Here is a 222,030-nt window from a genome sequence, read left to right as displayed (position 1 = left end):
CTTAACACTATCCTTTCTGTCAAGGAATGTGTATAAATATCAGGATTTCCAGCCTTATTTCTAGAAACAGATTCAGGCTCTCTCTGCAAGGCTGCATCCCAGATCTGCTGTGGTCCCGGAGGCTATCCGGTCATGAAGATCATCTACGTTGTGTTTGTTGTTTTTCTAATGGCCCTGATGGCCACCCCAGGTAAGGTGACAATGAGTATAAATGAATAAACCATAGAGGAATAAAGGCAAAAAAAAAAAAAAAGACTTTTCCAGGAAAGCAGGTGTGGGTAGGGATATTCTGTAGAGTTTTTCTTGACCAGGGTCCATTCCTAAATACCAATTTGGAGGTGGATGTTTATGGAAATTGTTTTCTGTGTGGAGGTGGAGTTTCTGTTCCAAGAGAACCATGATGAGGCAACAAATGCAAACTTAACCCTCTTTCTTTCTTTTCTACAGGAAAAAGCCAGTCAAAAAAGTGCTGTGGTAGGTGTTGTTCCAGGATGTGCACTAAAAGAGAGAAGGAGGAGCATACTGAAGACTGTAGGAGCTCATATTGCTGCCTGACGCACAGGAAAAAGAAGTAGAGCAGAGACTTTTGGTGATGGGACAAAGAGGGAAACGGTGATGTTTGCAGTAATTCTTTCATTTCATGGAAATGAAGATTGGTCCTCTCATTAAAAAGACCAGCTCTTACTCTGAAGCGTGTTGTGTTGTTCTCTGTCTTCCAAAAACTCGTGTGCAGGGCATAAGGATAGATTGGGTAAGTCCTATCAGATAAATCTATGTTTGTAAGTGGAGATATGGTCAAACACAGGAACTGCATTTTCCCATATCAGCCCCATCACAACAGCAGTCATACTTGAATTCTTTAGCAGTCTGTTCATGTGAGGTTGTGCTGAAAGCTCTGGTCTCCATGCTTGTAGGTGGCCCATAAGCCATCTTTGGCTTGTAGGACCAAAGACTCCTACATAAGTTTTCATCACCCCTTCTTCTGGCCTAGACAATCTGAACCAACAGCTGAGACACAATCCTATGAAGGTGACAGTTTCTGTTCCCAAAGGCCTTTCCAATTTCTTTAGAAAATGTCTTCAATATGTAAGAAAGCTTATGGGCTTCTGAGATTTTGTAGCTCCAACTCTCACACCTTTGCATGGCCAAAACATTGGAACCAACTCTGCAAAGGATCTGTATCCCATGATGCTTCCTCCCGTTCTTCCCCCACTGTTTGTCCATAGAGATAACAAGAATCTTATGAAGGTTATTAACTATTGAACAAACTGCTGTTCCAGTACAGCAGCAAATTCCTTTTAAAGCCTTTGTTTTGGACTGCAGTAGAGCCTTGATCCTGTAGCCTCTGTACAGGTGAGCAAAGCTCTCACTCATTAAATGGCACAAGAACAGGACTGGAATGAGGGTATGGAATAGCCACGACCACACTGTGAAATGCCCTGTGCTGTGCTGGGGAAGTGAGCAAGAGAAGAGAGAGACAATCTGCCACATCTCAGATAGCAGACTGAACCCAGTCGGGGATGGGGCAGTGTGAAAATGGTGCTTCCCCTTCTGTATCTACACTCTGCCACCTCAATTAAGTGTTGTCCCTGAATGGACTTCACTTTCTCTCATCAGCAGTCTTGTGTCATTAGCCCCTGCGTTCTCCAGATTAGGGTGTCCCTCTTTGTATGAAGGAGTAAACAGCTCATGGCATTCCTGCTGAATCAAAAGGAAACTCTTCCCAAGAAGACAGTGTGGGGAACTTTCTTGCCAGCTGCTCATCTTTGGCCAAGGCAGTAACAATTCTAGCATATCATTGTTTCTTTCTTGCCTTCATTTCTTCATTGTCTGCATTCCTGTGGCAGTGGTGATCACTTTTAGGCAGGGAGGAACATCTCTCAGGATGCTGGGACTGGGAATCAAGCCTGCTGCATGCACCCAGCTTGCTGGTGCTTGCTTCCAGCATGCCAAAATGTACAGCAGACAATGATAATTCCATATTTTAGCAACCATGGAGACATCCTGGTCAACAAAACCTATTGCAGATCTAACTTGGATGCAGGTGTTAGTAATTCTCTTCCTCCTTGTCTGAGATGCATGAAGTCAGAAATACCCAAAGATGCTTACAAAGGTAATTTCCAAGCAATTTTCAGCTTGGCCAGTGTTGGTGCAAAGCATCCCAGCAGCCTTCATCACGTCCTGACCACCAGCAGGCCATGTGTGAGGCCAACCACAGCCAGTGCTTGCTCCTCAGGCTTTCATGTTGATCACTGCTGCAGCTATAGCATCTATTGTCGTGGGACAACTTAGGAACAGTCTCTTGCAAGAAGTTATTTGGTTCAGGTTGGATATTAGGAAAAACTTCTTGTCTGAAAGCACTGACACAGGCTGCTCAGGGAGGTGGTGGACTCACTGTCCCTGGAGGTGTTCAAAAACCATGGGGATGTGGCACTGAGGGACGTGGTCAGCGGGCAGTATGGGTGGTAGGTGGATGGTTGGACTTGATGATTTCAGAGATCCTTTCCAACCCTAACTATTCTATGATTTGGGATGTAGAATAGGAAAGGGGTCACAGCAGCTGAGGTCCAGAGTCATGATTTGACTGGTGATTTTTCATAGGCTGGGAATGGCCAGGTAGAGCCAGTGGGCTCTACTAAGGGGCAGAATTCAGCCTGGAAGAAATGTCCACGGCGTGTCCAAAACTGTGGGACCAGAGCCAGAAATAGGCTGCGTGCCTTGTTTCTCTAAGACAGGTAAACTCACAGAAATGGAGTTGGGGAAATTCTGTTGAAGATTTTGTATTTATTTTCTATTTGAGTCATTCGGTAGATTTCCACAGGCTGCAAATGTTATCTTCATCATCAGAGGGTGGTGGGCATGGCTCAGGGCTCCCAGGGCTCCCAGGGCTGCCAGAACTCAGGGAGCATTGGGATGCACTGCTCTGAGCCTTAGGGTTTGGGTGGTGCTGTGTGGGGACAGGGGTTGTCTCCATGAATCCATGTGGGTCCCTTCCAACTCTGGATATCCTATGATTCTATGAAATGTTGCAACAGCAACCCTAGATGCTGGGTCTGCAAGCTCAAAGGAACTTGGATCACACACAACCAGGAGCAAACCCAAGCTCCTCTCCCAGGAGGAGGCAGGAGTGATAACTCCTCACAAGCAGATTCCGACCCTAGCAAAACACCAAGAGCAGGGCCAGAGATGTAGATTTAACAGCTCTCTGCAGCTTTTGGGCTCTGTGTCCCATGGGCTGGGCCAGTTGCAGTGTCAGAGTCAAGGTAGGACACGTACCTGAAGCTCGGAGTCCAGCCAGCTGGCGAGAGGAAGATTTGGGGAAGGCTGCCATCTTTTGGATGACTGCAAAATAACGGAGCCTGCTCAGGAAATGCTGCTCGCGATCCCGAGTTGATGCTCTGGCCTTCTTTTTGGAGGTGCTCATGTGGGTGACTGAAGATGTTCCTGCTCTTCTCTTGCCTCCCGCAGACTGATCCAGAGCTTTATTTTAGGGCAAATAGGATATGAGCCGAAAAAGATATGGGGCTCCCTATCCTTGCAGCTAAGTGGTCTCACTGCCTCCCTTTACTCTTCCGCCAAAATCTTCCAGGAAGCTGCAATTGCTGCACAGTCTCTCAGCCTCTGGTATGGAAGCTGTGACACCAGTCACCTTGGTTCTACAGTCCTCTGATAAGTTGCCCTCTGGGTCCTTTCCATCACTCTCTCTCATCAAAAAGCCTTACAAAGTCCCAGCTGCTCCACGGCCTTAAATGCGTCAGAGCACCTGCCCTCCTGGTGGCCCACTTTCCTGCAGATTAAACATTTGTCTAATGGCCATAAGCCGCTTAAATATGTCTTGGGCAAAGCCCCTTTATGAACTCTCCCAGAACAAATGGATCCCTGCTGGGACCACTGCTGTGCCCCCATGCTGATATGTTTCTTAGGGATTGTGTCATGTTTTCTCTCCCTTTTGTGCATCCACTCTGTTTATCTCCTTTCCATGGGCAGGAAGGAGGGAAGGATTTGCCACATCATAGACAAGGGAGATGGCCTGCAAGGTGTCATGCCCAGGTGGCCAGACATCCCTTTCCCATCTTTCCCTGTCTCTTCTGTATATCATATCATAGAATCATAGAATGGCTGGGTTGGAAGGGACATCAAGGATCATCAAGCTCCAATTCTCCCACCACATGCAGAGCCACCAACCTCCACATTTAATACCAGCCCAGGCTGCCCAGGGTCCATCCAACCTGGCCTTGAACACCTCCAGGGATGGACGGGGCATCCACAGCCTCTGGGCAGCTGTTCCAGCACCTCACCACTCTCATAGGAAAGAACTTCCCCTGACATACAACCTAAATATTTTTCCTTCAACATAAAACCATTTCCCCTTGTCCTGCTGTTATCTATCGTTTCAAAGAGTTGAAGAGTATATCTCAATGTAAGCATCTTTTTCTGATCACACATTGCCTTCATCTAGTAAACTAACACCCAAATGTTTTGCCCTGTCAATGCACGAGTGTACTTCATTTTTTTTTTTTTTTTTGCTTAGCTTCTTGGCCAAAGAAATATCTGACAAATCACACAACAGATCTGTCAAATATCCATTGCTTCCAAGATTTTACGCTTCCACAGGTTTGGCAGCTCTACATCTCCATTGCTTGACCTCTCCTGCCATCTCAGACCAAGCCAAGATCTTCAGCCCAGCCCCTCAACAGCATCAAATGCAAATAAAGTGAGAGTGCCCCCAACCCAAATCCTTACAGCAGTTAGTTTGGCAGAATCAAGCTGACAGATGCTGGAATGTCTGGCCAAGCCAGTAAGTGTTGGGATTTTTTACTAAGGGAACTCGTCAGCTTGATGACTTTAACCTGTTTCCCAAATATTGCCCCCATTTGCATGACATAGACCACTCCCCCTCTTGTGCATCCCTGGTTTTTTATCTACAGTGAAGCCAAATACTGTCTCTAAGATCTGAACAATGATACATCTCACCATGCTCTGACTATCCAGCAAATTAGTAATGGAAAATATCCCATAGAGAACCGAGAGCACTGAAAACAAAGCAAGGAATTCCATTAACAATCCATGCCCTAAAATCAAGGGGATTCATGCAGGGCTTATGCTATTAGTGCAGAACAATGGGACGTGCACATCATGTGATGCTAAGCTATGGCTCCTAAGCCGTGGCTCCTTGAGGATTAGAGAAGGAGAGTGTGTGCTGGGGGGGAAGGGGTTGGAAGGGAGGAACAGGGAATAGCTTAGGATTGTTGGGTTTTAGAGTATCACGGGGGCTGGTGGCTGTGATCCCCTTTGGGAGGGCAACGCCTGGTAGGAAGGAAGCAACCACGAGTGGCACAGGAAGGTGAAAGTGAGGTTTATGGCAAGGCGATGCTATTGGCAGGAAATGTATTCTGCTTTTCAGCTAGGATGTGAGGCTCCCCCCACTTCTGCAGGGAGCTCCAAATAGTAGCGGTGGGGCTCAGCCCCTCAGCTTCCATCACTCATCACACTGCAAGGCAAGAGCAGATAAGCCTGGAGGACAAAGCACAGTCGCATAAGGAAGAGGTTAAGAAGGCAAGGATGGCCAGCAAATACAGGAGGGATGCAGTGGAAGGGATTCCAGGGGCCATCACTTGGCAGGAGATAGGGAAACAAGAGTAAGGGAAAGGCAGGAGGCAATAGCATTGGGTGGTGAAATGCAGAGAATAAGGAGAGAGAGATAGAATATTAATACAAGCTAAGCTGGATCTGGAACTTAAGACTTAGACCTGACGTGGGAAATAAGAACAAGGCAGAAGAGAGCAAGGGAAATATAACTCTTTACTAATAGATGCATTGGAGATGAAAAATGAGGCCAAAGACCAGAAAAGGGGAGGTCTGGGTAACCAAGGATATGTGATGGCTTCACAAACGTCTTAGGACTTTGCACAGGGAAGGTTCATGTAGATGCTTGAGATGGACAAAAATGGGAGGAGGGATGAGCATGACTTGGACCAGCTGCCATTGGGTTCACACGTCCTGCTTGGAGGGGGCTTTCAGGCCTCCTGACCATATATTGGAGACGGATCTCCTTTTGGAGGGCTACATCCAGCCTGGTAAAAAGAAAGTAAACCCAAAAAACATGGCCATGCTGCTAACCTTGAGACCATTCGGAACGTGTTTCTGGCCACACGCACGCTTTTAAACTCTCAGTCTTCAAAACAGGATGGTCCTTGCAGATGCTCTATGGGGAATGGTTCCTCATTTATGGTAGCTTCTCAGCTTCCCAGAATGGTCTGGGTCACTGCTTTCTGGCCGTGGCTGATACTGGCTTTTTAGCACTGTGAATGACTGTCTGTGTCCAGAACTGTTTAATTTCTAGATATTGATGGCGTCTCGAGGGAATTTAGCTTCAAGTACAGTCAAGCAGAACAGTGGCTATGAAGCGTTATGACCAGGACAGGAGGTCCTGAAGGGCCAAATATATGGTCAGAAGGACCATATAGCAAAGGCTTGTTTTGTCCATGTCAGCTCGTAAAACATGAGGTAAAACTGTAACTCCAGCAAAGAAAAGAAACCTCCTTCCTGCTGTAGAAGTGAAAAATCTGCAATGGAGTAATTACTCCAGCCCTGACTAACCAGTCAGAAAGCATCAGGCATTTCTGAGCAGCACTGAGTGAGGGGCTGATGGAGATGGCTGGCATTTCATTCCGGCTTCCCTTCACTTGAGCAATACACTCTTGAGGCTCTTGCTTTACTCACTTTTACGGCTCCTTGCACTCGAGGCCGCTGCAGCATGGGTGTGAAGAGAAGCTAAATGTTTTTCTTTGTGAGACACTGCGCTTATAACCAACATTTTTAACTTCTCCCCGAATAGTGGTTCCTCCTGTTGCTTCTGCTACTTTCACTGTGAAATGAAATCGCTGAGCAAATGATGCCCTGAATCACTGAATTTCTTCTCGTCCATACATTTTCCTTGAAAGTTTAGCTGGGTGCACTTCTCATCTTCCATATTCAGGGTCTCAGGTGTTGTTGGCTCTTGAGAAGAACTTCCTTCTTGTATACGAATAATAGTTGTGCTCTTCTCCCAGACGTACCTGAGATCTTCATCCAGCATATATTGAGTATATCATAGAGGACATCCACCTCCAATCCAGGGCACTGGAAAAGCCTGAAGAACAGCACAAATACATGTTTAATGAAGACAGAAGTAGATTTTGAGGACTTAATAATGGTAGTGAGGCACTGAGAGAGGTGTTGGTGCCCCATCCCTGCAGACAGCCAAGGTCAGCTGGATGGGCTCTGAGACTGATGGAGCTGTGGGTGTCCCTGTTCAGTGCAGGGAGTGGGACAGATGGCCTTGAAGGGTCTCTTACAACTCAAATGATTCTATGATTCTACTTACTAATGGAAAAATAAATAATAATTCACTTCTAGCATGCTTTGTGCAGTGTAAGCCCTGAGTACCACTTGGGAATCGGTGAAGGCAAAGTTCAGCAGAGGAATAGGAAATTAGCAGTTCCACCATTGTCTATGGACAATTTATGGACCTCACTGCCAAAAAGGTTACTGAGTCACCTGGGTAATTGCATGACCATGAACATTTGTAGCTCTGCACGGGAAGATCTTGTAATAAAGGTAATCAAATCTCATGCTTCAGAGCATAAGTGGATCTTCTGCAGCAGCTAGGAAAGAGGTTTTCCACCCATGCACCCAGAACTGAGCCATTAGCTTGGAGTGCTGTGGAGGTAACCTCTGAAGCCTCAGGTTTTGGCCATCGCTGGAGGCAGGAAGCAGGATTTGATGAGCCAGTGATCTAACTGGCTGTGGCAATTCCTGTGCAAGACCTGGGGAGATCACGGAAAGTGAAGTGTGCGATTAATGTGCTACAGTGAGCCGTTTTGCTGCCACATTTGGAGATAACACGCAGTTCAGGAGATAGCCTGAACATCAAACGGTAGTCTGAAACATCAAGAAAGGACCAGAGGGCACATATGCAATGGAGTCTGAAATATCCTTGGAGACTGCAGGTGGCACTTGGCCCAGTTCAAGAATGAGGACGGTGGTTGGATGAGCTCCTCAGTGAAAAGCTATATCACTGAAACTCCCTCCTAGGACAAGCCATTGGGATTCACGTGAATGAAAAACCAGAGAAGAAACACAACACCGTGGTGGGAATCATGCTGGGAGTCAGAAACTGGGGAGCCAAAAAGTGTATTTCTGGAGCTCGCTCTTGTAGCTTTGAAGACCTATCGTAATGAAAATTCTCTAACATTTCCACTGTATGTGAGGGAAAAGGAAAATAAAGTGATACAGCAATAGGAAATCTTTGGCATCTCAGTGTCAACAAGGCACTACAGAGCTGGGAAGTTTGGAGATAAGAAGACGGCATAGACAAGGAGCATCTCAGAGAAAACGACATTATCCAGCCATGTGAAGGTCATCCAGAGAAAAACACCCACTGTGTCAGGTTCAGAGGATGCTCAATTAGTGCTCTTCAAACCTAAAAGTCAGAGATTGCAGGATCAAAGCTCAGTATCAGGAGGCTGCTAAGCCTATAACTCCTGTGGGTCAGGAGACATTGGAGCAGAAATGGATGTTTCCCAGCAAGCCGACAGCTGTGAAATATTCTATTGAAAACCACCGCCAGGAAACTACTCCCATCTGGTACACAGTAATTTTGCACAGTGGCGAAGGTTTTCACACATAGCACTAACGAGTGATTTTGGAAGGCAAATAGCTGAAAGAGCAGTTGCACCTGAAAAAGGAGGTGTCACCAATGGTCATGGTTGCAGCTCCCTGACGTAGCGGGGTCAACAGGATCCAGGCATGGGATTCCCACTGGGGGAAGACTGCCAGACTGTTACACTGCCTTCACACTGCTGAGTGCTCTTGGATTCGCATTTTGCCAAGCACTGGGTTAACGTATACATGGCTGTAGAGAAAATGAGCTTTGAGCCTGCAGTGCTGGCAGGCAGCTTTGATATTCACCAATGTTTTGTGCTCCTAGGGCCCATACAGCCTATTCAGCCCAACAACCTACCCTTGGTGCTAGTTTATTTGCTGCCATATCAAAGCCCCCCTGAAAGAAAAAGGGATGGGTCCTGGAAAATGATTGGGAAACCACAGATTATTCGATAATGACTTCTGAATGGTGAGTATCAAAGTGAACTTGATAAAGGAAGCTTTAGACAGATCCATCTCGTTCCAGTGAGAGGGAAGGGAAGATCTTGAGAACATGAAGTCTCAAGATCTTGCACTCTTCTCTGGGCAGCCTGATCTGGTGATTCAGTGGCTGGCAACTGTGCCCACATCATGGGGTTGGAACTGGATGACCTCTGAGGTCCCTTCCAACCCAAGCCATTCCATGATTCTACGATTCGAGAGGTTGGTCCACAGCAGACACCAGGAATGAGCTGGGTAGGGGAGCATGGGAACTCCATTTCCCAGTGTTGATGCCCCACGGGGAGTGTGTGACAGTTTTCACACTCAGCTCCTGAGATCCAAGCTCTAGTTCACATGTTTTGAGTGGAAAAACCAGAGGCAATGCAGCCCCTATTCCCCCATTAATACAAATCCAGAGGATGGAAGCCCAGAGGCCAACGCACAGCCTGAAGGAATGAACAACAGGGATGGACTGTGGGCATCCTGGGATGGAATGCACTGAAATCTCTCCTGAAGTGTTACTCACATTCCCCAAGAGAAACACGGGGCAATGGATGGAGTCTGCTGGTGTGTGGAAGTCCCAGGTGTGCCATGACACCACCACGGTTCCCAAACAGCAAGATTTTGCTTTCCCACAGCCCAGCTGCCATTTTGCACCAAGACCTCCTGGCGGCCATGAGATGCAGCACAGGAGCTTGCTCATACGAGTGGAATCGGTGGCTTCTCCTCGGAATATTAATTAATGAGTAGCTAGCACAAGAGGCACACTGATCTTTCCAGTACCTTGCAAAGCAGTGGGGGGTGGTTACTTGAAAGCATGCTGCCATTCATCACGAAGGAAGCACTTACTCTAACAGAGCTTTCTTGTTGGGATATTCTGACCCTTCTCAAGCAGCACAACTCTTACTGTTTGGATCTATGATTTAAGTCTCTCTTTATATCTAAGAGGAATAGGAATTCTTGCTTCTCTTTAAGGGAAATACCCAAGGGGCTGAGAAGTGTCTAGGCTAGGCTGCGCTGGACAATAAAGAACTTTTTGGGTCAAGATGGGTCTCACTCAACAGGCCCTGTTTGACTGTCCATTCCTGGATGGTTATGCCATTGGATTTATTGCAAGCACAGTGATCTGTAAGATTCAGATCAAGAGTTATTGTTTGCTGCTGTTTCAGCTTCTTTCTTTTTTTTTTTTTTTCTTTTTTTCTATTCTGCCCTAAAAATGCCAGAGCTTGTTATCCTCTCGGAGATTCAACCTGAGCATTTGTGCTGCAGAATCCCCCGTGCCCCTTTCTATCAGCCTAGCAAGCAGATAACTGAGTTCCTCACTCTTCTCTTTGATGGGTCCTTTCTCTCTTCCTGCTTTGCTTGACATCCTCAGCTTTCCTTCTGTATTGCTCTGAGCAGAGCAGGAGGCTGGTTTTCCCAAGGGAATGAAGCAAGAAGCACTTCATGGGACTCACTTACATTGTCCAAAGACCAAGCACAACCTTTGTGGCTCTCACACTCAGGCAATCCAAGAAACAAGACCCAAAGTGTCACCCAACCAAAGCATTCAGTGATGCTGGGGGCCAGCTCTACCTCTGAGCATGGCTTTGCTAGTCTGCATTCTTCTTGCCTAGCTTCAGCAATAGAGTAAACTTCTTGTGCATTGCTCTGCACTCACCACAGTCAGCAGAAAGAGGACAGACACCTCTAGAGCCAGTTTTTCTCCTCACAAGGTGTATGACTACACCTGGGAGAAGAACTGCTTTCTAGATGTGCTGGCATCCCCTGCAAGTCCTATGGAATGATTCAGAAGGACCAGCTTAAGTGCATCATCTAGCTTTCAGATAGCTAAAACAAGGTGAAGCAGAATCCCATGCCCAGCTTAGTATTTAGGAACTAAGTGGGAAGAACGAATGATACAAGAGCCTTTATGCTTTTCCCATTGCTTTATTAAGGAATCTTCACGCTTATTTATTTCTTCCTTCCAGTCTCTTTAAATGCCACTGAAGCTGCTGTCATTGTAAATCAGAGTCATCAGAACTGCCTTTCAAAACAGAACTTCTAACTAAGAAGAAAAGATGTCAACGTGAAGCAAACACCAGTGGACTGTATATTGCAGAGACGTGGGGTCTGCTCCAACCTCATCTCACAGCAAGTCAAAGTGAAGAACTTGCAGCATGCATCCTACTGGGATAATTCCACGCTGAGAGCAGGTGGACTTGTTTAAACCAAGAATTCACATAATATTTTCTCATATGATACTTATCCCTGCTAATTTCCCACTTTCTGGCCTTGTTCAAGCCAGTCAATTCCTTGAATCTGTTGCCCTTTGCTTGTAATAAGCTCTTCTTGCCAGATCTCATTCTGAAAGAGCTGGTGAAATTGGTTTCTACTCACCCTTCTCAGGTCCTCTAGGATTTTGCAGTCTGTGCTGCACTGCTGGTTTTCTGTGTCCTTATCTTCTCTCTCACTCCCAGTGACTCCTTCATCCCTTGGCCAATTTCTGCTTGACCTAGATGTCCTATTAATGTCTTCTCCCAGTAAAGGCTGCAGATGAGAGGCAATCTGAAGGGTCCCTGCTGGTTGCTCTGTGTGGCCACTACACAATACGGCCAATTCTACGTATGAGCTTGTCTGCTGCATTGCCCCTCTGCCATGCTGCTCTTTTACTACTAAGGCAGTGTTTTCCAATGGAGGGGTGATCACAGTAAAAAGAATTTGCCATGTACGAGTCATTGGTTACATGCTCTTAAATTAAAAAAAAAAAAAAAAAAAAAAATCCACACCAGAATGTAATAATACATAATAATATAAAATTACCTAATTCCTTCTTAAAATGATTTAAAAAAAAAAAAAAAAAAAAAAACATACAACATCACATATATGCATACATACATCCTCAGAGGGCTTTACAGTCACTAATGGGTGCTCGTATCACAAACAGCCTGTGAGATAAGTTTGTTGGCCCTTGGTAGGAATCTCCAGGCTTGGTCTTTTCTGTTTCATTATGAAATCGGAGTAAGCTTAGTTTCTTTCCCAAGATCAAGAGAAGATGCTTCTCTCACGGGTACAAAACAAAGTCCTGCTTATTTCCTGCCACAGGATCTCACTCACCTGTGGTACTTCAGGAACAGGTCTATAAACAGAGCAACTAACTCTGCTTGGCAAGGGTAAATTCCCTCCATCAGTGCATTACTGCTGGGTGAGGGTGGGCTGCCAAATCCACTGACGTGACATAAGATTTAGGAATGGTTTGGGAGCGTAATAAATGAATCCCCCCTTGAGTCGACTGTACGTTCCTTGGATCTCTCAAGCAATCAAAATAAACCCGGGGATTACTTGAGACAAATGTCTGTCTGCACAACAAATCACCACAGATTGCTCATGACAGCCAAATGAGACGTCCTTTCAGAGCATCACCCAGCGACTCACACGGCTCTGGACCACAAGATAAAGCTGGAGTTGGGAAAGCTAAAAATCACACCAACTATTTGGGGTCTTGTTTCATAGAGTGAGGACAAACGGCTTCACACGTGCATGGCAATGCCTGTCCTTATGGGGCAGCTTGGCCAAACATTTGCTACAAGGCATTAGAGCTTTTCCATTGCCTTTAACATTTCAGGTTACTAAGGGATTATATCTATAGGCTGGGGTAATCCCTGAATATTTAGAAAATACATGCACGACTCTCCAAACATCAGACATCTGCCCCATGGTGCTGCACATCTGCCATTCCCATGGATTTTTGAACAATTTCCTTTAATGAGCAGGTTTATTTTGATGGAAATCTACAAATGAGAAAAGCTCCCGTTGCCTCCGTGGTTGTGTCGAGTCTGCAGTTTTACAGCTCAACATTTGTATAAAAGACAAAATATGCAGTCAGTCTCTTTGGACATCACAAAAACACGCATAAATGCACAAAGATAAATAGGTCCAACACACGCATGCAGACACACAGACACGCTGAACTCTACTTTGCTAAAAATCTGGCTCTGAAACAAATATATACTTTTTAAATTAGCATTTTTTAAAGACACTAACTGCATTTTGAGTGCAAGGAACATATTATTTTGTAGGCGTTTTCAGCAGCACAATACCAACCCCCGTTTTTAACTATTGACTAATTACCAGTAGATCTTAATTACATGGTGTGTGGAGGCACTAATAAGTTTACGAATCTGCCAACAACACTAAACACATATGTCTTTTCAAGCATTAGCCTCCCTCTCCTTTTTAAAATCCTTTCTCTTTTCCTCCCTTCAATTTGGCAGCAGAAGATACTGGGAAAGACTGTAATTGCAGCTGATTAGAAAGCGAGCATCTGAACATCCTCGCTTAGAGAAGAACGGCTCAAACCACGAGGGGAACAGAAAGAAGTGAATGGAGGAGAAGTCAGAAGGGTGAGAAAGGTCATCTTTAAGGTGGTTTGTTCTCGCTTTCCATGCAAGGTCCATGCAGGTGTGGGCATGCTTTACTCGTGCTTATCCTCCTAGCAAGTTGCAATGGGTCTGGAAACCAGTAGGAATGGGAAAAGTGCAGAAGAAGGTGCTAGTTCTGTCCCTGTTGATAACTGGACCACAAAACAGCTCTTCTGCACACCCAACAGTACCAGGACCTTCCTCTGGCCTCATTGGCTTTTATGAACCTGTCCACAAAATCAGATACTCTGCAGTCTGAAAACACTCCTGTAAAAAATCAGGTTGGATATCAGGAAACATTTCTCCCCAGAAAGAGTGGTGATGCAGTGGCACAGCTGCCCAGGGAGGTGGTGGGGTCACCGTCCCTGGAGGTGTTCAGATGTGGAACTGAGGGATGTGGGCAGTGGGCATGGTGGGGTGGGCTGGGGTTGGGCTGGGGGATCGCAGAGGTCTTTTCCAACCTGAGTGGTTCTCTAATGCAGATTCTGATCAAGTTTGCAAAAACACTCAACTCTCCACAGAAGTTTTCACTGCAGCTGGACTCTCACACCTCCCCAAATACCTTTCAGATCTGGGTCCCACAAAAGTGCCCACTCATACAGACACTTGTAAAAGCCTAGAGGGGCTGAGAAAAACTGTGAGCCAGACTATGAAAGAAATGTTCATTTAATAACTGGAGCTACATACCTTACGATAAACCTACTAACCTCACAGTGTTTTGTCATGCAGAGTTCCGAGTTCTTTACAAACTTCATGACCACACCATCACATATGAACCTCCGCTGACGCATCCTGCTCTCTGACACGAGCTCTTTTGCTACCCCAGGTAAGGCTGCAGAGTCTTGTACTGGTGTTAAGAGTTCAGGAGCGTATAAATAGGAGGGGGAATGGCTGTTTACAAGGGTGGATAGTGAGAGGACAAGGGGGAATGGTTTTAAACTGAGACAGGGGAGGTTTAGGTTGGATATTAGCAGGAAGTTTTTCCCCCAGAGGGTGGTGAGGCACTGGAACAGGTTGCCCAAGGAGGCTGTGGATGCCCCATCCCTGCAGGCATTCCAGGCCAGGCTGGACGTGGCTCTGGGCAGCCTGGTCTGCTGGTTGGTGACCTGCACACAGCAGGGGGTTGGAACTGGATGAGCACTGTGGGCCTTTTCAACCTAGGCCACTCTACGTTCTGCATAAAGACCCCATGCACTTGCACATGGTCCTTCCATTCCAAACCATGAAGTTGATCACTGAACACCATGTTAATTATTTAATAAGAACAGAAATTAATCTTCCATTTACAAATGCAAGTGGCACAAAATAATGAAGAATGTACAGATTCTTGAGAAAAACAGTGGTGACAATTTCAGACTGGGCTTATACCACTGAAGTATTTTCCATGGAATGGCTAGCTAAACTTGAATGTTACGACTACACAAATGAGAGCAGGTGTTCCCTTCCCATATCCGTACCTCTAAATGCAGAAGGGCATTTCCATCTGGGATGATTCAATGTTTATTTTCACATGGCGAAGGAGAGGAGATTATTGTCATTTGCATTGATGAAGGAGGTAGTTGTCACCTTCCCATTTTTCCTTATCGAATCTTTGTTAGCAAATAACATGTCTTGAGTAAAATGAGAGTAGGGGATAATTTATATGGTGCCACACTTAGCCTCGGCAATGAAATTACAAAAGTGAATCAACATGAAAGCTGAATAATTTTTTTCTCAGCAATTTAGATAATTATGGACAAGGCAAGCATTAGTTTTGCTGTAGAAAACAGAACAAGTTACTCCAGTATCTTAGGGCAAAACTTCAGTTCCTTAATTAACAGATTCGGAAATATTGTTTCTGCTGGCAGATGGAAGAAATGATAGGAGCATTTGCCAAAGTTAGAGACGTTGGTGACGTGCCCATGTTAGAAAGCACAGTGTGTGCCTGAACCGAGACTTCAGAATAGCACTACTTAATTTTTAGACACTGTGTGGAAGAGCCACATGATCATTTTTGTTATGGAAGTGAGACCTTAAGCATCCATTTCAAACTTGGGCATCTGTCCCCTGAGATATTAAATCACCTGCACGTAGTCAAATTAATTTAAAGCACTAAAATCATAGAAAGGGAAATGGTGATGCCATCTTGTTACTTCTGCTGCTGTTGAGAAGAAGCTGATCCTACCCGTCCCTAGAACCAGTATAAGTAATAGGAAATGCGCACTGGAGGCCTAACCCTGCTCCTAATGGCAAAATACTCTGGTGCAATCTCCCAGTGTCTAATGCTATTTAAGGTGCCCAAAGGTGGCTTGGACATGTTGATCCAACTGACAGGTATGATACTGGAGGTAAAAAAGATCGAAGCCCATTTGGAGCATCAGCTGGAGGCCTGGTGAGATATCCTAGGGCCTCACAAATGGCACTGGCTGTCTACACGTGGTCAACTGCCCAGAGCCAGCAGTAAGCTCCTTCTTGACTATGGAACTCAGATATGTAATAACTCACCCATGGACATGTACAATTAGATGTCTTGGTTTAGAGCTAAATCCACTGACACAGAACACGAGCTCTACCAGATGGAGGCATTTTGTTCAGGACCGAAGCGGTAGAAATGGTGGTTGCAGTGGAGCCGAGGGTTTACTGAGCACAAAAGGGCATGTAATTGAGATATCATGCCATACCATGAGGTTCATCATGAAAGACAAGGGCTGCAAAGATACAACCAACCTTAACTGCCACGACATCTCATAAGATCAGTGGGAAATCAGTGGGGAAGATGATTTCTCAGCAGTGCCTTGTCTGAAAGAAGGACTGAGAAGCCCACACCACCGAGGAGCAATGAGTGGGCTGATATTTCAGGAAAAAGGAGATGGGAGACTGAAGTTACCAGAGCTGTTATAGCCAGCAACCATTTTCTTATTTTCCAAAGGAAACCCAGGCAGGTTGGAATGAATGCAATATTCTGTCTATATTTGGCTTGATAGAAGAGGTCATGAATTGAATTAAGCAATCTGTAGTGGCAAGCATTAATTATAGAAAATACATTACCCTGTTACATGCATGGGTTTGGATGAGGCTACAGAGCTTTCATGTATTATAACACCAGTGTGTTTACGTGGAAAGGGATTTGTGTCATGAGGAGTATACTTCACCTTAGTTAAGGTGTGAATTCCAGCTCCACTTGCTCTCATGACCAAAGGCGATGCATTGGCTTTCCCAGTAACCTAGAAGAACAAAAATCTACCTGCCACGTGCGATTCCTGTGGGCAGAGTGACCAATCTTCCCATGTGCTCAGTTCAGAAGGGGAAGAACTGCTTGATAACTTCTCTTTTCACTGAGCTTCGAATAGCAGCGTGGCATGCTGACAACAGCCAGCTACTGTATGAGATACATCCCTGCTCTTCATAGCCAATTAAATCACTGGGGTCCCATGGGGGGAAGTAGGAAATGCTGTGTAGTTGCTTTTCCTAAATCTCAGCTTGGAAGAGCACCAAGTAAGTCCATCAGACTGGAAGTCTTAGCTGTTAATGCTCTTCTGAGGGAAGAAACACACTTCCCTGCATCACTCATCACCTCTTCTGCCTGATGAAGTCAGGTTGCTCCTTCCTGCCGAGTAGCCAGTACCTCTAAGAGCACAGCTGAGGGATTAGCCTTTGCTTGGTTTAACAAGACTATGGAAAGAAAAGGCAGGCAGGTCAGAAAGCTTCTTGCAGTCACCTTCTTCTGCACAGACCAGTCCCCAGGAGGCCCTACGATCACACATCCGATGTCACCGGGTTAGCTGATTGCATCTAAAAGGTGTCCCAGTAAAGGCACTTTTCTGAAAGCAGAGAGACAGGTTCCTTTTGATGCACTGTAATAAATGAACACAGTCGCAGCTCTCAGGAGATTAAAGGAAGCCTGAGAAGAGCTGAATAAACCATGTCACCGCAGGTAAGATCTAGATAATGGGAGCTGTGAAGTTTTCTAACTTTCCCAGGACCATACCAATTATTAAATTTGTCAGGAGGTGTAAAGAGGTTTAAATAAAATATTACTGTCCAATAGAAGAAAACATGGGATTCCTGTAATTATTTAGTAGAGAAATATTATCTGTCTTTTATCATGCAGCAGCTGAGAACCTGAACACATTTTAGGGACATAATTCGAACTTCACAACCTCTCTAGGGTATAGCAGTGTATTTAGGGTATAGCATTCCATCTTGACAAAAACACAGCCATAAAGAGGGCTCCATTTTTAAGGAACAACCTCTTGCTTAAGTTGCTGTTCCTCTGTGATAGCCTCCATCCTGCTAAAATCTCTGCTCATGAAACCAGGGATATTTACTTTGCAGAAGGACCCACCCCTGGCTGGACCACTGGAGCACGAACATATTCTTCCAGGAAGGGGTAAAACATTGTGCCAGAAGAGGTTCAGGTTGGATATTAGGAACAATTTCTTCTCCTAAAGAGTGGTGATGCAGTGACACAGCTGTCCAGAGATGATGGTCCCTGGAGATGTTCAATCTGGAGATGTGGCACTGAGGGATGTGGTCAGTGGGCACGGTGGGGGTGGGCTGGGGTTGGACTGGAAGATCTCAGAGGTCTTTTCCAACATTAATGACTGTATGATTGCATGATTCAAAACTACTCTTTTGCATATGGAATTATAGAAGTCAAGCACTCGGTCTAGCTGTGAGGACACACCACATTTGGGTGATCATTAACACATCATTATAGATAGCCACTAATAACACTTGATTGGATTGGATCAGTTGATTGGATTTTTTAACTGAAAGCTCTAAACCTAAGCCCCCAAATAAAACCAAAGTGTTGGAACCCAGAAACTTCACCAAATAGGCAGTTCTTTGGATAACTGTGAGCTAGCTTTTTAATATATAACATTTGGCAACTTCCACACCTTTCCTAGAGAAGCTAATATCACAAAGTGCTGCTACAGGGAGACACCAGTTAAAACAGCACTGTGTTAATCCTCCCCCAGCATATACATGAAGCATTCATTGAGTCTAACAGAAAGTACAGGCAGAAGGATTGACCCAGGTGCGTCCTCTTGTCAGGCTCACACATTAGCTATCAAGTTTATCAACACACCCAACTTTCAGTACTGCAGAGACCTTAGCATCGTGACAAAAGAAGCCAGAGTCTTCTTTGTCTCATGCATGAATAACAAAGCCACCTGCTATATTCTAACAGTGGATGCTTTATTGTTAGTGATGATGCATGAGGCAGAAATAATGCAGTTTGATTTTTAGAGACAATACCAAGTTGAGCTTGCAAGGCTGTCAGTTAGCCCACTCTCGTTTGAGTTGGGAACTGAGCAAACAACTTGGAAGTAATTGATGGAAACTAATGACACAATAAAATGTCATTTTTCTGACCTACTTTGCTTAAAGTAAATCCCTGTTAATTGTGATTACCTGGGCTGGTAGCAGAGTACTACACATCTACCAGATACCCAGTTGGATCCCCCAGTTATTTAAATGAGGTAGTTCCAGATTTACACAACTCTGATTCTGGCTTACATACCTCTCTATATATAGTGTTTGTTCCCCTGATCTGAATAAATGCCTGGAAGATGGAAGACCACACAACTCAATTAGTGTATTGATTGAGACAAAAAAAGCCTTTAACCAACCAACAAGAGAAGGGCACCATTCCACGCCGTGCTTTACTGGGCACTGCCGGAGCACCAGACGTGCCTCTTCTTCCTGGTGGCTCACTGCTGCTTCTGAAAAGCAGAATTCAACATGAAATGCAAGGATTAGACAGATCAGCTTTGACTGCTGCAAGAGAAAACTCCTTGCTAAACATGTTTTATAAATACTTGCAGATCTAAGGGCCATCCAGAGTTTACTCAGACCTCTGGACACAAGCGCCTCCAGCGTGATGGGGGTCACCGCTTAGTTGGTCCCTTCCAACTGAAATGATTCTGTCATTCTTTGGCTCTCTGTAAGGGCCAGTGCTATAATCACACAGGGCTGCAGCCTGATGGAAGGGGCAGAGCACCCTCTCCGTATCCTTGGCTGAAGCTGTGATCCAGCAGTAGCTGCGAGTACCGGGGACAGGAGGGGGCTTGGGGTGCTCTGAGCACAGCCGTGCTTCTGCTGTGGGATAAGTGGGTGAGCTGGAGCTGGAGAACATCATGGGATGATCAGGAATTAAGATGTAAGCGGTGGAGATATCACTTCTGGCCACCCACAGAGTCATGTAGCCATGACTCATCGCCTGATGCAGGAAGGAGCGCAGCGTACCACGCATCAGAATGGACAAGATCTTTCCAAGGACAGATGATCCGGGCAGGAAAACCTTTCAAGGTCTCTCATCCCAACTGTTTATTTTCTCACACTGGTATGTCATTTCCTCTGTAAAATTGCAAAGCAATGTGTTAATGTCAACTACTTATTTTTTTCTCTCTGACTGGAAGGATCTTATGGTTTCTAGACCAGATATACTCACGACCGGTTCCTACTCCTTTGCTCTTCTACTGCTGCCCCTCAGTGTCACACCCTTCCCATCTGCTTTCCGGAATGTACTTACATACAGAAAACACACTCCCCCTCCATTCTCACTTTTGCTGAAGGGAGTAAGTCAAATTCTTTCAGCCTGCAGGAGAAGGAAAGCACAGATCTCTGATCAGCACCTGGCTCCTCCCTACATGTATCCAGCCTGACTTCACCCTTCTTGGACACAGCTGGCCACAAATGCACCGAGAAATGCAGAGGCAGTCTCAACAGAATATTATCTCATGTCACATATCACCCAAGCAATTGCTTTTCTCATTTAGCGTGCCAATGCTATAATCCCCAACTGCTGCCTTCTCCCACCCGTATGTCTCATCGCACAATTTTGGGCTGTTTTTGTATCAAAACAGATGAGTCTTCTGTCACCTTATTGGTTCACAAAGTGCAACGTGCACCTACACTTCTACTTAAATAAGGCTAAATAGTTTAATTACTTTTGTGCTGTCTTTGTTTTGTTTTGAAATCGTATGTAGCAAATTTGCTGGGTGGAAAAGTTTGCAGAGATGAGGAATGCTCCCATTTATATCTCACTGCACTGCAAACCAAAAGTTTAAGCAAAACACATGAGTTCATCGCTCAGGAACACAGGGCAGAGAGTCCTTATTTCTCAGTGCAGCTTCAAAGAGAAGAGTGATTTTAGGTAGTATATACTTACCATCCCCTCGAAAATCACTTGGAAAGGCCAAATACACCCTTTTCACACAGCTTATTTAGTATATGCAAACACTCTTCCCCCAATTACTACTTTTTTCATTGCTGGAAAAAGTATTTTTATCCACACTAGTGCACCTTTCCACCTTCTCACTGTTTTATTTCGCCAGTTCTCGAGCCCTGAATCCATCTGCCCTGATATTTTGCCACAATAATAAAAAAGAAATCAAACACAGAGAGGCGGAAGCGAGAGTCCACAGGAGAGCAGCAGGGCTGGAGCAGGAGAATGCTTACTGAATAGGAAAAATAAAACAGAAGAGATGATAACCTACAGAGGACAGCACAAGACAGCAAAGAACGTGGATGAGATCAGTGAGCAAATGTAAATGGGTAGAAAGGAAACCAAGGGAGGAAGGACAGGGAGTTGGCCTCCCCAGCAGGTCCCTGTCCAAAGCTTGGGCCTGGGGAGCAGCTCAGGTCCAGACAAACACCAAATCATTTGTGGGGCCACCAAGAAGATCTGGCCAGTCTGCCTGGCTCTCTAAGAACGGGGTGAGCTAGCTTAGTGTCCCCAAAGAGGGAGCTAGCAAATGGGGGGAAGGAAGATGGAAGGGCCCGTGTGTTTATGAGGAGAGGCTGATGTGGAGAAGGACTCGGGGGTCTTGGTGGACAAGAAATTGGACAGCATCCTAGGCTGCATCACCAGAGGGGTGGCAGAGGGGCACTCTGCTCTGCCCTCCTGAGGCCCCATCTGCAGTACTGTGTGCAGGCCTGGAGCTGCAGTACAGGAGGGATGCGGGACTGTTGGAGCAGAGCTGATGAGGGCCACAAGGATGCTCAGAGGATGAAGAAAGGCTGAGGGAGCCGAGCTCCGGGGAGACCTGACTGCAGCTTCCAGTATTTGAAGGGAGCTTATGAACTGGAGGGGATTTTTGCACAGACCGGTGACAGGAGAAGGAAGAATGACTTTAAACTAAAAGAGAGGAGATCTAGGTTAGATGTTAGGATGAAAATCTGTACCCAGAGGGTGGTGAGGCCCTGGCACTGCTGCCCAGAGCTGTGGGTGCCCCATCCCTGGATGTGCCCAAGGCCATGGATGGGCATTGAGCAACCCGAGCTGGCAGAGGCATCCAGCCCACGGCAGGGGTCGGGGCTGGATGGGCTTTAAAGTCCGTTCCGACCCAACCACTCTGTGACAGTGCACCGGGAGGTCCGGGCGAACACTGGGGCCGGGCGAGCTCAGCCCGAGGAAAGGATAGTCGAACCCGGCGCAGGGCCCAGCCGCAGGCCCCACAGCGTTCCCCCCTCCGCCGCCCGCCGGCCCGGCCCGGCCCAGCGCTGCCCCGCTCGGTCGCTAGGCGGCCCGGCCCGCGCTGCGCGGCCTGGGAAGCGCCGCCCCCGGAAGCGGCGGGCGGGCGGCGGGCGGGCAGGCAGCAGGCGGGCGGGCGGCGGGTGGGGGGACGCCGGGAGCGGGGACGGGGGGGGCAGAGCGAGCGAGCGCGCCCGGCGAAGGGGCCGGAGACGCGGCGGCGGCGGCAAGATGGCGGCCAAGTCGGATGGCGGCGGCGGCGGCGTGGGCTTCGCCCAGCTGCACAACCTGGACGAGGCGGCGGCGGCGGCGGCGGGCGTCTGCGGCGGCGTCGGGGCAGCGGCGGCGGAGGGCGCGGAGGAGCCGGGCGGCAGCAGCTCCTTGCACATCTGCCACTGCTGCAACACGTCGTCGTGCTACTGGGGCTGCCGGAGCGCCTGCCTGCGGAACCTCTTCGGGCGGGCGGCCGCCGCCGCCGCCGCCGAGCCGCTGGCCCCGCGCCCCGCCGACGAGGGAGCGCCGCAGGCGCCGGAGGTCGGAGGGGCGGGCGAGCGGCCGTGGCTGGACTGCCTGTGGATCGTGCTGGCGTTGCTGGTGCTGCTGGGGGACGTGGGCACGGACCTGTGGCTGGCGCTGCACCACTACGGGCGGCGGGACTACGTCTGGTGCGGCCTGACGCTGGCCTTCGTGCTGCTGCCCTCGGTGCTGGTGCAGATCCTCAGCTTCCGCTGGTTCGTGCAGGACTACACGGGCGGAGGGCTGGGCGCCGTGCAGGGCCTCAGCAGCCGCGGGCCGCCCATGATGGGGGCCGCCGGGCGCCGGGGGGGACCCGGCGGGGTAGGAGGAGCCGCCGGCACCGCCACCCCCGGGGCGCAGCGCCTCTGCAGGATCTCCGTCTGGGTCTGGCAGTCCGTCATCCACCTGCTGCAGATGGGACAGGTGTGGAGGTAAGGGCGGGGGTCCGGGGTGCGGTGGGAACGGGGGATCGCTGTCGCCTCGTGGCCCGGCGTGGAGGAACGGGGCTCGGTGTTCAGCGAGGACGTGAGCTGACGGGTTCGCTGTCGGCTCGTGGGCCGGAGCGGACGCGGGTCGGTGTGTCTTTGCTGGAAGTCGCTGCCGCCTCGCGGTGCGGTGGGGACTACTGGGGCAGTGCCTGGTGACGGAGTTGGGGTCACCACCACCTCGTGGTCCGAGGTGTGGGGTTCAGCATCGCCTTACGTCCAATGGGGATGTGGGGTAGTGAGTTGACTGCCTCCTCGTGGACCCGCATGGACGTGGGGGAGCGAGGTTTGGTGTCACCTCGTGTCCAGAGGAATAATGAGTTTACTCCAGCATGAACGTTGGTCACTGTCACTTTGTCGAGGTGGAATAATGAGGATCGCTGTCACCTCGTGGTCCAGCTTGGAAGTGGGTTGCTGTCCCTTGGCTGGAATGAGGGTCGCTGCCTGCACGTTGCCCATGGTGGAGGTGGGTCCTCTCAGCATGGGGATGACCGCTGTCCATTGACTGTAATAGGGTGCGTGAAGGTTGCTGTCACCTCGTGGTTTGAGGTGGGTTGAGGTGGGGCTGAAGGGGTTGCTGTCTCCTGGTGGTCCAAGGTGGATGTGGTCACTGTCACCTCATGGTCTGAGGTTGACGTGGGTCATTGTCATCTCATGGTCTGAGGTGGAAGTGGTCAGTGCACCCCATGTAAAAAAGAGGGGAGATTTGGGGTTCGTTCCCCTTAGCTTGAAGAGAGCCTCAGAGGGAGGAGAAATGCCCCTAGATGATCTGTGAGGCTGAAGTGAGGGAAATGGGGTCACTGCCACCTTTTGGCCCGTGGGCACACAGGTTGGTGGAGGTGAGTCAGTGCTCCCCAAGCTGGAGGAGATGTGGGGGCCCTCCTTGTGCTGCCCAAAGGAAGAGAAATTCCCACAAAAAATGCCCATGTGGCTGAGGTGGGGGACTGAAGTATGCTGTCCATTCATTGTCTGAGTCATTCCCCCCCTCATATAGAAGCAGGAGAGATTTGGGGTCATCCCTACTAGGCCGAGGAGAGGTTCCTCCAGGTAAGTGTGTGGGACTGAGGAGGCCATGGGGGTCACTGTCACCTCCTGGTCCTCACTGGGCAGGGCCAGCACTCTCCCCACATAAAAGCAGGGGGAGATGAGGAGCCCACAGTACTGAGGGGAGAGAAATTTCCCCTAAAGTCAGTGTGTGGGGCTACGGGGAGGGAAGATGTGGAGGGGCTGCTGTCACCTTACGGTGCCTGGGGGGACGTGGCTTTGTGCTCCCCACAAGCACATGGAAGGGGTGCCTCAGGGATGGGATATTGCTGCCCCACAGGGTTGGGGCAGGACCAGGGCGTGGATTTGGGGCTGCTCATCTCTGCAGGTGCTCTGAGAGGTGATGCTAACCACCCTTCAGAGGTGACAGTGTGGACGTAGGCCCAGGGCTGGGGGTGACCCCCGTGCCAGCATCACTGCAGAACGAGGCCCTGCAGCCATGGGGAAGGCTGGCCCCAAGAGCTGGGGAGTAGCAAGGAAGCAGCCCCATGGAAAGAGGGAGCTGTTCCAGAGAGGCAGGGGGCAGATGGGGGGCAGGCCTCTGGCTGTGGGGTGTGCTGTTTCCAAAGGGATTGGCGTCAACCTGCTGTAGATGAGGGAGGGAGAGAGGGTTGCATCTGTCCCCTGTGGTGGTGGGGAAGGAAGCAGTGGGGAAACGGGGATGGATTTTGGGTTGTCAGTGTGAGACTGAAGGTCAGAGTCGGAGACTGATGCCCTGGAGCAGCTCTTGAGGACAGGCCCTGGAGTGATCAGGGGATGGGGCCGGAGAATGTTCCCGGGATCAATGGGAATAAAAGAGTGAGCGAGGAGCTGTCATCCCCCAAAAGAGATGGAAGAGAGAGGCAGGGAGGGATTCTCTGGGATGAAAGCCTGTAAGATACAAACGCTTCCAGAGAGACAGCATTTTTACAGAAAGAGGTGTTGTAAGGACAACTGTAAAGACCTGGCGTGGCCCTGCGTCCTCTAAGATCACTCTGGAGGGGATATGGGTTAATAAGATGGAAGGAGAAGGTGGTATGGATGATGGAGGCTGGAGTGAAGGCTCTGAGTGCTGGCATTGGGTCCTGCATGCACCCCCCCCCCCCGCAACCCCCCTGGATACATATGGGGAGAGGGTCTCGATGGGTCTGGTTGGGCTTGAACGCTCTTAAAATTATTGATAGGCAGAAGGTGCTGGATTTTTGAAGGAGGGGAAAACGGCACTAAATGGTGAAGCTGGGAGGGTGCACATCCCTGCATCGGCATTTCCAATGTGAATCCATGGGGCCAAAATAACCTGATGGATGGATGGATGGTAGGAATTATTCACTGGGATATGGATGAGAAGAAAAGAAGAAGGTGATGATTGATGAGGAAGTCATCATTATTATTTTTTTAATTTTTGATATTTTTTTTTTTTTGGCCATCTGGATAGCAGAAGGGGTTAACCCTGCTGCCTAATGAAATCGGTGGAGAAGTGGCTGGAGTTAAGATGGAGACAGCGTGCGGGAGCCTGGGGGAGGGCTGCGTGGGTGGAGGCAGGGGAGGGCCTTGACACCTCTTCTGAGGACACCGCTCTTAAGATAAAATGAATATACACATCAAAGATTTTGTATTATTTCTTATTTCTTTCCGAGGGGGTGGAGGGGCGGGGAGCTGCGTGGGAAGGTTGCGTGAAATGTATACCTGGGAAAGGAGCCCATGGCACCGCGCAGTGCAACAGCACGTACATATATTTCCTCTGCACCTTCAATGTCATTTGTGTGATGTTCTGAGCACGCTGGTGCTCAGCTCCTGTTGGGGGTGGATTTTGTTTCCTTATGGCCGAGATGTGGACCTGGGGATGCTGAAGGGGTGGGCGTGCTGTGATGCCTACGAGGGAAATAAATTGGGATGCGACCCCTTCTCTGCTTTTCCTAATGCTGATCCCATCAGCAAAAGCGTTTCTTGATGCAGATGCTTCTCTTGCAAGTTGGGTTTCTCCTCTCTCAGAGCCAGGAGAAATAAATGGCTATTAGCGTGGTGCAAGCCTGCATGGGCACAGACAGCCCCGGCACGCTCCGGTGAGCAGCGGGGAGGGGGATGCTGGAGCCTTGCGGAGGTGATGCCTGTGGAGGGTGATGTGTGTGGAGGGGTGATTTATTTTATCACGTGAAGAACTGAGGCTCAAGTAACCCAGAATTTCCCCCCGCTTTGTTACTGCAGAGAAAAAAATCTTGGCTTGTGAGACAGTGCAGTGCTGGGGCTGCTGAGAGGGACTGGGAAGGAGCTCTGCAGCCCAAATGGCATTAGGCGCAATGAGCGAGCGTGCTCTCCTGTTGATCACCCATCTCACCAGCACGCGCCTCCTGCTTTGTAGGGCACACCGACGGCGTAAAGCTGCCTCCCAGTATCTGACCAGAGCAAGAATAACTTCGTGCTGTCTGTAGGCTAGCCTCCACCAAGGCATCTTTTTCCATTCCCACTATAGCGATTGCAAACGCCGTTAAAATTAATCTTGAATGCGGTGATGGGACTAATAGTGGAAAGCGCTGTTTTAGCAGTGTTTGCCTGCAGCTAAATCGCTCCGTGCTGGTAAGAAGTTGATACGTGGGGACGGAGGAGGAAGACCTAGAACAATGTAAGTTCAGTGCATAATGCATCCAGCCTGGTTTCCTGCATGATAATGGATATGCGCTGCGACTGCATGGAGCGTAATCAGGGCTGTACGTTATGGAGAGGCTGTCGTAGCTGTTGCTCAGCAGCTGGAAGCGAAATCGCAGAGAACAGAGGGGGCAGGTTGGAGTTGTACAGCAATCCTGTTCCTGAATTGCCGAGGGCTTGCTTCTTGGTAGACATTAGGTAATCTGGGTTTTACTTGCGGGGATAACACGGTTCCTGCAGGGACTTTTCCTGGATGTTGGAAACGCTCACCAGTGAGATGGATAAATCACATTCTTATGGCAGGGACTCAAACGTACGTCAGGCTCCTTTTTTAGCAAGGTTGTTCTTCAGTCTTTCGTGGTGGTGGATGTGCAGTTAATTGTGTCTGTGTAATTAGGAAGGGTGGGGGCTTTGTCTTCTATTCGTGTCCTGGTTCCCCCATTACAAGTGTGAGAGGTAACCAGGGGGCTACTGAGGGGGATTGAGTGATGTTTGGAGTTTGTTGCATTTGTCTTTTGCTCAGCTGAGAACTTGGGGCTGTATTCATACTGACTTCCTATGCTGACTGCTGGAAAGAAAGTACATGGTGAAAGTGTACATGCAGACATATTTGTATGGAGATTTTGAATGGGTGCTTGAAGCGCTGTGATCTTAAATTACATTCCCACCAATAAAGCTTGGGTACTGGGGGTTTTACCTTCATACATCTGCAATTTCAGCCTTTCATCTCAATCCCTTAGACTATCTCAAAGACTAGAACAGTTCAGCAGACTGCTACAGAAGTGGAAGATGCCAGCTGGGCACACAACACTGGCTCTTGTACTCCTGCCCTGTGAGCTGCAGAAGGGAGGCTTCTTGAGGAGCAGCAGTGCAGTGCTGTGGTTTTGCTGGAAATAGGCTGAAGGTTGGTGAGTCCTTTCAGCTTGCCAAGGCTCTTGCTTTCACTGAAACCATTCATCTCTGTAAGTTCAGGAAAAATAATTTTGACTTGGAGTTTTCGTGTCTTGAGTAGTTGTAGAAGGTGTATTCGTGATGACTGGGAGTGTAACTTCTGCATCTGTTGTACTTTTCCATACCCTCTGTAATAAATGGGTCAGTGGGTCATGGTTGCTGTCCTGGAGTACGAGGTTTAAAGTCTGACCTTTTGCAGTGCAGGGTGCTATTAAAGAAAACATTATTGAATTCCATTGGATTGTCAGAATGCGGAGTTGGAGCTAAGATGAACACTGATCAGCTGCAAATCTCACTGTCTGGTGACTGTCAGTAATGATAAGATGCGTGACTTCAGTGCAATATATTTGGGGTTTGTTTTTAAAATTGATTGGAGTACATATTTAGAAGAGAAACATTTTGCTAAGAAGAAGAAAAAAAACCCACGCTGTATTTTGACATTAAAACACCATGTGTGTGCGTGTTGAAGGGAAAGATTCCTAAAGTTTCGGCACAGACCTGACATCTTGTTTATTAGTGGAAAGACCAAATCTATGAGTTGTTCATCACTTGGCGTGCCCGGAGGTGGAAGGATGAATCAATGGGTTTAAAAGGAATATGTGATATTTAATGACTATGCGATGAGTAGGTTTTGGCTTTATTAAAATACTTTGCTCTGGGGTGAACTGTGAGTTGGATATAAGCTACTTTAGGTAGTTTGGAAATGCAGGCAGCTAAGATATCTAAAGATGTCTGCCCAAGTCTCTTGAAGTGGGAGACATCGCCTTATCAGATGAGCGGTGAAGTAGCTGCTGTCCAAACAGCATCTCCTTGTCTTGGTTTGGGATGTTTAATTCCATAGAGCCTTTCTGTAAATTTACTGTCTGCCCTGGCACACTCAAATGTTTTTTTCAGCTTTTTCTGGTTAGCTTGTCTGGCAGCTTAGTTTTTCCCTTTAGCCAAGTTTTAACAGCTTGCCTTTATAGTGTGGAGTTTTGTCAGCTTTTGACAAGTTGGCAGAGGGAAGACGTTCTGGAACAGATGATAAATGTGTTCTACAGAACCAGTCTGGGGTATAACTTTTTTTCCCCAGTGAAGTGGTTCTCCCTTCCAAAACCTTTACTTGTTCTGTCCCCGCTTCTAAGAGTTTTCTACAGGATCTCCATAAATGCTGGCTGTGGAGGTCCAGTTTTTTAGAACGTGCCAAAGATACTGAAATCTGAAGTACAGGGCAGGTAAGTTGTGGGAGTGGGTAATAACCATCATCATCACTAAGAAGAGGCTTTCTCACTTGAGTGGGGTCTCCATTGGTTGCGGGGTGTTGGCAGGGCTCCATGTCTTGGTGAGTGCTACCCACTAGAGGGGGTCAAACCACAGATGTTGAAGCAGGTCTGCTTCCCAGCCCTGGGAGGGCAGATTCCTCGAGGCCTCCCCTATGGGGGAAGATGTGTTTCCATGACCTGCTGTGAGTGTGATTTGGGGCAGTGGATGTGCAAGGCTGGAAGGAGAAAGCTCCCTGTTGGGCATAGGGATGCTGCTGAGGAAGAGCCAAGGGGAAACAAGGTGCTCTGCAGATAAGGAGGTCGTGCAGTGATGAGCACTTGGCACTTCTCTGCGGGGTTATATGGGGACACAGAGATGTTTTAGTGCCCTACCATTCCTCCTACCAGAACCAGCATAACGTTTCATAGAGTCATGGAATGGCTTGGGTTGGAAGGCACCTCAAAGAACATCAAGTTCCAATCCCCTGCCGTGGGTAGGACTGCCAACCACTAAAAGAGGCACCAGATGAGGCTGCCTACAGCCCCCTCCAACCTGGCCTTGAGTACCTCCAGCAATGAGACAGCACCTCCAGGAATGGGGCCTCTCTGGCTTTCAGGGTGAGGATACCAGCATTAGGTGTTTTGGAGAGATCATCTTCAGGAGTCTGAAAACAGTCCAGGAAGACAGTAGTAGGAGGTGGGTGACAGCCTGGTTTCCCAGAGTCTTGGACCAGGGTGTCCCTTCTCCACTTTCTCAGGCTTTGTGCTGAGCTCTAGGGCTGAGAGTGCCATTTTTTTCCTGGTGCCCTCTGGTTTTATTTCTAACACCAATGGCAATCTGAAAACACTCTTCCTGATGGAGTGGAAGCACAGTGCAAAGAGATAGAAGAAAGCCAGCTTGCCCTTTTTTTGGTATGTTAAAATGATAAGCTCTGTATTTTCTACCCTTCTAGAGACTTCCATTTTGCTTTTAGCTGAATTGAGCTGGTTTTATTCCTTGCAGTGGTTCTCCTCTCAGTACAAATGTAGGTTATTCAGGGAGCATTTCCTTTAATGAAAAGGATGTAGGAAGAACTGATGGTGATAAAGCATCTCTGTGGAGGAGAGCTGTTTCACTGCCTTGAGACTGCAAGGAAAAGAAATTGGATGGCAAATGTATAATTTTCCATGGGGAACGAAGGTGAGCCTGTGGAGAAGGCTCCACAGAACTTTTCCATTTTGCTTTATTTCCCTTGAATTCTGACTTGATTTTTAGCACCTCACTGTCTTGAAAACCAGTGGTAGTGTAAGGCCGTGCCCTCGCACCTGAAAGCTTTTATACAGAGGGAACTATGAATCAGAGTTATGCTTTCTTACAGCCAGAGGTGAAATTAAATTGTAATTGAACACGTAAGGAAAAGATGTGACAAATGCTGTAATTTCATTGACGCACCTCTTTCTGATATACTGGGATTCACAGCGCTCTGCTCTAGGGCACAGAGATGCTTTTCCAAGGCAGATCCCAAGGAAATGGGGAAGGGCTTTCTTGGGGAGGGGGATCTTCAGAAGATTGTTGAGGAGTCTCAGGAATTGCTCTCTGTCTGCCCTTGAGTAGGTTTAGCCCATGTGCTGAGTACTCTGTTTGAAGTCTGCGTTTCCTGGGCTGGCTGAGCTGTGTCTCTGCTTTCCTTATCTTGGTGTAAGTGGCCGTGTAATTCCTTGAAGCCTCCTAGAAGCCTCAGCTGAACGGGCAGCCCCACTGCAGCAAAATCAAATCTTGCCCAAGAGGAAAAACAAGGAAGAAACAATCTTAAATCTGTCCCCAAAAGCATCCTGGGATCTGGAGAGCGTGCTTCTCCTCACATCTCCTTCCTTCTAAATCAGCGAGGGCTCAGGTTTGCCTATGAAATATTCACAATGTGTCCTTATGTGACTTCAGTGGCACGGAAGGTCTCTTGCAGAATTGGCACTGCATCCAGAACTGTATTGAAGCCCAGCACCTTTGTCACCAGGACCTCTCTTCCTCTGCAGAGTAAAGGAGTGCTGGATTTTCCTGTCTTCATTGAGTCAAGACATGGACGTTTCTCTCCTCGCAGCTGGAAGGGCTGGAGGTGAACTGTTGAGCTCTATCTGTGAGCCCCGAGTCTGTGAAATGCACTTGTTGTTTGGGGAGCCTCAGGGAGGAGTGTGATGGAAAACTGGAAGTGACCCCTTAGATTTGGGGATGGAGGAAGGTTTTGGGTTTGTGTTTCTGTCCTGAACTTTGGTCTTTTGACTGCATCCCTTACAAGGTCACCTAAAGCAGGGGGTGAGGGGTATCCGGGTGAGTTTGCGCCAAACTCCAGTGTCTGGGAAAATGGCCATTCCCACAGTTTCTATTGCAAAAGAAGAGAGGTTTCGTAGAATCGTTTGAGTTGGACCCTGACCTTTAAAGATCCCTTCCAACTCAGTGGTTTAACCCTTTGTACGTGGTTCCTTCAGCTGAACAAGGAGACCTTTGCCATAGAAACGCACTGCCGGATGTACCTAACACAGAAAGCAGCAGTGCAGCACAGGGAGTGGTTTTGAGTATGGGATTGGAATTCATCCCAGTTATGTCTAAGCGAAGGAAAAAAGAGCAACGGAGGCCGATGTTGTTGAAGTGAAAATTGTAAAGAGTGGTATAAGCAGAAGGCATTTAAATAATGTAAACAGTCTGGCATAGAAGGAAGGATGGGAGGCATTCCAGAAACAAAGGGAAAATAGTTTTTAAAACATGCCTAAAAATACACCAACTCTCGAATTCCAGAGATAATCTCAATTAGTGCTTCTTCAGTATGTCTTTACAACGGAATTGGAGGAGTTCACAAAAGATAATAGAGGCTATGTGATACGAAGAAGTGATATTAATTTGTTTAATTAAAGGGATGAAGGGCTCCTGAAAATAGGATTCACTTATCTTCTGTCATAGGGAGGACCAGGGTTGTATTCAGCAAACTGCAGTGTGCAGCATCATAGAACAAAATGGTACAGTCTTACATTACAAGGGGAATGGTTTGAAACTGAGACAGGAGGTTTAAGTTGGGTATTAGGAGGAAGTTTTTCCCCCAGAGGGTGGTGAGGCACTGGAACAGGTTGCCCAAGGAGGCTGTGGATGCCCCATCCCTGCAGGCATTCAAGGCCAGGCTGGATGTGGCTCTGGGCAGCCTGGGCTGCTGGTTGGTGACCTGCACACAGCAGGGGGTTGGAACTGGATGAGCGCTGTGGTCCTTTTCAACCCAGGCCATTCTGTGATTCTATGATTTCTATTGGGATTGCATTTGGTGTTTGGGCAGCAGCAACAGCTGGACACTTTCTACTGCTAAAAATACCAATTCCAGATGCCAGGGATTTCAAGTACACTTTTAACTATGCATCTTTATGGATGTGTGTGTTTGTGTTCTTGATGCTCTTCCTTTGGCTGCATGTGTCAGGGATTATGTCTGGCCTCAGCTCTGCTTATCCATCCCTCAGTGTGGTGGGGAAGCATTTATTCCTTGCCGTATTTTGAGGGGTGTTGGGGAAGACAGTAGGGACGAGGAGGGAGAGGAGACCCTCATGCCCATCTAAATTAAATTAGCCCCCTGGATGTATATTAAAATGTTAAGTAGCACTAAGCTCTGTATCCCAGCTCAGCAATATTTCAAGGCACTTTATTGCATTAATGGAGTGATAAAATAGAACCTGCAATTACAGTAATTTTTTCTAATTGAATATTTTGCTTTATTCTTTCCCTTTCAAAGCATGACTGTAAGTACTAGCCTTCAGGAAGCTTTGGCAATATTTATACCTTCCCTTTCTGGTGAGGGGTGTAAATACACCTCTTGGGCCTCCCATTTCTGTCCCTCATGGCTAGAGAGCTGAATGCCTTAGAGAGAGGTGGGCTGAAGACATCAACCTTGTACCATCTTGCTGTTACTTCTAGGAAGCGCTGGTTTGCTGGTTGGTGGAGAGAGCAGTGTGATGTTATGGCTTACATGCTTTCAATCACTGTCCTGGACTCGAGGTGAGTTTGCTCAGGTATCTTTTTGATTCATTTATTGTCTGCGCAGGGCTTGCACCCAACAGCTGCTGCCAGTCTTTGGGAGGATGAGAACATTGATTTCTGCCACTGAAGATGAGTTTGGGGAGGAGGAGGAGGAAAAGCACTTTCTGGATGTTGCTTGAGCATCGCTCCGGGGAGGTGAGGTGGGGTAGGAATTTGGAGCATGTTGCTGACCGTGCTCGTTGAGCACCCAGGTTGAAAGCTGTTGTGATGGCAATTGAAGTTAAAAGCTTCTATTAGGTCTTCCCCTAAAATCCCTTTGAGGCTGGTGTGGCAGGGGTGGGGAAAATAGAAACAGGGAATTTAAACTCGGTTATTGCTGATGAAACAATTGGGTGTCACTTCTGTTTTCAAAGTGGGTTTTCAACATCAGCTTTTCAAACCTAAGTTCCTACCTCCAGCTCATACCTCAAGCAGGCAGAAAAATTCAGCTAAATTAACATAATAATTACATTGTGTGTTCTCAGTGCTGAATCTCTGGTTTAAAGAGAGATGTACTGATACTCCCTCCGTACGTATGCCCAGGATGGGATGCTATCAGTTTTATGCCTTTGCAATAGCTGTCTTCTCATCTAAAGGGGATTTTTTGATCCAATAAACTGCTTATCTCGTGTAGTTGTCCTTTCATCTAGCGTGGGTGGTGTGTGATGGCTGATGGAAAGCGTGGTGTTGTGCTTCGTTTATGAATATTAATTGGGAGTGGAAGCAATTTGGAACAGCGTGCATCGCCAAGTCTTGAAGCGCTGACTGTAGAAATGCCTCTGTTCCTCCCTTGTGGCCATGAGCCCTCTTTTGGGGAAGATACAAGCTGCTCTGGGGTGTGAGGTCACCACGTATAGTGTGTCACACTGATGTGTTGTCTCAGCTTTTGAGCGTGAGACTGCTTTAGTGCTGGTTTCCCACTGCTTGTTAGGGTTGGGCTGGGGAGAAGATGGGTTCATTGAGGTGCAGTAGGGAATGTGGTGCATACCAGTACAGGCATTGGAGCAGGAGCTGGAGGTTGAGGCTGAGCACTGGCGTGTGCCTGTCTCAAAAGTTGGCATGGTAAGCTTTCACACTCTTCTTTAGTGAAAGATGTATCAAATGCTGAGGAGTTGAGCTAGGTGATTTTGCCCCATCCCTGGAGGCATTCAAGGCCAGGCTGGATGTGGCTCTGGGCAGCCTGGTCTGCTGATTGGCAACCCTACAAGTAGCAGGGAGGTTGAAACTGGATGATCTTTGTGGTCCTTTACAACCCAAGCCGTTCTATGATTCTGTGATGACTTCAAGGGTTTCTTCCAACTGCAGCGATTCTGTAATTCATATGATTCTGTGAGTTTTGGGGATGAGGGCTGCTCTGACAGCTGAGCCCTCCAAACAGCATAGTGCCGGTGTCCTGTACCTGCCAGATGTCCAGGAGAGCCAGAAATCCATGCTTACGGGGTCATTTACCTTCACCCAGACATGGCTGAACCTCATTTGTGAACCAGCGTGCTCTTTGCTTTTCGGTTGTGTGCTTTAGAACTGGAATAATAAAACATCAAAGCAAACTATACTGTTGTGGGTACAGAAAAAAATTAGGAGGCTCAGTAGGACTTTGGGAAGTAATAAATTTGTTCTATATTTAATCTGGTATTTATCATGGTGTCAGTATGAGACCACTTCATTTTACTACTTCAACTGCATCTAAGAATAATAGAATGCTTGAAATATTGAGAAAGTGGCTAATACCTGGTGGTAGCTGATAGGATCCAGCTTTAATGGTTATTGATTGGTTTCTACAGGCTCCCGCTAACATCACACCTTAGATGCTGCATGGTGGGAGTTAAACATTTATCTGTTATTTAGGATTAAAAGTAATTGTAGATACTCAACTTAATCATCTTTTGGTAGCTGAATACAGTCAGGACTTCAGATGTTATTTGCAGTTTTGCAGAAGTTATGGACAAGCTATTGGAGTTTTATGGTGTAAAACCTTGGAGTCCATGAATTCAAGTGTCCTGGAGAGTTCCCTCAGCTGCTGTGAAATCAGTGTGACTTCTCAGGTTGGGATGCAAGCACCGGGAATCTTCTCTGCTGTCAGCACAAATGAAGCCTATCACTCAGGTTTTGCTGCTCAGCCCTTTCTGCTGATGCCCCATATCCCAGAACGGGCAGGAGAGCCCACAGAGGTGTTCAGGAGAGCCGAGGCTCACGTTAAGCATTGCTTTTAATACTGAGAGACCATGCCTGGGTAACCCAGTGTGTACCTGGATAATACCTCAATCGGTACACTTCTAAACATCACCTAAATTGTTGCTTTATTACTGCTTATGCAAGGAGTGTGTTTTTGTTTTACCACTCAGAAATTTAATAATTCCATTTACAAAAGCAGGTTTTGTGGCATGGCTTGTTGCACAACTGGAGCTTCGTTATAAGCTCTCATTATTTTTCCTCATTGTGATCAAGCTCTGCCTGCAACGAGCCACTGAATTTACTGTTTAAACATGCAGATCTCCTGTAATTCCCTACTGCTCCTCTCACTGGGAACTTGAAAATCACCGAGTTTTTTTTAGCAGTAATGGCAAATTATTTCTGACCCTTCTGTTTCTCTTGTTGGCGTTGTGTGCTCGGAGAGAAAAGCCCTGCTAGAACTGCTAGGAACCATGTAACCAGAGCACAGGGAGCTTGAATCCAGGGTGTAAGTTTGATTTCTGATGCTTTGCTGAGTTGTCTGCCTGCAGCTGGATTATTTCCCCTGTTCTTACAGGGGATTAGAGGATTTGTAAACCGGCGCTCCTAACACAGGTACCTAAAAAGCTGGGAAGGTCGCATCTCTCTGTGAAAGGATTGCTCCTAAGGTGCTGAAGGTAAGGAATGTGCTAAGGTGGATCTGAAGGAGCTGCTGTGTTTGGTTTCTGAAGCTTTTCTACTTGTCAAGGCACTGTGTTTTGGGGAAAAAGGAAGGGGTGCTTTACACAGACACTGAGGGATATGGGTTAGTGGGCTGGCAGTTGGACTAGGTGATCTTAGTGGTCTCTTTCAGCCTTAATGATTCTCTGAAATATGGGGAAATCAGACTTCAGTTTTGTAGGGGAGCTGCTAGATTGTTTTGCCGAGGAATTGCTGGATAGCAGTGTTCCAATTGGAGGTGCCATGTTCCACACCAGAGTCTGGGTCTATTTGGAAGGCAATACATGTCTCCTCAAGCAGCTGGACTGTAACCAGGGGCAGTGCTTCTGATTGGAATCTGGTGCTCGACTCTTGGGTTCTGCCTTAAATTTACTGCTCAGAGGAACCAGAGCTCTTTACTTGAATACGTGCTGGTCTTTAGTAAAGAATTTAGATGTATGTGTTCAGGTTAGACATTTTCTGTTTACGAGGGTGGATAGTGATAGGACAAGGTGGAATGGTTTAAACCGAGACAGGGAAGTTTAGGTGAGATATGAGGAGGAAGTTTTTCAGCCAGAGGGTGGTGAGGCAGTGGAACAGGTTGCCCAAGGAGGTTGTGGATGCCCCATCCCTGCAGGCATTCAAGGCCAGGCTGGATGTGGCTCTGGGCAGCCTGGGCTGCTGGTTGGTGACCCTGCACATAGCAGGGGGTTGGAACTGGATGAGCATTGTGGGCTTTTGCAACCCAGGCCATTTGATTTTGCCTAGCATTGACCATTACAGTCAGCTAAAAGATTTGTGCTTTGGTAACACTTTCAGTGGGTATAGTATTAAATGGTTATACAAATTAACTGAAGGCTACTGTGTATCCTACATCCTCAGTGAAAACATCTGTGAGTCACTCAAAACTGAAGTCTACATTCTAGGGAGCAACTTCAGCAAGAAATGGTGGATCTTTACCAATGAGGTTTATACAGCAGCCACCTTTAAAGAATTTTTTTCTTCCAGTCCCTTTAAAGAAGCAAAATTTCAATAGTGTACTTAATGTGTGAACTCTACCTGCAGGCCTGTCTTGGTCTGCCATATCTGTTACGAGCTCCAGTATCAGCAATGCCCTCACTTGGGCTTCTTCTGTTTTCTGCTCTTTCCCTATTTTCCCTCTTTGGAAGCAGATTCAGGTTTGACCGTGAAGCCCTCCAGGGTCGGGGCATCCACAGCCTCTCTGGACGGCCTGTTCCAGCACTTCACCACTCTCATAGTAAAGAACTTAATAGCACCTGCTGTAGCTCCATCCAACCTTTGAAGTTTCAAATTTTTGGTGCTCGGGTACTTTCCCTTGTAGCCTTCCTACCCTGACTTTTCCACTCCAGATAGTTTCGAGGGTGGCTTGGGTATCCGGCAGGCAGCCTCCTGCTTGGGGCCTTTAACGTTAACTCCAAACTGAGGGCGTGCAATTAGAAATATTTGAGTTGAAATGGACCCTTCAAGGCCATCTGTCCCACAGCCTGCACTGAACAGGGACACCCACAGCTCCATCAGTGCTCAGAGCCCATCCAGCCTGACCTTGGCTGTCTGCAGGGATGGGGCACCACTGCCTCTCCATGCAACCTGTGTCACTGCCTCACCATCCTTACTGTAAGGGTGATTCTACAGCTGCTAGATTTTGAAAAATAAAAGAGCTGGAGAAGCCAGCTGGGTGATTTAAAGAAAGGCATTTGCTGCAAGAAAGGTTGCTTGGGGTCGTTTTCCTTCCAATGGTGAAGAAATAACTGAGAACAGAGCAACAGAAGAAAAGATTCATAGTAGAAATACAACTTAAAAGCCTGACAAATTAAGACTGATTTTACTGGAAACACTGTTACACGGTATATTAGGCCTCAAGGAAGTGCCTTTTAGGAGCTGGGAATGACCACGAGAATTTGCCATCCCAATCATAAAATTTCCTCATGCGTCCTTTGCTCAAGGATTTTAAAGATAATGCAGAAATTACTTTATTTGCCTGTTAAAAGATATATATTACTTTTCCTAATCATATGAGTGGAATTAGACATCTCTGCTCTAAATTAGGCTGCTTACCCAGCTCTGTAGAGTAACTTATTTTCCTTGGTACGCAGTTTACCACCCAGCAGCCACGTGGAGCACATTAAATGAGATCCATCCCAAACCTCTGCATTCAGTCAGTAATATCAGCTTGTGCCAGTTTATGATCTCATGCTTTTGTTCCCACAGGAGTTCTGTTATCTGGTAAGATTGCATTGCTTTGGGTCAGACCAGCAGGTTGCCGCAATGGAGCCATTTGCTGACGGAGACTTCCTGACTTGGAGTGAGGTTTTCTTGCCCCACGATGACTTTGATGGGGGCTGTTCCTGGGGTGTCCTGCATCTGTTCAGTCTGCTTTTGTGAATTGGAGAAATAATTCTGTGTCCTGAATGGGTCAGAGCTGTGTGTGACAGGCATAACTAGCTATTGTGCGGAGCTGCCTCTGATCTATAGTGAGTGCCCGAGTTAAAGGCAGAACAGCAAAGAAGCATCAACGTCTGGTGCTTTTAGTGGAGTTCTCATTTGAGCGTAAAATACCTTTTTAATTTTCTTCAACCCTACTGGTTGTTGCAAACAGTTCACAGTGCTTGAAAGAACCTTGCTGGGAGCATAGAAAGGGTAACCACAGCTTTTGTGGTTTCCACTACTTGTAGGGAGCATATAAGCAGGAAGGGGAACAGCTTGAGGGTGGATAGTGATAGGACAAGGGGGATGGTTTTAAACTGAGACAGGAGAGGTTTAGGTTGGATATTAGGAGGAAGTTTTTCCCCCAGAGGGTGGTGAGGCACTGGAACAGGTTGCCCAAGGAGGTTGTGGATGCCCCATCCCTGCAGGCATCCAAGGCCAGGCTGGATGTGGCTCTGGGCAGCCTGGGCTGCTGGTTGGTGACCTGCACGTAGCAGGGGGTTGGAACTGGATGAGCACTGTGCTCCTTTTCAACCCAGGCCATTCTGTGATTCTGTCATTTGTGTCTTAAGAGTTATCAGCACCCTACACCTCTTCATTCAGTGTCTGATTGTACAGGAGCACAGGGTGCCTAGGAAAATGCATTGCATTGGGGCACACACGTAGGGTTTTCCACCAGAATATCAGCTGTCCTCTGGCATTTCTGGCTTACAAAGCTCCTAGGCTGGAGGTGCAATTCACTGAACAGCCCATGATCACAGAATCATAAAATGGCCTGGGTTGAAAAGGACCTCAGTGGTGAATGCTTCAGTCCTCTGAGGGTTTTCAGAGTTTGGCAAAAGTTTCTTCAGCACTGTTTAGGAAATTTTGCTTCACTTGGAGATTTTGGTAAGGGACATTCCTACATAATGGCATCATTTCTATGGGCTTGAAACTTTTTCTGCAGAAACTGAGAATGGGGTAACTATAGATACCTATGCAAGAAACGCTGTTTCCCAGACTAATTGTGGAGACTTCTAATTTTCAGTGGAGCAAGATACTGAATATTACAAGCTCAGTTTTGCAGCTTCTCTGCAGTGAGACATGGAGGATCAAGTTCCATCTTGACAGCAACTCCAGTAAATCAACAGAATAATATCAGCTGAGAATTTGATGTGCACTGAAAGGACTTGCAGACTCTTGCAGGACTTGGAAGCCTGCAGCACCCGTCAGGACCAGGTACCATTTCCCACCTGGGACACCTATGGTGATGAAAGGGATCTGGGGTGGTTTGATGCACACATTTATTGGCATAAAAGGAATATTTTCAGCTGCAGAGGCATTCTCAGCCAAGTTATTAAGCTGTTTCTCTAGCTTTTCTGCTTTTCTTTTTTTTTTTTTTTTTTTTTTTTGTTTTCACAGTATTTGCCATGGAGTCTAGTGAGAATTGGGTCCCCACTGGTTTTGCTGCAGCAGGTTGTGATCCTGGCTGCAAGAGGTACAGCTTAATTTGAAGAAAAATTCAGGAAGAGGGCAAGCAGTGAGAGGGTAGTGTGGGTGTTGCAAGAAGATAGATGTTGGCTATAGACATTCTGGGAGCCTACCAAGTCATGTAACAGCTAATCTTGGAGGTGATAGCAGTGTTAAGAAGAAAAGCACATTTCTGGTTTCAGCTTCTGGATGGTGTGGTTTGGCTCGTGCCTTGGAGCTGTTGGTGCAGGTTGGGGCCAGACGAAGCTGAAGGGTTTGTGAATGAATTGAGGAATAGCATTGCTTCAGCCAGTGACAGAATCAAATCCTGTGCAGGGTTCTGAATTCGTGAGAGCAGCAACCAAAGGGAAAAAGCAGTTGAACTGAACTTCTGGTGAGCTTTCCGTGAGCCTGCATTGCAGAAAGGAAAGCTCCACGTAGCACCATCCTGTTCATACTCTGCAGGTAGCATTGCTTTCCTTTAGCAATGCTATTTTATCTCTGAACAGGGACTGATCCGTAGGCCTTTTTGCTGAGATTTACACAGTATGTAAACTTCTGATGTCTCTTCTTGTGTTCCCCCTTCTAGTTTTTTTTTTTTGTTGTTGTTTTTTTTTTTTTGCATTATATTTTACATGTCTAAGCGTCTTTCTCCAGCACTTGCTGTACTATTGCTGCTTTGGATACACAGTGAGCATAACCTTCCAGCTTTGAGGAGCACGTCTGGCCCCAGTACCCAGCACATTGCTGCTAATTCAGCTCTGGCTGAGCACTGAGCAGGATTTAAGCCCACGGAGGCTCTGTATCCCCAACGGGGCTGCAGGCCACAGACCTCGTGTTCTCCGGGATATGAGCAGAGTGTAGTATTGATTATAATTGTTACTGTAGTTATTTATTACATTCATTAGCAGGGATGAGATGAGAGACCATCTTAATGTATTAAGTTGTCCCAGAGACACCTAGATAGTAAATAATAAATAAACAATTGAAGATCGAGTAGGGCTGGTAGAAAGCTTGACAGTCAGTGTAAAAATCACGCAGACAGCCTTTTTAAATTAATAATGTGCACATTCAGTGTGATTATTACTTTCGGTAGCTGGTAATACTGTTATAAGGGTCCAAAATGGCTGGAGATGTATGTGAATTAGTCAGAGGATGGAGCACCACTCCTACAAAGAAAGGTGGAGGGAGCTGGGCTTTTCTCCTTGAGGAGGGGGCTCTGGAGAGACCTCACTGTGTCCTTCCAGTAGTTAAAGGAGTCTTATAAAGAGGAAAGAGTCTGACTTTCTATGTGGGCAGACAGTGATAGGACAAGGGGGAACTAAAAGTGGAGAGATTTAGGTTAGGTGTGAGGAAGAAATTTTTTACTCAGAGGGCAGTGATGCCCTCGGAATGAACAGACTTGGAGCAAATGCTTCTGTAAGTCCTGCTCCCCAGGGCAGATAAACCCAACCTGCTCCCAGGCAGTGCTGGAGGGAATGGTACAAGGCAGCACCAGCATTGTTTGGTGTGAAAGGTTCAGTCACTGCCAGGGAACACAACTTGCAGTGACTGCTCGGGTTCAATTGCTTTTTGGGGTGGAGGTGCTGTGGCTGCTACTTCTTGGCCTCTCTGCAAGAAGAAAGAAGGGAGCTTATAAGCAGGAGGAGGACTGACAATTTACACTCCTATGACTCTTAGTAATAGGAGAAGGGGGAATGGCTTTAAACTAAAAGAGGAGAGATTTAGGTTAGATGTTAGGAAGAAATTCTTTACCCAGAGGGCAGTGATGCCCTGGCACTGCTGCCCAGAGCTGTGGGTGCCCCATCCCTGGAGGTGCCCAAGGCCATGGGTGGGCACTGGGCAGCCTGAGCTGGGGGCACCCAGCCCATAGCAGGGGGTGGGAATGGATGGGCTTTAAGGTCCCTTCCAACCCAACCTTTCTGTGATTCTATGATTTTATGATTGAGCTGAGCAAGGTATGTGTTGAGATTATCTTCTCTGTCCACAGTCCCATGACTGTGGATGGAAATCTCCTCAGGATTTCACCCAGAGATAAAGATGCTATTTTGCTGTGAACATGAACTTTGAACAAAATAAATCTACAGTTGAAATGATTAATGTCTCTGGAGTGGTCTTCTGTTGGAAACAGAAGAAGACATACAAACCAGAACAGGTTTTATGCTGGGTATTTCCTTTAGCTTCTTATTTAATTTCCTTCTGGTTTGCTACCAAATAAACCGTTTGTTATTGCAAGAGATGAATGACTGTGAACAGTCACAAGACTGCTTCCTTTTCTGGGTTTTCTGGCTCTCATGGGCATTTACCAAACCTTAAGCTATCATAGAACCCTGAGGTTGGAAAGGACCACTAAGATCATCCAAGTTCAACCCCAGCCTGCCCCCACCATGCCCACTGGCTGTGTCCTTCAGTACAACATCTAGCGTTTCCTTGAAAACCTCTGTAAGTGGAGGTATATGAAACGAGACCCAGCCCAAGGCCCAGTGCTGTAGTTGTGGTGCCCTATTTCACAGTAAAGTCTTACCATTTGGCCAACATAACCTCAGGAGAAGCTGAGCAACAGAACAGGCTGCCTGGAGAGGCTGTGGATGCCCTGTCGATCCCTGGAGGTGTTCAAGGCCAGGTTGGATGGGGCCCTGGACAGCCTGGGCTGGTATTAAATGTGGAGGTTGGTGGCCCTGCCTGCAGCAGGGAGGTTGGAGCTTCATGATCCTTGAGGTCCCTTCCAACCCAACCATTCTATGAATATCTCATTCTGTGACTAGCTGGCAGCAGCTGAACTGAAATCCTGAAAAAGTGACCAAACTCCATAGTGTTCATGCTTTACCTTAAGCAGCCATGACTTTTAAATGAAGCCATTCAACTCTGTTGGCGGTGGAAACCTGTGGAGATGTATTTAGAGCAATAAGCCACATAGTTATACTTATGTTTTTGTTTTAAATCTTGTTTGTGTAAGGCTGTTAATTTACACAGGGCTTTACAAACACAGATAAGACTTGCTTTCTCTCTCCAGGGAACTCATTCTTAGGGGCTCAGGCTTTCCAAATGAGTGCTTTGTCCAGGTGTTAGGGCATCCCCTACATCCTTGTGTACCTGTGCTCTGCATCTGTGGGTGGTGCTTGCATCAGAGCCTGTTCTGCGAATCATAGAATCATAGAGTGGCCTGGGTTGAAAAGGACCCCAATGCTCATCCAGTTCCAACCCCCTGCTATGTGCAGGGTCACCAACCAGCAGCCCAGGCTGCCCAGAGCCACATCCAGCCTGGCCTTGAATGTCTGCAGGGATGGGGCATCCACAACCTCCTTGGGCAACCTGTTCCAGTGCCTCACCATCCTCTGGGTGAAAAACTTCTTCCTGCACTTGGATGCTGACTGCAGTTTTGGAGTTGTGAGCACTGTACCCAGGAGGTGAGCTGTCAACTGGTGCCATGTGATTGTAAGAGCAAAGTCTTACCTGTGTATAATGCAAAGTATGTAATACTGCCTTGTTGCAAATCCTAGTTAGGACATTGTATATCTAATAACAGCCGTGCTTTGTGTTTCTTGTGGTTGTCGGTCTGATCTGCCCCTCTGCTACTTCAGAAGGATCCTCGTAAATTAAAGGCCTGGAGAGCACAAGTCACATCTCCTGCTTATTCTTGTAGGTTTCCCTCTTACTTTTGGCCATGATATGAGAACTTCAGCTGGGCTGAGAAGCCCAAGTGCTTCCTCCAGGAGCCTGTTACGTCCTCTTGGTGCCAAATGGGTCAACTCCCAACGTGGTGTGGCAAACAGTGGAGCTGGAAGGAGAAGGAATAAATCAGGGACCATGTGAGGGTTATGGGGAGATGATCGTTTACCAGCATTCATGCACAAAAAGCGGCGTCTAGACATTCAAACACTGCTAATAGCCTTTGATTAACCATTTTTGTTTTGTTCTTGCTCAGTGTGTTAATCACTGTGATTAAAATGCTTAGCCACCATGGAGATTGACGTTTTATAAATTAGTAAGTAAGCAAATCCAAACAGATGGGGCAGGGAAAATTGGTGTCTCTGGCAGGGCCAGCCTTAGTCAAGGCAGGGCCAAGGAAGATTTAGGGGAGACCCTAAATAATCTAAGGAAATTTGGCGTCCTGTGTGCCTGTCAACCTTCGCCACCTTCTTGTTCATAAACCTCACTTCCAGCCTTTGTCCTCTGCCTGCGGAGCCTGTTCCTGTTCTCACCCCATCACTGGGTCCCAGGGTGAGCTGGGTCACCAGGATGCTGCAGCCAGGCCTGGGAGCTGCTCTTTGCTTTGCAGGAGATGCGGTGTTAACATGACAGCATCTCTGTGCTGCAGGGGCCCTGGGGTACTGCAGAACCTGGGGAAGAAGGACTGATCTGATTCTGAACTAGACCTCTGCTAGCTGGTTAATTGTTTTCCTTTTCATAGCATTAGCAAAGGAGTATCACAGATGCTCAGCCCCTCCTCTCCCAAATGTGTGTGGATACCTTCCTTCTTTGGGAGGACAGCCTGAATTTATGCTGTCAAGCTTAGGGCTATGTCCTCATCTAATGTCTTTCTTCAAGGAAGAAGGAGAGCTGGAAAGGATAGGAGAGACACCTCACCATACTTGAAAGATCTGGAGTTTTGATAGGTGTCAAGAAGCATCAAAATCAACACCAGTGCTTTCTCTATGGCTGGCTGAGACAAAGATAGAATTACCTAAAGCAGGGAGGGGCTGTGGAGGTCACAATGAGCCTCATTAGCAGCCCTTCATCTTCTTCCTTTTGCTTAATCTGGTTTGCTCTGGAGCTCATTGTCTGGGAGAGCTGAAAAAATGGAGTAGTTTTGTTGACAACAATTTTTTGCCTGTTATGTGCTAGGATCTGTAGCTAGGATTTCCAATTTCTTTTCTAAACAAAAGACTTCCTAAACCTTTCAGGATTGCTCTCCTGGGATGACTGCATTCACAGAAATGGAAGCACTTTTTTTCTGCTGGTGTCCTTCTCTTCAAAGATAGCTGAAACGGACTTGGTCCTGTTCTTGCTGGTGCTGGTGATCCTGAGCATGTCAGGGCTGAATGGACCCAGAACACAGCTGCTATTCCTTTTCCACTTGCTCCAGCCCAGCCCTTATCCTTTGTATAAGGATATACAAATATCCTTTGTATATTGTGTGAAAAGCTGGAAGTTTTGCAGTACCTCACTTGAATCAGACTGACTTCAGTCTGTAGTGGTACTGGATCACTGCAGTGTTCCTCTGTGTTCCTTTTTAGGTTGATTTTTTTGTTTTTCCTTTTTCTATACCAGAGGGATTTTTATGGACAGTGCAGCAGCATGGCTGATGACGGCAGGTTTTGGGACATGAGAGGGATGAATCATAGAATCACAGATTCCATTTGAGTTAGAAGGGACCCTTCAAGGCCACCTGTCCCACTGCCTGCACTGAGCAGGGACACCCACAGCTCCATCAGTGCTAAGAGCCCATCCAGCCTGACCTTGGCTGTCTGCAGGGATGGGGCACCCACCACTCTGTGCAACCTGTGCCAGTGCTTCACTTGCCCTTACTGAGAGAATAACTTCTTCCTTACACCCAGGCTGGCTCATAAACCTGCTGATGAACCCCTTGTCCGGTCACCTAAAGAATCTGTCCCCTTCTTTCTTCCAACCCCCTCTTTATGTAGGCTGTTGTCATGTCTCCCTGGAGCCTTCTCTTCTCCCAGCTGAGGTTAGCTGTGTGGTTGGGGGAGAAGCTCACAAATGGGATTTGAGAGGAACTGGTGCTCCTCAGACCCTTGAGTTGAAATCCGTGCTCATTTGGAGCCTCTGGGTGGGGAATTTGGGAAGAGAATTTGGAGGGGTTGGGTGCGAAGTCACTGGAAGCCACCTCTGTTGGTCCACGCTTGGGTTTGGTTCAAGGTTCCCTCCTCCCATTTAAGTGCTGCATGCAGTGTGTGGGTTGGTGGAAGTGCGGTGCAGGGCTGCCGATGGATGCCGGCACCCAGCAGCCAGCAGCAGTGACTGCAAAGCCTCATCATGGGCAGCGGCGAGGGCTGAGCAGGTTTTCAGGCAGAAATCACATGCTCGATGAACTCGGAGGGTACGTTCCTGGCTCCTGGTACTTGTCTCTGACCCTAGGCAATACTCCAGCTCATTTAAAAGTCACTCCTTTGCTTGTTGTTTTTTTTTTTTTTTTCCTTTCTCCATCCGCGTGCTGTAGTGTTTTCCCTCCTGTCCTTATATGAACCATCCATCTTTTTCTTCATCTTTCTGATTCCTTTCTTAGCTTGACTAATCACAGCAATTTTCAAGCCCCAAGCTTGTGTCTCCTTTCTTAGGCTGGTCCTCCTTCCCTGCTTTCATCTCTTGTTTTTTTCGAGGGGGACGTACCTACATGCAGGCATGCATAAATAGAGCTAAAAAAAACCAGAATGCTTCTTTTCAACCTGAAATATATATCTGGAGACCTACGACCCAGTACTTTTATACCTTTCCAGGGTAGGTTTGTTCAGTGCTCTTCTAAGGCCATTGAGGCACTGAGTATGTAACTGAGTGTGTTAAGCTGCGCAGTGACCACAATTCCAAGTGCATTGCAAATATTTTATTTGCAGCGTGTTAAGGTTTTCAGAAACTGCTGTATTGTTATTGCCAGGAAAATGCTGACATATATTTTATGTAACACATCAGATGTGATACAGACTCACTTTGCAGAACTGAGTAGCATTGCTACGGCCAATTGTTCGACACAGCATTTTGCTACGTTTTCTGACATGCTTAATAAAGATATTCTCATGATTCTAGATTCAGCCTGAATGCCATTAACTGCTGGCTTTCTGAGAAAGCAGGAACGCAGCTCGTAATGCCAGACTCTGCAGGTTTTGTTCAGCAGCCATTAGATATGACTTCAGAGCTTCTAAGTGCTGAAAATAATCAGCACCTGCGCCGGCTGGCGTAACCTGGGCTGCTGCTTTCTGTCCATCGGTGTTCTGCAAATTGACTTCGCCCGTCAATTAGGGTAAGGCAGAGCTTTGGGGCATTTTGTCGGGGAGGGAGCTGGAGACAGTTGAATATTCTGGCACAGAGGAGACCTGGCAGAGAATATAAGGAGAGCGTCTGCTGTCAGCTTTTGTTAGGGTCCCTGTGATATCCATGTGTTGCCTTGGCAGAGTCCTGAGTCCACAAACTTCTCTATCTTGCAGCCAGAATATGAAATTGTTCTCTCAGTAGAATGGGAGCCGGCACAACGTGTCTCGTTGGAATTGGTTGAGCTTGGAATCAACATTTTTTCACTTACAGTCTTTTGGAGAGGATATGTGGGGCAGGAGGAAAGCAGAAAAGCTGCAGTGGTGTTGTATCTGGTCTTGGAGGTGGTTTAGATATGCCAGCAGAGAACACCCTGCTTGTTGTATGCTGGTGGATGGTGTCGATTGACTTAGGCTTATATGGGAAGTCTTTGCCCGTGCCATATGAACTTTGCATGTTTCCCCTTGGAGCAAGAATCAGACTGATGGCACATCCCTTCCCAAGCAAGGTTTCTCTGCTCCTTGGGCACAGCTGAGTTTCTCCAGATTTTGCATTTTGTGCTTAGTAGGAGGTGTCTTCTTTGACCACATGACCTTTTAAGAAAGGTAGCATGCAGGAGAAAGTTTGTGGCCAGGAGGGGTGAGATCTTTTGTGCTGCATTCTCAGATCCTAAGGATAGCCAATTTGGTGCCAAAACTGGAGCTGGGAGCTAGTGAGAGTTGATGGGAACTCAGTACCCTCGTCCAGGTGATCAGTAAAGATACTGAACAGGATAAGTCCCCATACCAACCCCTGGGGAACACCACTCGGACCGGCTGCCAGCTGGATGTGACTCCATTCACCATCGCTCTCTGGGCCTGGCCCTCCAGCTACTTCTTTATCCAGTGAAGAGTGTAGCTGTCCAAGCCACGGGCTGCAGCTTCTGCAGGAAAATACTGTGGGAGAGAGTATCAAAGGCTTTGCTAATCTGGGTGGATCACATCAGCAACCTTTCCCTCATCCACCCGGCTGGTCACTTTGGAATTTGACTAATTTCAACCAAATTTTTCAGTGTACATTTTGAAGATGTCCAGTTTTGTCAGAGTCCTCCAAAGCAGAGGAGAAAAAGAACCTGTTACAGTCCCCATGGGGAAAAGCTGCCATGTGTTGTGCCAAGGGGTCCATGAGTGAGTCCTGCAGGAGCTTCATCACTTCCTTTGCCCATAGACCCGTTCGTCTAAGAGAAACATTCCTCTTCCACGAGTATGTATTTGGCAGGAGTGATGCTGTCACTCGAGGTTGGGATTCTGGTTGTCCTCCTGATGCCATTCCCAGCTCAGCCATACAGCACCCAAGGCCTTGCAGAGCAAGGTGTGCGACACATCCAGATGTGCTTTGTAGATAGATGCAGGCTCTGTTTGTTGGCCTGGTTACTGAGATTTTCTTCGATTGTGTTGGTTTAACTCAGTGGGAGGTTATTTGAAAAGGAAATGAAAGGCTCAGCGAACGCTGAAGAGGTGTTAAGAGGAAATACCAGATGTGTAAGTTTTAGGGTTTTTTGGTTTCTAATTCTTTTACTGTCTCTTCAGTCAGTCTGGTTTTGAGCAGGGTAGGTGTAAACTTGTAAGCACGAGTGAGTGCAAGGATGCCTTTAGGAGCAGAAGACTTCTTGCTCAAGTGAAGGACTATTACTGTGCAGAGAGGATCTGGCAGACAACAGAGCTGAGGATTTGCTCTGGGCATGTACAAAAGTGTGTGTTTTGGTCTCTGGCAGAGAATGATAAGGCCCCTGCAGCCCCCCACCACCTCAGCCTTGGCACCTAAACCCCTCACAGGATGAGAAAGCACAGTGTCATCTTTTAGAAACTCTTTTTACAACTTTCATTCCATTTCTCTTCTTAATCACTGGGAATTCTGAACAATTTTGAATTCATTTTCCTGTAAAAAGGAGCATTTAAATGGAAAAATTGATTATATGAGCGGATGAGTCTAAGTACTACAGAAAAAGAGGGCAAGATTGGCTGCCCTAAAATCAAAACTTTCCTAACCATTACAAGTGATCATGTCAATTATTTCAGAGGTCCTGGTAGCAGTAAGGTAATGAGAGGGAGATTTGATTGCTGAAGCAAATGTAATTTACACAGCATTAAGATCTGACCAAAACTGTGTTCTGAGGCAGTGAATTGCATTCTTATTAGACGACTGTGGTTTTTCCAGTTTTGCTATAGACGCACAGACTTATTGCTATTCAGGCCAACTAGTCAGGAGTACAATAATATCCCACCTACTGCTCTCTGATAAGTAATTTCCATCCAACTTACAACAAAATGTCTGCCTCCAAAACATGTAATAATGACGGCCCTAGAGTTTCGTGTACTTGAAGTTGATGTACTGGAAATGGGGTAAGCCTGGAGATCTCCACTTTGCTTTGCAATGCTTGAAAACTCAGGCTGCCCTCAAGAAGGAACCATGTCCAAGTAGTGTCTATCTGGACTGAACTTTAGGGTAGGAGGAGATTCTTCTTTTTGGTTAGAAGGTTTTGTATACTTTATCAGTCGCTTTCCAAAACCAATCTCTTCTTAATTGGTGTATTTGTCTTACCCAACACTTTATGTCTGTCTTCTGTCTAAACAAGTTGGTTTGATGCTCTTAAGCCTAGCATTGCTTTGCATCCCACACACTAACCAGCATGTTATTCTCCACTTCCTGAGCATTCGTTCCCTGTTTAGCATTTCTGCCTGGGAAGGTGTGAAGTTGTCCAGCTGGTATAATAGCCCAAGTATAATGTGACATCAAATGATTTATAGAAAGGAAGATAAAATCTCATTTAATGAAAATAAATCTTGTGAAACAGTGCCTAACCTTTAAAGTGAACACGAGTGCTTCTGGAGAGGTGTATTCTGTAAAATTACTGTTAGGGTAAGTCTCTCTCTTGGCTCCAGGGCATTAAAACTCAGCCTGTGATCTTGATAGCATCTAAGAGCTGACCTGGTGGGTCAAGAGCTGGCACATCATTTGAAGCCCACAGTGTGTGCAGTGTCTGCACTGTGCTGGGTTTAATACAGCGTGCCAAGGACTGAACCGGTGTGCTTGGATGGAGCCTGAGGGTTGGTATCAACCCTGTGTTCAGGGGCAGTCCTCAAAGCGATGACATATGATGTATGAACCAAGGAAAACAGCTAGACCCCTCTTCAGCTCTTTCCCTGCTGTTAATGTTGCAGACGGTCTCCAGAACAATTCTGGCAGAGCAAGGTTTGGCACCAGTGCAGCATCACCTGGTGGCACCCTTCGTCAATTAAAAGTTGGCATGACCCAAGGTTCATAACTGAGGACGTACTGCAGGCGATGGGGCTGTGGTACAGCACTGCTGCTTTGTCAGCAGCAGCACGTGCAGGTGATGTTCAGCCACAGAAGGTTTTCCATGGCACAACAGGGAGAAACTGCAAAGCCTTGCATTGTTTGTGAAAGGTTATTGTTGCTCTATATTATTAAGCAATTTTAATGAATTTTTTACGTGACCTGATGGGGTTAAAGTAGGTTAAAAAGCTTTGTGCTTTGCTTTTGGTAGGAGAGCCAGTCAATAACAAATTCCTCAAGCTCCTCTTCCAGGCAGAAGGCGGTTTCAAGGGATTATTGGCAGAGAAGAGGGGATAATGTGGGCATTCCCATGTCCTGAAGAATTGTGGTCCATCATGAAAGGAAGGCATCACCCAAGGGTGGCACTGGTCTGGTTTGCTTGAATTTGAACAAATTGCATGCTGTGAATGTACTGTGGCTCTTGCTAGGCTATGATGCAAGATCCAAATTATTGTTAGGATTGGAAACGTTCGACATGCAGAGAGCTCGCCAAGAAGAAACGCAGGCTCTCTCAACTGTATTTTTCCTTCTTTAGTTCTTTTAAAACCTTGAATGTGAATATTGATGGTTTATGACCTAAGTCTTCCCACATTGCTTCGTCTTCCATCTCATTTAGATGAGGGCATGGTGAGGGTGTCAATAACAGGAGGAGGTCATAAGCCAAAGCATTGAGTGCCGTGGTTTGTTTGGAATGGGACCAGGGAATACTGTTGCAGGAATATAAATGAGTAGTTTTGTGAAGAAAAGATGCAGATAGTAGAGCTTTTTGGTTTCATCATAGCACATTTGAGTTCCCAGCTCAACCCAATTCAGATGTTGGTTGTCTGCTTTCTACTTGTACACTTGGGGTCAACAAGATGGGATTCAGAGGTGCATTTCTCCCCAAGACAGAAACCAGAACAAAGCAGTTCTATGCTAGGGAGAATCAGAATGTGCTCATTGAAAGCTGCATTTAATGTGTGTAAAACACCAGGGATCACAAAAATGTTGTAACTACAGGTTATAGTCTTTTAATACAGTTAATGCACTTTCAAACTGCTGAAACAGTGAAAGAAACATTTGTAGGTTTGTAAGAAATCTGTCACGCTTCTAAAGTTTATAGCTGTGGGTGGGAGAAAAAGTGCCATCTTATCTCCAGGAACTAAAATATCCTGATTGTATCACATAGAATCAACTTCCAGAATTCATTCCTGCATGGAGATACTCAGTCAAATAATATTGCCATGTTGTGAAGAACTTTGAAGCTTTGTGACCACTGGCATTTATGTCAAGCCAGGGTTATTTACAAGCTGCTGTGAAGGGAGTTAACTAATCACTGGCAGCTCCAGGCAGTTTTTCATCTCCTGGGGAACTATCAGGTTGGATTTTAGAGGAAAAAAAAATATTCTCAGGAAAAGTGGTGATGCAGTGGCACAGCTGCCCAGGAAGGTGGTGGGATCATCATCCCTGGAGGGGTTTCATAAACGTGGTGATGTGGCACTGAGGGACATGGGCATGGGCATGGTGGGATGGGCTGGGGTTGGGCATCTTAGAGGTCTTTTCTAACCTTAATGATTCTTTGATTAGACTTTGAGATTTGAGTGGGATCAAATATGTTTTTCTTAGGAGGCATCGTGTTATGAGCTCTGTTTGAGGTTCTTGGTGCCTTCACTATGCAGAAAAGCAGCACGCAGGAGGCAGAAGCAGAGTCTGGCTTCAAGGATGGAGGTTGGGAATATCATCCAGGCATAGAGTGATGGTGGTAAGAAAGTCAAAACTCATGTCAAGTTGATACTTGTAAGGGGATGTTTAGAGGCAGCACGATGAGATGCTTTAGCAATGTGGCTTCTTGCTGGATGGGACAGGTGAGTTGGTTTAAGGACAGAAGACCCAGATAAAGCTGAAATCCTCAGTGCCTTCTTTGCTTTGGTCTTCAGTGAGGTTTCTGAGGCCTCTGCAATTAGCAAAGGGGCTCGGGATGTAGAGAAACAGCAACAGAATAAGAGTAGAGTCAGGTATTACTTGACAGTCCCTAAAATGTGCTCCGTCTGTGGGTGCTGAAAGCAAGGCCACTCTATTAGTTCTGAAAAATCATGGGGATCAGGGGAAGTCCTCAGTGATGAATTAAAGGCAAATATCTCACCCATCTTCCTCAAAGGTCACAAGGATGATGCAAAGAGCTACAGGCTGGTCAGCCCCACTTCGATCCCTGGGGGAATCGTGGAGTGAATCCTCTTGGAACACATCTGTGGGCACTTGCAGGAAAAGGAGGTGCTGGGGAACATTCAGCATGGATTTATCAGGGCTAAATCATGCCTGGACAACCTGCTTGCTTTCTGAGTTAAAAAGATCAGATTTGTGGGCGAGGGAAGAGCAATGAGTGCCATTGATCTCAAAGTCAGCTTTCAACACTGATGCCCAGAATATCCCCGTTTCCAAGCTGGGATGTTAGTGGACAAGTAAACGGGTAAAAACTTGATTGTGTGATCTGGCACCACGAGGTCTGTGCCTGAGGACCTGTCCTGCCAACATCTCTGCCAACCCAATAGAAAATGCTCATCATGGTTGGAGATGATATGGGTTTTGTACCTAGGAGGGCAGGGTTGTTGCTGAGAGCATCCTAGACAGGCTGGAGGAGTTGGCAAGGGAAATGCAAACTTGGATCTATATATCTTCTTTAAGATCCTGAGTGCCTTGGTAGAAAATGGGTAGGAAGCCTGTAGCAGTCTGTATCATGTTGTCACGAGTGGTGTGTGTGTGGATTTCAAAGCCGTGCTAAGAAGACAACAAAGCACTTCCAGAATTATCTGCAAGCTTTTTCACTGTGGAGTCAAACCCGTGAACAAGAAACATGTGTTCCTCCTGAGCATAGCTGGCTCTGTTGGCAAAACTGTTAGAAAACATTGAGAAGTGGGCTGAACTTCCCAGGTTTTACATTTGTGGGAGAGACAGTCAAGGTTTTTCCCCCACCAGCAGCAGATTGCATTGAATCCCAATGAGGTGACTGCCATCTGCTTCCACGTGGGCTTTGGAAGCATGGGCCAGCCCTCCGTGGCACGGATAAGGAGAGCGATGGAGAGTGTTTTGGGGTCTGTGCTGACGGGATTTGGGGTTCATGTGTTGTTGTCTTACTCTGAGTCAGAGCAGAAATGAATTAGGCTTTGGCTGATTGCTGAGTGCCACCCGCTTTGCGTACCGCAGTGTGATTTCAAAGATGAGCTTCCAAATTCTTCCTCTACCAAAATATTTTGACATCTCTCCCCTCCCCAATCCAATTCGATAATGTAATTCTGGAACATGTTTTTTGACATTTTTCTGTTCTGTCTCTATAACACGTTCAGCTGATGTATTCTAATCTTAGCGATGAACTGGAATCCCTTAAAATTTTTGGAGGAAGAGCAGAAAAAGGCTTTCCAGCCCGTGGGACTGAGTTATAAAGCAGTGCTGAGTATCGTTTCTGGAGTAGAGATAGGATGTCCTGACCCAGACAGAAGGGAGACGTCCTGGAGTTAATAAATCACAGGGTGACGTGAACATGCTGTGCTGCTGTCAGGTTTGAGCTGCACAGAAGCAGAGGAACAATATGCCAGAAATCCAGCGGTGTGACCTGTGATGGATAAAGGGGTGCTGGGAAGGAACGGGGCTCCTGGTGCTGTTAGAGCCCTGCTTATTTCTCTTGACTTGGCTGATTGAGCTGATTTCGCACAGACAGGCCGAGGGGAGGTTTTTGTATCAGTGAAGGTGCAGTCACAGTGGAAGGAGGTTTTGGCTGCTTCATTTGTTGGGCATTTCCATGCCTCGTGTTTTCACTCGGCACTGCAATCCCCGTGTGCTGTTCAGGGAGAGATGAGCAATCCCACCTCACACGGAAAGCAGTGTTTGCACAGAGCACCAGACAACAAAACAGCTTTCCTTGGTGTTTCCTTTAGTTCTTAACTTGAATTCCAATGACTTAATTCCAATGACTTGGATCGTCATTCCCATTACAGCTCATTTGTACTGCTGTTAGAGGAGGTGTGGGTGTAGTTTATGCTCGCATATACACTTCCAGAGTGGCTTAAAGTGGTAAATGAGAATCAGACCCTCCATTTCCTCACAGTTGCCTTTTGTTCTAATGAAGGATGCGCAGCTGGATGCAGTAGCCTCTAACCAAGCCCTGGAGCATCCCTTCGTTACACTCATTCACTGTAGTGCCTGGGAGACCTGTTGCAAGTGACTGAACAGAGGATGAGAAAAGCAAGGCTCATTACCATCTCTGAGCCGCTTTGTTCTTTACTTTGATAATTATAGTTTAGATGTTAATTATGTATGCTGTTTTGCTATGCGTTGTCAGCCTGGCTTTGTGTGTAGTTATCAGTGGGACCTCGTGGGCAGAGGAGGGGTTCCTGCCCCAACCAGAGCTCTCATTGGGAGCATGGCAACTGAGCTCTTGGATGCTGTTGCGACCTTTCAGCACAGACCTTTGCTGACGAGTGAGGAGGCATCACCGCTTGTAATCTGCAAAAGCAAAAGAGTGGCAATTAGGGAAGAGCAGCTTCGTAGCGCCGACTCCTGTAATCGGTTAAGGGAAGATGGATTTGGAGCGAGGTGTTGATGAAGAACATTTTGTTTTCGCCACTTTCCTGAAAAGCTCTTTTTAATAAATTGTTCGTCTTCGGAGGCCTGTAAGAAACACCACAGATTGTCTTTTATCAGCCTGTAATGTGCTTCCATCGCTGCGGAGAAGTATGTGATAGTGATACCGAGTTGGTCCCTAGAGAACAGTGCAGAGACATCGCTAACAGCTCCAGAGCTACGGCTGCACCGGCTGCGTGCAAATGGAGCTGACGTCTCCTTGTTCCTACCGACACCTCTCTGGCCTTAGCACCAAAGTGCTGCTGCTCGTGTCTTGCACACGGAATTACTTTTCTGTGATGATACGAGTGATTCTGCTCAGTAATTTGAGCAGTCTAAATCTACCCTCTTCCAGTTTAAAGCCATTTCTCCTCATTCTTTATCTACGTGTCCTTATAAGAAGTCCCTCCCTAGCTTTTCTGTAGGCCGCTTTCAGGTCCCTGGGAGGCTGCTGTAAGGTCACCCCAGAGCCTTCTCTTCTCTAGACTGAAGATCCCCAGCTCTCTCATCCTGTTCCCGTAGCAGAGGTGCTTCAGCCCTCTGATCATCTTTGTAACCTTCCTCTGGGCCTGCTCCAACAGCTCCATGCCCTTCTTGTGTTGTGGGCTCCACAACTGGATGCAGTACTCCAGGAGGGGTCTCACAGAGCAGAGTAGAGGGGCAGAATCACCTTCCTCGACCTGCTGGTCACACTTCTTATGATGCAACCCAGGATGTGGTTGGCCTTGTAGGCTGCAGTGCACGTTGCCGGCTCATGTTGAGTCTTTCATAAGCCAGCACCCCCAAATCCTTCTCCTTAGGGATGCTCTCAAGCCATTCTCCACCCAGCCTGTATCTGTGCTTGGGATTGCCCCAGCTTGGCTTCAGGACCTTGCTCTTGGCCTTGGTGACCTTCACGAGGTTGGCAGGGATGGCACGTGGACGTCAGCACAAGAAGGATGTAGAGCAGTTGGAGTGGGTTTAGAGGAGGGCCACGAGGATGGTCAGAGGGCTGGAGCACTTCTGTCACAAAGAAAAGTTGAGGCAGTTGGGCTTGTTTAGCTTGGAGAAGATGGAGCTCTGGGGAAACCTGAGAGTGACCCTCTGGTTCTTGAAAGAAGTGGTAAGCAAGAGGAAGGGGACTTTTCACATGGTCTGATAGTGATAGGATGAGGGGCAATGGCTTTAAACTAAAAGAGGGAGATTTAGTTTAGAAGTTAGGAGGAAATCCTGAACTCAGAAGGCAGTGAGTCCCTGGCATTGCTGCCCTGAGAGGTTGTGGGTGCCCCATCCCTGGAAGTGCCCAAGGTGAGGCTGAGCTGCTGGGGTCTCCCAGCCCATGACAGGCTGCCCAGAGAGGCTGTGGATGCCCCATCCACCCTGGAGATATTCAAGGCCAGGTTGGATCGGGCCCTGGGCAGCTGGGCTGGTATTAAATGTGGAGGTTGGTGGCCCTGCCTGTGGTGGGGGATTGGAGACCTGTGATCCTTGAGGTCCCTTCCAAACCAGGCCGTTCTGTGATTCTGTGAGCTTTAAGGTCCCTTTCAACTCAGCCATTTTATGATTACTCTGCATTTATCAAGAGTCAGAATCTTGGTAGCACTGAGATAATAAAGGTGGAATCCTATATGACTGCTTTGCAAACTATTTTGCTGAAAGCAGCATCAAGAAGTTACCAGGTGCTGAAATGCTTTGACCCTGTCCGATTTCTAAAACAGGTTTCTCGGCTTTGTTAGGAATTTGGGTTTTTGAACTCTTGACTCTTTACTTGTCAAATGCTGCACAGCATGCACCAGTGCTTAAGAAAAAGGAACAGACAATGATTTCTTGGTTTAATCTTCCATTAAAAAAGAAAAAAAAAATCTAACAGCAGAGTTAAATGGTTCGTCTGAGCCTGGCTGGGGAGAGTGGTTTATCAGATTATAAATGCGCTTTCATTACCTGGAGGTATATAATATGTTGGTCTATGAAATATACACTTGGGCAATGAGAAAGTGAAGGTCATGCAAATATGGCTGGCTCCCTGCCAGGGAACGTACTGAGATTTAAACAAATCCTTGATGCATGCGTGGACAGCACGTGCACAGAACTCTCCCTGCTTCAGAGCTGAACGAAGGCAATGCGTCCTTTTGCAGACCCGTTGCGCTGTTGGCAGCTCCGCGTTGCTACCTCGCATTGCTCCAGCTGTCTTCAAAGGCTGCATCCAGATCCCTGACACCTGCGGGTGTGCAGGTGAGGGTCTGTAGGGTTTCTCCTTGGGCAGGGCTGAGCTGTGAGCACAGATTGGTGTTCTGGGGCTCTCCCATGACATGCTAGTGCTCAGGTTTACCAACATACGCCTGTATTTATTTTTCCTTTGGTTTCTCCGGTTAAGCGAAGCTGAACAGTAGTTTGCCTCCCAGGCATGTTGGTTCCCCTTCTCCTTCCAGCCTACTACTTAACAGGCTTTAAAAACTGCTGACAGTTGTTTTAAGGGCTGATTTTCGGGTCGGGCCTTTTGTAACTCTGCAGCGGGAAGAAGATATTGTTAGAAACCAAAGAAACGGAAGGTTTGCTGTTGCTCCAGGCAGGAGAAGAGGGTGCTTCACTGCAAGAGAATAATACTTCTGCTTGCAAAGTGCCTCTCCCTCCCCTACTGCCGAAGCACTCAGAGCTCCCAGCCTGGATGTGAGTGAGACAGAGCGGTTTGAGACATGGGCTGGGGTCCAGAAAGCAGAGATCCTGGGGGAGAACACAGTTGGCAGAGCTTTTGGGAGGGACTTGGGAAGATTAATTGAATCCTAGATGAGAGCATTCCCATGTGCAATGTGCTGCAGCAGTGGTGTTTTTCCCTTGTTGCTCAATCTAGGTGTTAAACAGTCTCCTAATTTAGCACCTAAGAAGGAATGCATTCCAAGTCGGTGAAGTGTATGGTGATGCTTATGGTCAGTAGGTCCCCCCTGTTTGCATGAACAGGGGAGCACAGTTAAATGCTCAAAGCTGCTCCAAGCAGTGTGCAAAATTATTTTTCCATTGCAATTAATTTGCCAGCAGCAATTAATGGTGTGCAGGTGTGGAAAAAGAGTACAAGTGCCTTTGCCTTGTGGTCTCAGCTCTGTCCCTGTGAGGTCATCTCAGGCAAAAGCAGCCTAGGGATGGAGCCCCACTACAGGAACAACTTTTGAGAAGAGAACTCCTTTTTAGAATCATAAAATCATTAAGATTGTAAGAGACCTCTGAGATCATCCAGTCCGGCAGTCAGCCCATCACCACCGTGCCCACTAATCCATTGTAGCAGCGTCTCTTAACTTATCATAGAATGATAGAATCCTAGAATGGTCTGGGTTGAAAAGGACCACAATGATCATCTAGTTTCAACCCCCTGCTATGTGCAGGGTCACCAATCAGCAGACCAGGCTGCCCAGAGCCACATCCAGCCTGGCCTTGAATGCCTCCACAACCTCCTTGGGCAAAACTTCATCCCATTCAACACTGAATATTCCAAGATTGTGGACCATTTCCATACCTTAGCATCACAATGCAAGCACCGATTTTCTTGTATTTTCCTCTGCAACTGAAGAGTCAAGATGTGCTGTGAGTGTATTTAACATACATTGAATTATAGAAGAGATATTTGGCATTTTTCCTGAAGGATCCTACAATGTTTTACCAACTCTTTCATGTATCACAACTCAAAAGTAGCCAGTTTTGCTTCATGCTGAGTTTTAATTCAAGATGGAGGGAGAATATCCTGCCCAGGGAGATCAGGCAAGCCTGTCTGTACCTCCAAATCAGTTGCATCGCACTGGCCTTAGATCAGGGTATTTTCTGCCACCCTGAACAGAGAACTGCCTGTAGATGCGTCATCAAGGAGTGTTTTGAGCTGTTGCTGTTGCAGCCTCCTGCAGAAAAGAGTGGGTGCTCTTTTATATAGAATCACAGAATCATTACAGTTGGAAAAGACCCCAAGCTTAATCCCAGCCCACCCCCACCATGCCCACTGCCCATGTCCCTCATTGCCACATCCCCACGGTTCTGAACACTTCCAGAGATGATGACCCCACCACCTCCCTCAGCAGCTATGCCACTGCTTCACCGCTCCCTGAAAAGAAATTGTGCCTAATATCCAACCATGTCGTGTTCTTTGCAGGAGGACGAATGGTAGCAGAGTGTTTTGTTGCATAAATCCAGGAGTTAGCTCTAGCTTCACCCAACCCCCCTCTATTCCCAACCCTGCAGAAGGAGATGTCTGGCCTTACACTGGTGGCAGAGGATGGTTTGTTGGGTCTGTGGTCCAGCCGTGTCAGCAGGCTTCACCAGAGCAAGACCAGGTCTGCCTCATTTTGAACCACCTGTACCACGAATCTGCATCTTCTCTTTCTCCTGAAATGAAAAACCCTCCAAATATTCAGGGTGAAAATTGATAAAATATTCATCTATTCTTAGGCTCATTAAGGCAGTGTAATTGGATGTAGGCGCTTCCTTCACTCTAACAGCGCTGTCTCGCTCCTGAGCCAAGATTCATTTCCACAGGCAAGAGCTTGTTCCTCGCGGATAATGGATGTGTGAGGAGTCCCTGCAGCTCACCTCTCCTGGAAAGCAGCAAACTATCGCAGCACCACTCTGCTCCAACTCTTTGCAGGGCTGGCTTTGCACGCTGATGCTAATTGAGGCCATTATCAGCCTCTTGCACATCTTCTGCTTCCCAAAGCGGTGTTCTGTGATTTCTGGTTCTAGCAGAGCTGCAGCTATCCATGTGAAGAACCTTGCTTCCCATTCTCTTTTCTTTAGGATGTGTTCCTGAGTTTTTCCTTCCTTTTGTAATTGAAACTGCTTTGAATCCCTTAGGCTGGGAATCTCTCTGGGTGCTATTCAAAAGCACGGTGAGAAAGTTTTTGTCCTAAAGAGACCAAATGTGTAATTCTGTGCTCAGTTGAGGGCCTTCAGATGCAAAAGCTGCTTATAGTATCATATTTGGGGAACAGCTGTTTACAAGGGTTGATAGTGATAGGGGGAATGGTTTTAAACTGAGACAGGGGAGGTTTAGGTTGAATATTAGCAGGAAGTTTTTCACCCAGAGGGTGGTGAGGCAGTGGAACAGGTTGTCCAAGGAGGTTGTGGATGCCCCATCCCTGCAGGCATTCAAGGCCAGGCTGGATGTGGCTCTGGGCAGCCTGGTCTGCTGGTTGGTGACCTGCACATAGCAGGGGGCTGGAACTGGGTGAGCATTGTGGTCCTTTTCAACCCAGGCATTCTATGATTCTATGGTATGATTAGATGTTATGTGGCATGCATCTGAGGCTGGGAAGGGCAAGACTGAGGTGAGCTGGAAAAGCTGCCGTTGGGGGGTGGTGGTGACAGTGTGAGAATGCCTGCAGTGCATTGGTTGTGTGCACCCAGCAAACAAAAAGCTTGCAAATAAGCTTATCATCCCACCAGGGACTCCTGGAAATTGTTACCATCAGTTCCTCTTATTTGTTTGGTGACAGGATGAGCTCCTGACTGTGATTAAATGTGGGCCTTGAAGATTATCTGTACAGAGAGGCAAAAGGGAGAAGTTTCTGTTACCCCAGTATAATAGAATGGTTTGAGTTGTTAGGGACCTTTAAAGGCCATCTGTCCCACTCCCTGCACTGAGCAGGGACACCCACAGCTCCATCAGTGCTCAGAGCCCATCCAGCCTGACCTTGGCTGTCTGCAGGGATGGGGCACCACCGCCTCTCTGTCAACCTGCGCCAGTCCCTCACCACTCTTATTGTAAAAAAAACCTCTTCCAATGTAAATCTGCTGTTTTTGTTTGAAACCATTTCCCCTTGTTCTGTCACAACAGACCCTGCTAAAGAGTCTGTCCCTTTTTTACAGCCCCACTTCGTTTTTGGGAGAGCTATGCTCAGTCCTTTCATCCACCAGCTTGTATTGATGGGGGGCTGCCACGACCCAGGGTTTGAGCTGCCCCTTGAGTTTACAATACCAGTTTTCCTGCAATGTTCATGGTGTACGAAGGTGTCAGGCACAAAGGATCTGGAGGACAACACCAGCACTATTGCCTTACAGAGCTAGGAAGTAGCTCACTAATATTCAGCATGTGCATCATTTCACGTATTTCGCAGGCTGCTGTGTTTAGAGAAAGCTGTCACTGAGCTATTCCACTTTTATTCACAGCTCCCAAGCGTTGTAAACATTGTCACTCCAAAATGCAGTGTTATTTGAAAGGTTTCTTGTAAAGTCATCACATGGGAGCTGATAAATTTGGGTTCATCCCATCTGGGCTTGTGTTAGACATGCATGCAGCAGGCTGGATCTTGATGGGTTGGTGCTGATTGATTACAGAAATAGTGCTTAAATGTCACTGACCTTAGACATGGTGACTTTCAGGAGTTTGGTGTTCCTGGCCCTTGCTGAAGTTTCTAGTTGGATGCATTCAAGTTACCAACTCATTTAAAGCACTGAATAACTTCATAATTTCCTGTTGAGGATGAGCGGGTGAAAAGGAGCAGCAGTGAAATGCTGAAAATAATTGGAAGTCCACTGGTTAAAGCTTATTTTTTTGAAAAGCTATGTTGAGGTTAGCAAGTGCTTCATTAAAGCGTATTTACTGTATAATCTCTGGAGATGAGTGTAAGAGAGCCTTTGAAGGAATTAGTGAAATTCAGCTGAGGCCGCTTCATGTTCAGGAAATCAGAGCTGCTGAAGGACCCAATGCTACCTGAACTTGTAGGGCCATTTCAGCAGTGTCTTCCCTAAAACTGCTTTGCCACCTGGTCTGCGTCTTCACTTGGCAAAGTTCTCATGACGTTTGCCTTGGCTTCTGTAAGGGGAGAGTTAATCATTATCACATGTGTCCACAACACCGTGCTGCAGGAGAAGGGTGGATGTTAGGAAACATTTCTTCTCATAAAGAGCAGTGATGCAGTGGCACAGCTGCCCAGGGAGGTGGTGGGGTCACTGTCCCTGGAGGTGTTCCAGAACTGTGGGGATGTGGCACTGAGGGATGTGAGCATTTGGCATGGTGGGGTGGCTGGAGTTAGACTGGGTGATCTTGGAGGTCTTTTTCAACCCGAGTGATTCTACGATGGGACTTCATAGAATCATTGTAGAATCACAGAATGGCTTGGGTTGGAAGGGACCTCAAGGATCATGAAGCTCCAACACCCCTGCCACATGCAGGGCTTCCAACCTCCCCATTTAATACTAGACCAGGCTACCCAGGGACCCATGCAATCTGGCCTTGAACACCTCCAGGGATTTCAGCTCCGTGTAGCCCGGTGTGCACTCATCAAAACCACCACTGGCGTCTCAGTCTTGAGCAGGCCAACAAGAAGCAGCTCAGGCACACACTGAAAGGTTTTGCTGTTCTCTGCAGAGCAAGGGACAGGAGTTCTGCTGTCTCAAGTGAAAGACAGAGAGCTTCTTTCAAGGAAAGATACCAACCGGAACGCAGGAGGAAATGTTAGATGCTTAAAGGACGCCGTCTCGGCTGTCGTGGCAGTTGTCTGCACACAGTGCCAACACTCCTCGTTTTTTTGAAGGAAAAATCCATATGTCACAGTCTGGTGTGAACAAATGTGGTGTCTGGGCCGGATGGATGAAGTTAGATGGGCACTGATGAGTTTGCTTACGATAAGCATCCAATTTGACATGGGAGATGAGAGGAGATGAAGGAAACCCACCTGTGAAGCAGCTGATTATTGGCCAGGGTCACACAGAAATGCTGGGTTGCATGGCTCACTGTGTGCTGGTGCCCTGAAGGGCTGTGTCCCAGCAGGGCATTGCTTTGTCTGTCTGTCCAGCAAAGCCTTCCTTTAGGAAAGGCTTTTGTGGTTGGATGTTCAGCTGGCAGCAGAGACAGCTTAAGGCTGTGCTCTGTTAGGTGATGTGGATTGGGATCTGGGTATTCATGCCCACCCTTTCTCATTCCTCAGCCTCTGGATCAACAATTGGATCTAGCTGTAGGCATCCCTGATCATTACTGGAGAGTTCAACTAGATGACCTTTGAAGGTCCCTTCCAACTCACAGTTCTGTGATTCTTAGGATGCCAGTACACTTACTGCCGTAGAATGCTGAGTGCAGCTTTAACTTAGAGAAAAAGAGAATCCATCCTGATCCTGTTCAGCGTGGATCTATACACTGGGATGGATCATCTCCAGATGCAAGCGTGGTGGTGATATTGCTGCAGACAGGTAGGAAGGATTTAACTTTGTTTTTCTTTGAAGCTGTACAAATGATGCTGCCAGTGGAGCTCCAAAAGGGTCAATGCAGTGAGGGATGCCCAGAGCAGGCGGTCCTGCAGGCTGGAGCTGTCAGACATCCCCATCACTGGCTTTAGAGCAACTTGTGCAGCCCTGCTGCTTTTTATTTTCTTCCCGTAAGAACAAAGCCATCTCCACACAAAAGTGGTGTGAGCATTGGCTCATTAACGTTTACCTTTGTTTTAATTTCTAAGACCGTTAGTGCTGCTAAGTGCTAATAGAAAGCTTCAGGAAGCAGTAGGTAACCCAGCTCATGCACTGAGTCACAAGGAAAATGAGAAATGAGAGATGTCAGCAGGATTTGAGCAGCTTTTAGCCTTGGTTCAGCAACCAGCGATATCCAAAATTGTGTTGTTCCTTTCAGGTTACTTTTATGTATCCAAAAAACCAGGCCTAAGGGATGGACTGGATTTAGAAGATCCAGCTGGTAGGGGGTTGCACCAGCTTGACCTCCCTTCCCACCTCAGCCCTTCTGTTGTCCTGTGAAGGTGCTGGGACATTGGAGTCCTTTCCATCCCATACCTTGGTTTAAAAGTCTAACTACCAGCTCATCCTGCTGCTGAATCACTGTAACACTAGCAATAGCATCAAACAGCTAATTTTATGCTTTGTAAATTTAATCAAGACTTTCAGAGGCCTCTCCCTTGACCTCACGAGTTTAGGGGATGTTATGCAGATGAATCACTTTGCCCATTTTCTCTGACATACTTTGTTTCTTACCCAGATTTATCAGCAATCTTTTCCAGACTTCCATTAAAAGCGGCAGTGCTCGGGCTTGTGATATTCTGGTTAAGTCCAGCTGCATTAGCATCTTATCTGATTGCTCATGCGACGGTTTGTGTTACCCAGTAGAAAGCAGGAGCATGTAACCTCCCTCCACTCACAACATGAGAAGAAAGCGGAGTATGGATTGTGCTTAAAATCTCACTTTTGAAGTAGCAATCTGCGTTGAAGGAATCGCTCTGTTACAGGTCCCCAAGGCACACTCTAAGCAAGTTTGCTGATGATACGAAGTTGGGAGGATTGGCTGACACGCCTGAAGGCTGTGCTGCCATTCAGCGAGACCTGGACAGGCTGGAGAGCTGGGCAGGAAGAAACCGGATGAGGTTCAACAAAAGCAAGCGTAGGGTCTCACACCTAGGGAGGAATAATTGCATGCACCAATACAGGCTGGGGGATGAGCTGCTGGAGAGGAGCTCTGCAGAGAGGGACCTGGGCGTCCTGGTGGACGACAGGTTGGCCATGAGCCAGCAGTGTGCCCTCGTGGCCAAAAAGGCCAATGGCATTCTGGGGTGCATTAAGAAGAGCGTGTCCAGCAGGTCGAGGGAGGTGATCCTCCCCCTCTACTCTGCCCTGGTTGGCCTCATCTGGAGTACTGTGTCCAGTTCTGGGCTCCCCAGTACAAAAAAGACAGGGATCTCTTGGAAAGAGTCCAGCGGAGGGCCACAAAGATGGTGAAGGGCCTGGAGCATCTCCCCTATGAAGAAAGGCTGAGTGAACTGGGTCTGTTCAGCCTTGAGAAAAGACAACTGAGAGGGGACCTGATCCAGGTCTATAAATATCTGAGGTGTGGCGGCCATAGTGGTGAGGCCAGTCTCTTTTCAGTGGTACGTGGAGACAGGATGAGGGGAAACGGACATCAGCTGCAGCATAGGAAGTTTCACACGAATGTGCGTAAGAACTTCTTCACGGTGAGGTGACGGAGCACTGGAACAGGCTGCCCAGGGGGGTTGTGGAGTCTCCTTCTCTGGAGATATTCAAGTCTCGCCTGGACGCCTACCTGTGCGACCTGGTGTAGGGAACCTGCTTTGGCAGGGGGTTGGTCTCCATGATCTCTAGAGGTCCCTTCCAACCCCTACACTTCTGTGATTCTGCGATTCTAAGCTTGTAATGGAGGCACTGGACATAAATAAACGCTTCAAGCAACTTATCTGGAAGTCTGAGCCTTCACCTTTCTCCCTTCATTCTCCACTCCTCCCACCTGCCCGGCACTGTAATGATCTGAAGTGTTTGTATGGATTTCCACGTGGCTGCCCTGGATATCTTTTCAGCCAACTTCCCTCTGGACCATCTACAAACATTAAAAGATGTTTGAAATTACTCAACCTCAACTGTGCTTGAAATTGAGCCATATTCTGTTGTGTCAACAGGGTGTTTCAAGTGGTGATTGTAAAGGCCGGAATAAGGATTTCCAGCTTGGTGCTGCCCACAAAGCTGCTCTATTAAGTGATGTTCCCCAGCCTGGTAGCTTATTTGTCCATCATCATTCCTCTCTTTTATTTGGGTGCTGTGGGACTTGCTGCAAGACCTGCTGCTTCTTTTCATCTGCCTACTTAGCTGTAATTTAGGGAAGAACAAAGGGCTTCATGGCTTATCAGAAATCTGTGGGTCGCTTCCTTTGAAGGGTGTCGTGATGCCCTCGTTGGCAGTGCTGTGTTTTCTCAGGCTGCTTCAGATGCAACTGATTGTTTTTGGTCTCCAACTGAAGCTCCTACCACTTCTTCACCACTGGGCCACCCATAACGCACCAGGAAGAGGAATGGTGAGGTGTAGCATGGCTAATTTCTATCTCAGGAGATGTCTTTCCTGAGTGATTTTGCTAACCTGTAGGCTACTAGCTGTTTGGGTTAGGAGGACAGTCAGCACTTCACTTTTTATTTTGGAAATGCTGTATCTCAATGGCTGCAATACAGTCATGGTGTCTCTCCTTGCTGTAGGAGAAGAAGGAATTCCTGAGCCACGTGGATATTTTGTAGTAAATATGTGGGAGCAGGACATTGTCCTTTGGTGAATAAAAGTAACCCTTAAGTGGGAACTAACTTCTTTGTTTAGTTCAGTGTATTTTGCATTCGGTGAGTGGAGAGCTCTTCTGATGCTGGATCGGATGTTGAAATCTCATCTCTGCAGGTCCCACCTCACAGCAGAAACAGCTCAATTTGAGGTCAAAAGGAGCAAAATATGTGAAGAGGCAGCAATTTCCCAGTGAAGTCATACAGTATGTTGTTTTGGGAAGGGAGACATTGGCAAGGGCCTGCTTTGTTGTCTTCCAGCTGACATGTCTCACAGGCCATGCTGTGAGTGCCAGGCCTAACGAAGCCTGGTGTCCCAGGGGCTGCTGTCTTATGGCTGGCTGCTCTGACCCCCAGGAGGGTACTGCAGGCTGGTGCAAGGCTTTTCTGTCATTTACAGGGTTTTCTTCTGTGCAGGTTCTTTGATGACTGAAAAGGGATAGGTTCATGCTGTGGTTTCCCTGAGGATGTGAGCAAAGCAGGGCTCACAACCTTCTTTGGCATTAGAATCATAGAATGATAGAATCATAGAATGGCATGGGTTGAAAAGGGCCACAATGATCATCTACTTTCAACCCCCCTGCTATGTGCAGGTCGCCAAGCACCAGACTAGGCTGCCCAGAGCCACATCCAGCCTGGCCTTGAATGCCTCCAAGGATGGGGCATCCACAACCTCCTTGGGCAACCTGTTCCAGTGCGTCACCAGTTATCTCTTGTGTGCTCAAACAGGTTTTGTGTGGGAACTTAGGGTCTCTTTTCTCTTGGTATCTTTATAAAACCTCTAAAACATAACTTGTCTTTAAGATTACGGTATGGTTTCTGGAAGGTCCTGTGTGGAGCATGATGAACCTTATGGGTCCTTTCCAAATTGGGATATCCTTCGTAGGGACATACATACAATATGGTCAGATAAGCAACCTAAAAGTTTAAAACTACATGTGTTACGACCTAAGCTGACACACACTGGCTTGTTCTTTTACTGAACAGCTGCTCCAAGCAAAACTGTGCCAAATGGAGTTATTAGGGGAAAAAGGATAGCTGATGTAATGCCATTAAAACTAGAGCTTCGATTTTGGGTTGAACTTAATGTGAATAGATATTCAATGAGATTGATTCATGGATAAATTACAAATGGCTGTATAGATAAATATACATGTAAATGATTTTTTCAAAAAGGAATACCACATCACAAGCCTTTGAAGTCAGGTTGGAGAGTTGGTTGGAGAGCAGAGGGGTGAGACACCCTGATGGTTGACACTTGTCCTAAAGGTTTGTTGGGAAGGGGAAGACAAACTAGAAATCAGGGTGGATACATGTAGGTGTGAGAAGCTTGAGTAAAATGGATGTCAGAGCAGGAATGAAAAAATGGTTTTCAGATGGGAATTGTAGAATCACAGAATGGTTGGGTTGGAAGAGAACTTAAAACCCACCAAGTTCCAACCCCTGCTGTGGGCTGGGTCACCCCCACCAGCTCAGGCTGCCCAGTGCTTATCCATGGCCTTGGGCACCTTCAGGGATGGGACACCCACAGCTCTGGGCAGCAGTGCCAGGGCCTCATTGCCCTCTGAGTAAAGAATTTCTTCCTGACACCTAACCTAAATCTCTCCTGTTTTAGTTTAAAGCCATTCCTCCTTCTCCTTTTGCTATCAGACTGTGTAAGAAGTTGGTCTCCGTCCTGCTTATGAGCTCCCTTTCATGTGGGAAAGGATGCTACAGTCAGGGTGGTGTTGCTTTGCAAGTTGCAAGAGATGCAGAAATCTGAAATGTCTGTGTTCCTATAACGTGTTTGAGGATAAAAGAACTAGGGAGGAGAGCACCATTCGAGGCCATTGTAATAGCTGATGTCACCTGCTCGTGAGCATGAGCCTGTTCTCCTGGGGGAGCTGCTGCCTGTTGCAGGGGTGCTGATGTCGGAAGCCTGAGTGCAACTGTTTGCAGTGCTCACTGAAGGACGGCAAAGTTTGCTTTTCCAATCCTTGCAGAGATTTTGAAGAAACTTCCAAAATCAAGTTCGAGAAGTAGGAGTTGTAGAAAAGCAAGTCTCAGTCCGAAGGTGGGTTGAGCATTTGGCATCCTCTCTTAGGCACCCTGAGAGTTGTGCTCCACATTTACACCCTGCAGGGCTGTGTGCATTCAACAGTCATGCACGTTTTTAAGCTGCCTTTGATGTGATCACCATTTCTTAAAAGCATGATGCGAGGAGCTTGGGGATACCTTTCATGATGTGAGAGTGTCGTTTTGGGCAGGTGGAAGTGGATGGGTACGGGCACTCGTAACCTCGTGGCTTCAGAAGAGCATTGAAAACCCAGCAGCTGAGCTGCTGTGTTCATTCTTTCAGCCTTTGGAAAGTGGCAGTCATCTGAAGGATTCATTAAGACGGGGACTCATTTGCATATTATTAGCATTATTACATGGAAATAAAAGTGCTGCTGGTTCTTCCCTCCCTCCATGTATCTCTCATCACCCGCCTTTATAACAGCTCTGAATCCTATTTGTCGTGTGACAAACTGGGCTGATAAATCTCGTTACTCACTTGAATGGCTGGGAGACTCATCGCCCATTACTGAATTTGGTGAATTATGTAAGAAAAACATAATTAAAATTAAACCCGGAGCCTCGCATGGAACCTTATGAAATTCCCTTCGTGATGCATTACAGAAAAATGTATATGGATATTAAAATTTAAGCCTAATTATTTGGGTTTATTTTTAATCAATATTTAATATGCCACCTATAAGTTCCTGTGTACCCACAGCAAAACAAGCAGTGAGGCTTTGTAAGAGAGCATGGTAAGCGTGTGTGTGTGTCGAGTGTTTGCTTTCATAGAATCATAGAATGGCCTGGGTTGAAAAGGACCTCAAAGATCACCTAGTTTCAACCCCCTACCATAGGCAGGGTTACAAAACCCTACACCAAGGTCACCAATCACTACGCCAGCTTCTTACTTCAGTGTTTCATTATAGAAAGGAAAACTGCCCTGAGCACGAGGTGATAAAAGTTTCCCCAGCTGCAGGAAGGAGCCTGTTTTCCCCAAGTCTTCTTCCCCCACCTGATCACCTTTGGATGTTGTGGTTTATTGGAGGGGTATTGAATTTGTGGGAAGTAGCTCAGTCTAATGGATTGGTTGTTCACTCACCAAGTTGTCATGAAAGTCATGGTGAAAATCTTTCCCATCACGTATTTCTGCACTCCCGATTCTTATTTAAAGACAGCTGTCCAAACTGCTGTCTATCTTATGGAGGTGTGTACTTGAAATATGCTAAAAAGTTGTTTTCTATGCGCTAAAATTAGCTTTAGAGGCATTTCCAAATGCCCTGGAAAGAAATGAAATGTTTTTAAGGCATGCAGTCAGCAAACCCCCACTTAATTTTGAAAGGTTCGTCTCTCTTAAGTACAAAACTGAATAGAAGAGATTTTATTCCCCTAAATCCCTGATTCTGGAGAAAGCAGCTTGAGATCTCAGTAAGAGAATTAACACACGGGTTAAATTTACAATAAGAAGCGGTACTTGGAAAATGCCTATTCAGATGCTGTTAAGGAAATAATAGGATTAGTTCTTGTCGTGTCAGTGTGGATTCCTCAAACTGCAGGCTTCGTGCTGACATGCATACGTTCTGTGTTGCTGGCCTGGGTGTGAAATTGAGGACAATGAAAACAAAGATGACTTTTCTTGGAGGCAATTCGTTTGAATGTTTAAGCCCGTAGTTCTGCACACACATGCGGCAGGTAATTCAGTATGACAAATAAGCCACTAATAATTCCCCCAATGCTGTTGTTTGCCACTGAGATGATCTTAATTGCAGCCGTGTAACTGGTAAAATGCCTTTGTCCCAAATCATGAGTGTGCCATGTCAAACCTGTTCTCCATTCCCATCCTAAGCAGATTTCCAATCATTGCTGTCATCGATTAGAAGCGTAATAGACATTTTTACCCATTGTTTTTGTTGTTTCTTTTCGATGACCCATTTATCATTCAACTCTTTGAAAGGGTAAATAATAGCAGTACAAGGGGAAAGGCTTTAAGTTGAAGGAGGGAAGATTTAGGTTGGATGTCAGGGGGAAGTTCTTTAAAGAGAGTGTGGTGAGGTGCTGGAACAGCTGCCCAGAGAGGCTGTGGATGCCCCGTCCATCCCTGGAGGTGTTCAAGGCCAGGTTGGATGGGGCTCTGGGCAGCCTGGGCTGGTATGAAATGTGGAGGTTGGTGGCCCTGCGTGTGGCAGGAAGGTTGGAGTTTCATGATCCTTGATGTCCCTTCCAACCCAACCATTCTGTGATTCTGTGATTATCCCTCTGTATTTATTATAATGTACATATATCACATCCGTTCTTTAAAATACAGCATCTTCGTTTATTTCACAGTTCTCATAAATCCAGAATGGTGAAACAAAGCATTATCTTCCATTCCTCATTGCCATTTCATAACCATCCGTGTGTATCTTTGTTTTTAGCTTAAGCAGCAGTAAGGCTGAGTTGGGCTTTATTTGACATCAGCTGATTTCATCACAGAACGTGCTGTAGATCATCGCCCTGAAAGACTTCAACAAAATGGTAATGAGAAAAAGAAAGGCTTCTGCTGTGCTGCTGCTCTTTTGTTTCTTTGCCTTCAGACACCACTCCTGCTTCTTGACAGATCTCCTCTTTCCTTCTCTGTTGCCTTTAATTTGCTGTATTCCAAACGTGGGGTATCCAGGAATTCCCCCAGAAGAAAAAGTCTGGTTTGAGTTGGAGCGAAACCCAGCGCTCCTCCCAGAAGTAACTCAGGTTTTAAAAAAGATCCTGTACAAGGAATTAACTTCCATGAGCTGCACTGAATGCATATGAAGACATGCATGTGAGGATTGTATTGGCCTTGTCCATGTGTGTCAGATTCTGGTAGCAGGTGTTCTCATTCTTGCCCTTCCTCTTGCATGAAATGCCTTGCTCTGCTCTCCGTAGCTCTTCCTTCCAGTCTCACTAATGGCAGTCGCCCTCTTCTAACAAAAAGTGCTTACCCATATAATGAGAATATGTATCTTTAAATGTGTCCATTTAAATTAATAATTAACAGAGCAGATGCCTATGGCATGCATCCGCTTATATCTAACCATCTAGCCTCTGTGTACAAGTTTTTGTTCCTTTTGTCCAACAGGATGTTTGTAGATGAATGGGTAAGAGTTAATTTACACTTGAAAGTAGACAGTTTCTTCTGGATACTTCTCCTTTTAGTGGTTAGCAATAGCATTTTACCTGCACAGCTAACAGTGCATTTAAACTGTGGAAGGATATCTCATCCCAAGAGGCAGATACCCCATATAGCCATACGTATCCATAGATAGATATTATAGAATCATAGAATCACAGAATGGCCTGGGTTGAAAAGGCCCACAGTGCTCATCCAGTTCCAACCCCCTGCTATGTGCAGGTCACCAACCAGCAGCCCAGGCTGCCCAGAGCCACATCCAGCCTGGCCTCGAATGCCTGCAGGGATGGGGCATCCACAACCTCCTTGGGCAACCTGTTCCACTGCCTCACCACCCTCTGGGTGAAAAACTTCCTCCTAATACCCAACCTAAACCTCCCCTGTCTCAGTTTAAAACCATTTCCCTTTGATACATGCCTTGTATCTTGGGATTCTGCTCATGTTGGGTGTGTATACCCAAGGTGCCACTAAGCAAACCTCACGGGCAGCTTGTTTCGACACAAACTCATCTCTTCTTGGTCCTGTTCCATTCAAAAATAGTGCATCTACACATGAATCCAAACCTTTAGCAACCACTGTTAGGATGCTGAGAATTCCCCTCGTTTCACTTCATCAAGAAATAAATATTCCTACTGTTCTGCTGAACTTTTCCCTCTTAACAGATGGGAACATGGGAGTACACCCAGTGGGGAAAATTCCTGTTGTAGGTTTGAAATGTTATTTTAATTTTTATTTCACTGTGTAAGATTGAATCTTTTGATGGTGGATTAGTTAATGCTTGATGATTATTATTTATTTTTTCCTTTCTTTCTTTTGTTTTTTAGGTCTGAAAGGTTTTTATGGGTTGTGAGATGTTCCAGTGCTTGGATCAATGCTTTTTCTTTCCTGTCGGGAAGGAGCGTGTTGGGTTTTTTTGTTTCTTTGCTTGTGTTATGTCAATTTAATTGTAAGCCAACGTGGCAGCCCCAGGGGAAGTGGACTTATATACACAAACAGGTACAACTCTGCGTGTGCACGGAGCAAATGGAACCATCCCAGGGCAGAGGAGGTCCCCAAGGAGCTGCCAAGCTGTTCAGCCATCACTGATATCAGAACGGTGATACCCACGTGGTCCAAATGCCTCTTCTTTCTGCACAGGCAGAAAAAGGAATGCAGGAGATAGGCTTCATGTGCAGAGCTGCGTCAGCTTAAGCTCACACTAGCATGAGGCTTAGCAAGGTTTGTGCTCTGGTGTGAGTGAAACAGAGGGAAATCTGTCTCCTGTTATCAGAGGGCAGCCTGAGCTGGGGAAGGTCAGCCAGCCCACAGCAGGGGTTGGGACCGGATGATCTTTGAGATCCCTTCCAACCCAAACCGTTCTGTTATTGGATGGTTTTAAATTATACATGTGCACTTCATGTCTGTATAAAACCATCCTGGGACTTGTGGATTGAGATGTGATGTGATTTGGATGATGACATCCTGACAGTGACCAAGTGGGCGTACCTGCATCATGATGTTTTTGCTTTGACCTGCTGTCTCCAGCCACAGATTGCTGTCATAAAGGCCCATTAAAAATCACTTTGCTCTCTGGGATGCTTAACTTGCTGTGTTTTCAGTTAGCCATGCTGAACCTTGAAAAAGAGAGCATTTTAGCTTCCAGCAGGATACCTGGAGTTCAGAAATCTCCGCAAAAGATTAAGCAAGTTAGAGAGAGAAATTAGCCCTGATCCCTTTCTGCCAGCATAGGATTATCCTGCAGCACACCGGTTTTGAAGTTTATGTCTAATCCAGTTTTACACGTCCCAGGGGACTGTGCTCCTTATGGCTTCTGCAGAGCAGTTGTGTGGTGGAGCCTCTGCTATAGAGGTACTTACTTGGTGCCGAGATTCAATTTGCATTCCCATTACTGCATCCCATTTCATCCTGTGCCATATACTTAATGTCTCTGCTTTGTAGGGTATGGCTTTTGAAGACATATGGATCGTTATTGTGCTTGTGCTGCTTTATATGCTTACTGCACACATAGCTGGGCTATCTGAACCCCATTCTTACACATACCTTGTGCTTAGGGCTGTTGAACATATTTGTGTATGAAAGGGCTCGTGGCAGTCAGTGTGGATCGTAGTGCATCCGACACAAGTGGTGTGAAACAAGGTGAGACGAGCCAAGTGTGCTGCAGTATTGCTAGTCAAGGCAAAAAGGAGCAAATGCTGCTGCTTTCCAGCATGATGCAAGGCTTAAATGGTCAGTTTGGGAGTTTTTCATGCAGTGTGGTGTGAGTTTGTAAAACCATTATTGTTCTTTTCTAATAAATGTGTATTTCCAGGCTGAAAAACAACTTGTCTGTGATCTTTGAAGTGCCTTTCTGCAAGCACTGTTCCTTGCACACACGGGGCAGTAGCAGAGCATTGGAGCACGTGGTCTATCTCAAGTACGCAGGGAATGCATTTAAAAGAAGACAGCATATTTTACTTGACTGGCCAAAGCTTGTTTAGAGCCATGCTACATTAGCACCCAGCTCCATCCCAGGCACATTTCAGAAGCTACTTCTAAGACTGGAAAGTGTTGGGTAAGTCAGGAATGCAAACCTAGCATCCCAAAGTGCATTTTATAGATTGAAAGTTTAAATTCCAAGTTTCTGCAAGTATCCATAGTGCAGTGGTAAGCTGGAGAGATCCCAGAATTGGACCTGATCCTGCACTGTGCCTTCAGTCTCAATTCACACCCTGCAGTATTATTTCATTCTTCTCAATGCAGATGGCAATGAAAGATAAAAACCAAACAAACAGCAGCATTTCTAGAAGGAATAGAGAGCAAGCAGAAGATGGTAAAAGGTGAACACAGTGGCTAATCATAATACTGTGCATGGAGATGGCTTTTTTCATATCACAGTAAATTATGTGTGCACTTGAAAACTATGTGCAATCTGAGCAATTTTTAGCAGTGTTAAGGATGTACTGCTGCAGCCTGGGCAGCAGAGGATATTTCTGCTTTTCCAGCAGAGCTGCTTGGGCAGCCCATGCTCCTGCCATTTTCTTCACGGGCAGTAGTTGTGGGGAAGAACCCAAATCCACAGTGATGGCATTTTATGAGCCATCCTCTCCCAGAGTTGCTCCTTGCAGAGGGGAGGTTCAGGCTGGACATGAAGTAATATTTATTTGGTGAAAGAGCAGTGATGCAGTGGCACAGCTTCCCAGGGAGGTGATGGGGTCACCTGGAGGTGTTCCAGAACCGTGGGGATGTGGCACTGAGGGATGTGGGCAGTGGGCACGGTGGGGTGGTTGGGGTTGGACTGGGTGATCTTAGAGTCTTTTCTGACCTGAATGATTCTTCGGTTCTGTTCTAAATTCTGTTAATCATGAGAACGACTTTCTTAGGATTCTATGATTTGCATCACCCATACAAAAGAAGTGGGGTTGGAAGTCCCCTCTTCCATCCTCATGCAGCTCTCCCCATACCGCCCCATGGCTCCTGCCACCATGGGGACACATTCTAGAAAACAAGCTAAGATGTTCTCAAGGAAATCAGTGCTGAGAAGTTGCAGGGCTGTCAGAGTGATTTCTCTCTTCTCCCTTGGAAATGAGGTTTCTGGAGGACAGTGGCAGATGCTGTTTAGCAGGATGCTGTGAGCACACCCCGGTAATGGCTGGGCTATTTGTGTTACTTTATTCCTCCTGACTCGAGGCCTAGGATTAATCCATAAGATGCTGAACATCCAGGCTGGATGTGGCTCTGGGCAGCCTGGTCTGGTGCTTGGCGACCCTGCACATAGCAGGGGCTTGAAACTGGATGATCATTGTGGCCCTTTTCAACCCATGCCATTCTATGATTCTATGATTCCATGAACATGCTTGATTTTTTTTCCTTATTTTCTATGACAGAGTCTCTCATCGTATGCAGAGCAGGGTGCTTTTACCAGCACTTCCTGTGAGGCAGTTTAACTATTAGTCCTCTTAAGTTGAGGAGCTGTAGCAAAGGTTGATTGATCCTGTGCCAAGGATGTGAGGTCTTGTTCAACCTAAACTGTGTATGATTGTGTGATGTCAGAAGCACTGGGCAGCACAGGCTGCCCAGATGGGCAGTGGTGCCCCATCCCTGCAGACAACCAAGGCCAGGCTGGATGGGCTCTGAGCACTGATGGAGCTGTGGGTGTCCCTGTTCAGTGCGGGGAGTGGGACAGATGGCCTTGAAGGGTCCCTAACAACTCAAACCATTCTATGATGAGAGAATAAATGCTGCTCATTGCACAAGAGTAGGCATGGTGAAGGGCTGGGTGCTGGTTCTGAGCTGCTGGTGGAACGTCAGCTCAGAGCATCGTCATCCTCACGGCTAATCTCTCTCTGGGTACTCTCTTCTCTCTGAAATTATTGATTTGCAGCATGCCCAAACCAAATTTAAGCATGGAGCCACATAGATCTGAATTTAGCTGTGCTGGCTGGTTTCCCTAGGAGGAGGGATCAAGGGGATGAATTTGATTGCCTCAGAAAATTAGTGTTGATTTCAGTGAAGAATATTTTATTACAGTGTTTGCATTGGCATTCCCTTCATAGGATAATGGCTAAGAGTTTCCAGTGTTTCCTGTGCTTGTGTGTATTTAATGATTTAATCTATTCCTTCTGAATGCTGGTTTGGAAAAAAAAAAAAACAAAACAATGAACAAGGCTGGCTGCCTACTATTAATATCCCTCCATAAAATAAAATCGCTAATCCCAAAGGTGGAGTTGCAAATGAAAAGGAAAAAAACAACAAACAGTCTTGGAAAGTATTAAAACTAAATTACAGGCTCTAAAATAGACACCATCCATGTTGTTTTCTTCAGCTATGGAAGCCAGAGAGGCTGCAGTGCTTTGGAAAGTTGGGATGCTGTTATCTCCATGAGTTTGGAAACTTGGGATTACTCTCACACATTGGAAGTTGAATTAGAGTCATAGAATCATAGAATGGTTTGGGTTGAAAAGGAGCACAATAATCATCCAGTTCCAACCCCCTGCTATGTGCAGGGTCACAACCAGCAGACCAGGCTGCTCAGAGCCACATCCAGCCTGGCCTTGAATGCCTCCAGGGATGTTTTAACCTGCTTGTGTTTATGGCTTGGAGACTGAAGGTTTCCCTCTTCTCCCTCCTCCAGCATCACTTCAGGGCTGAGACAGAACACGGGAAGTTTTGTAGCAGCAGGAAATATCTTCGGATGGCTCCGACGGGTGAGACTTAATGAAAAAGGTTGCGTGGTGCTGAGGGTGGCTCATAAATCAGCACTGTACCTGTTAAACCAGGCTGCCTTGGCTGGCACCGGGGGAGCAAGTGCAATCACATCATGGTGTTCCAGGCATGCAAGTATGGCCAATTAATACAGTAACGATATGCTGGAGCGAACATGACCGAGGTTGGGCTTTGTGGGGATCAGGGAGTGCATCCAGGTCTGCTTGCAGAGCTTCTGGTCAAGGATGTGTCTCCTGCTGATGTCTAATGGGACAGGACTGGGAAGAGAAATAGAGCGGTCGGAGCGAGGGGGCTAAGCATCACTTAAAGGTTCTTGTGTGTTCTGTGTCAGGCCCAACCCATGATTTACGATGTTGCTAAGCCAGCAGGGAATCCTATCTGTGCTTTCCAGCTTTGTTTCCAGACTGCAGAGGCTTTGTTCTTCCTTCTGAGCATCTCCCCTCCAGGAGAAGCAGGGTGGTTGAGGAGCACACGTGGGGGAATCCAGATGGCAGATTGCTGTCGTAGAAGGGCTCTTTCATGGCATTATATTTACCAAAGCTGCTTGGAGGAGGTTATTTAAACAGCAGAGGTTTGAACCATGCTCTTGTCATAATTTTTCTCCATCTGCAACTGAAATACCGGCCTCTTCTGCGGTATTTAGAGAATCTGCTATTCTCTGCCCTGAACTGAATGGCTCTCAGGCTTAGCTGCATGCTTTTAAGGTGCAGTTGTTCACAATCTCCAGTGTCATTTCGGGCTGCCTAGCCTGATTTCTCCAGCAGTCTATACTGTGGGCACTATTAGAGAAACACTGCTTTTATAGCAGCTCACGTGGGTTTTGGGATTCACTCTGTGTGAGATGGGGAAACTAAGAGCAGGACAGGGATGCTGAGATTGTAGTGCTGAGGTTGAGGTTACTCCCCCATTGGTTCTGCTGTAAGACATTTATTTTCCTTACATTCTCTTGAACTGGGCTGAAGGAGAATGAAAATCCAAACTGCAATAAAGCAGTACCTTCCATTACTGACCAAACACTCCTGCGGTGCTGTCTTCATCTGACCAAGCTCAAGAGGTGATGGTCACTGCACAGCTGCCTTAGTGCACTTATCAGGATGGTGTGCAGGTCCCTGCTACTGGATCTGTGCCTGTCCCTGTTGCTGGCTGTGACAGATCAGGATGAGCCCACGATCCCAGTCCTCTTGGGTTAACCAAGGTAACCTGAGGGTTTGTGTGTTGTGGGACCTGGAGGCAGATCCTGTGGGCTTGAACACTGCTGGCAGCTGGGGCAGAGTGTGGATGCTTTTGGGATGCATTGCAAAATGGTTTTCTGGAGGTGAATTTTCCCTTGTTTCCACCCTAGAGTGGCAGTGATGGGCTGCTTTCCCCAACATCCTCTGCATACATCAGCCCTGCCAGCAAAAGCAGTTTGAAAACACCTTCACATTGGACTAAAGAGATTCTTTGTATGAATAAGCACTTGAGTTAACAGCACCAAGAGCTCGAGGTAAGTTTACAGCACAAACTTACACTTCAGAAGGATGGTGGTGTGCCTTTCGCAGCCAGACGAGTCTACTCCTGCCCAATCCTTAGTGGTGTGGAGCAATTGCTTTCCAGAGACAAGTAGGTTTCGTGGCTGGAAGAGCAAGGAAGCATTATGGTTATTCTGTGAACCTCTTTCAAAGTGAGTTTTGAATCCTTTTGATGTGTGAGCAGTCCCACCGTGTGATACCATGGCCACAAAAATATGCGTTTTCTTTTTAAGAGGAAAAACTCAAACCTGGGGAGAAATTCCCAGGAGGGAAGTTTAACAGCTTCAAAGTGTTTCTGCAGCACTTTTTCTTGGTGTGTGGGCAGGAAGATTTCTTTCCCCTCAAAAACAAGCAAGCTCTTCTCTGTAGAGTCCCTCTGGGCTTCAAGATAGACTTCAGACCTGGGGAACCTTCCCACCTGGGGTGTCTTCAGAACTGAGATGCCTCCAGAGCTGGGGTGTCTTTGGATGGTGCTGTGAAGTCAGCAACGCTGTGACCCTGTTTGACAGAGAAGTATCTACTTGCTTCATATTGCTTCCTTAGTTGTGGTAGTGGCTGGGGTCTTGGTGTTCAGGGATCCCAAACGTGCCACGTTCATAGTGTTGGCTATGCCCAAGAGCCACAAAGGGTGTATAGCAGTTTGGGAGCTACTTGGCCTCCCTATAAGCATGCCTTACTCGGGGAAGCTCAGATTCCTTCATTGAATTGGTTTACGTTAAGTCCTGGCGATCTCCAGCTGAATTTACAAGACTGTACCCCTATAAGAGCTTGCAGTGGAATTGGAGGGATGGGCAGATGAGGTGACTTCAGACTTCAGCAGCCTGGTGCATCTTAGCTGAGAGATTTTCATCAGCATTGCCCAAGAAAACACACGCTCCATACTGTGTTTTCATTCCCACCTTTTCTGAGCCCATTTGCTTTGGTTGCACGAAGAACAGCTCCGCTCAATTGTTTGTTCCCATTTTCTTCTTCGGTCAAAATGTCAGTTTTCATCAAGAAAACACCATCACCAGCACCTTTGTGAGCAGGGCATCATATGTGCCGTGCCACAATCCCAAGTGAGGTGCTCCAGTGTCAGAGGGTGGGCAGGTGGATGGATCAACTGGGGAAACCTGCATAGAATCATAGAATGGGTTGAAAAGGCCCACAGTGCTCATCCAGTTCCAACCCCCTGCTATGTGCAGGGTCGCCAACCAGCAGACCAGGCTGCCCAGAGCCACATCCAGCCTGGCCTTGAATGCCTGCAGGGATGGGGCATCCACAGCCTCCTTGGGCAACCAAATATGTTCCAGATGTAAATATAAATATAAATATAAATATAAATACCACATTGTAGTTTGGACAGAGGGGGCTGTGAGTGAATTTAGGGGTCAAATAAAGATAGAAGGGGGATTGAAGATCTCCTCCAGCCAGGCTGGGGCTATGTTCCTTTACACCAACACCTACACCTAGGATTCTGCTGTAGGGAAGGGAGTCCCTGCCTGCATTCAGGTGTCTCTATCAGCCTGCAGATGGGACTCAGAGGTGGGCATCTGGGATTAGATGAGCATCAGCCCCTTCCTGGGCATTACATCCACTTGCAGTGGGGAAACCTTGTACACAAAGCATCTCCCATATAGAATTTAAACAGCTCCTCTGTCTTTTCCTTTGGGGCAGTGAGCAGAGAGGATGAATTTGATGTGGGTGTTTGTGCTGTGAGGTGGTGCTCGGTGCCCAGCACCTCACATCCCCTCTCTTGCAATGATTTCACACTCGAAGCAGCTCTGACCAGAAGGGATTTCACCCATTTCTCTCCTTTCTTGAGGCAAAACCCCCATAAAACAGGTGATTTGGCAGCTGTTCCCACTGCCAAAGCATCCGGCACGCTCTTTCATGGGATTTGGTACAAAATAAAGGTTGCCCCATAAGAACTACACAACATTTATCCATCCATGGAACAGACTCACAGCAATGGTGGGATGGGAAGCAAGCAATCCCTGAGTGGGAGTTTGTTTTTCTACCAATTCTGCGTTCAGAAAGCACTGTGAGCACATAGAAGGCTGAGTGACAGCACGGCCTCCGCTTTCATTCTGCACCAGGAATTGTTTCCACTAAAAATGGGCTGGTTTGCATCTTTTTAAATGTTTGGTTTTTTGTTTTTTTTTTTTTAATATTAATTCTCTCTTTAACAGTGTTATGAAGCCTGGGTATGTTGTGTGATTATTGACATCTGCGTGCACAAAGCCAGGCCAGGCACTGTGCTTTCCTATGCTGCATTTTGGATAAATACTGGAGCCTGAGATCTAACTGGAGTTGGCCTCAGTGATCCTTACAGGTCCCTTCCAACTTGAGATATTCTGTGATTTTAAGTTGTTCTGCCCAGTGAATTGCTGTGGTTTTGGGGGTCTGTTGCTGTAGATATTTGTGCTGTGGCACAGCGTGGTGGACTGGATTAATAAGTCCCATTTCCAGTTTGTAGATGCAGGGTCACATAAAATGGGATGTCATATGCTTCCCAAGTGGCTTCATCCCCCTTCAGTGCTGCCTCTTTCTGGCCTGGTTTGGGGCAGGTGTCCACAGACCTTTTCAGTGCTGGAAGTGTTCGTGTCTGGCTAGATGCATCCTACTTAAGAACAGGAAAAGCAATGACAAGCCTTCCTTATGGGACACATAGTGGTGTAAAGCTTTATTTACCTCATGAGCTTCTTGGTGAGGCTGGCTGGTTCCACCGTCTCCTAGAAGAAGGTCCTCTTGGAAGACATGGGAGCACACTGCTGTGATGTGGGCACCTGAGCATGAATGTGACCATTTGGGCAGCCAGCTGTCTTCAAACGTGGATTCTTGAATAGCTTTGAGGACCTAAGCTGAAATTCATATCAATTGGGTGATGGATAAAGCATAGAGAGCACCTTATACAATGTGTTTCAGCTGTTGGCCTGTACACAGATGGTATCCCCAACATCAGCAGAGCTACCTCCATGTATCTTTCCCTACCCCTACTCATTGAAGTCTTTTGTTTCCATATTACATATTCCATTCTTGCTCAGTGCTCATTGCGTTGGTCTTAGACCTTCATCCTCACTTAAAATAAACCACTTCCCATTGTAGGACGCATTATCCTTTTCTTTGATATTGTGTTGTGAATAGATGCACTCTGGAGCTTGTACTCCTCCTCACTGTTACTTCCTTGTGTTCTCACAGGTATTTGTGAAAACCTCCCATTTGCTGATCCTGACTGTGTTTTGGGCCTCTCGTTCCCTGCAGCCATTCTCCACTTCCATTCACAGAGGCTGTGTAGTCACCAAGCATAGGACAGAGATTGGGCAACAGCTTCACAGAACCGTAGAATCACAGAATGTCTTGGGTTGGAAAGGACCTCAAAGATCATCTAATTCCAGCCCCCTGCTGTGGGCTGGGTGCCCCCCACCAGATCAGGCTGCCTTGGGCCCATCTATGGCCTTGAATACCTCCAGGGATGGGGCACCCACAGCTTCTCTGGAAGTTTCCTTGCAGCCCAAGAGAACTTGTAATCCTGCAATACTTAAAAACCTGCAATCTTGCATTCCATCAAGTGCAGTCTTGGAAGGTGATGCCTCTGCTGTACACGTGTTTATCAGAGGGAGGGCAGCTTTCAGAGAGCTGCTCAGCCCATCCAACCGCCATCCCTCCTTCACGTTTGTCTCAAACTGCAAATGGCAATGTCCCCAGGCTCCAATGGCCTGTGGTTGTCCCCTGACCTACACGGCATTTGAAAGTAGATTTCCAAAAGCTCTTGAAGTGCTAATTTTGTTCAGGCTGCTGCGTTTCTTTGGTGAGCCTTCACATCACACAGGCTTGGGAAACAAAGCAAGGACAGCCAGGTGGTGGAGTGGCTCAAAAGCCTCTTTTGTTTGTTTCTTTTGCCCTTGGAAGGAGAGGTGAAGGCATGAGAAAGCTCCTTGTGGCATTGGCACATGAATTTAGGAAATTAATTGCATAACATTCCCAAATCCCACCTCTTGTATCACTGTATCCTAGCAAGGACCTGCCATTAAGGGTTCCAGAGCATCATTCAGAAGTTTTCTAGCTGTCATGGTGTTTTCTGTTGGTGTACCACAGGAGACTGTTCAAGAAACATTTATATGTTGTACATGGTTTAATGGGAAATGTTGGTGACAGGTGGATGGTTGGACTGGATGATCTCAGAGGTCTTTTCCAACCTTGGGGATTCTGTTCTATGGTTCTACGTGCTGCCCAGCAGAGGATGAATTGCAGTGACTTGAAAAATAAGGAGATTGACACTAGAAGTTTTAGGGCAAATCCTGAGGACAGGTCATTGAGGAGGGGATTAGCTCATTAGCTTAACCAGAGAGAAAATTCTAATAAGACGTTGCGTTTTGTGGCTGCTGATAGCAATGGGGATGCAGCCACAAGTGAAGGAATGCATCACACATTTTAAACCCTAGAAGAGTGTTGGCGATGAGGATAATAATGGCACAAGCAGAACGAAATGCAAGGAGGTACTGTGAGGCAAGTGAACTCCCACGGATAGCAGAGAGGAAGGAAAGAAAAAGAAGAGGGTGGAGGGGGAGAAAAGGCAGTCGGATTGGAGCAGAACTGAATCCTGGAAATGCTCCAGGCCTTGGAAATCAGTAGGCTTCTGGTTCTGGATGGAACCCTGATGCAGCTTAACAAAGGCTGGAATACAAAGATATGTTAATACCTTTTCTTTGGGAGTTGTTTGCCTCTGTTGTGGGCTAGGGGGCTTTACCCACAAGCTTAAAAATAGGGATAATTGGTGTAATCCCAAAGCAAGGGAGCCTGCACAGGTGATAAACCTGTCTTGTCAAGCCATGTTGCTCATGGGGTGACACACAGAGAGGGTATTTTTCGAATGCTGACCCCCCTAATCATCATGCATGACGAAATAACAGAGGGTGATGTGAGCAAGGACTGGAGGGGACAGGTCAGAAACTTGTTGCCTTTCATGAGAGGCACTCTGGGGAAGTCCTGTTGGTTCTAGGAAGCACTCTGAGGGTCAGCAACTGTATAGACACAGTTCACAAAGGAAGGAGGTCAGCTTTCTGCCTAACATATGGCATCTTAAGCTCTCTGCTGATGCCTTCTCACTATATATGCAGGCAATGCAGTCCCCTGTGTGGGATCTGGAATTCCCTCTTTGTTTTACAGAGGAAGGCAGCACAGTCTCTGCAGAAAGGTGTACAACTCAGAGGTGCTCCTCCACCCTGGTCTGAAGGAGGACATCAGTAGCATCCTGGCAGCACAGTGGGCTGCTAAAAGCTACTGGGACAGCCCCAAATCCTGTGTTTGAGCTTTTCACCGTGATGGCAAGAATAGTTTTTCTCTTCGTAAATGTCAGTGGGATGAGAAAGGGGAGCAAGGGCTTTGTGATATAGAAACAGGTGCCTGCAAAGAGCCTTCATCAAGGAAGAGGAGTGCTGCAGGGTCCTGCTGCTCAGCAGAGCCTGGCTTCCACCGACGTCTTTGGATACCATCCAGGATGTGTTGGAATCCATTGCAGATCCAGCAGACAGTATATTATCTTCTTACTGGCTACATCTATTCTAGCACTGTTATCCTTGGCACAGCACAGTGTTTCATACAGGACATGGACCCACAGCCTAATGTGCATGTACCCACTCTATTGTGGATGCCAAGGTAGTTGAGTTGCACAGAGATGCATCAGAGGCTGTAGCAAGGTCTTTGCCTGTAGTTTGCTCCTGGTGCTGCAAGCATTTTTACTCATGGACAACAGGAAGAGTCAAAAAGTAGAAAAACAAAATACATGCAGAGAAGAATCCAGACTGGGAGAGGCAGGACTGGCGATGGCTGCCTAATTCATCATGTGTCCATGTCCTGGCAGGGGCAGTCATAGTTTGGGAACGTGAAAATGGGCAGCGACTTGGTCTGTGCCCAGATTATCCTATAGAAGTTCAGCACTGGCCATGACCAGCCATCAGACAGGAGATTTTAAGGCTCTTCTGGGCTGACTCCTCATGCGTAGCATAACTGAGTCTTCATTAGGTCTGGGAGATGCTGCTGAAAAATTAATACTGCACTTACAGGTTTTAGTTAAGGAATCTGCTGTGGGCAGTGACTGAACGTCCCTGCTGACAGGGCCTGAAAACCTGGAGAGCTAAGTGTTGGTTGCTGTTTATTCCTCTTTATTTAGCATCTATATTTAATGCTTCGTCTCCTTCAATGGCTTTGCAAATATGAATGAATTAATTGCAAAGTTACTGCAGTGCATGGAACGAGTAGAGCCCTGCTGATAAGTCAAGGTGGGATGTTCGTGTCTCTGTTGTGAAGTCTATCCCAGTGTTCGTGTTTGCTTTCTTCCTTCAAGCCTGATTACTGCTTTCAGGTGCACTTCGCTGTTGGGGGAAACCCAGGATTCAGCAAAACTCTGTTGTGAAGCATTTTTCTTAGAGAGGAAAAGCAGAACCTCTGTGCTCTAGAAAGTGGAGTTACGCTGATGCATGAAATTTCCTGATTTAAAATGAGTTAACTTGTCCTTTTTTCTTTCTCTTTTTTGAAGAGTGATCAGACAGCATTAAGAATATACCTGACTGGGAATGTATCTCTAATTAATTGCATTGCAGCAAATGAGACCATTCCAAAAAATCCTCCGTGCACATTTTCAAGTGGTAACCTGTTTGACAGTGCATTGCAGTGAGCTAGCTAATTTCACTCTGTTGGAAGTGACTTCTTCCATAGCATTGGTTAATGAATTAGGAGTTGCGGATCATTCAGTTATCACAGTTGCTATGAGGTGTGTTTCTCTTTTGCAGCCATGTCTTGCTAGAAGGCAGAAGCATAGGGTGTGAGGTGCTGGAAAGATTGGTGATGCCCTGGCACAGCTGCCCAGAGCTGTGGGTGCCCCATCCCTGGAGTTGCCCAAGGCCATGGATGGGCTCTGGACATCCTGAGCAGGTGGGGGCACCCAACCCACAGCAGGGTTTGGGACTGGATGGGCCTTAAGGTCCCATTCTGTGATTGATTCTGTGATTGATTCTATGAGACCCAGTCTTCCGAGTGTCTTCCTCTATTGGGAAACTAGTTCTTGCCTGCCATACCCATCTAAAGTCTTCCTGTAATATTGGTGGGATCGTGGTGAAGCAAGGAATGAATGGATGGGATAATTATTTTGCTTCCATTGGGTTAGGCTGAACTTATGGCTAGGAGCATTCTTCCATCAGACAAGAAATAATGGGAGCTGTGCTCCCTTTTATTGCCATAGTGGGCTTCGATTTGCAACCTGTTTCTGCACTGGTCACCAGAGGATAATCTTGTGAGTTAGCCCTGAAAACAAATAGAGATAACCAGGCCATATCTCTTTTGCCTCTCTGAATGGACATTTCTTGCTTTCCCTAGTGACTTTGGTGGGGAACCTTACAGAATCTCCTCACGGACTCCTTGAGATGTAGGGCTGAGCTCTTCCTAGCTTTGCCCAGAGCTCTTCCTAGCTTCATATCTCCATATGTTGTCCATACTCACTCGAGGATGGGTTGAAGATGGCAATGTATAAATCAGCATTGACAGTGTCACCTTCAATATTACTTAATTGCAGGAAGAGTTTCAAAGTCCTCAGTCTCCCCTTGTACTTTCTTTCGCTCTTTTAGTATTGCACTCAGTGATCCTATTAAGTCCCTTCCATCTCAGGATATTCTGTAATTCTATGATTCTGTGATGTAGTTTCTCTGCTGCCTTAAAATCTTATGTAACAGCAGGAGTAGGAGGGAGATGCATAGTAGAAGAAATGAGCCAAAACAATCAAGAGTAGTCCTAATGAGAGGAGAAAAAAAGATGACCTAAATCCCAGTAACTGTTAAGGGTGAGGATTAAGTGTTTGGGAAGGGATATCTGCTCCTGGTTGGATGTATTTTGCCAAGGTGGGGAAGCATTTCTCCATGTGGACTATTGGTTATCTCTTATCTCCCATGGTTTTGCTTTTGCCTAGCTGAAAGACTCTACCAGTTTCCCCTGCAAGCATTTCACACTCGACATACTCACTTTCCCTGATGTTTCTGCAGAGCCATAGGTTCAATATACCACTGCTCCTACTCATTCATGAAGCTGCTTATGCATCCAAATGCCTTCCACAAAGATGTAGGTAGGCATGTCTACATCTGCCGCTTTGCCAAGAGAGGAGCCACCAGGCTGCCTAACCTGGGTGTGCTGTTCATGCCCCACATCCCAGCTGTGACCTCTGAGCCAAGCAGAGACAAATCTCTGCACCCATTCTTCCTCCTGCTTCATCTTGGAATCAATCATAGAACCATTACGGTTAGAAAGGCCATTAAGATCATTTAGACCAACCACCTTCTTACCCTTTCATCCTGGCAGCAGGAATTCCTCTCCAGCTCTGCCCATTTTGCTGTGCAGGGACCACAGCCCTTTGCTGAGTGTTTCCTGCACCGAGCCCTGCGATACTCCTTTCCTGATCCCTGCTATTCCCCTCCAAGATGCCATTAGCCTCCAGGAGGAGATCATAGCATCGTAGACTCATAGAATGGCCCGGCTTGAAAAGGACCACAACGATCATCTAGTTTCAACCCCCTACTATGTGCAGGGTCGCCAACCAGCAGCCCAGGCTGCCCAGCAGAGATGCCGAAGCCTTCACAGCCTCCTGGGAGCACTGTGGCATTGGGTCCATCCCCAGCACTGAGATGCATTGACACGGCCTCACAGAGTCCTGAGAGATGCTGTGCTGGAGGGGAGCGTGGCCGGCACGCATCAGCTGTTCCGCAGCCGTGCTTGATCCGGCATCAGGCTGGGCTAATCCCCTGTGCCTTTAAACGTGATGCACATCAAAGCCAAACAGCGTGGAGGAATTCCCCCTTCCCTCTCCCTCCTCCCCGCCCTCCCTTTCTCCTTTTTCATTTAAAATTTTAGGAACTGGAGAGTGGATTGCAGCTGACACAGATTTGTAGTCGTCTCCATGGTGACAAAGCCGGGCTCCTTGTATGTGGAGCGTGTTCATTGTTAAGTTTCTAATTTCAGCGAGGTCGCTGGATGGCTTTTCTCCTTTTTTTTTTTTCCTGCAGCTCCAAGATACCCAGGAGAGCCATGAGTGCCGCGGGTGCCCCTGCCTCCCCCTGCCTCCCCCTGCCTCGCCAGCCACGCTCCCTCACTGCTTCCCTGCTATCCTCAGAGCAAATGCACTGGGAACTGACCTCCAGTTTTTGCAGCCTCGCTGCTTTTCCCCATCTGCCCGTTCTGCTCAGTATTCGGCTCACGTCCTCTCAGCAATTCCCACCACTCCCTGCATCTCCTCGGTGCTTCCTGAAGTCTCCTGTCCGCTCCCTGCTGCCTCTCGCTGCTGCCAGTGAGATGCTGTGCAAAGGTGCAACAGGCTCTGCTGGCTGCTCACACCATAAAGACCCCCCCCTATACAACCGGCCTGGCAAATTCTGGCCAAGGGATGCAGCACAACATACATCATGCATTGGGCAGAAGTGAGGTGCACTCTGGTTTCGTGGGCTTTGTAGCAGCACTGGTGTTTCACAAGTTTTTGACCATTCAGTTTGACCTTCCTTGCTCATCTTGAGTGAACAACAGCCTGCATGCAGACCTCTAAAAAGCTTTGTTTTAAATTAGGGTGGAGTTGGATGTTCCTGAATTACCCCCTCAAGTCGTACTTTGAAGGGTGGCAGGGAGAGAGATGCTTTCTCTTCTGCTGTTGTGGGACTGCAGGAGTTGGATTCGGTGACTCTTAGAGGCTCCTTCCAGCTCATAGAATCAAAGAATCACAAGGTTGGAAAGGACCAACACGATCATGTAGTCCAACCAACCTCCTATCACCATTACTACCCACTGAGCTACTAAACCATGTCTTGTAGCTCAAGGTAGTCTATAATTTTATGATTCTATGAAATGCTGCATCTCCAAGGGTAATTAAAAGCAGGCAGGATGGTTGTGCAAGGCTTTGCTGGATGTGTGGAGGCATCCTGCTACAGTTTCTCTGTGCCGTGTACTGGGAATGCTCACTGCCTGGGAATTATCAGTGGGAGTTTCAAACAAAACCATGCCACAAACTTCAGTAACTCCTGGTGATGTGGATCATAGGTTTCCCAAAAGTGAAGCTTGTACCTTGGCTCATGTTTAGTTTGCAGTAGGGGTGTTATGTGGTCAAGAGGAACTTGGGATAGATGGTGGCTGGGTGGCATGTTGGCATGCTGGCCATGATTTGCCCAGTGTGTCCCTGCTGCATCTATCCTAGGATCACAGAATCATAGGATCGTAGAATCATAGAATCACGGAATCATAGAATCATAGAATCATAGAATCATAGGATCATAGAATCGTAGAATCACAGAGTCATAGGATCATAGGATCATAGAATCATAGGATCATAGAATCATAGAATCACAGAATCATAGAATCATAGAATGGCTTGGGTTGAAAGGGACCAGTAAGATCACCTAGTTCCAATGCCCTGCCACAAACAGGGTTGCCAACCATTAGACCGGGTTTCCCAGAGCCCCATCTAGCCTGGCCTTGGACACCTCTAGGTCATTTGTGATCAGGGAGTAGATGTGTCAACCTGTGCTCTTTAGTGGCTCAAGTCAGGGTGTTCTTGTAGCATTGATTTGAGGCATCCTGTTGTAGCTCCAGAAAAAGCCTCAAAAACAGACTGGTCAGTTGGTATGGAAGAGGTGATGAGCCTTCCTCTGAACATTGCCTTCTTCAACACTTGATATTTCCTCCTTCTTCATAGCAAAACAAAAACTCTTGTTTGACCCATGGGAGAACAAGTCTGCTACAGCCTGCAAAGCAGATTGTTCCAAAGGGGCACCATCTCATCTCTTGTTGCCTTTTATTCCCAGCATAAGACCCTTCCATTGAGTAGTTGGTGGGTTTGACTTCATCCTTGTTTCATGAGTGCTTTGCTACGCATCTGTTTGAGTACCTTAAAAGAATGAAGAGTAGTGGCCAATATCACTCTCCTTTAAGCCCACAAAACCAAACATGGGATGCTTTTGCAACAACAGCCAGAATGTTGGTGTCCTTTCTAGGGTTGCCACATGGCAAATGGGAAGATGAGATGGTACATTTGAACTGCTGTGCTGTGTGCTGCCTTTAAATGCCCTGCATCATCTGGTCACTTAGTAGCCTGGCTGAAAACCCCATGGGTGTGCTAATTGAATCAAACCCCTCCATAGAAAGCATTGGACTGTTAAGGTCAAGTGCAATGAAACACGCAGCCATAATTGAGGTATTCGTTCATTCATGTGCATGCTGGAAGAAAGGCTTGTCTGATTGATGTACCTACTGATGCGCTGCTTGAGGAAGGATTTGCCTGACATTTCAGACCCAACTGAGTTGGTTGGGAAGGTCTTCATGCTTCCCATGCACAAAAATGAGATTGTATTTCTGCCTCATTCCCTCTCCTCTCGTTGAGAGGTATCTTATTCCTGCTATTGGTTGTTCTTGAGAACCAAATGTGAGCTTTCTCTCACTACGTGACATTAAGGCACAAGGCAGTCCCACCTCCAGCAGCACCCCACTTCAGTTCCTTACTTTAGCACTGTGGGAAGGGATGGGTTTTGAGTTGGGCAGGCTGCACTGGTCCTCTCTGATTCACCCAAGATAGCAATTTATCCATCTCTTTTCAGGACGTGGCCATTTTCCTGTGATTCTTGGATTTTTGATGGACGGAGAGCAGTTCCTTGGGTTTTTCTTAGTGGACAGAAAGGAACAGTTGACTACAAGAGAGATTAAATCTATGTTGGGGAAGGGAGCAAGAAGGCCCCATGCCATTCTTGGAATTTTATAGGAGGTGGATTAACCTGTGCAGGAACAGTTATGTATTCTAGCATATTGTGGTTCTTTGAGTGTTTCTCAGCTGCGTGTTGGGAAAGGAAGAGACACTCAGAAGTGCAGAAAACCTAGCAAGGTGGAAAGGGCTCCTTCTGCTCCTGAAGATTGAGGAGGGTTTGCTCAACCACTGCAAGAAAAACCAGAACTCAGCGGGAACTTGGCCACCGAATCCTGCCTAAGGCATGAGTGGGGTCATCACCTCTGCCAGCAAACATCTGCGAGGGGAGGCAGTAAAACTACGGCAGTGATCAGCCATCCAACACCACTCATTGGCCACGTGATTCCCTGCCATCTCCTTGCTCCTTCATGGTGCCATGCTGGTGAGGAGAAGTGCCAGGCTGGGGTCCTTCTGGGGTGGGCTGCAATGTGCATTCAAGCTCGGTCAGCATGCAGGATTGAGAGGTGGTTATGGGGGATGGGTTTGGATCATGTCAGAGAACTCAGAAGGCTTGAGGTGAGATCCTTCCCTACTCACAGGACTCAGATGTGAAGCCATCTGAGTGGTGAGAGGCTGTTTTACATCTGTTATTGTTTTGTTTTTGTTTTTGTTTTTGCAGTGCAGCTGGAACTGAGATTGGCTAAAAGCTGGCTTTCCACCAGCAGAAAGCCAGAGATCTTGTCCGCTTGCTGCCAGAGTTTGTCCTTTTCCCACTACTCATAGGTTACAAAAAGGTCATATTGTAAGGACAAATCCAGTCTCCAGTCTTAGAGGAGTACTGTTATTACTCTGAAGTGAAAACAATAAAATCAAATAATGCCAGGCTTTGCAGTAGTCCCTTCTGCACAGAGAGCTCTGTAGGCTTTGCTCCCTCCTTAGGAATGAAATTGCAGTCTAGGGGTTAGCTCTTCTGCCTCAGTCATTTTTCAGAGTTGATTTTGGCTCTGCTGTGGAATATCTGCTCACATTTTTTTGTTTGCTTGCTGACATTTTAATGAAAATATTTTATTTCATGCCTATAGTACTTACAAAAATAATTGGGAGGGAAGGTAAGGGGATAGCTTTTCATCAAATGTCTCATTTTCCTAAAGATCCTTGCTTTGAAAATATATATATTTTTCTGAGAAATTTCTTGATCTTGAGATGCTAAGAGTGAACACAACTGCTTCATCAGGAGGAGAATGGAGAGAAGTGGAAACATAGAGGCTTTGCCCCCCAAAACAAAGAGCTCCAGCTCTACTCTGTGTGCTCTGTGGAAGCACCTACACGTTCCCCCTCCCAGGAGACCTCCTGAAGCCAGACACTGCCCACAGAGCCTGCTGATGCTCGTTGGCATTCTCTTGCATGTGCTGGCACTGCCACCATGACGTGCTGCAAAATGCACTCGTCTTACAAGCTGGAAAGGATGTGCTGGCTTATAGAGGGGGATCCAAGCACAAAGGTTTGATCTGTCACACGTTCAGATGGACAAAGTGATTTCTGTTAGCCCTGCAAGCAGAATATGGGTTTGGAGCACCAGTAAGGTGGCTGGGGTCTCTCCCTTTTATTGGGCACTGTAAGGAGACGTGGGTGTGGGTGAGCTCTCCTTGCTGAGATCCTACACTGCACAGACACCAACCTGCCATGGCTGAAACCACACTGGCGCAGCTACCGCCTCCAAGCAGCTGAGAGGGGAGGGACTAATTAACCTGCCTTATTAGCAGCACGCTAATAAATCTGCTAGCATCCCCAAAGGTTTGCAGAATTAATCACACTTGGAGTGACAATGACCAAAGAGTAAACAAAAGGAAAGAGCTGTCCCACACATCATCTTGATGTTCCCCTTCACATGGAGTGGTGTTACAGTAGTCCCAAATACCTTTATCCTGGTATTGAAGGTGCTGCCCGTCCTTACAAGGCAGTTGCTGCTCTGAAGGAGTACTGCAGCCCAACAGGGGAATCATTTTGCATCTTTTCTGGCTTATTGCTTGCAAGAAGAACATGGGAACAGCCTCAAACTGTGGGGTTTGGCAGAACAAAGCTTGTGTGGGGTCGGTGCGTGAAGGTGGAGATAGGCTGTCCTGAGATGTTCTGCTCTCAGCATGTGCACCTGGTCTGCATTGAGAGAGGTCCAGCACTTGATTTGGCTATGCCTGCATGCACTGGAGATTTTCAGCACTGCTACTCATAATTAAGCTAATGCAATGCTGCAGTGGTACTATTGCAATACGTGTGTTCCCAGCTCTGTTAAGCATCCTTTGAAACCACAGCCAGCGAGGCGCTGGTGCTGGTGGCTGCAATTTGATTTGGGAGGAGGATGCTGTGTGAGGAAATCCAACCCTTTCCAACCTGAGGATCAGATCAAACGCTCTGCTTTCCACTCTGCTAAATGCACTAAGTGCTAATTTTGTATTATTTTTTTTTTCCTCTGCTCCGTGCACTTAAAATAGTTTGCCTCCTCTGGCTATCCTTGGGAACTCTTCAAGGAGGTTAAAAATACAAACGTGAAAGCTGTAATAATAAATGTCCCCTCAGGATTGATTCGAAGCCTTTCAGATGTGTTGCAGAGCCAAGGCAGAAGACCACAGAACTAAAGCCGTAGCGTGCACACGGCTAAAGCTCTCATTGCAGAACCAGAGGATGTGAATAACGAGTTGCGTGATGAAGCGTGCCGAATAATGCTTTATTTCCTAGGAGCTGTTCTGCTTCTGGCCTTGTGCGTGCCTGCACACATGTGTGTGCAGTTTTTCAGAGGAGGGGAGGGCAGCGAGCTCTAGGCAGGTAACATTGGCCCAGGGCAATGGGCACTAACTCTGTTCCAGTCACACCCTGGGGGTTGGCAAGAGCCATGGTGCTCGTGCACAGCACAAACCCAAACCCGGTGGCTGAGAGCCCTATGTCTGTGTCTTCTCACTAACAAACCAAACAGGGCAGGAGCACGATGCTCCATCCTGGCCCACGATCACCCACACCACACCTCTGTACCATCACCACGGCCCAACGCATGGTTTTGGCCCAGGCCAACTCTATTTCTCCCAGACGATACTTGGGCATGCTTCAGGGTTTAGCGTGGATGCCTTCCAGTGGGCACAGAGCCAGCCTGTTTGGGAGTATGGGCAAGGTTTGCCATATGGATGTGAGCTGTGCTATGCTGCTTGCCCTCAGAGAACTGGCTGTGACCCATTTGATTTCCCAGCATGGATGTGGGCTGTGTGTCCTGCAGGTGCTGCATTTGTGCATTGCCTCATCAGGCTGCTCTTCGCCACGTTTCCAACCTTGCCTTGAAAGTTTCCAGGGATGGGGCATCCACAACCTCCTTGGGCAACCTGTTCCAGTGCCTCACCACCCTCTGGGTGAAAAACTTCCTCCTAATATCCAACCTAAACCTTCCCTATCTCAATGTAAAACCATTCCCCCAATATTCAGCATTGTGATTGCTGCATGACTTCAGAGTCAGAGTGGGAATTCCACATTCCCACCAAGGTGACACCTTGTGTGTTGCAGACCCCACAGCTCCTAAATGACCCTATCTTCCAGCCTTTCCAGCTTTATTTGTCAACCAAAATTACTCATTTAAGTGGGGGACTGTTCCCCAGTGCTGGTCACAAGGAACCTTTCTAAACGTGCTCGGTGTTCATCTGCATTAGGTGGATGAACAGCCCTGCTGAATTAATAAAGAGCAGAGCTTTGCAGCTCCAAGTGGCATTGATGCTAATGCAAAATGGCATAAAGTGGAGTGGGAAGAGAGCACCGTCTTTGCAGAGAAGCTTCACCTGGTGGGAGCAGAGGCAGGAACTGACCTTGAAGAAAACTCAGCTCAAATATGTGTATCTGTGAGCAACTCCAAATGACTGCACTGGTGTTTGGCATCAGTGTTGGCAGTGCATTCAGTTTGGGCACTTTGATGGAGTGGAAGATGCTGCCGCTTCTACAAGCCTTCAGTCCCATTAGCATCAGCCTCATGGACCTCTTGCCCACCCCACCATGGGCAGCTCCATGTGCCAGATTACGGGGATAACTGATGCAGGGAAATTTTCTTCTTCTGTCCACTCATAGAAGGAGTACTGCCTATTCACTTTCTTCCCATCAGTCCTAAACTGCTCCTAGCCAGACACTCATTGCTCGAAGCTGTGTTTGATTTAACCAGAGGCAAGTTACCACTGTACTCATCAGTCAGTGCTTGACACCATCAAGGCCTGAGAGATAAAGGAGCGAATTAAAAGGGAAGGGAGTAAAAGAGAGAGAAGAAGAGGAAAAAAAAAAGTCCTATCCCCTAAGATCTGATTTCATGTTTTCATCTTTGCAGTGAGCATCAGCAGCTGATCGGCAGCGTCTGCTCTTTTCACTCCCTTTTAAAGGCCCATTCACTGATAGCTGACACCAAAAACATCTACTGTTCCTGGAGCATTACCCTGTGTCAGATGCGTTTCCAACACAGCAAACACATGGCTTCTTGCTTCATGAGGCGGTTGCTGGAGACCTAACTTTGATTGCTGATGGGCACAATCTGAGACATGGCTTTGCCAGAGGTGCACGGCCCCTTCTTTTCAAAGCAGAGCAGCCTCAGCTGTGTGTGCAAACCGTGGCTTCCCCAGATGCAGCTACATCCTCCTGCACCTGTTTGCCATGTGGTGATGCAGATGGAAGTAAGGATCAGTCTTTAAAAGTCTGTTGGCACCATTAGGCATTTATGAGTGATGACCTGACTGTTTAGGGGTCATGGTGCTTCATTATCCCTGCTGTGATCAAAAACACCTCTGGAAGGTAGTTGGGGACTTTCTGTTTAATGTTTTAATATAAAAATGGATATGAGATTCCAAGCAACGCCATCTGACATTCAGGCTCCTCTGGTCCTTCCACTGAGGGCTGCATTTGGCTCTGCTGCACCTTGGGGGCCCTGAAGCAAAACATGAATTATGGAATCATAGAATGGTTTGATTGGGAATGGACCCTTCAAGGCCATCTGTCCCACTCCCTGCACTGAACAGGGACATCCACAGCTCCATCAGTGCTCACAGCACTGTGCTCACAGTTATACAGTGTTATACAGCACCGTCAGATCTTCTCTAGGTGTATAAGCAGAGGAGAACAGGACCTGATTTGTTGGGCTCCTTACGCTGAGCATTCTCGGGCTCTGGGCTTCAGAAGTCTTTCTTGCACTCGCTTGGAATTCAATCAAGGCTGCCAGGCTGATAGCATCAAGCATCAGACCGTATCTTGTGGCAGCAATCACAAAACGTCACGAAGGTATTAATTTAATAATAGTTCATATGAGTTGTTTGGGTTTCTGTCTCCAAGATAAAACACTTGGACGATACAGATCCCGCTCCTGAGGGATTCTGAGTTCTCAGAGTTGTAAAGCAGTATGTAAGCAAGCAAGAACTTTGTATTTATAAAGAAATAATACAATCTCGTGACCCAACCACAAGCTGTCTCTGTGACAGCAGAGCATTCCTACATGTGGTCTTTGGTGGAGCTGGAGCTGAGTGTTTATTCATCGTTATTCCTCCAGCCATAGCAGCTGGCTCCGGGCTGGGCACTCTTGGCAGCTCCTCGTGGCCACTGCTTTTTCTATCCCAGTATCTCCTTGTTAGAACAGCATTTGGGTTTATTCCTCCTACCACGCCTTGCACAAAGAGCCAGCCCGCTACCTAATAAACTCAGCGTGCTGGCTGCCAATCCTCTGATACTTCAGAAGCAAGCGCCTCTGTTTCTACTAACACAGGCAACTTGATTTGTAAACAGACACTTAAGTGGGTGTTTTTAGCGGTATAGCAGATGGTCAATACATCTGCCTTGTCTCCCTCCTCTGCATTCACTCCCCTCCTCTACAATTACAGTTTCTTACCGTTTTTCTCCGTAACGTGCATTTGTTTAGGGAAAAAAAAAGAAAAAAGAAAAAAAAGAAAAAAGAAGAAAAAAAAGCAAAGCATTACAAGAGAGGGGAAAATTGCTCAGTGAATTTCAAGAGAAAAAAAATTGGATGGCAACCTCAAGCGTTACCTTAAAAGCACCGTGAGAGCAACCCACACATCCTCGCTTCTTTGCTTGACTTTCCCCGCTTGAGTAAGCTCTGGATCTCAATGGGACTGCTTGTGTGGGTAGAGCACAACACGGGGACCGGCGCTTCTCACGCACAGCAGTTCGTGACTAATGCTACAATACGCGTCACAGAATCACAGAATCACAGAATTGTAGGGGTTGGAAGGGACCTCTAGAGATCATCGAGACCAACCCCCCTGCCAAAGCAGGTTCCCTACACCAGGTCGCACAGGTAGGCGTCCAGGCGAGACTTGAATATCTCCAGAGAAGGAGACTCCACAACCTCCCTGGGCAGCCTGTTCCAGTGCTCCGTCACCCTCACCGTGAAGAAGTTCTTACGCACATTCGTGCGAAACTTCCTATGCTGCAGCTTATGTCCGTTTCCCCTCGTCCTGTCTCCACGTACCACTGAAAAGAGACTGGCCTCACCACTATGGCCGCCACACCTCAGATATTTATAAACCTGGATCAGGTCCCCTCTCAGTCTTCTTTTCTCAAGGCTAAACAGACCCAGTTTACTTAGCCTTTCTTCATAGGGGAGATGCTCCAGGCCCTTCACCATCTTTGTGGCCCTCCGCTGGACTCTTTCCAAGAGATCCCTGTCTTTTTTGTACTGGGGAGCCCAGAACTGGACACAGTACTCCAGATGAGGCCTTACCAGGGCAGAGTAGAGGGGGAGGATCGAAAAGCATTCATTTTCCTCTCTGCTTGATGTCGTTAGTCACCGGTATTTAGGCAGGTGCTTCCCTGATTTTTGCATCCAGGCGTGGAAATAACGTGAGGGAATGATGTAGATCACCCTCCAAGGGGTTGGTCCAGTGGAACTGGGCTTTCTGTGGGTGTTTCTCTCTTGCTGTTGTCTGTCTGTCTTGTGCTAGAAGGCAGAAGGTGACCAAAATGGAGCTATTGTTTTAGGGCTGTCTGGAACAGGATGCCCAGGGAAGTGATGGAGTCACTGTCCCTGGTGGTGTCCAAAAAAACGTGTCGATGTGGTGCTGAGGGATGTGGTTTAGTTGGCAGTATTGGCTGTACATGGGTGTTTGGTCTAGGTGATCTTAGAGGTCTTTTCCAACCTTGGTGATTCTATGATTCTGTGGCTGCCAGGGGGGTAAGAAGAGCACGGGTCACATGCTGATATCTACATATCCCATAACACAGAGATCCAAGGCTGATCGTGGTGAGGTGTTTGAGCCCCTGAACACAGCACGTAGCTCCTGTCCATCACTCGACCTTGTTTCACCATCACAATTTTTGGGAGTGAGCGTAGGACACAGCTTTGTTGATTCACGTGAGGTGTGATACCATCGGTGCCAAGTGTTCTACGTCCAGGAATCGGTGTAAAATCTGGAGATATGAAGGATAATTGCAGCATTAATTGTGGTTCCTTTTACATGCCATGTAACTCTTGTTTGCTAGCCAAAGCCTTGTTGCGTAGGGGTGGCCGTGGCTCATGCTGCCTGCCCGTGCCTCTGGCCTCCATCCACGGCTATCAGAGGGCCCTGTGCAATAGCCAGAGCCTGTGCTTCTGTTCCCTGGCCCTGAGCCCAGCCGATTTCCCTCCCCGGCCCTCCTTTCCATGAATGAAGTGAAGGGATTTGGCTGTGTGCCCGAACCCTCTGGGCTTTTATCAATGGGATCAACAGTTTTTCAGCGCCTTGTTGATGAGTCATAGTGAGATCCCGTTGCTGTTTGTTAATACCTCGTGGTGCAGGTCAGCCCACCTGGCTGTGATTTCCCTGGCATGGAAGGGCTTTGGGTTTGCATGGAGCCCCCATGCGCACCCAGTTTGGACGTATACATGTGTGTGCACACAGCCTTACAGCCCCTTGCACTCAGACATGCAAACAGACTGTTCACACTTGAGCACAACCACCAACCTGGCCATGTGTGTGCTCACACCATTGCATGAGCACACCATGCACACCATTGCAAAAAAAAGCTTGCATGTACCCAGACATGTAGCCATGCACACTAAGATACGTGCATGCACACACTTGCATGCTCAAGCTTACCACGAGCACAAGCATGTAAGCACACGCACCAGCACAGGTGCGTGCTTGAACACGCCTGGATAAGGTGATACCCTGTGTGTCACCTCTTCCCAAAGGGAGCCATGCAGGACTTCGGTCTCTTTTTGAAGGAGATGGTCCAAAAAGTAGATGTGCACAATGCTGAAGCCTTTGTTGGCTTTTCCATGTTGTTCTTGGGGTCACAAGCACAGCAAAGCAGGACAAGGTCACCACTGCTGGAGATGAGAGCCAGGTAGAGTCCCTGCCACTCATGCTGGTGTGGTCAACCAGCCCCTAGATTTTGGAATTCAGTGGCTTCCCCTGTGTCTTTGCCAGTCTCAGGCCCTTCGGGATGTATTTCAGCTCCTCAGAAACAAAATAAAACCAAATAGGGAAAAAATAAGCATCCATTTTTTTAATTATTCCCCTTTAGGTGTCAGAGCCTCGAGGAAAACTTTCAAGTCAAATATTCTCACCTTGGAGACATTTAAATGCCTGATTTTGTGTGAGAGGTGCAAAAATCTGTTTCCAGAGGTTTCATGTTTGATTTTGTGCAGTGTCTTTCAGCAGAGTGACTGTCACAGATTTACTTTGCTTCTCTAAGGAAACCAGACCTACGTGGCAGTACAGGGGGGCTGTCGGTGGCAAAGGACTCATCCTAACTTTTGATACTAATTTGGCAGAGGATAAAAACAAGATTCACATGTCCAGGCCCTTGGATAGAGAGGAGGGAGCAGTTAGTGTCCTCACTGAAGGAAATGCTCAGGAGAGCATGGAATCATAGAATGGTTTGAGTTGTTGGGGACCCTTCAAGGCCATCTGTCCCACTCCCTGCACTGAGCAGGGACACCCACAGCTCCATCAGTGCTCAGAGCCCATCCAGCCTGACCTTGGCTGTCTGCAGGGATGGGGCACCACCTCATCTCTGTGCAACCTGTGCTGAACTCAGCATCATCTTCAGTGCATCCCAGCTCTCGCTCTCTCCTCCCTCCCCTGAGTGCAGTGGGATCACTTGATCTTCCCACAGCCCTTTCTGCCATCATACGAGACCAACCCCACCCCTTCCCACTCCTGCTCTCCCCTGGTGACTACTTAGACCCATTAAGTTTTTAATCTGTCTCGTGTTTACAATTTCCATTTACTGTTGCTCCACTCTTCCTTCTTCTGTTTGAGACACGCTGCCCGCATCGCCGGTGATTCAGGCCTGCGGCAGGAAGGCGTGGGGTCCCACTGGAATTGGAGGTTGTTGGCTCCTGGTTGGTTTTTTATTGTGTGTGTGCGTGTGCGTGTGTTTTTTTCCTCAAAAGATGTCCCAAAAGGTTCATCACAGTCAGGGCCACATCTGTTACCTTTGGGGCTGGCGCAGTGTCATGTCATGCAGCTGCAATGGTCTGATGGATGATGTGTGAAGGCTCTCCTGGGAGGGTACTGTAATCATTCCCCTGGCAGCTTCCTCTGCCTTTATGCCCACAGCAGAAGCTTGGTTCAAGTTTCCAAGAGCAGCACCTTCAAGCCGCAATCACCTACAAACCCCTCTGCTGGGAGATCTCCATGCCAGGTATGCAGAGGGCTTGGGAAGATCCAGCATCTCATGTCCCAGTGGCAGTGGGCATCTGCACCCTCCTTAGAGGCTGAAGTACCCACTCCAGCAGGTGCCATCCCTGCCCTTGTCCCTGCTTCATTCCCTGGTGCACACACAGCTTTCCTGTCTCCTCCCTCCCTCCTCCACATCCCATCTTTCAGACATCTTTCTCTCTTAACAACTCCTGGTCCTGTCCAGGCATTTACCCAGCAGAAATACGACTTTTAATTACTGTTTTTTATGACTTCCTTTTCATAATTGCGCTGAGGGCTCTCTGCTCTTCTGCTTTCATCTGCATCCTGAGAAATCACTTTCTCAGGCATTGTGTACTGAATGGGAAAGGGAAAAAGGGCTTTCAAAATGCAGAGATGGGCTCGTTGGCAGCAAATAAAGGTGGCACCTGCTTCAGCATTAGAACAACCAGTGCCCCTTCCCTGTTGCTGCTGTCTCTCAGCCATCAAGGTGATCACATCCACTCTGCTTCTTGGCAGCACTCTCCAGCTTATCCTATTGCCTGAGCTGGGCTTGGGTTTGCTCACCCACCTTGCTCTGCCATCCCAGCGACTCCACAACCGACCCCCAAACTTCTTTAACAAGAAACCAGCAAACTTTTTTTCCGTGTGATCCACTGGACAAGGTCAAGCTGGCTTTATAGTTTAATTCCCTTCTTTTTCCCCCAGCTTCCTCAAAGCACAGCAGACGGATGGTCAAAGTCCTGCAGAGTCGTGGCCACTCCCCACCTCACTGCCTTTGCTTGGAGGTTTCCGAGGGACCCACCACCTCTGTATACAGCAAAGCACTGATTGAATTAAAAGCTCAGCATGGCAGCATTAAGATTTTAGCCCAGCAACCCCTCTCTCCACCCCATTACAGCTTAGTGTCCCCGTTAATATCTTCTATTAGGTGGCATCTATCAGGATGCTGGGATTGTTTGCTGTCTGCCATCCAGCAAGCAGGATCTGCAAATCACATAACTGGAAAGCCTTTGTACATTGCAGATGTTTATTTCTTGCTATGACGGCCATGCAGCAGTATGTTCAGGGTGGGCAGGAGAGTCTGGGGTCAGACATGCCACATATGCATGTTCAACATTTAAACCTTGGTCCTCTGCCTGCACGGATGCTGTAGGTGTTCAACCTACAGGCGATTGGGTTCTGTAGAGCTGAGGAGCAGATGCTCCTTACCAGGGAAGTTTGAGACTGATGGGGACTGTGATCTTCCATGCTGCCTGAGAGCTGGTGAAGGCAGGAGCTTGAAGAGCATTCAAAAGTCTCCTGATGAGCATCTCTTTCTGGTCCTGGGCTGCCAGGAGGATCGTGCTGGGATTGTGAGAAATGACCAAGTCTTGTCTGAGTGAGTAGAAAGGAGGATGCACAGCAGGAAGGAAGCATTACAGGATCCTGGTGAGAACTCACAAGCAATTCCTGGACTTTATAAATCTGGTACCGGTGCAGTGATGAAGTGGGAGCAGGGCTGTCTGAGAAGGGCAGGGTGTGAAACAGCCAAGAGGAGGGAGCATTTGGGCTGGAGCACTATGGCCTCATCCAGGTAGAGAAGAGAGGGCTTTGCAGAACAACCCCTCTAAAAGCCACAAGATCCTCCCCTCTGTCCCTGCCCTGCCCTGGGCATCCCACAAAAGGACCCAGAATCCAGCATTGCCTTCACCAAGCCAGGAAAACAATCTGCAAGACATCTCCTGGGCTGGATTTCCCTACAGTGCCGATATGGGGCAGGGAGGTGATGGTGGAGAGGTGTCATGAAGCAGAAGGTTCCTCAGCACAACCAGCTGCAGTCCAGAGAGGCTCCTTCTTGCAGCAGAGCCCCTTAGCCATTAGATTTCTTTTAAACTAAAGCAGCGTGTAATATATAATAGATAATAGTTATTCCTGGTGCACTCCTTGTAATGAAATTTTAATGCCAGGAACAGCTCTGTGTGTGTGTGTGTGTGTGTGTACATAACATATAGCTCTATCTTCATGCTGTTAAGTACAAGTGCTCAGTGTTGAATTGTAGAGTCATAGAATGGCCTGGGTTGAAAAGGACCACAGTGCTCAACCAGTTCCAACCCCCTGCTATGTGCAGGTCACCAACCAGCAGACCAGGCTGCCCAGAGCCACATCCAGCCTGGCCTTGAATGCCTGCAGGGATGGGGCATCCACAGCCTCCTTGGGCAACCTGTTCCAGTGCCTCACCACCCTCTGAGTGTTCTGGGGACCTGATGAATCCGAGCTTTTTGCCCAACACCAATGAGGTCGACCCTGTATTTTCAAGTGTCTGTGTTCCCACTGAGGCCAAGGCTCTGGATCTTGAAGAAGACACTGCTTCTCACTCTCGATAAGAGGTGATTTCACATAACACAGCAGATCTGCCCACACCAATCCCTTCCTGCACACCATGGGGCTTTGGCTGCCCATAAGAGCATCTCCATCACCTGAGGGCACACAGCAGGCACCAGTGGGCTCTGGGCTCCCACCAAGCTCCTCTTATTGAGTTGAGCTGAGTGGACCCCTGCAGTTGCAAACAGCCTGCCGTTCTCCTGACACTGAGAAAGCAGTCTTGCAAACAAATTCCAACAGTGACAGTGAGATGCCTTTTTTTTGTTGCTATTTTTTCCTTCTGTGCTTTTTCTTCTTTTGTCTTTTCCTTGAATGTTGGCGTTCTCCAAGGAACACAAAACACTTGATCTCGTGGCAATAATAAGCTGCAGGGGGGCTAATTAACTTCCTCTCCAGTGGTCTAGGGTTCACACTGAGCTATGTTTTCCCCTCCATTGATCTATTTTCATGGGCTAGGGCAGGCAGCAGTATATGTAAATCCCATGTTACTGGCTTCCAACCCTGATCCCTCACTAGAAACCAGAGGGCTTTTCCCTCCAGATTGGGTTTTCCTAGAGTAATGGGAGTGAGATGTGAGTCCTCTTACCTCTCTCTTACCCACATCCTCATGCTGATTACAGTTCTCACTTCCCTTCCAGCATGTTCTGCTCTTATCTCTTTCCCATTCCTGTGTGTGCTATAGCTGAATGCAGAGTTGTCGTAGAGATTTTGGGCTGAGCAAAGCAACCACAACCTGGTTTCCCTGACTGGCTGCGATGCTTTTTTCAGCAGGTGCAAGTTTTCACTGAGCCTTGGTGAGGGCTGGCCACCCACTGGGACTTGCTGATGTCTTCAGCAATAGCGAGACCACGGGACATTCCTTTCCTGAGGAGGGGTCACTTTTGCACCTGCACTAACCCATATCCTTACTGCTATTTTTTCCAATCATCTGGTCATTTTCTAGGCATAGCTCTTTGCTGTCACCCCTAGCAGTGTCCATAGGGATGTCTTCATATCCTTAATTAAAATTAGCAATGACAGCAGCCACGAGATGGGCTCAGGTTTGCCCTGAATCACTGAATCACAGAATGGCCTGGGTTGGAAGGGACCTCAAGGATCATGAAGCTCCAACCCCCTGCCACAGGCAGGGCCACCAACCTCCACATTTCAGAGCAGCCCAGGCTGCTCAGGGCCCCATCCAACCTGGCCTTGAACACCTCCAGGGATGGACGGGGCATCCACAGCCTCTCTGGGCAGCTGTTCCAGCACCTCACCACTCCCATAGTAAAGAACTTCCCCCTGACATCCAACCTAAATCTTCCCTCCCTCGACTTCAAACCATTTCCCCTTGTCCTGCAGTTATCTACCCTTGTGAAGAGTTGATTCCCCTCCTGTCTGTAGGCTCCCTTTAGGTACTGAAAGGCTGCAATGAGGTCACCTCACAGCCTTCTTTTCTCCATGCTGAACAAACCCTGAGCTCCCTCAGCCTGTCTTCGTAGTGGAGGTGCTCCAGCCCTCTGATCATCTTTGTGGCTCTCCTCTGGGCCATCTCCAACAGTTCTCAAGGCCCTGGCCTTACTGCGGCTGTGTGACTGAATGATGTGATCTGTAGATGAAACAGAAATTCAGGATTGAACCCTCTCTACGCTTGCATTTGCAGTGCCTTCTCTAGTGCCATTTCAGACCTGGCCAAACCAGGGTTACCCAAACCATCTCTAGCACAGTTCTGGTGTTGGTATGGGCTGGGGACCATCCCCAGGTGAGATGGGGATGGCTTAGGTGGCTTAGGATGAGAGAGACTGATAATCCTTCTAGTATTAAATGTGGAGGTTGATGGCCCTGCACGTGGCAAGGGGGTTGGAGGTTCATGATCCTTGAGGTCCCTTCCAACCCTGGCCATTCTGTGATTCTGTGATTCTGTGACTGATGGCGTGGACGTGGCTCCTCTTGGAGACCAGGTTCCATTGTGGGTTTATTCCTTGGCAGAGGTGTATCCTCAGCACAAAGCTCTGCTGGGATTTGTTGCTTTGCCATTCCTCCAACCCAGCTGCTCTCAGCATCACCTCTAGTAGCTTTTCCCAGCAGTCGGATCAAAGGGGTGATCCCCAACCAGCAGGGCTCTGGCTGGCGGCCCCACAGAACCCCACGCAGGATGGATGAGCCACATAGGCTGTCCCTTGCACCGAGTGAATGCAGTATCATAGAGAGACTGATGCGAGCCGGCCGTCGTCACGGAAACGAGGGATTTGGTGCGGAGGCGGAGGATTCGGGGAGGCAGGGAGGCTGAGGGGCTCTCCGTCATCCCTCAATGCAGAACTCCCCCGAGGTGGAGGCATCTCACTGCTGCTTTGCATGCTGCAGCTCAGCAGCTCACTGGCTTGGCTCCTCCCGACCGGCAGGGCTGAAGTTGATGGATCTGTCTGCACTGCTCCCTCTCCAAGTCAACCCGTTCCTCCCCGTAGCACTGAAGAGAAAAAGAGAAAGAAGGAAGAAAATGAGCAGGCTCATGATGAGGATCCAGAGGTGTGTGGAGAAATAACACTGAGTGCTGTTGTCCCCATGGTTCCTGCATTGCAGCCATATAGACGAGGTGTGCGATGCTGGGAATGGTGCGGTGGGATCCAGTGAGAGCGTTTGTAGCCCCTGCTGCACCCTCACACCTCCCAGTTTCCTCCACCATTGTCTCCAATATCTTGATAAAACATTAAAATCATAGCATCGTAGAATCACAGAATGGCCTGGGTTGCAAAGGACCCCAATGCTCATCCAGTCCCAACCCCCTGCTATGTGCAGGGTCACCAACCAGCAGCCCAGGCTGCCCAGAGCCACATCCAGCCTGGCCTTGAATGCCTCCAGGGATGGGGCATCCACAGCCTCCTTGGGCAACCTGTTCCAGTGCTTCACCAAAATGTTGGATACAGATCTATTGCTTTTAGCTACGCGCCCATGAGTAAAACTTGAATAAAGCACCTTTCTTAACCCATTGGTATGGCCTGGTGTATCTCAATACTATATGCTCAAAAATTGAGGATTGTTTTACATTTCCAGTGTTAAGTGGCCCCATCCATCTTGTGTTTTGTCCCTGGCCCACACTAATGTCTGCTCCTTCCTAAGGGACCATGCTGATGACTGAAGCTTGTCCCCAGGTTTCCCCACTCACCGTGCACAGGTGAGCATTGCAGAGTGGCAGTGGTGCGTGCAAATTGCTTTCCTGTCTTCTGAAGGTGCTTGGTTGTCTTCACCAGGCTAGATCTAGCATTAAGCAAACCCTGAAGCATGTAGAAGAGTCCCAGCGCCAGCTCTCCTGATAGGACAAGGAGGGATGGTCTTAAACTGAGATGGGAGGTTTAGGTTAAATATTAGAAGGAAGTTTTTCACCCAGAGGGTGGTGAGGCACTGGACCAGGTTGCCCAAGGAGGCTGTGGATGCCCCATCCCTGCAGGCATTCAAGGCCAGGCTGGATGTGGCTCTGGGCAGCCTGGGCTGCTGGTTGGTGACCTGCACATAGCAGGGGGTTGGAACTGGATGAGCACTGTGGTCCTTTTCAATCCAAGCCATTCTGTGGTTCTATGATTCTATGATCATGCATTTGTCTGATTGGACAGTAAATGGTTAACTTTTTTGGTGCCTTCAACATTGCAATGAGCATCCCAACTGAATGGTTTCCCCTGTGAATGCCACATTGCTAAAAGGGACGTGTTGGTGGCCAGAATGGAGCTGAGTGGGACTTGCATGTGTCCCCAGCCTGCAGGAGATGTTTGCAGAGGGACGTTTGTTGCTCCACAAAGATCAGCACAACAGGTTTGCCTGTGGGCTCAGCATGAAATTTCAGCCAACTTTAAGGGTGAATCCCCATCTGCTTGGGATGAATATTTCACCAGCAGCAGTGGTAATGGCGAGCCGTGATTTATCTTGATAAATATCAGATAGTAGCCTGAGCCCAGAGCTGCCTCTGTAGTGGGAGGAAGCGCTTCTGGAAGGTGATGGACTTCACCCAGTGCTGCAAATCGCTCTCCAAATATGCTTCCTATACCTATGGCAAAAACAGAGTTGGTTTGGCCTCTTTAGCTTGGTTTACAGCCCTGCATGATCCCAGGTATGGCTGAAGCCGTAAGTGAGAGGTGAGGAAGAGGAGTGGGATGACCACCAAAGCTCTGCAGTGCGTCCGTGGCTGGAAATGCATCTCTGCTGGGATTCCCAATCACTCTCTAAATGCAGTGGAAATCACAGTCATATCTCTTCGCTTCCAGTTCTTAATCCTGCGTCGAACCTGATGGCAGTGATGGATATTAGGACTGATTGGACATGGCTTATTATTATTATTACTGTTATTATTATTTTGCTGGCTGCAGGGTGTAGAGCTGCCTCCTGCAGCACTCTGCCTCTTCTCTGCTGCTCGAGTGACTCCTAGGGATCTGCTCCAGTTTAGTCCTGGGGACCTGGAATGACTCTGTAGCACGATCTGATTTTGCCTGTTAGAAGGCTTGGGGTCGTTCTGCCTTGCTTTTTTTTCCCCCCCTCCCCTTTTTTAGAGGGGAAAAAACCCTAAGAATTTCCAGGTCGGGGAGTGTTTATGAGTATTTATTTTTTTTCCATTAGGGCTTCTGAATGCTGATTGATGAGTGAGGACGTGGCCAGGACAGTTTGACAGGAGATGGGTGATGAGAGGTCAGGATATAGCCTGATAGGGGCAGAGAAGCATGAGAAGAGCCCCTGCTTGAGCTGAGTGTATCAATAAATATGTAGCTATCCTGGGGTTTGGCCAAGGGAGGGTTAAACCCTGCCTGTATTCGTGCCATTCTGTCTCTTTTTTGTGGGATTCTCCATTTGCAGAGGGTTTCTTTCAGCAGGAAGAAGTATTGGAGCAAACTTGTGGCTCTGCTCTGCCTCAGCTGCTGGGGCAATTGGGGAAACTGAGGTGAAGAGGGAGGCACATCTCAGCTCAGGGTTTCTGTGTCAGTTTGATGGAAAAATAGGGTTCAAACTCAAGCGTTCAGATGACCAAAATTGCCTGACTGGCTCAGGTTTATGGCAATGACTGACAGTTGGGTATTGCTACAGCACACAGCCCCTGGAAGGTTTCCTTCCAGAGCATCACTGGAAGTTAATTTGTGCCCAGGAGGGTCCCAGTGTGCTATCAGGGCAGCATGTAGCACTGGTGTGTGTGCCTGTTCTTGTTTAACATCCAGATCCTTTTGTGCTCCCTATGAACATCTTTTTCACAATTGGGCTTTTCATCTCTTAGGCTCCTGGAAAAAAAAAAAAAAAAAGAAACACAACAACAACAGCCCACAACAAAAAGCATATTTAGGAAACAAATAAAATACCAAAGCTCCAGACCACTTGCTTGCACTGAGCAGAAGGAAGCACTGTGCCTCGGGGCTTTGGGGACTCGGGCTTTTGAAGGTGAGGTTTGCAGGGAAATCCTTGCAGCACGAAACGCAGCTCCTGGCTGACGATCCACGGATGAGCAAGAAGAGATTGAAGCAGGGCTCTGGTGGGGTTTGGGCTGAATGCACTGAGCGAGGGGGGTCCTGGTGCTTGTGGGAAGGGTGAAGGTGCAGTGGAGTTGTGGGGCACGGGGTGCAAACAGCAGGTGGTACTGGGATGTGCTGCGGGTGCAGGCATAGCTTATGCAGAGCATCCTGGCATCTCCCTGATTCCGGCTGGTCCCATCCCTTGGGGCTGCCACGGAGATGAGCATCTTATGCCTGCAAGCACAAAACAGGGTCCCGAAATGACCCCGTAGCCGCAGGACCGGTGCCGTTATCCACAGCCGTGATGCGATGCAGGAGGGGATGCGGGGAGGAGGGAGGCTGGGAACTGCTTACGTGGGAGGCATTTTGTCCAGCAGCAGTGAGAATGCAGATGAAAGGAGCAGAAGAGCCCTTAATGCTGGTGCAGCATCAACGCCTTTATCCCATGCGCCCATCGTGCCTGCAGCCGATCCCAACCCGGGGCTCAGTCCCATGTCCCCATCCCCACGTTGGTGCCATCCCTTCTCACTCCCCCCATCCCCAGGCAGCCCCCCAACCCTGGCAAGGCCGGATTTAAGATGGATGGATCGGTGAGAAGCCCTGGGTGTGACTGGAATAGAAAACGCGGTGGCTTCGTGCTGCCTCGAGGGCAGGGATCCAGAAAATAGCATTGCTGGGGAGATGATTGCTTTACTATTGGAGCTTGTCCTTAAAATAGCGAGCCGCCTGCTGGCTGCCCCTCCTTTCCTTTCGTCTCTGTGCAGTCCTGGGGATGGCGGTGATATTCCTGGGGTCCCCCCTTGATTTATCTCATATTTATTCCCTTATTATGTCTCGTGCTTTGTCAAGATGTCCTTGAAGGCCTCCTGCTCAGATCTTAGCTCACGCAGAGGGCAGAGCTCGGCTCTGACAATCAGAAGGGGAAGGGTGAGGAGGAGCCGGTGCTGCTTTTTGTTTTTTGTTCTCCATGCAACAGGCAGCCAGGAGGGAAAAAAAAGGAAAAAGAAAAAAAAAAAAGAAAAAAAAAAAACAAAAAACGCCAAAACCAGCACAGGGAGCAATGCAGTGCAATCACCAATCCCTCAGAGCCAAGGCTTTCGGGACAAGCACAGCCTCATGCCATCCCCTCCCCTGGACGCATTCACATCTCCTGCTCCAGCACCGGTGGCAAAGGATCCATCAGCACGGACAGTGCCGGAGGTTGGAGGGGGAGGTGGTGACTCAGAGACCTCAGCGAGGGGTCTGAGCTCATCGTAGGGCTAAACTTAGAGCTGAGAGCCCCAGCAGCAGCCACTCGGGAGTGTTGCCACGCTGGGCTGGATGCCCTGCAGCAGGGTTTTGTAGGGCAGGCCATCATCCTCTTATTCTCATTCATGTTAAAAATATGTTCTGCTGAGTTATGGTGGTTTCTGCTCTCACTAGGCTGGCTCGGTGTGGATGTTCTCCTGGCTATCCATGTCCTGGGTTTGCTTAAAGTGTTGGGTCCTTGCATCTGGAATAGGAGTTGTGGAACTGGAAAGGTCCCGGGAGAGAAAAGCTGAGGTCAGGACTGCTCCCCCTTATCCATTGGTGCTGCCCTGGGTGCTCACAGCCTTGCTGTGCCTCAGCATTTTGATTTTAGGATAGAGAATGCCAGGTGTGAGAATGCCAATACCTTCTCTTGGGTAGTGATAGGACAAGGGGGAATGGTTTAAACTGAGACTAGGTTATATCTTAGGAGGAAGTTTTTCACCCAGAGGGTGGTGAGGCACTGGAACAGGTTGCCCAAGGAGGCTGTGGATGACCCATCCCTGCAGGCATTCAAGGCCAGGCTGGATGTGGCTCTGGGCAGCCTGGGCTGCTGGTTGGTGACCCTGCACATAGCAGGAGGTTGGAACTGGATGAGCATTGTGGGCCTTTTCAACCCAGGTTATTCTATGATGCTATGATTCCCCCTGCTAATAACTAAGAATCTTTCCTCTCCCATTTTCCAACATCAACCCAACCATGTCCATGCAGTTCCAGACTTCCTGCTCCCAACATGGGACACGCCAACCCATGCGGTCGCACCAGCTGGGAACTGGCAGTGGTCGGATGGCCAGAGCTGGAGGAGGAGCCCTGAAGGATATATTTATTTAAAGTGATGCAAACAGCTGCATGGATGTGCTCATGTTGGTTTCAGCTGGCCTTTGTTCTGCTTAATTAATGATGACGACTCTGGCAGCGTGCTTGGCATTCACTTTTAGAAGTGTCATAAAGGAGCTGGGTTTTTTCCTCTTCTTTCTTCTTAATAGGACTAGTAAACCAATTTTGAGCAAGGCTAAGTCAAACACGGAGGAAGTATTTGGGCAACACGTCAGTAATGATCTAACAGCAGTATTTAATATGATGTTTTGGTAGGGACAGGGATTGGGGAAGCGGAAGGTAAGGGAAGGAGCAAAGGGCAGAGGAGGAGTCTTGGGGGTGGGACAGTTTGGTGGTTGAGGCCACCTCAACCTGCTCTCCCTAAGAGAGATTCTGCAGTCATTCTGGTCATTTGGGGATTATTATTATTATTTTTTGTAAGGACTGTCCGTTCAGGGATTAGCTCTCAGGAGAGCGAGGACTGGAAATACTTCTCAAGCTATTTATGACTCAGCAGCTGGGAAGTGCTAATTACTGGCAGCAGCTGACATCCGAAAAGTGTCTAGGTCTTTATTCTGTTATCCAGAAAGGCCGCAGACTTTTTCTTTTCATCACTCCTGCTTCAGAACAAGCGCCCAAGCCTTCGGGCAGGGCTGAGAATACAGGGCAGAAGAAGACCATAGAATCACAGAGTGGCCTGGGTTGAAAAGGACCCCAATGCTCATCCAGTTCCAACCCCCTGCTATGTGCAGGTCACCAACCAGCAGACCAGGCTGCCCAGAGCCACATCCAGCCTGGCCTTGAATGCCTGCAGAGATGGGGCATCCACAGCCTCCTTGGGCAACCTGTTCTCCAAACATGTCATACCCACCATGCAGGAGAGCTGGTGCTGGTGGTGGCTGCACCTTCAGCCCCTTCAGGTGGGCTGGAGCTGGTCCTGTGCAGCACAGCAGGGCTGCATCTCACAAGCCTTATCTGTAAAGAGCATCCTTCTCCTCCTCCAGTGCCCATGGCTGCAACCAATGTGGTGAAGCAGCTCAAGCCCTGCTTGCCACTCTACATCCCTTTTCCTCAAGCTGCTTCTTGCTTTTCTAGCTCCTGCATGCCATCCAGAGACAATCCCCCTACAGCTTTCCCCTCTGTTGCAATTCAGACTTACTTCCTCTATCTCCTAACCCAGCCTGCCCAGCAGAGCTGATGCCCAGGACATTTCCAGGATGCTGCAAAAGAGCTGCAGGAGTGAGCCAGGCACACGGATGGGTTTCCACATGGACCAGGCTGACGTCAGTAGCAAATCCACATGGATGGATTCCAGCAAGTCCCTTTGTGGGGCTGTGCCCCCACTGCCTGCAGGGACGAGGGGAGGTGCCAAAGCCTTGGGGAGCAGTGGCATCCCAGGCTGGATGTGGCTCTGGGCAGCCTGGTCTGGTGGTTGGCAACTCTGCACATAGCAGGGGAGTTGAAACTAGATCATCTTTGAAGTCCTTTTCAACCCAGACCATTCTATGATTCTTTGATCCCATCCCATCGGACAGCCCCTGTAGTAAGGTGTGGGCACATATTATCGCACATGAATTAATTGGAAGCCCTCATGCTGATATTATTGCAGCCTTCTGACTGCCAAAAGTTAAAACATCATCCTGTAGGATAAGAAAAATTATTCTGGTAGAACTGAGAGGCGCCTGCTAGGATCTGGTTTGCGTGACAGGAGGCTGCAGCCTTGCATGGCTGTTTTTAGAGGCAGAAACACACATTGTGATCCCCTTCAGCAGGTCAGCAGCTAATTTAGGAATAGGACTCACCCCTGGTTTTGGGATCACTGCAGGAGAGGCTCAAAGAAGAGAGAGTGTCAAACAGTGGGAGCAAGAAGATGCACATAAATGACATGAATACCCAGCCTTCATGTGGGCCTTTGTTTTCTAGGTAACATCCTGCTTATTCTCCTTCATGCCTTCCTGGGCATGTGGACTCGCTGGGAAGACCTTGAGGGACCATGGCCATGTCCCCATTGTTGTGTTGGTGAGGAAGTCCTCAAGGATATCAGCAGCATTGTCTTTGTTTGTAGGAGACCTGGTTTTTTGAGGAGCTGGGATGGGTCAGTCTGGGGAAGAGGAGCTCGGGGGAAACCTCAGTGCTCTGTACAACTGCTGAGAAGAGGTTGTGGTGAAGTGGGTTTCTTCTCCCAGGTAACAACGGTAGGATGAGAGGTGGTGGCCTCAAGTTACTCCAGGGGAAGTTCAAATTGAATATTAGAAATAATTCCTTCTTCAAAAGAGCAGGGATGCGGTGACACAGCTGCCCAGGGAGGTGGTGGGGTCACCATCCCTGGAGGTATTCCAGAACCATAGAGATGTGGCACTAAGAGTCAGTGGGCATGGTGGGGTTGGACTGGGGTTGGACTGGGTAGTGGTCTTTTCCAACCTGAATGGTTCTATGATCTCTGTGCCCTTTTCATGTGGCCACAATGTGATTAAGGCTAAGAAAATGCTCACAAGCCCCTGGAGAGCGTGGGTGATTCCTTCTCCATCCCCATGCTCAGAGCCCTCTGCTGTGACCCTCTTATCCTTCCTGAGGGCAGGGGCAGCCCTTCAGCCGCTGTCCCCTGAGATTTATGTACCCAATATGTTGTAGGAGTGGGATGATTAATCTCTACTAGAAGGCTTGCGAGGTGCATCAGGGGATCAATAGCTCCCTGAACAAGCTGGAGCAAAGGCTCTTTTTGTAAACTCACTGGTTTTATGGGCCCTCTCTTCTTTCATCCCGCATGAGCATGGGAAGTTGTTTTAAGATAAAACCCAGCCTGTTTGTACACATGGCCGCCCATGAGGATGAGTTGTGTTCTGTTTCCAGTGTCTCACCTGAGCTTTTCTCTCTGCAGAGAGCTTCCCCCAAATCTTGCAATTACCAGAGGAGCAGGGAAGATGGTGTATCCCGAATTTGGGCTTGCACCAGGTGGAAACAAGAAGCTTTCGGGTGCATTTGTGGGATTCGATGTCTGGAATACTTTATTTCAGAAATAATATTAATAAAATGCATATATTGGATTCTATGTATGTCTGTGCTATGTATCTATAGCTGCACAATTCTGTGAGTGAATATGAATATAAATACAAGTGCAGATATAGATATATAGAGAGACATATATTTGCATCAGTAGATACACACTGATATTAATGGGGAATCTTCATTTTGCTGATATTATTGGATATTAGGGTATGAAAAACTGAATGAAAACATTCCAGCTCAGTGTTAATCCCTATGCATGGTGCAGTCTGACCATTTCAGGTCTCTGTCCGTCCCTGGGGATGATTTCACCCAACCCACATTAAAAAGCATGACCTCCAATTTGTTGTGGGTGGCGTTCACCCAGCCCATGCCTTGCTCAGCCCCTCATCACATCAAGAGTTCTTCGGCAGAACTGCTTGAAAAATCAATCAACAAAATGCCAAAGAAATTTAATACATCTCTTTCCCATTAAATCAAGACTTAATACATTGTCTTCTTTTTTTCACCCTTCTTCTTTCTTCCTCCGTTCTTTTCTTTCTTCTTGCCTTTTAAACATGCACATATGATTGAATTTGTTTGAGATGGTGCATGTTTCAGAAGCTGTATAAATCTGAATGAATTCATTAAGCTCCGCTGAATTTATTGAAAGTTATAAAGTTTTTAAATCTACAAATGCTTGACGTCTTTAAAGAATTATTAATTAATGCATACCATTAAATACTGTTAAAACTCATGTCGCGTTTATGAAGTATTTGAATTTCATTGAGTATGCAGATCAGGTAATTCATCTTTTTAAGCTCCATCATTGATTCTGTTCATAAAAAAGATGGGGGAGAGTTAATGGGAAGGAGGCTGGAAACAAAGGTTGTAGAGTTCTTAGGGTGGAAGAATTTGCAGCCAGATTTCTCTGCTTGCAGGAATTTTCATCTAAGACTTGATTGGATGCTTATTTCTCATTCCTTGTGTCTTTGGTTTTGTATTGAAGTGGAGCCTGGTGGTGTTGGTTGGGGTTGCAGTCGTTGCTCTCTGGCCGTTGAGGGCCACTGGGTTGTGTTGAAGGGGGACCTTGACTGGAGATGCTGGAGAAAAGCAAGTCCTTGCATGCAAGGCAGTGATCTCAGAGGGTGAGGTTTGTCATTGGGGACTGTAGGCTGCACTCATGGTTGACCACATCTGCTCTGTGTGGATGTTGAGGAGATTGCAAGAGAAACCGATGGGAAATTGAGTCAGAGTGAAGTGACCAAGAGGTTTGCTGCAGAGAAATGCCCTCTGTCATCTCATGTCTGTCCTGTGAGGCTCTGAGGAAGGCTCATGGAGAAAGATTCACTTGCTGTTTTCTAGCCATGAGCGGAGGAGATGGAGAGGACCCTTTCTCCAAGATGCCCAAGGCAAGGTTGGGAAGCAGGAGCACAAATTGCCATTAGAAATTCTCATCTAACTTCATCTAACTTTCAAGCTATCCCTAGCTTGGATGATAGTGAGGGTTCAGGAGAACCTGGAGGTCCCTTCCCACCTCCTTAACCTGTATCTGTACCCAGGCACCTATGTAATGTGTGTAGTTACATATGTAGTGTGGAGGGCCATAGACTCTCCCTTGGGACTCTCCATCTGGCAGAGCTGGTGGGGTCAGAAGCCAAGTGGACAGTCCCTGTGAACATTTGGGGCACTCCAGGTCTGCACTCATGGAGTGTAATAGGGGCAGATAGAAAACAGAAGAGTCATGGCTGCATGCATGAGGATGGCTTGATTTCTGATGAACACAGGATAATGAGTGGTATTTGCACTGGAAAAAAAAAAAAAAAAAAAGGGAAAATCCTCTTTGGAGACCCACATGAGGACCAGGAGTGCTTTCCTTGCTGGCAGAGCTCTGAGGATGTCTTTACGATATTCATACGTTCCGGCGTCATTCTTGATGGCTCTACAGATCACTCCAGTTAAACTAATTTTAGCGTTTATCCTCACTTTGTCATGGTTATATTGCTATTAGGAACTACCCGTGCACTTCATCTCTAACTGAAAACAATTTGAGCAAATAAGTGACAAACTGAACAGAATTGCCATGTCTGTATCGTGTTATCTAACAATGCTGATGAAACTTTTCCTGGATGAGAGCAGTATCTGTATGCCAGCATTCCTGTAATGCAATGTCCTCAGGCCAAGAAAGCTTCTCAGGTCTAAAAGGCACCAGCTTACACTTCCACAAGGCTAAAATTCTTTTATGGAGCCTGCACAAGAGATGGCAGCATTCGAACCCACAACCTAATGGGTTCATAGATAGCAAAGGGAGCATCAGCCAGGTTTGGAGGGTGGGTGAGGAGCAGAGCAATCTCAGAGATAAGCTGTGGTTAAAAATGAGGTCACTGATGTTGTCCTGATGTTCTCCAGATGTTCTGGTCACCTGGGACCTCCCAGGTGGGGCAGGGAGCTGGCAGCCCCAATGGTTCCCATCCCTCCTGGTGGATTCTATGGGGCCAGTGGGGCTGAAGCAGAAGGCTTCCTACAATGCATTATCCTGTTCAAAGAGTAATCATAGGGAACTACATCATCTAAATTACACCAGGGTAATTAAAGCCAGCTTAACTATAGTGGGGGCTTAAAAGGTTGCATTTAAGTGGCAACACTGCTGAAAGTCCGATTATCTTCTTGGCTTAAAACTCCTTGTGTACACAGTCTGAATAAACGTCCCATTTCATACTCAAAAATGATATAGAGATTGTGTGCATGGGGGTTGAATGCAGAGAGATTCACGTGCTTGGAAAATGATACTTACTATGGGTTTGATTTGTTTTTTCAGGGTGCTCCCATACAGCCTTTAGGAAAATCTGTATTTGAACTGGTTGGACTGGGTGGAACTCTGGTGACATAGGATCCTGATCTCAGTAATTTCTTCTAGACAAAATAAGCATCATTCTGGCTTCAACAGTGAGACCAAGGCCTAACTGTGCAAAGGGCTTTGATCATCCCATTCACTAAGCTGATTTTGAAAGGCTGGGGCTAAAATGAGACAAAGGCAAAATGATGTCATATTTCCTGATTAACAGATCGAGAGATGGACCCAGGAAAAAAATACCTGCTTTTGAGAGAAGCCAGAGCCAGCCTTAAGCCTCATCTATCCAAGGACTTATTCTGGACTGTGCACTTGACATTAGCAGTTCATAATTAATTCCCTGTGTTGATGCTCTTATTCTAGACTCAGACACGCCTTGTTCCAAATTAGATCAATACACCTGGGGCCCCACCACAAAACCAGGTTAAGAAATTAGCACAAATCAGCTGAGCTTTGCTAACCAACCGAACAGGCAGGCGATCCCGTAGCAAATGCAAAGCAATTCAGCTTAATACCCCATCTCAGAGACGAGGATAAACTCACCTGGCAATACCTGCCTCTGAGTGACAACCACACGTCTCAGCAATGGCTCAGCTGATGTTAGGTATTTTAAGTTGCCATGATGGCAGCCAGGCTTGGAGAAAGCAACCTGAGCAGTGCCAAGACTTGGTCTGGGGCCAAGAGCCCAAGTGGCTCCTGGGTGCTTGTTTGGAGTTAGATTAGGGGAGGGATAGCCCTTAGATGGCCCTTCATCTTGAAGAGGAAGGTTCTTATTCATGGCTTGAAACCTCATCCAGGTCTTGCTGTGGCCAAACAGCAGGAGTTGTGGTGCAGAAGGTGCTTTGAGGGAAGCACAAAGGCGCCAGGATGGGTGAGATACAAAATAAAGGGAGCCAGGGCAGGGGAACTCTGTAAGGATCATGTCTTCTGTCCCCATGATATGACCATGTGGGACAGCTGGGCTCCGCAGGGAGGTCACACTGCCAAACCTTCAGGGAAAACTTCTCCATTGGAGGGAGGTTGGGCTTTCTATGCAGAGCTGCCTTTCAGCTACAGGATTCAATCCTCAAGACAGAGATCTTTGTCACTTCAGGAACGGATGATGGCGAGGTCCTTCTTTTCACATTAGCTTCCTTGTGATGTGCTCCCTAGGGGAACAATTATGGGGATGTTAATGCAAAGATGCTAGCACGGCTTTCCCAGCCAGATCTGCAGCAAGGAGAGGAGCTGTGGTTTGAGAACAGAGGGTGTAAGGGCGGTGGGGAAGACACAGCTCTTCTGCCAGGAGCCATGCTGCAGTGGGAACCCATCTCTCGTATATGCTCTTCCTTGGAGATCTCCGGGCACTTCACAGTACTTGTGGAAAGAAAGGATGGTCAAGCTAAGTGATGCCACTCCCAGTGCAACACGAGGATTTTTTGTGTATTTCAGAATCACAGAATCACAGAATTGTAGGGGTTGGAAGGGACCTCCAGAGATCATCGAGACCAACCCCCCTGCCAAAGCAGGTTCCCTACACCAGGTCGCACAGGTAGGCGTCCAGGCGAGACTTGAATATCTCCAGAGAAGGAGACTCCACAACCTCCCTGGGCAGCCTGTTCCAGTGCTCCGTCACCCTCACTGTGAAGAAGTTCTTACGCACATTCGTGCGAAACTTCCTATGCTGCAGCTGATGTCCGTTTCCCCTCATCCTGTCTCCACGTACCACTGAAAAGAGACTGGCCTCACTGCTATGGCCGCCACACCTCAGATATTTACAGACCTGGATCAGGTCCCCTCTCAGTCGTCTTTTCTCAAGGCTGAACAGACCCAGTTCACTCAGCCTTTCTTCATAGGGGAGATGCTCCAGGCCCTTCCCCATCTTTGTGGCCCTCCGCTGGACTCTTTCCAAGAGATCCCTGTCTTTTTTGTACCGGGGAGCCCAGAACTGGACACAGTACTCCAGATGAGGCCTTACCAGGGCAGAGTAGAGGGGGAGGATCACCTCCCTCGACCTGCTGGACACGCTCTTCTTAATGCACCCCAGAATGCCATTGGCCTTTTTGGCCACGAGGGCACACTGCTGGCTCATGGCCAACCTGTCGTCCACCAGGGCGCCCAGGTCCCTCTCTGCAGAGCTCCTCTCCAGCAGCTCATCCCCCAGCCTGTATTGGTGCATGCAATTATTCCTCCCTAGATGTAAGACCCTACACTTGCTTTTGTTGAACCTCATCTGGTTTCTTACTGCCCAGCTCTCCAGCCTGTCCAGGTCTCGCTGAATGGCAGCACAGCCTTCAGGCGTGTCAGCCAATCCTCCCCACTTCGTATCATCAGCAAACTTGCTGAGGGTGGCCACTATCCCCTCATCAAGGTCATTGATGAAGATGTTGAACAAGACCGGACCCAGCACAGACGCCTGGGGGACACCACTGGTTACAGGTCTCCAGCCAGACTCTGCACCAACTTTCCCACTGTAGCTTGATTTGCTTGCTCTGATTATTTGGAATTTTGAGCTGTGCATTGTAAAGAAGGAAGTTAAGCCCTGGAGGTGATGAGCTGGCCTTGTGGCTTTGGATCAAGCCTCAGAGAGGACTGTTTATTTTAGTATCTCTTCATGTGAGCTGTCCCAGGGTGATGTGCACGTAGTGGTCCCTCTCCTGGTAGTCCCTTGGTTCCTCTCCTGGTAGTCCCTTGGCACTGAGGTCCTGTTCCTCACACCTTGACAGCCCAGATCATATCTTATCTGCTATCCCATGTCTTGGCATGGGACTGGTGAAACGTTGAAGTGGGCAAGGTGTGTTGCAACCGATGAAAGCCCAATGCTATTGCCTATCTGTTACCATTTGTCCCAAAGGGTGAACACAACTGGCTTGCCAAGACTTTGTCTTAGTGGACAAAAAACAGATAAAACCTGAAATGACATCTCCATCTCACCTTCATCAGGGCAGCGTCCAGACGTGGCAGTCATGTTGAACATCAAGCAGCAATCGCTTGAGTCTGCCACGGTGCAAGAACAGTTTAACCAAAGACTCAGGATCAAACACTTCACAGAATCATAGAACCATAGAATTATAGAATGACCTGGGTTGGAAGGGACCTCAAGGATCACGAAGCTCCAACCCCCCACCATATGCAGGGCCTCCAACCTCCACAATTAATAGCAGCCCAGGCTGCCCAGGGCCCCATCCAACCTGGCCTTGAACACCTCCAAGGATGGACGGGGCATCCACAGCCTCTCTGGGCAGCTGTTCCAGCACCTCACCACTCTCTCTGTAAAGAACTTCCCCCTGATATCCAACCTCAATCTTCCCTCCTTCAACTTCAAACCATTTCCTTTTGTCCTGCTACTTGAACTCAAACTGCCCCTTTGGTTCAGTATGTGTCTGGGTTTTTTTCTAGGCTGCAATCAATGGGATCATCCTGCTCTCAGGAGAGCACCAGGGGATTAGGTGCTTGTGCTTCTCACCATCCAGACCTCATGGCTTCCGTAAGGAACAGTGCCGTGCTCCAGGACCTGGTCCAGCTTCAGGGCCCGGTATTTCATCTTCAGAAAGTGATGATCACAGCTCACATTCTGGATGATGGAGAGAGGGTTGCTTGCCTATTGAGGGAGATGCCCAGTGCAGGTAATTTTGCAGCATCCCAACACCTCTGACCACCTGGATGGGGTGAAGAAGGACAGGAGAAGTGCCAGGGACAAGGACAGGAGAAACATGCTCAGCTATAGGACTCAGAAGGCAATAAGGCAGTGGCACTTCTGCCCACAGAGCTGTGGGTGGCCCATTCCTGCAGTGGCCAAGGCCATGGATGGGGCTGTGAGAGGTGTCCCTGCCCATGACAGGGTCTGGGTCTGGATGGGCTTTAAGTTTCCTTCCAACCCAAACCATCCTGTAATTCTATGGCAATTCTACGACTCAGACTGTCTTATTCTCCAGCGTGGTCCACCCACTCTTGCAGCCTGCTCAGAAATTTCTACCCAGATATCCCAGGAAACCTCAACAGTGAAAAAGACAACATGGCACCCACTGCTCACCTATGGGAGAGGGGCACTGTCATTGGAAGTGTCTAAATAGCTGCTAGGTTTCTCTGCCTGTGTCCTCTTCTTAGCAGCAAACCCACAGGCCACATATAATGGGAGGAGCGGGGTGGACAGGGCTGATTAAGTGAGAGCACATCACAGCTGTAAATAAAGGACTTTAAATGAAATCTGTCACAACTGTTAGGCTACAGCCGCGAGTAAAGGACAAAGAAATATCTACAAGAGCTCAATAACACGGACAGTGGGTTCTTTATGACTGCCTCACAAGACGCAGTGAAAATGCCTTTGGCTTTGTGGGAGCTGCACCAAAAGCCTGTGATAATGTGCACGACAAGAGTTTATATTAAAAAAAAACCTTTTAAAAAAAAAAAAAAGAAAAAGATTAATAGAATTTATGCTTTGAGGGCCGGATTTTCCAGAGCAGCTCAGCGCTGGGCTATCTCAGCTCACGTTGAAGTCAACAGGGGTTATGCCTCCGAAATCAATGATGGAGCAGATCGGTGCTGATTCAAGTGCTTTTGTAAAGCTCATCCCTTCTGTAGGGGGTAAGCAGGCAAATACCCCCACCAGGAAAAGAGCCCCGCACTCAAAAGCTCAGCTCCCCCCCATTCTTTGCAGGGAGAGGGGAGAGGATGATTTCAGTAATCCTGCCCTGAATGTGGAGGGGTGCTCATCGTACCCATCGATTAACTTGTGCCTGTGAGCACACGGGGCATCCAGCCCTCTGTTCACAGGCAGCTGATGGGCAGGAATGCACTGAGGGACACTTCCCCACCACATCTCCTCCTCCCAAGGCAAATCCAGGGGTTGGGGGCAGTCCTGCTGCTGCTTTCTCCTCCCTGTGGATGCACTGCAAGGAACCACTCATGATGGGGAGGAGAGTCTTACTTCTTGATCTGCTTTCATGCTGAGCTGTTGTCTGATTCATAAGGGAAATCAGTTTTGGGGAAGCCAAGTAGAAGTTCCTTTCTCTGCATTTTGCCTTTGTTGTCAGACTTTTGGCTGTCTATCTGAACAAGGCTGCCTTCCCAAGTGACCCTTAGAGCCCGTGTTCCCCTTTAGTTTTGGATAACGTGGATTTGGCTGCAGTCCATGGTCACAATATCCTCTACTGCAGAAGATGGCTCTGGGGCTACACATCATGGTCAGTCTGATCAGTTTCTGTCTGTCTGATTTTAGGAGGAAGTTTTTCACCCAGAGGGTGGTGAGGCACTGGAACAGGTTGCCCAAGGAGGCTGTGGATGCCCCATCCCTGCAGGCATTCAAGGCCAGGCTGGATGTGGCTCTGGGCAGCCTGGTCTGCTGGTTGGTGACCTGCACATAGCAGGGGGTTGGAACTGGATGAGCACTGTGGGCCTTTTCGACCCAGGCCATTCTATGGTTCTGTGGTTACCTGTGAGTCATCACTGTTGTCCTCCATGGTGCAAAATATGGTCATCCATCTTCTGAATCTCGTACATCTGGCCAGGGTGCCATGCTCCTACCTACCTGTGTGTGTTGTGTGCATTGTGCAGTGAGGATGACTTCGTGCTCCTGCGTTTGGGAGGGAAGAGATTTGCCTTAGATGTGAACAGCTGAGATGAACTTCCCTTCCTAATTGGTCTGAATGAAAACAGCATGCATTTGTATCACTGGTGTAGATATCAATCAGTCATTGGCCAATTTTACTAAGCGTTATCCTTTCCACATTCACTCTTTTGTTAAGTAATATATTAAATCTCCAGGAGACTGTCCAGACAGCCCAAATGAGCTTTATTAACTAACTGCCAATAATCCCAGGCTTTTCATGGGAAGAGGGAGCCTAAGGAAATCCAGACAAGACTTTCAATTCTCATCAAATTTCTTGGTCCACTGTTTCACAGGTTCCAGCGTGTGACCTGCCTTGAAAACATGGTGCAATTGGATGCTTAAAGATTTCATTTCACTGTTGGTTTCCTCTGGGAGAGCTACACCGGAGGATAAGCCCTCCATGCAGCTAGCCGTGCTCAGTCCCGCGTTACACCGAGTGGTCCCAAAATGCCAACAGCTGGCCCAAAGTTCACCCACTGGCCTAGACGTGGTATTTTTGTGAAGCTATGCTCTAACAGCTGTACATGACCTTATTAAAAGGCCCTGGCAGCCCCAGTGTTAGCAGTAGATTTAAGATGCAGACAGACTTTCTAGACTGTCGTGGTCAGTGGTGACTCTTGGTGACTCCCACCCATGCTCTCCAAGGCACTGCTGTGGCTTGTCCTGGTGCAACTCCCCGGCCTTCCTGCAGCATCCCTTGGACATATCACTTACTGGCTCCATTCTGAGCCTTATCATGAGTTAGACAGGATGCCTAATCATGTGAACACCATAATGGCCATGCATGTCAATCACATTGCACGCATGGATGACTGTCACAACTCCGCTCCCGCTTCCTAATGCCGTCTCCTTTCAGCCCCTTTAATGACCATCATTATTTTCCTAAGTATAAATTGTTCCTAATGACCTCAGTCATTTTTAGCATGATAGGACAGCAAATGATGCATTCGTGGGACAGGACAAAACCAGGGAACAGACTTTTTGAGCCCGGTTAAATGTCAGGCACGCTTATTATTTGCAGGGCACTCTGGGCTGTGCTGTTGCCATTGTTGATTTTGAAGTTCAAACAGTTTGCCAGTTCTCCTTGGCCTTTTTTGCTGTGATCAAGGGCGGCCCTGGTAGCATGTTTCATTTACCCACAGCTGAAACCTATACTTTTTGTTCAGGCCAGGGGAGAGACTCAATAGGTCTCTTTCAATTGCTGGCCAATGTGTGCTGGGAAAAGTGATTTGTGGAATTATTAGATATTTCAAAGGAGCCTGTCAAATCAAATTTGTCTCAAATAAGTCAGTACTCCAAGCTGCAGATTATAGGTTGAGTTCCTTATGAAACCTGTGTAGCTTTGTTGCTCACTCATCTCTCCATCTGGACTCTGTTATTTCAGTCTCTTCTTCAGGGTTTTATCAAAAGTATCTGCATCTCGGGGGGAAGAATGGAAGTTCTGGGGTGTAGTTTTCTTAGAAGACTTCATCAGATGTGATTAACTGACTTGTAGTCTTCATTAGATTACGATCCGTGATGACTACTGAAAGATCTATAAGCTGACATTTGATTATTGGACTGATTCATTGTGCTTTGAGCACAACGTTAGGCAGTGTAAGCAGCAGCACCCAGGGTAATGCTGCAGGTTTGGGACAGGGCTGAGTGAAAACTGTAGGTGCTCCATCCCTGGAGGTGCCCAAGGCCATGGATGAGCCCTGGGAAGCCTGAACTGGTGTGGGCACCCAGCCCATGGCAGGGGTTGGGGGCTGAATGGGCTTTGAGGTCCCTTTTAGATTAAGTTCTGTCTTTCTGGGACTTCTGCTCTTGGGACTTCTGTACCACTCAGGAATTGCAATGTTCTCTTCTCCTAAAACCACAATTTTGTTGGAGAGGCTTTGCTTTCCACTAAGGAGCTGCTTCTATCTGTCGCACTTGTTAAGAAGAGCAATTCAAGTGCTGCCCGTGAGCTCAGAACTTAAATAAAAACTCGGTGGTATTATGAGCAATGCTTCTGGTGAGGAAAAGGTATTCCTGAAGAGCCAAGGTTAACTTTATTTTCTGTGCAGGAGGGAAATCGGAGGGAGGCAGGCGCTGGGGGAGGTTTCTGGGTTGGAGTGATATCCAAGCAGTGCAGCCTGCCTTGAGGCTGTCCATGCTGTCAGAAGTGCTCTCAGCTGCTGTGGGTACACACCAGAATGCTTTGAGCCCCACTGCTGCCTGGGGAAGTCATGGCCATGGTGATTCTGACCTGCAGATGGAGTTCAGGCTGGTGTGTGCCCAGTGCTCCTGCAGCTTAGAAGCAGATTTCCAGGTGTGTTTTATGGTCCTGAGGCCATGTGGTACATCCTGGCCATACCTATGGGATGTCCCTGTTGTCCATTGGTCGTAGAGTAAGAGTCGTGGAATATGAAAGGGAAAGGACCACAGGGACCATTGTGTCCAGCTTGTGGCTCCCAATGGGACCACCTGAAATCTAAATCCTCTGTCTGAGAGCATTGCCCATGTGTTCATTGGTCTCCAGCAGCTCGTTTCACAGAATCACAGAATCAAAGAATGGCCTGGGTTGGAAGGGACCTCAAGGATCACAAATCTCCAACCCCCCACCATATGCAGGGCCACCAAGCTCCACATTTCACAGCAGCCCAGGCTGCCCAGGGCCCCATCCAACCTGGCCTTGAACACCTCCAGGGATGGACAGGGCATCCACAGCCTCTCTGGGCAGCTGTTCCAGCACCTCACCACTCTCATAGGAAAGAACTCATAGTTTCAGCCCAGCCTACTGACTGAGTCCTGCCCTGACCGAGGCCACCTCCCAAACCAGCCTCAGGCATCATTTTGGTCTTTGTGTCCTCCAAGAGCACCGTGGGTACACTCTGATGGTCTCCCCCATACCCCAAAGGGAGAAGCCCTGCTTGTCTTTACCCACTAACACCTCCAGACACTGGGATATGCACTGCATCATTCCTGCCTAGAGGGACCTCAGGCAGCTCTGTGTTGCATTGCCACGCAGTGAGGCAAGAAGGCTGCAACAAGCAGCACCACCTGTTTAGGTTGCTTTGGGTTTGGTTTTTTTTTTTCAGACAGGACTCGTTTTGTGTGCTGATTCATTGCAGGCAGGGCTAAATCCAAATGTTAGGCAGGAGGCAGGGCTGATCCTGTGGATTTCCTCAGCCCGATGAGTGTTAATTTGATCCATGGTGCTCTGGCAGGGGGAAAACATGGGGGCGGTGCGGCTGAACATTGAGATTCTGAGAAGGGTGATGGAGAATTTAATGGATCTTGGCGGCTTAATGCTCCATTTTTCTTGTGATTCCCCCTCGTTTCTTATCTCTCGTATTTACATAAATTACGTGGACTCCAGGGGAAGCTGCTAGGCGTAGAAATTTAATCAACCTGATTCTCAGGAGCCTGGTCAGTGTGCAGCAAGAGCAAAAAAAAAAAAAAAAAAAAGAGAGGAGTGAAAAGGGAAGAAAAAAAAAAAAAGGAGAAAAAAAAGACAGAAATCATGGGAGCACGGGATGTGTTAGAAGGAACTGTGAATAACAGCAGCCCCGTTCAGCGAGGAGCTGGATTTCAGGAGTGGGGAAAGGATGACATCACCTTTTGCAGCACACGGGTTTTCTTGCAAGCGAGCTGGCTGTGACACACAGCAGGTGATGGGCGGCGGGGAGGCAGTCAGCTGCTCCCCATCAGCAGAAGGGATGCTGATCTGGAGATGCCGGTGTGGGACATCCTCCTGTGCTCCCCATCTCCCTGTGGGTAGGCTCCTTTTGTCCAGTTTTTCTCCGCTGCGGTGCTGTTAGAAGAGGGATTGAATAAAAGGGTTAGGAAAGAAGTCGTTCTGGAATTGCCCAGCTCCTCCTTGCAGGATGACATCATGCGTGGTGTGGTCTCTAACTCATGGGTTGCAGAGGAGGGGGCTGCGGGATGCAGCATCCCAGATAGGGAGCCTGGCAGGCTGCAGGGCGGGGTGGGAATTCAGGAGGAAAACGAGTGCAGAGGGGTCCAGCCCTGATTTTACTGCCTGATTCTGAGCACATCTGCACCTTTAAAGGACAGATCTTCCCCAATGCAGCTCGCACTGCTTTTAGGTATTAAAAAAAAAAGAAAGTACCATTGTTTCAGGGTGATTTTCCTTTTAGTTTTAAGCTAATCACTGACAGGGGATATTGAAGCATTTGTTTTTTAAAATCCCAGTCTAGAATTTTTACACTTTTCTCTCCTTTCTTCGATGCTTTTCTACTTTTAACACAAAGCTGTTACTCAAATCCATACATCACTTCCCTTCACTCCAGCCGTTGTTTAGTTGAAGTAGCATTTCTCCAAGACATTGTGAGGCTCCAGCAGAACATCAGGAGAGATTTTTTCCGTAAGAGGCCATAGAATCATTGACTAACAGAATCATTCCGGTTTGAAAAGACCTCTAAGATCTTAAACTCCAACTCCAGCCCACCCCACCATTCCCACTGACCACATCCCTCAGTGCCACATCTCCCTTTGGACCCCTCCAAGGACGGTGACCCCACCACCTCCCTGGGCAGCTGTGCCACCTCATCACCACACTTTCAGAGAAGAAGTGTTTCCTGATATCTACCCTGAGTCATGCAGCACTGGAAGAGGTACTCAGGGAATGGAGCATCTCTGCTGCTGGAGTCTGTCAGGACCTGGTGAGCCCTCTCCGTGGCTGCACATAGTCCTGCTCCAAGCAGAAGGTCAGAGACCTCCGTATTTCTCTTCCAACCAGTATTTCTGGGATTTTCTGCAGCCTCAACCAGACAGGAGATCAGTTAACCAGCCAGTTAGCATGAGCTTCATTGGCACAGAGTTGTGTTGATTTTCCGTATCGTTGTTGCAGGACACAAAGCCAAGTACTTGACAGAAGTCCTTTGCAGTTACCCTTATCAACTAAACCTAGTATCTGAGCAAAGAGGATGGGAAGACTTTGTTGTGGGGATTTCAGGCTGCCATTGCACACTGCATCCAGTTACTGATCTTGGTCTTCACCTGCAGGCTTTCCCTGCTGATGGCACTGATCAGCAAGCCCAAGAAATACTTTGGAAAAGTCCCATTACATTTCTTTTTATTCTTTCCCTGCCGACAGTCTGGGAAATTACACTAGCTGTCAGTATTGAAGACAGCTTTATCGGATGCTGGGCTTATCACAGCTCACCTTATGCATGGTGACAGGCTGCATCGACTGCATTATTAATCTGACAGGCAAATGCTCCTGCGCAAAGGGGAGCAAGCCAGGATATGAACCATTGCATCCAAGGAACTTCCTTGCCAACGTGTGGAGGGAAACATCCTTGTCTTGCCCATTAGCAGACTGATTGCTGTCTGTATGATGGCTGCCAAACTGCTCAGGAGCTTTGGGTCTGGTGACCAAATTGCTGCTCCAAGGCCCGTGAAAGCATGACGAGACCCTCATTGGTACTGGTGAGTAAGTGTATTGTCAGTTCATCGTGCTTAGTGATGTTTAATGAGCCAGCTGAGGAGGGCTTGAAGAAGCCTTTATCTTTAGCCTACTACTGGACTATAGCAGAGGGCTCTTTTGGTTTGTTTTCTCCTGAAAACCCCTGAAATATAGTCCTGTCTGATGTCTGCTAGCTCCGCATCCCTGTTGCAGAGAAGTGTTATTTTAACCTCTATCGAGTTGGACAGTTGGTAGGAGGAGGAGTGATAGTGGCAGTCTATAGTGAGAGGTGTCATACAGATAAGGTATTAATAATAGCTGATGCTTTGTTGTCTTGTATGCTAATCCAACCCTTTCCACTGTGGACATGAGTAAGTCTTAATTTTTCTGGGGCCTTTCTTAAAAACAAGAACAACTGAGGACATTCATATTTTTGATAAAGAGGCAGTGATGGCTACAACATACAGTAGCTGGAATGCTCGGATAAATATCACGAACAGAGCAGAAGATCATCTACCTTTGGGAAAAACAAGAAGATATAAACAATGAGAGTCATCTGGCCAGAAGAAAACCTCTGCCATGTAGACACTTATTTCTGAACTGTTACCTAGACCTCTTTTAGTTAATGGAGGGAAACATGTAGCTAAAATAGCACAAATGCATTTTTCGCAGTTGATTACAGAGAGAACCTGGGGCAACAAACTCAAGAGTAGACACTTGCGTTTTAGACACCTAAGATTCAGTTCAGCTTATGCATAATTCATTGCCTACTGCTTATTCAGCTTCAGTATTTTGTCTAAAAACCTTTGACTAGCATCTTTTGAGGTACCCAAAGACATCAACTTGGGGATCACGAAATCACAGAGTGGTTTGGGTTGGAAGGGACCTTTAAGATCATCCAGTTCCAGCCCCGTGCAATAGGCAGGGACACCTCCTTCTAGACCAGCTTGCTCACAGCCCCATCCAGCCTGGCCCTGAATGCTTCCAGGGTGGGGGCACCCACAGCCTCACTGGTCACACTTCTTTTGATGCAACCCTGGATACGGTTGGCCTTCTGCTCTGCAAGCATACATTGCTGGCTCATGTTGAGTCTTTCATCAACCGGCATCTCTAAATCCTTCTGCCTAGGGCTGCTGTCAATCAGTTCTCCACCCAGCCTGTATCTGTGCTTGGGCTTGCTCTAACCCAGGCACAGGTCCTTGCAGGTGGCCTTGTGGAACACCACGAGTTTGGCATGGGCCCACCTCTCAAGCCTGCCCAAGTCCCTCTGGATGTCATCCCTTTCCTCTAATGTGTCAACTGCAGCACTCAGCTTGGTGTCATCTGCAGACTTGCTGAGGGTGCACTCGATCCCATAGTCCATGCCTCCTACAGAGATGTTAAACAGCACCAATCCCAGCACCAGTGCCTGAGGAATGCCACTCATCACCGATCTCCACTTGGACATTGAGCCGCTGATCTCAACTCCAGGAGTGCAACCATCCAACCATTCCCTTATGCAGCAAGTGGTCCATCCATCAAATCTATTTTTCTCCATTTTGGCAACCAGGATGTCATGAAGGACAATGTCAGACGCTTTGTACAAGTTCAGGTAGATGATCCAGTTGCTCTTCTGTTACCCACTGACTGTAACTCCATCATTAAAGGTCAACTAGTTTGTCAGACTTGACTTGCCTTTGGTGAACCCATGTTGGTTACCACCAATCACCTCATCTTCATTTTCCATGTGCCTTAGTAGGGCCTTCAGGAAGATCTGCTCCATAATCTTGCCAGGTGAGAGGTGAGACTGGCCTGTAGTTCCCTTCTTTTTTTCTCCCTTCTTGAGAATAGGGTTTGTTTTTCCTCTTTTCCAATCAGCAGGAACTTCACCAGACTGCCATGACCTTTCAAATACGATGGGTAGCAGCTTGGCAGCTTCATAAACCAGTTTCCTCAGAACCTGTGGATGGATCTTGTCAGGTCCCAGGGATTCATGCACCTTCAGATTCTTTAGATGGTCTCAAACCTCAGCTTCACTTATGAATGGATGGCAGCCTGGACAAAGAACCTGTAGGAGCATTGTGCTTAGGGACAGATTGCATTCTTTGCAGATTCACAGATGAGGAAGTGATGATAACAGGGCAGTAATGAGCTTGTAGTGTGACTGTATGTTGGGTAGGGTTTCTGGCTTGCACCCAAAGCTATGTCAAGATCGGTATTTTACTTACAGTGGTTTATGTAAGCTACAGAATGGCCAACCTGGCAATTCTTCCAGAGCCACAAGAACAGAAACAATGCCTGGATGGCCCAGGAGCAGAAGTGCATGGTGGGTGCATCCATGGATTTTTAATGGAAGGACTCTAGATTCTATCCCTGTGATGTCACATACCAAGGGAAGAAGGCTGGCACATCCTGAAAACTGAAGTTTTCCAAGAAATCTTATCCTATTAAGACTGAAAATATGGAGCATCTGAATCATTGCTCCTAGGAAAATAAACCATGACATTTCTATATCGAAATCTGGTGGAGTTTTATGTGGATCAGTCGCAAAATCTTCAGTGGTTTTAGTAGCTGAGGAGTTTACCAAGTTCAGATGGGAAAGTGTCAGTCTTGATTCTGTGATTTATTAACACTGGTGTAATCTCTCTGTCCAGAAGATCTTTGCCCAAGTGCAGGGTATTTTGCACACCTCCACGTTTCATCAGAATAGGATGGTTGTGGCATGCTCATCTCTTGCCATGGATGTCCCAGATGGGTCTGGCATCGCATTGCCTTGGCTGCTTCCTCTGTCTATGAAGCAGGGACTGAGAGTTAAGTTCAAACTGGAGGCAGGCTGGGACCTGAGGTCACTTCTGAGATGGGTCAGCAATGACACAGTGCACCCAAAGCACTAGAATAGGGAGGGCTCTCCAAAAAGTTTGCAGTGATTTATCTCCTGCAATATAAAGAACAGCTTTAGCACTGCATCTTTCATCTAAAGTTTAATTTAAAATTTCTCTTTTGTCTTCATTTTGTCCTCTGGAAAAAAAAAAAAAGAGAGAAGAAAGGAGACGGATAAAAATAAAATAGAAATGAATGTAAAATGTGCAAATGTTGATTAAAAAAATACGAACTCACTCTACTGTGAAATGCTAACAGTAGTTCCCATGGCTCCTGTCTCCCAAGTCGGAACAGCCCCAGTGGGTGAACTTCTGATTTCTAAAGACACAGCCAGTTGTTGAATGGGCACCACTGGTTGCTCACTCACAGGAAGGCAGGAACTGCTGTATGAGATAAAATCGCCCACTGAGATCCTGTGTTTGGCAAGCGCCGTCACGCAAATTCCCACTTGAAACAAAGTTTGCATCTTTCGGCAGTGTGGGTTGCTGGAAATGGGAACAAACTCCAACAGGGACTATGATTTTTTCCCATTATTTGCATGGATACACCAAGGCTGGGTTGCTTTCTGGAAGCCATAACACGGGACAGCGCTCCAATGAAGTTCTGGAGCAAGGAACTCAACCCCACACATAAGTCACTCCAGAAGCTCATTACTGCCCTGTTAACACCACCTCCCCATTTGTCTTTCTGTGAAGAAAAAAGCATCAAAAAGAACCAGGATGCCATGGGAACAAGCACACATTGCTGCTTCCAGGGTGCTCCTGAGGTCCCTTCATAGACGCAGTGCTATCAGTTTAGTAACCATTTAAGTATTTTCCTCCGTGTTTTAATATATCTGTTGTTATTTTAGATGCTTGGCAGTTGGAATATGACATCAGAAGATGATGTCCAGTTGGAAAAAAAAAGTTCTTCCCTTTGCTAGCTTTGAACCAAATCATGTCATATTATACTCCCTGCTCTTGCTAGGAGAATCGTTCACTGTGGGTCACTCATGATTTACAGCTGTTTATCTTATATCACACCAGTTGTCTCTTTCAGTATTGAAGAGTCTTGGCCTCTGTGGTGTCTTTTCGTATAGAAGCTGCTCCATTCCTGCAATCTCCTGCATCATTCTTCTCCGAGCCTTTTCTAGTTCTGCTGTGTCCTTCTAGAGATGAGTGGGGACCACAGACATACAGCATCCAGCAACCTGGACAAGGGAGCAGAAGCATAATTTCTGGTTTGCTTTCTTCTTCCTTGACTCCTCCTTTATATCTTGGGTAACTGGCGATAATACGAATGGGAATGGCCACAAGTTGCACCAGGGAGATTCAGATTGGACGTTAGGAAACATTTCTTCTCTGAAAGAGTGGTAATGCACTGGAACGGGCTGCTCGGGGAGGTGATGGAGTCACTGTCCCCGGAGGTGTTCAAGAAACTTTTAGATGTTGTACTATGGGACATGGTCTAGTGGTTGACATTGGTGGACAGTTGGATTGGGTGATCTTAGAGATCTTTTCCAGCCTTGATGATTCTATGATTCCATGATCTGATTTTACCATTCTTACCTACTCTTGGGCTGGTGGCTGCTGGGCAGGCAGCAGCACACTGCCGACGTCTGGAAGAAGTTGTGGTGCACGAGAAGGTTTCCAGCGCTCCCTGCAGCCTACAACACTTTCCTAACTGCAGTTCTCTCCCTTTTCCCACTTGTGCTGGCGCAGATGATTGGAGATTTGCTGAAGCAGAAAGCAAAGTCTGAAGGCACCGCCACCATATTCACAGTGGGAGCAGTTGGCCATCATGGCCAACAGGCGGTGGCAGCTTCCCATCCACATCTCTTCCTATTGACCTAGCATGGTTGTGTTACAAACAGGTTGGTGGATTTAATTAGGAGCAGCAAAATATTTTGATGTATGATTCCTACCCGCCTTACCTCCTCCTCTCCCTCTCCACTCTCCAGCTTCACGCTTGTCAGAGCAGATTTTATATATATATGTATTTTTATCACAAGCCACTCCTCCAGCACTACAGGCAAAGCTTTTAGCAGGGGAGAAGATGCCCAGCTTACAAGTAGCTCACCAATTACTATTGCTTGCCTTGGTGATTTTCCAGGAAAGCCAAATGCTGCTCAATCCTCATTGCAGCATCCAGGTGGAGTACCCATCCTACACCAGGTGGAGGGTGTTCCTCTCTGCCTCGGTTGGTGCACTGTCCAGTGCTGTGCTTTTCCCCCTCTCCAGACACGAAAGTTACCTCAACATTAATAAATCAGCCCCTCTGAGGAACTTCCCTGCAGATTATTGATAGCTGAACAAGGGAGGGGCAGCTGGATGGAGACTTCTCTAAGACCTCTAAGTTTGCATGTGTGCTTCCAGGTGCATGAATTTAGATTTAATTCATGAATTAGCATGAAGGAGATTCCCTTCTATACGTCGGGCTAGGGTGTGTGTGTATATATATAGAGTGAAATGAGTCATTTCCACGCTCATTTGTAGATCAAACATGAAGCCAGGTGCTCCAGAACAAAAACTGGGAGCTGGGCTTTGCCGCTAAGGATGGCATAGAGACCTCATCACTCCCTACAATTCCCTGAAGGGAGGTTGTGGTGAAGTGAGGGTCAGCCTCTTCTCTCAAGTGACAGCAGTAGGATGATGGCCTTACGTCATGCCAGGGGAGGGTCAGGATGGATTTTAAGAAAAATCTTCTCAGAAAGAGTGGTGATGCAGTGGCACAGCTGCCCAGGGAGGTGGTGGGGTCACCGTGCCTGGAAGGGTTCAAGAAAAGAATGGATGTGGCACTGAGGGATGTGGTCTAGAGCAGTCACCAGCATGGCTTGATAATTGGACTTAATGATCTTATTGGTCTTTCCAACCTTAATGATGTTGTGTTTCTAAGATTTTGTAATAGCATTCTGTCGTGATAATACGTAATAATGTGTCATCCCACCCAGCACTGGCATACGCTTACTGTGAAGTTTAAAAAGTGAAATACAAGCAGGAAGAACAATTGTGCTAGACCGTAGCATTTCATAGAATTATGAAAAGACCTTGTCCCAAATAGTTAGAAGGATATTTTGCACAAAATTTTCAAAATATTCATTTATTTGGTCCAACTTGACCTCTATGTTGGTTTGCCGTATTTACATCAAGCAATAATTCCCAGTTTTACCTACTCCACCAGCAGGAGATTGTTTTTGTAGGTGCATGAAAGAGTAAATAACAGAATCATAGAGTTATAGAATCATTTCAGTTAGAAAAGACCACTAGGATCATTTGGTCCAACCATCAACCTACATGCCCACTAACCATGTCCCTAAATATATCATGTCATCAAACAGATGACATCTTCCTATAAAAGATGTAAAAAATAGTGTTTAAATGCTATGTGTGTGTATTTATAAATATACACTGGATACATAAATACAGACACGTATATACATGGATAATTAATAAATAAGCCTTGTAAATGTACTCGTATGTGTTTGTACCTATATATGAACCTGTACCTATGTAAGGGCATTTAGATGTAATGTGACTTACTTATTCTTTGTATGCTATTCCTCGCAGTAATTTCCTTGGGATACACAGCCCTCTGTGGTGCTTATAAATTAAAGAAAAAAAAAAAAAAACTGCTTAAAAATTAATTCCAGAGCCATTGCATAAAGAGGCTTGTAAGCAAAATCCCAGGAAAGACAAAAATGGGGCAGCAGTCTAGTGTCAGAAAATGGAAACCAGTGAATATGTAGAGAATTTCTAAATAGGAGAATGGTTGGACCAGAAGGAAGAGATTTACCGCACCTGACTTGGTATCTTGGCAATGGAGATGCTTTGAAATGAGCTATATAATTTATAATTAAACTCATAATTCATCTCAGCCTAAAGCAGATCTCTGAAATGCATGACGACAAAAAAACACAACTTTTCTTCCTGATGAATATAAAGGGCACTGCACATTACCGTGTGGGTGATGGGTCCTCCTGGAAGGAGCCTCAGCCCCTGTAGCTGTAGGAAGCCCTGACAGCCACTGCTGTGCTGTGCCAGTGAGCTTTGCCCACCTCATCCTCCTGCTGCCCATCTGGGAGAGGTTCTTCTGGAGGATGACTCAGTGCAGAGCCCGGGTTCCTGAGATGAGTCATGCTCTGCCTTGCCCCTTGCTGCCATCGGATGTGTGATTTGGGGACACAGCATAACCTGATGCTCTGAGAATGTCTGCTCACCACACCCCTATATTTTGACATCACGTGTCAAGCTGCAGCATCCAAACCACTAGAAACGTGGACCAGAAGGACAAGAGAAGGACATCTGCCTGTCCCGTAGGGCTGGCTATGTCACAGCATCTCCACCATGACCCGAATTAGAACTTTCCTCATTCCAGCTCCTCAGCCAACCTCTCCTACAGCTCTTTGCACCCAACACTGGGTTTCCAGGCTGGTGGTATCATCCTCCAGCAATGCTGAGCAGAGGGAACCAGGGGTTAAGCTGCACCGGCTGCAGGTAGCACTCCTGGCATGTCTGCAGAGGTGCTGTTTCCCACAAAGTCGGTCACAAAGTCTTTCCCCCATTGAGTGGTGAGCCTGAACCTCTCTGACAGCGTCCCTTGAAGGCACTGTCAGCCATGATTGGCTTGGACGTTGTGCCCCAGGCGCAGGCAGCGTTTCGCTGATTGGGGATGATAGAGGATGGGGCAAGCACATTTTTATTTTTTTACTGTATTTCCTTCTCCATGCGACTTTGAGGTGGTGCGACGTGGCACAAGTAATGCCTCAGGGCTTACTGTACACTGGGAAGCCTGCAAGGCACCCTGCCAGCTCCCTGAAGGCATCTCAGAGCTCCGATCTCACAGCATATGTTTGAATTGTCACCAGCTGATGTGGCAGGGTTGTGGGGGTCCCTGTGTGGCAGAATACTCACATGGGCAGAAGACATTTGAGAGTGAAGCTGCTTACCTTCCCTTGAGGGAATATGTCTGTTTGCCAAAAGCAAACGTTTTAGGTGGCAACCCCTATTTTGGAAAAGCTTTTATGGGAAGGGCTATATTTGTGTCCAAGGCGGTCTTCTGGTTCCATCTCCAGAAGTAGCTGGTAAGGAGAGTGTGTTCATACAGGATGAGGTACATCTCCTGTATCTTGGCATGCATGGGGAAGAAGGGGTGACAAATAGAAGGCAGTTTTGCAGTGTAGGCATGGCCTTTTTGTCCCATCTGTCACAATTTCACCTTCATGCCTCTGTTTTACAAGCAGCAGCGCTATGAGGAAGGCAAATCAGATCTCCTATCCCTTGAGAATCTGATATTTCCATTCAGTTGAGGAGGTTGAGGATCTGGTCTAGATCCACACTACTTTGCCCATTAGCAGTTTGTGCTGTGCATCATTGGGTTAATCCCAGACTCTGGTGTAGGTCTATCCTACCTTGTCCATTAGCAGTTTGTGCTGTGCATCATTGGGTTAATCCCAAACTCTTGTATAGGTCATCCATCCTACCTTGTCCATTAGCAGTTTGTGCTGTGCATCCTTGGGTTAATCCCAAATTCTGACCTAGGTCTACTCTACCTTGTCCATTAGCAGGTTACACTGTGTGTCCTTGGGTTAATCCCTAATTCATCTTGCACTCTAAATTAACACCCCAGCAGGATGGGAAGCACCATGGAGGGAAGCAAGGGGGCAATGGGATCTGATCAGAGGTTCTTCCTGCATCCCTACAGGAGCCAGCCATCATCATCGCTCTCCATCCTTTGGCTCTGGCCACCCATGCTGGGTTTGATGCAGGTTTTCAGAGCCTGGGAGCAGAGCAGCTTTCCTGTAAAAGCCACTGTGCGGCAGGTTTAATCTCTCCCCTGAGCTGCCTCTCAAACACAGAGCTATACCATCCCCTCTGCTCATTAACGTGCAACTGGGAGAGAGGCAGGAACTTCCTAATGACTGGCGGCTCAGGAGCGAGGAGCCAGTGCTTTTATTATTTGTCATGTCGGAGCCGGTTTCGCCTTTGATTCCTCTGATGGTAGGAGGGGACTGCTGACAGCCAGGGCTGAAAGCAGGCATCGTTGAGAGAGGAGATGAAGGCCCAGCCTAATGCCTTTTTTTTGGTGCTGTGCATTTAAAGAGATGGGTTGGGTAATCCAGAGGTCTGGACAGCGTGAAACACCTTGCTTTTGAATGGCTGCAGCAATTTAAATGGAGGAACTCAGAAACAGGCAATTTCTTTTTTCTTCTCAGTGTGTATTTTTTTTAGCAAGCCTTCTTATTGAAGCAATGGTTGTGGAAGAGGCTGGAGGTAACCAATATATTTTGCAATTTCTACTCACCAGTGGGAAAATGGACAGAAAATTGTCCTAGTAAGACCAGTTTGCTTGTCATGGAAGATATAACTTTGGTTTTTCACACCAGCATTGCCAGAAGACTTGATCATCATTCCCCAAATGCATGAGGATGAAAAAGTTCTTCTGCTGTACGCTGTTGATGAAGCCAACTGATGGCCAGCAGAGGATCCAGTTCAGACCCCTTCCAACACGATATGCAGAGGGACAGTCTTAAAGGAGCTTTATTTATCACCTCCATCCATTTGCTCTCCCTCTGTGCTTTGGCCATTTTGGCTCCTCCAAAGGGTACAATCGTGCTGTCATCTTCCACCCCCATTGATGAATCCACTTGTGCGAGCTGGGCAGCATCTCATTTATGGACAACTTTGGATCCCATCTATGCTCCCATTGGAGCCATGTCAGTCTGATTTCTGAGCAGGGACATGAGCTTCAGCCCTCACATAACACAGGCTTCCCCACAGAGATCTGCTCCTACTGGATGCCTCCAGTATCTCTCCTCTTACAGCTCCTTTTCTGCTTCCATCTCCCAATTGGTTTCTTCGGTTTGTTGGAGAAAGTTTTTTTGGAGAAAGGTCTTTTGGAGCCAGCCATGAAGTTTCCATATAATAAACATCACACCTTTTAAAAAGCAGCTCTCTTTGCTAGTGTTGGTGTGAAAGACAGGAGAACCATGGGACTCAAAGTCCAGATGTCATGGCTGCATTTGAACTAAAGAAGGAATCGCTACCGCTGACCAGCTTTCATGGTCTGACCACATTCACAGCACTCAAGTCTCTTGGCCTCCAAAACAACATGGCAACACCCTAGGTGCTTTGTTGTAAATGACATTTGGCCTTGCTCTTTTTTTTTATTGAAAACAAACCAAAACCTTCCAGTACTACAATGTAATGTGTGGTGGTGTTTTACAAACATGATATGATTTACTAAAGTGCTAATTTCCTATAGCAAAACTTATAATGGGATACAAAAGCAAAATTGATTTTAAATAATCATGGTAAGCTTGCAGAAACACTCCCATTATTCAGCAGAATGGGTGAAGGCACTGCAGTTTTTGCAGCTGTTGAAGGAAAATACTGTTAAAATCATGGACTCTTGTGCGATGGCGATCACCAAGAAGACCTGTGGTCAGTGGAACTTCAGGACTTTTAATGCTTAGTTTTGCAGATGTGTTGATATCCCTAAAAGCAAGGCTTACCCCTTCCTTTTGACCACCTCTGTGCTTGGACAGGTGCCCTCAATCTGGTGCTCCCCAAACTAACAGCATTTTTCGCTTGAAGATTGGCATTCCAAATAAACTTTTACCATGGGTGGCTGAAACCAGGAAGGAGTTTAGTTGGCATGATGGTGATGAGTTGATGGTTGGACTAGATGATCTTAGTGGTCTTTTCTAATTAATTGTTCTGTGATTCATAGAGGGAAGGGGCAGACTGCAAAGCCCAAGGGCTCTTGCTCAGACACCAAGTCTACTTGAGCCAGGGGGTGTTTTTTGGATGCTGGGATGCATGAGGAGTATGATGCACGACTCTCTTTCAGCAAATAAGTCTGTGTCATGGAGAAAATTGGACCTGAGGACCCACCTAAGGTCATGATAATCAACTATGGGTTCTCATCCCAAAGGCTTTAACCTTCTGCAGGAATGAGGCTGTCAGGACCCTTGCGAGATTAAGGCTTTGCAGAGGTAGCAGCTATCTCAGGCTGCTTTTGGTTCATAGAGTTACAGATGCTTTCCCGGGGGAGAAGACTGAGAATGGTAAACAATTACAATAAATTGACATAAGGCATTATTAAATCCTGTCTGTCCCTGTTGATGAGAGTACGCTGCATGGCTGCAGCCACAATGCACTTGCCCTGATCTCTGCAGCCCTGAGCTGCTCCCACTCCTATGGGCACTGGATATTCCACCAGGAAACTCCAATAGCAGGGACATGGCCAGACTCTGCCCATCGGCCTTGAGGCCAGAGAAGGACCATGAAGTGTCCCTGGAGGTGTTCAAGAAACATTTAGATGTAGTACCAAGGGATTTGGTTTAGTGGGAAATGTTGGTGATAAGTGGACGGTTGGACTGGATGATCTTAGAGGTCTTTTCCAACCATTTCCATTCTGTGATTCTATTATAAATCTCCTTTGCATCACTGCTAAGGTTTGAATCCATTCCTGACAGTTAAAGCAAGCTTTGGTAAGCTAATGCAAAAGAAATTGATGTTGGAAGCCAGATCTGAAAACTAATACCAGACTCTATTAAGTAGAGATAATTTATTTGTCTTCATATGCTTACCCTCCTACACACACACATGGAGTGCTGTAGAGTATGTGTGCACAGACAGGTGCAGAGGGAAGCTGGGATCATCTCTGTGCTTTGAGATGTCCTGGCATGACTCAGAAGTGGCCAAGAAGTCTCATCAGGCTTAGTGGTGTTGTGCCCAACTTAGCAAACTTGATGAGGGTTACTCTTTCAAAGAGATGTTCCTTAAAACCTGCTTTTTCAGGTAGGTTTCCCCTAAGTAGAAGTGATTTTAGCTTCATCTTCCTTACCAGCACATAGAAGTCTGTGGACTGCCTTCTAAGGGCTGCATTTGGGTTTTGCTGCTTTTCTCCATTTACAAGAGTGGGTTGTGACTGTGGGTCTTAACAGAGGAATAGGACTTGGGAGAAGTGTCTTTGTAGTGGTAGGTGTGTGAAATAGAAGGGTAGGGGATTCACCTTGTAGTGAATGGATTTAGGGGGGAAGGAGCGACTGAGGTGGTCTTTCCAACCACAGTTGTATTTAGTCTTGAGTCAACTCATTGATCACAGCACAGTTTCCATGGAAGAGCAGGTGGTCTCCCACCGTGAGCAATCAACCATGTTCCATCATTTTGATGAAAAATGGAGGGGAAAACCAAAGTAGTGGAGTCCAATGCAATTGGAATTGCAGGAGGCTGAAAAACTGAGCTTTCAGGTTTTCTTGAAGCCAAAAGGCTGTGTTCCCTACTCATAAATAAAAGGGTGCCAGCACGCATTCTCTGTCCCTGGAGCCCATTGGCATAGGCTGGACACATCCACTCCTATCATCTCTCACCCCTTGAAGCAGGGTGGCTAAAGATGCATTGCTTGATTCCCTGGTCCATTTCCCAAGCTTTATCCAGGAGATTTCTGGGGAAGGACTCGCTGGCTTTGGTCAAATCTGAGCATCCAATTCTTGATGGCAGTTTCTCAGTCAGGTGCCTATGCAGGATCTGCAGCATGTGCAGCCTGCCATGGTGAGGATGCAGAAAGACTGGGCTGGGTGGGCTGCCAGACCCATCCAGAGCTTAGGTCACATCAAGGCCTGACTGAACCTCACAGTGGTTCTTGAGCCTAGAAAACTGCCTTGGAAAAGGAATGAATATTTGGTGTGTGCGGATTCATTTATCAGCTTTACTGCAGCCAGATGCTCTAGCAATGTTTTGTTTTCCTATAGCATCTACTGTGCTAAATGGCATAAGCAGCTTCCAGCCACTGCAGAGGTTTTTTTTCCTCCTGGTGGAGAAGGCAACTCACAGCAGTGGGAACAAATGACGATGAGCCCCATCAAAGCCTTTGAGCTCTGCATGGGATGCTCCACAGGCAGCAGCATCGATGTCACCCCAGCCTCAGCCCTCACCTCTAATGGGGCCTGGAGGGACCTGACTGTGCGAAACAAAGCCATCTGACATGGGAGGGTAACATGGGGGGCGGCAGACGGAGTGAGGCTTTTCTCCTTCCTGAACACGATGGGATTTTGGCAGGGGTCCTGGAGCAGCGATGCAGCCCTCGAGAAGCAAGCACCACAGGCTGAGACAGGGCAGCATCAGTGGGAAATCAAGGGTCAGGCTTCGGCTCTTCCACAAGCTCCCTGTGTGACCGCAGGCAATTTATTGCATCTCTCAGTGCCTTGGTCCCCTGCTGTTAATAACACATCCCTTCCTTTGCTGTGTCTCTGTCCTTGTCAGTTTAGATTGTAAATCCTTAAGGGCAAGAACTGTCTCTTACTATTTGTATGAACCGGACTCCCTACAATCAAACTCTGATCTCAGCAGAAGCCTTTTAGCATTGCTGTAATATAAATAACAGTGATACCTAGGAGCCAGGACTGCTAGGTTCTGTGCCCAGGTCTCTCAGCACTGCAGTGCACCAGGGACCAGCTGCTTCAACCTTCTCTAAAGTGAAACACCTATAAAACAGTGGTTGAAAGGACTGGCTGAATGGGAGAGGAATGGAGGATCTGATCACAAGTAAGTTTATTGTAGATTGATGGGGTGGGAGTTGGATAACTAGTCGTGAGTAATTGATCTGAATGTGCTTGAGTTTCCTACAGAGTTGATTACTAGTCCTAAGAAAATGAAAAAGAGGGGTTTTGTTTACCCTTAGAGCTGATCCAGTATTGAGAAACAGCTTCACTGTGTGGCTGCTGTCCTGCTCCTCCACACTTCCCATCCTTCTCTGCCTGCTGCCTTGAGAAACAAAGCTGTTCAGAGGGGTGTATTCTGCCCATGTCCTACTCTGTGCTGCCTACAAACCTACCCAGGTCAGAGCCACGATCTCCAGCTTCATGTGCTGCTTCTCTTTGCTAAGCTCTGAGCACTGACATCGTTGTCAAAGGGCACTGCTGGTGACAGGAGAACTAGCAGCCCTGGAGGATGCCAGAACAGAGGGGATGGCTAGCTGTGGCTTGCAGGGACGTGCAGGCTCTGCTGTCAGTCTCATGGCAAGGCTTTCTTCCAGCTGGTGATTGCAGTTGGCAGCAGGAGCTGAGGGGGACAGGACCTCCAGGCTTGAGGTGAAAAAGCTGAGTCCCCAGTGGGAAGGGGTAGACAGGGAAACTACTAGCACAGGGAGCAGGAGTGCCTGCTTTCTTCTCTGTGGCAGGGTAGGATTGGTTTTCTTGACTGAGTAGTCTGTTGTGGTAGAGATTCCTCCTCTGGGATGAATTCTGGGAGCTCTGTTCACTTGTCCACACCTTGGCATCCAACACCGTTCAAGGCTGTGAGAATGGCAGCGCATCCCTTATTGCAGGGCCAGTAGGGCTCAGCAGCTGGCATGGTTTTTTTATGACTGTCTGAAACAGCCTTCAGTGCCTATTAGTTTTGCCTTTCATCTCTCTCTTCTTCAGAGGTGCCTTGGAGAAGCCAGTGGGAGATTAGGTTCTCCATGGGAGCATTCATTGAGGGGCAAGAATGCACCTCTGCTGGGGAGAAGCATGAGGGACCCGGAAGCCATGGGACAGGAGATGTTCTGGACAAGAGATATTCATGGAGTGTGTCATCTTCTCAAAGTGTCACCTTCTCAATGCTGTGTGTTTGCTCCACAGAGGAAAAGAAAGCTAGGTTAAGCGTTTGATGGACCAGTAAACCTCCCAAGCAGTCCTTGGAGCTCCAGCCTAGCTATCAGAGGGAAATGCACTCCATTTTAGTGTCAACTTTGTTTTCCATGGGAATATCCTTTCCATTGTGTTAGCATGGTCCCTGGCACTGGCCCTGTTCCAATATTTCCCACGTCTTTTCCATGGGGAGTGAAATATGTGCATCCGGTGCAAGTGAGTCCTCAAAATGGCACATCAAAATCATGGCAGTGAGGTGAGAGACATCTGATAACAACACGATGCCAAGGACGTGGGAGGCATCTGGTATCAGCCATCAGATCTGAGCTGGGTTTGGGGACACTGCCTACAGTCAGAGTAAGGAGATGGGAAATCTGTAGGAGGTGTTATAGACATTTATCTTAGGATGGGATATGACCTTCTGGAAATAACTGATGAAAGATGGGACTTTAAGAGAATGGGTTTAAATTAGTTTTCCCACTTTTAGACAGCTGAAGTGAGAAAGCAAATCCCATTCAAGGAGATTTGGGTCCTACTTCTGTGGCTCCAGAAAAGATTTTTACGTACGTAGCTTTCGATATAAAACTCCTATCACATCAAGAACTATCTGATAGACTTGTGGATACGGGAAGGGGAGATCCAGATATTCCACACAGCTGAGGGAAAAAGATGATGTGTTGAAAGGAAGGGGAAAGGGAGTTGATTCACCCCCTCTTTCCAATACAGCATCCACAGAAGACCTTATTGATTCTCCTCCCTGCTGGCACCTGGCCACTCTGTGCTATTGAGGAAGTGTTTCCGGCTGTGGGGAATCGAACCTCCATGCTATCCTCTCTGGGCCATCCTTTGAGCTGGCTGATGAGAGCTTTCCTGACATGCTGCCATGTCTCAGGAGATGCCTAAGTGTTAGATATCCTGCACCGCAGCCCCAACATGGGAATCTGAGAGCCTCTTCTTGCTTGGCTCAGGGTGGTTAATGGATTCACCTGTGATATTTTATGGCCAAGGTCAAAGCTGTCCTTCACGCCTAGATGAAATGGGATATGGACCCACATGAAGGGGTCTGTACCCACCAAGATCTCTCTGGGCTGATAGGAATGTGGGGATCATTCCTAGTTGGGTGCTGAGCTCTAGGCCAATATATGGGTTGGTGTGTTAAAGGCATGGGACAATGGAAGAGGAAGTTAGGAATCCTCAAAGGTAAAGAATCTGCATTTTTTTAAGCTGAGTTGGGGCTCAGCTTTAGAGGGAAGGGACAAACTGAGTGAGATTCAGAGTCTGTAGTGGAGGAGTTGTAACAAATCCCAGCTCCCAGTGCTGGGCTTTGCCATCTCCATATTATGGACAGGGCATTTCTCAGAGCCTGTTCAAGCTGCTTGCTAATGGCAGGTCTGTCACATGTCTACAAATGTGGGTGGTGAAGGCTAAGTTCCATCATGCCTGAGGTCATCACTCCTGATCTAGTGGAAGCTGTGCCTGCCCAAGGCAGGGGATTGGAACTAGATGAAGTTTAAGGTCCCTTCTAACCCAAGCTATTCTGTGGTTCTAGAGTATGCAGGGATGGGAGCAATATCAGTGATGCTGCTTGTGGGGATTGTGCCCCCAAATGGTCTCATTTGAACATGTGCACAGAGTGACATCTTTCAACTGCAGAGCCATAACTGTAAGCTGTGATCAATGGCAGCTGGGCAGCGAGTTATGGGGTGGTGGGAACACTTGAATGTGGGGTGATGAGAAGAGCAGAGTCCCAGAAGCAGGAGGCTGGATACCAGAACTTGGCTAGAGAAGGAAAAAGTTTTTTACAGTAAGGGTGGTGAGGCACTGGCACAGGTTACCCAGAGATGAGGTGGGTGCTCCATCCTTTCAGACAGCCAAGGTCAGGCTGGATGGGCTCTGAGCACTGATGGAGCTGTGGGTGTCCCTGTTCAGTGCAGGGAGTGGGACAGATGGCCTTGAAGGATCACTTCCTACTCAAACAGCTCTGTGATTCTGTGATTCTAGGAGTAGATGGAATGGATTCATGGAGTGCTGCAAAGTCTTCCAGGCCCATCCCAGCAGGCAGCTGTACCACCTTTCCCCTCCATTCTGCAGCCTGAGCTTCTCCAGCTGCTTTGGCCACACGCCTTCCTTCTTAAGTAGAGACCTTTCATGTTCTCCATTGCTGGATCCTTGTATCACTGCACAAGGTTAAATCCTGCCTCCAGGAAACAGTACTCTGCAGGATCAGAGGAGGCAGGAGAAAACAGGGCAGCCAAGATCGGGGCTTTGGAGACAGCATGCAATGCCAGCAGGGAAGGATTGCATCTTTGCACTTTGGAAAGGCACTTGGCAGTGAATGACAGAGGGGCTGAATGATTTCGCAGGGCAGGGGGAGCAGAGGGGGAGGAAAATCCATTCATACATTACTGGAATCAATAACCCCCACGTGTCATTTAAGCTGGCCTTCCCCTAGAGAAGTGCAAGATGGAAAAGACCTCTTCTGCTTTGCTGATGAGAGCAGAAGCTGTGTTCGGGCTCAGCCAGAGGAAGGTGCCTATAAGAGATTATTCAGTGGTGACTCCTGAGTCATGTCTAGATCAATGAGTTCAGCAATTTATTGATGCTTCTGGGATATATCTCGTCTGAGCAGTTACGATAGTCAATGTTAATGCAAACACCCCCCGCGCAGTGCAGGGCAGCTGCCTTGGCTGCATCAGGCATGCAGGAAGCATTCGTTTGGGCTGGGGAAGCATTGCGAGCAGCGGGAGGTCGAAAGGACGTGTGTGAGAAGGAAGGGCTTTATTTCCATTTGTGTCAGGCGCTCACCTTGCACATCCGAAAGGAGACAAGAAGCTGATCCAGGAGGGGCAGGGAGACAAGGGTCTTCTGAATTGCAGTCCTCCCCCTAGCACACCATTTCCCCAATAGAGTGAGGGAAGTCACTTGACCTCCGTGCCTCCATTTCAGTGCTGAACTGCATGAACATCAGCCCCTCGTTGCTGGATGCCGTGCCTTGCAGATGCTGTTTGCTGGTACAAAGCTCCTGCGGCTGCATTGGTGTCACTTGGACAAACTGCCCGCCAGCACGTGTGCTCTGCAGCGAGCGGGGGGGGAAGGAGACGTGCTCAGGTGGCTCTGCTGCCATTAAGCTCTGAGCAGAAAGCTCCTTTTGAATTGATAGGAGGAAAGGAAAAAGAACGATTACTATAATGCCATGCAATACCACACCTGGGCTGCTTTTTTCCTGACGGTGACCACTAGAAAGCATCTCTCTTTGCTTCATTATTTCCAGTCAGTCTTAATGAGGAGCCTATTTAATGGAAACAGCTGCAATTGCAGGTACCCATAAGCTCCTGTGTGCAGCTTGCTTTTCTGTAGTGGTACATCCATACCCTGAGCCCCCAGCAGCTGGAATAAGTGCTGCGAGTAGGCAAGCTGCTGGGATGCTTGTTGTTAATCATGAGGATGGGAGGAGACCCGTAACATCACTGCAGGTAATGCAAGGAATCACTGAATCATAGAATCGTAGAATGGCCACAGTGCTCATCCAGTTCCAACCCCCTGCTATGTGCAGGTCACCAACCAGCAGCCCAGGCTGCCCAGAGCCACATCCAGCCTGGCCTTGAATGCCTGCAGGGATGGGGCATCCACAGCCTCCTTGGGCAACCTGTTCCAGTGCCTCACCACCCTCTGGCTGAAAAACTTCCTCCTAATATCCAACCTAAACCTCCCCTGTCTCAGTTTAAAACCATTCCCCTTGTCCTATCACCATCCACCCTCACAAACAGCCGTTCCCCCTTCTGTTTATACGCTCCCTTCAAGCACTGGAAGGCCACAATAAGGTCTTCCCACAGCCTTCTCTTCTCCAAGCTAAACAAGCCCAGTTCCTCATAGGAGAGCTGCTCCAGCCCTCTGATCATCTTAGTGGCCCTCCTCTGGTCTTATTCCAAGAACTCTGTGTTTTTCTTGTACTGGGGGCCCCAGGCCTGGGCGCAGTACTCCAGATGTGGCCTAAGTTGAGTTAAGGGCTTCCATGCCTTCTGAAAGCACCATGTCTCCTCTCCTGATGGCTAACCACATCTTGCAACTTTGGAAAAGCCACTCTGTGGGGATGAAGTCTTGTTTGATTCACTGATACCAGTGCCTCAAAAGCCCCGGGATACTATGACACCCAAATGCAGTGCAGTGTCTGCACGTGTGTGCGTGTTTGCAGGCCTGCAGTTGGACTCACAGCGCCCTTAAAGAACAGATTACAAACATGCTATGCAACGCGTCAGTGCATTTCCTCTGGCCAGAAATAGCTGATGAGTAATACAAAGCAGTAGAGGTAATAAATATTGATAATGTTGAAGTTCTATGTAACCATACAATCACAGAATGGTTTGGGCTGAAGGAGACCTTACGGACCATGCAGGTCCAATGCCCTGCTGTGGGTGGGGATGTCTTCCGTTAGAACAGTCTGCCTGAAGATCTTGAATGATGTAAGAGACTAAAAAGCAAACACCCCAAATCCTCCTCCACCTGACTGCGGCCAAAATGTGCGTGATGACTTTTCCAGACCCTTCTCTGGTCCGCATCGGGATCCGTACGAAGGTGTGACTGGCACGGATGGGCTGATAGCCATCAGACAAACAAGGGTTAAACTCTTTCCTGGCAGGCTGGGAGGACGCCGTGTGATTTCTGAGAGCCCAGAGAGGAAGGCAGGCCCCTGGTAATGTATGCACAGCTTCTGTGAAACTAAAAATAGCCGAGATCTGAGGCCGCTCTTCCAGGATTTCACAGGCGCTCACCCAATTCTTAGCTCCTTTTTTCTCCAGCAGACAGCAAAGCGAAGGCGACAGCCTCGACTCTTGTGCAGTGTCTCTGTGTCAGGAGCCCTGCTCTGGGGATGCTGTGACCCAACAGCACAGACCAGCTGGGGATGTGCTGCTGAATGCTGTATTCCAGGGCTGTGGTGGTCCCTTATGAGGCTGGGCTGCACCCAGTGTCCCCACAAGAGGGTTTTGGTGGCCCTGAGGGGATCCGTTCCCTTCACTCTCCTCCTCAGCTCCACAGAGCCACAGTTCTGCATGGGATTGCTGCCCAGTGACTTCGGGTTCTACTTCGGCATCAGTGACCTTGATGGTCAAGGAGAGAGTAAATACTGTAAGTTCAGTAAATTCTACTACCAGTTCTATCAGGTTCCTGATGTCATAGCTCGAAATGTGACTCCCCTTCTCCAGCAGCTAGAGCCTGGTGACAGGAAACGTTTCCACTTGACCAAATGGATCAGCCCCCCATCGTGGTTCTTTTTGCTTCTGGGGTCCGCATCAGTTTTGGAGGGTTTAAACCCCAGGCTGCCTGCTGTCTCTGTACAGATCTTTGGACCTGCTCTGCCAAAAGTCGTCTGTTAAATCATCTGGGAAGTGGAAGATCCTAAGAAGAAGAAACCTCCACGGTATGCCTACATCTCCAGGGACCCACGCTGCAGCCAATACTTCCCTCTCTATTGCTCTCGTCCTCCACCAGGGGATCTTGGGGGCTTGCAGAGAGCTGTAAGGACATGTCCCTCTTTTCAGCTCCCAAGCCAATGCAAACTCATCCTCCCCTGAGATATCTGGTGGCTCTGGGGAGTCCACATGCTGCCAAGTTATCTCTTGAGACCTTCTGGGTTAAGTACTATAATGCTGCCCATCCTATAGAAAGGGCAAGGTGACTGTTTCCATGTGTCCCTGTAGTATCATGCCCTTGAATACTTACGTTTTTGGAGCCCTCAGGCGTTTCTGTGGGTTTGCCCTGAAACTTGCCAAGACCAGACAGGTCATTCAGAAGACCTCCATTTACTTTCAAGACCGCATCCGTTTTGTAATGCTTAGTGGACTGGGACCACTTTTATTTCCGAAAGAAGAGCCCTGACATTAAACTCCATTCACTCACACAGTCTTGAAATGAAAATTCAGTCTGAGTTCAACTTCTTTCTTTCTGACATTAAGCTATTTAACAGCTTTGATTTAAAACAGAAGGCTTTGCCAGGGGCGATAACAGTAGGTATCGGAATCTACTTTAAGTAAATAAGGGTGTGTAAAATAGGAAAGGCATTGGGACTGCAGAATCGTAAAGGATTTGGGGAGAATCTGTGACAGAAGAGTGCATTTGGCTCAGTGCTGGGATACGAGACCATCCCACGTGTAATAGATGCTGTGACATCCCTGTGATATCCCTCTCCAGCAGCCCCTGCTACCCTGCCTGCTCTTTTGCACTGCACAGAAGATGCTTCCCATATTAAAATTAAGAAAAAAAGGATTTTCATGCCACGGTGATGAAGAGATTCTTGGTTTTTTTCCTGTTTCAGGCTGTATGCTTGGCAAAATAATTGACAAGTCAAAACATAAACATGATTTCTACAAGGCCATCTCAGCACTGTAGTAACTCCCGCTACAAAGCTGATCTCTGCTGCTGTATTGATTTACTGAGTGAAGATCTGCAGGTGGGGACTCTGTCTGTCCCCAGGAGCCCCATGGGCCATGGGAATGCAGGTGAGGAGAGAGGGGCTGAGAAGTAGCTTGCAAAACTGCTGATGATGCCAATGACACAGGGTGGACGCACTGGAACAGGTTGCCCAAGGAGGCTGTGGATGACCCATCTCTGGAGGCATTCAAGGCCAGGCTGGATGTGGCTCTGGGCAGCCTGGTCTGCTGGTTGGTGACCCTGCACATAGCAGGAGGTTGGAACTGGATGATCATTGTGGTCCTTTTCAACCCAGGCCATTCTATGACTCTATTATATGATTCTGTGACACAGCCATGACTATCTATGCAAACAAAGGGCTACATGCCAGGCTTTCTTGCAGTAACAGACCAGATTTGGAGAAGTTTGATGAAGTAGTAGTGGAAAGTGGGGCTAGTACTTATGGTTTGTTTCTCTTCTTCTGGTTGTGGTCTTTCAGTCTGTGAGTCAAATATCTGCAGCTACAGAAGGAGAAAGTCACACAGATGAATGCCAGGAACAACCCCCAGACTGAGTAGCCTGGGGACAGACAGCACACGTGTCTTCAGCCTCTGGCAGGTTTAGCTGCAGTGATGCCTCTGCCCCAGTTCTCTGCCCCGTGTGTCTGCTGGAGGTTATGACCTCAGCACTATCAGCAGGATGAAAGCACACCTGCAGCTCTGCCACGAGGTCACAAAGGAACGGTCCTAAATCTCTGCTTAAACTGCCAGTAGAAAAGGAATTGAACACAGGCTGTGGGCAGCATCCTGGAGGAGGGAATATAGTACGTGCTGTGCTCTACTGGCAGTGCAACCGAAGCAGCTCCATTGCACAGGAGCTGGGAACATTACTCTGAAATTATAGAATCATAGAATGGTTGGGTTGGAAGGGACCCCAAGGATCACGAAGCTCCAACCCCCCTGCCACATGCAGGGCCACCAACCTCCACATTTCATAGCAGCCCAGGCTGCCCAGGGCCCCATCCAACCTGGCCTTGAACACCTCCAGGGATGGACGGAGCATCCACAGCCTCTCTGGGCAGCTGTTCCAGCACCTCACCACTCTCATAGGAAAGAACTTCCCCCTGACATCCAACCTAAATCTTCCCTCCTTCAACTTCAAACCATTCCCCCTTGTCCTGTCACTGTCTACCTGAATAAAAAGTTGATTCCCCCACTGCTTATACCCCCCTTTTAAATATGGGAAGGGTATGTGGGGTCCCTGTCATTGAGGATTAATGGCTGCACAAAGCCATGACCAGTCAGAAGTTATCCCCATTTTGAGATGAGACTTGGTCCATAGACATCTAGGACTCCCTTCCAAACCAAATTACACTATCACTCTGTGATATGATCCTCCCTAATGTACGTTTTGTGAAATAAATCATATGCCTCTTCTGTGGTTGGTATGTAGTAAAGCCATCTGTGTTTTAAAACAGCTTTAAACTAGTTTAAAATACGAAATGATTGCAGCTTCTCCTACACAGCAGAAGAGTGGCACTATCATTTTTTTCTAGCAGATGCTACAGTTGCAAACAGATTGTCTCAAAATGACCTTATAATATAAATGGACGTTCAAATATCATCCCCTCTCAAATACATGCATTTATAGAGTGAGGTTTTGAATCACATGAAGGCAAGTGTTTTCTGTGAAGAGGCAATTATTCTGGAAGTTGGACTTAGAATCACAGGATCACAGAATGGTTTGTGTTGGAAGGGACCTTTAAGATCATCCAGTTCCAACCCCCTGCTATAGGCAGGGACATTCACCTCTAGACCAGGTTGCTCACAGCCCCATCCAGCCTGGGTTGACTTGACTTGATTCTGTCTTTAAAGAGAACAGATCTTGACTAATGCTCTTGAGAATCTTGCTCACAGAGAAGCTTTCAAGCTAAGATAATGAAATAATTTTGTCATTCCAGGTTCGGTGCTCAGATAATGGTGTAAACTCTGTGCCTCAGCAAAGATGCTGTCCTCCTCTGCTGGTTAACAGAAGTCCACAAATGCTGTCATGCCCTTCATGTCAGCATCTCTGAAGTTTAGAACAAGCTTGTTTTGTGTTTAGCAACATTCTCCTCAGACAAGCAAGGCAAGGCTTGGAGATTATTAATTATTAGGCATGGTTTGAAGCAGTCACCTAAATAAAGGTTAGTTTTACACTATGGCATGTCTATTGGGAAAGAGAGGGCAGAAAGTGCAAGGCAGAAGTGCTGAAATACTTGATGAACACACCTTTTGCTGCATTTTATTCACTCTGGGGTACAAACTCCATAAAAAAAATGCCAGCAGCGGCAAGATGTGGGAAATATTGGCGATGGGTGGATGGTTGGACTGGATGATCTTGGAAGTCCTTTCCAACCTTGATGATTCTATGGTTCTGTGATTCTAAGATATCAGAGAGCTCTGAAAAATGAAGGCCTAATGAATGCCCCCAAAATCCAGAAAGATATAGTCACGAGTGGTTGCCATGGTATATGAGGAAGATTTCAGGCATCCTTGCTTGCTTCTGAAGTGGCAAGTGATATTTCCCAATTTAGCAATGGTCCCCAGCATGGTGTGGGCCCGGGACAGCCAGCAGTGGTATAGAAAAGCCCTGAAATACCCTTTGGGAATTATCCCAGGGCCAGGAACTGCTCCCCAACATGGTTTGGATGCAGCCAGAGGAAGCAGTGCTGTGTCAGCACTTGGATGGGGCCCAGAGTTACTACCTTGGTACTCCATCTAGGAACACTAATTGACTGTGAATCTTTATTGCTAACTTGCAACGCTATAACAAAGCAAAAACCCCTAACAGGTGTTGATACTGAGCATGTTAATTGCACTGGTAACTCTATGTTTGATTTTGATTTTTTTTTAATAGATAGCATTTTACTTTCATATTCTCCTGTTGCTTGAGCGTTGCATCTTATATTCCTTCTTATATTTGTTAGAATGAAAATAATTCATTAAAATTAAAAAAGCAGGCCAAAGCCTCAGCTGGTGTAAATTGCTAGAGCCCTATGGATGCCAACTTGCTCCAGCTGAGATCTGGCCTTACATAACCTCATTTTAAGGCTGCATTCAGCCAGCCTCCCTTTCAAGCCTTCCAGCTGAGCGGTTCCACATGTCCTGATTTCCTTCCTTCCAAGAAGTGGGCTTTTAATCTGCAAACACCCTCTGGTGCATAAAGATAATGGCCCTCTGCAAGAGTTAGCAGGAGTGCCTGTGGAGGAGGAGGTGGTAGGAGGGTGAGCCAGCAGCTGGGTAACTCACCCCAAACCATCCTTCTTCTCCAGGGCTGAGCACCAGGGAAATGGTTGGTGCCACAGGATGGCAAGGGAGATGGTGCCTGTTCACAGCGTGTGCATTGCTACCATGTTGTTCAGGTCATCACCATGCATCTGTAGTGCTGTGGGAGAGGAGAGAAATGAAGGAAGTTGTACCTGCTGCCCTCCTGGTCCTGATGAACCCCAATGAAGCCAAAAGGGCAATGTAAGGTCCTGCAAGCAGAGTTAAATTTTGAGCTTCTTCTTATTTCTAGTGCTCTGCTTCTGGTGTGTAGGGAACAGTCAGAAGTCTGTTCATGTCCCTCTACTGTCTGTGATCTTCTAGGGTCAAAAGTTGTCAAACTGTTTAGGGTTAAAACTGTCAAAAGTGATCCTTGAGGTCAGAAATACTCTCATTTTTTTCCATCCAGGATTTGCTTCTCAGAAAGCAGTAGTAGGCTTGGTTGTGCTTGGTCAAGATGAGTTTCCTAATCTAGAGTTGTTGGGAGTGGACTGAGTAGCCCAAATCCTATTACCTTCCATCTTTCCATATACCCATGGTAAACTGGGCAATTTCAAGACCTGGTCATGGGCACTGTAACTTCATCAGGCTGCTAAACTGTTAGCATCACTACTAGATTGATCAAGGCACAGTAGTGCTCTCCCAGATAATAACCTCAACAGGGTTCAGAACCGAGCAGGGGTCAGAAGTCACTCCTGTATTGATCTGAAGGCAGCCAGCTGGCTTGGGGTCATGACAGAGCTCGTTTCTAGGGTCACCTTGGGCCAGTTGGCCTTAGATAAGGCAATCAGGCTCACATGCTTTGTTGACTGTTGTAGATGCAGTGTGAGATTCTTGACCTTGGTCAGCCTGTGATTGTGTGGGACAGGCCATTAGGGCACTTCTTCCCTTAAAACACAGCCCGGGGGCTAGGCTGCTATTCCTTACTGTGCTTCTGTGGCCCTTGCGCATACCACTGTCCTTGTCTTTTCCCTCAGTGCCTGGGGCATGCTCCTACACTTTCTGCTGGTGGTATTCAGACACCTCTGTCAAGAGAACAGAGCCAAGGAACAGTGTTTTGGAACAGTCAATACTGTTATATCATCCATGCAAGCTCTGGCAACTTTGTCCAAGGCCAGCCAACACAGATGTAGGCACATGGAGTTGAGTCATGCCAGCTGGCCAAACACTTTGGTCTCTTTTGTTTAATGGTACAGACACAGCCTCTGACTCCACAATCCCATCTCTGGGCATTTCTGCTAAGCAGTCTTTATCATCCACGGGGTCCTGTCCAAAAGTTATTTGACCACAATTTTGCAGCTGATGGATTTTGCTCCTCCAAAATCTGCTTTGTCGCAGGACAGCGTCGCCTCTGCCCCGCATGGTTTGTGTGCTGCTGCAGCATCCGTAGTAAATAAGCATGAGAGTAATTATACCAACAGGAATTCTGGGAGCCCTGCCAGAGCAGAGGGGACAGCCAACCCTTTGTGCATGTAAAGAAAAACACCCCGGCCCCAAATTAGTTCTGTCTCTTGAAGCTGGGATGGAACTCAGAACTAAAAATACACATGTGCACGCAAATACACACACTCGTAGATAAAAATAGCCAGCATTCAAAAAAATAGAAAGCCCGAAGTTAGGCTCCTGTATCCAAAATTAAGCTCTTAAATAAATAAATTAGCCTGATTTTCAAAAGCGCGGAGCGGTGAATGGCTTTCACTGACATAAGGGGAAGCATCGTGTTGCTGAAGCTTGAGGATCAGGCCTGAATATGGATTTGAAAGTCTAATTATAGAACCCTGTTTGCTACTGGCAAAGTATTTTTGCCTGGACCAAGAGATGGAGTGGTGTGTCATCTCCTGGTGGTGAGGTAGGACTTGCCGCCTTGGGAAGCTCAAAAGTCTGAAGGGTTTTTTTTCTCAGTGGAACCACAAGGGGTGTTAGGCAAGAGGTTGAGGTTGGGAGGTGGGGAGAGTCATAGAAGCATAGAATATCCCTAGTTGGAAGGACCACTGAGTCCAGCTCCTGGCTCCACACAGCACCACCTGGGTACGGTTGGCCCTTTTGGCTGCCAGGCCACACTGTTGGCTTAGGTTCAACTTGCCAGAACCCTCAGATCCCATTCCACAGGACTGCTGTCCAGCAATCCCCCAGTCTATATGCATAGCCTTGCTTGCCCCATCCCAGGTGCAGAATCCAGCATTTGCACTTGTTAAACTGCATGCAGTTGGTGATGGCTCAGCCTTCCAGTTTGTCCAAATCTCTCTGCAAGGCCTCTCTGCCTTTGAAGGAGTCAACAACTCCCACCAGTTTACCACTGAGACATCTGGGTTCTGCTCACCGCCTGTCTGGAGGACTCAGGAGAGCCCTTTTGGACATCCATGACTCAGTTTCCCCAACTATGGAAGGAGCGTGGTGCAGCCAGCATGTGCAAAAAGCTGTGGGTTCAACAGTTAGGTGTGACGCTGTCATTGCCGTTGTTCCAGCTCCTGATGGAGTCAGGATCAGGCCATGCATTAGTCCAATGCATTTTATGCAGATGCAGAAGGGGAGCTGCTTCTTGCTCTTCTTGAGTGACTCAGTGAGTCCATGGGTGCTTCCACCCCACTGGAGTTCTGCTGGGGCTGTCCCACCAGTGTCACCTGTGATCTGTGTAGCATTTTTCTCGAGTGTCGAGCCCCACCTGGTGGCTTTCCTGAGTCAGTCATTTGGTGTCCTCTGAGTCTTCCTTCGGGGTCTTTAATTTTCTGTGGTTGTGAAGAGCAAACGGGAAGGACAAGGTGCTTGAGCAAGGGCAGGGCTTGAAGAGCTTCTCTCTCCTCTCCCTGTCCCTTGTTTAGAGCTATAGAGGCTACCAAGAGTTGCATCCTTTCATCACACTCTTCACAGAATGGCCTGGGTTGAAAAAGACCTCAAAGATCATCTTGTTTCAACCCCTTTCCTTGCCATGCAGTCCTGGGTGGCCAGGAATGATCTCAGCAGTTTGCTAGAACCCTGCTTTGTGAAGCTGGGAGCCCATCCCAACGCCACATCCCACTCCCATGCAGGCATCTGAGATGGGGCAGAGGGGTTCTTGCTTTGCATTGTCTCTCTCAGATGACCAGTTTTGGGGTCAGCATTAAGTATAGCAATTCCTATACTACATCTCAGAGCACAAGGTTACAGTTACTGCTCAGAATTACTATTAGGTCATTAATATCAGCAAGAATTAGCAGGGAACCTGTTAGGAGATACTTATTTTCTTAAAATGCTATGAGTCTCGTTAGATCTGAGCAGCTTGTGCTGCCCTGATTTGATCAACTCTATTGACAGAGGTTGGCCGAAGGTTCTCTCAAGGGAAGTTGTGTTCCTAGGGTGAGGTTTGCAGGTCTCCTTGCACACCTGTTATGGAAACAGAGACAACAGAACAGTATCCATCCATACACAGCACCTCCTTCTAGTCCAGTAGGGCCAAAAACCTCAATTGCTGACCATTGGCAAGCTGTGTGGCCTTTTGCATTCGTGGGTCATGTGTGCTGAAGGTGAAAATGCCATCCTGTTGCTCTGCCAGTGATGATATGCAGTCATATCTCTGGGGTTCATGAGGGAGGGGCCTCTGTGGAGTGCTGAAGGGTCTTAGGCCATCGGTCGGACCACCACCAAGTGTCAGTAACAGCCTTTGCTATGTAGCTTCTCCTTTCCTCAAGAAAACAAAGTAGAGGAGTTATTTCCTTGTGCAAAAGTCCCATGAGCATTTCCTACCCCTCACACGTCATATTTGGGTGGTGTAAGTCAAAGATGTCCCACTTTCCATTGCACAGTGAGGGTGCTGTAGGTTTCTCAGATCCTCCGATCCTACAGGAGATGCTGTTAGAGCTGCAGAGACACCTGTGTCCATCCCAGTCTCCCTTTTCCCCCAACAACTTCCCTCCCCCCAGCTACTGACCCACAGCCCCGTTCTCATTGGATTTTGTTGAACGCCAAAGTCTCACGCTTTGCTTTTCCTCCTGTTTCCTGCAGGTATATCCGAACTATGTACCTGGGGATCCAGAGCCAGAGGCGGAAGGAACACCAGCGGCGTTTCTACTGGGCTATGATGTACGAATATGCAGACGTAAATATGTTGCGCCTCCTGGAAACTTTCCTGGAGAGCGCTCCTCAACTGGTGCTACAGCTCTGCATAATGATCCAAAAGAACCGTGCAGAAACATTACCATGTAAGTGGGCCCCTCGTCCTCCCCTTCCCATCCTCTCAGCCTTCCCCATGATCCCTTGCTCAGCTGCCGATGGACGCAACCTAATGGTGTTACGGGGCTGCCACTTTGGACAAATCTCATTCCAGCTCCACTCTGCGTTTGATGGGTAAAATTTGTGCTTGTTCCACTGAGGAAAAAACAGTATTGGTCAAAAGATGAGGTTCAGCTCTTCCAAACCTTGTACAGTCTGTTGCATTATCAGGAGGAGGCAGGCAATCTCTGTTGCAGCTGAAGGTGCCACCACTCATATGTCACCTGGCACTGGTGAATACAATCCTTCTGTGCCTCAGTTTTCCTCCTAATGTCTAGGAGATGATAAAGCTGGACAGATTTGGCATTATGTTGTGAGGATAAACAGCTCGATGCCTATGCAATGCTCTGATGGTGTTAAGTGTCGTACAAGGGCCTTGGTTGTGGGCTGGAGGACCTTTCGTGAAGAGCGCCCAGTAATTAAGGTTGATTGTTGTCATATCCTGCCCATAAGGGGATGAAGGGGTGACCATGGTGCCATCATTTTCAGCAAACCCAAGAAAATAGAGGGGTGAAGTCAGTGGACAGGAGTGTGTGGACACAAAGATGTTGTAGAGTAGGTATCTCTGGAGACATAAAGACACATGAGCAGAATCTTGGAAGCAGACACAGAGTAGAGTTGGCCAATTCTAATGTCTTTTGCTGCAGCAAGGTTCTGGAGTATGGGAATTCCATTCCAGTCAAGAGGCATCTGCCCCTATCTCAGCCCTTGGACGATCATCTCCCCATTCCTTGCCTGTGGGCAAGTTGGCCACCAACTGGTCTCCAGCTTGAGAGAGAATTGTCCCTTCTGAGAACCATCAGTGGTATCAGCTGGTGAACTGCTGGCTTATTCAGACCTTGCAGAATCTATGCACCAGGGATGGCACTTAGATAGCATTTAGACCTTAGATGGCCTGTCTGTGGCATTGCTGGTCTACCTGGGAAGATTCTTGGTGTAGATATTGGAAGCAAGAAGACCTGTGGCTGTTTCAGTTTGCCACTTCCAGAAGTAGCTGCCTAATCCACTGGACTGCATCATTTTCTTCCCCCTCCCTTCCTCCAGCCATGCAGTTCCTCCATTCCTCCACGAAAATGAGCAGCTTGCTCTCTCTTCTGAGGCAGCACACATCCTCTCTCTGAGAGCACAGCACAGCAGGTGATGTCCAGGGATGCAGGCAGCACAACTTGCTCAGCACTCCTAGCACAGGTGCAAGGTTTCCTGGAGCTCCTCCATGGTCCTGTTTTCCTCCCTCCCCAGTCAGCAAGTAATTTTGCAGAGGGAAATTAGTTACTGAGAGGATCAGTTAGGAATAGGAGCTTCAGAGATTTCCCTAAAAGCAGGCAGAAATGAAAGGAAGTGGAGATAAGTATTGTTAGGAAGTCCATGTGTTTAAAAATCCAGCTTCTGGATGAAGTGTTCATGTGTCATGGGACAGGAGAGGCCAGTTCTGCTTCTAAACAAGGAGAACATCAGCTGCTTAACTGGGGGATGCACATGGGCAAAGCAACCCACATCAGGACGTGTAAACCCAGGTATGGCCCATGCTTATATGTCCACACTCCAGCTGTTCCTATATGACTCTCACAGTCTCTCATGGATTCAGTCAGTGCTAGAGGATGGTCTGTTTACCATTTCCCACAACATACATCCCACTTTGAAGCTTCAGTCTTCCCTAATCTTAAGACTACAATGCCAAGCCCAGTGCAGGAAGCCAAGCCAGTCTTGAGAAGCAAATGTCAGCTCACGTCTCCATCTCCTATCCAGTAGATATGGCATTAGTGCAGTGACTATTAGGACTTTTTGCCTTTTCCTTTTGGTTCCCATGTTAAGATAGCTGTTGAGGTGAGAGGATTGGATCCATTGGAAGTACTTACTTAGACCCAGAGCATCTCCTTAAGAGATGCTTAGGAACACAGGGACAGCAAGGGCTGATCTTAGCTGCTGTAGTTGCAGTTAGCAGGGAGCAGATGGGGGTGAGATTAGATTCATACTTTATTTCCTGGGTTCCATCTGTACTGGATGGATGGGGCTTGGAGCATCTGAAGGAGCTATAGGTCTCCCTGTTCATTGCAGGGCAGTTGGACCAGGTGGCCTTTACATGTCCCTTCCAACTCAAAGGATCCCACGATTCTGTGGTTCAATAGAACTGTGGATGGGTAGAAGAATGAAAATCCTTACCATGCTTTGCAGGAATCATTTTAGCCTGAGAAGCATCTCTCTGAAAGGGCTGGGGGAAATTATGGACCTGTTTCACTAACCCAGATCACCCAAGAATTAGCATCTCCTGCATGCACTGACATCACCAGCCACATAAGTGCTGGAGCTGGAACTTGAGGTAAAGTCCCAGACTCTGTACAGCTCAGGACATCATCTGCTGAGATTTCATGAAGGTCAGATCTATTCCTTTATAATATCCTTGGCACAAGGCAGACCAGATCTCAGCTTAGCTGCTGGTTGCCTGATGACTTGGGAAGAGCAGAAAATAGCACGGAGAGAAAAGAAGCAAGAACGCAGTGTACTCCATCAGGTCAGCAGATCTGACCTGGAAGATGCATGCTGAGAGCCTGAGCAGGAGAACCTCGTGCTGTGGCTGCTGGGACAAGTGGGTCTACATCAGTTCCTGAATATGTATGTGGAAGGATCTGGTATTGGTATGCAGGCCCATTGCGAGCAATTCATCTGCTACAAGCGCAGCTGTCTGCAAAACTGGCAGTCAGTTCAGAACAGTCATAGCATCATTTCCATTTAGGTTGGAAAAGACCTTCAAGATCATCAAGTCCAACCGTCAACCTGACCTACAGGGTGTCATCACTAAGCCTTGTCCTGGTGCCAGCGGAGGGTGAAGGAGGGAGGATACCTCCAAAATGTGGTCAGCCCATATCCAAAAGAGCCAAAGGATGGGGCTGTGAGCAACCTGGTCTAGAGGAAGGTTTCCCTGCCTATAGCAGGGGACTGGAAATAGATGATCTTAAAAGACCTTTCCAATCAAACCGTTCTATGATTCTACGATGATTCTTTTCCAGGGAATGTAGAGGGAGCTGAGTTTAGATCAACCCGTTATCATTAGGTAAAAGATGATGAGACTCAGAAGAAGGGGCAGCCCTGTCCCTCACCCACTGTAATTGTCCCCAGGCTTTTGGAGAGGACAGGATGGAAGGGTGGCCCATACCCTCAGATTCCTGGACAGCAGTGCACAGAGGAATTCACCAATTGCCTTGGATATCAATTACACGGTGTATTTAGGGAAGGAAACATAATATGAACAGCAACAAAAAAAAGAGCCCAGAAACACAGATTTTCATTCCATAACTGCTCCTTATGGATAATCCATCTCCCTTCTTGCAGAGTAAGCTGCTGTAAGCCCACATCATCCTTCAGAGATGCCTGTTCCCCTGTGCTGAATGGCAAGGGGCATGTACAACCAACTTAAAGAAGACCCTCAGCTTCTAGGCAGTTGGTGAGGGAAGAGAGATGTCAGTTTTTTCACCATAAATCTCTTAAAGAGGTTTCCTTTCACTTAATTTTTTTTCATGTGGCTACTTAAAAATTTAATGAGATTTAGCAGAATGTCAAGTGTTCCTCCCTGTCATGATACAAGTGTTTTTTTCAGTGCTTTTGATGGGAGCTTGCCTGTGTGAGGCTGCAGTGTTCAGTGCAGGGTTTTTCCCCACCATAAGTATTGTCCATCCACTGACGCTGTGCTGTCCGCTGTGCAGCCCTGCTGGTGATCTGAAGGAGATTTTCAACATAAGCCTCCATTATTCAAAGCCCAGTTGTAACCTCCAGGATTCTGTAAGACGTCTGCACTCTCTGCAGCCTGCGGTCTGAATCTGCTTGTATATTTAAGGAATAGCAACATTAGCTTCAGCTTGCCTGAGGTGTCACTTGTTTAGGCTATGTGACATCATAACTACAGATGTGTGTTGGTTGGAGGGCTGTGGTAGAGTTTGCAAAAGACATAGCCAAATCTTGTTGCTCCTCCCAAAGCAAAGTGCTGATCATTTAGGATTAGGGCTCGTCTTTTTTTGCAGAGACATTTCAGGATACTTTTCCCTGCAGCTCTGTTCAGAAAACTGGAGCAGTTCTTGTGGGGAATTGGAGGGAAGGGTACTGGAGGAAATTCAGTGAGCTATCAGTTGTCCTTGCTGCCCGGAAAAGGCATTTCCAGCCATGCTGAGTGGGTTTGGGATGAGTCAACCCCCAGTTGACTCAACACCCCTGCACCTGAGTGACAGGCTTCCTGTATGAGCGATAATGAGTTAGGTCGAATGTGAAGATAGACTTCTCAATTAATTTTCCCTGATGACAGGCTGATAGTTAACCAATAATATGCTGTGAATAATGGCTTTGCTGGGAACTATATACTGTCTGGAATATCCTGCTAGATAAGAAATACGTCTTATGGAATGGTTTGAGATGTAAAAACAAGGTGATACATAAAGGACAACAAATTAATGGATTACTTCATAGCCACTTACTTCCCACTCACGCTCCGAAAGTCAATGTAACCTCCTTAGCTGGGGCGAGTTAGAAAGGGAGCCTTCAACCTTTCAACCCCTCTTGCCCAAGGAGGTTGTGGATGCCCCATCCCTGGAGGCATTCAAGGCCAGGCTGGATGTGGCTCTGGGCAGCCCGGTCTGCTGGTTGGTGACCCTGCACATAGCAGAGGGTTGGAACTGGATGAGCATTGTGGTCCTTTTCAACCCAGGCCATTCTATGATTCTGTGATAATAGAAATGTTTGTCTAAGAAAATCTTTGCCTCATTGAGTCCTAGATAACAGGAGATGGGCTGAAGGGAAGGTCCAGCAGGGTCAGGCTCTGGGCTTGGACTTGTGCTGTGTGACAGTTCATAGGGCAAAAAAATACAACAGTAAAACTTTTACCTGTGGAGTTGGAGATGTTGGAGAGTTGGACTGCTGGAAATGGGAGTTATCTGTCCTACAGCCCCAGTTCCCTGTGTCAGTGAGAGGTGAGCAAAAAAGCAATTGCTTGAAGCCATGTGGGCAAGGAAGAAAGGACTTCAGTGGGTGTCTGCTCACTGAAAGAGCTTGGCAAAGAGGAGTTGGGTTATGTTCATTGAAAGCTTGCCTGGTTGAACCACAGTTTCCCTTTAAATGTTTGTTGACAAACCAAGGAGGCTCCAAACACACGAGCAGTTCGCTCAGGAGGCCGCTCATATGACCCAAGTGCTTTGCCAGACAGGGGCATATGGCTCTGTTCCTGCCTTCCCCTCCCTCTCACCAATGCCAGATGACAGATAGCAATTTGGTGCCCTGCTTGAAACGAGTCGCTGGTCCTCAGCCAGTTCCCAGAGGCATCAAAAAAGCCATCTCCACAGTTGGCAGTGGGCAAAGAAACGTCTTGCTCTGGCGTGCTGAAAGCAGGCCAGCCCAAGGCCCAAGGCTGTGAGTGGTGTGGGGAAAGCTTGCCCTATCATCAGCCGTATTGTACTGGCACGGGAAAGGATTGGGTCCAGGAGTCTTTGAAGACAAGAGCAGCTTTTTTTTTTCCAATGGAATTTTGGAGCAAGCCCAGCAAGAGACGTCATCCTTCTCCCTTCTCCTACCCCCATCTTCAGCTTCTCTGTCTGCTGCCTTGCCATAGCCCTTGCTCTGTTATTTTGGAGTACTGATAAAAAAACCTTCTGTTCCACATCACGTGCCACCATCACGCACAGGACATGGCACAGCCAATAGAGATGAGTCACCATTCACAGGACAGCACTGGCAGGCAGCCAGCGTTGCCGGTTTTAGGTTTTGTAGACTGTGGCAGTCACCAGGGAGGTAGGCATCCTCAGAGCACTACACAAGCATTAGCTCATGCTTCTCCTAGGAGCTGCAAGCTGGGAAACTGAGGCACAGAGTAAGAGGTTTGATTAGCCTGAGGTCTTTTGGGGATCTTTATGCTACAGGATTCTGGAGAGCAAGGTCATGCCAAACAGGTCCCAGGCTGGAAATTAAGGCCTTTTCAGGTAATTTTGTGCTGCAGACTTTCTTGGAGACATAGCTGCAAATTCCTGGTTAGAGCATAGGAGACTGCACACTGCAGTGCAATTGGCTGGTAAATTATACAGAAATTCAACCCTTTGTCTTCAGGTTGCTCTACTGTGCTCTCAGTAGAGATGGGATTCATCTCAGGCATCCAGGAAACCACGATAACTCTGGATGAACAGGGAGCAGATATCCACTGAGATGTGCAAAGGAAACCTAGGGAAGATGCAAGGCAAGCAGTAGGAAGGGACTTGTCTGTGTTTCCGTCCCTGACATAGATGGAGCAGTTCAGGTTGGCTTAGTTGACAGCTGGCTCAAAATTGCTGAGCACTAAAGGAAAGAACGTCTTTGTTTCAGAAGCTATCACTGTTTTTATACGACCAGCTCAGGGTGACAGTCCTGAATCTGGGAGTGCAACAGATTTACTGAATCAGTGGAAATCTCCTCCTGAAATGACTTTTGTCCTAAGTGGCATTTGAGTGACCTAATTGCTCGCTAACAGAGGCAGTCCAGCAGGCAGGACCACTTCTGAAACACCCAAAGGTGCAAACAAACATTTTCAATGAGGGAGCAGGTGCATGGTTTGACCTCAGTCTGTCTTTGGGGATGGTGACGTTCTTTATCCTGTTTGAGAAGCAGTCTCAAAATCCATCCTGTATATACATGAACTTCTGAGAATACAGAAAGTCCCAGGAGAGACAAACCAACCTGAGGATGACTGAACTGGTTGATGCTGGCATGCCACTGGATTCTGGCCTGCTACACGTTGCTCATGACATTTTCAGAGCGTGCAGAGCTTGGGAAGCACAGGAAGAAACAGATTCCTGCTGTCATTCTTTGGAATCCATTTCCTTGGTGCCTGCAACTACCTCACTGCAAGATGATACCAGCTGCACCACATCCGTTTTTGTCACTTTGTCACTCCCCCTCACAGAAACACTCTGCCAGACTCGCTTTCCCTATGCCAGCCCTGCTATTCAGCCCCAGGGCTGAGATCCTCCCTCTTTTCAGGAAATCAGTCCTTTCGCCTGCGATAACAGTGAGATAATTCCACCCTACACAATAGCAAATATCCATAAACCATAAGGTGAGCAAGGTGTGCGCTACTGACTCTTCTCAATGACTGAAGGTCTCTTCCTTTGGCTGTAAGTGTGAACCACAGTGGATTCCCTTCTTCCCCCTCACATGAGTCAAAAGCATTTCCAGGACTGAGATGAATCTGTTGCTCCAATGGCCTGCAAATCACTTGTGCTTAGGCCTAACCATGAACCAGAGGTGCTGTGCAGGATCCATGTTTTATACTGTCGCACTGCTTGGAAGTCTTGCCTTGCCATTGCCTCACCCCCCAGGAGCTGGCTGTGGGAGCTTTATTTATAGCAGGAAGTTCCTTTTCTAGAGGAAAAGAAGATCAGAGGATCTTGCTTCCCCAGCCTGGTGATGAATGTTAGGTTTCATCATGTTCCTAGCCCAAAACACATCAGAACATGAGCACAGCCACTAGATGTTGATCATCCACATGGTTCAGTGAGCAGCGCAGCCCCTGGCACATTTTTAGCCCACAGCAATTAGCACCAACCCCATCAATTCCCTGGCTTGTAGCAGACATTAGCATGGGCCAAGGACCATTCCCAGTGAGCAGTCTGGATTGGGCCACCCTGTTTCAGAGGCTGAGACAGAACCATGACCTGGATGTAGCAGTTAACAGAACTAGGCTTCGCTCAGTCACTGATCTCCAGGCACAGAGCCCCAGGTTTGAGATCTGTGCTAGCAAAAGAGATTCTTGAATTTACATTTGGAAGTGGACAGAAGCTTTCCTTCACAGAGCTGATGTGCTCCCCTGCTTTTCAGATTATTCCAGTCCCACCTGCAAGATTTCAGTGTCCTTTCAGTTTCTCCCAGGCAGATTTAAATTCTTCTCCATGACGGTGCTTCTCATCCAAATTAAAAAAGAGTATCAGGAGAAAAATGCTGTAGTAAATACCAAATGCACAGTGTTAAAATCCTAGAATACTGTATGTGTTTGTGGTAAGAGCTGTGTTGTTTCTTGCCAGCTATCCCTGTTCAGATCACAGAAATGGGTGGGAAATATTTTGTTTTAAATCAGACCATATGTTTTTTTCTCTAGCAAGGTTTTTCCCATCTCAGTGTGTTCTAGTAGTATTGTAAGGTGTGTTTCTATACCAGATGTTCCTATTAGTAGGGTTCAAATATTGTTATGTCTTAAAAAGCATCTCAGTAAAGGAAGTTTGTTTGGATCTGTGCAGAACGTAAATCAGAAGTGACTGCTGGAATCTGTGAAGATATTCAAATACTCAAGGATGTCAGCAAATCTTATTCTTTCAGTTAAAATAATCACCAAAAAGGTGGTTCTTTTTCCTCCTGTTGCTCCAGGAAAGACTAGTCTCAACATCAGAGAGAAAAAAACTAGATCTCATCAAGCAATGGCCACTCAACACTGAATATGTAACCAAGAGGCTACAGGAGCAGCTCTGTCATACTGGGGCATCTTCAGTCAGTACAGGCTGATTGTAGATCCATACTAACCTATCAAGCATCTGGTTGGCTCTTTACATTTGCTGTAAATGGAGCATAGATGGCTTTTCTCCTGTTTCAGGTGCCCATTAAGATCTGGAGGCCTTGGGGCCTCAGCGTTGCTTGGCTGGTGGACATACTGAGAAAAAGCAATGAAAGTCTGTAGAGATGACTTCTGCACTTCTCTACCGGCCTTGCTCCTTTCAGGTTGAGCCAGGTTTATGTTATAGACCCATTATAGACCCTACAGAGATGGATTTTAATATGCATGCATAGATGTAGATACGGTCCTTGCTGAGGTATTTCCAAGGCATTGTGATGGAACATTTTAACTGAAATCCCTTGAGGTCTCTTAAGACGCCCTGAATCCTCTTGTCTGTGGTTGTTTGGTTTGGGGATTCAGGTGTTTGTTGATTTGGTGGTTACTGTGTGTGTGTGATTGCACGTTTTTTTTTAGTGTTATCCTAAGATAGCAGTTAACACATTCAAATTAACAGGAATTTAACTGGAGTCTTCGTAATGACAGGGACGACTGCATGGAGGGTAAGAGAAAAGTGGCATTTCATACAGTCTTTGAGAAAAATAGACATGTGTACAAGTTCTTGTGCTCTGTTTACAAACTGACTTAACTGTGTGTAGGAAATCCTGTCTCCTGCTCACTGCAGAATTAGCCCAGGTAATTCGTACCTGCATAAACATAGACCAGGCTTAGACTGGGTATTTATTTATTCCTACAGGGGTGACATTAGAAGCAAGAGATGCATGTAGCTAATGGTTCTGAGAGTCTTTGTGAACCTTGAAGCAGACTTGCCCATATTCAGATTCAGCATGCCCTTCAAAGGGAGAATGCCCTTACAGTAAGATACTGGAGAGGTATTGGCATTTGGGTAGGATAGCCTGAGTATCCACTGCTAAGGGATGGGTTTCCAGGTTATGTGAGCCCCAACTTGAGGGATAACAGCAGCCATCCCTGTTGGAAACAACTCAAAGCTAGTGAGATCCTAATAGCAACATCAAAATGAGCTTATTGAAGTTCCTGGTTTATTGGCCAAACATCACAAAGGAAAGGCTTGTGTTGTGTTAACAGCCTGAAAATTGGATTCACTAAAGAGGGACTGTTTGCTTTTAGTTTGAGAGGCACAGTGAATTCTTTATATTTGTTTAACATTTAGATGGAACGTTCCACTTAACACTTAAATGGAAGATGCATTTCCAATTAAGTAGCTTCTTGCCATAAATAGTGTTATACTAAATAAAAATTCATCAAAAGAGACATCAAAGGACAGATTGGTCTTGTTGTATGTCCTCCTCTCTCCTTCGCTCCATGATTCCCTACATCTCTGTAGGTATCTTTGCTCATCAGCAGGGCGTTGGAGCATTGTTTCCCTGCTTGTCCTTCAGTGGTAGAGAATCTTAATGTTGCATCACCTGCATTTCCCCATGTTCTGTTGGTTCCGGCAACTTTTGCTCTGTGGAAGCCAGCAGCTGTGCTGCCCAACCTGGAGCGAGGAACAGGTTACCCCAATCCTCCTTTCTACTCTCCTCACCCTTCTGGAGCTCAGGGCTCTGCTCTGAGCTCTGGTGGGGATTTGGTAGATGCCAAACCACGGTTATCAGGGTGCTTTTCATGTCTCTTCCTTCTACTTGCTTTGTCATTTCAGTTTGATCATCCCCACTCCAGGCAGAGCCAATGGAACATCAGAGAGGCATTTCCAGTGGGCATCTCATCCCTTGCCTTAGACAGCTCTCCTAGGGTGAGATAAGCACTGAGGCGCATGATGCAAGGAAGATCTTCATTAAGAATGCTGTAAAACTGGGGAAGGCTTGCCAGTCCTTACATGAAAGGTGATTGATAGCCAACATTTCCAACAGGAGATTTGTCACTTCGCTGAGGGTATTCAAGGATATTCTGAAACAGAGAGCAGATTATCCCATTTCTGCTTGGCCTAGGGTGCTTGTGCCTCCTGCAGAAGGATCAGTGTCTGGCTTGCATCCATGAGAAGATACAAGACTGGATGGCCTCAGGGCCTGAGCCAGTTTGGCAGTTCCTGTGTTCACAGAGGATATGAATAGGAGGAGACATGATAGAGGCAGCTGAGATAACGAGAGCACAGATCAGACGAATGTGGCTGGTCACCTCTTCTGGCAGTACAGAAAAAAAGGGGCATTTGGGAGAGCTTAAAGGCAGCAGGATGAAAGGGGAGAAAAGCAAGCCCTTCCGAAACACAATCCACAGTGCACCTGTGGAGCTCTGTTACTCAAGTCAGTGTAAAGCCAAAGACTTGGGGGGAAGCTAAAAAGGATCCAACATTTCTGGGGTCGGCGAGGACATCTGCAGTCATCCTAATTATGTGGAAAGAGCAGGCTTTAGGAAGCGTTCACATTTCAGGCCATGAGCCAGCCTTTAACTGGTTGGGGTTGGAGGGCAGCTCTCTGTGTGTGCAAGCTATTCTGAGGTTGCATTAGTATGGCAACCTGCTCCCCATCTCCCTCTCTCAGTACAAGGCTGAGGAATGTGGATGTTTGTTTGGTCTAGTATGAAAGAGCTTCCTTGTGCTATCTTGATCATGGATGGTCCTGAATAGAAGTTCAAAGCAAGCTTCATTGTATCAGAAAGTCCCAGTGGGATTCAGTGGTAGAAGACCAGATGTTGTCCAGATCTACTTGAAGTTTGAATCTGGAACTGAGTTACTTGTCTTTATTCTCTACCTTTCCCAGTCTCCAGCATTTTTCTTATGGATTGGTGAATCTGTCTCATGGGAATTAGAACAGGTCTGTGAGCGTTCCTTGGAGGAAGGTCTCATAAGAAGTCCCTAGCAAGAGAGTAGACGCTGAGGATTTGAAACTCAACCCTTGCCCAAACTGCAGTGAAACCAAAATGTGTGTTGTGAGAACAGGGCAAAGGACAAGATATCAGAGCAGCCAGTGAAAAACTCAGTGATCAAGTCACATCTCTTCCTAATGTCAGGCTCTGGTTTTCCATCACTGGTCACTCCAGCTCTGAGTGGAGTACAGAGGTAAGCTGGCAACTCAGTGTCCAAAGGCAGAACCCAGTATAGAGTCAGAGTCAGATTGCCATGACAGATGGGCACCGGTCCCCATCCTAGGAAATGTTTCAGTAAATCCCTTTTACCCAAATGTCCTCTGGAGTTGAATGGATCCCTCAGCTCTTTTGGAATGGGATCCATTCCCCCTTGCTATGCAACTGAATTCGTCTTAGACAGCTTAACCTTCATTTTAAACTGTCCAAATGCTGTTGACACCATTTGTAGTCACTGGATGGAGGAAGACCCTCCAAAATGGTGGGTTCATTTATCTTCCCATGTCTGAGATGGGTGAAATGAGTCAACCTGATGGGAGATCTGGTTTTGAGCCAAAATCATCCTTTCCATTAAAAGCAGACAGAGGAATGGAGAAGTTTCTGCCACCGAAGTTACGTGCAGCTCATCTTTTGGACTTGGTTTCAACTCAGAGTTATTTTCAGAGTGTTCAAGGGCTATAGAAATAGGTGGCACACAGAGTGAGTATGCCATTCCTGGGTCAGACTCATGAATGATGTTAGTGTTCATCTACTGGAATGGACTGGGGACACAACGGGGAAATTGGTTAAGGAGGTGAACTGAAATACTGTGGAGAAAATGAATGGCAAAACAGTCTATGCAGCCCCTTATTAATTTCTTCAACGGTAAAGATTCATATTCTTCCATTTTGAAAGTGAAAAACAAAGGGGAAGAATGAAAGAAAGAAGACAAAAGTTATTCCTTCCTCTAAAAGGAAATTAAAAGAAGAAAGGTCAAGCATCAGACTCTACAGGAACAGGTGGAAATTAGATCTGGAGTCTGATTCTGATCCCTTTTGCCCTGATGCAAACAACTAACAATAATGGATTAAAAAGAAGGGGAGAAGAACTCTCAGGCAGCGTTGTTACACAAGCAGAATCTGGCTCCATCTCTTTAGGAACACACTTGCCCTCTGTGTGCATCAGAATGAAGGCTGTTCCTAGATTCATGCTGAGCTTCAGTAAGGAACGTGCCACCCAAAGGGGAAAACATAATAAGAGGGTTCACTGCACAGAGCATGAGCAGCCAGAGAATGATGAAGAGGACCTGAGTTGTAGCACGCTGTGTTAAGCAGGTGCTGCCTCCATGCAGAGCTTGATGGAAGGGTTCGTATCATGCTGAGCACTTGCTGTCCATCCCACCAGAAAGAAACGTTGGTATCTTCCTGGTTTTCTAAGAGGATCAGGAGAATTAATGTCAAAGAAGAAATAGAGAACCACTTAGGCATCATTTTCAGCTTTAAAGGGACAAGCACCACAGTAAGCAAGTAGGCAATATGCTGTACAAACTGCATTCAGATTTCCCACAGCAGATAACCTGCAGCAGAACATGATTTTAGTGGAAAACCTCTCTCTTCTGTAAAACAGAATCATAGAATCATAGAATCACCAAGGCTGGAAAAGATCTCCAAGTTCATCCACTCCAACCATCCACCTACCCCCAAGATTTCCCACTCAACCATGTCCCTCAGTACAACATGTAATAGTAGCAGTATGAGTAAGTGTAAAATGGATATACTGTTCCTTTTAAATATCATTTTTTTGTATGTGATTTGTCTACAGCAGTTATTAGACAAGCTGTAAGGCCACGTGCAATTGCATAGCATTAACAAACCAGATAGCCTGAGATGTCTTTCCATGCACTGCTTTTGTTCCTAAATATTGGAGGGCTTTAAGAACAGCAGTAGCTGTTTAAGAGGAGCCTTTTGTTTGAGTCTCACTTGTCAATGGGCATTTTTCAGAGAACTTCATTACATTTCTGAGGTGACCTTTTCTTTCTCTGGGCTATCAGCAGGAAACAGAGGAAACAGCCTAAAATTCAGCCTGCCCCCATGAGCTTCCATCAGGCTCCAGGACCCTTCTTTTAGAGGGGCCTTCTTTTTCTCCTCTCTTCCTACATCTTGCCCTTTAGACCATTCCTATCTTTGGAGCTTCAATAGTTCTTCAATAGTTTTACACCTTTATTCTGTTGTGACACCCAAAACTGTACACAGTACTCAAGGTGAGATGCAGTACTTAAATAATCTGTGATTATTTGAGAAGCCTTAAGTACCCTGCCTCAGTCCAGCTTCCAGCTCTAAAGTGTTACCTTCTGTATGCAAGCTTCTATCTTCTAGCTCCACTGGGAGGTCTTGAATAGCCTAGAGTATCTCAAATGGTATATGAATCATATCTCAAGTGGTTGCACTTAGCCCTCATTCTCCATTGAGTACAGTAAGAGGCATTCCTCAGCCACGGACACCTCAAGGTGGTCTCTACCAAGATGGTATCTCTACCAAGGTCTTGGTATTTCATCTGTCAAATGGGGACACTATAGAGCCTTACCTCACTGTGCTGAACGTAAGGTAGATGTCTCACTGTAGGGACTTTGGGGCACGTTACTGAAGGGATCTGGGGGACTAATTCTTGTGATGTGTCATTCAAGGCACATGGGCTTGACTCCTCAGTAGAGCTGACTATAGCCTGTGAGTCACCCACTGCTGCCTAGTGGGTGATAGCAGGAGTTCAGGGCTGTTGTACAGCCTGGTGCAGAGAGGTTTGAGATGACATCAGCCTATGTCACCCTGGTCTGTTATAGGCAGATGACACAGACCTCACAGGTCTGTGAGGCTTCCAGTCCCATGATAGGTGATGTCCTGCTGGCTTAAGAGGGCCCACATAGGCTCAGCAAAGCAGGGCAGGTATTTTCTACTCTCAAGACTAAGCACAGAGAGGGAGGAGTGGGAGTGGGTTTTTTGAAGTGACTTCAGTTTCAAACCAACCCCAGCCTGGATTTGATAGACAAACCTTGGAAGGGAGTTGAAACCCACTCATGCACCTCATGAAGGTGCGTCAGTCACCATGTGCAAAAATTAAAGTAAAAATAAGAAAATACTTCCCATGTGATCCAGCTTGCCAGAACTTTTTGTTAAGTGGAGACTTCTCTATAGCTGTTCAAAAATAAGGCCTGGGAGAAGTGAAATAGAAAGGAAAAGGTCATCCCTGAGTTTGCATCCCAGAATATCCTACTGTATGAAGAAGTCACAGGCTGGAATTAACAGGGAAAGATGGGAATGAGAAACTCATGGTCAAGATGGCAAAAATCAAAGCATGCTTTGTCATTTAGGCTTGGATAAAATAGCCAGGGAATGATTTCTGTGGCACCCCAGTACTGGAGAAACCTTCATATTTCTCCATGGTTCTGTTTGATGTCTGCCTACTGATTGCATCCCAGTGACACCCAGCTCAAAGGTGCATTCGGCACAGAGCTGTGAATTTTTTAAACAGTGGCAAGAGTCTGTCAAACTGTCTAGAGATACTTCATTCCCCTCCTCGGATCAGAGCACAAATGAGGATGCAACACATATTTTGGTAAGGGTAGGACTCATCCCGCCTGCCTGCCAGTGTTTACAAGTCCACACAGTTCCCTGTCAAGGATGGAGACAGACACTTTGGGAGCATGAGTCAACCCCCCCTGTCCCACACGTGGATCTTAGGACAGGGTGAATCACTTTCTGGGGGTGTCTGCCTCTTAAGGAGACGTTCAGATGACTGTCAGCAGGCCTGGTACCATGCAATGTGAGTGACTCAGCACCCATACTCACAGCCAGCTCTATGCAATTTACAGCAAAGGCTGTGATTAGTGTAGGTTTATGCACAGAAAACGTTACAGTGGGAAAAGCTTTTATGTGTATACTGGGTTTTTGTTTCTGATGCATTTTATTCCTCTCTCTCTACTAGAATAAATGAACTCAACTGAAACATTTTTAAGCCAGTGTGACACATCTGCCTCTTGTGGGCTGGCACTGCTTGAGTTTCATTATTCAGGTACACCTAATGCTGTACATGTTTCTAGTATTACAGCACTCACATAAGCCAACGCCTGACTTTTATTTCTATTAATCCTGGAAAGTTTTTAAACTGAATGGCTAGAAGAGATTGCAGCAACTGATACTTACACACAGTGTGGCAATTGCCTAAAATTTCTGTGACATTTCCCAGGCTTCCAGAACTGTTTATCATGTCCATCAAAAATATAATGCAGCTTAGAAAAATCATGCAGGCTGAAAATAAATCTGATCTACAACTATTTGGGGCTTAGTCTGTTCACTTTCAGAAGTTTCCATACTTCCCCAAGTCCTGTACACAAACCTTGCTGAGGCCACTTAGGAGTGATGTCTGAAAAACCACAGGTCTTTCTACTGTCCCTATGGGAGACTTTCAGTCAGAGAGAGAAGGGAGAAGGAAGGAGGATTTGAACGTATAGATGATGTTTCCAGAGGAATTTTTGGCAAAGCCTTGGTCAAACTATTGCTACCCAATTATTTGGCTTCAAGATCATGTATCTTAGTCCATCACCAGTTGCCTCACCTGCAGGGCTGTTGAAGTCCAGAGATCTGCAATAAATGCAAAGGAGTGATATGCCAGTGGCCTTAACTTGTTTTCAGGAATCTGTCTCTTAATTTTGATGACAATGATTTGCTCAGTGATTTGTTCAATTTACCGTTGTGATAATCAATGGTATTGTAATTTTAAAAGATTATCACACTCCTGGAGTGTGATGGAGCGCTATCTTATCCATTGAAGCAAATGAGTAAGTTTAAGTGTTGGCTGTAATGAGGAATAAGACCGAGACTCTTTGGAATATTGTGGGATGCAGGGGCACAAGCTGGTAGCTGAAGGTGACCCCAATGAAGGCAATGAACTCACTGGTGGGAGTAGTCCTGTAGGGTCCAAGAGCACTAGGCAGAGCTGAATGGTTCACTAGCTGTCCCAGATAGAGCAAGGAGATGAAGGAGATCCAAGGTTCTTCAAGTGGGCCTCACCAAGACAAAAAGGAAACAGACAGGGCTGGAGGCATGACTGTAGGGTTGGTCCCATGTCTGCTCTGGAGTTGGTGATGGAGGCGTGCTACCTTTAGTGCAGGTCTTCAGTCTGTCCTGGAAATAGGATTTCCAAGACTCCAGAATTGCTGGAGCAGTCAGGTTCTGTGTTTTGGGACCGTGCTGATGGCATCTGTATAATCATCTGCATGTGACTACCAGTGATAAAACTGATCAGCTGCCTATTTCTCCCATTGGTGGATGCAAACAGAGGTTCCTGATCAAGGCAGAATCACTTACAAGTTAACGTGAATGCAGCTGGTAGGAAAGTATTTTAGATTAAAAAGGATGTGAAAGATCATAGTTGTTCTGCTCTTCCAAGGATGTGCTCCAAGATGAATCTCTTTTTGCAGAAAGTAAACTTCATCCGTGGGCTGCAACCTTTAGATGGGTTCTGAGTTTCAGATTCTCAGATGTGGATGTAATCATGATGAGGACAGAGGCTGTTTTTGGTAGGAAGGGCAGAGCTGGTATGGGGTGGCAGAGCCCACTGCTTGTGAATATAAGCATGGGGTTCTGCATCGGAAAACTCATGAATGTAGCATCGATTGCAATTCCCACACTGATATTTCTGTATTTCTCTCCTCCAGACTGTAAGGACAACCTGGCATGAGTTGAACCTTTGGGCTACTGAGCCTGCCCCAGATGCAATAATTTAGTGAGCAGATGATGTTTTCAACCAATCCTCCTATCTAACTCAGTGGATCTGTGTGTCTTCCGGCAGGTGTGTCCTCTGTGGCCTCCCTGATGTCCCTGGCTTGGGTGCTAGCCTCCTATCACAAGCTTCTTCGGGACTCTAGGGACGACAAGAAGAGTATGAGCTACAGAGGGGCCCTCATCCATCTCTTCTGGCGCCTCTTCACCATCTCATCCCGAGTTATTTCTTTTGCTCTCTTTGCTTCCATCTTCCAGCTCTACTTTGGGATCTTTGTAGTGGTCCACTGGTGTGCCATGGCTTTCTGGATCATCCATGGTGGGACAGATTTCTGCATGTCTAAGTGGGAGGAGATCCTCTTCAACATGGTGGTAGGGATTGTGTACATTTTCTGCTGGTTTAATGTCAAGGAAGGGCGGACTCGATACAGAATGTTTGCGTATTACACGGTAGTCCTGACGGAGAACGCTGCCTTGACGCTCCTTTGGTATTTTTACAGAGATCCTGACACCACTGACTCATATGCCGTGCCAGCACTGTGTTGTGTCTTTCTTAGCTTTGCTGCTGGGATAGCTTTGATGCTGTTATATTATGGTGTGCTGCATCCCATGGGGCCAAGAGCTAAGATCTTTGCCAGCTCCTGTTGCGCCGAGCTGCTCTGGGGCATTCCTTTGCCCCCCGATGTTGAGCCCATGGCACCCCAAACCCCTGGGTACCGGGGGGCCCAGGCTACGCCCACCAGAGCGGTCACGGAGCAACAGGAGGAACTCACAGCTGACACTTGCTTGCCCGTTTTCCAGGTGAGAGCAATGGTACCATCTACTCCATCTGGGCGACCCTACCCCCCCGAGGGGCCTCTCATTAAGATTGACATCCCAAGAAAGAGATATCCTGCATGGGATGCTCATTTCGTAGACAGGAGGTTAAGAAGAACTATCAACATCCTCCAGTATGTCACCCCCACAGCTGTAGGTATTAGGTATAGAGATGGACCTCTCTTATATGAGTTGCTACAATATGAATCTTCACTTTAAAGCTCCTTAAAGCAAAAGTAAAAGAGGGGACCTTATTTTTGTTTACGGTAAACACAGATCATGAAACAAACACAAACCTTCAGATAAGCTTTCTTTCTGGTTGCTGTATGTATAAAAAAAAAAAAAGAAAAAGATATTCTCTATGTTTTGTAAGTAAAAACAAAAAGAAAAACTTTTCTTTTGTTTTTTACACACAAGAAACAGTATTTCAACTTCCACACCTAGGATTCACAGGTGGAGAAGGAGGCATCTCCACATCAGTTTTATACCGTACACCAAGTGTAGAACATTATTTATGGGATTGGTGCTGATTGAAAAATAAAAAAACAAACAAACAAACCTACAACTGCCTTATGCCCTTAGGTGCTGAGTTTCATTAAGTACTGTCACCTTTCTCATGCAAAGCTCTTTGATAATTATATGCCAGGAAAATAATGATAATAATGATAATAATAAAAGAATAAATGATTGAAATACGAACCTTAAAATTAATAAGAAAAAAAAAAAGAGAAAAAAAAATTAATAACAACAACAACAAAAAACAAAGAGAGAAATGTCCAAAAATATCTCATTGCTCTCATTGGATTTAACTTAAGAAAAAAAAAAAAAAACAAAACAAAGAAAGCAAGGCCAAGACACCCCAGTGGAGATTGTTTTTTTGTAAAGGCTAAAAGACAGTATCAGGTCTGCACCTCCAGTTGGCGGCACATTTGTGACACTGTTTGGCCAAGCCCGCTCACCTTGCCCAAATCGTGTTGTAAATGCGGCCCTGCTGGGGAGCCACGTTCCTCCTGCAGGTGGCCCATCCACCGTGGTCGGTTTGCAGCGGGGGAACGTGGCAACGCACAGCTGATCTTGTCTTGAACAGCTGCACATGCTGATGCCCACTGGCTTCAGTGGAATAAATAACCACCACCGGAGCCCAGAATGAGGCCGGCCATGTTGATCTCTGGAAAATAAAACAAGAGATCTCCAATTGTGAAATTTTATACCAAAAACGCTCTACTAAAGTATACCTACGCATCTCTAATAATTTCAGTAATAATAAAACTCAGCATAGTAGCAAAAAGCGAGTCAATTTAAAGGCACAATACTTGATCAGTGACTGGCAAAATAATTTGACCTACTGTATCATTTTAAGGCTGTGAAAGGCATACGTGTATTATTTGTAATCTCGTGTTAAGACCTGTCACGTCTCATTCAGTGCGAGCCTTAAAGTGATTGTAAAGCATCCTTTGTTTCATTTGGGGCTTTTGGGGCTTTTGATTTTTTTTTTTCTTCTGTTTTTTGGGTTTTTTTGTGTGTTTTTGTTTTTTTTTTTTAAGGAAAACAAAATCTGAAAATCGGGATAAGCAAACGAACGAACAAACAACAACACAAACAAACAACAACAGGAAAACAAAACAAACAAAAAGACAACAAACTTCTTCAAACGGTAATAACCTGTAAACTGACTCAACGTCTTGAGATGATTTTGGTGCTTTGTATTTTTGTTGATGTTGTTGTGATTTAGCTGAGATTTCTTCGACTCGGTACATGTGGGGAACTGCTGATAAAACTGTCTCGTGTCACCCTCAACTGTAAGTACATGGCAAGAAACAACACCGCAGGAAGCGTAGAGGGAGCATCGTGGTGTAGCTTAGCCTTCCCACCGCAAGGAGATTCTGCCGCCTCCGATCATGGCCAAGGGTCGCGTGGTTGTCTTGACATTTCCCAGTAACCCGCCCGCTGTCAGACCATTCGCATCTCTCGACTTCTGTTTCTGTGCTGGAATCTCTGTTTCGAGTTAAATCACAGGGTCGCGTCCACCCACCGCCCTTTTCCTTTTGGAGAGTGTTACTCTTTTAAAGGAGCATTCCCGTTTCAGGGCATCTTTTCAATCCCACCGCCCCTCTGCTTGGGAGGGGAGAAGCAACAACAACAAAAACGGTATTTTTACGTGAATACTGTAGTGTTTTCTCTGTGTGTGTTTGCAATTTTTTATTCCAGAAATACTGTAACTGTCTAGGGTGCAAAACTCCCATGCTGACCTCTTCTGTAGAGAAAATCAGCACGGGGGGATATTTTTTAATTACGATTATGATTTTTTTTTTTATTTGAAGAATCAGTTGTGTTTGTTTTGGTTTTGTTTTTTTTAATTACAATAGCATTTAAAGAAACTAGTACAAATTTTATATAACAGTTTAAAGAAGCTGAATGCTTTCTTCGCCTGAATATACCTGAAGAGAAACATTTTTTTCAATCAGTGATCCTTTGCAGTATTCTGAGAAAAAAAAACAAAAAGGCATGTTTTTTTTTTTTTTTCTTTTTTTTAAGTTGTGTCATTTTCTTTTGTAAAGAAACTTTTAACTTGTGTCCACCCCTTTTAAGGAGGGCGGGACTCATTTGCGCCAAACTAGAGACACACGGCAAAGTTTGTACAAAGCCAAATTGTCACTGGTACTGTAATTCCCAGTCAAACTCCCATTTCAGGCAGACGTTTCTGGGCTCTGATTAGAACTGACGTGATGGCCACATTTTCATGCAGAGGGAGGGGTTTTGTCTGTCTTGTCATCCACTACCTAAATTCCTGATCCCTTGTTTATTGTGCTCATATACATATCTATATACCCTTATATATATTTGTGGAAAGTTTTCATTTGCTTTCTCCATTGCCCATATCCTATAGTCAGTCCCCTCTCGAGCATCCTACTAATGCATCACCCCATTTCTTCCCTAATCAGTTTGTTGTCTCCATCAAAAGAGGTAATTTGTGAAGTGAACCTGCCATCCTCTGAGCAATTTTGTACTGCTGTCATTAAGACACAAGTGCTAAACCCCTGACAATGACCCTGAGTTTCTCCTCCCAAGACTTCACTTGTTTCTTTTTCTGCGAGGACTCACCCTGAATACCAGTGTAGATACATTCTAATCTACTTCTCCAAGCCTCACATCCTGGTTGAAGACTCTCTTTAGTCCTTCCACAAATAGCTCTTATCTACACATCCAACTTTTTATCGGCACAAGCACAAGAAAGGAATGGATGGGCAAACACCTCCACTCTTCCTCATGGACGAATCCTCCAGGAGACAGCACCCTCATTTCCAAAAGCACCAAGAGAAGGTTGCACTCCAAGCATGTCAAACTTTAGGTCTGATTTGGAGAGGTGAACACATCTGATGGAACAGCTGTACCCTGCCACCTCGCACCAAGACAGTGAGATGAGCCAGTGTGCCATGGTACGCTCATTGGGAGTCAAAGAGGAGACCCTTCGGTGCTGCCTGGCCTCGGGAGCACCTGCAGCCTGCCTTCCCTCAGGAACGAGACCTTCACTCCAGACCACCACACCGACAGCCGTCCTCTCTGTCTCACTGCAAGAGCGGAGGGGCAAACCACTCCAGAAGTGACCTTACTTCTCAATACAGTGCTAACTTCTCACAACCAAACCAGCTTGACTTAAGGGCTTGACTCATTCCTGCTCCAAAGTCCTCCTTCTTCGGGTCTCGTTGCATGGATAACAACAAAAGCAGGTGCTTCCGCTGTGTGTTAAGACTGTTACATTATCCTTAGCCACATAAACTTTCTGCCTCTGCTTTGAGTCCTTGCTTTGAGTGATATCCACTGGCATTTTGATTTAGCAAAAGATTTCCAGTGAGAGCCCATCCCCAACCTGAAGAACTATTTCTCTTTGGAAGACTTCATTGCAGCCTTAAAGTGCTCTCCCACCTCACCCAACGGACAGTTTGGGGTGGTGACCATCTCCTCTAGGGACTGTCTGTAATCATGTTGCCAAACAGCACCTTTTGCCAAGCATGGAGAGCAAAACTGCCCCCATCTTTTTGTTCATCGTAATCCCAAAACTGAGAATCTTATCTTCATCTTTTTTCTTTTTTCTTTTTTTCTTTTTTTTCCCCCAGACTCCTTTTGGTTTTTGGAGTGCACCCTGACAGGATGCTTTGGTTTCATTTGTTTTTTAACACCCTGGTAGGTCAGTTATGCCACGTCCCAGCTTCTTGCCAGAAGATACTCCTTGAGGAGTTTCTTGAACTGGAGAAGTCTGAGCCTGTAATTATTCACACCACAAGCTGCATGGACAACTTCTCTGCTATGTTTGTGCTGCTGAATTCACCCTGGGACCATAGAAATGAGCCATCCACACCATGTCAGGACAAAGCCAGGGCTTCACCATCCCCACTGTTGAATTGTTCAGCCCCTCTTTGGCATGGTTTTCATCCACTCCAGCAAGCCTAGACTTGGGCACAGCTTGCACGGCATTGATACTGGCCAAAGACCATCCCCAGTTGGCAGTGTGGATGTGGCTACGCTGTATTGAGATGAAAGAGTTTAGTAGTATGGATGTGGCCAGCACGGTTGGCTTTAAGACCAGAATGGATCCTGGCAGTGCTTATTCTGCTAATAAAGATGTATCTGTATGCCACGCAGCAGGACTTGGGATTTTGCGGAGTACATCAGCTCTGGCCTGGCGTACTTCTGTTGTCTGCCCAGTTTGACGGACAAAATATTTCTTTTTGCTGAGCTTATTTTGCAAGCAGTGCCACTTACATTGAGCTGATGTCAATGCATCCATCTCCTCATCCACGTCAGATGTCTGGCATGCTCAGTGTGGCAGTGTCACACATCTGCAGGGAGTTGATTTGGAGACCTAAGCGATTCAGACCAGACCAAGTCAGCAATGGGCATACAGGAGTTACAAGATCCCTGACCATGCCCTTGTGATGCTGTGCCACCTACACGAGGTGTTTCTTGCCCAAACTACATCTAATCTGGACTGCAGAAGAGGAGCCAGTGTTCAGTAATTGCCAGTGGAAAGTGCAAGCGAGCCACCGATTTCAAGAGTAAATGTATATTTTGCAGTGTGCTGGATGGGAGCTAATTGTCCAATTCATCCTATCCATCTCTGCACCTGCCAAAAACTCAGTAGCCATTTGCCTGTATTTTCATTTAGAGCTGACTAGATTCAAAGGGACAAAATTAATCTCAAGCTTTAGTCAGTGTTCTGCTGAAACCCGTCTGGTGGTGCTGATAGGAAAGTGTTGCTATTGACTTTCGGACAGCAACAGTCCCTTGCTGTTCAGATGTATTTTCCCACACACAAGATTCACTTCACAATGTATCCCTGCTCCTCATCCCTGCACAGAATTGCATGAACTGAGTCACTCACACCACCCCAGCATTACCACACCTCCTGAAGAAAATGTGGTCTGAGGTCCACTTAGCATGATTTCATTGAAGCTCAGAGGTGCTTTGAAAAGGAAAACTTACTACTGTGCATTTGCAAAACCTTTTAGTGCCTGCTTGCTGGGCAGCTTGGGTAAGAGACCATTTGGAAGCTGCCAGAGTCAGTAAAAAATTGTAGGGACAGGCTTTTCTAGGATCTTCTGTTACTGGGTTAGCTTTTCTCTGGATTCTGTTCAGCTCCAATGTGGTCATGCGAAGTAAAACAAACAACAAAACCCACACAAAATAAGGTCTACGCCAATCCCCACAGAAGCCAAGGCTAGCTGGTAGGGACGACGTGAACTCAGTTGCTCACCCTTTGCTTGCTGCAGCTTGCTTGCTGTTACTTTGGCAGTTCTCTGCAGCCCTGGGCTTTGGGGATGGTCGATGCCCAGGGCTGTGATTGCTGTTTTCATTTTTCCTTGGAGCTCAGGTGTATTCTGGTGCAGAGAATCTCAGCCTGGTTTGAATGGGAAGATTGGAGGCTATCCCAAATAGACGTGGGCAAACCTTTCACTGTGTGCAGAGTGCATTTCGAGACCTTTGGGTACCGCTTATTTCTCCATGAGCGTGTTCAGAATCGCTTCATTGTGTTTGAGCCTGGAAATTGCAGTGTGGTGGCTCTTTTCTGCTGTGGTGTGATGTGGGGAAAGGGAGGACCCTTCTTTCTGAGCTGGAGATTGCCTGTGTTCAACCCTTGTTCCTTATTTGAAGCTCAGGCTGTAGGATAATGAGAAAGATGAAAAACTGTGATGAAAGATAGCTGCATATGTCCCACTGGCTCTTCACTACCAAGGAGGGAGGCAATCAGTGACAATTAAATTTGCAAAATCTGAAATGAACTTGCCAGTCTAGTTGTTGGCAGCCCTGCCCATGGCCGTGGGATTGGAACTCGGTGATCTTTTTATGGTCCCCTCCAACCTAAGCTATTCTGTGGTTCCGTGAAAACAATCTGGACTTAAATATAAATTTGGATGTACACACAACCCAATTGGAATGAGCGATGTTGATAAAATAATGTGGTCTGTTCTTTCCTGTTGTATATTTTAAAAGAAACAAACAAAAATGCCCAAGCCATGACAACAAGAAAGCATTGCAAGCAGACAGAAATAATTTGAGCGCATGGACTTCCCTCTCTCCCTCTTTGGGACATGTGCAGCAAGGGAACTCTTGGGAAACCTGTTACATGCGAAGTTACTCGTGTTTGGATTTGTGAAGAGCTGTGTTGGTCAGATGGTTTTTTTCCAGCAAGCGTAGCAAGGGGCCATGGTGGAAAGCTCATTGCAGGTTTCAGGGTGATGGGACTCCTGGGTTTCAGCCCCAGGTCTGCCACGACGTCGCAGTGTAACCTTGGGCAAGTGATTTAACCTTTCTGTGCCTACAGTTTACCCATCTGTATACATGGGTATAATAATATTTACCTACCTCACAGGGGTGTTGTGAGGCTTAAGCAAATGCATGCGGGAGGTGCTGGAATCGCGCCGTAACGTTGTCGTTCTCCTGGGTTTGTGCTGTTATCAGGAAGGAGCAGTGAAGGGGTTGGTTACACCACGCGGAAGGAGATCCTGCCGGTCCATGTGCGTGTCAAGAAATTGATCTTAAGTCTTTTCTCTCCCCAAAAGCAAGAAATGGAAAAAAATGGTTGTGTGCCAACTCAGTAGCCTTGCTTTCCCAGTCAAAGATAACAGCGCTGTTTGCAATATTGTTTTCTTAACGCAGCAGGTGACCTTTCCCTTTTCCTTTCTGTTTCTAGAAACTTGAAACTAAAGATCACGAAAGTATTTCTGAACCGAACAGATTACTGATGAATACTTGAATTTCTTTAAAAGATGCTCTCATCAGCCACGGTTAATGTGCACTAATCTTTCAGTCATCAGCATCCATCTGAATACAGTGAAAAATTTGCTCACGCTGTTTTGGAATAGCCTGGACCTTGGTTGGGAGGCTGGTATTCTGTTTGAGTCTTGTAGGCATGGGAAACTGGAGTCTCAACTGAAAAACGTGAACAATCTGTTATTCTTTTTGGTTTTGCCTTTGGGTTTCTTGGCTGCCCAGGGACAACACGATAACTGAAGTTCACTTGGTCGTACGGTAGCTTTTTTCAAACTGTTTCCTTCTGCAAAGGGTGAAGGCAGGTTGTGCAAAGGGAAGCAAGAGTCATTGCTGCTCACATGCAGCTCCTCTCCAAGTACCTGCTTCCCTGCCAAAAACACATCCAGAGAGACCAGACCAGGGCTGCCTTCACACCCATCCTCAACCAAAGCCCCCCCTCGACGCCAATGGGAGTTTTGGCTGCCGATGATGTGTCCTTCAAGGTGGATTCATCCCTGGTTTAACCACTGAATGCTCACTGAAACCCACAGTGATTCTCTCTAGACTAGAGGAGGGGTCTAGTTCATTGCTCCAACTATCTGATAATTCAGAAGGGAAAAAGCATGTTATAGAAGCCTTTTCTTTTTTTGTTGTTTTACTATTTTTAAATTGTTTGAGTGTCCTGACCATCCTGTAATATCTTTTTTTTCTTTTTTTTTGGAAATGTAATGAGAGGCAAGACTGCCTGCTCCCTTCCAGCACCGCTTTGTGAAGCCTGCTTGTGCAGTCCTTACTCAAGCAGAGCTCCTGGGTTTTGCTGTGGGGTCTCGCTTTCTCTCCTGAGTTAGGACTGAAATCTGGGCAGCATTTCAGCAAGCCGTCATCTTCACTAACCCGAGATTTGCCTTGCATGAAGCCAGAACAAAGCTGGGAAACCCTCCTCCACCTCCGCCTTAGTCTGCCGCGTCCCTCGCGTCCCATCCCTGCCCCTGTGTGCCACTGTAGAGAGGTCAGTCAGATCTTCTGGCTGCATGGCCTAGTCTCTTCCACATCACCAACCATGTAGCTGCAGATCTTCCCCTTTGGGTAGAACACGTTCAGAAGCTCTCTTCTTGCAGATGAGCCTCTTCCCATGAGCATCAGCTCTGAGGCTGCTCCTTCCCAATTCGTCTCCTCCACCATTTATTTTCCCTGTTTGAAGCACTCAGCTCAGTGCTTCTGGTTTTTCTTTTTACTGCTTCTCTTCCAAAAAAAAAAAAAAAAAAAAAAAAAAAAAAGATTGAAGCTGGAAAAAAACAACACAGCAATGTAACTCCTTCGGTGCTATGCTAACTGCTTTGTTCTACCCAACCAAGTGCTGGCCAACGTACAGATCATCCCTCTTTGTCCTAAGAAGCACCACACATTTGTATCTTGAACAGGGATGAACTGAGAGGGATGAGAGAGGGCGATGGAAGTCTTATGTGTATCTAGTAGAAAAAAAAAGAAAAAAGAAAAAAAAAGATGTAAATGCAGACTGCTTTCATAGCTAATTGTCAAACAACTTGTGGAACTAAGTAGGATATAGCCTATAAGGTATTGAGGGCATTATATATATATATATATATATATATATATATGCACATATATAAGAAATGATGAAAAATTCACCTTTATCAATAAATCACCCTTTAATTTTCCTGAAAATGCACTATTCAACAGTAAACACATCTGCCTGTGTTTGCAGACAGCTGTTTTGCTTTGAGCCACTCCAGCAGCAATGGCTGTTCCAACTGCAGAGGTCAACAAGCAGGTGTTAGGTCTGATCTGAAGTGAATGGCTCAGAGCTTTGGGGATTAAAGGGACTAGTCAATGTGTATGCCTGCATCTATATACACAGTGGAGATATAGACAAGCATACATGCCATGTTACTGCAACAGTATATATGTTTTAATATATATATGAATACATTGTGAATTCCTAAGGGCTTTTCAAGATGAGGAAGGTAGTTTCTGGTGCGAGCTGCAAAGAATTTGGGGATTGAAGGTAGGGCTGTAATAAGTATTCCTAGTATGTTATTGTTTAAAGTCAAAACAGGGATAAACAGTCATCAGAAGCTTAAGGTTCTTCTGGAGAAATGCTGTACCACCTGATTTTCCTTTCTTTAAGAAAGATGGAAGCCAAAATCAGACCAAAAATTGGGGCCCTATGCAGTGTCAGTATAAATCAGTAAAGCTCCACTGATGTCCTCACATTCAGCATCTCAAAAACAACCCGGTGCCAGGGGAACCTAAACTGGGCATTACGGCCCCACTGGGTGATAAGAGACCTTTTGTTGCTGAAACTCAAACAAAATCTTGGACAAAACCAAGCGTCTCTTTCCAAGCAGAGCCACGTGAATTTGCAAACCCCTGACCCACACAAGGGCTTTCTCTGCCATCCATACCAGTGGGAACAGCCCTGCTCATAGGGACAGCATAGTGTGTCCTTCTTTGTGGGGACTGGACCCCAAATCTGATTTCAGGCCCTTTGGATCTAAATGCCAACTGGTACCCAAAGGGAATGAGAATTGTTTTCTCTCCAGATGTCATTCCCATCCATCAATCACAAGAACAAGCAGCTCATATTTTCCTGTTTTTGCCAATAAAACCTACTGCCAGGGCCAGAGTCCCCTCCCTCAAACTCAGCTACCACCACCTGCATGCCTCCCCTTTCTTCCACCTTAAAAACAAATGCCATTCTTTCCCAAGTAGCAAAGATCCAGGACAAATGCCAGATGATTACACCTGCAATCTGTTTGCTTTAGGATTTTATTTTAGTTTCAGAGGGCATATGAGTACACACAGAGACACACGCCTGCAGAAATTGCAGTAACCTGAAGTCGAAGCCACTTGACTTCAATGGGCTCTGAGCTGACACTGCTAAAAGAGAAACCACACCCAAGAGTTCCCCAGATTCCCCCCAAATTACTAAAGTTTTATGCTGTTCCCATATAATTTGTTTTTGTTTTTGTGTTTGTTTTTCAACAAATAGTGAAAACTGGTTAACAGACAGAAAATTTATGATAGATAAGTAGTAGGAGAAGTGTACTGGTTCTCACTTATCCATAGACCTCTTAGCACTACTTCAGCAATTAAACAAGCCTTAAATTGGATGTAATTGCTGCCATTTGGAGGAGAGCTGTGATGTGTGTTTCCTTATCTAAAAAAGTATCACAGCCAAATCCCTCAGCCCTGTCTTCTCTATGTAGGGAGAGTGAGGAAAAAGAGATTTTACATCAAATGTCAAAGTTTGCCATTAGCTACAAAATGTGCCCTCTATCAGAAAAAAAAACAACAATGGTTTTGTCTGGTGGTTCCACATTGCAAACTCTTTTACTATTCCAGCCTTTTGTTTCAGTGGGAATGGGACGTAGTTTCAAAAGCGTTTAAATACTCAGGGAAGGACTATTTCAAATCTAGGTCTGGTGACTTCCATTTGTGTCACTGGGCCAAGTTCAAACCATTCCAGTAACGTGATTTCCCATGGTGTGAAACCAGAGTGAGACAACAGTTGAGCTGAGGCCCATGCATGGTGTCCCAATGGTAACCCAAGACATGCAATGTATTCCCAGTGGTGATGCACTTGGAGACCTGGCATACCATGTCCCATCATGCAGAAGGATCTCCACCATGTCCCAACCCCAGGAGCTGTCTCTCTAACAATCAAAGTTTCACAGAAAGGCTAGATAAGTGTGTTTTTGTTTTGTTTTGTTTTGTTTTTGATTGCGAGGAAATATCATCTCTTTAGCATGTATATTTTTGGGTGGACTGTTGTATATAGAAGGTAAAATCACAGTTCCTGAAGATGTATGTTCTCTTTCCATCTCTGCTGTGGGCTGTTGGATAGGCAAACCAAGAAGATGTCAGGAATGTCTCTGCTAACAAATGCAATTTTCCCTGTCCAAACTGCCTGGTACCACTGGCTTGTGCTCCTGAGAAGGTAATAAGGGAATGGTCAGGCTGTTGTCTGGCGCCCATCACCAACCCCATCTCCAGCCCTGCATCTCTGCCATTCTTCCCCAAGGCATTGTAATGTGACTTTAAGGATTCCTTCATGCCCTACAGGAGTGTTGGGAAGACAGGCTAGTGAAATACTTCTTGCAAAGCTCTTGAGCACCTTCTGATTGAATGGAATTCTTTAAGTTGATGGCATCTTCTGAAATCAGCTTTCATCCTAGAAGCACTTTTGATTAGTGAATTTTGATAGTACTGGAAGGTTGGCACAGCCATAGAGAATAGCACAATTTAAATACTAGTATTTCAGAAGTGCCACTTTTCCCATAAACATTGAAATTTGACTAATCATTGCTAGAACTCTTTGTTAACATTGAAAACCCAGAAAACATTCTTGCACTGAATTCCTCAGATAAACCTTATTCAGTGAGCACGAATTCCCATATCACTCCAAAATGGTTCTTCTAATGCATCTGCAATGTGCTGAACTATAGCCACTGAATACTGCCCATCCACCTTGCAGTACATGCTCGGGGACCCCAGCCAAGCTCAGTACCCCTTTGTGCTGAGCACTTTACCAAAACACAGAGGGACATGGACTTGCCCCAGAAGAGCTTTTAGTTTCACTGTAGTTGTTTTTGTGACCTTGGACAAGTCGTAAAACTGCTCTCTGCCTCAGTTTGCCCATCTCTAAAATGAAAGTTACGAAGCTTACCGCAAGGATGATGTGAGGAGTATGTCAATGACAGCAAAGTGCTTTAACATCAGAAGTACTGTAGAACTGCAGCATTCGTGGGCGAAGCAGGTGAAAGCAGTATAGCATGTCTCCTGGTCTCTGTCTTCATGCAGCCTGGTAGGCACTGGTCTGATTTGGCTGTTTCGAGAAGGACTAACAAAAGCCAGACGAGATGCCATGCAAAGCTTAGAGCCAACGCTTTCCTTCATCCTTCGAAATGCTTTGCTCTCCCGTAGGAAAACAGCCATGGAAGTCAGTTGAGGAGCCAGGGATTTCCTACAGTCATCTCTGTGCATGGAGTTAGAGAAAGCAGAGGTGGAAAGTGCACGTGGGTCATCAAGTGCATTCCCAAGAATGCCCGTGCCGCTGGCATCCTGTATCTTATGCTCCCACCTGAATCCTGTCCGCATGTAAATATTCCATGGGAATAGGGCCTTGCTTACCCTAGACCCTCGTGATCAGGCACATTAAACAGAAATAATGGCCTAAGATTTCCTAGTAAGAAGTATATTTTTTGCAAACTAAGCTTGAAACTCAGTCATGCCCATGCCTTCAATCTTGCCTTATTAACCAAACTCAGCGCATTCTGGACCCAGGTCATCCATCTGAAGTCATCCTTCCAGTGCCGCTCTGATCCTGTGGGGCTTGCTGTCTGTCATCATGTTAGGATCAAGGGTCTACCACTGAGATCGGGAAAGGTTGGCTCCTTCCTAGGTCACTTCTGCACGTGAGCCACCCTCTTGTCCTTATTGGGGTCTAGACAGACTGGGCTCCAAAGCAGACCCCACAAACAGATCTGAAAGACCAAGGAAAATTACTTCAAGACCTGCCATGGTGGCATCTTAGCACCATCCCTAGCTTCTGCCAGCAGGATGCATTTGGGAGGCACGAAGACTCCCAATAATCGCTGTTTTGAGCTGGCTAAAACAAGCAGATGAGGGTAGGCTCGATCCTCTTGCATTGCCACCGAGCTCAATGGCTGCCCCCTTGGTTTGGTGTTGTGCCACTGAGAGCAGAGTCAGGGAGGAGTCATCATGATGCAAACCTGGTGCTATTAATTTGGCATAGAGTGCCTGCGAGTGTCTTCTTTTCTTGATCACCAAGCAATTAGTTTATGCACAGGAAACCCAAGCTTTATGTACCATCTGCTGTGACTTCTCATTTCACAGGCGGGTTCTAAGGTATTCTATCTTATTCCTCAACTCCTCCTCTAATTTCTGCATTTTAGAGGGCAAGGTGTGCATGTGCAGGTGCTTGAGTGTCAATCCATGAGCAAAAGTAACAGAGTGAGGGCCAACCACAAAGTGGACTGTAGGAGAGTATTGGACTGAGTGAATGAGAAGTGCAGGGTAAGCTCTGAGAAAACCAGACACGCACATTTTGATCTCCGTCTCCATCTGACAGCACTTCTGCAAATCTGTTGAGACTATTGCCTATGTCCGGGACAGTTTTGTCTCCGGGCTCCTGGGGAGTGACAGATTGAGATATTCAGGGCAGGGTTGTGTGGAGGGATGAGATCAGACTTTCTGAGCACATCCAGCACGTCCCAGGAGGCAGCCCACGTCAGGCTGTGCCCTGATCATCTTTGATTAAGCTTTGAGCACTAAATCCTGCTTCCCTTACACTGGCACAAGCATCTTGAACTTGGCAAGATGTGGTCTTTTTAATTTAGGAAGGCTGTTTTAAAAGTGTCCGAAGTGCAAGAAAAGAGCTCGCAAAATCAACATGCTCCTTAAAAAGACCAAATTCTGGTCCCCATTTCACTGTATGAAGCCTGTATGAATTTTTTAATGGAACAGCCTGTTGTTTTTTTTTTGCCATCAGCAAGACCAGATGTTGGCCTGGCCCCACCTGCCCTCTTTAACTCCCAAAGCCCTTTATTTGTTAATGCCACTGTCGTTAGAGCAGCAATGTTTCAATTCTCCAGACCTTGTGGTGCCTTTTCTTGTGGTGCTTACCCTTTGCAGGACTCCAGTCAAGGCAACCACTCACATCAAACAGCAACGCCAGTACTTCTCCAGATTATGCGCCACTGCAGTAACAGACATTAATGTATACATATATAAATATAGATAGATAGATAGAAATATTACTATAGTTATAATTATATATATATATAATTGAGGTTCTGATGCCACTGTGTGAGGAACAAACCGTTCCTCTGCAGGATTACACTGGGTGAAACCAACAGCTCAATATCTCATAAAGGCTTGCAGCCTTGGCAAGGAGCTTCTCTCCCATGTGTTCCTTCTCATGTCACTCACTTCTCCTCCACACAACAAGAACAATTTCCAAATCATTTCTCCAAATTCTGGGGCAGATGATGCCATGCGGCAACATCGTCCTCCTGCCGTGGATGGGTGGATGTTGCCTTGCCATGAAGGGAGCACGATGGGACCAATGGGATGGTATCCCCAGGTGGTGGCTTTACCTTTTCCTCTGCACCAAGGGGATGCAACCCAACAGCTTGCAAGCGGTTTTCCCCGCTAGCCAACCACCCTGCCCACCAGCAAGCATTCCTATCTCATCTTCACAACCATGTCCTCGCTTCATTTATTTTCCCATTGGGATGCTCGGTTTCCTACGCTGGGGAGGAGGGAAGCTGGCAGACGTGGTTTGCTTTGCTCGTGCCAGTAGTTCTGCCTGACTTCAGGGGGCAATTTTTTTGTCAATGGACTGCTGGGTTGGGTCAGTTGTCCCCTTGTCGTTATCATATAGCTGAACCTAAGGGTCCATTTCAGATAGGACAGATGTTGAGTGAAGGTATCTTCTACTAAAGGGAACAACACCAATAATACTGTAAAAGGTGCTAGAATCAAACCTCATTTTATATACTTTGGTTCTTAGAGAAAAATAATATACACGGAATTCTTCCTGTGCAGCCTTACTGTAGATTGTTATAACCAACTCTTTAATCCAAAAAACAAAACAAAAAAAAAAGTGAAAAGGTTAAAAAAGGACAAAAATGAAGCGATCCTGTATAAAGTGTAACAAATATGAATTTCCTATATAAATGTAAATGATCAGACATATATTAAAATGCACTTGAGGCAGGCGGCAAGCATGGAAAGCTTTTGTAGCACCCTTTTTTATGCACAACAGCTGTCTTCTTTCATTTGGCTGGTGCAAGAGGGAATGTGCCGAGGCACTTCTATTTCCTTTTAATTCTGTGTGTGATTTTTTGGGAGAAGGAAAGAGGAATGGGAAGGAGGCGGGTGGTTTAGCTAGCAAGCAAGCCTGGAATATTCATCACTTTTTTTTTCCTTTTTTTTCCGGTTAGTTTATGACTATGTTTGGACTCCATTTCTCAAACGCTTTTTAGAGCTTTGCTGCCTGCCCCAGGTGCTCAGTGTAACTCTTACCTCAAGAATGCTTACAAAAAAAAGTCAATTGTTTCTTCTTTTCCCGTGTCTGGAAAATTCAAACAAAAAATTGACATCAGTGACAACAGTACAAATGAAAACATGAACAACCAGCAGTGAATGAAGTCATGAGAAATAAAAAAGAAAGAAGTCAAAGCAGAGGTTTGGTGATCAAACCGAGCCATTCTGGTGCTTTTCCCCTTTTTATGTTGCTAATGATCAAAATTACATGAGATGGGCTAGGACAAGTTTGTGGTCTTAGGCTGTAGCAAAAAAAAAAAAAAAAAAAAAAAAGTATCTAAAAGAATACAAATTTGCATGGAAAAAAAATCTGATGGAGCATTTAAAGAATGGCTGTTTCGATGTCAGACGTTTAATGTTAGCATGTGTGTGTGCTGTATATACCTTTTCATGTGTGACATGTACAGTTGACTGAGGAAAAAAAAACATATGGAACCGAACAAAAAATAATAATCAAATGCTATTTTATCAGATGATGCACTTTTTCACCTTGATGAGAAGCCACTGTTCACAACTATGCAATCTTCCAGTTTCTCTCTCTATCTCTTCTCTCCAACCTCAAATTTCCCAACTATTTTCCATAACCTAAACCGTTTTTTCTTTCGTACAAAGAAACACAAAAAGTTCCAAACTCTGGTTCAAGGTGAGAGTGCTACTGTGACTTTTCTCAAGCGATAAGAGCTAACAAACAGACAAACACAAGGGGTTTGGTTTGGTTTTGTTTTTAAGAAAAAAGGAGGTTCAGACATGACCCTTTTAATGTTTTCTAAATGAATTGATGTTTTCTACATGTGCCAGGCTTCTGTTGACTGTTTTTTGGGTTTAGTTTCATTTCTTGATTCATGATGTTCTTTCTCTTGGGTTTTAGGATTTATTTATTGATTTATTTCCTTCTGTATTTATTTTCTCTCTCTCTTTTTTTTTTTTTTTCCGTCTGGTTTTGTATTGTAGGTATTGGGGATGTGAAGATGAAGGTGAAATTTGGCTTAACTTCAAGTGTTTTAGTACATGTGTGTGCTATATGTATATAGTTTTCTACATAGAAAATTTTACACGCTTTTTAACGCACTTTACGACATGTATGTACAAAGTTGTCTATATAGAAAAAGTAGTGAGTTATCTGACCTTCAAAGAAGAGAGTTTTGATTAAGAGGAGTTCAGATATTTGAGTATCTCATGTGTGTGTGTATTATATACTATATTATATATTACAGAAATATATAATAGCGTATGTCCATGTTAGGGTGTGTATAATAGAGACACACATCCAAACAGGTGATCATGCCCACCTATACCATAAAAGTAGAGGTTTTGCATTCCCCTGAGGTTTTCAAGCTACGATAAATAGCCTGGCTCTATTCGGTCTACTTCTTCCCCATCCTTTGATGAAAGGTAGAAAATTATCCTCCTTTGCTGTCCCCAGTCATGGGAAAATGGGTGCATAGATATAGGGGGAGTTTGCCTTTATAGCCTTTCTTTTCCCACCTTGGTTTACCAGTGGGTGTAGAGGAAGAGAAAACAGGTCATCCAGCCAGTGATGAGCTCAGGAAACCATGACCACCAGATGGGGCTGCCATGTCCCCTGCCACCAATTCACCATGCCGCCTAGAGCAACATCTCTCCCACTTCTCTGTGCCTGTCAGATTGGGGCTGCTGATTCCTTCCAAGCCTTTAAGCACTTTGCACTCATGGTCCTTCTTTGCCAATACCACAGGGTTCCCCTCAACACCGGTGGGAGGTGATTTGGGCCAGTTTACAGTGAGAACTTCACCGTCTTAACCTTGTCCTCTAGCTCTCTTCTGTTCATGAAGCCCACCCCTGCCTTGTTGGCGCATGCTTTGACCTTCATCATCTTACCACTAGGTTTTAAATGAGCACCTGTGTGCTTCTCTTTCCTTCCACTTAAGGTTTCCCCATCTTTGACAGCCATGTCCCACCATGCTGAACCAATTCCAAGCCCACTTTTGCCCCTCATCTTACACGTGGGCTTCATCTTTCTTGGGGTAGGGCACATAAAACACCATTTCTGATTTCACTGCCCATTGGGCACTTGATTTAGTAAAGCTCTTCCATGTGACCAAGGGACAGCTAGGCTGGTATTATACTCAGCTCTAGATATATAAGGGCCCTTATTGGAGGCCAGCAAAAGTGGGAAGTACAAGGGAATGGGTTTGTGGCATTTCTTCCATTTGTCAGTGAGAATACAAGTGTCCACACCAGTCTGTAGCAGCATGGATGTCCTTTCAGATCATCTTTCATGTTTGAGTCCTAAACAAGAACATCTTGTCATCCTTCCTACCGAAGTTAAACCCGCAATTATCTGAAAACAACAGCCAAGCAAAAGCTGGGGACGGTCTTCCTGTCTTGCACAAGGTCATGGCTAGCAGCCCTTCTCAGTCAGTTCGTTGAGCTGTAGAGTCAGGTGGGTTTGAAAACCTACTGTGATTGCTTCTTGTAACTGAGTTCTCCAGAAAACAGCATTCACATCTAAAATAATTTATCATAGGATACCCAGCCTTAGATGTTACACATTGTCTATATAACGGTATAGTATGTAGTGCAGCTGTACTGTCTCAAGTGTCTACTTCTCCACTTTTTGCAGGCTCTTCTACTAATGGCAAGTTTTAGGCTATGGCTAATGTTTGCACGGAGATATAGCTGTCCCTTGGACTTGCCATTAGGGTGCTGGGATCTGTGTGAATGATTAATCCCTCTCACAAATCAAAGACAGTCTTTTTCCCCCTGAGTGACTTGAAGGCAGAACACTTAATTTCCTTCCTTGAAAATACAATGCTGAGAGGTGTCCATCTAAAAACAGGCCAAGAGGAATCATTTTCTGCCCCAGTTAGCGGTTTGTACTAAAGCCTTAAGAAAAGAAAAAAAAAGAAAGATAATTTTCTAATTGCTAGATTCAACAAATGGAGGAGCCTAGAGGTCAAGTTTGAGTCAATCTATAACCATGCAGACAAAGTCTTTTATGTTCACACATTCCAGTTTCTTAAGGCAGTAAGTTGAAAAGGCTTCTCCCTTCCATGGCTCATCCAGAAAATCTCTGCAAGAGAAATAAATACCTGGAAGACACTTGGTGATGTATTCTTCCTTTCCAGGTTATTTGGAGCCTTCAAAACAATGCAGTGAACCCATTGGAGCTAAAATAAAAGCAGACCTGTCTTTCCATTCAAAATGGCTTTTTTTGTGAAATGAGGGGGAAAAAAAAAAAAAAAAAAAGAGTGCTGGCAAACAGCAGGAGAGGTTTGCCTTGTGGACAAGTATAAAGCTACTTGCAGCTTTCATACCCTACGAGGGAGCATATTTCTTGTCCCCTTGACTGGAGATGCTTGTTCAAAGTTCTTTGCCTTCTGGCTCTGTGAGCATGGGGCGGACCTCCTCTAATTTAGCAAGAAAAGCTGGATATTCATTGAGTTACCATGATTTCTTCCGTATTCAGGAGAGGGATCAGGACATCTCCAAGTAGGGATTTCTCCCACTTGGTTTCCAATTTAGATCAGTTGTGTGCCCTTTAACTGGTTACATTTAGGTGAATTGAATCCCACCTGAAGTAGACAGGATTCTCCACACTTCCAAACCATTTCCAGACTACTTCTCTGTTTGCTCAGCCAACAAGCATTCAAAGTTATCTTCTTCTGCAGAGCTCCATGCTTGTTCAACGTCCCCTACCAAAGGGATGCATCCACACCAGGCAGTCAGACTGAAGAAAAACAGGCTGCAATTCAGAGTTGGACCCACTGAAGTACTGGGAGAAATTGTCACTTTCTGTGACAGTCCACTGATCACTGTAAGGGTTCACAAAAGACCTTGAAAACTAATACACAAGGAATAACCTTCCATCTGTTTTCCTACAGGATAAGGTCATTCTTTGTCTAGATGAAAAGCAAAAAGGAAAAACTGAGCTACGACAATGACTTGTTCAAATACAGAGAGCTGATAGCAATCACATTGGCTTCTTCATCTCATTAGCAATCCGTTCTGGTCAATTTTCCTCATTTTCTTTAATTCAAGCACCACGTTGTAAATGTCAGATTTACAGAACCATTTACAGAACAGTTGGGGAATCATGCTCCTTCCAGGGCACTACTTCCTAACTTCGCAGAAGTTTAGAAGGTATGTTTGAGCAGCAGCAAGTGAGCTGACTTGTCTGGAGCTGTAAATGTTTTTGTTTTTGTTTCACGTTGAGCACCTAAGCTCCTTCCATCCCTGCTAGAACGTGGCTCCCGCATCCTGGGATATGAGGGTGCCATTTGCTGCACATACCACTTGGATGAGACTGGTCCAGTGGCCTGAAGAAGAGCCTTCACCAACTGTCCCATGCTCAACCACTCTTGTTGGGAATGTTTACCAGTATCCGATCCGCTTCCCACTGCTGGAATTAACCAGCTGCTTCTCATCTTCATATCCTTTCTGCTACAGAAGTGCCACCTACTCACCATCCTATATTGATAGACAAACTATAGAAGCCAGTAAGCCTAACCCTATTCCAAATGCCTCCCCTGAGCTTTGTGATCAGAGTTAAGAGCCCCAGTCATCCAGGTGCCTTAGCAGGTCTCCTTGTAGGAGTGCTGACCATGCAGCCAGATCCCACCAGCTACCCACACTGGTCACCCCATAGCCTCGCCACTTCAGTAGTTCTGTCCTTCTTTCCGCGTAGCTGCTGTTGCCTGAAAAGTGCAACAGAATCCATCAAGGGGCTGCCCTTCTGCTGAAGCCTTCTTTTGTTGGCCACTGTCAACAAGTCCAAGCTAATATTCGCAAGCATGTGTTGGTGAATGTAGCCTCAAGCATTCCCAGGGTGTGCTGCTTCCCCTTGGCCACCAAAAGAGAGGGGAAATGGCTTATCTTTCTTTCACGTAGTGCCAGTAGATTCCCTTAGTGTTCTCCCTCTTTGTGTTCATGCACTATGAGTACCCCTAGAACACAGGCTATTTCTCAGAGCCTCTTTATCAATGCTGAACATCATGAAAATTTTCCCTTGAAGATGACTAGTTTGTAGGAAATGCTTCTGATTTACTTCTGCCTTTCCCCTGGTTTTCCAATGGCATTGTTTCTAAGTGGACTGTAATACTGGTATCAGTGTTAGTAGGACCCATTGATCAAGTAATCAAAGCTCACTGCTGTGTTGGATATACATATGTTAGCGACAGTTGCGTTAAGCCAAATTTAGCAGCTGGATTCTTCAACATCCCTTTGTTTTGTATCTACCTCACTATGATTTCTTTGATTTCTTGTGATTTAGTGTTGTATACAATGTCAGAGGTGATATGTAGATAAAAATATATATATATATATAAAAATATATATTTTTTGCTTTGCAATAAAGCTCAAAGCTATAACACTGAATATTCATAAAATGTCATAATCTTTATTGTGATGTTCCCATTTTAGTTGTAAAACCCTGTCTGGATCCTATTTTCCTGTACACTAGGATCAATATTGTGTTCACGAGTGAATGATTATTATTTGTTACTTTTCCACTTACGCGATATTTTTGAGATGTGAGATAGACACCAGAATTGTCAAAACATGAATTGGTTTATGTGCTTTTTCCCCATATATAGCCTGCTTGTAACTGGAATCAAACAGTGACATTGAAAGAAAATGATTTGCAGTCCTGATCTTTCAATTTTGGCTTGTCTGATCATAGCACTGGATTTGGCAGGGAATGGAAACAAAAATAGAGGCACTATTAGGGTGATCATAGGAAGGAATGAAGTAAAGATATTCATCACCATTTGGCTGAAGAGAGGATTCGTTCTTTGAAATAATTGTGGCACATCTCTGATGATGGAGACCACAGTCATTGAGCTTAATTCCAGGCAGTGAAAAGTCAGCCGTGTGCCTCATGGCAGCCCCTGGACCAGAGGCACACATCCAGCTCTTTTCTAATGGAATGGAGAGAGACAAAAATTTCCCTAGGGCTCTTCACACCTAAGACATTTGTCTAAGATATGTGGGATACAGTTCCTTCAGGATGGGAGTATCTCCCTTTCTCTGTGGATAGAGCAGAGAAGATGAGTTCACGTTAGATACCTCAGATCTCTGGGCTAAAATCAAGTTCAAGGACTCCCATTTTAAGTGCACAAAGATCACCCCGGCTACTGAAAACCATCTCAGTGTTTTGGTCATGTGCATTATTCTGAAGCAGATGATACCTTGTGCTCTGTCAGTGGAAGGGGTGAGGAAAGTGGGAGCTCCTGCCCTCTTGGCAAAGTGGAAAAATAGGACTTTACCTATTGGTCCTATGCTCGTGTTGTGGATAACATCCTTAGATCCTGAAGTACCAAAAAGACCAGCATCTGGCACAGAAATACAGAAATACAGAAGGGAGATGAATGTCAGGGGGGACTGCTGAGAAGGACATTGCTTCCATAGACTGGAATTAGGAGAAAAAATACACTGAGCCCAAATGCTGGCACTCTTCGCTTGAATCGAGAATGTTTCCATGGATCTAACGCATTGTCTTCACTGGGAGCAGAATGAGGTGAATCCTCTCCGTTTCCTTTCCACCAGACTGTAGGGAAATGAACATTTTCCTTCACTGCTTTGTCAAAAGAAAAAAAAAAAAAAAGTAATGACCAGAAAGAATCAGACGCAAATGGTTCTTTAAAAGTAAGGAGAAAAAACACTACTGAACTTAAATCTAGTTATTCCATAGGGGGGAAAGAAAAAAAAAAGAAAGATGCAAGAAATGAAACCCAAATGTGAGCAAATCAAAAGGGAGGAAATGTTATTGGGTTTGATCTAAAGCACGTGACAGGACTGCAAAATGCATCACTTAGAGTGGGTTTCACAAGACCTCTTCTGTGTTGTCTTATCTCTAAAATTTGCACAATTGTTCAGTACTAACAGCAGTTTTTTTCCTCATTCTGATCTGGTGTCTGTACAAATCTGGCTTGGGTTTTTGGTTTGTTTTTCTTACTGTTGTTGCCTGTTCCCAGCTATTTCTATTTTTGCGGTGTAGTATTTTGTCTATATGGAATGAAATACAGATGTGTTCATGAAATTGTATAGCAGACAGAATTATAGGTTGGAGTTGATTTGGAAAAGAAAAACAAACTAACAATGTGAAGAGAAATATCTATATGAAAAGTATGCTTCCAAAGTGTGTGTTTGAATTTGAGCATTTTGTCATTTTACTGAGCTTTTTGAAAGGCTTATTTTGAAATAATGAGACTTTATGACGGTTGGGGTTTTTGAATACCAAAAAAGCACAATTATCGTTAAAACATTATCATTTTTATTATGTTATTTCACTTTTTGCCTATCTGGACTCTATAATCCCCAAATTTTGTCACGAAATATATAATCCTTTGTACCTGCTCATTAGTCATTTTACATTAGGCAAAAGGGAGAGATGCAGCTGTTTCATTTCTGCTCTGAAACCACATAGAATTCCTGGCCTGATTTGTTTTTTATTTGCTTTAAAAATAGGGTTGAATTTTTACTTTGTGGTTATTCTCTTTGATGCTTACCGTAAAGACAACAAGGTCTTCCTTTAACTGAGTGGCAAAGAATCTATGCGGTATATGCAAGAGACAGCCTCGATTTTTCAATAACTGCAGTGAACTGTGGTAAAGGACTGGGTCATGCAAAGCGTTTGTAGATCTGATTTGGTCACGCTGATAAATAGTACGGAGAAGGCAAGCTTATCTGTGGTGCATTCCTCAGCTGTAGGGGGAGGTGCTGAATTAATGCAGGTGGCTGAGTAGTGGTAATTTGGTCCTCAGATGTTCAGAGTTGGTTGGTTGAAGAAGTCATTCATTGCTTTGTCTGAATAGAGCCTACATTTGCTTCCCTTATTCTTACAGATATTTCCACTGATGCTAATAGGATGGCTTTGTTTTTGGTCATAGAAGCATTTCCTTGTTAAGTCTACTTGTGTTATTAGTGTGGTTATATCAAAATGATTTGCTAATGTTGAATTTGAGCTTTTATGTTCTTCTGTGGCATTGACTGTGCTTTACTGAGAAGCTCTGTGTCCCTTCCATCATATACAATAGCTCTCTCTTTTCAGGCTGTAAGAGCTTTCGTTACTGTTCATTTTGGTGGCTGTATCGTGAGCAATGTCTAGATTTGGTGAAGCTGACTCAACATTTATCCTGGGATAGATGAGCAGCATGCGTTGGTGGGAAGGGTGTGCTTTGAATAGGAGCCTCCTCTCTGTTGACTGTTGCATGACAGATGACTTATAACGTGTAGATGTAAGAGCATTGGAAATGTCTTCTGCAAAAAATTGAATCTGAGCAAAGACTGAGTAGGTTCTGGGGATGGAGCCCTTAAGCCAAGTCTCGCTGGATTTGGGTTTTCACCTGGAACCAAGAGCATATTCCAAAAGGCAGGTGAGATTGGACAAATTGATACTTACATGGGTTGTGTTTGGAGCAGAGGTGACAGAGGGTAATCTCATGTTGTGCAGCAGACTCATTGCTGGCAGTAGTGTATCATCAGAGGATAGGGGAGGTCCGGCAGGTTACATTACTGTGTGATGACCTTGCTCTCGTGGAGGCATCTCTGGGTGACCGGTTGTTTCTGTTTCAACAGAAGGCACATCTGTTGTCTTTTGAGGCTGCAAATGAAGCCAAGTGACTTCACTTTTATTCCTGGGTCACTGGGGGATTTCTGAGAGCACCAATAGTGTTTTTGAAGCGTGTTGTTCCCCATGGGATAGTTAGCATTGAACCCTCACCCTGAAACTGGCAGAAAAGGCAGCTGTGAGGCCTAAGCAAGAAAGGCCTGATCTTGAGCGTTACCCAGCAATGGACTCAGTGGACTTCATTCTCTTAAAGCAGCTTTTATATCGTGGGTTTGAGAAGTTAGATAGCACCTGAGTCAATTAGTGCCCCTGAAAGAGGCTGTGTCTCACAGAGAAGTGCACCGAAGGCTGTGTGCATGTGAAAGCACCAGGAGCATGGTATAAGGCCTCATCCACCAGAGGAAGAGGTTCAGACCTTTAATGGGGTCTAAGAGCACACAGCCAGGAAGATTTGAGCCTAGTTTTCGTGCTGAGAGCTGCAGAAGGTTTTTAGTTCCTGAAATGGCAAAGAAATAAGAGCGGCTTCTTTGAAGAATACGAGGTCCAGGCTGCTCTGAAGGTAGCCAGGAGTTAAACTGACCTGAGATCAGGGGCTGAGACCTTTTAGGCAACAGAGCGGGGGCAGTGGCTTGGATTCTGTTGTATTTTCTCTGTGATCTCCTGAGACTTGGAGGCACAGAGCCATTGGAGGCTCAGGTCAAGTCAGGATGGATGGCAGCAGGGGAGGGATGTCCCCATGCTATTTAGAAGCAGATTTGTGTCCTGGTGTGATGTCAAATGGTGAAACTGTGTTCTGAGTGGCTCTGGGTTTCTAGTGGCTTTGTGGCTGGGCATTAGGCCACGGCCAGACTCATGAGCTGAAGGAGAGAGCAGAGTGCCATCAAAATATCCCACAAAATATACAGGAGCTTAAATACGCAGAAAAAAATGCTTGCTGAAATCCTTCTCTGAGGTATGCAAAGGAAGGCAGGGATGTGAATTAAGGGATAGTGAAGCTTTACTTACTACTTGTCAGGAAAGATGATTTTTTTTTTTTTTTTTTTAAATCATCTTAGACTAAATCTGTTTGGGTCTGGAAACACAAAGTTACAGCATCTAGCCCACAGTACTGCACAACTGGCATAGCTTTGGCTGGAGACAGTGAGATTTGTCCAAAGCTATCCTCTACCTGAGGAGTTAGCAAAGGGAGCTGGAAACAACAGGATTACGACTGTGGGCAGCTGGTTCTGGAGGTTAAGGGACTGCCACTGGGAAAAGGATTGGGGCCTGGTACCATTTTGTTTTTGTAGATACAATCAGCATAGCCTTTGCCAGATGCTGGTTAAATGGTGCAGCATAGTCAAGTGGAGGTAATAGAACAGACTAGAACAGACTAGACCTACAGCCAAGTCTGTGCTTAATGAGAGAGACAAGGTTTCAGGGAGAGATCCTATCTTTTACTAGAAATATATATTTTTATTATTAAAACACCTCCCCCTCTAAACCATGCCTCTTGTATTACCTTAAGCTGTGCCAGCTACCATAACACATCTAGGAGATCTTTAGAAATGCTTTCCAATGGATTTTGTCTCAGTACTGTCATCCCAGTGTTAACAAACTTCTGTGGCCCTTTCAGTTGTGCACCCTTTTCATATCCCAGAGTACATGCCAAAGCAAGAGACTTCAACTTTGCAAGGTGCCAAAGGTTGCTTATTATGTCCAAAAATACCATCCCTGCTTTCTGTGAGCTGAGGGGATCAGTACGTTCCAGGAAGAGCCTGGAATTTTTTTGCTCCATGCCTTTCTTTTGTTGTGCTGCCAACAGAGCCTCAAGGACAGCATATGGCCTTGCTATACTTGCTTTTTCTTAAAAAAAAAAATAAGGCACCAGAGTAACACATGAGTTTTAGTAGTGTAAAATGAGCCATGTTTAAGTCTATTTCCCTCAGACAAAAATTCAGAATGCAGAATTCATCAGTTTTATGGCTGGCTGCATGTTCCTACAATAATTCCTTATTTTCCAGGCTTGAGGGAACGTTCCCCAATTTCACTTTCCCCCATTTCCAGGCTGATTCAAAATATCATTCCCTCCTAAAACAATTCCCTCTGCTCTGATGCTTACTAGCAATTCAGCCCTGGGCTTCCTCAAAACTCAGTGCCAGAAGTGCTGAAAGAATTTGCATCAAGTGACCCCTTTCCCTCAATGTTGGATCATGTAAGATACAAGGAGGAGATTTTTGCCTGTGGCAGAATTTATGTAAGCAGTGAAGTACGCATCTCTGTTAGCCTGTAGTATGTCTTGACTTAAAAATTTGCCCTTTTCAGATGGGGAGGTGGAACATCAGCATCTTGAAGATCCCCTTTTTAATGTTCTGAAGCAGTTGGAAGTTTCAGGACACACTTTTTTAGGACTGTTTTGGTGGGCTTGGTTTTCAGAGCAATGTGAAGAGTTACAGCTGTGCAGGCAGAGTGGGTAAATGTAGAAATGTGCTAAAACTAATGCTACAAGGTGGAATCCAGGGCAGAGAAACCTCAGATCTACAAAGGTCCTATGAACTTCATCTCTTCATGACACTTTCCTCTGCAGTTTCTGGAGAGACTTTCACAGATTGAGGACTAGTAGTGGATCAGAGACTCTTCTCCCCTTAATCCTCCCAGGGAAGAGGTGAAGTTGGAGTCGTTCTGCACTGTGAGCCCTGGGGCAGTTTTTGTCACATCAGCGTGGGTTAGGAGTTCACTGATTCGGTGAAACAAATGGCTGCCCAGATCTTTGGATCACTTGTATTTGTTCGCTCCATCCCATCCTGTGTTCAGTACACTGGGTGCTTTTGCATTATTACTATTTTCTGTAAATTGAAAACTTTTTTGCTGGAGGAAAAAAGATGCATTTGCCTTTTCTTATACCATGGCACAATCAGCCTTGGTATAAATCGGACTCATTTCAAATAGGGACTGCCAGTCAGATCTAGATAGTTCAAGCAGCAGACATCGTCCCTAGCACTATACTGGAGCAGTACAGTTCTTTGCTCAGGACAAGAATTGCCTGATTTGCATGAAGATAAAGTCAGCTGAAATCGATCTGGTCTTAAAAATTAAACCAAACGGCATCAGTTTTCAAAACAGAGAATTTCAAGCCAATGCAGGAAAGAGAGGTTGGCATCAGTGAGAAATATAGATGAATGTGAATAACATTAGAGCAGTTATCTCTGCAATGCTGATGTACAGCAGTACTCTGACACAACCCTCCAGTTATGACATACCCTTCATCAAGCTGTTCAGCTGAAATCACCAATGGACATGTTGCTTAGAGCCCACTGTGTTTTCAGCCTTCCTGGTAGGAGATTCTTTATGACATATGATGAAGCTCTTTCTAGATTATTTCATAGACCCTCTCATGTCTTACCGAGTTCTCACCAAATCCATTTTTTTTTTCCTAATACAGATGAGAAAAATAAAATAGTCTTTTCTCACGGTTCCTGAGCTGTGGAGAAGATGGTTGTCTTGGTACATTTGCTTTACATCAGAAAAGCAAGAAGACTGTGGCCAAGGCATGTCTTTTGTTCTTCTGCTCTGCTGTTCCTTCCATCTGGTAGCACTGCCTTTTTCATCCTGCTTCCTCTGAGATACACTTGATTCCCTTTAAAATATGACCATGTCTTCGAAGAGACACTGCTTACTTCTCATTTGATGTCATCTGAAAAGCAGGGTTTAATGTCTGGTGACTTCCGTGTTGAATGGCTACACCTGTAGTGTATTTAGCTGCTTGAGGAGTGGCAGAAGAAGATACGTCCTTCAAATCTATGAACTTTGGCAGCCAAAAGTGCAGCCAGAAGTTCTCTCCCCAGCTGTGTTCTGGCTGTGTTATCATGGCAGGATCTCAGGCTGCTTTTGTAGGCACTGTGGAGGACATCGTGAGAATTCCTGACCATTTTAGTTCTTTGATAATCTGTCTTAGCAGCAACAATGCAAACTGTTAGCACATAGCTTATTTGCTTTTCTTTTTTAAGGTACATTTGGTCTCGATCTCCACAACAGTTATTCAGCATTCTGTATCTCGAACATGGGAGGCAAGATGTCTCCCACAGTAATTTTATTTTTTTCCCCTTTCTCTTTAGCAAGGATTGAGACATCTCCCACAAAGCTTCAGTGGGAATCTATGAAGTTTACAGCTTGTCACTGAGTCTCCATTAGAAATAGCAACTCCTCCACGTAAGTGATTCTCGATCCTTTAACTTTCCTTGTGTTCTATAATGGCCTATCTGCTTTGGGAAGAAAAAGATGCAAAAAATGGATCAGTTTGCACTCTTATTTGCACAATCTAGTTTTCATCTTCTGCCCCAGTCCAGAGTTTCAGTGGAGAAGTGTCATCTGGTGAAACTCAAGAAATCACTTTCAGTCCTGATCTTCTATCGGGACTTGATTATACTTGTGAATCTAAACAAGTTTCCATAGGTGATAGAACAGCTTTAAAGAATGAAGACCAACTTGTCTATGGGGCTATGTAAGGTTCTTCAGCACTTCTTCCAGACTTTTACTGCAACGCATAAAAACAATTCAAAGGTTTGGACTGTGATGTCTGCTACCTTACAATTCAAGAGGAAATCTTTCAGTGTACCCACCTCTTTTACATGAAACAGACATCCTTTTGTGATCATTTGTCCTCATCTTCAAAAGAGGTTTTAGTGGAATAACATCAAATATCCAGTGCTGAGACGTTCCCTGTGTTCCATAAAGCACAGATCTTGCAGATGTCTTTGTGGATGTCTTGCTGGAGCCAGGATGCTATGAGCTGCTTCAGCAGGCAGTGTCCTTGCACGACCCAGTGGACAAGATATATTCATTTGACAAATCCATTGCCTAAGATGAAAATCAAAGGTTGCACACAGGTGACCAACCTTGGAAAACAGTCTACAGGTATTTTTAGGTGAGAGAAACTGTTCTGAGAGCTGCCTTGGAAAAGAAACTGTGAGTTTTTCGGCATGAAATGAAGGAACAAAGAAGAGAGCTGTTACTTCAAGATGGACTGATAACCTCAAGGTGGGATAGGATGACACTGAAATGTGTCTGTACTTTGGAAAATCCAAAACTTAACAACTTTTTAGGAGCTGGTAAGATTCCCTTTATCTGACTAAGATAACTAAAAAGTTAACTCTCCAAATTTAAGCTCAACTTTCTTTTCATTTTTTGAGGAATACTCCTAGCAGTGATACCTAAAAAGAGATGTACGGGTCTCTGGAAATACACTTTTCTTTCCACTGACTACAAAAGGAGCCAAGGGCGATTTTTCCAGTGCGATGTGGATATAAGAGGCCATTTTCACTAATCATGAAGAAAATTCTTCTCTGTAGGAATGGGGCAACATTCCCAGTCCATCTTCATCATTCATCAGAGAAGTTCACACATTAACATCCAAGGAGTAAAATCACCGTATGAGGCAGAGGTCTTCAGCATTGCCTGGAATGACGAAGCCTCTCCTACTCAACTAGCATCACAGTCTCACGTCCCAAGGCTTTATGTAGTCCCAATTTAAGTAATTAGCCTGATCAGATTTTGACCACTTATTTTGGGAACCCATGCTTTTAAGTATCTGTGTACTTCTGTTTTAAATTTATTTCTCCTTTAGAATAATGATCACGGCTAAATAAATGCCTCTTGCAGTGAAGACTGAGCAGCACACCTAGCACATGCCTTCGTACTTTGGCAGCTTTTTCTAGTGATTGATCACCATCGAGAGGAATGCCTCATTTAATTAAAGCCCCCAAGCGAAAGAGTGCTGTGATGGGAATGTGTCTCATCCTTGAACCTTCCTTCTCTATAGGCATTGTTCCTGACTAGGGATTTTGTCAAGTTTCTTATTTTTCTAAGAGCCGGATCAATACAAGCTCTCCCAGCATTTGGTAGATTTCATCAGGAATGGCAAACTCTTTTCAAGAAGAAAGTAACTTTTCAAAAAGAAGGTAACCAACATGTGCATGACCTCCTCAGAAGGGTTAGGAATAGTCTGAAGTGCCAGGAGAGAGAGAAAGGGATGGAAGACCTTTGAGAAATTATTTGTCTTTATCTCCAGTTGAGCTCATAATGTTCTTTAGCCTCCGGCTGGGACTTCATTTAACTGAGGAGTGCAGATGTAATTTTCAAAATATGAGTGTTTTTTTCCTTTTAATATAAAATGTACCCTCTGAGTAATTCTGCAGCCTTTCCCACCTGACAATACTGTAACTAACCTCGCCATTAGGAGCAGGGAGAAAACTTGAAAGAAGGATTAATCGTACTCAACTTTCACTCCCTAAAAGTGCCTTGCCTAGCCTCTTTAGATCTTCTTCCTCTCCCATCAGCAGGAGACAGGCACGCTTAAAGAGGAATTTAACCCACATATCTCACACCACTTCTTTGGGTCGAACTTTCTCACATCTAACTTAAATAGAGATGGAATTCATCGTATTTGTGAGTAGGGCCAATGTGAAATGGAAATCACAGAATCAAGCACTAAATCAATTCTTCAAATGCTGTTCAATGGACAGAGATGTTTCTGCTCAAAGCTAGCATTTTAGTTGGTTGCAGAATCACTGGACACCTTTTCTTGGAGCTATGATTTCACCCGCAGCCTTAGGACTTTCTGACCATCTTCTGATTTCTATGTTTTCTTATTTAGATAAATCTAGTTGGTTTTAAATTAAGATCAACGTGCTTGATTAAATCAGGAAGTCTTTACTGTTTCTATTATGCTAATACTACGTTTCTACTATTTTGAAGCTTATTTAGCTCAGAAATGCCAAAGCTGCTGAACGCTGCTAAACACAGGCAGAATAAAAAATACTGAGTTGTAATTGAAAACAACTACGAAGATATGGCTAGCACATCCTCCAGTTCCATTTCTTTTTCTTGTAAATCACGTGTTCTCCTTTCAGTGCCAAGTAGAGATAATTCCAGCCCCAGGAGTGTGTGCACAAACCAACGCTGTACAACACTGGACATCTTCGTTCAGCAAGCAGTGTAGGGACAGTGATTTAGAATGGGAAAAAAATCTTTCAGGAAGCTGTGTGTAACCTCTCGTGAATTTTGGTTTCAGTAGATGTCAGTTGAAGATTGAACCTTGTTCTCTTTGTCATAAGCAACGTAAGCAGCTGGATGCTGTAGTCCAGTGTAGCTGTCAAGATCCGCATTGCAGTCCACAAGAAAAGGCTGGTCCTCCTGGGAAGTGATCCATCTTATATCTGTCCTAGGATGGAAGGAGGGATCCATGGCAACCCCATACACATTTAACTTCTGGCTGGCTAATTATCTGTGCAGTGAAAATAGTAAGACTTTATTATCTATTGCGTGGAATTTCAGTTGTGCTTGAGTGAACATCTTGGCACTTTGATCTAGTCCTGATTTCACCCTGAGTTTTGTTTTTTTGCTGGTTTGGTTTGGCTTAATAGGCAACACACTTTGTCTTACCCTTCTGACAGTCAGGGATGGAGGGACTTATCTCACCTAATCTTCAATCAATGGGAGTGGCTTCTTCATCTGAACTTGTTGTCTATACTCCTGCTGCAGCACTGCCAGACTGTGAGGCACCACATTTGGTCACCTTCGTGATAGGAAGAAGAATCGCATTTTAGAAGAGGCCGTTTCTGTCTGTGATTACAAAACAGGCAGACTCTAACATCAGGTTGGTGATGGTAAATATCTGACCGGCAGCGAGGTGGCAGGATGGCTGTCTCTAATCTTCAGATATCTTGCATTATGTTGTTTCACTCTGCCCTACCATGTCTGGTGGGGCTTAGTGGCCTCAGCCAGTGGTCCATGCCAGGTGGTGCATCCACCAAATGCTTCCCCAAGGGCTTAGCCTTCAGTTTTTGTGTAAACAAAGTAGAGAATGCTGCTTAAATACTGAAGAGAAAGAAAACTTGTTAGCAGGGACTTATTTCCAGAGGAAGCCAAGAGAATTATCTATACTTTTTAACAGTGATGAAGGAGCGGTAGGGTCTTCTGCCATATCCATTAAGTCATATGTGTGTGTCTAGGGCATGTGTACAGGCAGAAACAAATGTGCGTGGACAGGGAAGATTTACATAGACTGTGCACTACAGCAACAGTTCCTCTCCGAGTGCTGGGAAATTTTGGTCTTTTTTCAGAGTGGAATCTGTGGGACCTCAGTTGCGTGCATCCAGCCCATGAAGACAGGGCAGTCTGGTGTAATTCTGAGTTATCACCACTGAATTAACGTGTTGAGCTTGGTTTAGCCCCCGTGATATCCTGAGTCCTTAGTGGTAGAAGGGGTATGAGTGGAGCATCTTCCTTGAGCTAGTCCCTCATAGTGGAATATCGCCAGGGCTGCAGTCATTTGCATCTCACCTTAAAATTACTCGAAGGAAAAAGCCCCTTCCAAATAGATCTGTGGCTTGGAATCATGGGGCCAGCACGGATGATCCTGCTGCAGGGAACCTGTCCAAACAAAACGTAGATCAATTCTAACGTCACCTTTAAATGCACAACCTCAGATCCCAGCTGTGGGAGGTGAAACAGCAGTCTGCCTAGGCAGAGGCAGCAGGGTGAGAGCCCAACCCCTGTGAGCCCCCAGAGCTCAGTTGGGTCGCAGAATGCTGTGACTCAAACACACAGTCATGTCCCACATCCAATGGTTTTTATGTTTGAATTGTCAAGGTTTCAACAAACGTTTCATGCTTTTATTAAGGCAAAAGTACGTGCTTGTGAAATTGTGAAATTGATGTGTTCTTTTGTATCTGTTAAAAAAAAAAAATGTATTTAAAGCTAAAGAGCCGTTATTGTGCGGGGTTTTCTCTCAAACTGGTGCATACACTTTACATCAGGGACCTACTATACATAACAAAAATCAGTGATTCAGTTACTGTAAAACCAGATACACACCTTTTACTGTAATAATAACTTTTAAAACCTTGCACTGTAATGGTTGCTATTAAAAACAAACAATCAAAAGAAAAAAAAAGCTAAAAAAAAAAAAAACTTGTCAGAATGATTTTGTATCTTTGATTATATCTGAAATTTTAGCATTTTTGTATACTTACCATGTCCACAACAGCATCCTCCACAGTTAGTTCCCAGGTTCTGTTTCCTTTCTGTCTCACAAAACACACGCATTGCTACAGGATGTGGACGGGCAGGGTATGGCCACGGGAACCGCGTAGGTCACCCCAAGCTCTTGTCAGAAAGATGCACCCAAACAAGCCGAGTAGGAGGAAAAGCCAAGACCCCAAGCCCTTCTGATGATGTCAGATCCCCTCAGCAGTTCCAGCTGCTCCGAGTGTCCGACCAACAGAACCAGGGAGCGACGTCCGAGCCGTCCCTTTATGCCGGCGTTGCTCTGGCTGCCTTGGCTGTCCAGCTCCATCACACAGCAATGCGTTGCCAGTAGGTAGGAAATCCCAACCAACGAGATAACTTTGCGATCGCTGCGTTTGTTGATTGATTTGTTTTTGTTTTTAATTTTTTAAAATAAGATGTATTTGGAATCAGACAGCATGGTGTTGCGATCCTTTCTATTTTTAAATACTGATACATTCTGTGTGTAAAAGTCTTGTTTCCTAGCTAAGAGAACCTTACATGTGGAGCTGAGTTTGAACCATTTTTTTTCCTTGTTGTACTGTGATTTGGGAATTATTTTGATATAATCCTTTAATTTGGTAGATTTCCCACACCTTCTCCCTCCTTCCTATCATCACTTCATATTTTTTACAAAAGAAAAAAGAAAACAAACAAACAAAGGAACAAATAATCTTTTTTTCTCTCTTTAGGCTGTGTAATGTTGTGTTGTCCAGATTCTGTATAAAAATATGTATATGATGTATCTGATATTTGGCAGCGAACGGCTGCAACTTTAACCAATATAATTAACAAAGAAATGCATAATGTTGGTGTTTTAAAAAGTAAAAAAAAAAAAAAAAAACCTAGTTAAGATGTTTGTGTAAACTTGCATGGTTTAAAATGTACTTAGTGCATTGAGAAATGTTGTTAGGGTCCTAAGTGAAAGGCTGGTTTACTTTTTGATTCTAATGGTGATTGGTTTGTTGATCAGAATATCCCCTATACTGTATGTCTTAGTTTATTTAGCATATTTATTTATTTTTTTCTCAAAATCTAGCATAGTGTATCTATCTATATGTAATACTGTTCCTTAAAACCAGGTTGTGGAAACTGCGTTTCGTCAGGCAAAATGATGTTTTGCATCACGGTTGTGATTCAGTTGCATTCCATTTAATTTGCTCTGAAGTCCAGGTTTGACTTTCCACTGGGATCTTTCTTGCCAGTGGGGAGACGCTCACAGCTGGGCTGCCGGACTCTGGGACAAGGCTGAGCCAAGGGGCTGGCTCCTGTCCTACAGCAGGACATCAACATCAGGCCCGGTAGTCTCAAAGTATGGTGGGGTACAAGGGCAGGATTTGGTCCCTCCAGATCAAGAGAAAGTTGGGTTTTTCCTCTCGGCAGCACATGTTTTATCAGGATCACAGCAGGCTCCCCGGGGTTTCTCCCAGCTCTCCATTGGATGATTATGGCTTTTAGCAGAATCGCTGAAACAACAGCAGTGAAGTGGGGACGATCAGCCCATGAGGAACATAATGAAGCTGTTCAGCAATAAGCTCCCTACTTCCAGAAGCACAAACCCATCGTGTTCCAGAGGAGCTCATTCGTAGCCCAGCCCCGCAGCTGTGGGAAGCATGGAAGCATTCAGGCAAAGGACGCGGTTCCTTTTCATCAGACTTCTCGTTGGTTTGCTCCAGGCTTTGCTTCTGTTGAACTGCCAGAACGGGAACATTTCCAAGCGACACCACTGACACCATCAAAGCTTCAGTGCCCATGAACAGCTCCTGGGACTGAACTCCCTGCACAGGTCGATGCGGAGACGTTTGTGTTTCTAATACCTGACAAACGCCCAGTGGCCTTTCCCCAAGGTAACGCAGAGCTAGATGTAGATACATAGAGCTACCAGTTTTCTTAGTGCTCTTCAACCCAGAGAATATCAAAGGGCTTTTCCAGCAGGACACGATGTGACTCATGCTGCCTGTCCACGGCAGAGCACTGTTATCAGAGCCCCTTCAGGGGTGACCTTGCTCCGTGTCTGTCTGCTTGTGGCATCATCAGAATGCGACCATCTGGTGCAAGAAGTGTGGGTTGCACCTTGGGGGAACCTAGCGAGGTATAACATATCCAAATCCCAGCCAAGTGCACATCAAGAGCAACCTGACTCATTGCTATTTCCCTTTCTGAGCAGTTGCTTTCATTTTGTCCATCCTCACAGGGCTGGGCAGTGAGATGTCCAGGTAACTTAAACATCTGCAATTTGCTTTCACCAGCCTTTTCTTTCCTAAAAGCTTATAAAATAGTCCTTTTGCACAGGAAATAGGAAATGAGAATCCACCTCTCTGCTCCAGAAACAGGACAACTCCAGCCTTCTCCTTCCACCTTTATGCAAAGCTATGGGCCGAATTATTTTCTCTTGATCTTCTCTGATCTCCACCACTTCTTTTAAACCATGGTTACACTCTGATTTTGTTGCTTGATGGTCCAACTGCTTTTCATCTGGAAATAAACAACCATCCCGACTTCGGCACTGTCAGGAATCCTCGCCTGGCATGCAGTTACATGCCCTGTCCTGCACGATGGATGTGACCTCAACACTGATGACAGATCCTGAGATTTGTTGCAGGATCAGCTCCATCCATGTAAAGCTGCCTGTGGTGGGCATCTCCCCAGCTCAGCAAGCAGAAGTGATCTGCTTCTCTTCTTACTTTGCTCCATACCCAGGGTTTCTGAAGTAAAACCAGTGCCCAAACGCAGTTCTCTGGCAAGGAGGAAATCATCTTGTGAATGTTTCATGGCATGGTGCTTAATGGATTTTTTTCTCTTCAAGGATCCAGTCAATCTGGAGTCCTATGTCTTTACATAGAAAAGTTCCTGCTGAAATCAAGTTTTGCTTTCTAAGGCTGCAAGATCTGTTACTTCAGATCCCTTGAGGATGTATGTGGAGCATCCTCTGATAGAGGACATCAGTAGTCAGTTCCTTGAAAGCGCCTTTTCTAGTCATTAAGATTTTGCTTCTACAAAGCTGACCTTCTCTGTCTTCAACATCACTGGAATAAGGGTGTGTTCCCTGTAGGAAAGACCTTAGTTGTTGGAAGTCTGCTAATGTCTTTTGGAAGAATGCTCATATGGTGTCACCTCGCCTCTGTTTGCCTCTTCTTGGCTCTACTTGCACTGGGGAAAGCTAGCTTTTTGAGCAGCATTCCACAGACTGCCTCCAGTGGTCAATTTCTCTTCCCTGTCTCAAAGCTAGCATGCAAATGTTTTAATTTGAGCAATTAACCATACAGCTGGTGTAAATTATCAGAGTGCTACTGAAATAACTGGAGCCGTTTTGACACACACCAGCTAAGGGCATGGCACAGCTCTCCACCAGCTGTCAGAGAGATCTGCATCTCCTCATTGCCACCAAGCCTTTCTCTGTTCAACAGGAGCATGTTCTGGGGTTAGACAAAAACTCTCTTCAGAAACATTGCAGTGGTTTACAATCTGAGTAACATGCTTTGCTCATCCTCTGGCCTCATCAGCAATCCATTGGATACACCTCTCTGTATAGACAGACTTTCTCCTTCTTTAAGAAGGTCCATAAATAGCTTTAATTTCCATCCTTAAAACCAAGTGAAGTTAAAAAAAGAAACAAAACAACAAAGCAAAACCCAAATCGTATGCCCTGAAATTATTCCGCAAAGCCCAGGTGAGGCTGAGACTTTGCAGGCCAGAGCTATGGTTTTATGCAGGACTTTACAAGACTGTTTTATATCCAACGCAATAAAGAATAACCAACTTATTGTAGCAAACCTTGTGCCAGGTGCTATCTCCCACAACCTTCTGCATCAGACAGTCTGCCCTGTATTCTCTCTGCCTAGGGACACTTTGCAGAATTTTGGAAGGGAAAATCCCCCTTTTGCCTCTTTACAAGCAAAGGCAGGTTACAAACGGGGAAAACTGTATGGCTTCAATTGTATTTTTTCCTTTTTTTCTTTCTGCCCTTCCTTCCTTCCTTCCTTCCTTCCTTCCTTCCTTCCTTCCTTCCTTCCTTCCTTCCTTCCTTCCTTCCTTCCTTCCTTCTCCCCATCTCTTTCCTCATTCCTCTTTTTTTCTGTCCCTTTCCCTTCCTCTCTCTCTCCCATCTCTCTTTTAATTTTTTTCTCTTTTACTCTCCTTTCCTTCTTTCTTGTGAGCTAAGGAGTAGCCTCACTGGAAACCACTGGATCTGCAAAGGCAAATCCAATTGGTCTCTCCATCAGAATTTCCACGCTGATTTGAGGGACGCCCCAAGGATACCCATTTGGGGCTCTTTCTGTTGTGCTTTTGTTCATGTTCTTTGACTTGGTTTCTGACATTTCTGACATCTTCTGGATAATCTCTTTCCTTGCTGTCATGCTCAGTGTCTTCCTTTGACCTTTAACAAGCCAAACTTAAACTAGGAAAATGGGTGTTCATTCTTTCTGCTGTCTCACGAACTCATGAGTCGTTCTTTCTCACCTTCCAGCAGACAGTCACGTGTCTTCTTTTTCACAGAGGAAATGCTACTCAGAGCAAGAGGCTGGTGTTGAGGATCCCAGGATCCTCATCTTAGCTTTTCCTTTTGCTTGCTCTCTACTTCTATGTGTGCCTCAGTTTACTCACCCAGGTATAATAATATCTACCTCACAGGGGTGTTGTGAGGCTCTGTTCTTGAGATCCTTGTCTGGAAGGTGGAGGAGAAATTATCCCATTCATTCAGTATCTCATTGGCATTCCATGATCAAATATTTTCCTAAACCATCAGTGTTGGCAGAAGTAAACCATGACACAAGTTTTATTCCTTGCTTTTATCTGTTGTCAAGGTTTGGGCCATTTGCAAAAGTTCCACAAAGGCAAAGCTGGACATGGCACACGGAGGAGATCAGCATGATAGAAGTTCTGCTCTTGTTCTTCTTATTCCTCCATTGTCTGAAAGTCACACACTTGGAAGGTTTATTGCCTATTACTTCAGTCAAAGAAATCAGGTTCTAGCATGAATGATTCATGACATTAATCCCAGCAACTGGCAGAGGAAGAGAGAGAAATGTCACTTTCCTACCCTACCCCATAGTCAGCAGATGCTGTTCCATCCCCAGCTTTGCCTTAACCACAGTGAATGGCAAACAGAATGAAAACCATTCTGCCCAAGTACAGGAATTTCTGATGCTTCCTTCAAGAAAGGAGTCATTGAGATGACCTTTTGGATGCTGACAGAAGATTGGATTGAGCTACAAAAAGGTAAAAAAAAAAAAAAAAAAGATAAATGTGCATATAATCCTCCCAGAGAAGGAAAAGGAGCTCACAGGAATCCTTCTTGTGTACCATGTGCAGCAGCAGGATGAGTTGCCTCCTTTCAACCACACAGGTACAGGGACCTTCTTGGAGCAAGTTGGAAGGGTTCCCCTTACTAGAAAGCAGCACTCAGAGGATTTCTGCTGCCTTTGCCTTTGAAAACCATGCTGCAAACTCTGTAATACAGACAAGGAAAACTTTAGGTGAGATGCATCATGTTTTCTGCACTGATGGAGCTGAATAGGAAAGAGTGGGTCCATCCCTTAAGAATTTTGATGAGTTTGACATGGAAACATCAAGGCTATCAGCAAACAGAAAACAAAAAAAGGTAAAACAGTGCATATGCCAATTAAAACAGTTTGTATCTTTTTTTTTTTTTAATTGAATACCCTGCATTTTGAAATGATAGGTGAAAACGCTTGAATGAAGGTGTTAAAGACATCAAAGAGCCTCAAGTCATATCCTTCATTTCCCCATGGTTGTGGTATTTTTCAAGAAGAAACATCTTGAAACTTGCATTTTCTACTATGCTTAAACTGTGACATGCTGACTTCTTGAGGAGGATGAAAACAAGCTTTCAAAACAAATCACATCTCCTTGACCCTTTATCCTACATGGCACAAACTTTACAAACTTTTCCCTCTTGGAAGTGGGATTGACTTCAGTGTAGGAGCCCTGTTCCTGCAGCACTGTATGGAGCATCACGAGGCATTCCACTTAGATGGGAATGACCAGGAACGCAATGCAACTTCATCCCAGTGAGCCTAAAGAGCATCAAGGAAAGCTGTCGTTTCTTGGATCCTACCTGCCATTCCACTGAGCTAGTGTGGGGCTACTCTTCCTTTCTGAGGTGACAGAGTCTTCTGCAGCCTTTCAAACCATCAAACAAAGAGGAGCCACTCTTCTGATCGTGCAGTTCAACTTGTTGGCAGCAATACACACACAGGAGTTGCTCCAGGCATTGGGTTTTATCTAGAGATTGGCAGGAAGTCTCTTGTTCATTTTATTTTTCATGTAACTGCTTTTTTTTTTTTTTTTTTTTTTTTGCCCTTTTTGATGAAACTTGAATTGTTCCTGGAATACTGAGTTTTGGGAAAAGCCACTATCATCCATGCTCCCACGTCCTGCCCCACACAGCAGCCTGTCCATTGCCCCAGGATGATAAGCACACAGGAGAGGTTAGTGGGACCATAACAGCCCACGGCTATGGCAACAAAGAAGAAATAAGCACACTGTTGAAACTAAAGCACACGAACATGCCTGCTCCATGATCCTGATAAAATCCGCTGCCCGGGAGTAAATTCCCCATGTCCTCTTCTCACAGGTCCCAAGCCCACGTTCACATCCCTCCTCCCTTTCTGCTCTGCAGTTTCACATTGAGACATCATCCCCTACTCCCAGGCCAGGCTCTCACCACAGAGTTTTGCTCTGTGCAGCTCTTGCACTCACCGCAAATGACGACATCTGTGCAGAAGGCCCCCGAGTGCCAAGATGCGACTTTCCTACAAAAACCCCTAGGATACAAAGGGGAGCCTGAAATAATGATTTATGCCAGCAAACAGGTCCAGGAGTTCCGTGTTAGGTGCAGACCTTTGCTGGGATAGCTGACGAGGTGGATTATGCCCACAAATGTCTTTTGGTAGAGCTGGCCAACACGCCCAAAATGCTTTGCTTCAGATCTGGACTCGTGCACTTGCCTCTTCCCCGTCCCATTTGTACACTTTGATTTTCGAGCTGTTTTTTGCACTGTCAGGAATTTTTTAAACCGTGTTAATTGTAGTCAGCTGCATAATGTTTGTTAGGCCTCTCCACCAAGCTCTTTAAATGAAAGTCAGTGGCTGTCTTCCCTTGGACAATAATGAATGTATATATCGTAAGTGCAGACTATACAGAAAAGTGGCTAAGTCAAGGATCAGAGGGTTTTGTAAAGCCTGTTTATTTTTTTAAATAAGTTTGAGCATTTATATTTTACCACCATTTACGTGGTTTTGGGGAACCCAGATTGTGTCAAGATCTCATGCCAAAACAAGCCAAAAGTTGTTTGATTTCAACCTTTTCTTCCATGAACCATATTTTAAATGATACTTTAAATGTCATTTTAAATGTTTTATTGAAACATGTACTGATGAAAAAAAAAAAACAAAAAACAAAAAACAAAATGTCATCTTGACAAAAGATTTATACATGAATCAGAAAGTATTTATTTCAATTTTGTACCTTTCCATTTTAATACATTATAATGTATTGACTCAATTGAGATAATATAAACAGTTCATTTTAATAACACGTTTGCATTGTGCTGTGTCTTTTTATTCTTTCCTTTCTACTCCACCGTGGAAAAGCTTCTGGACACAGAGCCTGTTAAACAAAGGCAGATCTGCAACATCTTGGGTCCTGGGAATCCTTGCTCTTTTCCAGAGCAAGAATTTGTCTTTAGCAGAGCGCACAGGAAAAATCGAATGGGGACAGGGTCAGATGTTGAGATGAGACAGTCTGAGAGGGTAGAATATCTGGTGGGTAAGGGGGTCCAAGTTTAGACTAAACTACTATACAGGCACAAATCTGATTATATGCTGCTGACTGTAGGTTCTGTGATATCCCCATGTGGCCTCCAGACAGGGGATGGCCCAACCACACCGTGTCCCCTGCATGCAAAGCTGCTGGGGAAGCAGGTTGCATCCTCTGCCACTGGTATGTCTCCATGTTGATCCTCCCAGATGAACCTATTGACTCAGGAGCTTTGGGGCTGGCCCCTCTCCTTGCTCACCCCCACTCACTCAATCCCTAAATAAGGACTGACTGTCTCCAGTTCCTGATTTTCTTCACTCATCTCCTTAGGCACCTCCTGCTCCTCCTGCCTGGCCTGAAAGGCACACAGACCCACTGCATAGTGGAAGGACATCTCTATATTGCTGCTAGTGACATGTGCCTTCTCCTTTTCCACTTTTTGGCTTCACTCTGTGCCTTTGGTTGAGTCCTTCTCCCAACACCTTGGTAAGCCCAAGCATTCATTTAACACACTTAAGGATATCTGATCCCTTGACTCAATAGTTTGTAAAGAAAGGGTATGAACCTGCAATTTCTCCACCCTGTATTTCAAAGCAGAATGACTGCTCAGTACATACAGATTGTAGAAGGTTCCTCGTCAAACATTGAAAATAAAAATGCTCTGTGGTGCAAGGCCTGCTGCCAAGCACAAGGTGACAGGGAAGGTAAATTTCTTGCACAGGGATATCCCAAAATCTCAGTGACCTTATCCAGAAGGTACCACTTTCCTTTTAAGAAACTCCTTATGATACAAAAAATAACTCATTCTGCTACATCTGTCATAATGGGATAAATAGGACTTTGCTTGGAGGGAAGATCTGTGAGATGCTGAATGGAAGATGAAGTAGAAGAGAGTGAGGACCTAGGTAACCTCCATATAAAATATAATGGATGTGAGAGAAGAGCCCATGGGTTATTGAAAGGCAGCTGGAAGAAAACTGGGAGAGGTGGGCACTCACTGCAAAGAGCTTCCTTTATTCTTACCCGGTTGACCCTCTCTGAACTGAGCAATGCATGCTTCTCTGTAAACTAGCTGAGGACAGGCTATTTCTGCATTGCTTCTGCTCCTCCTCAAAGTACAGGCAATTGCCATCTGAGAAAATCATAGAATCACAGAATTATAGAATGGCTTGGGTTGGAAGGGACCTCAAGGATCAACAAGTTCCAACCTCCCTGCTGCAGCCAGGTTTGCCAACTGCTAGATCAAGAACTAGATCAAGCTGCCCAGGGCCACATCCAGCCTGGCCTTGAACTTGTCCCAGGGATGGAGCATCCACAACCTCTCTGGGCAAACTGTTTCAGTACCTCACCACCCTCTCACTGAAAAAATTCTCTCTGACATCTAATCTAAATCTTCCCTCCTTTACTTTAAAACCATTCCCTCTTGTTCTATCACTGTCTACCTGTGTAAAAATTTAATTTCCCTCCTGTTTATAATGTCCCTTTAAATACTGGAAGGCTGTAATGAGGTCTCCCCGCAGCCTTCTCTTCTCCAGACTGAACAAGCCTAGTTCCTTCAGCCTGTCTTCATAAGGCAAGTTCTCCAGCCCTCTGATCATCTTCGTGGCCCTCCTCTGGAACCTCTTCAAAAGCTCAAAATCTTTCCCGTGTTGGGTCCCTCAGATCTGAATGTACTCCAGATGGGGCTTCAAGAGGGCAGAGCAGAGAGGGACAGTCCCTTCCCTTGCCCTGCCAGCCAACCCTCTTCTGATGCTGCCCAGGATACAGTAGGCCTTCAGGGCTGCAAACACACACTGCTGGCTCATGTTAACTCTAAATCTAACCAGTATCCCCAAGTCCATCTCAGCAGGGCTACTCTCAAGAGTTCTTCTTCCAGACTGTACATATATTTGGGATTGCCCCAACCCAAGTACAAAACTTGCACTTTGTTGAACCTCATTATGTTCACATGGGCCCTCCCTTCAAGTTTATCAAGATCCCTCTGTGTGGCATCCCTTCCTTCTGTATCAATGGCATTGCTCAGCTTGGTGTCACTGGGCTTGATGATCTTTAAGGTCCTTTCCAACCTGAGTGATTCTATGATTCTATGATCAGCAAACTTGCCGAGGGTGCACTTGATCTCATCATCGATGTCACTGATAAAGATGTTAAAGAGTACCAGTCCCAAGTCCGACCCCTGAGGGACATCACTCGCCTCCAGCCTCCTCCTGGACATAAAGCTCTCTGTCACTCAGCAGTACATCCCCATTCCCCAGCAGCTCTATTTTTTAAAGCCCCATTGATGAGCCCCACCAGCATGCTGCCCAGTATATTCTTGCCCATCCTGGTCAGTTGTGTCCCATCCAACATCAGCCTTCCTGGTCTGTTGAAGGTGTGTCCTAGATCATGCAAGTCAAAGCCTTCAGCATGACACCACCCTCAGAGCCAGTCATCCATACCTTCAGGGGAGACATTACAGCTCTCTACAATTCCCTGAGAGGAGGTTGTGGTGAGGTAGGGGTCAGCCTGTACTCCTGCGTAACCAGTGATAGGAAGAGAGGGAATGGCCTCAAGCTAAGTCAGGGGAGGTTCAAGTTGGATATTAGGAAATATTTCTTCTCTGAAAGAGTGGTTGGATGCTGGAATGGGCTGCGCAGGCAAGTGGTGAAGTCAGTAAATGTTTAGATGTTGTACTAAAGGACATGGTTTAGTGGGGAAACACTGATGGTAGGTGGATGATTGGACTAGATGATCTTAGAGGTCTTCTCCAACCTTAATGATTCTATGATTCTACGATTCTCTCTTCCACTTCAGATCTTGAAATATATTGGCTAGTGAGACTTCAGGAACAAGGGGGAGTCATCTCCTTTTGCTCCAAGCAGAGACAAAGGTTCAGTCACCCTCACCCTGCATGTGTTTATTCTCTGCCATATGGGAAAATCTTCCTCCCCTGGCTGGGACCCAAGACAAGGATGTCTGTCTGCCTGTGCCACCACATGATACCAGGCATCAATCTCCCTGTCCAACTGCTGGATACATCTCTGTGTGGCGACATGGTCTTGCAGCCTGGTCATCCGCTGAAAAAGGTCAAGTTAGACACACCTGCACCCATCACTTCCTTCCCTACCCCAGTCCCTTCACATTCCAGAGCTGCCCACAGCTGAAGGTCTGGGCAGCTCTCTCAATCCTCAGGAGGTCCGTATGGGTGCACGCATCAGCCCAGAAAAACTGTGGCTCCCCATGTGTGCATATGCTTCAGCCTGTCTGCCATGCTGGGTGACCATTGTGTTGGTATTCATAGAGAGCTGTGCCCTTACAGTCCCGGATGAGAACAGCCGCATACGGTGCTTGCACCTCCTGCTCCAACAGCCCGTGCCAAATGCCCACACCATGCCTTTCTGATGATGCACCATACCCTGGTGCTGGTCCTACCTGACGTTGATCTCATTGAAATGATTTCTTTTTAATGACAGTCAAGGTGTCACTCAGGAGACTTGGCTCCAGCTCTGCAAATGTCCCTAACAGGAATGAGAAAATCACAGCCTCCCTGCTTTTCTAAGATGGAGATGGTCTTTCTTATCCCTATGCTAATCTATTTTGACTATAAGATTTTGGGAATGGGGATCTTATTTCCCTGCACAGAATCTCACTCACTGTGGCCTCACCTGTTCAGAATGCTTCTAGCAGGAGGGAGATGGCTGGTTCTCTTCTTACCTCCTGCTATAGCCAAATTAACACTGCTGACCCTCGGACCAGAGAGACATCGGCCCACGTGCTACGACTTGGGCTGCAGTGTGGGTTGAGAGCCAACAAACAGCAATCAGAGGAGCTGAAATAAAACAGCCAGGGCACCACTGTGGGTGGGGAGAGGGAAAGGAAGGAGAAATAAATGCGTTTGCCTAACAGAGTGGAAGTACAATAAAGAAAGTGCTTTACCTGTCTGTCTTTCTTCCTAATACCCACTCCAGGATATCCTTCTAAAAAAATAGTCTCCCTGTTACCTTTTATCAATATGCCAAATTTTAACTTTCCTCAATATTTTTCTCTGGCTTGCTGCTGACCAACAACTTCTGGAGAGGACAACTTCATCTCAGTCCCTCACATGACTATATTTGTGCTGTGCCACATCTGCCTGCAGAGCTTCTCCCAACACATATAGCACAAGGTAGGTAGCAGTTGTCTCTGCCTCGACCAAGTTTTAATGGTTTCTAGAGACCTAATCAGACTGAAATAGCTTCTTTCAGAGGAATTGAGGACATTGTCTTGGGCTGGAATCATGTCTGGAAACCAAGTTGATCTTGTTTGAAACCATGCAATCAGATGCCAGCATCTACATCTTCATAGCAAAGATTGCCAGGCCATCATAACAATGTTTAATTGAAGATCATGTTTATATGGTATCCGGCATAACAATGGTGTAGAGATGTTGCTGTGGGAAGATAAGGAGTCTAGGAAAAAAAAATACGCAAGGAAAAACAAATTAAAAAAAAGGAACAATTGAGATTCAGTCTGCAAAGTAGAACAAGGTGAGACTACAGGAGAAATTCTCTCAGTAGGATCTGTCAGCACTGGGTAGGTGAGCTGGATGGGAGCTGAGCATTCATAACTGAAGACAGAGAAGGGTTTAGATTTCACAGATTCATAGAATGGTTAATTTTGTAAGGGACCCCATGCCATGAGCTGGTTGTCTCCCACCAGATCAAGCTGCCCAGAGCCCCATCCAACCTGGCTATGAGCACCTCCAGAGATGAGGCACCCACAATCTCTCTGGGTAGCCTGTCCCAAGGCCTCAGCATAGTTTTGAGTAAAGAATTTCTTCCTATCATCTTACCTAAATCTACTCCATTTTAGCTTAAAGCCATCCCTCCTTGTCCTGTCACTGTCAGATTTGTTAAAAAGTCAGTCCCCTCCTGCTTGTAAGCTCTCTTCAAGCACTGGAAGGCCACAATGAGGTCGCCCCACAGCCTCCCCTTTTCCAACCTAAACAAGCCCAGCTCCCTGAACCCTTCTTCAGCCCTTTGCTCACCCTCGTGGCCCTCCTCTGGACCCACTCCAATACTCTCTCAGCCTTCCTGTAGTATGGCCCCAGATCTGAACGCAGTACTCCAGGTGGAGCCTCACAAGAGCACAGTAGAGTGGGACAACACCTCTCTGCCCTGCTGCCACCCCTCTGATGATGCAGCCCAGGATGCTGTTGGCCTTCCAGGCTGCAAACACACACTACTGGCTCATACTCAGCTATTCATCCATCAGGACTCTCAAGTCCTTCTCCACAGGTCTACTCTCAAGGAGTTCTCCCAGTCTGTACACATACCCGGGATTGCCCTGACCTAACTCAGGCCTGAGCGCTGAGTTAAAGCGGAGATTTTCCTTTCAAGCGCAGCACTTGCCCAAGTGCTTCCAAGAATGCTAAGCAATGATATTTACAGGCACTATTTGTGCTGCTATTTGCATTAAATGTGGATTTGAACTTGTCTGTGGTATAAGCATGCCATGATACTCTTCCTGGCTTATCAACTCTATGATGACCAAACAAATGAAAGTGCCAGCACAGCTCCTATTTTGCAAGGAGCACGTGGAAAGTATAAGGTTAGTGGTGTTCAAAAACTAGCTGGTTTGTTGTCTTCGGGCTCCACTAGAAGTACCATGAAGCTGCATTTGGTAACAAGTGAAAAGGAGGTCTGCTTTAAATCAAATCAAAGGTCCTCCTAGCACAGCACATTACCTGAGACAGTGGCCAACAGCTGAAGTGCAGAAAAAAGCATGAGACACAGAGTAACTTTAGAATGATCTTTTCACTTTGCATATCTCTCTGCTATAATCATAACTTTAAAGGTTTCATGAAATGAAAGTAGCACTTATGTGTAATGGCATATGGTGGACCTGCCCTTCTACAATGTACCCTTCAGTGCCTGCATCCTTCCACAGCGCTGAGTACCACCACACAGCAGTGAGGAACTGGTGCCACACAGGAAGCTCCAGGGACAGCAGTGCAAGCAGAAAAGCCAGTAGGTTGGGAGGTGTCTGGATTCAGATCTCTCCAGTGAGCGGCCAAAGTAGGAACGTTGAAAGTCCCCGTGTAGGGAAGCAGGGAAGCACTTGGCATATCATCTGCCTTGCCCAGTCCGGAGGGTCACTCTTGTGTAGACAGTCCTTCATCCCAGACCTACTCACTTAGAATACACTAAGAATTCAGTCCCAGTTGTTCATAGAATCATTCAGGCTGGAAAAGACCTCTAAGATCCTCAAGTCTGACTCCAGCTCACCCCCACTATACCCACTGACCGTGTCCCTCAGTGACACATTTCCATGGTTCTTGAACACCTCTGGACATGCACTCTAGGACAGTGGCTCCACCACCTCCCTGGGCAGCCTATGCCAATGCATTACTGGTCTTTATGAGAAGAAATTTTTTCTAATATCCAACTGAACTTCCCCTGGCGCAACTTAAAGCCATTACATCTCCTCCTATCGACATCACCTGGGAGCAGAAGCTGATCCCTACCTCACTACAACCTCCTTTCAGGGAGTTGTAGAATAGGGTTAAAAAGTAGAGTTACCCCTGGAAGCACAGACACTGCTTTCACCTCAGCTATGTAAATGTCTGTTTAGCTGGACTCATAATTGCTTCTTCAATAGATAAAGATGCAACTGGATATCATGTACCAGGACAACATCCGAGCACTTCAGAGGCTGCTACAGCCACTGCTCTCCCCGCATTCTGTTTTCCTTCCTGCTTCTCTTAGCACTGGCTTCACGGGAGGATCCCATTCTTCCAGAGTTCAGAAAAGAGAAGGATAAAAAGATCCCATGGAGAACTGGCAGTAAATCACCCTGGTGTTCACCAGGCCAAGGCAGTTCCCCAGAGTCAATGTCGGGTCTGAGATCACAGGACAATGTAGAACTCGTAAATGAGAGAAAGGAAAACCAACATGCAATTAAAGAACTAATGATCCCATGTTGGTTATTTTTAGTGCTCTTTTATTTTCCAGTGGTTACTCAAACAGCCCTGAAATGACAGTACTGGGTCAGTCTTGAAAGCCATGCTTTGGAAAGTGAGCAATGTCCTTGTGGGTTTCCCTCTCTATTTCTGTTCAAAAGCCCTAAATCTAATTTGCTGTGTTTACAAAGCTGAACCCTGCTGAGACAGTGAGCAATGTCAGTTCTGAAACCTTCAGAAGCAACCTCAGTCCTGCCAGGAGAACATCGCAGACAGTGATGGCTAATGAGTAAAACGGGCTGCAAACTAGATACATTAAATTGCTTTAAAAACTATTGCAGATCTATTTGTTGGTTTTTTTTTTTTTTTTTTTTTTTTTTTTTTTTTTTCCACTTCTGACCCCGTTTCCTGCTGCTAGATTTAAACTTGATCTGAGCTATTGGTATGGCTTATGTGCTCTGAGCCTAGCCCTTTTCTTCCTTCTTGACCAGAGGAGTGATTCTGCTATATACAAAAGTATAATTTGCTTCTTGTGGCACGTGTGTGCTAAATAACATTTGAACATGACTGGCCACAAATGGCTCGTGCAAATGAAACTTGCTGTCTAGCTGTTCCTCAGAAAATGAGCACAATGATGGTGGAAGGGAGCTCACTTTGAAATCTGAATGGGTGTCTGCAGGAACTCCTTTATTTTTCCTTTCTTGTTTCATATTGAACAAAGCAAGCAAGTGTCTCATAGGATCAAACGGAACACTTTAATTTGCAGAGGAGTAAACTGCACTTTACAGAAGAGTGAATATTACAGGATCCATTTTGTGGATAAGACATTGCATCGAACCTGAGGAAAAGATGAGTTTTTAGAGGGTTTCATAGGTTAATTCATGCAGGAATAGACATGGAGAAGTGCATAAACTGGAGAAGTTCTGGGAAGCCACGAGCTCCTCCCCCCATTCTGTGGCTGGGTCAGTCTGTGACATGACTGACCACCAAGAAAGACAATCCCACCACCCCTTATCGAGCTCTATTCCTCTTCTGTGCTTCATCTCCAGTTCCATACCTAAGTTATTTGAAGTGCAGTGGCAGATATGAGCATGGTGCTACTGCTATGTCTTTTCCAACCCTATGACAAGGAGCAATTATCCCCTTCTGTCACTGATAATGTGGTCCAGAAAGAAGCAGGTCTTTTTGAATCATCATTTTACTGCAGTTTCTCATTTAACTAGTTAACTTTTAGCTCTACTCTCTCCTCCTTCTTTATTTCCCTCCCAGTGTTCATTATTCCCAATCTCTCTGCCTGGCATCCGCTTTGCCCTACTGCCTGTTAACTCATCTTTTTCAGGATATTCCACCTCTTCAATGTGATCAGTTGGATTCTGATCCTGCCTTCCACGCTGCTTGCAGCCCTTCTGTGCATGGTACACCAACAGATGGTCTGTCCCACACCGGGTGCTTCACAAAGCACTGACTAGACACAGCGTGCTTCCATGCTATGGGGATGCTGTCTGGAGCATAGATCTGCATGTGGGATGGTGCTAAAAGTCTTTCTAAGACTTCTCCCCCCCAGAATACTCAACCCAGGCTTCCCTGTGTTGCAGTGTTGAGAGATGAGGGCCATGCATCTGAGGCTCTTGAGTAGATGAAAAATCTTTCAACCTTAGTCACCAAGGCCAGGTACCTCCATAGAAGTAACTATGAGATTTGTTTGTTGAGGACTGTACCCAGCAAGCTATGTAGGTGGGCTTCCACCACTCTGTTATCCTCCAATGGCCAAACATTGAACTGCTTAGATGGCCAAATATTGAACTGGCCAGATATTGAACTGCAGGGTTTTCCCAGGGGCTGCAGTCAAGGTAACCCAGTCACGGTTTCTCATCTCCATTACTGTCCTTCTCTCAATATAGAATCATTACTGATTCAAAGGTTATTTCACAACATTTCTCAAAATTTCCAATCTGAGTCTACACTAGTTATAAATCTCCAAGTCAGACCTCTCTTTCTACCATCAAATCCACGCTGTTAAACTGCACTGAATATTTACTCAGGGTTGTGTAGTTCTGCTCCATACCTTTATTTCCAGCTTCAGTCTCATCTCCTGTCTGTCAACCATTTATTTACTGGTTTCTGACCCTGCTTCTCTTTAGGGCAATGAAGGTGGTGAAGGATCTTGTGGGAAACACTTGAGGGAGCTGGGATAGGTCAGTCTGAAGACGATGAGCTCCTACAGCTCCTGAAAAGAAGCTGTGGTGAGGTGGGGGTGGATCTCAAGTAACAGTGATAAGAGGCCTCAAATTGTGGCAGGTGAGGTTCAGGTTGGATATTAGGAACAATTTCTTTTCAGAAAGAGTGGTGATGCAATGGCACAGGCTGCCCAAGGAGGTGGTGGAGTCACTGTCTCCGGAGGTGTTCAAGAATGGTAGAGATGTGTCTCTGAGAGACGTGGTTAGTGGGCATGATGGGGGTGGGACGGCAGCAGGTCTTGATGATCTTGCAGGTCTCTTTCAACCTTTCTGATTCTGTGGCCTATTTTTTGACTGTTCCCAAACCCTGAGCTGTGGCTTATGTCCTAGGGATCCTCTTC

The 222,030-nt window shown here is 46.5% G+C and overlaps 1 protein-coding gene across 1 annotated transcript; it reads left to right on the top strand.

Moving 5' to 3' along the window:
* Positions 1 to 22,218: 22,218 nt before the first annotated feature.
* XKR6 (XK related 6) lies at positions 22,219 to 211,128 on the top strand. The gene is made up of 3 exons (XM_085218315.1): positions 22,219 to 22,934; positions 153,655 to 153,851; positions 171,071 to 211,128. The coding sequence occupies exons 1-3, from the start codon at positions 22,219 to 22,221 to the stop codon at positions 172,033 to 172,035; spliced, it is 1,878 nt and encodes a 625-aa protein (XP_085074441.1). The 3' UTR covers positions 172,036 to 211,128.
* The last annotated feature ends 10,902 nt before the right edge of the window (positions 211,129 to 222,030 follow it).

This window comes from Meleagris gallopavo, chromosome 2, assembly GCF_905368555.1.
Source record: "Meleagris gallopavo chromosome 2, MGAL_WU_HG_1.1, whole genome shotgun sequence".
NCBI lineage: Eukaryota > Metazoa > Chordata > Aves > Galliformes > Phasianidae > Meleagris > Meleagris gallopavo.
Note: the sequence above shows the minus strand (reverse complement) of the source record. Positions and strands in the feature narration are given on the sequence as shown.

What these genes read in the sequence shown, in the direction of transcription:
- XKR6 (XM_085218315.1), top strand. Translation starts at nt 22,219, where the DNA reads ATGGCGGCCAAGTCGGATGGCGGCGGCGGCGGCGTGGGCTTCGCCCAG. An exon ending in CAGATGGGACAGGTGTGGAG is followed by an intron (nt 22,935 to 153,654) that starts GTAAGGGCGGGG and finishes TGTTTCCTGCAG; the next exon opens with GTATATCCGAACTATGTACC. An exon ending in CCGTGCAGAAACATTACCAT is followed by an intron (nt 153,852 to 171,070) that starts GTAAGTGGGCCC and finishes GTCTTCCGGCAG; the next exon opens with GTGTGTCCTCTGTGGCCTCC.